Below are 288,358 nucleotides of genomic sequence, written 5' to 3'. Positions count from 1 at the left end.
CACTAGCTCGCTACTTCTCTCTGACGTGCTCCCTTATCATTACTCTTGTTTCCCTGAAGACTATAATATATATATATATATATATATATATATATATATATATATATATATATATATATATATATATATATATATATATATATATATATATATTCAATCCACAAGTTTTCATTACATCTGTTAAGCCACAGGCTCGACCCTCAACACCAATCATTAAGCGGTCAACACTTGCTAGATTTTCTCAGCTGTACGACCAGCCAGCCACTCAGCCAGCCTTGCCTTCCCTCATCCTGGTCGTTTGTCCTGCCTGCATAAACCCGACTTGAGAAATCTTTCCATTTCTGACCATTTCTGACCATTCAGCCATATTTCAACATTACAGAACTTTTCCCACATCTCAGAGACTTTTCTCTAACTTCGCCTTAGGGACTACTGACTCAGCTTTGTATTTTACAACTCTTTATATACATTTTCTTCCTTCTTCGCCCTCATGTATATGTAGATTACCAAGTGGAATGGAATGATGTTAGATTCTGATGCATGGAATGGTGCAGAAAGCGGGGAAAAGTCGACCCAACACCTTCATGATTCCGTTTGTTATTACAATGACTTTATTTGTGTTTATTCCTAGTTATGTAGAAAACTTGTGACACATGTGAGTAACAATGCAAATGTCAGTCTGGTTCTTATTTGATAACACTTTAAGTCCACAGACTGTATGTCTAACAGTTACACTAACTCTCTGTTTCCTAAATTGCTGTTTATAATCAAATATTACAGATATTCAGTGTTTCAGTGCAATTGTTCATTTCTATATTTATCAACTGCTTTGCACAAAAGTCAGACTGCCTTCAGAAGGCAGAGAGTGAGAGTTAATATCGCAGAATATGCTGAAAAACCAAACCTGAGTGACATAAAGTTTATAGAAAACACAAACACTGTTCTGGCTAGACGCCAAGATAACATCACCGCAGCCATTATCTTCAAGAACTTCAAGCTAGAACACAAACTGGTGTTTTCTGAAAGTAGAACATATTTCACTCAGCGCCATCCTTATTTCTGAAATGGTTCTTATATAGTTTTCATTCGTGATCATTTCTTCGTTCTTCATTTCATGATGAAAGTGGTCTTCACATTTACTGTCTACAAAGCGATTGTCTGACGAATACTGAGGTAACACCTTTAACACAGTCTGGCGCTCTATTTCCAGTCGTACTCCCTCCTACACCACGAAATGGAACGAAATGATGTGCTATTTTCAGGTAATTTGCAGGTAAGATTGTATGTAGATACATAAATGAATAGATGGGTATGTTAATGAATAAATAACTGTGCCTATGTATATTTATATAGATGGTTCATTAAACCTATATATATATATATATATATATATATATATATATATATATATATATATATATATATATATATATATATATATATATATGAGGCTTTATTCATCTCATACATATAGTATTGCTAGACGTATTCCCTTCGTCAGGTTAATCTCGACAGAATCTTAAGCGCTAGGACGCTTGCAGCCTCTAAGTCAGTGAGCCACTATGAGTAGCTGAAAATTTCCCTCAGTGGTTGACGATTTGTTTGCTTTCCATCTTCCCAGTACTACAAGTATGTGTCATCAACGCTCACTATGTTTACTATGTCACTAACTTACATGACACACTACATATTTATTTAGTGTACCATTACGATACACGATACATGGGATGCTTACTGTCCAGCGAAAAATTGCCAAGTTCTGTGTTGAAAAACGGAAAAACCCGGAGAATGGATGAGGCTAGAAAGCCCTGATGTATCACCTGTTGTAGCTCCTGTGTTACACAGGACGCTGAGACTTGGCTTGTACACTGCAGTGTATTGAGTGTCTCATCTTGCGGAACATTCGCTTTACCTAAACCTTCGCTCTGCATGCACTCCGCCTCACCTCGCAATCACTGCAGCTCCCCTTGCTGCTAATCTGCATATCTCCTCACACTAATTCCCAGAACGCTCTCTTCCTCTTGTTCCTCCTCCTCCTCCTTCTACTCCTTATCGTCCTCCTGCTTCTCCTCCTATTTCTACTCCTTATCCTCTTTTTCCTCTATTTCCTTCTCCTCCTCCCCTCCACTTTCCTTGTGACTACACATACGACTCATCAGCTTTCCTTTAATCTCCTTGATATCTTGATGGCTTGGCCTTTAAACTGGCCCCTAAGCATTAGCATAATACCTGAGGGTCATATCGTCGTGCTCAAGGATCGTACCTTCGTGCTCAATGACGTTATCGCTATGCTCAATCTAACGATGTGTCACAAGTTGCCAATCATTTTCTAGTTTCTAAGAGTATAATCCTTTTATTCAATCGTTACTCCATCTTGATCATTTCTCTCATTTCATTTTCCTTCCCTCCAGAAAAGTCCTCCAGTATGTGTACTTCGATCAGAAAATAATGTTTTCTAATTTTTGCAATGATTTCGTGTTTCTGCTCATACGGCAAGTCGTATTGCATGAGTTTCATTAACAATAGCATTCCTTACATTTCATTGGTCATTCGGTGTCTGCACTGAATTATTACAGCCAATTATCGCATCTATTGCTTCACAGCAGTTAAACCTGACTGAAGTACTGACTACTAGCACAAAATTATACTTTTGGATCTACAGTCAGACAGACAGAGACAGACTTTTACCTACCCACTTTCCCAAATTTTGCAGCCTCTACATCAGTAATAAAAACATTCATTCATTCATGAAAGTTTATGCGTCCATATTCATAGATCATGAGTATTTTTATTCATTAGCCAACATTAATGTACTACCCATTAATATTTTCTTTCTTGTGAGTTGCACACTTTGCATAACCCTTGTATCTCTGGTCGGAGCATAACTCGGAGAACAGATGACCTTTCGTCATGCTTCACAGAACATAATCAAAGACCGGGTGTGTCATAATCCTCGAAAAACTAGTTATCTAACTTCTTTGTGATGAGCCTGAGTTAAAACCTAGCGAGGATCTCATCACGTTCTAGATACTATGAATAACAACGAAAATCGTAGACTCCCACACGACGCCTGTGAGGTAATTATACAACCGAAGATAACATGTCATTACTGCAATAATTAGAATATTAATCATATATACCAGTTCGGCGTCATTCCCGACCTACTTCCGGCTGAGGAGGCGGTGCGAGGTAGGAGGAATCTCCCGGTGCTGTGAAATGCCTAGAATAAGCCTACAGCTAAATACCTTTCCACTTGAACCTCCAACATTCCTTCGTCTGGCTACAGGGTCGCCGGTGATCGCGGCGTATGAGGTAAATTAGTTTACGCAGTTGTGATAAGGTAACACGATTTATAGCCCGAAATTCACGATGTGTGTGAACATCTCCCAATACCTGCTGCAGCTTGCGATGCAAATGCAAATCAGTTATGCCTGGAATGCCATCACAGTCGTCTTGGGTCTGCCCAACATTGTGTGTGTGTGTGTGTGTGTATGTGTGTGTGTGTGTGTGTGTGTGTGTGTGTGTGTGTGTGTGTGTGTGTGTGTGTGTACATATATCGATTCGTACTCACGCGCTAAATGAGCATCTGAAATATGCAAGGTACTTCATCCCAGATCTGCAATCGTAATTAATCAAAGTTGCAGCGAAAGATACGAAAATGTCAGGCGTTTGCATTCATCATGATGACGCTGGTGACGGCTGCTCAGGATGTCATTAAAAGAAAAATGAAGATAAGGAGGAGCACGAGGAAGAGGAGCACAAGGAGGAGGAGCGCGAGGAGGAGGAAGCACGAGGAGGAGGAGCGCGAGGAGGAGGAAGCAGGAGGAGGAGACGCACAAGGAGGAAGGGAGCAATCTGTGGGGCTACGATGACAAAAACTGAATTACAAAAACTTTATGTCAGGTTTGGCAATAATCTTGGAAAGACTTTCACTGACTCTCTAAGCCAAAACTATATATCTTTTTCCTTTTCTCCAAGAATCGTTACTCAAAGTGCCAGAAAAATCTAACGAAAAAGAAATCAGAATTTTCTTTTGGTAGATGTGACACTGAACCTACCCCTTTAAAGATCCATCGGCAACATCTGTGGCCTCCTGTGATATTACTTGGTAGAGAAGCGGAGTGAGGAAGTTTTATCTTCTTCGAAGGTCTTTGGACTCTTGGGTGTCTTTTGACGTTGTGGTCTAATCTGCTATTCCACGTTGGCTGGAGGGTTTTTGATTGTCAGCAGTTGTAATCACATCAGGGAAGAGGTAAAGAAGTTCTTAAGATCTACTGATGGTCTTCACGAATCGTGTAGTGTACACTTCTCTTATTCACTCTTGATAATTTTCATCTCGGTTTTTTCTCTTTCTCCTTTTACACCTCCTACTCCTCCTCCACATTTGTCTTATCTCTCATCATTTATCTTCGTTTTCCCTTCCTTCTTCTCCTCCTCTTTCTCCTATCTTCTGCTCTCCCTCCATCTTGTTCGTTCTTATCCTTTCTTTTCTATCTTGTCTCTTCTCATGTTCACATTACACTGATATACCACTTTGAATTTATAACTACACATGAGAGTGTTTATATCTACCACGCTGATTACCAGACTCTTGCAAATATAGTTACAAATGTTGTACACATTTAGGTATGGTCTGTGCATCAACAGATACTTTTATCTCATGATGAAAAATTACATCATTATAGATGCATAAAGAGGAGCAGGACAGATAAGCTGAACGCCTCTTTGAGTATAAGATTTACTGTAAAGGATGATTAGAAGTTTATGAACATCATTAAGCTAAATTTAAGACGGTTTATCTCATCTCACTCAGAGAACTAACTCCAGTGTAAAAAATTGTTTGCTCGTATGGTAAAGGTTAACAGTTAATAGCATACCGTTTTTTTCTTTTTTTAACCCAAAAACGCAATCATTTTGTTTATTCTAAAAGTTTAAGGTTCAGGGTTTGAAAACTTGCTAAGCGTAATGTATTCATTCGTAACAGTTCAATGATTCATTTCCCTCCTGAGGAAAGATTCTTTTTACTATGCTTTGTCCGTACTGTTTAGGATATTATCCCGAAAGACAGACAGACAGACATACAGACAGGCAGAAACAGAGGAAGAGAGATTATTATATGCAAATACAGATTATGCCGACGAGATATACTTACATATTGAAAAAAAAAAGTGTGTAGATGTCTATTTTTCCCGTGTTCCATCCCCCTGTGCTGGGAGGGCGAGAGTCCACTGGCTTGAGCTTCTGGTGTCAGGGAATGCGGTTGGGACTGTCATGTAGGTGTATTGTTGGATTGGGATTCAATTTGTGTCAGCTTTCACCACGAAAATCATTTTTCTCTCCCTTCGACGCACCCTGAGACCCAGTCTGCATTTTTCTTTCATCTTGGTTGAGTGATCTTTTGTTGTGTTGTCGTCTTTCTATGTTGTGGATTTGCTCTGGCTTTTTTTTTTTCTCTCTCTCTCATTCTCTCCCCAGAACATTTTCTTAGTGGAAGTATGTTTATATAAAGTGATAGATGCAGTTAGAAACATGCAGGAAACTCGTTGCTCGTTGCAATGGTTTTGTCCATCTTTTCGCTCCTCGGGGTTTATTCCTTCCAAATGTTCGAACAAAATGAAGCAGGAAACACAAGTGAACGAGGCGTTTCCAACACATTCTCTGGACACGAAACAAATACATGAATCTTGTGAAACCTGAATCACAACGGCTTCTTCCTCCCACAGCCGTGATCATACGGAGCCCCTGCGAGGTAGAGGCGCAATCCTCGGGCCATATTGAGGTCTGGTAAGGGCAGTCCTCATCCCACGAGCCGGACAGACGCCTTGTTACCCATGGGTGGGGCAGGAGAGTCCCACTGAGTTGTTGGTATTGATATGTGCATAAATATGGCTCTATCTGAAGCTGACGAAGTGTATGTACGATTACGTGTGTTACGGTAAGAGAGTTTTACATTCGGGTTGCCTCGTCTCTTTACCTGTTTACATGCACGTACCTCTCTCTCTCTCTCTCTCTCTCTCTCTCTCTCTCTCTCTCTCTCTCTCTCTCTCTCTCTCTCTCTCTCTCTCTCTCTCTCTCTCTCCCAAGCTGTATATGGAAATGCTCCCAATATACTCTTCTTTGAGGTAGAGATGAGACGTGTCTTTGTGATAGCAGATCTCTGTTGTCTGCACCTGAGTGATACAGAACCCGTTCGTTCCTCAGGCTTCAGGAGGCAAAGGCTCAGTCAGCTATCGTCTCCCGTCTCCAGCTGGTCACTGTGGGTCGCTATGTTAATGATAATAACTGATACGACGAGCAATAAGTGTGTTTGATGTTTCTTTAAATGTAACTGGGTTAGTACCTGAAGGTCAACTGTGAACCAGTGAACAATCAGACTCATTCGTGTCAGTTACTATAATAGCCTTAGGGAGACTAAAGGTCATTTCATGTCACCTCCAGGAATTGCGTTTATTGACTCTGTTGTCTGGCGACTTTTTTTCTCTGGATTTTTCGCTATTTGCAGCGTGGCAGGAACGTACGTCTTTGCCAGCAACTGTTTTCTGAGGAGTCAATTTTTTCTTTTTCGCCAGAGGAAGATGAGTGTCTGTGTGTCAAGTGTAGCAGATGTGTCGACATCGGCCGTTGAGAAAGGAGTTGCAAGATTTGTTGGTGTGGGCAACTGTTTCTAGAAAATTGCAGTTTCATTGTTCTTAGCTGATGCAACATCTGAATTCTTAAATGTATAAAGTGAAGAATAGATCTGAGGATTGTTGCGTTGATTGCATTGGATCATTGTATCATGAACTGCGTCAAGAGACCTCTTTAAGAATTGATGTATGTGGCTCCTTGATTCTGTAGAGATCAGGCAAACTGTAACTCATTCATTCATTCATTCGTTCACGTGCTCTGAGAACATCCTGAGGTTGAATATAGAAGATGAACTTCCGCACAACGCCAGATAACTCCGGAGGATAAGTTGAGATCAAACCCAAGCTCACTTATCCCAGTCAGAGGTGCAGATTTTATCTTAAGGATCTCACCCCAGGAGGTGACCCCGGAGCGAGTAGGTAAGCAGGTGAGGGGGCAGGTCATGGGGGGTTGGGAGGGAGAGGGCAGGTGCAGTCACTCTGGCTGGCGGAGGACAACGGCGCTCCACACATACTGGCTAATTTATGGACCATATATTATGCTCGAGGGCGCTTTCCATGCAGGTGCTGATGCCTCATACCTCACAGCCTCTCCTTCCTAGTTCCTGTCTTTTCTTTCCCCCCCCCCCTCTCTCTCTCTCTCTCTCTCTCTCTCTCTCTCTCTCTCTCTCTCTCTCTCTCTCTCTCTCTCTCTCTCTCTTGACTCATCAAACTTCTCATGGAAAACTCGAGTAATTCTCCATAGTTTTGGCAAAGTTCTCACTGACTTCCTACCACACCAAACTGATTTAAGAAACCTTCTGAGTCTAACATGTCAAACAGTAAGTGGACAAGAAAATCTTTGTCTCTGCGAAGTTCACTCTTATCGTAAAATGATCCCGGTAATATTGATATAAAAGGAAAGTCTCCCAATAACCTGGAAACATAATATATACATCAAATTCCCTTTGTGTACATCCGTGGTTTCATAAGCCATATCTAATCAAATTCTCAAAACTTCAAAACATTGTATCTATCTAACACACATACGTCATTTAACTTAATAGAGTTTAGCATGTATTCAAGAGTATCACATCAAACATGTAAACTTTATATTCCTTTGATATCTGCAGACCTTAATTAACTCAACCCCACACAACACTAACCTTCACAAAGCATTAATGTTTTGTTTTTTCTCACGTGTTTAAAGTGCATAAGAAACACTGCAATTGAATTAACGACGCGTTGAGCTAATCCTTTGCGCGAAGCTGCTGAACTTGCAAATACTGCTTATGATGGCAAGTCTGAAGTTCGAACTTAAAGAGGCGAAACATTTCTGAATACGATACTGTTGTGCATGTGAAGCAGGTGTGGGTGAGGCAAGTACAGCACGAGGTGGTCTAGGGTGTGAGGCATCGGAGGAAAGCATCAGTGCTTCTAACATACTGGAGTGTGGAGTATTTGAGGTGTAAGACATCTGGGCTGTGACGTTCACAGTACAAGTCATCCGTTGTATTAAGACATTCTACTTTGCGACACACACAGTAGTGTGACGCTTTACGCAGGTGAGTTGGTCCTGAGCGAAACATGCGTAAGGGAAGTACTATTCGATGAGAAGCATTTCTCTGAGGTATTTCTAAGTGTGAGGCATCCCGGTTGTGCGTGATGCCTGAGTAAGAGACACTTGAATATGTCTGACATTCCGTTGTGAGACAATATAAAAGTGAAACACTCCAATGAGATATTTCAAAGACTGAACAAGACGGTTTGAACTGTGAGACTTTCAGGGAAAGAGATTCTTGTGGGATTATACTAAGAGATGTTCCAGAGAGACACCCACTGTGAAACATTCCTGGGAGAGGATTTGTTATGAGACCCGTGCAAGAAACATTCCTATGATACATATCTATGAAGTAGAAATTCCTTAGTGAGACAATTATGTGAAATATTTGGAAGACGACGTACCAGGATCGGAGGTGCTCAGAAGTGTGAGAAAAGTTTCTCACAAAACCTACAGTGAGGAATACTTTCAAAACGAAGCACTGATCGTTAAGATATTCATATGGTGAACCACAAGATCAAGAAGAAAAGAGAGAGAGAGAGAGAGAGAGAGAGAGAGAGAGAGAGAGAGAGAGAGAGAGAGAGAGAGAGAGAGAGAGAGAGAGAGAGAGAGAGAGATTGTAACATTATGAGACCTTCTCGAGGAGAGGCAACTCCTGTGGACTTCTGGAAAACACATCAGTCCGTGAGCCACTTTTGGAAGACACTCCAGTCTCTAAGTCACTCCTTGAAGGTACTCCAGTCCCAGAGCCGCTCCTGGAAGCTATTGCAGTCAGTGTACCACTCCTGGAAGACAGGCTAGTCTGTGGGGCTCTCTAGGAAGACACATCAGTCTGCGGGCCATTGCAGGAAGGAGGGACGCGTGTGTCGGACATGATGGTCATCACCCGGGCTCTGCCGCTAACTATAATGACGGAAGGGAACAGAGCCCCTGGGTCGACATCGGCACAGGCACCAGCGCTGAAGGCCTCGTCAGAGGGTAGTTAGTGAACCCAACGTGCCGAGGACAAACGAGGAGGGGAGGAGGAGGGGAGGTGGTCGATTGGACTGGAGAAGAGGAAAATGATAGAAGGCGAGAAGGGAAGAGGAAGAGGAGGAGGAAGTGGTGGTAGTGGTGAGATGATGGAGTCAGGAGGAGCAAGTGAGAAAAGTATTCATTAAGAGTAGCAGGCAATAGACGATGGAGGAGGAAAGACAATAGATACGCAAGAGGGTAAGGAGAGGAAGAGAAAAAGAAAATGATAAAAGATAAGGAGGCGTAGCAGTGAAGGAAACAGGATGCCAAGAAGGAGAAAACTGATTAGAAGGGGACTGCAAGAAAATTGTAAGGAGAACCAAAAGAGACGTAGAAAGAAAAAGAAAATGAAAAACAGATGAAGAATCAAGAGACGAACAATATGAAGAGTAGGAGGCAAAGACACTTCAGAAGAAAGTCAGTAACTCTTTAACGGTAAATCTAAGCAATTTTCTTTTAGATAGAATCACTGATTCACACTTTGGACGATCCCTTCATTACTGTAACGTCCCACACATGGTAACTCCGTTGTTGATACGTCATTCTTTTGCTTCGTTTGGTACGGTATCCGTCTGTAATTCGTCAGTAATATTAAAACATTGCAACATCTTCAAATGGAGTGCCGAGGACCAGCGCCACAGATGATCTGAATAACAAAATCGCCAGTTTCGCATCATCTAAACTGCCCATAAATCTACTTACAGTAAAGTTGTTTTGATAATATGTGAAGACAAGTGATGTACTTGTATTCTCAGAAATTTAAAGTACTTTAGCATTTGAAATAGTGCCTTCTGTAAACACGTAAATAAAAGTTTCTGATTTGCCAGGTGTATGTTGGATGGTGTTAGATTCCCATCATGACTGAGCCATGATGGCTATTTGTCCAATAAGGAAAAAATCCATAAGAAAAACGAGCTCTACCGTATCACAAGAAAAAGACTCGCCAGGAATTAAGACAGAAAGCAAAAATTGGCCATCAAGAGGAGGAAGAAAATACGGGTCACATACTAAAATGATTAAGTTAAAAGTAACATACCACACTAAAATGAATTCATCTTGGTGGAAATAACATATAACAATTTCTGAAGTAACAAAACTTTGGACAAAGTGAGAAAACTGAATTATCTCCGCATCTATTTCCAGATCCACCGGCAACTTTGTAAACATTTTGCCTTTGACTGTGTTACTTTCATGTGAAACAAACTTTCAAAATCCTGTGTAGTATATTGTGTGTTGTACAACATACAGAGTCCAGGAGAGTGTATGGAGTGTGCATGTATGAATCGAGAGGCCTGTTAGTGCTCACTGTATGATGTATAGATATCATGTTTCTGTGTGTCGCTCTGAACATTATGCTTCATGTATTATGTGGAGTGGAACGACATCCATGTTTCTCGTCTCTCCTGGATGATATCCAAGTCCAGACTAGCTCTCCATATATCCAGGGTTTCTCGCAACTTGAAATTAACATTTATTGGTAAATCCAGATTTCCAGGTCTCTGGCTGGTCATGAGGCAGTATGAGCGGGTGTTCGGGTGTTCTGATGATATTCGTGTATGTCTCAAGTCACAAAGCTTGTCCTTGGTGTGTTCATTGCTGGAGAAGTTGCTGTTATATCTTAAGCAATTCTATACATTCGTTCAGTTTTATTGACGTTCTGCATCTATTGTTTGGTTCTTACTGTTGGCTTTGAGGTAGATAAGTGTTAGGTGTCTCATATCTATATTATCTTCACTTCCGCAATGGTTATATCCATGTATATACTTTAGCAGGCTACCTCAGTAGCCATACATACTCCTACATCATTATGATCATTTACATCCATCACATCCAACAGTATCACTGAGTATGGTTTACTGTCTTTGTCTCACGCTCGTTGTCTGAATTAGCTTATCTTCACCCTCAAGTTTCTACCTCATTTTTCCTCTTTAAGGGTTCAGAGCGACTCTCTCTCTCTCTCTCTCTCTCTCTCTCTCTCTCTCTCTCTCTCTCTCTCTCTCTCTCTCTCTCTCTCTCTCTCTCTCTCTCTCTCTCTCTCTCATGTGTGCGGTTGTACGTCCGCTTGTATACATATACACAATACTAAATCACCAACTACTTTTTTCGTCTGCTTAGCTTCTTCCCATCCAAGGCTCTCTGTCTTCAACAACACTTCATTTAAAGTATTTCCATAGTCCTTCGACATGCATCGTAAAGTGTCAGCTATTTTTGAAGGTATTTTCCACAGACAGAGCAAGCAACAAAGACTGGAATCCCTCAGTCCATGTATATGGAGACTCAAATCAGTTTGTTTTTCAATGAAATGGATGGTGAAGAAGTTTGTAAGAAAAGACCAGTATGGAAACATGAGGGAGGTGATGAAAGGATGAGAGGCACGAGAGAGTGGGAGAGTTAAAGAGAAGGGAAAGAGAAATGGGGGAGAGAGGAAGGAGGCAAGATCCTTGACCAAGGAGGAAATTGTAAGCTAAGCAAGACCTCCTGCAGGAGATTGTGCGTCAAGAATGATGGATACGAGGAAGCGAGACCCGCTCTCTCCCTCCTCCTCCTCCTCCGTGCAATATGGGAAGATGCTGCAAAGATACGAGGTTCAGGCTGCAAAAAAGATGGAGATGCTTCAAGGGTGAATGGCAGCTATTGCAAGACGCGAAAGAGTATCCTGCAAAGATGTGGAAGATGATGACGCAATGAAGCAGCAAAGATGCTGCACATCAGTGAGAAGAACGTCGTACAGGAGTGGGGAAAATGGGTTGTGAATATGAGAAGGAATACTGTACGGATATGAGATAGTGTACATAAATAAGTACGGTGAGATGAATCGTAATTGTTGTAGGAATAGACCATACATGTAGGGTCATGATCCCACAGATATGTGTCTTGTAAGACGTAACAATGACACACAACTTTGGTGGAGAGGTGATGCGGAGGCAAGATCCTGCCGGCTCAGATGTGGTAAGAGATGAGGGAGGAGGTCATGGGGAGGTACTGAGGCACGGGAGGAAATTGCTCGGGCTGGGAACAGGTGGTTTTTAGCTGAGGAGGAGTGGGTAATATGAAGGGTGATGGTGGTCGTTTAAGACAAAGTGGAGGGGGCAGGGGGAAGGAGGGAGGGGGGAAGGTTAGGGTAATGACATTAGAGTGAGTCAAGGATGCTGGCCAGGTAGTTGTGTGTGGCTCAGGCAAGATGAATCGTTCTGGGTTTACCTTATGTTCTTATTCGACGAATTCTTGTAGAAAGAAAGAATAGGATTATAGTTACCGGAGGGTGAGTAAGACGATGCATGACGCGTTACAGGTGGATGAGTAAGGTAACACATGACGTCACAGGTGGATGAGTAAGGTAACACATGACGTTACAGGTGGATGAGGAAGTGATACATGACTTGTCGCAGATGGATAAGGTGAGAAATGACAAGAAAAGAATAAGAATTACACGAGAGTGCTGACAATGGTGCTCTTATACAATAGTACGATGGGTCTGTCTGCTTTGAGTCATCACGAAAAAGAAATTATTCCAGAAGTTTGAAACTCCTGACCGGAAAATATGCTACAAGATCTGACCAGTTACGTCAGTGAGGACATTACTCTGTGTCACCTACCCTTTTAACCCTATCTTTCCTCTTAGTGGTTTATCTTGAGCACGCAAGGTCCTTCAGCTGATGATATCTGGCAGTTTGTTGCTTCTTCTGAGCATGCTAATTAATTCTTAAGGCCTGAATATGATTTTCATCAAGTGTCGTCTTTTCATTAATGTCACTTTAGAAACAGAAGAGGAGTGATGAGGTCTATTTGCGCTATATTTTCAAGCAGAGTGAGAGAGATGTTTGATACAAACAACTTCAGGAAAACAAGTCGAGAACAAAGTGTTTCCTCGGCAATAGCCAGAGTAAGAATGCCTTTGCTAAAGTGACAAATTAATAATGAGCTCCTGAGGGAGGGAGACCCGCTTGGTCCGAGAAACGTGCACTGGTGTAAGGAGTTCAGTGGACAGGTGTGAAAGTGTTCCACCAAGCGTAAAGCCCCTCCGAGGCCACTCCAGGAGTGGAGACGTTTGTACCCGAGACAAGTTAGCAGGTGTGGTTGCTGGGCCTTCCATGTGACCCGGTGTGCTGGGCTGACGAAGGAAGAAACACGAAGGTGGTTGGATGAATGGACTCACGCAGTATGAGAAGACAAGGGGAAAAGTGAAAGAAGAGAATAGATGAACAGGATTGTAGAAGGGTATAAAAAGAACGTAAGACAAGAGAAAGAATGGCTAATAAAAACATAAGGCTTAAGGAAATAGTAAGAGAAAAACAGAAAAACGAATTATAATAAAGAATGGGGCTTAATGGATATAGAAAGAAAAGAGCAGAAAACGAAAACTATGAATAGAATAATACGAGAAAAAACTGCAGGAGAGAAAGAAGACAGATGTACATGTCGGGCAACATAATTCAGAATGTATTGTGGGAAACGACAAAATGGAAATGTGTGAGAAAAGTGAGAGAAACTATCGGAAAGAGAGAGAGAGAGAGAGAGAGAGAGAGAGAGAGAGAGAGAGAGAGAGAGAGAGAGAGAGAGAGAGAGAGAGAGAGAGGAAAGAAGATAGTGAGAGAGTGATGATGAGCAATTAAAGGAGACCACCACACCTCCTTCCTCGTGGTCCGTGCTGGTCTTCCAGGCAAGCCTCACCACCTCATTACTTGAGTCCTGGACGCACCTCTCTCTCTCTCTCTCTCTCTCTCTCTCTCTCAAGAACATTGAACTGGAATATATATATACATACATATATATATATATATATATATATATATATATATATATATATATATATATATATATATGGGAGCGGGGGGCTGGAAATCCTCCCCTCTCGTTTTTTTTTAATTTTCCAAAAGAAGGAACAGAGAATTGGGCCAGGTGAGGGTATTCCCTCAAAGGCCCAGTCCTCTGTTCTTAATGCTACCTCGCTAACGCGGGAAATGGCGAATAGTTTAAAAGAAAGAAAGAAAAATATATATATATATATGTGTGTGTGTGTGTGTGTGTGTGTGTGTGTGTGTGTGTGTGTGTGTGTGTGTGTGTGTGTGTGATTCTCTGAGACCACTTTCTGATATAAATCTCTAATGTTGCTCAGGAACTCTTTCCAAAGGATCCCTCTGCCCAAGGCTGCGCTACTTCAAATAGATGGGAAATGTGGGCTCCTTTCGAGTGAGAGGTTCTTTGACAATACTTTATTCCCAAAGATGCAGCCTCACCATAGGTGACTTTTCACTCACTGTGTAACCTTATATGTGTAGAGAGAAAGGGATAGAGAACGAAAGACAGGGTGTAACAGTATAGAAAATAAGATAAAAAAAAAAAGTGAGGGTAAGCGACTGCGAAAACGAAAAACAAGTAAGAAAAAAATATACCCTCAAACCCTCTGTATAACTTTACACGCAGAAAAAAAAAAAAAAAAACGCTAAAACTCAGATGATTCGAATATCCTGTGCTATTGGCTTGGCAGTGTGCGTGTGTGCCACTTTTCACCGCTGGCTTCAACACTTTTGCTACAGTTACCTGGGGAGAGTTGTTGCCGTTGTTAGCCTTCGCATGGCAGCCACAAGCGTTCGTTGGTTTGCTCGATTTGACGTACGAGTCACTGGTGGGTGTTCGCTGAGATCGATGTGACCTTCGCTATGTGGAAGCTTTGAGCGAGTCTCTGAGGAACGCGTGGTGTCGTTCAAAGAGGTGTTGGAATGTCTATGGCTGTTAGAGGATCAAAGCTTCTATAGTCGTTGCAGGTATGAAGCAGTTGTGAGACTGCTGGAAATGTTTTATTTTTGTAACGCTTTGCAGGATCTGTTAATGAAGGGTAGAACATTTTGTGATTCCTGGGCTATGATCTCTCACGGCCGTTTAAAAATATAGCTTGCTGAGTGTACGAGCAGTTGTGGCTGTTGAAGTGGTTGTTGAGGACATGGTTTGTTGTGGCTGCAGAGATGATGGTCCTGCTGGAGGGCTTAGCAGTACTACTACTGTCGCTGTTGAGTGTCACTGTTCAAAGTGTTGAAGGTTTTCCTTTTGTTATTCACTTGGCCGATCAAGATATTCATTATCAATGTTGTTATCAATGTTGAAGAGTTTTTGGATGAACTAGAGGTGGAGTTGCTGCCGCTGGGGCTACTGATAATGGTAATATTGTGGCTTCTTAAATGCTTTTGTTACTACTGCAGCAAATAAGACGTCGACCAGGACACAACTGTAAATACAAGACAGCATTAGTCCTCGACCTGGCTGTGGAGGTAGACTTACGACACCATGGTAAGGTATGATGTTAGAGACGTCCCACAATGAAGGTCCATGACCTTTAAAGGCAGTGTTGTTGTTCCTTCTTCTGCGGACAATCTGATGCGATTCTCTCAGAGAAGTTGCTGTTCTGATTTGATAAGAGCTAGTGACCTGGCCTCAGGGGATTACCTGAGGGGTATGTTGTAAGATAAAGTTTCCACATTTTAACACTCAGATTCTGTGGTTTTCCCCCGAGCTAGTTCAACAGTGAAAGTTTGCTGTGTTTTATTTTCATGTTGATAAGTCAGTGGCATATATATATATATATATATATATATATATATATATATATATATATATATATATATATATATATATATATATATATATATATATATATTGGAAAAGATCACAGTTGAGAGCGTGATCAAGTAATTTCCTTCTAATCCACGGGAAAATGAAACGCGACAAGTTCCCAAGTGCACTTTCGTGCAATGATCATATCATTAGGAGAAATACAAGAAAAGAATATATCAGTTCAGGTAATATACAAGGAAGAGACGTAGCTTGGACGCCATTTGGTAAACAAGTGACTACCCGAATGTATATATATCTGTGAGTGTGTGTGTGTGTGTGTGTGTGTGTGTGTGTGTGTGTGTATCGAGTTATGTTTTAAAAAAGAAATATTTTTCTGGAATAACTTCATCTCTTATCTAGTGGGAGGGAATTTTCCATCACTCGTATTTTATATATTTTTTTTTCCTGTCCAACTTTCTCACTCTCCCCAACAGGAGGGTCGAGACTGTATCGTATTCAGTTTCATGTAGGTGTGTATCGTACGTCAGTTAAACAATCGTTTCATGTTTCATTTACACCCTCTCTCAGGCCCCTGGCTAGTAGAGTAATGGATCCTTGTGAAAGACTGGATTTATTGCTGTAATTTCCAATCACGGCTGAAACTGGCAGGTCACTACAGTCTGAAATTTTTGCTTCAATCTTTTATGCCAAGTTCTTCTCTGATGGTCTTTTATAAGCCACTGTTGCTTGTTTAGAGGTTTCTGAACCTTTATATGAAATGAACTTTTGAGAGGTTTGAAGCCTGATGCGGGATGCGCCTGACAGATGTTTCGAGCCCTGTCTGAGGTTTCGAACCCAAATAAGAGATGAAACTGCCAAAGCTGAAGCAGAAGTATTCTGTAAATCTGTCTTACGAGTCTTTTACTCTTAAATTTTTATGACTGTTTGAAACATTAGATTTCTTTCTCTCTCTCTTTACTTCTCCACCTTTTCTTTTTTTTTCTCTCCTTTTTTTCCTTTTTCTTTCACACACGCACAAACACCACCAGTATCAAGATCCTTGATTCGAATCCCGGGTAGGGCAGACGGATCAGAATCAACGTAGCTGCTGTTTATCCTCCCCTGTGGGAGTGGTCTATGAATGTGTACCTGGCATATCTATCTATCTGTTTATATATATATATATATATATATATATATATATATATATATATATATATATATATATATATATATATATATATATATATATATATATATGTGTGTGTGTGTGTGTGTGTGTGTGTGTATGTGAGTGTGTGTGTGTGTGTGTGTGTGTGTGTGTGTGTGTGTGTGTGTATGTGAGTGTGTGTGTGTGTGTGTGTGTGTGTGTGTGTGTGTGAGTGTGTGTGGGTGTGTGTGTGTGTGTGTGTATGCGTGTGTGTGTGTGTGTGTGTGTATGTGTGTGTGTGTGTGTGTGTGTGTGTGTGTGTGTGTGTGTGTGTGTGTGTGTGTGTGTGTGTGTGTGTGTGTGTGTATAAAGGCTAATGCATGGAATATATAACATAAGAGGTCTAGAGACGGAGCAACGCGAATGTAAGCCTCTTTCTCCCCGCAGCACACAAATACGTGCCAAGAACATGTTGTAATGACACTGACATAGACACACACATATAAGCTCAAACAGTTGCTGGTGACGGCATGAGACTGCAGGTTTATGTGCAGGCCCAGCGGCGTGTTGGGTGGGGACGACCATGCTCCCAGCCTGAGCTGTAATCCCTCTTAAACCCTCATACATCATGTTTTATTTGACGTTTTTATGAGGAGAAGCAGAGCTTGCCTGATAGACACCCTGGCAGCATCTCAGCTGTATTCAGTCATTTTTCTTTTTTTTGAGTTAGAATCTATGTTTTTTGGAGTTAGAATCTATGTTGTTTTAAAAGAAAATCATTCTGGAGAGGTTTGGTGAGTGCGGTTAGCGGATAGTATGAGAGGATATTGCCTATCTTCACAAAACTCCCTTTGATCTGGATGGTAGTGAGAAAACGTGATCCACTGCCCTAGGGTGATCGTGGTGCAAGTCAGGGTTGTGAGGTGGTAGGGTGTAATATGGGTGTTGTAGGGGTGTTTACAAGTGTGACTGTGTTCAGGAATAGCGGTGTAGGAAGCGGTGTAGTGAGGGGAGTGTTGTGGACGTAATTATTCATAATTGTTATATACGTTTGTACCTTCGATTCTGATACGATTCAATAAATTCCTTGAAAACGAGAGTCCTGGAGATAAAGCACAGGAAGCGAGCGAGCGAGCGGTGGAAGTGGAGACAGCTGGAAAAAGGCGATGAAGGGAGGTACTGTAAGGCGATGAAGGGAAGGGATGTAGGGGTTGGTCGGATATTGTGCTGGAGGGAGGTGATGCAGGGTGATGTAGGGAGATGGTGTTGGATAGTGAGTGGAGGTGGTAGCTCAGGTGGTGAGGCGCCAGTAGCGGCTCCTGCCTGGGGCGGAGTGCTCGGCTGTGCGAAGGTTCTCTTTGGTCGCTGGCTTTACATGTGTGTGTGGGCGTGGTGAGGTAAGGGACGGCATTTTTAGTGGAACATGGAAAGCTACTTCTGCCACTGTAACTGATGTTATCACCACTGCTTCTGCAATAGCTCTTCTTATTTTTGCAACTCCTTTGCTATTTCTCAGTGTTTCTGTTGCATTTGGCACAACGGATGATGTTGCTTTTGCTGCTGCTGATCCTGTTGATGATGCCAGTGCTGTTGTTTTCACAGGGCTGTTTTCACTGCACCTGAATACGCCTTTTGCGTCAGTTTCATTGTGAATTGTCGTCACTGCAGTTGACATCACTGCCACAGGTAATGCTAGTGGCGCTGCTTTCACTAGTGTCATAACTTCTTACTAATCATCTACTTTTCCAAGTTGTTATACTTCACCTACTTACACTGTTATTGTATCCACTCAATATTACTGCAACTACCTACAACGTTACTACTGTAGTTGCTCTTATTACCAGTATGGTTGGGTACACAGTAAAATAGCCGCTCTTGTAGTGAAAATCTATATTGCCTCGCCTCCTGCCAGCACTGCAAGTGTTGCAGATGTGTTTGTTAACTGAATTTCCTAATCCAGCGAAGTCTCTTAATAAAAGTATTACCAACGTTTCTCAATGTCAGTCCTGTCTCATCCTGACTTATGAAAGACGTGACCTTACCTCTGCGTAGACTCATGGAATGGAAGATGAAGGACCTATCTGAGGCCCAGCCATTTACTTACTTGCCGAGAGATTTAGCTGGCAAAGTACCTTCTTAAATCATCGTCACAGGTTAGCTGAATAGCTGCTTCTTCCAAGCCATTAGCCATCCATTGACTGGGAAACCTTTATGTACTGTATACAAGGATGGGGGCTAGAGAGTGTTAATCATGAAGGTTTAGATCTGCATAACTCATGCACTATGTTATAAAAGCCCTGACAGCGATGGCCCAGTTTAACCATAAACAGGTAGCGTACTGTTGAGAATTCAGGATCTTTAATGTACTGCATTTCATCCCCTTTGCTTATTCATTCCTGAAATTCTCCCGTTTCTGTCAGAACGGTGGGACATGAAAATGTAGATTATATGAGAACAAATCTTAACTACTGGAAGCTAGTCGAAGCTCTTCACTGCCAGAGAACGAGGGATCCTTGTTGTCCATTGGAGTAAACATGGAATAATCAATTAGAACACCCAAGAACACAGTGGCCCGTGGAGTTCTGAAGCACCTGAGCTGAAATCCATTGTTCACAAGTGTTGAAACTCTGTTGCATGCAGCTGTGAGGCTCGTTCAGAATTCATAAGTGTAGCAGTTGTGGGATGGAGAGCGCGCCCTCGGGCACCTGACTTCATAATCCCCGAGCACGACAATGTAACCCTTGACCACGACGGTTTAAGTTACGTCAAATGCCATTCCGTCATAATCAAGGATCGTACCGTCGTGGTCAAGGATCGTACCGTCGTGGTCAAGGGTCGAATCAAGAGGTCATGTCATCCCAGAGATATTCTTTTTCGACCTGGAACAAAAGGTTCTTATTGGAAAGTCATTTCAAGATTTCAGTCGTTTTTCGTATAAATATCCCACAAAGAAAAAAAAGAGATACAATAATAGCATGAGACCATTCCTGAAATCGGAACCGTTTCTCATAACTCTCTCAAAATGAAAACACATTTTCGAAATCACGTCTTCCAGTTGGCACACACAAGTCTCCTACACTTCTCTACAGTCTGGTATTGAATCCAGGGCCCCGAGCCACATGCAAAATTTAGGGGATAAACCGAAATCGCATTTGGCTCTCGCGAGGTACCTAGACCATGGTCATGACAAGAATGGTGGGAGTGTTCTTGTGTTGCTGGAGAGGGGAGAGGTGGAAGCCCTGGTGGAGTTGGTGGTGTTGGTAATGCCATGTGTTGTAGTTTTATCGTTGATGTTGGCGGGATGGTGGTGGTGATGTTGATGTATACGGGACATGGTCACTGCAGTGACACCTTCTCTATTAGTAGTGATGACAGTGCTGTTTCTGTTGATGCTGATGGTTTTGGTGTTGGCTCTATTGGTAATGACAACATTGGTGGTACTGGCAGTGATGTTCCTGTTTTAGTTGCAGCTTTCCAGCAAATTAGCCTCTTAGAACTAAGTCTTTTGGATATGCAGCATCCAGTTGTTGCCATTACCGGATGATGGAACATTTATTTTGAATCAGAATGACCCATGATTAGTTTTCAATCTTGATCGTTGTCAGCCAAGACTCTGAGATCTTCAGTCTCTCCCATCACCATCATATTCACTTATTCTCATATTCTCAGAGAGGAAAATCACGCCAGCGACTAAAATCTGCGACAAAGGAAGTGTGGATTATGTTTGCTTTGTGACCCATGACAATTTTCTATGGTCCCGCCTCAGATTACTGAATACTTCGAAACAAAAAGTGTTGATGAAAATATAGAAGAATTATTTTCTATATTGTGTTCCCTTCAGTCTTGCCCTGTGTGTATGCGGCATGATTTAACGTCGTTTATACAGAAGTTAGTTTAGATCTCCATTATATGAATGAATAGATGTACAACAAAGAAGAGGAAACGATACGTCTGTGCTGCATGTAGCAGACAAAACAGTCAAGTGATATGTGAATAAAAGGACATGAATATACTTTGAAGTCAGAGCTTTATTCATTCCGTGAACAACATCTTGAATTGCAGGTAATTATAGAGTTAATGACATGCATTGAGACGAAGTATTTGGGAACGAAGTTGTGCGAGGATGAGATTCTCTTATGCATAGTGTTAGGAGGCGAGGCAGGACCAGATAGTGTGGTGTGGGTCTTCAGTTCGCTGACGTGCATGCCTCAGTTTCTGTACCAGAGATACATAGCCAAAGAAAGCTAAAGACGTTGTTGCATACGACGGTATATACAAAACGACGTAGATATTATCATATGTATAACCTGGTTATAAGATTGAATAAGATAGTAATGATAAGGATAAGAGAAGAGGAGAGAACTGAGGACTCATATCTCCATGTTCTATTTGAGTAACAAATTTGAAATATAAAATAACTTCTCGGGAAAATAAATAGATTAATGAAAAGATTAATATTCTCTTTTCGTCTATAAAGTTAGCAAGTAGTAAATACTTAACGAATGAACCCACTTCATCCATCCGCTGAATATATAAAGAAAAACATGGAAGCCTTAAACGTTCGTTAGTTTGTCTTCATTAAAATGATTCAAAATACGAATCAAGTCAACACTTTTGAGCCACTGTAAACATGGAAGAAGTCTTGGTCTTGGATCCACGTAAACAAGATCTAATGATCTCCCTGGCAGGGTAAACCAGTGATGGAGCTTCTCATTTAATATTGTGAAAAATATTAGCATCTATAAACACTGAAAAGTGTATGTTTGATCTGTAAAAAGATTGTGCTTTACTAGAAGATACCTTATAGTGTGTGTACTCATGTTCCGCCAATGACGTGTGTCTGTGTGTGTGCTTGTGTGTGAAGCGTAGACAGGTACGAACAGGATGAAAGTGCTAAATGAGAGGGAGAAAAGTAGAAGAGTAGAGAGAGGAGGAACACTGAACGGGTAAACATTTAGGTTCCTCGATTCCAGTCAAGAGGTGTGTGTGTGTGTGTGTGTGTGTAATCGTTCCTCGTCTCTCCACTGAGGTGGTTATCTAACGAAGAATACACTGACCGTCTCCGTCAGCTGAGGAAACACTGACACTCGAGTTTGTATGTTTGTAGGTCCTTTTGACGGCTAGTGGAGGTGGGTGGTGAGGGGAGGCTTTGTTGGGGCTGCTCAGAAACTTGAGGGGAGAGGAAAGCAGTTCATGTGTGAGAAGATATTAGTTTCTCACAGAGCCTTCATTGATACGTGTACATATATTCCTTACTCTAATTGATAATTTATATATATCTAAATGTGATTTAACGGTGAAAGCTGGACAGTTATCTTCAAACGCAAGTCCCTGGATCTCCAATGTGTTGCTGTGGTCTTGTTGGTATGTGTTACAATGTGTTCTGTATGTTGTGTGCGCCTTCATCATGTTTGTGCTTTACTGAGAGAGGAAGGAGACGAGCAAAATGTTTGCGTACATATGTCAGCGAATGAGGGTAATGTGTGTGTATGTACATAGGTGAGTATATGCCTCTCTCTATCTTGCTTTTTCTGTTCCTTCATAACTTGGCCTCTATCCTCTTGCCTACACTGGTTCCCATGTCCGATCAGAGGGAGAAAAGGAGGAGGAGGAGGAGGTGGAGAAGAGGGAACAGAAGGAAGAATGATAGTCGATGTGTTCTCTTCGGGAGTTCTTTAATGATATAATGGAGATGTAGATCCCTAGTGGTATTGAAAGATGTACGCTTTACGTGGCGTTGTGAAATAGTTCTACGAATAAATATGTCCTACGTATGTGTAAGAGATCTGGAGATGATACGTATATTTTTACTATTTTTTCGAGTTATAAGACTATGAGAGCAGTAGAGTGTTCGCCGTAGATGTAGACGGTTCGGGAAGTTTTGTCCAATATGTGGGAGTTCGTAGAACTGAGGATCATGTGGAGCTTCTGTAGGAGTTCAAGAGATACTGGAAATTTCTCAAGATTTATGGTTTTTATCTCGTAGCTACGATCTGTGCAATGAAAACGTAAGAGCTGTATAGAATTCTTAGATATCATATCAATCTTAAACTTTTAGAAATTCTTTTATATATATATATATATATATATATATATATATATATATATATATATATATATATATATATATATATATATATATATATATATATATAGCGTTGGCTATGGATAGAGTTGTGCGCAGGAGGGTGGATGTGCTGGAAATGAGATGTTTGAGGACAATATGTGGTGTGAGGTGGTTTGATCGAGTAAGTAATAATAGGGTAAGAGAGATGTGTGGTAAAAAAAAGAGTGTGGTTGAGAGAGCAGAAGAGGGTGTTTTGAAGTGGTTTGGTCACATGGAGAGAATGCGTGAGGAAAGATTGACCAAGAGGATATATGTGTCAGAGATGGAGGGAACGAGGAGAAGGGGGAGACCAAATTGGAGGTGGAAGGATGGAGTGAAAAAGATTTTGAGTGATCGGGGCCTGAACATGCAGGAAGGTGAAAGGCGTGCAAGGAATAGAGTGAATTGGAACGATGTGGTATACCGGGGTCGACGTGCTGTCAGTGGATTGAACCAGGGCATGTGAAGCGTCTGAGGTAAACCATGGAAAGTTCTGTGGGGCCTGGGTGTGGAAATGGAGCTGTGGTTTCGGTGCATTTATATATATATATATATATATATATATATATATATATATATATATATATATATATATATATATATATATATATATATATATATATATATATATATATATATATATATATAAAACTGAAATAAGAGAGTCATGCTAAATATTTCCCCAATATTCAATATCTATAAAACCATTCCATATAGATTCATTGATACCAATTCATTCTGAACAGATTATTTATACAGTAAAACATTAAAACTATCAGACATGATGAAAACCAAACTACGGCTGTGTTGGTGGAAAAAGGTATGGCACAAAATGTTTATTTCCTTTTATATATACACTGGATGGTAAACGCACAATTCCACCACATATGAATAATTAAAGTGATGACACCGCCCAAAATTTTGCGAAAATATGGAAAACAATTTCACAGAAATAGAATATATTCGAAAAGTTGATGAGTTGTAAAGATTACATGCAAAGACATATATATATATATATATATATATATATATATATATATATATATATATATATATATATATATATATATATATATATGTCTTCATTATTATCATCATCATTATCTAGACTCTAGGACGACATATCCAGTAACTCGCGCAATTCTAAGTGTGCGTTACATTCAGTAACTGGGACAATATGGACTCCTTTGAATCGAGAAGTTTTTGACAAGGCTGTACTGTGGTCAACTGACGATGAAACATTCTCGCCAAAAGTGACTTTTCACTCACGGTGTAGCGCCCAGCAGGCAAACCTTTCACAATCAAAACATTATCTACAAAGGAAATCATAAGAACTGTGAACCCTGATGAAGACTGAAGTATTGCTGCGCTGGAGGAAGAAGGATTGTGTAAATGTTTTATTTCAATTTTCATTCACCGGTTGCCGAACGTACCGCTCCACCGCATATGAATAATTGAATGAAAGTCTTGATACCACTAAAATATGGAAAATAACTTTTAAAGGAAAAGAAGATTTTCGAAAAGGTAGGTTTATATATATATATATATATATATATATATATATATATATATATATATATATATATATATATATATATATATATATATACATAATGAAGCCAGAGGGAAAGTGACTAATATTTTCCCAATATTCAATATCTATAAAACCAATTCAAATTGATTCATTGATTCCAATTTATTTTGAAGAGATTATTTATAGAGTAAAACACTAGAACTATCAGACATGATGAAAACCACATGACAACTGTGTTGATGGAACAGAGGCTATGGCATTCGATGGCCATTTCCTTTTTTTTTTGTATACCAGACGCCAGCTCACCGTTCCACCACTACATACCAGACGCCAGCTCACCGTTCCACCACTACATACCAGACGCCAGCTCACCGTTCCACCACTACATACCAGACGCCAGCTCACCGTTCCACTACTACATATGAATAATTAAAACGTTGCCACAACTGCGTCTCTGACTAATTCATGGTGAATGGCATTCACAGAAAGAGAGAACACCGGGGAGTTTGACCTCACACAGACCTACACACAGGCACACTGTACACTTTTTGTGATGATGACATACGTGGCATTGGCCAGACATGAGCCAGCCAAGGCGCCTTGGTGAAAAAAGAAAATATAAGAAAAAGAAAGAAAAAATGACTCAGGTCTCTGCAGGCGTTTGTAATCCTGACTCTTACTTAAATGAGGAAAGGTTATATGAAGAGGAAAGACAGGAGAAGGGAGGAAATTCCACACCTTAGCTGTCTGAGGGGAGGAGGCATCATGACTGCCAATTCTCGAGCAGCCAGTCTTCAAGCACATAATGTGGGAAGGCAGCAGCCAAACGCGTGCCTCGGGTCCAAACCTTGAGGCCAGGGACACATGCAGACACTTCATGAGAACAATGGCCAAAATAATATGTGTAGAACAGAGAGAAAACAACATCGTGGCGTACAGAAAGGGAAGGTTGAAGACTATTGATTCATAGAGAATTAATGAGACGGAAGGTTTTAGATTCCATTCTAATAGAGAGGTGGAGGACGTTTGTGTGTATTAGATGAAATGTTAATATCCATATACTTCTGAGCAAAATGAGACGCAAACAAGCAAACGATAGAGTTAAAAATGAGGAAAAGCCAGAACAACAAACAAATAGTAAGAAAGTGAGAGAGAGAAAAGAAGAAATAGTAGATAACCCAGTAGGTCAAATGAGAGTTGCAACACATGGACGATTAGTAAAGCTAAAAAATGAATCAACGAATATAAAAATAATTCAAGATATCTGAGGACGATCGTTGGAATGTTAAATCAACATCATATGAAGTGATGAAGAGATTGTGGCTGCTCCAATTACTTCATCGGAGGCAGGCAGGATGGAAAAAGCCAATCCTGGAGCACGGAGACTGGAACAGCCAATCCTGGAGCACGGAGACTGGAACAGCCAATCCTGGAGCACGGAGACTGGAACAGCCAATCCTGGAGCACGGAGACTGGAACAGCCAATCCTGGAGCACGGAGACTGGAACAGCCAATCCTGGAGCACGGAGACTGGAACAGCCAATCCTGGAGCACGGAGACTGGAACAGCCAATGCAGGAGCACGGAGACTGGAACAGCCAATCCTGGAGCACGGAGACTGGAACAGCCAATCCTGGAGCACGGAGACTGGAACAGCCAATCCTGGAGCACGGAGACTGGAACAGCCAATCCTGGAGCACGGAGACTGGAACAGCCAATCCTGGAGCACGGAGACTGGAACAGCCAATCCTGGAGCACGGAGACTGGAACAGCCAATGCAGGAGCACGGAGACTGGAACAGCCAATGCAGGAGCACGGAGACTGGAACAGCCAATCCTGGAGCACGGAGACTGGAACAGCCAATGCAGGAGCACGGAGACTGGAACAGCCAATGCAGGAGCACGGAGACTGGAACAGCCAATGCAGGAGCACGGAGACTGGAACAGCCAATGCAGGAGCACGGAGACTGGAACAGCCAATGCAGGAGCACGAAGACTGGAACAGCCAATGCAGGAGCGCGGAGACTGGAACAGCCAATCCTGGAGCACGGAGACTGGAACAGCCAATCCTGGAGCACGGAGACTGGAACAGCCAATGCAGGAGCACGGAGACTGGAACAGCCAATGCAGGAGCGCGGAGACTGGAACAGCCAATCCTGGAGCACGGAGACTGGAACAGCCAATGCAGGAGCACGAAGACTGGAACAGCCAATCCTGGAGCACGGAGACTGGAACAGCCAATCCTGGAGCACGGAGACTGGAACAGCCAATCCTGGAGCACGGAGACTGGAACAGCCAATCCTGGAGCACGGAGACTGGAACAGCCAATCCTGGAGCACGGAGACTGGAACAGCCAATCCTGGAGCACGGAGACTGGAACAGCCAATGCAGGAGCACGGAGACTGGAACAGCCAATCCTGGAGCACGGAGACTGGAACAGCCAATGCAGGAGCGCGGAGACTGGAACAGCCAATCCTGGAGCACGGAGACTGGAACAGCCAATCCTGGAGCACGGAGACTGGAACAGCCAATCCTGGAGCACGGAGACTGGAACAGCCAATCCTGGAGCACGGAGACTGGAACAGCCAATCCTGGAGCACGGAGACTGGAACAGCCAATCCTGGAGCACGGAGACTGGAACAGCCAATGCAGGAGCACGGAGACTGGAACAGCCAATGCAGGAGCACGGAGACTGGAACAGCCAATCCTGGAGCACGGAGACTGGAACAGCCAATCCTGGAGCACGGAGACTGGAACAGCCAATGCAGGAGCACGAAGACTGGAACAGCCAATGCAGGAGCACGAAGACTGGAACAGCCAATCCTGGAGCACGGAGACTGGAACAGCCAATGCAGGAGCACGAAGACTGGAACAGCCAATCCTGGAGCACGGAGACTGGAACAGCCAATGCAGGAGCACGGAGACTGGAACAGCCAATGCAGGAGCACGAAGACTGGAACAGCCAATCCTGGAGCACGGAGACTGGAACAGCCAATCCTGGAGCACGGAGACTGGAACAGCCAATGCAGGAGCACGGAGACTGGAACAGCCAATGCAGGAGCGCGGAGACTGGAACAGCCAATCCTGGAGCACGGAGACTGGAACAGCCAATGCAGGAGCACGGAGACTGGAACAGCCCATGCAGGAGCGCGGAGACTGGAACAGCCAATGCAGGAGCGCGGAGACTGGAACAGCCAATGCAGGAGCACGGAGACTGGAACAGCCAATGCAGGAGCGCGGAGACTGGAACAGCCAATGCAGGAGCGCGGAGACTGGAACAGCCAATCCTGGAGCACGGAGACTGGAACAGCCAATGCAGGAGCACGAAGACTGGAACAGCCAATGCAGGAGCACGAAGACTGGAACAGCCAATGCAGGAGCACGGAGACTGGAACAGCCAATGCAGGAGCGCGGAGACTGGAACAGCCAATGCAGGAGCACGGAGACTGGAACAGCCAATGCAGGAGCGCGGAGACTGGAACAGCCAATGCAGGAGCACGAAGACTGGAACAGCCAATCCTGGAGCACGGAGACTGGAACAGCCAATCCTGGAGCACGGAGACTGGAACAGCCAATCCTGGAGCACGGAGACTGGAACAGCCAATGCAGGAGCGCGGAGACTGGAACAGCCAATGCAGGAGCGCGGAGACTGGAACAGCCAATGCAGGAGCACGGAGACTGGAACAGCCAATGCAGGAGCACGGAGACTGGAACAGCCAATGCAGGAGCGCGGAGACTGGAACAGCCAATCCTGGAGCACGGAGACTGGAACAGCCAATGCAGGAGCACGAAGACTGGAACAGCCAATGCAGGAGCACGGAGACTGGAACAGCCAATCCTGGAGCACGGAGACTGGAACAGCCAATGCAGGAGCGCGGAGACTGGAACAGCCAATGCAGGAGCGCGGAGACTGGAACAGCCAATGCAGGAGCGCGGAGACTGGAACAGCCAATCCTGGAGCACGGAGACTGGAACAGCCAATCCTGGAGCACGGAGACTGGAACAGCCAATCCTGGAGCACGGAGACTGGAACAGCCAATGCAGGAGCGCGGAGACTGGAACAGCCAATGCAGGAGCACGGAGACTGGAACAGCCAATCCTGGAGCACGGAGACTGGAACAGCCAATCCTGGAGCACGGAGACTGGAACAGCCAATCCTGGAGCACGGAGACTGGAACAGCCAATCCTGGAGCACGGAGACTGGAACAGCCAATCCTGGAGCACGGAGACTGGAACAGCCAATCCTGGAGCACGGAGACTGGAACAGCCAATGCAGGAGCACGGAGACTGGAACAGCCAATCCTGGAGCACGGAGACTGGAACAGCCAATGCAGGAGCACGGAGACTGGAACAGCCAATCCTGGAGCACGGAGACTGGAACAGCCAATGCAGGAGCACGGAGACTGGAACAGCCAATGCAGGAGCACGGAGACTGGAACAGCCAATCCTGGAGCACGGAGACTGGAACAGCCAATGCAGGAGCACGGAGACTGGAACAGCCAATCCTGGAGCACGGAGACTGGAACAGCCAATCCTGGAGCACGGAGACTGGAACAGCCAATGCAGGAGCACGAAGACTGGAACAGCCAATCCTGGAGCACGGAGACTGGAACAGCCAATGCAGGAGCACGGAGACTGGAACAGCCAATGCAGGAGCACGGAGACTGGAACAGCCAATCCTGGAGCACGGAGACTGGAACAGCCAATCCTGGAGCACGGAGACTGGAACAGCCAATCCTGGAGCACGGAGACTGGAACAGCCAATCCTGGAGCACGGAGACTGGAACAGCCAATGCAGGAGCGCGGAGACTGGAACAGCCAGTCTTGGAGCTCGGAGACTGGAACAGCCAATCCTGGAGCGCAGAGACTGGAACAGCCAATGCAGGAGCACGGAGACTGGAACAGCCAATGCAGGAGCGCAGAGACTGGAACAGCCAATGCAGGAGCACGGAGACTGGAACAGCCAATGCAGGAGCACGGAGACTGGAACAGCCAATGCAGGAGCACGGAGACTGGAACAGCCAATGCAGGAGCACGAAGACTGGAACAGCCAATGCAGGAGCACGGAGACTAGAGAAGCTACCTAACCCTGGAACATATTTATTGCTCCTCATAATTAGCGTAGAGATTTTGGCTGAAGGAAACAGCCAATTACCGCCTTAATTGTTGCTTGTGCTAATAAGCGTTAAAATATAGCATAGAATTCTTAAATCTGTTGAGCATATAACGGGTGAAAACAGGACTGGATAGTCTGTACGAGGTAACAGAGCGTCTACATGGATTTCTCAGTATGGGGGTTCGACTCCCTGCAATTGGAGTGGGACAAGTGTATAAGAACAGGGAAGGTTTGACCGAGGGTAATGCACTGTATTCGTTATATATTATATATTTATATTTTATTATACTTGATCGCCGTTTCCCGCGTTAGCAAGGTAGCTGCTTGTATGTATATATATGTTTGTGTATTGTTTCCATGGAAAACAGGCAGGTAGTTGTTCAACCTTCAGGAAAACAGAAATCGGTTTTATCCATGCAATAATTCCCTCCAGCATAAACTCCAGTTCTGGAGAACATCGTTGCTCAGCTTAAATCCTGGTGGTGTAACAGAGAAATGTCTCGAGCCATCATGATCAGTGTCTTGGAATAGTTAGCTATATAACCCTGAGGTAGAGTTCCTCTGGAGAGAGAACCATTCACGAGCACGTAATGTCTGTGTTTCCTGCCATTTCGTCGCAATTAATCCAGTAAACTGTTGATTATTATTATTACTATTATCATTATTATCATTACTATTTATATCATTATTATCATCATCATCATCATCATTATTATTATTATTACTATCACTGTCATTACTATTATTATCATTATTATCATTACTATCCTTATCATCATCATCATCATTATTCCTACTATCATTACTATCATCGCAGTCTGGGGTAACACTCCTATTGTACATGCTCACAGGAACGTTGGTGTAGCCAACATTAACAGCTATGACGACGGTCCAAATATATCCCCTTAAAGTATGCCTGACAGTCTCTTCATCATCCACTCATACCTCCTTTAATGAAGGCCTCCATCCCTTTAGTAGACCCTGGGTGGGAAAGGCAGCTTCAGATATGTAGCCACTGTTGTACTATCATTAGTAACATGTTCATACTAAGCACTCAAAGTTGCATCCATACTTAAAACTCATCATTTACAGATGCATTTAGAATTCAGATTAGAAACTAAATTGTCATTGCCACTAACCACTCCCAGACAAGCATGAAGATGGTGCAGACACTTATGACTGCATATAATGTACTTGTGAAGCCATTTGCTTCCAAGAGGCACTACACGTTGATACACTCAGGCTGTCCTCTCCACTTCAACCTCCCGCCCCCTCTCTGTTCCCACCTCCTCCCTAACACATCCTAGATTTTGGTGAGACGATCTTAAGAACCCAGGTTCTTTCTACAGTGTCTAAACCGTGAGATAACTACGGATTAACATGATTACACACACACACACATACACCTAGTACCTGGCATAGGTTAGGGTGTGTGTGTGTGTGTGTGTGTGTGTGTGTGTGTGTTTGTGCATACATACAAAGGAGTAAAGACATGGTACATATATACAAAGTTAAGAGACGGAGTAGCACATATCTCCCCGCCGTAACCCACAAATAGTAGTCACACAAACAGAAGGAAATAAAAGAGAAAATGTTTGCGAAGTTATGAAAGAAAACAATACATAGACACACAAAACAAAACAAAAAAATGCAATAAAAAACATAAAAAATGGCCGACCAATCTGCCTACGATCCTGTGTTTCTCTTGATGTTTAGAGAAAAAAATAAAGCTGAGAAGCCAGGAAGCGTAGGTGGCTATATCTCATAAAGTAATGGGTGGAACTCTGACATTTTTTGGTGCGTTTGCTTAATGGGAAGCAATTCACGGATTTTCTGGATAATTTTGTCGCGCTATGACCCGGATTGGTATGGCCTGCATATTTCCAGAGGTGAGTGATAGATACGTGTGAGGGAGAGGGAGGCTCAGGCAGGGGAGTGGGGAGTGGTGAGTGGCCACACGGCGGGGTGGGAGGAGAGAGGGAAGCACGAGGGGAGGAGGACAGGCTTGGGTGGGTAGGAATAATGGGTGGAGTGGGAAGATGTGGGGAGGAGACCCGGGTGTGTGGTGTTGAGGGGGTGATCTAGGAAATGGGTTCATTGGTGGTGTGAGGGATGGAGGAGGAATAGAAGTAGGAGGAGGATTTGGGGATAGAGGAGGTGAGTTATACAGGGAGAAGAAAAGGGTGAGGAAAAATACACGTGGAAAACCTGGAAAGAGAGAGAGACGGGGAGGACAAATATAGAGTAATAGAGAGAGAGAGAGAGAGAGAGAGAGAGAGAGAGAGAGAGAGAGAGAGAGAGAGAGAGAGAGAGGGGGGGGGGGGCAGAACGAGAGAGTGACCTACAGAAATTACTTTTTATCCTTCATTATGGCCTCACAACAGTTGTTGGATCCTCCACCACCACAACCGTATTTTCCATCTGTTATGCTTCACTCACTGTCACTCCTCCCTTGAGTCATCCCACCCGACTCCCTAACTCCCTTATTTACCCCTTATCAATGACTCCCCTGCGACGTGTGATCCCCTTACTCTGTCATTTTTCCACACATCACTTCACCTCGTCGCCATTTTCCTGCTCACCATTAATCACCCATAAAAATCACAAAATCCAGATCCATATGACTTTAATCACGACTCTGGATTCTATTCCCTCCCCCTCACCCCCATCCTCGCCACCCATGGTCTGCAGACGGGGCCTCCATTCCCCATTAACCCTCTCGGCCCCTAATCACCCTTAACGACCACCCTGAAGGAACCCCGGAAACTCTGACCACACGTTCTTCAGCCTTCTAGCTCGAACTCGTGACAAATTATTATTATATATATATATATATATATATATATATATATATATATATATATATATATATATATATATATATATATATATATATATATATATATATATTGAAAAAGGATGAAAGGACTGAAGAAATACATCTGGATGACATGGAACAGGGAGAGAGGAATAAACAGAAGGAATGGCGTGGATGAGATAAAGACTGGAGGAGATGGAGGAGACGAGGTAAGGTTGGCGTAACACAGGAGGGAAACCGCAAGTGGCCTGAGGGAAGGTAGACAGGATAGGACCGGGGGGGGGGGGGTGTCAGGGGTTGGGTGGGAGGTGTGGGGGTCACTGGTAGGGGAGTGGAAGAGGTACAGGGGGAGGGTGAGGTATGAGGTGGGGGAGGAACGAAGTAATACTACGAGGCCTTCATAGCCAGTGGCAACGCCACAGGCATTTCTGTCTGCGTCCGCCCACACACACACACACACACACACACACACACACACACACACACACACACACACACCAAACAATACAATCCTTTCCTTGTATAAGATGAACAGTCATGAGTGGGTTCAGGATCAACAGTCATGAGTGGGTTCAGGATCAACAGTCATGAGTGGGTTCAGGATCAACAGTCATGAGTGGGTTCAGGATCATCAGTCATGATAAAAATTAGTTCATGAAATGTGATGACCAGAAACTGACGCAAGACGCATGGCTTGCATGCCTCGCTGACACCTAGAATGTAGTCTACTTGTTTCAAAGACAACCATTTTCTATGTATTTGATTGTAACGATTTACCTGCGAGGCTTCGAAACACTTGTGTGTGAGCCTCAGTAACTCTCTTGTGAAGTCCCGAGTCATTACCAAACTTCTGTTGGTAAATGACAACCTGAGTAATCATCAGTGGGTGGAGTTCCCGGGTCCTTGTTAGCTGAACTGACTCCTGGTTGGCCGGAAGTGTAGCGAAGAAAGTAATGAGTAAGAACTTTAAACTTTGTCAGTTACATGGGTTAATTCCAATTCATGACACTAACCTTCCCGATATGCACAATGCCAAAGAAGAAAAAGAAAAATCATGAATCCTTAAACCATCATGTAATGATGTTTTGACAAAGAGTAAGAAGCCTTTGCTGAAGAATCTCTCGTGACAGACCCTTGAGTCAGTGTAGAGAGGAAGCTCGTGTTTTAAGGGTTTCCCTGTGGTCCAGACACTTGAAACTTGATAGTAAGGAACCGACGCTCAGTTCCAGCATGTTGTTGTGGAACTTTCAACCTCGTTAGTCAGACAGTTTACAAAGGAGAACCAAATGACGAAATACTTGATGTTATCTGACGAGATTATCTGCTTGATAACAGTAAGAGTTTCCTAAAATTCTAAACTAGATGTAGCAAGACAGATAGATGGGAGTGAGGAAGTCATAGCAGTACTTGCAGAGTGATAGAACACCTGAAGGTCTGGGACGAGATCATCCGCTGGAGGAGTGATCGTGTCCAACATTCCAGGATAAGAACAAAGCGTCGTGAACTATCTGACTGGTTCGTAGAGGGATGGAGGAACGGACGGATGAGTGGATAGATGGACGAATATAATGACGGATAGATGGACGGTCAAAGGGACTGATGGATGGACGGGGACGATATCAGTGAGATATGGATTATTCCTATTCATCTTCGTTCTTTTTTATTATTTTTCATACGATTTTCATTATTTTCTCTTCCTCTCCTCTTCTTTCTAAGGTTCAGTCATTACATCTTTTTCTATTACACTTACTCTTTCTTTCGCTCCTTTTAATCTTCTATTTTTCCTATACTTTTCATTTTTTAGATTCATATTACCATAAGTTTTCTTCTTAATTTCATTCATCATAAATTGTATTTTTCCTTCTTTTTCTTCTTCATGAGCTTCTCCCCTTTCCTTACATTCTCTTGCTGTTCCTTCCCTCGCTCCCTTCTGTTCCTTCTTATATCTTTCTTTTCCTTATCAAGTGAGACGTCTGTCATGAACAGTTCACTGAATTCCCCTCCAGTCACTCTGGCTCCGACACCCGCGTTCACGACCAAGATATTCCTCTCTTTGTTTCAAGTTACTTAGAACCTTAGAATACTAGGTTATCATCTCCCTGTGTTGTTCATCATTTGTAAACAAAATAAACAATTATCTTATCTGATTCTTTAACTTCTTCCTTATCATCAAGATTAGTATATAACATCTTTGCTCATTTATATGTAATATGAAGTTACATGACAAATTGAAACGCTCCATAATGATTAAAAAAAAAACAATAGATTATTTCCAGATATTTTAACTGAGTTTAAACAGCTTTGATGTCATACTTCACCAGATTCCCAGTAACACGTCTGTCCAAATCGAATTCCACCCTGAGTGGCGAGGATTCCAGTTCCTAATTCACGACCCACTTGAAAAAATTTGGGTTCGTATCCCGGTACGAGTTTAACACTGTCCTGAGAAGGTGCATTGTCGTGTGTACTCATGTGTGTGTGTGTGTGTGTGTGTGTGTGTGTGTGCGATTAGTATCTGTGTTACACTCGTGTCGCCTAGTCTATAAACCTTGTACGTATCTACCGTGTCTTTACTCGTATGTGTACACACACACACACACACACACACACACACACACACACACACACACACACACACATCAGCCCAAGCCATTTCACGACCATCCAATGTACAGGACAAACACCTGGGTTGGGTGTGGTCCGATTGCTATCCAAGGATTCCAACCCATGCGGGCCCAACCTCGAGCAGGCTCGTTCTGTAACCACTACACCACGGAGGCCTCTGTGTACCAATCTCTTAGTTTTCAAACTGATCGCCCAGCTTCTTAAAGCTAATCTTATGTTGTTATCTCCACTTACAGTTTATCAGTTTCTTCCCCTTCTTCAGTGGATCATAAACTGCCTGTTTTGTTAACCAAATCTAATGTGACCTAAAGGTTTTTCTATTCATATCACTTGGAGTCTTTGTCCATTATTGATCTTAACCATCGCCTTTAATTCAACATCCTCGGGGTCGGTCAACGAAACCCAAACACATACATTCTTGACAGTCTGCATACCAACTAAAGCTGATAGATCATATGATGACGTAAGATTTTCCTAACATTCTCTTTCATTAGTCAAACTAGACCTCATCCTTCAGGGTTTGTTGCTCCGCTCCTTACGACTATATAACTTTAGAGAAAAGAAAATAATAAGCTACCTCTGGGTTCTCTTCGACCGTCAAGCAATAGTCCCTGTCATTCTAATTAAATCTGAGTTCAGCCTTTCTTATCCAGTGGCTGAACTTGTACCATGAACACATCCATACACAAACTTTAATTTCAAGGATCTGGAACTGATGCCTTTATTACTCTCATCAGTCCCCAGCTACATAGGAGAATTGCTTCCTGTCTTCTGACCCCATTTTCTAAATTTTGTCTTTTTCAGCATATATTTTTCCCAAAAAATTAACTGTACTTCATCTTTAGGCCTAACCCAACACAGAGACGTTTTAATTAAAAAGTTATCTCGCTGCTGACGAAATCTGGTGCTTTAATCACGGTATCTTTACTGAGACCTTCACGTGAGAATGGAATTCAAATATTTACCTCCTAAGCCTCCTTAAGGATGACTTTTAAGACTTGTCCTTTAAAGCTTCTTTATTTCCAGCTGAAATCTTGGGAGCCTCAGTTGGTGGTCTCTGTTCATATTTTCTTATTTTTTCAATTCTTTGTATAATGATCGATTATCATCTCTTCGTCCCGTGGTTCAATAACTTTCATTTGTTCTGTGTGTGTGTGTGTGTGTGTGTGAGTGTGTGTGTGTGTGTGTGTGTGTGCGTTCCACACACACACACACACACACACACACACACGTCCGAGTGGACACGCAGGTTTTAACGTGGGATCAACAATAAAAAGATCAAAATTAATACCGTTTCAATTATCTCACACTCTAACCTTTGGCGAGAATTAATCAAACTTTTGGAAATAATCTGAAGCTTAACTGAAAACAGTTGATTACAGGAAAGCTTAAGTGTGACCAGTAAAACAGTTCTACTCCAACGTACACTGCCATTAACTAATACAATCTTATTTTCTTCTTAAACTGTTGACATGAACTTTATCTTACTGGTATTGGTTTATCAGTATCTCTGGTCTGTCTGCGTGTCTGTGTTTGTCTGTCTGTCTGTGTTTGTCTGTGTGTCTGTGTTTGTCTGTCTGTCTGTGTTTGTCTGTCTGTCTGTGTTTGTCTGTATGTCTGTGTTTCTATGTAAAGTACGAGAAGGCGAGAGTCACATATTCGCCAGACTTGACCATCCTCTGCCCACACCCCACACACACAATGGCACATCAAGTGTTACCAACACTCGTGAAAGACTAATATACACGTCATTCATTCTGGTCCTCATGCAACGCTCTTTGTACCTCCTGTTTGGAATATATCAAGGCAGGAAGCAACCCACCATCGGTTTCCATGGAACAATTCTAGTTTTTCATTTACCTGGAGGCCCCTGCAGGCGAACCATTCTGTTCCAGTGATGCTATCTGTCTGTCGCGGGAAAGACAAGGAAAGGAATTATTATAAGGTTTTGTGATCTGTTCTTCTTTTGTTGCTATTATATGATCTCGTAATGATTTTTTTTATTATATTTTTTGCTTAAATATTTATCATGTCTAGTTTTATTGTGCATTATCTTCGGTATTTTGCTGATATTTGTTGTTTGTATTGTAAACCTTTGTTCCATATATATATATATATATATATATATATATATATATATATATATATATATATATATATACATATATATATATATATATATATATATATATATATATATATATATATATATATATATATATATATATATATATATATATATATATATATTCATGAAAGGGAGTGTGTGTGTGTGTGTGTGTGTGTGTGTGTGTGTGTGTGTGTGTGTGTGTGAGGAGTCAGTTCTGTACTCGTTAACTCATCAGTTGGCTCGTGCCGGTAGATCGGGAGGCCATGGACCCAACCCTTTACATCGTCACGCTTGGCCAGCTCAGCTCCGACTCCGGGAAATCCAGAGTGGATTTCGAGGAGGTGTCTCCTGGGTGCCTGGGTCAGACGAGGTCCCTGATTATCAGGGAATCGTGCAGTATAGACCAAATTAGCTAAATGGCTATATACATATAATTTCGGTCCGCATCTCTGGTGGCTCTTAATGGCATCAGGAGCTAAGTGGCCCATGGCAATTCGTCGCATTATTCCAAAATCGCAGCCAATCATTTCTTGATTGATTCTCTTGGCATCCTGTAATTGGCTGTGCCTCCATCATCCTGCTGGCCTCTGCCGGAGTAATTGGAACGGTCTTTGTCACTTCATAAACTGAGTGCTTTACCTTTATCTATTATATCCTGATTTATCACATAACTAGATAATTATACTTTATGTTGGGTTATAACTTAATTATGAGGGATTTATCTTCTGCCAATTACATATCTCAAAAAAAAAAAAAGCTGGTCTTTTCTATGTTTTCTATCATCTCTTCTCAAACTCTTTCTTATTCTTTTAATATTTGTACATTGAAATATTTCCCTCTAGTGTTACTTTGATCCAATATCTAACCTTCTTTTCAAATGAGCGTATAGCACCTGGCTTTTTTCACATCCTAATCCTTCAGTTTTCTGCTACAATATTTTAACTCAAGTTTCTCTCTCTCTCTCTCTCTCTCTCTCTCTCTCTCTCTCTCTCTCTCTCTCTCTCTCTCTCTCTCTCTCTCTCTCTTAGTGTTATGCTTCTGTTCATTGTTTGGATGTTCTTCATTTCCTCAGATCCCTCACTTTACTTCAACTGCCTTTAACAACCTGAACTTCTCTCGAGTTCGTTGGAGGTGAGGAGATAAAGTAGCTTAATGTTAGGAAGAAAATGAGTCTGATCAAGATATATTTTTAAGCATTAGACTAATTAGATGTTTCCATTATGTCTCCCCAATCAATTGATCATCCATAATGTTGACCTAATAAGCTGATTATCTGACCCTCCTCTCCTAACGCCCCCTGAACCAGATGACTGGCTAATCATCCTCGATTAATGTAGTCAGTATGTAAAAAGATTTTACCGACAGATGGTCGTTTAAAGTGAGACCTTAGGAATAGCATTAAGTCTGACATACCGTGCCAGTATCATGGTTGAACGAGTCAATTTCTTTTGCAATCTTCTCGTTTATAATTTCGAGTCGTCCTCATTTGCCAAACTGACTCGACAAATTTCGTTTCATTTCCCAGAACGATAAAAATCGGCTTTAGAAAACGGCCGTATTACGTCATTATGTTTGTTAGTACACAGACCAACCTCAAGACTTAACAATGTTAGCGAGACGTCTGAAGATAGAAAGAAACTTTTAGCTTATTACTTGATTATACTGAAGTTCATCTGTGAGTACACCTGGTGATCTGGACTGTGAGTCGTTATAGCACGTCTCTATGTCTCTTTGCTGGTGATTGGAGAAAGGGAGAGATCGGATGTGGCTAGGGAAGTGGTGAGGAGGAGAAGAAGAAGGAGGAAGAGGAGGAGGAAAGGGTGAGGATAATGAGAGAGAGGCAGTCTGGGTGAGGATGGGCAAGTGGGTTATCTTCTTAATGTGTTGGTAGATACCAGTGTTCCCGTCCATTGATAATATGACCAGAATCCGGTCCCTGATGTGATTAGCTGTTCGTACCCCGCTGCTGCTGATTGTGTTTAGTCTGCGGGTAATCAGGAGTGAGTCGGGGTGGAGAAGGGGTCATTAGACATTGTAATCTCTCGTGAGTCTTTCAAGTAACAGATGATTTCTTGGCGTATTGAAGACATGTACAGGTTGACCTCCCCACGCGAACGATCATAGTCTCTAATGAGGAGAGAGTGATGATCAGTCCTGTAATGAACTACTGCATGTGACTGGGTCATCACACGGTGAGTATCGATTATATACAGGCCGTTACCGCTCGCTTAACTAGGAGTGAATGAAGGTGATTCGCCAGTTAATTGCTACATGAGATGACGATGTGATTAGACTCGACCTCGGCTTTGTTAACATATTTACTAACTACCGAATAAAAAATGGATTAATCAAAAGTAATTCACCACTTAAACTACTGCGTGAGGTATGCTAATCACACCCAACTCTTCATTCCATTCACGCTCATCAGCAACGTTGAATTGGGAGTATAAATCAGATTGAATTACTTAATAACGATCAGGTAATCACATCCACCTTCTGATATCTCCTGTGTCAGACGTTGAATATAAAACATATCAGCTGTGACTCGGTGGCCACATCTTTATGTGTGATCAGCTGGCCAGACCCGCCAGGTGCACCTCCTCGTGAAGACAGAGAGAAAGAAGAAGTTGGTTGTGATGCAGAGATAACGTTCACACACTCACCAGCGGAACCTGTGACCTCTCCACCTAATAACATGACCTCGAACTCAATAAGCTGACCTGCCCCGCGAGCGTCACTCTCCCGTACCTTGACCCAGAAGTTTATGATCATCATTATCTGTAATAACTACTGTAGTACAGCAGGTACAAATGTAATATCTTACAATGATCCAACTTATATCAAGATCCATCATTATCATCATTATTACTCTAATTGGTATTATTACTATTATTACTATCATTATTTTTATTATTGTTGTTATTATTATCATTAGTAGTAGTAGTAGTAGTAGTAATAGCAGTAGTAGTAGTAGTATCATTATTGCTGTTGTTGTTGTTGTTATTGTTGTTATCACGTCCTCATTTCTTCATTTTATGGTTTTTTATTTCCTTTGTGGTCTGGCCTTCATGAAGTTTGTTGTCCTTATCAAGGGTTTTCCTTCATGAATGTGAGTCTTGCTGTCGGTCAGTGTGTGTTTATGTATGCATGTATGTGTGTCTGTCTCTCTGACTCTCTGTATTTATATATATATATATATATATATATATATATATATATATATATATATATATATATATATATATATATATATATATATATATATATATGGCATATTTCGATTTCCTTGTTTTCTTGTGTGTTTAGACCTAGATGCGACGAGTACAAAAATGAACAATTATTTGCAAAAAGCGACAGAGGAAAGACGGTGAAGCTTTAATAGTTTATATAAACCATGAACTTCATGACAGATTTGCATTAAGCACGTGCATAATCCTGTTATATATCATATGGCTGCTTTCTAACATTTGTGCATATATTTATTGCATTAATGTGCTATTGTATTTAGAATACATTATACATCTGTTCTCTCATTACCATAATTATTTGAAGGTTTACCTGGCTAACCAGATAGACGAGGATGGTCTTAGATATTTCATATGGAAATTCAGAATATTACCGTTACACTTTATCTGAGCTGAATTATCAGTGACAATTATTTTTTTCCCCTATAATACTGAATCCTGTAAAGCTGTAATCATGGATGAATGTATTTTTATGAAAATTAGATAAACGGTTTGGGTCATTTTTTATTCTAATAATGAAATCCATGATAAAAAGATTTTTTATGTGTACTTAACTGATAAAATTATTCTCATCTATTTTTATTTTTATATGACCAAAATGTTGTAAATTGTTCATTTGGGTAAGTTATGTATCATAGGAATTATCGGCACAAGCCAATTGCAGAGAGAGAGAGAGAGAGAGAGAGAGAGAGAGAGAGAGAGAGAGAGAGAGAGAGAGAGAGAGAGAGAGAGAGAGAGAGAGAGAGAGAGAGAGAGAGACTCTCATGTTTGTTCTATTCACTTGACAACTTCCGTGGAAAGAAAAAATATAACACACTGTGATCTCTTCCCTCACACGTCCGTGGCTCCTGCCTCCCATGTACAGCTCCGCCTATACATCCTTCATGTACATTCTCCCATGTACAGCCTCTCATATTCCCACACTGCTAGGACAGACCCGGCCGCTCTGGAGGACAATGAGCCCAGTGTGTATATTCAAATATTTTTTTCATAGAGAAGTGAAATTCATTCAGTTGTCATATGATGTTGTGATTGTTTAATGCCACGATCAAACAGAAGTGCAGCTTTTATCATCAGTGCCATTTAAAGTCACGGTTATAATCAATGGCTTTTTTCATCATATTTATTAGATTTGTAAATTAACGTTCTTTTGTGTCTGTGTGTGTGTTTGTGTGTATGGGTCTGTGTGTATTTGGAGAGGGGTTTCCGTGTTTGTGCGTGTGTGTTTTGAAGTGTGACTGTGTTTGTAAACGTATTTGATATACGTACTTAGATACGAGATCAAGTATATAGATATGCATATGTCTGCACACACACACACACACACACACACACACACACAAACACACACACACACACACACACACACAACACACACACACACACACACACACACACACACACACACACCAATCAGGTCTCTCTGTTGGCTGTCCTCCCACGTAAACCAGGACTCCCAGGTCATCAGAACAAATACTCCCTGCTCCCAGAGGGAGCAAGCACCCATCTAACCCATGTGATACCCTTCCTGGCCTGACCTTACCTGGAGACGCTGCAGGTGTTTGCCTTCACCATCATTAGTAAAAGGTCAAGCGACCGCACAGGCGCAACATAAGCCATAGTAATGGCCACTGATGACATATTAGCACACGAGGTGTAACTCAAGTGTTGGTAACCATACACAGGGGTCGGGGAGTTCAGAGTCCAGGTACAGTACAGGTGGTGTCATTCTGTATGTACCTGACTCCAAGCGACGTGTATCTAACTGCCTCACAGTCTGTGAGTCACAGAGGTTGTCATACAGTCGATAAATCGACGAATTTTTCGAATTATTACGCTTTAGTACAGATAACCGTAACACAGTAGTTCTTTACCATTCCCATCATCTATCTTTATACATACATGACCCTTTTACAGAGGTTCTGCAGCTTCACGTCTTCGTTCATTGGCGATGATAGAACCTCGTCGAAGGTGACTGTACCCGGGGATAAGCTCCTGTGGTCCAGTAACAGCGAGAAATAGAATAAGAGATCCAGCGATATAAGGACGACCTGAGGTTTGTTATCATTATGTAAACTTACTAACATTCTCTCACAACTCGGTCCCGTTCCTTCATTATCATTCCAGTGTTCATCAGTTCTACGTGAAATCTCGATGCATTTCTAAAGATATCTATGATTCATTTCCTCTTAAAATCAATTTCTTATACACATACAGAATGAACATATGTCTACATATTTGATTCTATCGTACCAACAAATGGTGAGCAAGAAGACTTTATAACTGCCTTCACATAGCCTAAAGCTTTAAGAAATAATACCTTTCCTTTATGAAAGCAATGAACATTGTAGTCCTGTGGTTATAAAGCGAGATAGAATGGAGAGCTGAAAAATTCCTCTGACGCAAGGCAGATGTGCTTCATATATCAAGGGTCTACATGCCGGCTGAAGGAGGTGCCTCACGAGAACTTACTTAAGTGCATATATAAGGCGTGTCTGTGTCTGTGTGTGTGTGTGTGTGTGTGTGTGTGTGTGTGTGTGTGTGTGTGTGTGTGTGTGTGTGTGTGTGTTAGCACTCCAGTGTATGCGGTGCTTGTGTGGGTGTGTGTCAGTGCAAGTGCATGATGTGAGTGTGTAAGTGGAAGTGCATTCACTCAAGCACATACAGTGCTTGTGGAAGTACGATGTTGTCTAAGATCTTTTCGCCTCAAGGTATATATGCTATGAAGAGGGAGTACACCAAAACACAATTTAGTTCTAAGTTATTTCAGTAATAACTTTGAAGCCAATTGAATGACATTTGGTCAAGTCGTTCCGGAGGCATTCCTGGGAAAAAAAAATACCACCCAAACACGCACCATCATAGATACAGACAGACAGAGAAACACGGAAAGGCAAACTGAAATGTTAAAAGCAAAAATAAATGAAGATTAAGAAAACACTCAAAAAAGTCGTGGTAAAGCCGACAGAAAACGGAAATCTTCATTTGCGTGCCAAAGAAGACGTAAAACTTCTTGGTAAATAAACTAGGAATTTAAGAACCAACGGAGCGAGTGAGAACAAGTGCTTCAGACCCTGGGGTCGAAGCCTCCCGACCAGAATGAGACAGACTGGACTGCAAGACTTACATGGCTGGACCATCGACATTCCAGGAAGGTTCCATGCGATACTTCTCAACTTGCGTCATTTCCTTTGACGTAAAGACACTTCCAGGATTCTCTTTAATCTGCAGAGTAAATTGCTTGGCTGAGTTACCAAAGTTCCTCACTCTAGCAGCTCACGCTCGCCGGGGCACACTAGATGCAAAATATGATTTACGTAAATGAATAAAACAGGAAGAGAAAATGAATGGATTCATAACGGTAAAAAGTAATGAAATATGAATGGTAGTGGTAATGTTGTTAATGAAGACAACAATAATGATGATATGCATGCAACATGTCCATCAAAGTTTTATGAGTCCTGTAGAATAAGGAACGTGTGACTTTCTCATTACAGGAAATAAATCAAGAAGAATCAGGGAAAATATTGTATTCTATACGAATCCAGAACCCCTGTGTGGCGCACTCCACGCAGGAGCAAGGAAGTGATGGAAATCTATCCTCATCCCTCCCAGTGAAAAAGAAAATTGAACAATACAACAGAATCAACCAAACACTGTTTAGAAAAATGAAAATACAAATATTGCTTTCCTCGCTCCCGTAGATATGCAGATTCGCACAGTGCGTGCCCTGGGACCGACGTTGAAAAATATATAGTCTTTTTTGGTGGCAGGGATGTGCAAAAATACCTCCCGCATTTCGATTAAAATTTGTCCAGCGTGCTTCACCCCGGTAACTTGGTTTGTCCCCTGGTAGACTGCTGGCTGTATGGGAGGACACGGAGGAACCACAGGGGAAGGAGAAGGAAGGAAGAGAGCTATTGTGTGTGTGTGTGTGTGTGTGTGTGTGTGTGTGTGTGTGTGTGTGTGTGTGTGTGTGTGTGAGAGAGAGAGAGTTAAAAACGTGAATGGTTGTCTTGTCTCGGTACAATGGCATTCAGGTCCCGGGCAGATTATACATACAGGTGTGAATTTCACGTTCTTAAAGACCATTTGTGAAAATAAGCTTCAATCAGTAAAATGCACCAGACAAGAATTGTAAATCATTTATTTCGAAGTTCAAATATTTATACTAAGAAGAAAATCAATTCCTTGGGTGACAGTGGAGATACTTATCTTTTATATAATATATATATATATATATATATATATATATATATATATATATATATGTATATATATATATATATATATATATATATATATATATATATATATATATATATATATATATATATATATTTTCTTTTTTTTTTTTTTGCTGTCTCCCGCGTTTGCGAGGTAGCGCAAGGAAACAGACGAAAGAAATGGCCCAACGCACCCCCATACACAATGTATATACATACACGTCCACACACGCAAATATACATACCTATACATCTCAATGTACACATATATATACACACACAGACACATACATATATACCCATGCACACAATTCATACTGTCTGCCTTTATTCATTCCCATCGCCACCTCGCCACACACACACATATATATATATATATATATATATATATATATATATATATATATATATATATATATATATATATATATATATATATATATATATATATATATATGAGAGAGAGAAAGAGAAAGATAGACACGTATAGATAGATAAATAGATAGCTAGATAGATAGATATTAGAATCATCTTTTTTATGACACTTTGATAGAAACACGTGAATATAGGAGTTACGTCGTGAAAAACATTTGAAGGAAATCTCCAAGAATACCTTTCAAACCTTTGCGAGGAAGACTGAATTATCATAAATTACCTTTGCTATTTACTTGAGAAGACAATTTTCTTTTAGATGACATTATTTCTCGGTATAATGAGATTTCCTGTGATATATAACAGAGAATGTGGGAATGTCCCTCTTGAGTTTCTTTCCTGTTTTTCATTTATCAAATAAATATTAATTGAAAACGTCACCAGAGTCTTCATCATCCACACCACCAGAAGACTGCAGTTGTGGGAGGGTGGCATTGGAAGTCAAGACTCATCAGATTTGTAAATGTATAAGTTGGTTTATGGGGTTGATGCTCACGACTACCACGAAACACTGAATGAACACTTAAGGAAGACAAGATCATTTCAAATTACTTTATATAAGATCTCAACACTGCTGTATATCATGAGAAATTAATGGATGGAGTCAGTGAAATGTTTTTACCTGTAGTGTTAAAGGACGAGTGTGTGAATGTGTGAGTGATGTGTGAGGATATGTAAGTAGTTGTGTGAGATTAGGCATGAGTTTGGTAGCGAGAGAAGTTACCTCAGATAATGTGTGAAGTACAATGTGTAGGGTTGGCATCTTTCATCCTATGGAGTGTGGACAGTAGGAGTCTTGGGTGTGTAGTCTGACTACTACCTTAGGTTCCCTTGATCACATCACTTCTTTTCATTATCTTTATCAACAGCAAGTGTACACCCAGGGGAAGAGAGAAGGTTGGTTAGAGAAAGTAAAGCGGAGAATTAAAACATAGATGTAAAGGTGTAAGCTTTATGAAGTATGTGAATATTTCAGGTATCTTGGCAGAGTCGGTCAACATCACTAAGATCACTCGGGTACTGTACTTCAGAATTGTAATTAGTCATTCAGTTGATGAATCAGTAGAGCTCATTATGTTAGGCTCGCCGATTAATAAGCGTTCATATCTGCTTGAAATTTCTTCATACGTGTATTATCTGAGGACGTTTGTGCCTTGTGTTACCGTGTATGTGTTTCTGAATGCGCCCTTTTGTTTGTGTTGATATGTGTATAGGTATGTGGGTTGGTAGAGATAGATAGAGACATACAGACAGGATGGAAAGAAACGGAGAGAGAAAATATATGACTGCGGAAAAAGAAAGAGAGAAAAATGGAAGAGCAAAAGAAATATACAGACAGGCAGACAGGCAGACAGATAGACAGGTAGGCAGACAGACAGAGACAGAGAGAAAGATGGGGGTAGGGGGGAAATGAGAGAGACACATCGGCCTTAACAAACAGACAAACGCTGGCAATGATATGCAGAAACACTGGACATCAATGTTTACATAACAGATACGAAATGTAATTTTTTTTCTCTGTTTCGAAGCGACGCTGAACCAGATGAGAATTCTGGTCAGGGAAATCAGAATGTGTGTACTCTTTACAGTGTCACTAGATTTACAGATGATTTTGCCAGAGTTTAAACAGCGTCAAATATATCATATAGAACGTATGGATGTACAAAGGTTTTACGCCTGTATTATCCGGCTTTGGAATTTCTATGAAAAATTTGTTACTATAGCTAAGATGAGGATTTGCTTTATCAATTCACAGTTCACTGATACTTAAGTCTTGGTGAATGAGATAAGTGTATATCATTCAGATTTGTATCAATCTTTTTTCCATGTTGGCAGAATAATTTCGTTTTCATTGCTTGATGCAAATTGAAATGGTACGAGGGAGACTGAAATGCACTGATGTAGCATTATTTACGTCCGGGTTATGTTGACAGACCAGTTTTCTTTGCAGTGTTCAAGGTTCATTCGTAGAGCTCAAGGATCGTTCATATAGCTCAAGGATCGTTCATAAAGCTGGGATAAGTTCTGTTCAAAGTGTTCAAGGTTCGAACATCGTGCTCAAAAACGCGAGAGTCAATAGTTACATCTCCACTAAGAATGGATTACCTTTCGGTCGATATCGATTTCAAAGAAAGAATAATTTGTAGATTTTCGTGATCACAGAATTCTGATCATGGGAGACGTGAGAAGAAAGCTTAATGATTAATACCTTCCAGCAAAATAAACTTTTAGGCAAATTTCTGGAACATGAATGCATAATCAGCTGTCGAATATCACCTGTACGAGAGTGAAAAAAGATTTAGTATTTGAATCTCTCTTTTAAAGAAATTCTTGAAAAAACGAATGTTTGAAGTATCATAAGTTTCCAGAAAAGAATTCCACGTCAGTTATTGACTTGAAAAGAAATACATCGTTGCACTACTTCTGTACGTTATGAAAACAACTGGTCTATTTCCAACCACAAACTTTAAAAAGAAATTTCAAAACGAACAAAATATGGCCGAGCGCTGACACTGGGTTTTCTTTCTTATTTCTTTTTTTCAAAATCTAATTTGTGTGTTTATCCTTTCATCATGATGATCATTGTCACCACAAAGATCTCATATTAACTTCGTTCATCTATCCTTACATTAATTTTCTGATGTTTCTGTATAAATTCTTTATATCTTCCCTTCTTTCTTCTTCTTCATCGACAAGACACTGATTATCCGTCTTTACCTTAGAGCTAATCTATCGTGAAACTTTCTTAATCTATTTCTTAACGATTAAAGTTGCCTTAAACACCTGGATTGAAAGTACAAGCTCAGTGCACGATTATTTACACATGAGAGAGAGAGTGAGTGAGGGAGTGAGGGAGGAGCGATGGTGGTGGCGGTAATCAAGAGTTTAAAGTTGTGTGTTGACTTAGAGTTGGGTGGACTGTCCTCCCTCCCTCCCTCCCCCATTCTCTCTCTCTCTCTCTCTCTCTCTCTCTCTCTCTCTCTCTCTCTCTCTCTCTCTCTCTCTCTCTCTCTCTCTTGATGTACATACAAAAACACAGAGAACAACACATTTGCAGACCCACTACCATCAGTGTACACACACACACACACACACACACACACACACACACACACACACACTATGTTTCCAACACAGGACGAAGAGGGAAGATGAACCTTGCAGTGTTTTGTATCTCATAACCTGATCTACTGATCTTCCAGTGACAAACCTTTGTTGTCAGTTTACATGCAAACATGTCATTAAGAATGAACGATTATCTAATGAAAAGGGTAACTTGATTCAGAGGAATTTACAGTTTACTAAGAAATTGTTTCAACCAATAATTTCTCTTTTACGTAAACTATATATATATATATATATATATATATATATATATATATATATATATATATATATATATATATATATATATATATATATATTTATTGGGAAAACGGATATGCATATATACATGTGTAACATAAAAGAAATATCATCATGAAATAAAAGTATTAGTTGCACGTCAGCCTCACACACCATTCTCATTTTTCATTGTACGTATTGTTCGATCGCTGTTTTTCACAAAAAGAAAAAAGTGGTTTGTCATATTTCGGTAACAGTTACGTGTGTGTGTGTGTGTATGTGTGTGTGTATGTGTGTGTGTGTGTATGTGTGTGTGTATGTGAGTGTGTGTGTGTGTGTGTGTGTGTGTGTGTGTGTGTGTGTGTGTGTGTGTGTGTGTGTGTGTGTGTGTGTGTGTGTGTGTGTGTTTATTTGTTTTTCTTACTTTATTCGAGCAAATCTATATATTCTGTTACTCAAGCTGTGCTTTTTGTTATATGTATACCTCAGAGGACGTTTAGTTTCCATGCTCTTTTCTTCTCTTATTTTCCTGACTTTCAGGTTCATGAAGTGTTCAATATATGGATGTCAGGTAGCGGTGTAAGAAGGTTATCAAGTATCTACCACAAGTAGTCACAGAATAAGTTCAGACAACTGAATAGACAAAGACCAACACTTCACCGAAGTTCAGGTCAGTATTCTGTTATCCTACCATACCTGACTGTTGTTCAGACGTGTGCTTTACTTCTGAGCAAGTCAGAATAAACTGGGACCACATATTTGCGTCTTGCCAACACTTAACAGAATAAGTTCAGAAAAATAACCAGCTGCTGACGTAGCCTTGCTGAGGGACCGCGCCACTAACTCGCCTCTGACCAAGACTTCCTCTGTAGCAGACTTGGCCTCGGGTCATTTTTTCAGTTAATGGAGTCATTCCACTTTTTCTGTATGGCTCTCACATAATACGTAAATGTAATCATGAAATATATAGAGTTATCCAAAACCATTTGGCAGCAGAGGTAAGGTAATTAACCCGAGAGTTTATTGTTGAAACACACAACAACTGTTCCCCATTTTTCATGGTGACTAAAGACCATTGTAATTCTTACCTTCGTTTTATTATCTTTATTTATGAGGAGAGTCGGTGTGTTGGTATAAACTTTTATAAGTGTTATGCTGAGACTTATATCTTAAATGATGATTTATAACTAAAACTAAATTGTGTCAAGTAAATCATCCTTTTTTTCCGACATCTTTAGATGTTATACAAAACTTCAACTTTTTCTGACGTCTACTTTATGCAAAAGTTCCATACTCGTTATTCAGTGAAGGAAACTGGTGAGATCTGAGAAATATAACATAGAACAAGGAGCAACGACAAGTGCTACAGAGACTGATAAACAAGGAATGTACAGAGGGAAGTGCAAGTTGAACCTGCGTCCTGGAGAAATGATCCAGCGAGTCTTAGGTAGCTAATGACTGTCCAGGTAGACAGATGAGTCCTGGGTGGAAGAAGGCGAAGACCTTTGTGATGATACTCGTCTGCTTTTACTGCTGCTGCTTCTGCTGCCGTTGCTGCTATTGCTATTGTTACAGCTATTGTTATTGTTGCATTTGCCGTTAGTGCTGTTAGTATCGTAATTTGTAAAAGGCGAGGGCCTGAGAGATGGAGAGGAGAGAGACGGGATGAGGAGTGTAAGAAGACCTACCTGAAGGGAAGGATGATATAGGTCAGGAAGGTTCAGAAGTAGATGGAAAAGTATATCGTGTACGGGGAGTACATAGGAAGAACCTCTGATGGTCTGGAACGAGGTTATCTGCTGGAGGACAGTAATAGTAAACTAAGTTCCCAGTCTTTACTAATGGAGATCATGTCCAAAAGCAGAATGCTCCTGTATACTCACGACTTCCTCCTGCACGGTAGCAGGAGCATTAATAACCATGAAGGAACGCCATATAGACTGCAGAGAACATACTCCCATGGAAATTTTGCAGGAGAGGAGGACGAATGGAAAAGAAATTCGGATCTGTTTTCAACCACCGAGTAATGTAGGGATGTTGTATTTCAGCCTCTAATGTGAAAAGAAAGAGATGAAAAACGTGGATACTTTCTTGTCATCTTAAATAGGCTTGTTCGTACACACAGACACACACAAACACACACACACACACACACACACACACACACACACACACACACGTCTAAAGAGGTTTGTTTGATCTCTTGCGCACGAGAAATTTTTGGTTAGAGAATCTGTGTAAAGCGCCATTGACTTATGTGATCAAAGAGAATGGGAGAATGTTTGATTTTCTGCTGCTTGGTGGCGCTACTGAGTTGAGTATCTTTACACTATGGGATAATCTTGCTAGGAAGGGGGAAGAAGTCTCTCGGGCTTAAGTAATGGTCATCCTATACATTACCACGATGTTTGGTGTTTCCTGTTATCATTCGTATGAGGAAATAGGTGAGAATGATCAGTAAGACGAGCTCTGTGAATTCAGGCACATGGAGCCATTCATGAAACATCTGAGAGAAATATTTAAGTTTTAAGTATCTCTGGTCTGTTTCACTCATTCACTGGTTCTTTCTTTGAATTTGCGATGTAGTTACACTCCACATCATAGACACAGTTCACACATTCAGTCTGTGCTGTGAAATTACGCCCTTCTTAAAGGAATAAAAGTTCAATTGTTTTGATATACAAAGCTACATCCTGCGTTTATAATATTCTAATCTCAGTCTGATTATGTCTATGGCCTTCATTCAAGTTCATCCCGGTGATTGTAACAAAAATAGAAATTTTTGTTTCAAGATTTGCCTCGTAACAATTTACGATGATGATTTCAATATCAGTATGAACTTAATTTGTCACTGGTGTACATTAGGGAAAACACATCCTGTTTTCATTCACAAAATAAACTTTGATGGAATGTGAATGTACGTAGAAAGGATATAGGAGGAAGGGAGGTGGGAGGAGGGATGATGCTGAGAGGAAAGAGTGTTAGGGGAGAGAGAGAGAGAGAGAGAGAGAGAGAGAGAGAGAGAGAGAGAGAGAGAGAGAGAGAGAGAGAGAGAGAGAGAGAGAGAGAGAGAGAGAGAGAGAGAGATGAAAGGTAGGACAAAAGGAAGCAGAGAGGAATGGAAGAAGAAAGAAAGGAAACTGAGGAAAGGAGACTTTGAGAGGAAAGTTGGGGATGAAAAAACTGGTGAGACAAAAGTGTGGATAAAGGAAAAGTGAGATAGGGAATTTGAGAAAGGCGTAAGGGTGGCTGACGTGAAGTTGTAGAGGGATGCTGGGGGATAGGGAGGCTGGGAGAGAGGGAAGGTGGGAGAGAGGGAAGGTGGAAGAAAGAGGCAAGGTGAAAGAAAGTGAAGGTAAGAGAGAGAGAGGAAAGCAGGGAGAGAGAAACTGAAAGAGAGAAGAGTTGAAAGCGAGAAAAGCTGAGAGAGAAGAAAGATGGGAGATGTGAAGCCTTGGGAGTGAGGGAAGCTGAGAAAGATAAGAAGGAAGACTTGATGGTGATCGTCTTTGCAAGGATTTAAAATGCACAATCTGCCGACCAGTTGACCCGCCGAGCAGTCGTCAACAGAATGATCAAGACCATTAGCTAGACAAGGATTTCCACTTCGTGATTGCACAGCAACGCTGCAGTTGATCCCTAGACACACTCAACACACACTTTTGTTACTCGATGAGTGCAACCTTTGATGGTGCAGGATTTAGTGAGGTTATCTGTGCCGTGCGAGGTGGTCTGGTGACTGATGGTCAAGACTGAGTGGTAGATTGAGAGCTTAAGTGTGTGTGTGTGTGTGTGTGTGTGTGTGTGTGTGTGTGTGTGGACGATTGTTTACGATATTAGTGGATGTCAATACAATTCAAGAGCAATATTTCCCCCCCGGGGCCGTAGGAAAGATTTCTTGATAATTAGATCTTGCTCCGTACCGCTCGCCTTCAGACGTAAATAGAATTTATTCTCGCCTATATCAAGGCTCCGTCCCCGGGAGGGTCTCAGGTTCACATTCATTTAGGTTCAGTTACCGAGCTCATTTCTTAGGTTTCACACTGCATTGGAATCTCGGCTGTTTTTGTGGTTGTTTATGTGTAGTGATATATCGATGCGGTAGTTCATGTAGGTGAGAGAGAGGTGTTCATCATTAACACTATTTCTCATTTCAGTTTTAAGTCTTCCATTGCTCTGCTCTTACATAGGATAGCTCAAGTTATCTATTGTCCCATTAAGTACTATCATTAGTAACGAGATAAATGGTCATTCATATGGGAGGTACACTATGATGAACCGTCAGATAAAACCAGCATCTTCATCAGCCTTATATACTGTCTAACGTGAATTTCTTTCCCTTGAACACGACCAGTAAACTCCATCTGAAACAACCTCAGCTTCCATCTTTTCATCCATTGAATCTTTCCTTCTCTTTTTCCAATCAGCCCAAGTGGTCATCTTCCTGAAAGAAGACAACTCGGATAACAATCTTGCCCTTGTCGAAGACTCGATGTTTTTCAGGAAGAAATATGCATGTGTTGAGACTAATCCTAAGGAAGCCTATTCAGTCTTTTCATTCAAGTTTTCTCGGAAAGTATTCTGTAAATTTTTCAGATCAGCTTCTAATCTTTCATCTTCTTTTCCTTCTTGTTCACAGTCTTGTTACTATGATTAGGTAAAAAGGTAATTTAGATATTACTATCCATTGATGTGATAACAGTATATGATCCCCTCAAAATCCCTAAGGCATGTAAACTATCCGTCACATTTGTATCTCTTTTTTCACTAGAACATGTTCGTCATTCCCTTTGGTGGGCTGTATCATCATGCCATACATATGTATATATGTTCCTGAGTTTGTCATTTGTGAAAGAACAGATCGTGTATACACATCATGACCTCCTTCATCCCTGTCATTTTATCCTGATACCCCATACCTGCTGGTCTCTCAGTTCATTTTCCCAATATCTGTATCTTCCGTCAGTCTCCTCCACTAACTTTCTCATCTTAGCAATTCGCGCCTCAGGTAATGAATAATAGTTCCCATTACGTAAATCCTCCACAGTTATATGGACCAGCAACTCCAGGAGATGATGAACCCTTCCAGATTCAGTGGCAGGCGTGTGTGTGTCTTTCGTTCCTGAGAACGAATAACACCAGATCTGAATGAGCGTATCCTCTCTTGTCTTCTAAAATTGAAAACGACTCCAGTTAGCTAAAAACATAGACAACAAGAACTCTCTTACAACACATCATTGATGTGGCAACAGAAGTAACATCTACAGTGCACACTTGCTCGACTTTCCTATCAAGTTCTTCAGGGTGACCTTGATGGCATCGAATCCAAGCGTAAAATGAAAGGGATCCTCTGAGTGGATGTCTCTTTAGACTCAGACAGGAGACCGAGGACGTGGCACATTATCTTATCCGGCTCGCCCAAATTGCTCGTTTTGCCTTCTTGGGTGTCTTCAATGGTCCCTCCGACGAATTGCCAAGATGAGAAGGACAATTATTGCTTGAAACTATTGTCGGGGGACAAGAATTTGTGAACTGGCTAATGGCGATGGAATCTCCAGTGAATGGCTCACAAATAGGCATCGGGTGATCGTTAGGATGCAACAACTCGTTAAGATTGCATACAATATCACAGAGTAGTAAGCTCTTGGACTGGATTGTTTGTGTGTGACAGCTTCCTGGGGAGTCCATCTGTCTGGGCTGCTGAGGATTACCGTAGAGGGCTGCGGGAGACTGAGATGCAGACTGCTACTGACTGGGGCGGTGGTGCACTGATTAGTGGCGATTGTAGAGTGTGAATGGGGTGGCTGCTGCGTCAAACCCACTGGAAATTTTGGCTCAGGGGTTCTTGAGTTGGTCTTCTCTGGACAGCGAACTGGAAAGGATCTGTTGAGTTGGGCGACCTGGTGGAAGTGGGATCCTGTGGGTCACGCTGATGTAGTCGGGCGGGGTGAGTGACCGTTGTATATGGGAGTCTTCACGATCTTTGTAGGGCTGGAGATTGTTGTGGGGAGGAAGCAATGAAAGCTATGGCAGGATTGAGGAAAGAAGAGGAGTAAGACAGTGATAGTAAGAAAGGAAATGACAGTCGCATACTCTCACTCTCGAAAATTTTAATAATTACTGAAATGGTTAGTTTCAGATCTTTATTCCTGTGTTCGGTTATACATATGCATAAACACGTATATACATGCATGTTTGTATATCTTTCATACATGACACCAACCGCCTCACGCTGAGGTCCAAACACACTAGCCTGAGCTATATAGTAAGCAGCAGGGAGGTGGCCGGGCCAGGAGGTCTACAGCCCTCGCTCAGAGGAACTAGAATCATTTAGTTCCATGTTCCTCGCTTGTCAGAAAACTTCAAAGGAGTTCACGCTCAGATTAACCCCCTTGGGGCGTGACGGTCCGATTTTTCGAGCACGACACGACGGCATGACCACTGAAAACGACGGTACGACCTGTGAACAGGGTAGTTACAACCCTGGAGAACGACGATGCGGCCCTTGAGAACGATGATACGAATACAACCTTTGAACGCAACATTTGGAGTCTTGACTCACGTCATCATGTCCAGAAGTCGTCGAACTCTTGTGTTGATGGTACGACTCTTCGTGGTCAAGGGTCGTTCCGATGTGCTGAACTGTCGTGCATACGTGCTCAAAGGTGGCACGTATGGTTGTGCTTCCTCCTTGTGGTGACAGCTTACATCTAAAGCATGGGCGACAGGTGTAATTTTCCTGCGGATACAACCAGACGTCCGAAGCCTCTCAAATGACTCCAAACGTTTGACGTCGTGGTGATGCTCGCCGCACGTGTGATCTGCTTTTCATTCATTTTGAGTTCATGATTCATGGTGTATACACTTTACATCTTACTCATGTTTATGGGAACTTTAAGTCAGTGAATCCACTGGTTTTCTGTTATCATTTCTTACCGTATAATTTCATGTTCTAATTTCCACCTAGTAAATTGTCTCACTCACGTTAGCACAAACTTTTACGTATTTTTTTTCAAATTCTGAAGTGTTCATTTTATGGAGGTTTGGTATAGTTAGTCATATTACGTTCTTTCATACATATCAGTGGTATTTTTCCTGATGTATATACACACACACACACACACACAACACACACACACACACACACACACACATATATATATATATATATATATATATATATATATATATATATATATATATATATATATATATATATATATATATAAAGATCTAAGTCCACAGTGAGCGTCATACTCTTTAATCCGTATGACTAAGGAGCAGCTGAAGATAAATCTGGTTAATGGGTTTATAAAGGTCATCATTGGCCACATCCTCCCGCGGTCATGGGACGTAATGGTATGGTGGGTTACGGCAGGAATACCTTGTAACCTTCCCTAATATTCACATTCTTTAAGCGACATATTCTACCTTAACTTATTCTAACATGAAAACTGTAAAAGATTAACTGTATGAGCTACACAGTTGAATCATTACTACGGCTCATCTTGCACCAGGAACACTCCTGTATTGAATGAAAATCAACATTTGCATAGTTTCTTATATTCTTAATTTCCTGGTTAATTGCAATTATAAGGCATGTCTTCCTGGCCAGAACCATTACTTGCCATAGTATTTACCCATTAGCATGATAATGATGTTTGCCTCAGTGAGAAGTGAGAAACACTTCTTCATTTTTCTTGAGGTAACGTTTATTATGCTTTGTCTTCGAACATTTTACATGATTGCTCATCTTCATTACCAACCATTTCCACTAATTAAGGTTGCCATTGGCACCTGCAATAAGTTCTGGCAACGAGGCTCTTGCCAGCGAATGTCAATATTACACTCAAGACATTTTTAGGATATGAAGGAGAAAACGGCGATGGAATTTCATGAATTCCATGAAAGTTACAGGGACGTCTTGAGGAAGTTATGAGGAGAGCCAGGCTCATGATCGCTGCTAACTCTCATGAGAAACAAAGCAAACAGAAAACAAGAGTTTCGCTCAAACATGTACGTCATTACCACCTGGAGTACGACCGTTGAGTACGACCTTTACGACTCCCTCAGCAAGACGGTACGACCCTCGAACATGATGGCCCAGCCTTGACACCCAAGCTGAAGGAGGTCAATATGTACCTTTCATTAACTATGTATTTCATTATCATTTATTCTCTGGAATCACATAATTATCGTTGTTGCTTTATGTTCCTTCTCCAAGGAGCAGCTGAAACCAGTCGGACGCTGATGTAAACCTTGAGCAACATTCCAAGAGAAGTGGGAGAAGGAAGCGTAGTTCCAACACTATGTTCCTCCTGGCCCTACTAGAGTCTCCTAGATTATATGAAAATATACTAGATTTCTAGCAACTTTAAGATAAAGCCATTTTACATGCGATTCTCAGAAACACGTTAGACACAGGAGCACCCAGAAAAATGCCCATGAAGATCATGCGTAAAGAAATTGAAAATTTAGTTAAACTTGAGACGCCAGCAATCTTAGCACCACTAAAGATGTGTTTGTATTCTGTAATCCAAAGACTCCGAAAATAAATCTAACCCACGCTAAGATGAAACAATTAATTGCAAACTTTACACAGAAGCACCATACCACAGACCACCACAGCACCTGTGACTGAGTACCAAAGGCAGTGCTGTGGTGCCACGGCCGAAGTCGACAGCACGTCAAACGCGTCTCCAAACACAGCGCTCGGCCGGCCGCTGATGGTGTCCTCAACATCAGTAAACCAAACGCCGGAAATACGAGTGTTTGGCCTGACTCCACCACCTGTGTTATTCTTTCACATCGTGTCCTCACGCGTCCTGATCTTATGTACTCAGGTTATCACTCAGTGTGCCTCGCTGACTGACCAAGAGCACTGACGTTAATGATAAAGATTCATTTCGTTTTTGGCTGAAATATTCAATGGATACCGTTTAGAATTCCCTTCCATATGTCTGTATCGCTGTCTCATAACTTCTGTTGGAGTGGTATTTCTTATGAGACTTATGGCCAGAAGCAATGAATAGTTTTCTGAAACATGGAAACAACAAGGACAGACAAAACATAATCATCTGTACAGCTCTCGAGGTCTTGATGGAGATTCCCCTGGTTAGTTCCTGATTTCAAACGTCGCTTCTTCATGCAACGGGTGACAAAGGATTGCCTCAATCCTTCTTTCATATCTTCTTCAGTTTTCCCGCAGCAATTATACAACCAGGGTTGCTTTATGGAAATCAGAACTGTATGAACTTAGTGTTTGATTAATGGTATTATCTCCACAAAAGCCACATCAATCGTAGAATGAGAGAGGTTAAAAGTCTTGAGGTCTTGGAAAAAAAGCATTATTCATGGAGTTATTGGAGGACTTATTACTCCGCACCAGACAACTCTCTTTGATCCACTTCCCCGCTAGCCACACCGCAGCGGATACCACATGTTAACGTCATGTATTTGTCCGCCTGTATAAGGACTCACACAAGCCCAAGCTAAATCCCAGACTATGATGTACATAAAAGTCCTCCGGAAGATTATAATACTCGGAAAAGCGTACTATAAGAGTGACAGACACGCCAGAATATGTCCTAAGGCTGAGATGCTGGACGGCAGGTAATGGTGTCTTAGGCTTTGTCGACCAGGTCTCTCCGGGTAGTGCGAGATCAGTTCACTTTCGTAAACAAGGTGACTCGTATCCTCTTATTCATTTATTTTTGATGACGTTGCAGATCTGGTTTGTGCATCACAAGATCTCGATGTATGAAATTTGCTCTGTTTCCTCTTGAACTGTCTTGTACGGAAACACGAGATGACGATGTCGTCTTTTCCTCCAAGAGAAGGAAATACATCCAAAATATTCCGAAAACGTGTTATCGTTGGTGTTTACGTTCGTGTATACCTGAAAAAAGAACATTTTTATAAAGCTTTGTGAAGGTAGAAAAGCCGCTTTGCCGAGATCAAAGTCGTAATAGCTGATTAGAGGATTATGAACAAATAACGTCGGTTCTACACCCTCAGTATGAGATCTAAAACCACATTTTCTGAGGCAGACACTAATATGTCACACGCTTGAGATTAGACTGAGTCTAATGGTGACTTAGGTCTGATTTCTGTCTGGTCTTGCATTTGGAAGGTAATCGCTAGTGATGTCGTAGAACAAGGAGAACATAGTGCCAACAAAAGCAAAACTTGTAGGTCATGGAACGCATGATGTTTACAGTAAGTTAGAGCAAATACTGACCAAAAGTAAGACTTCTCTTTGTCTAATGGTTCAGTTGAGTGCAGAAATGATTTTCACAGTTTACAAACTATGACAAACATAGATGTTTGATGTTTGATGTTTGATGAAGAATGTGGCTTGATTATTTGAATGAAATGAGAGAGAGAGAGAGAGAGAGAGAGAGAGAGAGAGAGAGAGAGAGAGAGAGAGAGAGAGAGAGAGAGAGAGAGAGAGAGAGAGAGAGAGAGAGTAAGCAAGATAGGAAGGGACCAGCAGGGTATAAACTTGTTGAGACCGTCGGCCTGTGTAGGCAGCGCCAGCGTGGCAGGTGGATCACGGTTCTGACTTTCCCATTTACATCCTACTCGAAGACTGTCAACAAAAATCATGGCCGCCCGCCCAGCACTGTGGAGACCAACCAGCCTCTGACCCTCAACACCTTCATTTGTAACTCTGTGTCGCGACTTGACATCAAATGTATATATCTATACACACTATATGTACTATATATCTATACATACTGTATATACTATGTATATGTATATACACTATATATACTACGTATCTGAGCAAAACTTAGAATCTAGAACGCTCTTATTATCGTTAATAACGTTTTAGACAGTTGCGTGTTTTACGTTTCATGTGTCCTTGAAATTTGTGAAAGTTGTAAATGACATGATGTGTCACGAAACTTCGATGTTCAGGGTAAGATAATCATCTGCGTCTTTGTTAATATAATTCTTATGTAAAAATGTTAGACTGAAGTTCTAGGAAGTTACAGGAAATTCTAAAACATTGGGTAAGAGAATTAATGATGATAGTATTGAAATAGAACCTTCAATAAAACACACACACACACACACACACACACACACACACACACACACACACAGCAAGCACATAAATATAAGATTATCCATGCAAACGTCTATCTAAACGATTCAACTAGCGTTTCTTTCCTCACGCTTCCCTAATTCCTGAAACTGTGAGAACCCATCTTATTCCAGGGTGAATTATACCTGGACTGTGTTAGAAATGAGAAAGAAAATTCCTTTTGCACACAGGCTAAGCAGGAAGCACAGTGTTATGGTTAATGTTAACAGAACGAAAATAACTTGAAAACTTACGTAGCTTTAACATCCTCTGGTTTGTCCTCCTGTTAGGATGAGTTTGAATTATGTTTCGTATAATCCAGCTTACTTAGAAATATGGAGATTATACCTTACTATGATAAAGACACTTGTGTTATCTTGCATATTGCAGGTTTCTGGTATAGTTTTCGAGTAATAATCCTTATTAATGGGAAGTCAAACTTTAAACTAATTTGTTTCGGTCATCCAAATCCTCTGCTTAATTCACTACAAATTAAATATCTGATCCTGGCAATATTTTGTGATGTTTAAATCCACAGTGAGTATTATATGAGTATTCGATTGAGAAAAACTTCAAGCATACTACAATTTCAAATGATTATCATCAACTGAATCGAACTGAACAATGGGTTAATATATCCTAAACAAGTTATAGTCGACCACAGGTAAAACCGTGATTCCATTCCCACAGTATTTGTAGAGGCAACAGGATAATAACAGATATCTGCAGTAAAAAGTGAATAGAAATTTCTCTTTTTACACAACCACACAGGAATCTATTTTCTATTACTATTTTAAAGTGAGAAACAGAAAATAACATTTATTTGTCCTTAGATTAGTTAGAGTTAGGAGACTATGTTCTTGTTGAGAGGTAAACATTGCACTATACATATCAATGTTTTTGACCAGAATCTTTTTATATTAATTTATCTTCGTGGGAGAAACCACACTAAAATTTGCTCGGTATCTTCAATGAAACTTCTCTTTTCAAGCCAGTGCGCCAGAGATAACTGGTCCTAATGATATTTTTGCTGTAGTTTACGTCAACATCATATCAGGAGAATTTCAGTCTGAAAACTTTGATAAATTAAATCAGGATACTGAAATGAACTGAAGGTTTATAGAATAGTGCAAGAGGGGTCCAGTGTCAGCAGATACCACGCCACGTGAACTACTTTAGATATATTTTGTAATTTCTTAAGATCATCTTTACACCTGCGAGTTTACTCCCATAACAACATCTACCATGACAGCAAAAGTAGGGTTTACTTTGTAAAGTAATGAAACATTTAATCAAATACAAAACTAATGATATTCTACTTTTCAAAGTATCAGTTTGCACTTAGATTTAGATTTATTCCAATGTGTTTGAATTGACTGAATACGATCTACTTATTGGTTAGATATATTTTTGACTGAGAGAAGAGGTAATCAAGACGAGAGGTAATAACATTATCACCAGAGAAGCTTCGTCTGTCCACACTCTCGTGTGGTGTTTGTTACGGTGAACACTTGATGATAGAAAGGCTATATGTAAATGGAGAAGAAATGACCCATGCTTACGCCGAAATACGCACACTCATACACATGTACGTATGCATAGTCGTATACACACACACACACACACACACACACACACACACACACACACCCTGCAGTAGACAAACTTCACACTACAACTCGTATTTTGTCACCTTCCTGAGCCCACCCGGAACTCTGACCGCCACCTGCTACAGAGATATTCACATCACGACCAGTTCCGTACCACCGATTTCACTGATTGTCACACGTCCTACTGTCCGTCATGTAATATCATTACAACCCCTCCTATCCCGTAAAGGTGATGTTGGCTTCCCCACTACTGTGGAGTTCGACAGTAGCGGATATTTGAGTTGGCTCTGTCTATCCTCAGCTGCCCATCATCACATCCCCGGCAGGAAGAGCTGAGTTCCTGATGCTGTTGTTATGTTGGATGTTGATGACGTAGATGATGATGACGTAGATGATGACTTGCTCTGGCCAGGTCACCTGCTACTGCACATGATTCCTCTCTCTCTCTCTCTCTCTCTCTCTCTCTCTCTATATATATATATATATATATATATATATATATATATATATATATATATATATATATATATATATATATATATATATATATATATATATATATATATATATATATGTATATTGTTGTTAAATAACACTGATAAAGAGCTTGGTATGCAGAGATGCAGATGGGAGGGAAGGATGCATGTGCATGAGACGATAAAACAAGGATGGAATTAGATTCGTCCTGGAAAAGAAAGAGGAAACTGAAGGACAGTGGGGGCGTGAGCACTAAATTCTCCATCTCTTGGTATTCCTGGGTAACTGAATTGGTTAATCTAGTTTGCCAGGCATCCGGCAGTAGTTCGTCTTTGTTCCGTGTGCCAGTTGTATATGTAGCAGAGCATGTGTGTGTGTGCGTGTGTGTGTGTGTGTGTGTGTGTGTGTGGTTCGTATGTGCAATAAGGAATTCCTGGAAGGAAAAGTCTGTGTCTATAAGGGCAGAGATGTGTATGTCTGAAGGTATAGTTGTCCTGACAGTATTGTAAGGATGCGATTCTTGGGTCGTGAATGTAAAGGGAAGGAAGAAGTAAGGTGTTCTGGTAATGAAATGCCTGAGGACCATCTGTAACATGAGGCGGCTTGATCGTGTGAGATGTGACACTGTCAGAGAGAAGTGTGGTAGGGAGGGAAGCCTAACTGACAGAGCCGACCTACGTGTACTAATATGGCTCTGGCATTTGGAGAGGATCTTCGTACCAAAAGCATGGGAAGCAAGGGAAAAGGTGATGCCTGAGGAGACGATGAATGGATAGATTAAAGGAGGCTTTGAGGTGCTGAAGCCTGAACATTCCAGCTCTTTAGGGGCGTGCCTTGGATAAAAAGAATTGGAGCGACATTATATACTGGGGGCAACGTACTGTACCAGAGATGAACCAGGGCGGATGAAGCGGTCAACTGATAAGTCACGTATTAGTCTGTGGGGCTTGCCTGTATATGGTAGATATCACGTCGCTATCGAATGCATGACAGGTAGATACTACATGACAGGTAGGTACTGCATGACAGGTAGGTACTGCATGACAGGTAGGTACTGCATGACAGGTAGGTACTGCATGACAGGTAGGTACTGCATGACAGGTAGATACTACATGACAGGTAGGTACTGCATGACAGGTAAGGTACTGCATGCGTGGCAAGCGAGGCCATAGTTCTACCGTTCTTGACAGTGCTTCACGAACGCAGAAAAGGCAATTATGAATAATTTAAAAAGAATGATATACATATATATATATATGTAAACAGTCAGTAGTCAAACCAGTGACCAAGCCAGAGCCAGAAGCTAGCAGTCCTGTCGACGGATTGGGACGCGTTACTGTGATGGGGAACTGAGTGCACAAAAACCGGCTGGAACTTCCTGTACCACACTGTAAAGCGATCACTCTTTTTTTATTGATCCCGTTTATTGGCCCAGTTCACAGGGAAGGGAGAGAGAGAGAGAGAGAGAGAGAGAGATTCACACAGGATCACCCACTATATCAATGGCTTGGCAGGTGGGAAGCGTTTACTGCACCTATTCAGTGGGCTGTGAAGATCCAACTAGTGAAAACGATGACAGGTTGGGTCACGGTACCGCACACCGACTGAGCGGTGAAGGTAGGCATCAAGTAAACATAAGGGGGAAGGAACTGTCTGGTTTTTACTGCGAGATAAAGTTTTGTATCGATGGTCTGTTGTGCGAGGCAAGGTAGGGAAATGTGTATACGATGGAGGGTGTCTTTGATGGGTTGGGTGGAGTAGATAAAGGTGAGAATCACGTTTGCATCGCCAGGGAATCCATGCAGTTAGGAACCAGTTATGCATGAAGCACCTTCTTAGCAGTAATGGTTAGGAACAGATGTGTATTATGGGCTTACGTGGGATATTGGTAGGAGGCAGGTGTGTGTGTGGGTGTGTGTGTGGAAGGGGGTAGTTTTAGAGGTAGTAATATGAAACAGGTGTGCAACTGAAGCCTGACAGATGACCAAGAGTAAGAATCAGGTGTGGATTATGGGTATATCTGGGAATAATGATGACAGGGAACGTGTGTGGGGGGTGAGGAGGGAAGCTGTTTAAGAGGTAGTGACATGACACAGGTGTCCAGGAACAGTCTGACTGATGAACATGACTAGACAACACGAGCTCATGAGAGGTGTAGCGCGAAACAGTGGTGAGAAACAAGTATAATGTGAAGGAAGTAGTAAGGACGTAGGTCGGAAACAGATGTGCTTAAAAGTTTCGTTAGGGTAATAACAACCGGAAACAGCTGTGAAGTATCATGAACTGTTGTTAGTATGGGAACAAAATTGGACGTCTGTGGTATGACTGTTGATTCCAGCTTATCAAACCGTTGCGTCACATCTTGTTCGTTAAGATATGTGAAAAAATGCGACGCTGAGATGATGAGGAGATCTGGGTAACACCTTTGCTAACAGTCGTATATAGAAGACATTAACATTACGTTCCTGTCAGCCATAAGATACATACAGTCCTGTCTTCTCTGAAAGCTAAACACAAGAGTTCATGCACCTTATATTCATGTCATTCAGAGAACAGTTGCACGCTGCCTAGTTAAGCAGTACAGAGTTCAAAATACTTTTGTACAATGTCTAGTTAGTAAACAGAGTATAAGCTATTTTGCTGGTAGAATTATATGAGAAATGAGTGTGAATCGCATCGCAAATTGTCATGTTCAAAACACGTATCCCCCTGACCTTACAAACAACAAGGGCACCAGAGATATGTATGTACAGCCTGGCTACAGGAAGGGAGGTATTGCTATACCTCGCCAGGACGCACGTGAGGAACAGGTGAATGAGTTAGGTTCTCTGTCGTCGACCAGTGTAGACAGTAAAACAGTACAGTAATACCTCTGAAGTTTCACTGTTCTTCGTTGAATTTAGTCGAAGCAGAATTTTACTTGTATGTGTGTGTGTGTATGTGTGTGTGTGTGTGTGTGTGTGTGTGTGTGTGTGTGTGTGTGTGTGATAACCTATTCGTAATTACTTATTCAGATTAGAATCTTGGAAGAGAGTTCTACACTCTTAGTGCTCCGAGTCCTGAACTTTCAACGCTCTGAAGTAGTCTCTTAAACCTTTGCAAACTGCAGGCATTCACAGTCTCGTTGGTCAGACAGTTCCAACCCCCTCCCCCCAAACTGAACCAGTGCTTCTTAACAACCTTTCGATCTTTTTGCCAAGCTTCTTGTCATGGCCTCTGGTTCCTCCAGTGCTGCGTCTTTTGAAGACCTGTTCACAGTCAGTAGCGTCCGGCTCATTTATAGACTTGAAGGTTGTTATCACGTCCTCCATACCTCTCCTTGCCTCCATGGTCGGCAGCTTTGGAATTCTCTGTCCCTCATGGTAGCCCAGTCCTCTAAAATCAGGCATCATCTTAGTTGCTCTTCTCTGTAACCTCCCAATCAGATTTTTGTGCTTCTTTAGGTGCGGTGATCAGACTTGCGAAGTATCATAGTCCAGTTTTGGTCAAATGTTTTTGAAAAAATTGACATCCGAGTTCACATACACATGTACACCTAGAAACATTCTCGCTCATATAGACATGTACATTGGCACTGTCACATAAACACGATGTTCTCAGTGAAAGTCTGCACAAACGCTCACTACAAGTGTACAACTCGCTCCCTGGACTGTACAAATGATTACAGTAGACAATAAATGGAAGACACACGTAGAGATTCAACGCACACAACAAAACCATAAACATGAGGTCAGGTTGATATCACATATCTCCATATAAAAGCTCACCAGCGAAAGAAAAAAGAAATTCTTGCGAATCGTATCTAAGATTCTGTAATCTTACTCACATGCTAAACAGAAGCAGCCTGGTGAAAAAATGAGAAACGTTGTGAGGGTCGAGTCAGCAGATGTATGCGACAGCACCAGGTGGCCTGAGACCCCAGCACCAACCCATGTAGATTCGACAGCACAGGTGAAACTTCGTCAAATCCTCTTAGAAGAGGATGGAGCACTCAAGGCTAAAATGGGATAACCAATATATCTTCGACACTGTCATTTTAGGTTATCCAAATGTCCTAGAATGTGAGCCAGAGGCTTCTCTTTTCTCTTACAGAAGATTGTAATGTTTATGAATGGGACTGAATTGATTTCTTACTAATGATGGTCATAAGATCATATAATTCAAGAACATTTCCATAACTATTTGTGTAATCCTGCTTTCGTATTCTGCTTATTGTATACCATTTCATACTTCTCTTAAATGGATAGCATATCAGTTTTTCAATCGTGTCTCAAAATATACGAAAGGAAAACGTGATATTTTGGGTAAAGAAAAGATAACTTCACACTCGTAAGAGAAGAACTGTTGTCATCCTCGGTGGAACTATTTATGTATGAGTCATTTCCTTCAACATCAGGCCAGTCTGTAGTTGTAGCTGTAAGATTAAAAGATACATTATCGGATTATCTTCCCACATAACGGCCATATTACACCATCACATCTCTGTATGTAACACTGCAACATGCAAAAAAAAAAAAAAATACATGATTACCTGGGCATACATTAAGGTGAAGGTTGTGGGGCGAAATCCTTTCACTTCTTCTCTACTATGGTTAACCTGGGCTCTCAGACCTTATCATAATTTGATAAAGTAGCAGTTATTGTGATAACTCGAATAGAGGTAATCAAATGGATGTTCCACTGAAAAGATGGTGAGCCTCTCATCCCGACCCTAGCGTCAGCTTTCTACAAGTTTTTCCTTTATTTAGCGTGCCATAACAAAAGCTTTAAAGGACACGACATCTCAGCGAAATTAATCTAAAAAAGGATGGGGGAGGATGGGTCTGACAAAAGGCCTTTTATACAGTGTCCTGGCGGGAGCAAAGGAGATTTGGAGAAGCATTCATAACCTCTTCTGTTTGGGTGGCGTGCAGTCATCCAGGCCGGATATCTCCACCCCTTGAGCAGGACGGGTCGACCCTTGAACACGACAATACGACCCTTGGGAACGACAACTACGAGCCTTGAGCACGACAGTGCGACCCTTGAGCACGACGGCATGACCTTGGATAAGTGTTGCACCATCGTGCTCAAGGATCACACACACACCTACACGTGTATGTGTACACACAAAAGTGTCACGTCCACAAGTCACAAGCGGCGTAAGTTACGACGACTTCTGGAGACACAGCGAAGGGTGAGTGGTGCGGCGGTGCATTGTCTAGCAGGGAGGAAGTAGCTAGTGGGAGGGAAGGGGGTAGACTGGGCGGGAGTGATGAGCGAAGGGTGAGTGGAAGAAGGGGGGGAGGGCAATGAAGGAGGGGGAGAAAGCCTGGGAGTTACCTGGGGAGGGTGTGGAGGGGAGGAGTAAGTGCGATCAGGAGGGAGGGTGTGGGAAGGGGTGACGCCGCTGTACCTTATGGTTCTCTTGGCCCTCTTGACCTCATGCAAGATTGCTCGTTCCCAGTGTCGGGTCGCGAGGAGCAGGATCCCTTTGACGTCCCACGTTCCTCGCCGGTTCTTCGAGTCCCTCATTATCGTCCTACGACCGGGTCATCGCAGTCTTGTATGGCGACCGGAGAGGCAGAAGTAGGCGACAGGTCTTACGTAGCGGAGGGAACGTCTCCGAGACTTAGGTAAGAAGAAAAAAAAAATGTTGTCGGTTTCCGCCGGAGGATCCCGGGAGGTCAGAGATCGCGGCTTCCCGGCTCCGCACGGAGACGCCCGGAGGCCAGAGGTGGCGGGGCGAGGACGGCGCACGTGGGGGACGGCGGGAGGACAAGCGTGGTGCAGCGGGAGGCCAAGTGTAAGGCAGCGGGAAGACTATATAGTCTATGGCTGTGGTGGACCACAGACAGAAGAGCAAGAGCAAGGTTGTGTATGTGTGACACCTGAGGGCAAATGTGGCACAGCCAGCAGGCAAACTGCAGCACAGAGGGAAGACAAGTATGCCACAGAGGGAGGACAACTATAGCGCACTTGGAGGACAATCCCCTCAGACAAGCCGATGCAGTTGACCATGCTGAACATGAACAAGTGACCCAAATGAACACTGACAATTCACTGTAACATGAGGCAGAAGAACGGACGATCGTCCAGAGCAGTACAGAACTCGACGGAAGCAGCGAAGACAGAGAACTCACACACACACACACACACACACACACACACACAAAGAACATAGAAGAGAAAACAAAGAGAGAACAGAGAACAACCAAACACGTGCATCGAAGACCTACTAACAAGAGACAGGATAACGGAAAAAGCCGTCCGAGGTGAGCAAACTGGAGGGAGAGATGGAAGAGGAGGAGGAGGAGGAGGAGGAAGATTCGGACAAGTTATCGTGTAGGAAATGAAACATATGTTAAGTGAAGAGACGCTCACCAGGGGGCAGGAAATGGCTCATGACGTCACAAATGTTGATGTTAATGGGGATGTTGTGACGTCATGAGGATGATGTTGATGTTGATGGTGACGTCGTCAGGTCATAAGGGTGAGGGCGTTGTTACGTCCCTGGGATCATGGTGATGATGGTCGTGTTGTTACAGGTGCGGGATTATCATAGTGGCTTGACGCTCAGACGGATGTCTAAACAGAGATGATTAAATGCGGTCAAAATATATAAGAAAGTTATATATATATATATATATATATATATATATATATATATATATATATATATATATATATATATATGACGAAGAGAGATCTTGCTTGAGCTCACGTATGTTCTGAAGAACTGTAATGTATAACTACTTCATTTTACATTCCTATGAACAAAGAACATGAAAGATTCTTTCAAATGTTATATCTAAATTCTTTGTACTTACAAAAGAAATGAACAAATAGAATCGTTGGTTCCGGTATAAAAAAACATAAGAACAACTCCGGTAGTTTACTGAGGCCAGGTGGAGGTGAGGGATGGTACGATAGATGCAGGAGGAGCTCACGGAGAGAAAGTTGTATTGTGACGTGATTGTGTGTTGTGAATCCTGTGTTCAAATGCCGGAGCTAGAAATGGGAAGGAGGGTGAGAAAGATGGAGATAATTCTGACGTGCATGTGAGTTGCTCATACACCTGGGTGGGTAATCCTCCAAATCTGGAGTGAAACATGAACAAGTATGAGAAGGTTCGCTCCACCATTCACAGCTTTAGTAAACATGGAGAATATCATGAAGGTAACAAGGGAGGAACGGCAGTCCCTACAGAAGAGAGATGGTCTTTATCATGGTACGGAATGAGCCACACAGAAAGGAATGGAAGGAAGGGATCCGACAGAGGGAGCATCATTCCTACTCATGTGACCAGGACTATGGTAACGAATGTGGAATGAATAATGGAGGGATGTGAATATTAGCTCCTGTGCTCGTATGCAAGAGCGTAACTGGAGTGTGGAATGAATGTCAAGCGAACAATGGGTGGCGAGAGGAGCTTCCTAGGGTCCGTGTGGCCAGAGTGACAGGCAATGACAGACAGAGTGAGAACGGCTCCAGCCATTTGGAGTGAGATGGTCGGAACTTCACTGTACAGAACTAAACTTTATGCTCCGTTGTGTACTCTGCCAAGTGCTCTACTGTGGGTCTTCTCAGAATATCTCATTTTTCTTCATGAAAGTAGATCTGCTGAGTTATATATATATATATATATATATATATATATATATATATATATATATATATATATATATATATATATATATATATATATGCACGTACACAAATGTAAATGTATGTTTGTGTGTGTGTAGTTGCATGCAAATGTATTTTCATGTATATATGCATGTGTATATATATGTAGATGTAGAGGACTCATGGGAGGGAAAGAGAAACATGTGTGTATGTTTTTGCGTCAACGGGGATTGGACATTTAAATGTCCCGTTGGTGTTAGGGACAATTCAGTGAAACGGCAAACAGATACACAGTTACAACTTTTTAAAGTCCGTACTTATCTAATTACAAGTATTTACGTCGAGATTTTGCCATAAGAAATGGCTGACGCGTAGCGCTCACCGCAAGAAAACCTTGGCTAACGAAGACCAAGTTGCGTGAAATACTTGCTGTCAAATTTTGTGTAAGATGAAGAGACTGTATGACTGTGGGTGGACTCCCGGCCAGCAGCCTACGTGTGGGTGAGGCAGGTAGAAAAAACAGTAATACTGGTCGAGAGAATGCCACTTAAAAGCCAGAGAGAGAGAGAGAGAGAGAGAGAGAGAGAGAGAGAGAGAGAGAGAGAGAGAGAAGTGCCTCACTTAGTTTTTGTCTGCTCGATCTTCGCCACCTGTTTTTCACTTAGCGTCTGTCGCTACGTGTTGTGGACACCTCAGCTCATACTTCCTCCTCCTCGTTACCTCAATGTGTGGCTCTCGTCTCGCCTTTTTTTTATATATGGGTATCATTATGTCTGTTTACCGTCTGGCGGCGATGTGTCTCGCGTGTGTTTATGTCTGGTGATAATTCCTTCTCAGTTCTTCGTCTCTTCTTTAACTTTTCCCTTTGATGATGGATCGTTCAGGATGGTTTACGAGGAAGGACACTGAGAGAGAGGGATTACTTTATAAAAATCCATTGTAGATGTAATAGATGGATACTTAAAGAAAATATATCATCTATTTAGACCTTTTGACGCCTCGCCACCTGTCTCGTACAGCCACAAACTTACATGTGCTTTTATCTTTATCAAGAGCTCACTGAGATTTCTGCGAGTGTGTGGTGTTGTTCCTGTGTGTCAGATGACCACACGCGGGTGTTGAACCACCTCACTCGTACCACATCGTCCTTAATCCCATGAGCACAATGGTAGGACCGCTGAAAACGCCGCCATAACCCTTAAACATGACGTTACGGCCCTAGGCTATGATGGTTCGACATTTGATCTAACGTTTAAGGTCAGGTCAAAACCCAAGTCATCATAACCAAGAGCGGTAACGTTCTGCTCAAGGGTCACACGTCATACTCAGGAGTTCATATCAACCTTCACATATAATATTCCCTTACAGAAAGTGGGATGTGGCTACATCAAATCTCTACAAAGAAAATTCAGATCTGTTTAGACATCTTCCAGAGAATGGGTCTTTCCCGTTACATGCATGACCCGTGGTAGAAGTGATTCTCCAAAGTCAAAAACACTTTAAAGACTTTTTTACATTGCAATGATCTCTTTCCTGGTGACTTTCCTCCAGATCGTGGGGGTCTGGCCTCACCCTTGTCTTTTATAGCTTCACGTTCTAACCAAACTGCTCTTGGCAAACTTCTCCCATCAGCATTGTTATTGAAATCCACCGATCTTTGCCTCACCTACCAAAACCTGCCCGAGGCAAGCACGTACCCCTCATGCCTCTCCCGTCCTTGAGGAGTTCGTCTTAGGTTTTTAGAAGCGTCTGGGAACATCCCATGTGCGTCTAGAATGGAGAGACTTTTTCTGTTCAACATGTTCTCGATGGAACGTGTCTGGAAACTAAGTCTTTCTCCTGATTCCGTCGGCTTCACAAACTTGAAGTTTCCCTTATGGGAACAATTCAGATTCTCTAAAATTTGTCATTTGTGTTGAGGTTACCTTGTTTCTTTGAACCCAACCAACTGATGTGGACGTGTTGGCTTCTGTAAACGTTCCTAGCTTGTTCATCTCATTCCATTTTTGTCCTTTCTAGTCTCCTGTTTTGGCCCTAAAAAGTTGCCCTGTCATCATAGAAGCTGACCACGAAGTCTTTCCATAGTTTCACTACCTACTGTTCTGAACTCGGTACCAAGACCACAATTTCACACACACACACACACACACAGAACCATTCCAATAGCCTATAAATCTCTCGTGTACGATGTACACATATATTCAAACCCAGCCGCCATCCCACTCACTTGACGGATCACTCCTGCACATACTCGCTTTACTACCATTTTTTTTATTCCAAAACAACACCGAGCGAGCAAGTTTCTTTCCATTAAATTTTCTCTGTAAATTCCCGGGAACTCCATTCCCTCCTGGCTGACTCAGCGTTCGCCGGTCCCGAGCATTTGTAAGTTGATTTACAAAAGTTTACATTTTCTTTTTCCAGGCGAACCACGTCGCAGCCCACCACACCAGCCACGTCGCAGCCCACCACACCAGCCACGTTTCAGGCACGCCTGGTAAACCCAGCAGTTCTGCTGTTTTGATTTGTGTGCTTCTTATGGCTGCTGCTGCTGCTCCTACTGCTGGTGGTGAGGGTGGTAGTGGTAGTACGGTTAGAATGGTAGTGGTGGTGGTAGTGGTGTGGTCAGGTGAGGGTGGTAGCGGTGGTGGTGGTGTGGTCAGGTGAGGGTGGTAGTGGTGGTGGTGGTGTGGTCAGGTGAGGGTGGTAGTGGTGGTTGGTGACACCAGTAGTGGTGGTATCAAATGATTGTTTATGATGGTGATGGTTGGGGTAGTGACGAAAGGAACGAAGCGAATTGGTATTATATTTTCTCCACCTAAGTCAGCTCTCTGTCTCCTGTCTTAAATCCATGCCTGCCCTATTTTCTCCTTCATACCCGCCATCATCAATCCTTCCTCACTCCCACCAACATCGCTGCCGTGGACGACAGACAAACCAGGTTCACGTGAGTGTCTAAGCCCCAGGGGATTTCCCACATTTCTATCGGTGGCTCGTTTGACCTGTGAAGATTTCCTGCGTCTGGACGTACTGCAGGGATGAAGACTTGGTCCACCGGAGCCAAATCAAATACCAAGTTAGCTGTGTGGGTGAGAATCCAAAAAGACCGCGAAATGCTTATTTCCTGTAGGCTGGCATATTCCAGGAGTGCGAACTGTTCATTATATTTTTGCTTTCTTGCGAAAAAAAGGAAATTTAGGTTTATAGAAAAAATCATTGAGAATAGGAAGGAGGATTCCTTTCTTAAGTCCTGTGGACAGAATTTGCTAAGATTTTTTTTCCTTTGTCGAAAACATCCTGAGATTCCCATTGTCCCTCATGAGTCACATACATACCAAGAGAGTGAGCAATCTTAGAATTATATTAAGCACCCAGAATATGTCTTAATGCCCCTGGCAGTTGATCTGCCTAAATAACCAAACAACTGAATAACCACCTCATCACCCGGCCTGAACTGGAACATCGCTGCCAGACAGCTCAGACGACAGCTTTTGCCGTGATTGTTGAAGTTCTTTTTAGAAGTTCGTCTTTGCAGGAAAATCAACATTAAGGGGTCAAGGGTCATCAGGATATGTGGTGAGGAAGAGGGCAACCGAACGACGGAGCTGGAGGAAAGGAGGCGGGTGGAGGGGTTGATTACTGGTGGAGGTGGTGGGAGGGGGGGAAGGGAGGGAACGGCGTGTGGAGGGGGGGAAAGGTGAGGGTCATAGGTCAGCGTGGCTGTTCCATAGTGCACACCACCACTCACAATTTTCATTTCCTGTCTGAGGAGTGTGAGGTTACCTCCTCGTTCCTACCTCCAGCCGACACCTGCCAACCTGGAGCTTCCACACTCGGTGAAAGTAGGAAGTGTGTGTGTGTGTGTGTGTGTGGATCACTCGTTCGTTCAAATGAGAAGCCTTTCAGATTCCAGAAAACCTTATCCCATGACGTCCAGCAGCGTTTGAGGACCGAATTGAGGGAGACGGGTGGGGGGTTAATCTTGGTCCGACTGTGAGGAGGGTGTTGCTGGTGGTTGAGGTGGAGGACCTCGTAGATTGTGGGAATTCGGAAAGAGGCGAGAGGTCAAGGGTTGTTCGCTCCATAACGCACGGTGTCATGAGAATATCCCGGGCAGCAAAGGGTGCTCAGGTTCGCCCTTCTCACCCCAACATCCGCCTTCCTCTAACTTTTCCAGGATAATTCTTACCTAATTAGCCACTCACGAATGCTCTACACGTCCAAGTATAGTTATACGAAGCGATTCTGTCGGTGTGTGTTGAGGGCTTACAACGGGGGTGGGGGGTGGGGTGGGGGGGTGGCAAGCATATAGCATGCCCCGAGTACAGTACATCAGCATATGAGGGTAACATGTGGGCCTCGATGGTGTGGGTGAAGGCCACACAGAAGCCAAGATGTGTACAATACATCGTCGCAGGAGGGTGACAGGTGGCCCAGACTTTCTTATCTTACTGTTGTTATTCATAATGAGCTTTTTTACGTATGTTTCTCCAGCCTCTCATTATCCTAAAGGAATCTATTCCCTCGGAAACTATAAATGTAGATTTGTTTGTGATTTTGTTGGCTAATCCGATTCGTCCTTACAAATCTTCTCTTATGGCTCACATTTGGGCAACTTCCTCTGCAATGAGAAATGCTTTTTTACGTTGCAGGATAGTTTATGTCATGGGCAGATGTACATTCATAAACCAGTGATATAATTAACATCTGGGGCACTTGTGTGTGTGTGTGTGTGTGTGTGTGTGAGATTGTCATTTTTATGTTACGGAATGAGAGTTTTACACTTGTTCTGACCATCTTATGAACATGTTTTACATGTACCATATCTTTACACACACACACACACACACACACACAAACCAGCCACAGCCAGATACTCATCTATCGACAAATCCTGAGGGGAGGATGAACACCTAGGTTGGATTTAGGACGAATGACGCACCCAAGATCTGAGTCACTTTCAGACCAGTTGGATCAACAATTCTTAATATTCATTTTCATGAGATTTTGTTCAGTATCTCATTATTCAAATCGATGGTTTCCTTCAATACCTGGAAGCCTCATTTACATCACTGAAGACTCATGAGGTTTACAGTAGTCTTAAGAACTCATAACAAAAATATATACAAAATCGTGTGAGAAATCGACCAGTGAAAAGAGTCTTTAAGTTCTGCTTAAAAGCCAATCTAAAATGTATCGTTTCATATGTTACCATTTGTTCTAACGCATCATTATTGTGGCCTTTATATCCCTCTCGAACCTCATGACCTTAGCCCAGGGCCCTCACAACCCAGTAGTGTCCGTCCAGACGGAGGAGCGCCCCCGTGCGGTGCCCCCCCCCCCCCTCTAGCTGTGTGACAGACGGGGAACAGGTGGTAGAAAAACACACAACTCAGCGACTCCCGTGAAGAATGGCGTTTTGTCTTGGCAATACGTGGTTTACCTGTGACCCGAACCTCTGATGTTTGTTGAACGTGATCAAATCATGGTGTACGTCTTGCTGTGGTGGTTGTCGTAGTGGTGGTGACTGGTTGTGATGGTACTGAGGTGTGTTGGGGAGGTGGCGATTTCGGGGTGGTTTGAGCAGTATCATTTCTGGTGTTGGTGGTGTTGGCGATGGTAGTGTTGGTGGAAATGGCGTTTTGGTGATGTTGGAGACTTGTTTCTGTTGATCATTTATCAAAGAAAATTGTTGGTGATAGTGGTGGTGTTTGTCGTGCTGGGTGGAGAGGTGGTGGTATTGGTGACGATGGTATTGTGGTGTTAGGTGAGCCACATGTACGCTGTTATTAGTAACCAGGTACCAGCGGTAGCGGTGATTACATTGTACTCGTGCTGTTTATGTATTTATACATAACAAGGGTAATGGCAGTGCGTGCCATGGTTATGCTGTCCCTCATTACAGGAAGTTCTCGTATGGTAGTTTATGATATTGTTGCTGCAGTGTGAGTAATGGTTAAAGTAAACTTGCTCTCCCTATTCCTGCTGGTGTGGTTGTTCCACAGTGGCTGTGCGGCAAGGAACTGTGGCTCCCACAGTTGGTGTAGTGGTTCTGCAGTGGTTACAGGGGCAGGGACTGAGACAAGTCAAGAAACCCAGAGAGGGTGAGGGGGTGAGGGGGGGGGAGGTCTCGTGAGACGCGCAGACGAGGCGGCCTGACCTGTGTCTGACCCCCGAGCCCGTCTTCCGCCCCCGGCAGCCACGGTGGGGGGTGAGGTCAGCCATGGTGGGGGGTGAGGTCAGCCACGGTAGGTGGGTGAGGTCAGCCATGGTGGGAGGGAAGGTGTGCTGTGGTGGAAGGTAAGGTCATGACTTCTTGACTACCCCCTTCCCTCCGCTCAAACCTCCCAAATGTTTCCTCTCCCAAATGTTTCCCACAAACCCACCACTGTCGCCTCATTATTATAACCCAAACTCCCAACATAATAATTTCTATCCCTCGCTCTTCCCTATACCTCATGCTTCTGAACCCACAAACACGGTACCTGCTTTTACCGCCTCGCACTTTGGTGGACTCTACCTCCCTAACTTCCCCTTTCCCCCAACATCCCACCATCCCCAACATCTTCTTCCCAAGCTTTCTCCTACCCAGTCTCCTCCTCCTCCTCCTCCACCTCCACCATCCCCAACATCTTCCTCCCAAGCTTTCTCCTACCCAGTCTCCTCCTCCTCCTCCACCTCCCCCAGCCAGTCCCTACACTCCAACTACACCCGACACTAATTCTCGTCACCTGCAGGTGTAAGGGGGAGTCTCGAGACTTACCTGTAATTACAGCATTGTGGTTTATGACGTAAGCCAGGTAAGGCCCCAGGAATAATGACTTCATAACCGAGTAATCTCTTTGGCTTATACCGTCACGCAACTCAAGTAAGCCTCTTCGGGTATGAGAGCACGCGAGCAGTGTTAGACCACTGTGACACGCAAGCCAGGTGAGGGCCATGAGTCATGACATCACGTCAGATAGGTACGTCCTGTGGGTTATGACATCAGGCAAGCCAAGCAAACCTTGATGCTCATGATGTCACGCAGAGTCCAGTGTTATGATGTCACAGTGGATGATAAAGCCTCTGGGAGACTGACAATTCAAGTAGATCTTGTATGTTATGTAATTACATAATCCACATTACCAGTGAGAATTATGGTATCAAGCAAGCCTGTAGCTGTTGCAAGTTAGAGTAATGGATGCCAAGTGAACCTTGTGCACTAAACCGTCAGGAAAGCCATGTAAACTTCACGGTTTATGGTATTCCGTCAGCCATCAAAACCTGATACTTTATCAAGATGTTACACAAGCCATTTATGCTTCTTGGCTTTGGATATTAGCGAGAGGACGCAAGCCCGTGTGCTAAAGTTGCCTTCTATATTCCAGATAAGTGCGTCCAGCATATGAGCTTCCAAGTCAACTGGTTTTTCCTGGATGTGTTGAAGAAACATAATGAGGTTTTTCCGTCGGAGAGTGCCATCACTCAAGGGTCACTTAGAACCGGTATTTGAAGACCAAGGGAAACCAATATATGAGGACCATGTAGAACCAGTGCTTGAGTACAACGTAGAACCAGTGCTTGAGTACCACGTAGAACCAATGCTTGAGGACCACGTGTTATGTATGTATTTCTTCCCCTCGCGGTCTATTCCTTGTCTCTAGTACTTATGTTACGTCTCCATTTTCCTTATTGAAGATTAGTATTGCTGCTTAACACTTCTCCCTCGTGTCGCATTTTACCCAAGCCTGTTCTTATTCTATCCCTTCATTGTTTCCGGTCTTCCATCTCTGAAATTCATGGCTTCCCTCTCTATTGTTCATCAGCTCGGGCATTCTGTCTCTCTCTATTCTTCTTCACTTCCTCTTTTACAAAATGCCTCTTTATGCTCTTTTCTACGCACTTATCCATTTCTCCTATGTCTTTTCTTTCATATCGAGTCTATTCAACATTTGTGCCCTGCCTCGGCTTTAGATAAACACGTTCAGTAAAGAGTTATATCCTGTCATCCTTTTTTCGTCTAATTGCTATCTTTGCTTCCCTTAACTCCCAGTCATGAGATTTTTCTTTTCTTAACACCGTATGTCAAGCTTGTCGCTTTCTCATCTTGAAATTAATTTTCGTATTTTTGTGGCAGCTGAAGCTTCCTGCTGCCTTATTGAGGCATGACTCTTTCTTTGATATCACGAGAGCCACTGGGAAAGCTTTACCTGATCCCTCAGCAGGAGTGTGTCTGGGTGCGTATGGAAGATGAGGGACATGGAGGACGAAGGACAAACGAGAAGGAAGAAACAGACAGATTTAAGATGTAATAAGGGATAGGTGAAAGACAGAAGCTTAAGCTTATGTGAAAAATGGGGAGAGAATTTAAAAAGAAGATAATGGCAGAGGTAAGAAAAGTAAGGTTGTTTTTCTTCCAGTTATCCTCATCGCGACTCCAAAAACTCATCTTCAAAATCCCTGTCATGGCATCAACCAAACTCTTCTAAAGTCCCTCTTAGGAACACCCCCAACAGCCTCAGGACCTCCTTCAGAGGAACCTGATTACTCTCATGACCCCCTCAATGTCACCTCAGTCATAACATAATACATTAGACAGCTTTGCCTCCGACGATACCCACTCACAAAACTCCGTGTTTTTTTATTTGTCACATTGAACAATAAAATGATGCACCATTTACAAAAATACTTGTCTGCTCACCCATTAATAAAACCGCCCACACAATAGGAACATAAACAGAACTTTTGAAAACTATCGTGAAGTTGGTTGGTGTACATAATTTCCAAGGAAATATGCAATAAAAATGTATGACTAGTGGGAGTCGTGGCAACTATTGTGTTTTAATAAGAGCAGAAATCACTACTTTTCGCATTTTCAGGAAGTTTCGCTACTACTGATCTAATCTACTGCAAAGGCGTCTAGCGCTTGCACAAAGCAGCTGTGACATTTGTGCCGATAAAGTACCATGGTTCAGTATATTACCCACAATCAAGATGCAAGATTTATATTGTCTTCAAGTTGCAACAAATGCCGTTGTGGCCAGATGTAAACACTTGTTGGGAGGGAGGGAGGAGAGCAGAGAAGGACTGGCGAAGAAGGGAATAGCTGGTGAGGGAGGGAAGGGTTAGGGAAGGAGGAAAAGATTTGGGTGGAAGGAAAGCTTTAGGATGGAAGGGAAGGATCAGGGTGGAAGGGAAAAAAGGTTAGTGTGGAAAGGAGATCTAGTGTAGGAGGAAAAGTTCTAAGAATCTCACACTCGCCTCAGCAATGGCCACCACACAGTAAATACGTCAATTTTTTGCAGGAAACATCAGTCTCCACTCCAGGCCATCATCTGTCTCTTCACCTTACCCTCCCGGCCCAGCCTCTCGTTTTCTTCTTGCTGATATTCTCTCTCTCTCTCTCTCTCTCTCTCTCTCTCTCTCTCTCTCTCTCTCTCTCTCTCTCTCTCTCTCTCTCTCTAGCACTTCAGAGAACAATGAACTAGACATTCTCGAGGGATTTTCCACATCGCTCCTCTAAACACTCAAAGTATCATGTGATAAACTGACCAAGACAGTGGTATAAGGTTGTACTGAAACTGAAAGTGAGAGCCAGGAATACATTCTTTCCAACGAGTTTCACGAATGTCTTCTTCAGCAGAATAACTCTCCTTCTGAAGAAGACATTGTCGAAAACAAATGAGAAGAATAAATTTCTGGCTCTTGCCTTCAGTTTTCATTGCTGCCTCTTGCTCATTCGTCATCATGAATGACACTCCAAAGCAGAATACGATAAAATGCGAATTCAAGAACTGCTTTTAACACATAAACGTGGCCAATGTTACATGCAGTGCAATCAAAGGTTCCAAGCTGTTTAAATCCAAATGAAACACTAATATAGTTAATGTGCCTTTGATTTTCCACTACAATATATTACGCAAAAGTTATGCAAATCGCATCATTGAATTCATATTAAACGCTCCACCGTTTGAAATAAAAGTGAGGTGACCCACTAACATTGTCGGAATGTTATAAAACTTCTGTTTTATATTTCGTTTGGAAATTACGGGAATAATTGATTATAATGTGTGGTTTATGGAACTGTAATGTGGATTTAAAGGAGTGATATTCCTACGGAAATACGAGATAGAAAAGATTCTGAAAATGATGAAAATACTAAGGAAGAAATGAGGATTTTAACATTACTATTGGCTGGTAATACAGTTTTCGAAACAAACATAGTAAAGATGATAAGAATAACGAGATTTATTGTTTAACAAAGGTTCAGCATACCAAGTATTAATGACACTGTCCATATACTGTTCATACTTAAGGTAAAGGAATTTTAGTTTTGGTAAGAAAGAACAAAATGAAAGTTAAACCACTAAGAAGGGATCATTATTCTTAATTACCTGCATCATACAGCTAAAAACATTTTGAATATTTATGAACAAACTTTTAGAGAATTAACCAGAATATATTCAGGTGTTCTTAGAACCGTCAGGGACGTGTTGAATGAGATACATAAGAGAACTTCCATCTCATGGAACTTTGCTCAAATGCAATTAACATAAATTTTTTTAGGGGGTAATTTAGTTCATGAACGCCTCTCCTCTGAGAACCTTAATTATATTAAGATCATTTTCACCAGTATAGCTTTACCATTACAGCATCTCTACAGCGATCACTGTCCAGGTTAGGAACAGGATTGAGCTCCACTGGGAATGTGTCATGCCTGGTCTCGCTAGTGTGGAGACATGAGCAATTATTTCATGACGTATCTGATTGGCATTGACAGAAGGGTAAGCGACAGACTGCGAATTTTATCTGTTTTTCTGTGTTTGTGGGTATGTAGACAGGAATATGTTTTTCTTATGCTTATTCGCCGTTTCACGCATAGCGAGGCAGCGCCAGGAGCAGATGAAGAACGGTCTCATTTGCCCCCAGCCTAAGCTTTCGTAGAGGATGAACACTTCCTGCTCAGTTACGTCTGTTCCAAGTTTTAGAGAACTGAAAACAGAAAAGGAGAGGGTTTCCAACCCCACGCCCCCGTCACGTAGGAAGTCCGGGGGTTGGTATGAGATCTCCTTCATGTGTTACGGATGATTCTGAAATCACATATACTGCCACTATACGTCTAGCTATTAGTCACAAACATAGACAAGTATGTCATGTGGCAGAGGTATTCCTTATGTTACAATAACATTGAAACTGGGTCTTCGTAATTTGCATTACTAATTACCCTTACTATTGAAAAGGTAATTTTCCAAGCCATGTAGAGAAACCTTACCTACCAGAAAACAGAATCATAGAGCCACACAATACACATCCGGACCATAAGTTTCCAACAGACTCCTGGTCAATTACAATTCTAATTCAACAAAGAAAATGGAATAAATAGACAGCAAACATTCACATAAACATGTTTTTTGGGGGGATAGGAAAAAGGGGGAGGAATTGCAACACTTTACCCGGAATGGAGAACTGTGAAATTAATTTTACAATGAAACAATTTAGTTACACAGCTTCTCTGGGGCGGGAACGGTGCGGGAGTCTAGGCAGCTGATAAATTGGCGTCTGCCTCCGGCGTGGGCGCAGCTAAATACTGGAGGATATTTCATTATAATAAATAAAGAGGGCGAGCTCCTGTGAGCTCTACGGACATGTATGCGCACGTATGTATGGGCAAAATACATTATACACACACACACAAACAGCAAGTTGTAAACTCTGTCTTCTTAAGGCATTCTTCCAGCCTCAGGATCCCCTTCTGTGAGATTCCTGCAGCGCTTAGGAAGCCGGCCACGTACTCTGGGCGGGACTACAGTACATTGCTGTTGTGTGTCGGTCTTTGCAGGGTGAGTGCAGGACAATGGAGGAATAAATGTCCGTCGTCTTCAGTTCGGATATTACGTCTTGGGCATGAGGGATCTTGTGATGTGCTGAATCGTTGCTTCTATTGTTGGAGAGGTGGGTCGTGTGCAGAATGCAGACGAGAAGGTATAACTCGTAACGCCTGGTTGGTGTAGTTTCAGATGGGTTTATATCTGGTAAATGGAGGTTAACACCAGATCAGGAGTCACTACGATGTGAATTTGTTTTGTCAATCGTGTTTATTGAGGGTGAGGGAATCTGTGTTCAGTGGCCTTCAGTACGTGGGGTATATACTATTGATGACGAATCCTAGTTCTCTACCTTATAACCCTCTGCAGCTTGAGGATATGTTGTTTGGATGCAGATGGGAACTGAGGAGTAGCGTGTTCGCATATGCTGGTAGAGATTCAGTCTCGTGTGATCCAGTTATTCTGCTCAATTCCATTGTGAACAATTGTTGTTTGTTTCCACTGACATGCATCTGTTGACATGCATCTGGTGACTGGCCCTGACGTACAATGGTGTAGGGGAGGTACTTGTCAACGCGTCACACCTCTGACAAAGCTGCTGCCAAGCTGTCCTCTTCCATGTGCCATTTAAAAAATGAAAGTGTGTCGGATGTTTTGAAAGCATTGAACGTAGTCAACATCTGGACGTTTGTGACACAGCTGAAATATAATGACAGGTCGCAAGTTTCTGAAGGTTTTCTATTGCATCCAAATGCCATCAAGATGAATTTCATAAGCAACAAACAGATGAAAGTTACTGCATATACCAGAGAGAAACAGATAGAGAAGCAACGAGATGAAACGTGTTTACACATTCTGAAACATTTGATGAGTCCTTCCACAGATAGTCACCAAGATTAATCGTTTCAAAAAAGAAAAAAATAATTCTAGAATAAGACTGCCCCTCATCCGCAGAACTACACACCACACACTGATGCAAGGCTTCTAACTAGACATACAATTGACACCAAAACACGTAGTGTGTTAGGGCAGTTGTATATGACTTGATTTATTAGCATCTTTATAATATATATATATATATATATATATATATATATATATATATATATATATATATATATATATATATATATATATATATATGTGTGTGTGTGTGTGTGTGTGTGTGTGCCTCACTAAGATCAAGTCCTTATCTATTTCTATTTGTATCATTATTGATATCATTATCTATCTATGACCTTCTTTCATATTGGTGACAAATCTTTTGATATTACGTGTATCTGATAAGTGTACGGTGTATGAAGCCGGCGCACATATACAACAGGTATGAATAAAACATGAAAAGTACACAGGAATTTACATGACAACAAAAAATATACACAAATGTTTATGGGTATGTTATCGTTGGGCGTCAGAGCTGTATATGGATAACAAACTCGTTCGGTATTTGGGAAAAAGTTGTTGAATTGTTGATGATTTGTGGTGAGCATTGCTCAAAACAAAACAAAAAATTTCAATCAACAAGGAAGTTGTAAAATTTTTTACATTCCTCTTATCAGTGACATTTACATTGAAATGTACGTAATCAAAAATGCTTGACCTTCACAGATTAAAAGATAAAACAGGAAATGCTGAACTTTTTAGTGATTTTTTTTATACAGTGGACGACACGTCAAGAGAAAAAGCATACCCAATTTATGGCTTCTCGGATAAAAGGTGAATCAAATGTATGATAGAATAAATGTTAACTTGAAATCCGCAGGTGTTTGTACACCAGACTAGTAAAGGTGGGAAGGTTAAAGGAAAGATAAAGATCTGCATCGTTATACGAGGAAGAGTTTCATAAAGGTCAACCCTCATGTAGCTGCACTCCACACAGAAACTATGGGAAGCAGCTGCTAGTCGCGTGCATTAGTCTCCACCTTGTAGGCGATGGCGCAGAAGAGGATGAGGAATGCATAATAAAGGTCTAGAGACTGGGTCTCTATGAGTGTGTGTGACAGTACAGTTCTCTGCTATGTGCGGCACCATTGCCCATCGTCTTGACCAACCTACCACCTGCTGTACCTTTTTCCTGGTCATGTCATGTTAACACACTATCATCCACTTGACTCTCTAATGATCTCTTCATACCACACAACCATCTCGCATCTTCAGCCTTTATTCCAGTCATGCTGCGTATTGTCTACTGCTTTAATTTCTATAGTTTACCTGACTTATACAAACTTGGGTTTCACATTTACATGTAAAAGTTTAGAGAACTCCACACAGCCCGCTCACCAGAGCCTTCAATGTATACCTCAATATTTTCTGTGTTGTACAACTGTGCGTTCGTATTCAGCCTTCCTCCTGCCATCATTCCTGAACTTCACATACAAACATCCAAATTCATCTACAACTACAGTTTTTCTACTCTTGAAACAGTTCTCTCTGCTGTCCTTCTCTCTTCCAAAAACTTGCGTCTTACCTTCATTCGCATTTACATTCAGCCTCCTCTTCCTACGTATATCAGCAGCCCACACCTCCGTCCAGCCCTTCCGCTACCCTTACCAGACATGACAGCATCATCAGCGTACATCAACTGCGACAACATCCATCCTGCCTCTCCAGTCACCCCACCCGACCCTCATCCCGCATCATGTTTCATCTATAAAAACATTATACAACCGAAGTGACATCACGTAACAACCAAGGTAGCGTCAAGAAACAACCGAGGTGACATCACGTAACAACCGAGGTGACGCAACGTCACAACCGAGGTGACATCATGTAACCTTGACTCACTCCCATAGTCATCGCCAACTCGCACTCACTCACATTACTGCTTCTCTCATCACCACTTCCACTCTCATTGTTTTTACAACAATTATTGTTCATAGTAATTTCCCAGCTACAACTCCTGATCCTCCTGCTACCTACTATTAATATCACGTAAACAACAGCTATGACCACGGCTTGTTGTAACTGTTACGAGACACCTGCAGCTTCAGCAGTAACAAACCTGCTGCTTCAGCTGTTACGATACCTGCAGGTACAACTGCTGCTGATGTTGACGCTAGAATAAACTATTACTCCAGCTGCTGCACTAACCTCACGACTGCATCCAATATCATCTTTATGATTGTTTTTAGTACTGTTATAGCGACTTATGTTTGTATCACCACATCAACTGCTGTCTGTATTAATACTAATATTCCTTGTGCATTCAACACTCGCCATTATATATATATATATATATATATATATATATATATATATCATACAAACCTCCAACAGCCAGGATCGAACCCGGGACCCCTGTGCAAGAGGCAGGTATGCTAACCGCTAGGCTATGGGACTGTATAATAAGAAACAACTATTCGAATACTAAGTACTCGAATACCCTTCGTCTCACAATGGTGAGCAACGGGGTCTATACCGGTTATTTCCGAACAGACGCATGTTCTATGAAGGTGCGCGTTCATTTGCACTTTATTCGTATTCATATACCTCCGCGTTGTACAGTTAGGTTCGGTAAAACGCTATCAGCTGGCTATGTGCGTCTGTTCGGATATAACCGGTATAGACAATGAAAAACATTTCTTTCACGAAAATGGGAAAAATACATTTCCTTTTGAATGACTGTCTACTTCTCACTTCACTCTCACAAACGGAAAGTAAAAAGACGGGTGGACCTGTTGATGGCAACACATAGGGTTTCTACTGCCGCAGAAAACAGTTCTCTAGTTAATTGGATGACAGTAATTAGTTTTCCCTGCACAATGAATATATCTGTTTGTGTCCTGGACGGAGTAGAAGGTTCAGTGGAGGCTACAGATGGCACAGGAGAGACGCAGGAATATTTCTTGTTTTCTGTTTAAACGGAAAGCTTTAAGAATAGCTGAAAACATGTAATTATAGTGCTTACTTGAAGAATAAGTCTTAAGGATATATATATATATATATATATATATATATATATATATATATATATATATATATATATATATATATATATATATATATATATATATATATCAGAATATAGATACGGAGACCGAGGACTGATCATCAGGTGTTAGTGGCTGACGGCCTGGCTTTATGGTAAGAGGAATGCGGGTGTGTACATGGGTTCTAATGCTGAGGGTTTCGTAAGTCATGTGGTGTTAGGGTGAGTTTTGTGGAATTTATAGGTTCCACACGTCATCGCTTTTCTCCCTCTCTTTCCCCGGTTTCGGTCTACGTCTGAACCTCCCTCTCTCTCTCTCTCTCTCTTAAATTATATGTTCTCTCTCCAATTTCTCCATATTGAGAGAGAGAGAGAGAGAGAGAGAGAGAGAGAGAGAGAGAGAGAGAGAGAGGGGGGGGGGGAGTCATCATTGAGACGGATACACAATTGGTTCCGGCTCAAAACAATTATTAATCATCTCCCCTAATAACATGGTACAACCGTGTGTGTGGGTGTGTGTGTGTGTGTGTGTGTGTGTGTGTGTGTTCGCCGCAACCATCTATGACACAAGACAGGATACCCTTTATCCTACCCTTATCAGCGAGACACGTAGGATACGGTCGGTACCGGGAGACTTATCTCTTATGAGGAGCTACGAGATGTTTGTTAGGCCTCTGGAGCATGAGAAGGACAAACAACACCGATATAAAGATCAAATTTAGGTAGATTAGTGAGTGGTTGTAGCCTAAAGAGGATGCTCGGAGCATAACATACACGAGAGAGATGAGAAATGAGGAGCGCGTTAGTTAATTTGAAAGACAACACCTGCATTTCTGGCCATGAGGAATCAAATGAGCATGAAGGATTATATTACTAATGTGGGAAAAAAAGTGGCTAGTATACATGGAGCATGAGTATGATGCCTGGATCATATAACATATGGGGCATTAGTGGTCACTTAATAGATAATGGTCGCTGTATAGAAAAAAAAAAAAAGGTACAAACATTCCTCGATTTATTCGCAGTTCAGTACAGTAAGTCACACAACACAGACAACACCTGTATAAAAAGGAAAGGGAATATTCCTTGACCTCCCTAAGATCCTGAGCTGTCGACTAGAGGAGCGAGGAAGTATGGTTAGTAGCGAAGACGTGAGATAATGTCCCCAGTATACAAGGCTCCCTAGGTACAGCAGTAACAGTGAGGGCGGGGGGCAGCGAGGAGAGCGCCAGCAGGAGGCAGCAACAGACGCAGGAGAGTCTGCTGGTCCCGCTACCACCCACCACACTCTGCAGCACCGCCGCCTGGAAGAGGAGGAGGAGGAGCGGTGTGTGGTAGGGCGGCGGGCTAGTGGTGGCGGTGGTTGGAGATCCCCTGCTGGGCTGAGGGTCATGATGCAGCTCGGCTGGCGCCTCCTCTGTCAGGAGGGAAACTACGCTTTAGTAAAGACGATAGTCTGGGGGAGTGGTAGATCTCCGCTTCCTGAAGGAGGAAGGCAGGCAACGCACTATACACCCCCCTGTGTCCGAGGGATATACAGAGGTATACAAGTCGTGTCTTCGAAGCGATGATGGGCTGGTGAGGCAGGTCCCATCCCTGTGGTGAAGGACACTGAATTATAAGGTCATGAGAGCCTGATGGGGCGCCAGGGACCCTCCGCCATGACGAAGGGAAACTGCAGTGAATGGTCGTCTTAATGATAAGCTTAATGCGTACATAACAACACTCCGGGAGGAAGTACAACCGAACGAAATATAGAGACATACACAAAAATATAGACACACACACAAAAAGGACAAAATATGTAAATCAAACAATGCTTGATGGGGTAACCAAGCAACTTACAAGAAACGAAATGTTGCAATAACAGACTCGTTTTCCCGAAAAAAAAAAAAAATGTTTGATGGGTAAATGCCCCCCACCACCCACCCCTTCACACACACACTCACACAACATGTATTCTCTAAGTACATACAGATCTAATTGACCATATACGACAGTACACCAACGATAGGAGAAATGACGTAACAATGAAACATCAACTGACGAGACTGAAAACAGTACGATAACAAGCGTACAGCTCGTTACATGATTAACTCCCTCAGGTCCAACGCCGGCTGATTCTCACCCGCTCAAATTACCGGGGCCTTGTTACACTTTACGCAAGCGCCGACCATGTTTACATCTTATGTCATAAACTACGTTGTAACTGAGAGATAAATCCCATTATATCTTGTAACAAAAACGATCCTGAAGAGTTCAACGCGTGTTTATCTTCAAACATTTACGAAAAAAATATTTGCATATGAAATCACGTGATAATAAAAGCTCCTAACATTCGTATATAATAAATAATACATACCTTCTACATATTCTACAGAAAACAATACGACTCAGATATTATCAATAAATATCGAGTTCAAACTAATAATGATAAAACATAATCACTCAGCTCCACTTACTTGCGTCCCGGGCTACTGTGTTCTCTCCTTCACTGATTTTCCGCAAAAGTCGGGAAAAAAATATCTATAATATCAACGTAATTTTCACTTACCTTGTCAAGGTCATGTAAAGATCTCGGCCCGACGTCTTGGTCCAGACGGATAGCACTGTAATACTCCGGCCTTCCGCAAACTACCTATTACAACACACTCACTTGTTACCGTCGCAATGTAAACAACTGAATGTTCGCGGCTTGTAACTGTTCTGATCACCATATCAAAGCACTTTAGGCCCTATTAGCCATTGTTACGACGTTCACTTATGTCTTTACCGTATTCACAACGCAACACTGACGCAAAACACCGTCGGGAAACACATGCTGACGTAAAACACCGTCGGGAAACACGTGCATACACACAGACACACCAGCTACATCCTCTCTCTGCTGGTGTTCTGGGTCTACTGCCTCTTATCATTATTACCTTCTCCACCAGATGTGGACACGATGTATTCAACAAGCCTAACTATCGTACATTATGTGTACTATAGTGCAGTTGTCAAGCAGTTACCACTCTCGTTATCTTCCTAGTATCGTTACGTTTGATGTGATCATTACTCTCCTCTTCGGAGAATCTGTCGGAAATCGTCGGAACTCTCAAATAGCCGAAGGGCAATTTTGAGGTTTTTTTGTTCGCCCGCGTGGACCTGTGTCACACGCACTACCAATCACTTTCCTTACCCACACACTAATTCAAAGAAAACGTTATCAGAGCAGACGACAACTTGCTGGGTATATATATATATATATATATATATATATATATATATATATATATATATATATATATATATCAGGGAGCGGGGGGCTGGAAATCCTCCCCTTTCTTTTTTTTTTTTTTTTCCAAAAGAAGGAACAGAGAAGGGGGCCAGGTGAGGCCATGGTGAATAGTATGAAAAAAAAAAAAAAATATATATATATATATATATATTTATATATATATATATATATATATATATATATATATATATATATATATATATATATATATATATATGAAAATTTAATTCTTTTTTGTCTAATCAAGTTAGAATGTATGAACACAAGGACGCAGGTGTGTTTAAGGTCAGGGGTAGAGAGGTATGAATTGTTATATAAGGTCATGTTACTGGTGTGTGTGTGTGTGTGTGTGTGAGAATAAAAGACGCTTTCAAAACACGTCATTCGTGTCATCGGGTGGTTAGACCTCTGATCATAAGTCTTAACAGGTCATTATCTGAGGATATCATACTCTCCCAGACTTGTATGATAACCCGTCTAGCATGAACATGATATCTGGTAACTACTCTAAACACTACCTCAACGACCGTACGGTGACAACTGGCACACCCAGCAAGTTGTCGTCTGCTCTGATAACGTTTTCTTTGAATTAGTGTGTGGGTAAGGAAAGTGATTGGTAGTGCGTGTGACACAGGTCCACGCGGGCGAACAAAAAAACCTCAAAATTACCCTTCGGCTATTTGAGAGTTCCGACGATTTCCGACAGATTCTCCGAAGAGGAGAGTAATGATCACATCAAACGTAACGATACTAGGAAGATAACGAGAGTGGTAACTGCTTGACAACTGCACAATAGTACACATAATGTACGATAGTTAGGCTTGTTGAATACATCGTGTCCACATCTGGTGGAGAAGGTAATAATGATAAGAGGCAGTAGACCCAGAACACCAGCAGAGAGAGGATGTAGCTGGTGTGTCTGTGTGTATGCACGTGTTTCCCGACGGTGTTTTACGTCAGCATGTGTTTCCCGACGGTGTTTTGCGTCAGTGTTGCGTTGTGAATACGGTAAAGACATAAGTGAACGTCGTAACAATGGCTAATAGGGCCTAAAGTGCTTTGATATGGTGATCAGAACAGTTACAAGCCGCGAACATTCAGTTGTTTACATTGCGACGGTAACAAGTGAGTGTGTTGTAATAGGTAGTTTGCGGAAGGCCGGAGTATTACAGTGCTATCCGTCTGGACCAAGACGTCGGGCCGAGATCTTTACATGACCTTGACAAGGTAAGCAAACATTACGTTGATATTATAGATATTTTTTTCCCGACTTTTGCGGAAAATCAGTGAAGGAGAGAACACAGTAGCCCGGGACGCAAGTAAGTGGAGCTGAGTAATTATGTTTTATCATTATTAGTTTGAACTCGATATTTATTGATAATATCTGAGTCGTATTGTTTTCTGTAGAATATGTAGAAGGTATGTATTATTTATTATATACGAATGTTAGGAGCTTTTATTATCACGTGATTTCATATGCAAATATTTTTTTCGTAAATGTTTGAAGATAAACACGCGTTGAACTCTTCAGGATCGTTTTTGTTACAAGATATAATGGGATTTGTCTCTCAGTTACAACGTAGTTTATGACATAAGATGTAAACATGGTCGGCGCTTGCGTAAAGTGTAACAAGGCCCCGGTAATTTGAGCGGGTGGGAATCAGCCGGCGTTGGACCTGAGGGAGTTAATCATGTAACGAGCTGTACGCTTGTTATCGTACTGTTTTCAGTCTCGTCAGTTGATGTTTCATTGTTACGTCATTTCTCCTATCGTTGGTGTACTGTCGTATATGGTCAATTAGATCTGTATGTACTTAGAGAATACATGTTGTGTGAGTGTGTGTGTGAAGGGGTGGGTGGTGGGGGGCATTTACCCATCAAACATTTTTTTTTTTCGGGAAAACGAGTCTGTTATTGCAACATTTCGTTTCTTGTAAGTTGCTTGGTTACCCCATCAAGCATTGTTTGATTTACATATTTTGTCCTTTTTGTGTGTGTCTATATTTTTGTGTATGTCTCTATATTTCGTTCGGTTGTACTTCCTCCCGGAGTGTTGTTATGTACGCATTAAGCTTATCATTAAGACGACCATTCACTGCAGTTTCCCTTCGTCATGGCGGAGGGTCCCTGGCGCCCCATCAGGCTCTCATGACCTTATAATTCAGTGTCCTTCACCACAGGGATGGGACCTGCCTCACCAGCCCATCACCGCTTCGAAGACACGACTTGTATACCTCTGTATATCCCTCGGACACAGGGGGGTGGATAGTGCGTTGCCTGCCTTCCTTCTTCAGGAAGCGGAGATCTACCACTCCCCCAGACTATCGTCTTTACTAAAGCGTAGTTTCCCTCCTGACAGAGGAGGCGCCAGCCGAGCTGCATCATGACCCTCAGCCCAGCAGGGGATCTCCCAACCACCGCCACCACTAGCCCGCCGCCCTACCACACACCGCTCCTCCTCCTCCTCCTCCTCCAGGCGGCGGTGCTGCAGAGTGTGGTGGGTGGTAGCGGGACCAGCAGACTCTCCTGCGTCTGTTGCTGCCTCCTGCTGGCGCTCTCCTCGCTGCCCCCCGCCCTCACTGTTACTGCTGTACCTAGGGAGCCTTGTATACTGGGGACATTATCTCACGTCTTCGCTACTAACCATACTTCCTCGCTCCTCTAGTCGACAGCTCAGGATCTTAGGGAGGTCAAGGAATATTCCCTTTCCTTTTTATACAGGTGTTGTCTGTGTTGTGTGACTTACTGTACTGAACTGCGAATAAATCGAGGAATGTTTGTACCTTTTTTTTTTTTTCTATACAGCGACCATTATCTATTAAGTGACCACTAATGCCCCATATGTTATATGATCCAGGCATCATACTCATGCTCCATGTATACTAGCCACTTTTTTTCCCACATTAGTAATATAATCCTTCATGCTCATTTGATTCCTCATGGCCAGAAATGCAGGTGTTGTCTTTCAAACTAACGCGCTCCTCATTTCTCATCTCTCTCGTGTATGTTATGCTCCGAGCATCCTCTTTAGGCTACAACCACTCACTAATCTACCTAAATTTGATCTTTATATCGGTGTTGTTTGTCCTTCTCATGCTCCAGAGGCATAACAAACATCTCGTAGCTCCTCATAAGAGATAAGTCTCCCGGTGCCGACCGTATCCTACGTGTCTCGCTGATAAGGGTAGGATAAAGGGTATCCTGTCTTGTGTCATAGATGGTTGCGGCGAACACACACACACACACACACACACACACCCACACACACGGTTGTACCATGTTATTAGGGGAGATGATTAATAATTGTTTTGAGCCGGAACCAATTGTGTATCCGTCTCAATGATGACTCCCCCCCCCCCCCTCTCTCTCTCTCTCTCTCTCTCTCTCTCTCTCTCTCTCTCTCTCTCTCTCTCTCTCTCTCTCTCTCTCTCTCTCAACCTATTACCACATGACTTACGAAACCCTCAGCATTAGAACCCACGTACATACTGGGATCCCCCCGACACCCGCATTCCTCTTACCACAAGGCCAGGCCGTCAGCCACTAACACCTGATGATCAGTCCTCTGTCTCCGTATCTATATTCTGATATATATATATATATATATATATATATATATATATATATATATATATATATATATTTATTATATTTTTTTTATTATACTTTGTCGCTGTCTCCCGCGTTTGCGAGGTAGCGCAAGGAAACAGACGAAAGAAATGGTCCAACCCCCCCCATACACATGTATATACATACGTCCACACACGCAAATATACATACCTACACAGCTTTCCATATATATATATATATATATATATATATATATATATATATATATATATATATATATATATATATATATATATATATATATATATATGTATATATATATATATATATATATATATATATATATATATATATATATATATATATATATATATATATATATATATATATACTTAAGATTTATTCTTCAATTAAGCACTATAATTACATGTTTTCTGCTGTTCTTAAAGCTTTCCGTTTAAACAGAAAACAAGAAATATTCCTGTGCCATCTGTAGCCTCCACTGACCCTTCTGCTCCGTCCAGGACACAAACAGATATATTCATTGTGCAGGGAAAACTAATTACTGTCATCCAATTAACTAGAGAACTGTTTTCTGCGGCAGTAGAAACCCTATGTGTTGCCATCAACAGGTCCCCCCGTTTTTTTACTTTCCGTTTGTGAGAGTGAAGTGAGAAGTAAACAAAGTCATTCAAAAGGAAATGTATTTTTTCCATTTTCGTGAAAGAAATGTTTTTCTTAGGCATTCCATTATCAAGGAGACTTTCCATTCTGTTAAAATAGGGAAGGAATGAAAAGCATAGTGACACCTTCCCTCTAAAAAGTAAGAAATTCTTTTCCCAGTTCTATTAAATAAACAGTCTGAGCCTTTTATTTACACAGAGCCCTCTACCGTTGCCCAGAAGAGCGAGCCTTTAAATGACCCGGACGGAACAGATCAAATCCAACCCGGATATTGGAATATAAGGCCTGTGTTATTTCCCTGTGTGGCTCGCTGCCGCCAAGCCCACGACCCTCTGAGCCCACAGTGAGTCGGGATATAGGACGAGGCTGCGACCAGGGGCACGACGGATGGAAGTCGACATTAAACATTATTTGAAATTTTCTCGGGAATTTCACACGTTGTAGCGGCCTGGCAGATGGATGGATGTACTTGGTGATGGACCGCGAACGAAACTGTGAGAGAGAGGAATTACATTTCCCAAAAACCTTCGTCACTTATCCACTCTCGCCGGCATTTCCAAGCTCACTGTGTTTTGTTCAGGCAGGTGGTTGGAGAGGTCTAAATTGTATTCTCATGTGTGGGTTTCGTATATCAGGAAGACAAAAATACTCTACCCTTAGCCCTAAAAAATTTGGAACGTTTAAAAAACAAAAAGGTGGATGCAGAGCAGGAGGGATGATAAAGGGTTTGGAGGCGAACTTGGAGGAATAGAGAAGGGTTAGAGGAGGTGGCCAGCCAGAGTGGAGTGATTTTTGAAAGTCAAACACCAAGATGTACAAAGTGCAGGAGGAGAGAGAGAGAGAGAGAGAGAGAGAGAGAGAGAGAGAGAGAGAGAGAGAGAGAGAGAGAGAGAGAGAGAGAGAGAGAGACGGGAATCTAGCCACGCCCTTGACGTGGTCCACACCTGTGGGCGGGCGGTCATTAGGGGAGAACCAGCCTGCCGGAAGCACCCGAGCTGGATGTACAGGGGAGGTGGGCAGCGAGCTCACCCCGGGGGATACGAGGGTGATGCCCCTGTGGCTTGTGTGATGGTCATGCACTCATGCTAGTATGTGCATGTTACTAGTCTCACACACACACACACACACACACACACACGAGCCTGCTCTCGCACAGTGGGTATCGTTGTGACCCACCAAGCCAACCAGGCCTGGTTCAGATCATAGACAAGGTAGCCGACTCACAGCCAACCCACCTGTTCGTCCTCCCTTTTAGAGCTGGTCGATGATTGGGTACCTGGTTTATGTAGGGTGTGAATGTGTGCAGATATCTATGGTCAAAACATGACTTGCAGGAGACGGCGAGAAGATAGCAAGATGAAATATATATATATACAGCTATAACACAGTGATGTAGGGTATATCAGAATTTGCTGATAACCACAAGAAAGTACCGTCTCAAGGTTATATATATATATATATATATATATATATATATATATATATATATATATATATATATATATATATATATATATATATATATATATATATATATATTCTTCTCTTTCTTTCTTTTAAACTATTCGCCATTTCCCGCGTTAGCGAGGTAGCGTTAAGAACAGAGGACTGGGCCTTTTTTGGAATATCCACACCTGGCCTCCTCTTTTCCTTCTTTTGGAAAATTAAAAAAAAAAAAAAACGAGAAGGGAGGATTTCCAGCCCCCCGCTCCCTCCCCTTTTAGTCGCCTTCTACGACACGCAGGGAATACGTGGGAAGTATTCTTAATCCCCTATCCCTATATATATATATATATATATATATATATATATATATATATATATATATATATATATATATATATATATATATATGCGTTGGCTTATTGTTTCACGATAGCAAAGACCATTGTACTGTGATGCGAAATTTTTGCAATAGCATTTCACAACAGATGTAGTATAAAACAAATTTCTTTTTTACTTTGTTCAGTGAAAATAGAAATTTAATTAATTTTGACTCAAAGTATCAAAGAGTTGCATTTATTGCCGCTATTTAGTCCATATTTTCCATTTTTCAGGTCAGCAGGACGAAGAAAAAATGAAATGGATTTAAAGCCTAAAACTTTAATTACTTTTTCATTGCAGAGTTTTAGACTTAGATATTTAGTTACTGGTTTAAGCTGGGTATATCCACTTCACAGTATAGTAGTGATTATATTCACTGTTATACTCGCCCTTGTTACAATTCTTTACTCTCATGGGGTTAAAGGGGCACCTTTGGCGAAGCTGTGTCACCGAAAACAGTATCGTCGAGGAACTTTTCACTATTTACCTGCTACTGAAAGTAGCGCAACCATGGAACTACAGGAGCTCCTGAGAAGAGGGCTTGGATAACATCCGGACTGTTTCTTAGGAAGGTATCCTGCGGCAAGCATAGGCGAACAAAATAATGTGAAATTAACACTTGCTAAATCCCTTTCACATTTCTGCTACAGATCGTGACTCATTCCTGACGATTTCTTACGATTTCTCAAAATTTTCCCACCTGTGAGATTAAGAGTACAAACGCTATGTAGATAGGGGTCCCCTCTAACAACCAGTTAAGGAGTGATCATTGATGGGTGGTTGCTTATTTGGGCTTTAGGCCTATAGATTGCCAGGGTCATTTTGAACGTCGATGTCAAGTTATAATCTGAACACCTTCAAATGTTCAAGATATTTCTTGAACCATCCACACACTTAGACCAAACATGATATCAAGGTTGAATGACGACCACAAGACAGGTGGCCTCTGATGGAATGATGAATGCGATCGTGACACCGTCATACAGGCGAGTGTTCCGATGTTCAAGCCAAAGTGTTTCTTTCATTGAAAGTATTATCTATGAAAACTAAACATAAACAAGTTCTTAGCCAGATCGGTCCCTTGATGTTTGAAAACAGGTTTAGGGAAGGACCAGATTATGCATTTCACACCAGCTTCGTGAATCTCAAACTCATACAAATGCTACCTAGATTTATTCTTTAACCCAAGAGAACAAAGCAGACAGTGGGACCATCCAGGTCCGATCCCTAAGAATTCCAACACGGGAGTCATGGCGTTTGTTCTCTGTCATGCAGAAGGCGTTATCATGGCGAACTCTCTGCATCGAAGCACAAACAGAAATGGTGATTATCATGCAAACCATCTACATCATCTGAGGAAAAGCAATCAAGTAAAAGCGTCTTGGGAAGTTGGTGAGAGAAGTCTAGTTTCTTCAAGACTGTTCTTCCATATTCTCACAAGTTGCAGGACCAACCACCAGGGAACGTGTTGTTCTAGTTCATCAATATCTTCCCTGCCTTCTGCTAAGATGTGACCCCGCGACGCTTTTACATCTACCCTCAGCTGATCATTGCCCAACGTCCGAGGTAGACATATTAGATGATGCGCTGGCGGCTGCCTGGCTGGGAGGGGTTCCTGATGGTCAAGGATGAACATTTGTCCCAAGATAGGATCGAGTTAGTGTACGCTACCGTCGTAAGAACTACGCAGAGTCTCTCTCTCTCTCTCTCTCTCTCTCTCTCTCTCTCTCTCTCTCTCTCTCTCTCTCTCTCTCTCTCTCTCTCTCTCTCAGTCCTGCAGAATCTACAATTGTTAACGTAAATTGCAATATTTACAATCAATTTTTTTCTCAGTGATTTGTGAATGAGTGGATTTTGTACTTTTTCCTCCTACAAGTAACACTCGAATCTCACTAAAAGCCTGAATTTCCGCGTCGAGTTGATCATCCATCGTTAAGACTGAACACAAAGCCCTTCTGTCTGGCTGGAGGAACAGGTCTCGTTCTCCTGCATGACCCGTAATGGAGTGTTGATTGCTTCCCATAAGAGTACATGTCTCATTCTCTGAGCCCATCAAGCAGGGCGAGGGTGATGGAAGCTTTTATCTCACTTCTCAGTGAGTCTTTCCTTCTTGTATCGTAAGTGTCAGCGTTACTCGTGTGTTATCTGTGTCTCAGCCATTTTTTCATTTAGTTATACAGTCCCTGGATGATGTTTACGGTGCTCTACAATTCCAAGGCTGCAGTACAATCAGTAGCCGGGAAATGCCGGACTCTACTGCAGAGAGAGGTTCCTGGACGAGACTGTACGTGTTTTGGTTCAGTAATGATGATACAGCACTCACCTTGTGGTCCCAAGCAGGAGTAATCCTGTAACACCAGTACTTCTGTGTAAATCTATGTTCACCAAACTGTTATACTTTCACAGCTTAAAAACAAAAGTAAGAAGTTGAAGTGGGAGTCGAACATGTGTGAATAAAACAATGGAAGACGAGATAAATATATCACAACAGTCCTTAACTATAAGCAGCCTAGCATGACAGGCAGCTGTTTGGAGAATACTGATATCAGCATTGTGACCACTTCAGGATATCAGCATTGTGACCACTTCAGGATATCAGCATTGTGACCACTTCAGTATATCAGCATTGTGACCACTTCAGTATATCAGCATTGTGACCACTTCAGTATATCAGCATTGTGACCACTTCAGGATATCAGCATTGTGACCACTTCAGGATATCAGCATTGTGACGACTTCAGGAAAGAAACCTGATGAGACAACTGGTATGAAAGGGGTTCACGGTGCAACGCAGTTGGACGGTCTGACTTACAACATCCCGTTTACTGGCTGTGAAAAATCTTACATTACTGAGACTTTCCGAAGCTTAAACAAAATAATTGATGACGACAAGGTAGATGTCATAATGAACACAAGGTAGATGTCATAATGAACACAAGGTAGATGTCATAATGAACACAAGGTAGATGTCATAATGAACACAAGGTAGATGTCATAATGAACACAAGGTAGATGTCATAATGCGTAGGACGCAAACGCTGTGGTAATCCTTACTATCCAAAGACCTCACCCCGGCGTGGGAAGAGGTGCAACACGGATAGGCATAGACAAGGTCACCAGGAAATCCATGGAGTCAAGACACATAATTCTAAAAGATTCCATAAACATGAGAGAGTTTTGTGACGTGGGAGGCACACGTGGCGCTCCTCCATGACTTATCATCAAGAGTGGAGGCGGGCCTTGGCACGCGGCTTCACCAAGCAGATGATCGGCTGAGATGCAACTACATGTTGATACCCTTGTTGGAAGTTGAATATGTGTGTGTACGTGTGTGTGTGTGTGTGTGTGTGTGTGTGTGTGTGTGTGTGTGTGCGTGTAAATCTATAAGATATATGTGTCTGTGTTCCCTTCTTCTCCTACATCTATCTCTCTCTCTATCTATCTTGCCCTCCTATCCCCCCACCTCCTCTCGCACCGTCACATGGACAAACTCAATAAAAAGAACGGTGCCATCGCCTCCATTTGGCCGGAAGCGCTCGCTCTAGTGACCCTCAGGGCAATAACCCTGGTCGTCCAGAGTGAGGTATTGAATACAGCCCAAGACTGCTCAGCAATCTCTCTCATAACTGCCCATTACAGGAGAGGCTGAGGACGACGGCACTTCATAAACTTGTATTGGCCACGACGAACCTCAGAAACGTTCTAACACATTTTCCTTTTGATCAATACAACTCTGGAAACTGTGAAGACTGCAACATGTTTATGATTAATAACTTTTTGGCTGGTCAGGTACTCCTCCCCCTAAATAAAAACTTTTTAAAAGTTTTCCTGAAGGAGATTAATAGCCATAACTGGTACTTAATGAGAGTCTTTCAGAAACGTAATACGCCATGATTATTTCAATACATTTCTAGTAATCATTACCATAACACTAAATGAAATTTGCATATTTGCTTGACTGTAACATTGAACCTTAGTACATCTCTGTGTTGTTGTCATACACAAATACTGGTCATCTATCTTTCCCTTCATGGAGCCGCTCTGGGTTTGGCTAGCCTCCGTGTCATCCGTGGAACAATGTGTTATAGCCAGTAATTCTGGGCCCTTAACCAACACATACACCGCTAGCGCGAGCCACTTCAACAGCAGCCTTGTAGACCATCTTTTTCAAACTCTACAGGACGTCCACTTGCTTCAGCTGAGACCTGGGTAGAGAGAGCCATTACTCTGAGCTCCTCTACTTATCGGGTAATGATTCTCAATATTCTCCATGATTCAAAAGACACCGCAACACGGGTTCACCACAGTAAACAACCACCATTGCCGGCCACCGCTACTGAACAGCACCCGCCAGTGTGGGTCCCGCCAGTGTGGACCCCACCAATGTGGACCCCGCTAGTGTGGGCCCCTAGCAATGAGGGCCCCTATGCCTCCGGCTACAGCAACATATTGACTAATAAATGTTGTTTGGCTGTGCATCAGCTGCTTGTAATATTGCATATGTATCAGTCCGCTTTGCATTAAAATGAATACTGGATTGAAATTTATCGCCGTGTTTGACCCGTGTGGAGCGCTAACACGGCTGCAAATATCAGGAGAGCCAGAATTATTCACGTATAAACAGACTGATATAAATAAATCCCTGTTATAGGACCATGAGGGTTATATTAGTCTGTCTGTCAACGTTTTGATCCTGTCTGAATTATCAATGGATCTGGTGCAGTAATTCAGTTGTCAACATGTGTGGTTTAATGTTTATCATCAGGCGATGTTTTGGCTTGTTGACACCCAAGGGTCAGATTAGAACTAGACTTGTGGTGGTGTTGATGTGGTGGCTCACGACAACCGTGCCACACACTTAGGGAGATCTCGGTTGACACTGATCTGTGTGTGTGTGTGTGTGTGTGTGTGTGTGTGTGTACGCGTATTTCCAGCGACTGAATTTCAAGATCCCAGTTCCCCTGTACCCCTATGGATCTCCTACCCTTGGCTGGTTCCTCTCATAACTAAAAGTTAAATTTGTATAGACATTTTCTAGCTCAGCAAAGCTGCCAGAGAAAAATTGACGTTCTTTTTAAATCTATATCTATAACTATATCTATAACTATCTATATCTATAGAGTACTGGAAGTGGTTCCCAGCGTTATGGGGCGAGATGATGGCCAACCAAAAGCCAGTATTTTCTAGGATACAGGCAGCCCCCTTGAATTACAGCCATAAGGTTGACTTGTGCGTATCATTGATGGTGAAACTCATTATTCAAAGTTGTGAGGGTTAGCATCATCATAGCCAGAAGTAGTTAACACACGAAAGTGGTAGGACTCAAGGCTTGATATTTACAGCATCGTACGAGGCCATCTGACATGCGGAAGTAATTCATCAGCTACGTGCAATACTTGATCTTCTAAGCTCAAAGCACCATCCTTGAGCATGACAGTATGAAGACCAAGCCTCTGACCTGCTCCATATATTCAGACCAAAGGACGCGCCATCGTACATATGACGGTCGTGTAGTCGTACTGAAGGGTAGAACCGTCATGCTCAAGGGTCGAACTGTCATGCCAAAGAATCGTACCCTCGTCTTCAAGAGTCGTGTTGCCGGGCGCAAGGGTTGTATTGTCTTTCTGCAAAGGTTAAAATATCTCAGTTGAAAGTATCCATGTACGTATAACTTACAACAAAGAACTGTAGTGCCTATATGATGTTATCATCTCGAACTGTGAATCGCAAAACTCAGTCAGCAGTATCGAATCTTTGCCTCTGCTTCACAACCCGATTCCTCTTCCACGTTTGATGTTTTAAGGCCCGTTCACAAGGGTTCATCTGAAGGGTTCTGGTGCTATTGGTGATAGGGAGCGGGCGCTCAGCACCTGCCAATAGCAAGACTATACCAAGAGTGAGTCTGTAATAAACCGAACAGCTTTCTTGGAACCTTTCTACTCGATGGCTTACGTTTTGAGATGCCTTCTTTTAGTAATATATATATATATATATATATATATATATATATATATATATATATATATATATATATATATATATATATATATATATATATATATATATATATATATATATATCTGTGTGCGTATTGATATATCCCTAGCATCAGAATGAGTTGATAACCAAATGAAACTCTACCTCTTGTGTTCCATCTCTCATCCATTGGTCAACCATATCAGAAACGTGAGACGTTATCAATACACCGCATCAGACATGGGTAAGATACATCTTGCATAATGGTCAAATGTGGGTGAGATTTTTTTATCAAAAGTTAATGGCAATCTTTATTCAAACTATTCTAACATGAATGTACTGTGATTTAGCATTTGGACTATTGTTATCAGACATTGTTAAGATTATAGATGTCTTTCGTGTATGGTAAGTGTAATTTGTGGAATTATAAAGGATCTTCAGCGATAGATGAAGTTTCCATTAGTAAACATGAAAGCAAAATTAATTAACATTGATTCAGTGATTTCCTCTGGCACACGAGAGGGTTCCGGGTCGTCTGTTGTTGTTGGCCTGGATGAAGAAGACTCTGAGAAGGTCTTCAGGTAGTCCAGACGCAACGGGACATCCGTCTGTCTTTACGCTAACTGACTCTGAATCAGGTCCTCCACCCAAGTCAACTGATGAATGACCTGCTTCATATCATCTATTGTCGCGTCCTGGTGGGAACTGTAGCTTCTACGGTGGCATGAAAGAGCTACATATAATATTACTTTATTTTAAGGTCATTATTCAGTTACCCCAAATGTGACAAGTGATATCGACTTGAGGGACAATCAGACTTCGAACCTCGAGACTGGTGGCCACGTATGACCTACAAAGCAGGTGTGAGAGCGAAGAGCAGTGGTTCAGAAGGTCTACACCAATTCAAGGTGGTAGCAGGATCCATGATGATACTGTCTCCATGAACGTCTATGATAATTCAGGTGTGGATTATGGATCAGGAGATGATACGGTGACGAATGCCAGGTGTGTGTTTGCTCTGTGTGTGTGTGTGTGTGTGTGTGTGTGTGTGTGTGTGTGTGTGGGAGGCTATAGGACTGCAGACGTATCTACTTCAGCTTCCTACATTGGTGGTGTTAGACAGCCGCTCCAGCACGTCCTCGATGGAGGGAGATGAACCAGTTTTGGTCAAAGTGACAGACTGAGATAATCCGGTCATGATAGTCGACTCTGTTGCCGCCATCCTGTACAGTAGGTGGAGTAGAATGAGTTGTTGAGGACCAGAAGGAACAACATAAGATTTTAAGGTGTGTATGTGTGTGTGTGTATGTGTGTGTGTGTGTGTGTGTGTGTGTGTGTGTGTGTGTGTGTGTGTCGTAAGCTATGTCCTCACGAGGAGGAATGGAATCACGTTAGACTGGGAGCTTTTTAGGTAATCTGTCCCCCGTTCCCATAGCACTCTCCAGCCTACAGCATCTTGCCCTTGGTGGCAGTTGCCGGCTATAATGCGGACTTCACTGTCATTCTCCGAGTCTAAATCATGTCGTGAGATACACGAAATATCAATTCGTTAATCATTAGGGTGTCCTCACCCTCTGGTGTTGAACCCACACATTAGTCAGTGGCTAAACAATTATTGTATCAATACATTTGCTTTGACGAGAGCTCGTATCGTAAGAGCTGGTTCTAAAGTTTACGATTGTAAGAATCTTATCGCTACTGACCAAAGTTACATGTTGATAAGTCAAGCGAGGGAGGAGGTAAGGGTGTCTGGGGCGAAGGTAGTAAAGACAAGAGGAGAGAGCGAAGAAGGAGTTGAAGGCGAGGGGAATATCTCAGGAGGGTATCCAGGTAAGGAACCACCAATCAGATTACTCAGGGATACACAGCACGTAAGCAGTTGTCACTATAAATATCAGGCCAGCGTTCTCATGAGGGACACACGTGGGTAGATATGATACCCGAGGTGTACTGAAATTCAGGCCGGTGTGTAGTATGGCAGACAGCTGTGAGGATGAAGACATTTTGTTATTCTATGGAGTGCCAGCCGAAGCTACCCACGTCTCTCTGGGCGATGCGACGGCCACAGACTGCGGACGAACCGATGGGGAAAGGTGTCCCAGAACTGGGATATATATATGTATGTAGGGGGTATCGAAGATGACTGAGAGGGACGGGAGCAGGAGGAAGAGAATCCTCCCTTCCTATACTTCTTTTCCAAGAAGGGAAGAGAAAGGAGCCAAGTGAGGACATTTCCTCTAAGACCCAGTTGTCTGAAATGTAGAGTCAAAAAAGGAGGGAGATGGGAATTAATCTGAGCCACTCATATGTATCATAATCGTTGTTTCAGGATTTTTTGAGGAATTGGCTTAGTGTGCAGGTTGCCGGGACAACGGGGTTGCCACTGAAATAGATGCTGAGCAAATTGCCTTTAAGAAAGTCTGAGGAAATATGTTGGAGGTAATGTGTTTTATTCACGAGAAACACATTCCCACTTTTTCCCAAGAAATTATGTTGTCATCAAGACTCGACAAGTCAGGAAGCAGAGCTGTTTCTTGTTATGTCTCCGTCCTCGTGGGAGGCCAGACTTATTGCTTCCAGCTCTTTTTCTCATGCATTCGTTCATTCCTTTTATTTTTTTTTCTCCGTCTCTAATTCCACCAGATACAACCGGATGTTTGTTATCCCCATTCCTATGTGACTTAGGCAGATTAACCTTACGTGGAACGGCTGAACCTCAACTGGAATGACTGATCAAATTAGCTGGTATTGTATTTCCGATGCTGAGAGAGACATTCACCACGTCGCCATTACTTCATTATCTTTTGCCTTCTCTATAACGTACCATAAGCACTTAATTTCTTGTCTGCTAAGAGCAAAATTCTCTTTTGTAATTGAACGCATATTCCAGCCATCAAGACTGTTCTCAGTTTTCCTTAATTAAAATTCCTCGAAGTATGTTGGAGTGAAAGGGACTTCCTGGCTTTTTCTAAGTGTAATTAATGTGCCCAAAGACATTACTTGTACATTCCAGGTAATAATATTCATTGTTGGTGAGATGCTATTTGATTTGGCAGCGCCACCGTCATTAGCGTAGTTAGGTAGTGAACGTTGGCAGGAGGCTACGATCCCCCTTCATTTGTGGCATGAAAACTGACACTGATATCAGATGAGCACCTTTGGAAACCTCCAGTTACTGTACGTAATTTGCATTATAGTGAAGGTAGGATTCAGAGTATAATGAAGTTAATGGCCCAACTGAAAAGAAAAATCTCTAAGAATGATGCTATTTTGTCTTGAAATCCTTATACATCTCGACTCTGATTAGGTTCTCACGAGAAGAATCTCTCTGGCTGACTCTGATTAAGTAGGTATTTGTCTCTCGACATGCTCGACATGTCAGCTTTAATGAAGACTTTAATATATCTGGCTTGGTAAGAGATCAGATATAGTTCGACAGGGGTTTCAAGGGTTGTTGTAGATTAATGTTGTAGTACATAGGAGGACGTGGGACTGTAAGGTAAGGGAAGGCTGGTTGTCAATAGCCAGGTTATCTGCTGCAGGAGAGTAATAAGATCCGTATTTCCTGGTATATTATATTGATGGAGACAAGATAGCAAGGCAGACGCTCCTACCACTCACACCTGCTTCTACGGTCATCTGCTGAAACCACCGTAATTCAGAGATGGCAATTAGAGGTCATGGGAAATAACTTTAGATTTAAGGCTGGAAAGAAGAGCTCTTGGAAAGTTGCGGTAATGATAAGTGATAACAAGCCTTACTTGTGTCCCTTCTTGCTCAATGTTCAGCTCTGAAGCCAGTACCCGTAACCATCAGTGTTATCGAACTCCCTTCGCTTATAATGGCACAACCCTTAAGTATAACGGTACGACCCTTAGGTATGATGATACGGCCTTTGACTTGAACGTAAAGGGATGGATTAAAGGCCACCTCATCATACCAAAGTGTTGTACTACTGTGCTCAAGCGTCATACGTTGGTATTCCAGTGTGGAAGAATAAAAGAACTGGTAAAGTTGACTGGACCAAAAAGGTGTTTCCTCAGGGAGAGGCATCTGTACTCTGCAGCTCGTCCAATTAATGCTGTGGGTATTTAACTGAGTCTCTCCATTAGATATTTCCAGTCCTCAGCTCTCAAGGTTACATTGTGCACCTAATGGGTCGCATTCACAGTCTAGAGCTTGAAAGCTAAATAAAAAGCCATATTGTCCCATTGTTACCATTGCAGTCTTTAATGCCAACTTCTAGGGATGTTTTTTAAGAGGAACTTATGAGTCTTTACAGCGTGATTCATATTTCCGTGAAGTGCGGTACACTGTATTCCGTGGCTGCAGCCAGAATGATCCACTTCAACCACGGGCGAGGTAAGAAATACATTCCCTTAATTGTATTTTCTTGTGTTTAAAATTAAAACATTCTTGTTTGCTATACTAAGACTTGCACGCGCGTCTATGATAGTGGGTGAAGGACATATAATAAGTGTGGGTTGTCTGTGCTTGCCGACACCTACCCTCCCTGTATACGTCTCATGCTGTCACAGAAACAGTGTGTGTAGACTGCGCAAAACCTTAGAGCGTACACGGAAAATAAAGAGAACATTCTTATTATGATCAATGATGATAAGGGCGTGTTAGTAAAACCGTAAAATGTATTTTTTTACTCTAAATATAACAACGCGTGGTATGCATTCTGATATGATTATCTTGATCCGTTGAACGGCCAGTGGATCCAACAACACACACATACAGTAAAGCTGTTATGCACTATCTAACAAGATTTTTTCACACACTTGCCCTCAGCTGACCTTCAAACGAGCGTAGAAATTATATCAACACAGATCTAATCTAGATTTTTTCATTAATTTCACATCACTGGTGGAAAATTAAGGGCAATACAGTGCTATTACTTTAAGTTACCATACTGGTGATTCTACTATTAATCCTTTTGTGCAATATATCTCATCTGTAATTCCTGTAATACCTATTACATGAAGATTATTCTATGATAAAATGGCACATGACAATCACATATAACTCGATCTCTGTACTTTTCATACATTCATCATAATAATCCTCTTAGGTTGCAGGTGCTGCTGGAAAAATAAAGTTCTATAAACGACAGAGTATGATTTTGCTGTGACTCTGTGACTACTAAATGTAAATAGTAAATTGAATGGCCAGAACAATATCAGGGAGGACGCCATCTATGTTTGTAAGACTGCACTCATGACATCAGGGCTCCATACCAGGTGGAGACCACAAGATCTGAGGATCAGGGGGTCAATGTAGGCACCGTGACTGTGCTGCCTGCTGGAGAGGCTTCATGGATGGTCCTGCTCTGTGGGACAGAGACGAACCATTTGCCTGGCAGACAGACGACACCTCGAGGCACGGATGGTTCCGTGTTCCTAGTTAGGTCAATCATTATTATCATCATATCATCATTGTCATTATCATTATTATCATCATATCATCATTGTCATTATCATTATTGCTGTTCTGTTCGTGTCATCATTTTGGAAGGACATATTTACGAAAGCTTTGAAAAAATATTTTACGGCATCGCAATTTACTTCGATGAAACTGTACACCTTTTCATAAGGTCCATTAGGTAGAGTTCACACACTTGGCAGCTGCTTCCCATAGTTTCTATATGGAGAGCAGCCACTCGAGAATTGACCGTTATAATACCTTTTTATTCCCCTAATAGCTAAGCTGTGGAATTGTCCTCCTATTTCCTTATTTCCATCTTCCTATAACCTTCTAATTTTAATCTTTTTTCTATCTCCCAGTATTTCCCTCGCCCGAGTTCTACCTTCATGTGGACATGTATTGCCCGTTGCCATGTTGGTCAGTTTATGAAGAAATCGTGTCATGATGATCTGGCTGGACTCGTATAACGTTTCCATGAAAGGTTTTAACTGCATATCGTTTCGGTTTGGGGTTTATATTGGGGTGATGTAGAGGACACCTAGGGTATTTCTGGTGTTTTATATGGGGTGATGTAGCGTGCAAATGGGTACATTCCTGGAGCTCATATGTGGTGATGTAGCGCATATCCTCAAGTCTTTATAAGGCAAGTATGGAGAGATGTAGTTCAGCTGAGCATCTCTGGAGTTTAAATGGGGCGATGTAGTATACAACTGAACACTTGAGGGGTTCAAGCGATCATGATGCGGTGAGCCAGGCAGTGGTTCTAGAGTTCACTAGTGCTGCGTTCAACCGTTCCTGGCGTCCAGCTGGACGGGGTGAGGCGTGTAAGTAATAATCATGTGTAGGTAATTGGTATGGGTGTAGTGCCATCCACAGCTGAGTGCTTCTGATCTCGTGTGTGTGTGTGTGTGTGTGTGTGTGTGTGGGTGACGTGCTGAACCAACACACACACACACACACACACACACACACACACATGTTGCTACAATTTCTAACGCAGGTCGTCGCTCTCCTTACGTCCATTTAAGTTCAAAACTGAAATACTTTTTTTAGTCGTGAAAAAATTGTTAGAAGAAAAAGCTCTTTTAAGCGGCATCTTGAAGCATATTATCTTTTCTCTTTTGTTATCATTTTTTTGTTTGTTTTTGTCTTTGTTTGTGAGTTTGTGTTCTGAGGAAAGATCAATTCAGAACAAAGCATGTCTCAGCGATATTTGGAGTAATCTTATTTTTGAAGATTATCGAACGGAACAAGAATATTTCTTGAGCAACATTTTACTATACGACGAGGAAAATGTCAGGCCAGCAACACGTAAGTGCAGCTTACCAGGAGCCTCCAGCTGCTGCTCATGACTGAGCTGCCCCTCATGGTAGCCACAGTCTGCATGGTGCGCATCAACGTGAATTTTACCACCAATACTCTGACGCGTGAGGAAGTCCTGTGTTCCAGTTCAAGTGAGGGTGTCATTATGATGTCTGAATCTCTCGTGTGTAGTCCACATCTAGGTGGAGAAGAGTAGCCAGAGATATACTATAGGTTACTCGTGTTGATGAGCGAGCATCATGAAGGAAACAGATAGATTTGTTTATCATTAATGATAACATAGTGACCAAGAAAGACTCCTCTGTCGTTCTGGCTACACTTCTTTACTTTGACCGCCTGAGGAACGAGCAAGAAATACAGAATATGTGAAACTTTTAATTGTCGTTAGGTTCTCAGAATTCACAACAAAGGAATTACAGAAATGAAGGAAATAGTGTTACAAAATGATGAAGGCAATATTTAGTGCTATATTACTGTACGTGAGTATGTTTATACAAAATATATCTACATACAGTCACTCTCTCCTCCCGTCCTAATCGTTTGCCTCGTCCAACACACTACGTAACTCTACCATGGCCGACTCCAGACCTCGCCAAGTTAAACAGAAGGAAGTGTGTGCTCCAGACAAACACCTACACGCTACAGACCAGACATGATAACTCGTTATTTATACATGCAAACAACTACTGTAGCCCACCTTGGTGGCCTCATAGTTATGACTAATTCCAAAAGCAAACAGTTAGCTAATTACAACGAGCTGGTAATTAGGCTCGGCGGATGAGGAGCATTAGGAGCTAATACGATGGCAATGATATTTAATTTCTTTTAATTATCTAATGATTCGTGCGAGGGTAGGAATTACCTGCTGAAATCCTGATGATTACAGACAGGACAATTTGGGGAAAAATTTATGCATATATATATATATATATATATATGTGTGTGTGTGTGTGTGTGTGTGTGTGTGTGTGTGTGCTAACAAGCTAAAATCTAACCAGGGACAAGGAGAATTCATGACAAACTTCACATAATGTTACGATTCAACAGAAAGTATTTTTGAGTCACAGATGAACTGGAGCAAGTCATCAGCACAACATACAACCTCTGCAACACAAAGTATCATGCAAACAACCTCACAAAGACGCAAATTTCATATATCATGAAGAACACGTTATTATCTGGCGTACATGAACACATGAACGTTCTGTTTGTTAGATAGTCTGGTCATACTAGAACATGTTCTCTCCCTGTTTTACGTGAACAAAGAAGATATAACACCAACGTAGAACAAAATTAAGTAAAAAATAGAAACTTTCCTGTACAAATAAACGTTACTCACACACACACACACACACACACACACACACACACACGCGAGCCACAGTATGGGCAGTGGTGGCGTGGGATGAGCACAACGCCCTAACTTCCTCAGACAAAAGAAAGCTGTTGGCTTGTGTTTGACCGCAAGCCAAGCGTCCAATTTCCAAGGTTTGCACAGGTGCGCCGTCGCGCGAGGCACACTCCTCCTCCAGCAGGGGGAGGGTTTCATCATGAGTGAGGGTCATCACACCAGGGATCGCAGGGAAATCTGAGAGGCTAATTGCTGGATAGAAGAAACAAGATAATCCCACCAGCCTGATGCTTCATCATACCCAGCACTAGTGCACCTTAAAGAAAATAAGACTGCTGGAGAGAAAGAAAACGGGGTGTTAGAGTGTGTGTGTGTGTGTGTGTGTGTGTGTGTTTAAACTGAAGAAATGAGGTTTACTGAAATCTTAAGTTCACCTCGAGAGAACTACATGTTTGAAGTGTTAACAGTGAGTCACACATTCACTAGTCTTTGTTTCTCATGCTTTTTGTTATACCACGAAGTGCAATTCGGTCACTGACATATATATATATATATATATATATTCAGGTCTATCAAGCAGGGAAGATGTCGTCGTGTGCAGGTGAAGCATGGCTCGCCTCAGTGGTGGTCGTGTGGTGTGGTGTGGTCGTGCTTCAGTAGGTGTGGTGTGGTCGTGCTTCAGTAGGTGTGGTGTGGTCGTGCTTCAGTAGGTGTGGTGTGGTCGTGCTTCAGTAGGTGTGGTGTGGTCGTGCTTCAGTAGGTGTGGTGTGGTCGTGCTTCAGTAGGTGTGGTGTGGTCGTGCTTCAGTAGGTGTGGTGTTTGTGGTGTAATCTAGGTGTGTGGTAAGCGATGACGTCAGCCGTGGTCCTTCTCTTTAGCATCTGGAATTATTATCTTAATTACTACGAAGTAGTTGATTCCTTAAATGATTTATCTGATTGCTTGTTTCCACAGTTTCCTCCTTCATTGATCTGTATTGTTGTCATCTTGATTTACATTACTTCCCGTAAGCAAGAAAGCAGTTATCATCTTCATCCAGTAAATACATTATTTTCCCGCATTTGAGGATAATTATCAGCACCCGAGGGGGAGGGTAATAACATGTGACCTTAGTCTGTTGTCATATAGTTAAAGGGAAATAACCGTGAGTATTATTAGTAAAAAATATCTTCACGTTATAGATGACAAAAAGAAGATTAGACCCAACAAGAGACGGTAGATAGTAGAATGGAAATGAAAAAGAGAATTGGAAGAAAAACGAAGGAAAAATCGATGTCATTCAAAAAATGAAATAGATTAACCTGCAAATAAGTACAGGAGAGTAAAAAATCATTTCGCAGGAGACTATGTGAACCTTAAAAGAACATCAAGAAATACGACAAACTGTCAGGTGAGGGAGGGACTTGCGACAGATCAAAATATTGTAGCGGAGACAGACAGGACAATCTGTAGAGCAAATATGAGCGTCTCTCATATCACCTAAATGAACAGCAGTGCTGTGTGTGGACGGACGGTTGCAACGTCTCCTCCTAACGAGATATTAGTACAGAACGAGACGATCCTTGTTTAAAGATTAGGTACAACTTAGGCTGTGAAAGTCTCCTTGCCAATGAGGACGTGTGCTGATCAAATGCAAAATTTGGAAAGCGTCAAACCATTCAGAAATGTTAACCTACCAAGCTGGTCGTAATAACTGCGAGGACATCGACCTGTGCATGATGACCCCGAGGACATCGACCTGTGCATGATGACCCCGAGGACATCGACCTATCTATGACGGCCGGAACTCGGTGCCTGACATGACCCAGCTCTCATCTCGTGTGGCAAATCACTATTTCAGATTTCATCAGCGTCGTATTTTGATATCAAAAGAAAGTATGGAATAAAATATTCCTCTTTCCTGCTTAGTCATGAAAAATCTTGATTAGTAATTTAAGGTCATAAATAGTAATGAACGTATGTTCAATTTTCGAGGGGAAAAAATAGGACAGTAATATTTGATATTTTCTAATGTTTCTTTTCAGTTCCTGTTGAAAAGAGCATTTTGCTAATCATCTTTTCAACTCTGATGAAAAATTTTCACATCATTTTCTGATTTCTGCTCAGAAAACACCGTCCGGAATAGATAGAATCTATCCTTCCTATCTGGATGTAAGTGACTAAATAATGACGTCATGATTATACTGGATATACCTTCATCACAACTCAACCAAAGTGTGCCGGCATAACGGACGACCAGAGTGTGCCTAGGTGTTGGTTGACCAAGATATGCCAGCATAACGCACGACCACGGTGAAGCCAGACCAATACGTACCCAGGTAATCGTCTGTGTCAATTCATATATGAATGTTATGATAACTACAGACACACAGAAGAGCGAATGCACTTTCCATACATGTAAAAGGAAAAATGAAATATGTCTGAGAACGTAATGAGAGAAATGACAAAGGTAGGGAAGATATAAGAGAAGACTTGTTTCATTGGTAATTAAAGTCGGGAAGAGATTGCCAGGAAGTTATGAAGGAAAGAGAGAGAAATGTAGATGGAGGACGATTAGGGGAGGAAGGGATAGGAAGGAAGATAGTGGTACACAGGATACTTACCTACCTGCCTGCTCGCCTACCTACCTACATACGACGAGACTTAGCCCAGACACTGGACTAGCACGTTGCGCTCAGAACAAGAAAATGCTGAGTTAAGAAGAAAGAATTGCGCATGTTACTTGTTTAGTAATGTGTGTGAAATATAGATTGTGTGTACTTGTGGACCGAATACAAGCATCCCATTTGTACCTGATATAGAAAACAAAGATAAAAACGTGGGTTAGGGAAGAGAACTTGACAGCTACTGTAGGTCTTTTACTTTTCTCTCACTGTGTCTGAAAGAGTGAGAGAGGGATAGGGAAAAAAAAAAGTGAAAATGGCGAGGAAAACGACGAGCAGTGTGAGAGAGGACGATATCCAGAATGGGAGAACCGAGAACATATGATCAAACAATCGTCCACCTCCCACCTGTACTCGAGGTTCCACAGTAATTAGTAACTCGGGTCTAACAAGTTCCTGGAAACTTGCTCTACAGCCTCCAACTACTGTCTTGCCTGCCTTTATTGGTCGAGTGGTGAAGTCACCCTTCCCACGTGCGAGGAACCTCAAGGTGTCAAAGAAATGATGTATTGCACACGTGTTATGTGCATGTGTGGCCTACCACAGGTACTTATTATGAAACTTGTCTTTGTTATTACCATCTCTCTCTCTCTCTCTCTCTCTCTCTCTCTCTCTCTCTCTCTCTCTCTCTCTCTCTCTCTCTCTCTCTCTCTCTCTCTTTCTATATTTATATATATATATATATATATATATATATATATATATATATATATACAAACACTTGGAAGTTTGAGTAGTGAGTTGGAGGGAAGTATTTTCTGTATCTTCTAAAGTAATTCAAAAGTAATTGTCATCTGGAGAGAGGATCAGTCAGAGTAACAAGATTAATTACAGCCACGAAAAAGATTAAAGAACTTTTAATTGATTGAAGCCAACCGTGAGTAATTAAGGATTTTCTGTATACACTAATGAATAGTTGTACGAGAGCAGGGACAGCAGTATGTGTTTGAATGAATGAATATACATCTCTGTACATACATGTACCCACATATATCGAGCTGCATAAACAGAACAATACACGCACATACACACATAAAGCATTCACACACGCACAAATGCTTATATACACTACGCCTGAAGCATAAATATCAATTGGGTTGGTTTTTCAGAGAGTGTGTTGTTATACAAAAGAGAATATATCATTAACGAGACCATTCCTTAGAGTTCCTCAGATCATAGCCATGATACAAGCACAGACAACTGTACCCACACTCCTACATCACCCTGATTTATCTTAAGACATATACCGTCCATGTATGTCGACTCTCTCTCTCTTTAATAATAACTGAAAACTCATATAAAAGCTTATGATAAATAATTCTGCGTGATTACGTCTATACACCCGACTAAACATGCATCATTTTCACATATCAGGAGAAGAGACAGACACGGATACAAAGAGAAGAAAGAAGGAAATATATAAAGTAAGAGGGGAAGAAACATATATAAACATCTAATATGCACCATTTCATTCCTAAGATAAATCATTAAAACACATCCTATATACTTTTGTTTATTTGTTTATCTCTTCCATCAGTTATTGTCTTATTTCTCTTTACTACAACAGAACATGGTCAGAAACGCGCCAGGTTTTCCTGCCACGGTGTACACTCGCGACCAATCCTGGTGTGGCACCAAATATTTGACCAGTTCTGATAGGATACCAATCTTATGACCACTCCTGGTAGGATACCAATCTTATAACCAATCCCAGTGCAATCTGGGGCCAGAGCCACAGTCCCACCCTCATCAAGAGTGATGGAATATTGAAACAGGTGAATTCAGCAAACTCTGTTGCGGGGAAAAAAAGGGAAAACGTCAAATTGAATAAACACCAATTTCCTCCCCGGAATGACATGTTTGAGGTTTTCTAGTGCCATGGATATCGTGTGGCCATACATGGTGCGTTGCCATGATATTGTGGTGCTCTGGGTATTGTGGTGTCATGGATATTGTGCTACTCTGGTGCCAGTGATGGTCTGGTGTCATAGGCATTATTGTGTCATGAGTTCTATATTGCTATGAAAGTTGTCATGGACATTTCGGTTCCAAGGACACAGCAGTGTCATGATGGTAAACCTTCAAACACACCGTCGAAGGACCTGGTACACTCCTGGCCTTAGACGTTGGTAAGCTTACAAGACAGACAGTGGTCGTAGCACTTCGAGATGTTGAATGTTCGTTCATGCCCCCGGGTGAGGTGTTGCACCTCTGTACGAACGATGGTTCTGCCTCCTGGTTTATCACGACAGTGAAGCTGCTCCAACTGTATTGGGGGGAGGGAAGGACTGTAGCTTAACGACAACAAAGTGGCTAGAAGGAAAAACTCTAACTAGAGGGAAGAGATATAACCAAATGGAAGGACTGTATCTAGAGGGAAAAATTAGCTAGAGGACAGGAGCTAGAGGGAGAAGCTGTGTCTACAAGGAAGGGCTGTAGCTAGTAGTTAGAACTGTAGCTAAAGGGAGAAACTGCAGCCAGCTAGAGGGAAGTGATGTAGCTTGAGAGGAGGACCGTCACTAGCGACAAGACTGTGATCACATGAAGGAAAAAATGGTTGGAGTTTCTAGAGACAGTGGGGAGGAGGAGGACAGCTGGAAGCTGATGACATCCCTGTGAACCAGGAGCTAGACACACACACACACACACCCACCCACACACACACACACACACACACACACCCACCCACCCACCCACCCACACACACACACACACACACACACACACACACACACACACACACACACACACACACACACACACATCACCAACACTCCACCATTCATCGTCCACGTTCCACCCACCGCCCCACCCTCAGAACTCTCTCCTTCTGTGCCTTCCTCGGGAGATGAACGTGACAATGGTCTCCTGGTGGGCCCTCAATGGATGCTTTGTTACGTGGAAGTCATTACAGCCACACCACACGACCTCCCTGACTTATTGTTCCTTCATGGACGGTCTACTCTCCCCTCCACTCTCCACCCTCTCCTTCACTCCCTACCCTCACTTCTACTCTCCTCCCTCGCGCCTCATGAGTGAGGGTAGAGGACGAGCATAGAGTGGAGGGACGAGAGGTGAGGCACCTGGAGGCGTGCTCACAGGAGCAGCTACAGAGAGGTGGCTGTGGCGCAGTTGTGAAAAATTGATATGTTAATCAAGTAATCAATAGATAAATGAATAAATTACCTATGAATAAGTATATGAATAAATGAATCTCTAAATCTGGAACGTTGGTTTCGTTGGGCGTAAAAGAGAGAGAAATAAAATGAAAAAAAGAAGCAGTCCTGAATATCCCGATCTTTAACAATCTCCTGATGCAATTCTAATCCTTTACAGTCGTCATAATCGCCTCAGTTCCTTGCATATATAAGCTTATTAACAATTACTTCCTCTCTTATCACACTGTAATGACCAGCTAGTCTTCCACCACCCTCCCACCACCTTCCCTTCCCCAACACACCCTTCCCTTTACCCCTTCTCGCCTACCACCACCCCTTATGCACCCTTTAGGCCTCCCTTGGCCCCCTTCCCTTTTACCCCCCACGATTCCTGCAGCTGTTCAGCTAAACGTCCCTATTACAGCCAGCTTAATGTGGGTGGAGGCGGGAGGAGCGCTGGTTGTAATGGCGTTATGTCTGAGTATCTTTACCACGTGATGATGGCTGCCAGACTGAGACATTAAAGCGGACGGGGTTTAAGTAGGCTGTAAGTAGGCTTCAGCAGGGTGTAAGTAGGCTTCAGTAGATCTCAAGGGGCTTCATGAGGCCGTAGAGGTTGCTATAGGTTGTAAGAGGTTTCAGTAAGCAGTAGGGGTTCCAGTAGGCTATGAATGGTTTGAGTAAGTCTTAGGAGGCTTCAGTATAAACTCGTGTATCGGCTGGATATGTTGACATGTTTCCTTCGGAGCCGTTTATTTGGCTGACAAACTCGTCTGTGCCCATATGTATACATCACTGCGCTTCTGTATAAACAGTTATACGTGCAAAACACACACACACACACACACACACACACACACACACACACACACACACACACACACACACACACACACACACACACATCTTAACACACAAATAGTAATAACACATATAAGTGTAAAACTTCCTCTCGAACAGTATAAGGACGTAGTGATACGAACACACTTGCGAAACAATACTACGTCTACTTGTCTGTAGTGGTTCTCGTACTGGTATGTTGCGTTGTGGCTTCATTAGTTAAGTACAGCAACATAAATGGTGCGTCTCATCAGCATAGTCGAGCATTACAATTAAAATGAGCAGTCAAGTATATCCTTGATGCTTTCCACATAAAAAATCTTCAGCCAATCGTCCTCTTTAGCAGCACCGCTAGATGATGCAGTTAGCAGCACCGCTAGACGATGCAGTTAGCAGCACCGCTAGACGATGCAGTTAGCTGTTATATTCAGAAGTTACTCATAAAAGCTACAGTTAGTTATCACCATTTACAGGTTCACTTACATTGTTATTGTTATCTTGATAGTGACAGTTAGCAGCTGTAGTTAAAAGTTAGATTACAGTCACAGTTATAAGAGAACTAAATGAATACATTAAAGTATAAGAATCAACAAAAGAAAATGGAAGGTTTGAATATCAAGGGTTTAATAAGAACGTCATAAGGAACAGAGGAAATGACTTCACTTTGTTATGAGGCCTTGAGTGGGTGGTAGTTGGGTGGGGAGGGGGACATACGGCCGCAAATAACAGTAACAATAGTGACGTAAGTAACGGAAGAAACGGAACAAAGAGGTTTACCACAGTCACATAGATTGAGAGCAACAAAGGTCATATCATGCGTACTCCAAGGAGGGGACTTTCATCTTTAAACATCTTCAATTCAACCATCTGAGATATATGGACGGTTGTCTAGTGGGAGATGAGTGACCAATCACAGGCCCGCCATCTAACGTCTTCTGGGAGAAAGATCTTTAAAGTCTTATGATATATGATAAGGGTTCCTTACTGGGGGCAACAGTGCTACCAGATCAGCCGCTTGGAAGAATACATCTATCTATCATCAAGTGAGTTAAACGTGCTTATGTTAACGTGCAAACTGCATTGAGTGTCTGATGTAGATGTGGATTAATGTTCAACATAAGATGGGCAAGAAAGAAAGAGAGAGAAAGAGATGAAGAAAAAGAGTGAATTCGAACAGGCAAGAGAGGTAAAGAGATACAGAACCCAAAACAAAACTTCACTGAAAAAAAAGAAAAAAGAAAAGCTAAACTCTAACATTACTCATTATTTCCTCTGATAACTAAACTGAACATACTAATATACATACAAACATATGCTTCCCAATATTTTACCATTTTATCATTAACAGAATCAGCGTAACTTTACAGTATATGTGAAAAAAGTTCCATTGGCATTTTACAAATCCTCTCAATAAAAATCTAGTACTGAAAAACATGTCGCGATTAACTCTAAAAGTTGCCAGAGACACGGAAGTGGGAGGAATGTTGTGATGAAGAGACAAGAGAGGAATCATGAGCGTAATGATAAGGTTTGGTTGACATGATAATCAGGTGAATGTTTGATACTTCAGAGGCTGCTAGTTAATATAATTATTCTTTGAACCTGACACACACACACACACACACACACACACACACACAGACACACACACACACACACACACACACACACACACACACACACACACACACACACACACACACACACAAGCATAGACAAGTATACATAGAGCCACGCACCCACGTAGAGTGACTTGATACCTTAAGATTTCAAACCTGTTTGATGATGTCAACAGAAAGCAGTTCCTTAAAAAAGTGTTAGGATAGAACAACCAGAAACCATAACATAAAATTGAGCAAGAAATATGCTGGAAAAGATATCAAAAAGTTCTTTTTTAAAAGTATAGGAGTAACGAACGAATGAAATAATCTATATGATGAAACAATGAATGTGGACAACACACAGAAGTTAAAAAAGTTGTGATATTGTAGAAAAAGTTCAAGATATGGAGCTCCAGTATGGCAGACCTCCCTCCACCTTTGGTAAAAATAATTATCTACAAATGAAAATATCGAAACAAAATTTCATAAAGCACAGAACTTGATCAAATGTCATTTTACTTTACCGTTACGAAGGCACTTTTTTGTGCCAGTAACAAAGGTTCTTTCAAATAACGGCGCTGTTATCATGATCATAACCAACGATAAAGTGGAATTACTTTAAGGAAATCTTCAAAGTTTTGTATCTTAAAGGACGGCGAGGGAAAATAAGAGGCAAGCTACCAAACAGGGATATAGCCGGACAGGCAGAACAAAGATACGGAAAATGACAGACAATATAATTAAATGAATAGATATATACAAGTAACAGGTACGTAGGGAGACAGAAAGATTGACAGGGAAACAGGCAATCAAACACAAGAAAATGACAAATAGACAGACGCATAAGCAGAGAGCAACAAGAAAATAATGAGGTATATAAACTCAGACAGACAGGTTGATGAACATGTGCATCACCAGACAACACATAAACCATCCAGGCAGATAAGACTGCAAACAAAACAGCTTTACTCTTAAAACTTTTACCAGCCAAACTCCTGTTAAAATATCACATTTTATTCTCACGTATATCATTTGCCTATATATGAAATTTCTAAATGTCTGATAATGCAATTTGCATTTTTCATTTTAATTCGCTAACACACTGGGAATAAAATAACGCTTGCTGAAAGCCTGGAATTTGATAACTAATTCCATTAAAACTTGACACCTGGCTAGAGGCACGCAGATGAATCATGGAACTGAAGGTATTTCTGCTGATTCTTCGAATCATTTCTCTCCTGAATCAAAACTGTGGCAAGTAGATTATTTTCTTCTGAGTTACAGTTTAGATCTGAAGAGATCCTTATATCCCTCTCGCCATGAGAATCGTGACAGGAAGCAGCTACTTCATCTGTGATAGAGTCTGGAAGGTTACAAAGTGGAAGTAGGTCTCACTTGAAGTAGTGAATAAAAGTGATGAAGATGAATGGAAGAAAGAAAAAAGAAAAAATGTGAGAAAGTCTGGAGAAAAAGGAAGAAAGACACTAGAGACAAATGGAGTAATACACAGGAAATAGAACTTATACAGACACAGAGGAACACAAACAGAAGGAAGAGGCAACCCTGTGACCTACGAGATGGCACCACTTAAATGATGAACATACAGACATGTTCTGCTCATGTTCTCTCTCTCTCTCTCTCTCTCTCTCTCTCTCTCTCTCTCTCTCTCTCTCTCTCTCTCTCTCTCTCTCTCTCTCTCTCTCTCTCTCTCTCTCTCTCTCTCTCTCTCTCTCTCTCTCTCTCTCTCTCTCTCATCTAGTATGCTCAGTGTAAAATATTCCATGACACTTACTGTAATGGTCCTCCATCTGAAACTTGTAAAAACTTGGAATCCTCTGAAAGTTAAAGTATTTCGGGATTTCAGAAAATCAGTTGGACAAAACAGAATTATTTCAGGCATTCACAAATTTCTATATCCATGATCAGTCATCATATTAAGACTATAAGAATGTGATTGTCTCCACTAATGCACATAATCACCTTTTCGTCTTTATTTCCACTTCATATGATGCTTTAGGAAATAGATAATTGCAATAATTGATGATTAGAGAATGTTGTACTTGATCTAAACTTTTCGCGTACAAGAATCATTTGTGGTGGGACGGATCATATCCAGCTCACTGCACCACACACATACACATTGGGTCGCAGAGTGAACTTTAGAAATCGCTTGGCATTGTGGTCACCCAAGTGTATGAAAAACGATGCTTCTCGTATACTTGCTAGAGGGCTGGGAAGATGACGCACGGGGTCCTGGGAGATGACGTACGGGGTCCTGGGTGATGACGCACGGGGTCCTGGGAGATGACGTACGGGGTCCTGGGTGATGACGCACGGCGGAGGAAAGTGATGGAAGGAAAACATGGCACTTTACGAGCGAGGAGTGAGGGGAAAGGTTAAGCCTTTCCTCCTCCACCTCCCCCTCCTTGCTCCCCTTCCTTCTTTCTTACTGCATGTTTTCCTCTTCATCTTCCACTTCTACTCCCTGGCACCTCCATCCCCAATTTAGCAGTGTCTTCGCCCTAGGACCAGTATGGAAGTGTGAGGGAGTCCCCAGACACAAGTTCAGAGCACAACTTGTAGAAGGGAGGAAAAGCTTCAGGAAACTGCCATTAAACTTTTTTTCTCCTTGTGGGAGGAGGTTGAAGGAGGTAGAAGCCTGGCGTATCCCGCAGGACCTGTCCAAATGGGCAAATTCGATGGTCGTGAATGAGTTTTCGTTTTCAGAGAAAGTTTGCAATGGTTCTTCTGAGACACGACTTCCCTCACCTTTCTTCTTCTCCAGGTACTACTATCTCTCCTCCGTTCCTTTGGCCTCCCAGCAATGCTACCCTTCATTCCACTGTCCATTCATCTATCGCTGCATCAGTAGAAAAGCTTTCTTTGAAAGCAGCGGCTCGTTCAACTCGCACACCACATACCCTCGTGGGAACGCTGCTGGCTATGCAAGTGTGAGTTCATTCGCGTTTGCAAACATAACATTCCCCTACAACGATGCATGAAGATCAGCCATGATGACTCATTAATGAACCATATCATGAACATTAGAACGACTCCATATCTAGTCTCAGGAATGTATAAAGCATAGAATTCAAGCATGTTTACTATGACTAATCAACTGTGTTATCCAGCTAAGCAACCAGCCATGTATACTGGCATACATGATCCAGGTAAACACACAAAGATATAGACATGACACTGATTACTTGTTACTTTTTCCCTACGAATATGTCAGTAAAACAAGATGCAGTTGATACAGCAGAACAGCAGAACAAACCTACGCAAGGCGAATCATATCAGCCATCAACATGATAAAAATCTTTCGTCCTTGTAGATGATGATATCTTTATCCTTGAATTTATCCTTACGTTAATTCATTCTATATATCTAAACTATCCTTGTCTTCCTGAGAACATATCTACATTGGTGTGATGCATAATTCATATGATTATGATGAATAGCTGCTCAAATACGATGACCAGAACGATAAGCTTTCCTCAGCTTACCGCTTGAGAATGATGATCTGACTCACTGATTAAGCTTAACAATATTTTGGGAATGGTGATATGACCCCACAATCACTATGAGAAAGAAAGCTATTTGAATACCATGATTTAATCTCGTAACGTTGAATAAATCCATAAAGACGATGACAATCTTTTTACAAAATTCAGTATTCCCCTCGAGTATGAAGCATACTCATTCCCAACGTTGATTAATCCCCTGAGTATAATGACTAGACATCTGAGCGCTGAAAGGCTCCTCAGGTATGATGACTTGAATTCATAAGGACACTGATTGTTCCCTTCAATATGATGATTAAACTTCACAAGAACGTTCACTGATTCCTGGAAGCATAATGATATGACCTCCATTATTACATTTTTAAGCCTCTTGTAGAAGACAGTTGATCTCATTGGTTACATACCTCTACTTAACTCCTTGAGCAAGATCAACTAGACCATAATTCTTTGAAACACAACTGGATCTCATAAGTACGTTGACTGAGCTTAATGAATACCATCACTCAGTGTCGTAAGTGCCTGGACAGAGCCACATAAGTCCTGGGACATGACCCCTGAATCAAAATGACAACATGAATAGTATCAACCTCTTCAGCAGAACTATGTTATCTCTCAGAGCTGACCACAGTCATGATGCTCCACCACGATGGTTCAGAGCTGACCACAGTCATGATGCGCCACCACGATGGTTCAGAGGGCACTTGACACCCTCAGAAGGACCCTAACGGTCTCCTTCCCTCCCATGTCTCTCGCGTACCCAGGACCGCCAGAGAGATATTTTGCCATTCCAATCCCGTCAAGGAATGTCCTTTTTCTAATGCACGAGCTGCATCCTCTGTGTCACTTCACTCACGGGATGAGCGAGTATAAGCAGGTCCGCTGCGGCCGGGTATTAGTGAGGACGGAGACGTTGGCGCTCTTCCGTATGATGGAGAGTGGACTCGGGAGAGGAGGCTGGAAATGTGCAAGAGTTATGAGGGACCTGGCGAGGCACGTTAGATATTCAATATTTTAATGTGGGAGGTGTATCTTGTGGTCTGGGAAGAGGAGTCATTCCTTTTTTGATATTCTTCCTCGGAAAGATGACTTGAACATATTTGGTGGAAGCTTCGGGGAAATAGTCTACGCTATTTAAGAACAGTTTAAAATTACAAACATTAACAGAAGATTATGTAAACAAATTCGGGCAAGTTTGAAAATCCCTCTACAGTCGATCATCATCATCATCTTCATAATCATCATCATCATCATCATCATCGCCATCATCATCATCATTATTCAATATCTTGGACATCCAGTTGCTGACTCAGTAGCAATCTCAAGTTTGCGAGTCCTGATGATACGGTACATGAGACCACTGTGAAAGCTGTTATGAATCATAAAGGATCAGTCCCTTCGGTGTTTGTTTGCGTGCAGGTGATAGATGTGTACAGAGTGAAGGAATTATGCCACAAAATAGCTTCCTACTATTCATAGATCAACAATAATATCCCATCGTTCATCTAACACCCAGCAAGATCTCGCAACACGAAAGTTCAGCACAGTTTTCGTCCGGCAAGAATGAGTCTTCCACTTGTTTTCTCGCGTCACTGTTGCTCGTCAAGTTCGTGGATGCGAACTGGACGACTTCCTACAGTACTAAAGCCAGACATGTCGTACATCTAGTGTGGATGGTGGCACGTGGCGTTGCTGGAGTTCTTGGTCAGACTTGTTACAAGCATTTCAAGCTGTTTTTCCACCGTCCATTGAAGAGCTCTCAATGTCTGCTGTAGCGACCGATGACCTGGTGGTTAGTTGTTTAGATGTTGTTAACCTTTAGATCAAGTACTGAAAAAGTCTTCATCATTCCAGTGTTGGGGTTTGGAATGCCTTTACACTCGATACCATAACATTTACCAATGCAAATTATCTACTGGGTAATCAGACAATGGAAAGTAGGGGTATTAATTAAAAGTTATCATCTTCCCCTCGCCAATGGGGAATTTTCAAAACTAATCCCCCAAAATATAAACAACTAACCTGATGAATATTAGGGGAAAGATCATGGCAACATGTGCATCCGAAATGGTAAAAATATACCTCAAGGTGTTGAGGTGTCATGGCTGTACCTACACTGTGATCAAGACCAGGAGAGGCCGGGGACTGAGACGTCTTTTGTTGATGTTGTTAACAGAAAGAAGCAGCAGTATGACGGGAGTAGATCGAGTACGGAAATTTTACGATAGATTTAGTTATTACTGTAGATATTAGGAATATCTGTGGCTGACGAAGCCAAAGGATGAAAATCATTATGTATTACCCGTTCCTGCTGAACCTTTGTCAAGTCTCACCGTGTTGACAGCGTCAAGCAGACACACAATCAACCTTCACCGCGTCGATGCAGCAGGAAAAGGCCAGATTATGATAAAACCTGTGGACAAAGACGCAGAGGTAATGAAAAATGTAGCGTGCCATTACTTACACATTGATGAACTGTGAATTGCTTTTGGGACTGGGAACCATTATCAATACCCTGGCGCTCACCAATATGCAATACTTTTGGTGTAAGTAAATCAGAAACACTACCTTTGTTCCAGGCAGTTAATGGGATCTACAGTGTCGTCTCTAACAGGTCGAGATGATGATGTGCCTTAGGATGAGGTTCCTTGTTACTCTGTATGACAGAACCAGTGGATACAATAAGTAAGTCCCTCATGGCGAAAGATATGGCGTCAGTTACATGTGAATACTGAATTACATCAGTTCGATGAGTCTGAAAGTTCCCTCACTCCAATGTATATAGTAGCTGTGTGAAGACAAATGACATAGCTGAAGCAACAGTAAATGAAAATTCTGTGTTCCTTTGTGAGATAAGAATCATTAAAGACATCTTTCCTTTCGTTCAAATTAATGATGCAAGCAAACTTACGTACCTCAAGAAGCAGTCCCATCTGTCTAAAAGGTGTAGATGTGGCATATTCACAAGTGGGACAGAGTAGAGAGGTCCTTAGCCTATTCAATTAATTTTTCATCTTTCCTGGAAGGTGATTCAAAACCCGGGAGTAGTGAAAGGTCAACCTAGTATACACAGTCACTACAGCCTACACTGGGGGATCAGAGAAACAGAATCGCTAGAGACAGCTCTCAACCTCAAGTATGGATGACTATCGACGTTCTTCCAATGAGTAAGGAAGAAAACCTTGAGGACGACTCATAACTCCTAACGTCTATCCTTGTAGTTCCAAAGTAGCTAGGGATAAAACCCTCGTAGACGACCCTTCCCTCTCACTACAGACGATCATATCTGAAGTCATCAAACACTAGCTTGACGCAGGAGCTGAGTTCGATACGTCTGCAAGAAAGGACAAGCTGGTCGTTGCAAATGCTATAACTCCACTGCACTAAACATTATCCTGGCGATGTGGAAGCGTCACATCAACGACCCATTCATCCATATATGAGTGACATGAATATATGTGTTGCATTTTGTGATGGTAATACCCACTGTCGATCATATCTGTCATTTCTGGAATTGCCCACTGGGACACATCCCTCTGATGAAAAAGATGACCAATATTTTCCCAACAATGATGTACTCTACACATAATATTGTTATAGTCTTCTGGATTATGGTTGATTTATGTGTTTTTGGATTTAGCGGCTATCAACAGCTAAAGGCCATTACACCACAATACACACTGCACGTGATACAGCAAAGTGTAAAAATGGATACTTCTGTCGTATAGTCAAGTTTTGTGTCAACATTTGTGTCAGTGACATAAATTTTTCTTGACATTTGCCAAAAAACATCTGGTCACATGTGCCGTAGGTCGCTAAATCTCGATTTTGATAATGTTCGTTTTACGAATAAATTCTCTGGTTGTACACAGAGAAATGGCACTGTCATGAAGTTTGTTTTTACCTGTATCAGGTGTTACTGCATAGTAGATGGGATTAGTCCACTACCATGTACATTGTTCAGCACACACACACACACACACACACACACACACACACACACACACTAGGGTAGAACACCCTCCCCGTCCAGTACAGATAAGTATTACAAATAGATAATAGTTAATTCCACACAATCACATAAAATACAAACCCAGCCAAATGTGTTCAAGCTTTGCCATGACACATTTGATATCGTTCTGGGAGTTGATAAAGGTCCTTATACATGGAGGTCGAGCAATGCTACCTGTATAAATAGGACAGCCGAAGGAGTTCTCGGGTATCTTTGCGTATCCTACTTCAAAGGGCTAAACATGTGATCAGGGAGACGACTGACGTATGTAAAAGATGTAGTGAACCGAGTAGATGGTGAGAAAGACAGGAAAGACTGGGAAAGATAAACCTAACGACAGGCAATGAAAGAGTGATGCAGATAAGCCAGCAGGTATATAGATATACAAAGATGAAGAATTATATAAACTAGGTTTCAGAATATGATGTAAACATTCAAAGTGAGTCAACAAAATCGCATGGAAAAATAAAAGAATAGTTTGTATTTTGTTCCCACAAACAGCCATTTTCCCTGTAGCCTTATGTGTAGCTTATCTAAATGTTTCATAACTCACTTCACATTTTTCAATGCCATTCTTTGAACGTTTCAGCTTTAAATAAACTTTTGCGAAAAATCCTGAACTTACTGATTCAATTAAAACTTGAGACCCGCTAGAATCCAGCAAATGAATTATATGGCTAAATGAATTACTGGTGATTTGAGTATTTTTCTCTCCATGTGTACTAAATCCAACCGAAGAGAACATTCTAAGTTTGGGATCTTTTTACTTAATAATAAACATGGTTACCATTAGGTCAAAAAAGTATCTCCGCACAGTATATACTAAACCTGCATACTTCTACTTTAAGTAATACACTTCCACATAGTAAAATGTATAACCACACGGTTTAATACACTTTCACACAGCATAATGCACCTCCATACTGGATAATGTACATCCATAAAATATAATACAACTCCATGATTTTCTATACATCTTCACACAGCACGATCCACATCCACACAAAAAATAGTACTTAGACACAGCATCCTACACCTACACAAAGCATCCTACACCTACACACAGCATCCTACACCTACACACAACATCCTACGCCACCTCACTGCATCCTGCACCTCCTCACATCATAAGGCTACAGTTATTCCTCCTGTATGAAGGATGCAACAATCCTACCATAGCGATGTGAATGGTGACTCAAGTGACAGAGTGGTTAAGTAAGACACGTTATCTTGATAGTAAGATATGAGATAGAGAGAGTACGTGAACATGAGAGCAAATAGATAGATAGATGGAATCTCAATGAATATTCGAAGAAGTTCCTCTTATTTTGCGGAATAAATATTTCTAATTTCATCATCCTTGAGGAAAAATAATTTATCGCATGACCAATCTCAGCAAGCTTAGTGTATCATGTAATATGGATGGGAAAATTGCTTTGAAATTACTTTAAAATGACTTAGAATTTCATTACCTGAAACTGACAACAAGTATAGGAGAGATGCTTTCCCTCAGTAGTGACAAGCTCGCCTGGGGTCTTGTGTGCCACGGGCGAGCAGCGCAGGGCAGGGCAGGGTAGGGTAAGGCAGGGCAGGGCAGGGTAGGGCAGGGCAAGGTAGGGCAGGGCAGGGCAGGGCAGGGCAGGAGAACGGGATGAAGAAGATGGCGGTGGTGGAGTAGGTGGACTTCTCGCCATGGACAAAAGGGTCGAAGTTTTTCCCCTCACCCTACAGGCTCTCCCTTCCTTCCTTCCTTCCTTCCTTCCTTCCCTCCTGCTCACCCCCTTAGTTCCTTCCCTTTTCCTCGCTTTTTTCCTGCCCTCCCTGTCTTCCGTCTCTCACCTCAAGCATTACATTACAAAAATGAGTTTCAGAAGGTTGACTCCGAGGTGGGGAGGTCCGCCGTGGGAGGTTATGGTTAAACAACCCCACGACCCCCTTTATGGGGTCTCTTCATTCATATATATATATATATATATATATATATATATATATATATATATATATATATATATATATATATATATATATATATATATATATATATATACTAACGCCGCAGCGGAAAGGGGCTCTCTTGTTATCCTCATCATACACAGAATGGTATGACCAACTGCATTTTGCCTCAGTGTCAGTGTGGTGGTGTGGGCAGCACCAAAGCCGCTCACGACACCAGGAATCTGCTTATAGAGGTAATGTTTTCCTGCCCGCCCGCCTCTGTGCAGATGGTAGCGTTCCTCAAGATCAGGAATATTAAATCCCATGGAAGACCACCTCAACTCTGACCCTTTCATGCAATGTGTCATTTTGATTCGTCTCTGACATTTGATGTTATCATCGCAACAGAGAAATGAAAAGAGACGCAAACCATCAGCATCGTTAAGTAGTGGGAGGTGTGAAGCTCAGGATTGGACGCTGGTTACAACTGGCGAGTTCCAACAGAGAGAGAGAGAGAGAGAGAGAGAGAGAGAGAGAGAGAGAGAGAGAGAGAGAGAGAGAGAGAGAGAGAGAGAGAGAGAGAGAGAGAGAGAGAGAGAGCGGGAGGCCCCAGGGTGGGAGTCTGTCAAGCTGGGAGAGTACATGATCTGCTGAAGGACGGGATGGACAGGTAGAACACTGGCCATCTGTGTGTGATGAACGGCGCCTCCAAGATGGAATATTTGCGGATTTTTTTTTCTTTTGTCTTTTATTGTAGTGGAGGGATACGTGTAGACACACGCACGGGGGATGACATGGTACATATATGAATGTGTGACAAACGGAGCAACACAAGTGTAAAACCCTCTACCCGTAACACACAAATTTTATCACACACACACACACACACACACACACACACACACACACACACACACACACAAGAAACAAGTAAGTTTCTTCAAAAAAAAAAAATCCTCCAACTGACTCACTTTTCTTCCTCTGTTGGAAACATCTTCTCTGGAAGTTTTTATTTCCACAAAAGAGTAACTTCTGATGTCTGGCAAACACGGCGTGCCATTAACGATCCTCCCAACTCTTCATGTCTGCTGTAGAAACATACTCCACATTTCTCCACCTTTCATATGAATTAGTAAATGTACAGACTTTACTTAACCTAGAAAGGGATAATGCCAGCTCTTCATACTTGAAATATATATCAGGAGTTCTACAAGCGTTATATAACCTAGGAAGAGGAAATCCGCCTTCCATTCCATCTATTCATCTCTTGTCTTCAATGTATATTCAGCTTCTACTTATCCAGTTTCCATTCATATGGATTACGAAGTTAGGAAACCATCACTGTCGACACTCCAGCAGGAGGTGTCGTTAAAGACCTTCGAATCACATAATATTTGTCCTTCCCGCGTGTTCCCATGTACTCTCATGCTCTCCCATGTGTGCCCATGTACTCTCATGCTCTCCCATGTGTTCCCTTGTACTCCCATGTATATTTGTACGCCTTCCACTTTACTCATATACTCCCAAAAAAAAAGGCTTATTCACCTCAGAGAGACACATACGAATGCTATAATGTCCTCAAGAATAACTGCTGAAATAGATCTAGTAATGTTCCTGAATTACAGGTATGAATAATTCAAGTTTATCCCTAAGACATTTTTCATTTTAATCACTTGAACAGATGGGAAACTTTCAACAAGTTCCCACATCCTTTTCCTGGGCTAATGGAGGCAGCCGAAGTGAAGCTTATTTTCACATTCAACAAAGTTGATCAATAATATGTTTCATTTTTGAAAGAAACAGACTGATGGCATGTACGAGTCTCTCTCTCTCTCTCTCTCTCTCTCTCTCTCTCTCTCTCTCTCTCTCTCTCTCTCTCTCTCTCTCTCTCTCTCTCTCTCTCTCTCTCTCTCTCTCTCTCTCTGAGAAATCGATAAGTCGCACCATAGTTGCTGTGTTGTAATTCTATCGACAAAATATAAGTACATTCTACCCACACATTAATCAGCAAGTATCATCCCGTAGTATCAACAAGGAAAGCCAGATACATACTCGTTGCACATTTAAGGAACATCTTAAACATCAGCAAGAAAAATGAAAAATTCTCAGTGCTCATATACTCGGGGGATACATATTTGGTGATTAATTTCTCCCTTTTTTCTAAGAAATGAAACGAAAGTTTCTGCAAGAAAATTCATAACTTTTGATTGAGATTCCCAGCGACGACCTCTCCTTACCGCTGAAGGACAGGCGAAGGACGTCTTTACGAGAAGGTTACTGAAGGAAGCCGTGAGTGTGTGTGTGTGTGTGTGTGTGTGTGTGTGTGTGTGTGTGTGTGTGTGTGTGGAGGGAGAGGAGGAGGAGGAGGAGGAGGAGGAGGAGAGAGAATTTTCCGATGGTGACCACACCAACACGATTTCCGTTGGAGATGTTTGAGGGACGGATTTCCTTCATTTGATACGTAGAAGAAGAGAGAGGGGGAGGGATGGAAGATAGTGGAGGAGGAACATAACTAATGGAGGGAAAATAAGAAGATGACAGAAGTGAAATGATGGAAAAGTGAAGGAACTAGATGGAGGATGGTAAGTGTCTCTCCCCCACACATTTCCTCTTACTACTTCCGGTTTATACCTTCCCTTCTTCTAGCTTCCTCACTCTCCTTCCTTCCTTCCTCTTCCTGCATCACTCTTCCTCACCATCCACTGTGTCCTCCCAGCCTTTATTATCCCTCCCGTCTTTTCTTCCTTCTATAACTTTTACATCTTGGGCTTCTATCTACGGTCACCCAGACATGGAAGGGAGTTACTTGCTGATGCAACGTCGCTGTGTGACTGGAGTATGTAAGGAAATCTGTAAGTTGAATCTCTTTAAGTTCTTTGTTAGATGTCGAGAGATAGAAATTTAAACAGGTGTTACAACTGACAGGTGTTCAAGCAAATTATGTTTTCATTTGATCATTTCAATATACTACAAGACGTTCGAGGAAAATATTTCTGTCCTGTCATTTCATCATTTTTCTTTATATCCCTTTGTTTACCCGTTGTATCAACCTTATAACGTTACAATGTGTTTTTGCTCTATAACTTGTGCTTATCCAGAAAGTCGTTTAGTTTTATATTTTCTTTACACAGTTAAGTTCATTCTTCCCGCCTTCCTGTCCATCAGCCTTCCCACTGACTTCTGCCGCAAAAGCATCTTTGGCTGAGCTTCATCCATTTTCTAAGAAACTATTTCAATAATGGCAAGTCGTTCCCAGAAGAGGTTCTTTCAAAGGTTTTTAATATTTACATCACCCCTGAAAACACAAAGTTTGTCTTGTGTCAAAACTGTCCTTTGTCTTCCCTGAAGAGTGATTGTTCATTGTTCCTAAAACCCAAGAAACATCATTTTTATCTGAAAAAATCCTGGAATCATATGGCATCAAGATCATCCTCCCCTTCTCTCTAACCCTTCAACCACACCCTCTTATCTCGAACCTCTTGTTCTCAATGGTTTCCCTTCACCTCCAGCAATATAACACACCACTCAATCATTCCTCAATTTCTACCATAGCAAGTGACTCGTCCTCAACATCATGATCATCACCACCTTCATCATACACCCAGTAGTCCTGTGTCCTGCCGGTACACAAAGCTTTACATCAACTATACAGCTGTCTCGGAAGATTTCGTTGTGAAGCAGTATGGAAATTTTCTTGAAGTTTTTCCGATTTGGTCGGATACCTTCCTCACATATACTAGGCAGATGATTGCCTTATTCCACTCCACGAGAATACCTCTTGATACAGAGTGATGTTAAAAAGTCTCGATATCCATTCTGTTAACAGTTTCCCCTCCATACTTATACTGTTCATCCAGTGGTTCACAGCCGAGAAATTTGCTGCTTCGAATTCTACCAACCCATGTTTCTACCCCTCATTTCCGGAGAACACTCCGTGCTTCCAGTCTGGTAACGTTCATAGAACAGGCAATGTGATAATGGTGAAGCAGCAGCAAGCATTCCAAGCCTCCTGGTGCAGCTACCTTTTGTTGTGAGTAATCTACGTTGAGAACTTTTGAACATATTTCAAATAAAATTTTTCATGACATCCATGTAAATCCTTTCTGGTTATGTCGAAGGCAGAGTGACGCAACGAGAGACAGATGCCGACGTAAGCTGTCACTTTTGCTGTCATAATCCCTCGTCTCCCGGAGTAATGCTTAAGACCATGTAATGTCAGCAGTTGTGGAAGGCAGTAAAGTCTTGAAACTCTTGTTGAGGATTCCTCTGAAAGTGGTTCAAAGGATCTTCAGGACACTCTGAGCTATACAGCAAGCACCCAGTGAGTGTGTGTGTGTGTGTGTGTGTGTGTGTGTGTGTGTGTGTGTGTGTGTGTGTGTGTGTTTGGTGAGGGGAGGGGGGGTTGTATGCTGGATCGCTCTTGAGGAGAGGTCATGGGAGATCAGAAGACGCTGAAGAGGCAGGTAGCCGAAGGGCGCCGTCCTCTGAGCTTAACGTTACGTTTCCCGAAGACAACGCCAGCGTGAAATGGATCACAGAGAAGCTGTAACAATGCAGGTGCAACGGCTTTAGCCGACGGTTCCTCCAGACTCTGCTGCGTAAGATGAGATCCTCCTGATGGAGGCGAGACGTGGCTGAGACCACGGCGCCCTTTACAGGGAGACGAGGCGTGGTTGGCATGTGTCAAGACCTGCTAATGTACAGAGAAGGGCGAACCGGGAGCTTCCCTTGACATGTGACAGAATATATATATATATATATATATATATATATATATATATATATATATATATATATATATATATATATATATATATATATATATATATATATATATATAACTTCTGAATCAGTCTGTCTCAGGTGGCGAGGAACACCTCCTACTCCCTCATCACTCACTCTCCACATCCCTCCCTGAGGCAATACAGCTTCCTAATTCCATGACATCAGCGCCTCGTTTCGCCTCCCATGCACCTGACCACCCGCTCCCATGTACCACACGGTACTCAAGAGGGAAAGTTTTAACTGTGGCTCGAGGGGAAATCTCCTCCCCCCCGATGCAGCCAAATTCACTCCCACAGATGTGTTAGGTAGCGTAGCGCAAGTGTGTTCGTCAGCACAAACGAGTTCGGTCAGCAAAGACGTATTCGTCAGCAAAGATGGGGTTGGTCAGCAGAGACCTCAAAGACATTTAGACTAGGTTCGGCTAGGCTAGGTTAGGCTATGTTAAGTAGCTTACATTTGGTTACGCTGCTAGGCTAGGTTAGGTTAGGTTAGGTTAGATTTGGTTACGTTGCTAGGTTAGGTTAGGTTAGGTTAGATTTGCTTTCTTTGCTAGGCTAGGTTAGGTTAGGTTAGATTTGGTTACGCACCTAGGCTAGGTTAGGTTAGGTTAGCCTTAAGTAGATGTACGTAATCCATCACAATTTTCTACTCAGAGTCAATCAAAAGTTACATTACCGTAATCTCGCGAGCCTGTTGGAATAAGTCAATTCAGGCCTCAAAAGGAGACCAGCTAACTCGTAGAATAGATGTATTATACGCTCCGCCTCCTCCTCGTAAACATAGTTTTCCCTTTAGTGGGAAATAGATGTCCATCAGGAAGTGACTTGACCGCTTTGCGCTCGAAGTACGACCCTCCGTGTTTTTAAGCGTCGTTCAGTCGTCCTTGATCAAAGGATTAGAAGCACCTCCACCCTAAGGTCGTCATTTATCCATATAAAGACGTACCATTATCCAAAAATTCTAAGTTTTGTTTTCATATTTTTTTTTAGGGTGGTAAGAGATGGACTCTGGTGTGCGGTGTGTCATTCTCGCTGGGAGGTAATCTAACTAGCGAACTGGGAAAGACTATGATGTTATCAAAAGGTCTTAGAGGTGACTGAATATCATCACCAACAGCCTCATCATCATACGAGAGCCGGGTCTTTAAAAAGGTCGCTTATGTAAGGCAGATTTTTTTTTTTCCACGGTCGATTAGCATGATTCGCAGCGAAAGTAGACAACTTCACAAAGAGAGAGAGAGAGAGAGAGATCGAAGGACGACGGACAGAGAAACAGACAGACGCCTTTTACCGTGAAGAGATTTAAGTTGGTCTCATTTTTTTTTTTTTTTTCTAAAAGAGGGAACAGAGAAGGGGGCCAGGTGGGGATGTTCCCTCAGGGGCCCGGTCCTCTGTTCTTAACGCTACCTTGCTAATGTGGGAAATGGCGAATAGTATGAAAGAATATATACATATATATATATATATATATATATATATATATATATATATATATATATATATATATATATATATATATATATATATATACCGGGGTTGACGTGCTGTCAGTGGAATGAATCAGGGCATGTGAAGCGTCTGGGGTAAACCATGGAAAGTTGTGTGGGGCCTGGGTGTGGAAAGGGAGCTGTGGTTTCGGGCATTATTGCATGACAGCTAGAGACTGAGTGTGAACGAATGGGGCCTTTGTTGTCTTTTCCTAGCGCTACCTCGCACACATGAGGGGGGAGGGGGATGGTATTCCATGTGTGGCGAGGTGGCGATGGGAATGAATAAAGGCAGACAGTGTGAATTGTGTGCATGGGTATATATGTATGTGTCTGTGTGTGTATATATATGTGTACATTGAGATGTATAGGTATGTATATTTGCGTGTGTGGACGTGTATGTATATACATGCGTATGGGGGTGGGTTGGGCCATTTCTTTCGTCTGTTTCCTTGCGCTACCTCGCAAACGGGGGAGACGGCGACAAAGCAAAATAGAATAGAATATATATATATATATATATATATATATATATATATATATATATATATATATATATATATATATATATAGTGAGAATTAAAGTATATCAAACATTATCTGTTGTGTACATTTTCACTGGAACACTTCCTGGAATTGAAGCCAAACTTTCAATTTATTGAGAGTTGCTTTGTCCCAACGTTGGTTGCATAGTTGATACAAGTTTGTTTCTGCTTGAGAGATGCAAATACTAAATTTGTGAATGTTCTCTCCTGCGTATTATGGTTTCCGGTGGGAACTTAATGTTTGGACAAGCTAAACAGAAGCCATCTAACGCGGATGAGTCACGTAATTCTCTCGTCCGTGTCATGCGCAGCGCCATGCGTACCTCAGTAGTATAAGCACAGGAAAATATCATCAAGCGAAGAACATAGAAATTCGGTTAATTTTGCTCACGATCACCAACGATCGCGTTTCAGTATATCAAGTAACTCGGGTACGTTTGGATAATCTGATTACTGGATCCTTCAGTAGCATCAGTAAACCAGGGAGCTCTAGAGTTGATACCAACCACTGTATTGTGTTGTGTTACTTATATATTTTGAAACATGGTGGTATATGAAGATATACATATTTTCCTACTTGAAATGAACAAAGTAGAATAAAAGTTATTAAGTTTACTTTAGAAGTACATTCCCGATTTAAACTAAACTTACATATTCAAGTTGTATTGTTCTCTGCAATTAATCTGTTGTTTACATGACGCATCCTGGAGATCCCCCACACGTCCACGAGGATCTGTGTTGTTCCAGGGTTGCCTGTACCCCTGCCTGACTCACTTGGATTACACTCTAGGTTTTCGTTTCCATTGTTGCTTTGATACAAAGGAACTGAAATAGTAACAGACCAATGGGTCCTTTCGAGGCTGTTTGCTATCGTGCAAGGTATCAGAAACTCACAGGTTTTGTGAGAAAAAAGTAGAAAGGGGTAAAGATGTTTCAAAATATGTAATTTTTCGTGTAACTTAAGAGTCGTGGACTTTAACCTAAACATTTATTAAGTTTCTTCTTAAAAGTGTATATGGTACTGCGATCAACAGCTTTGGTTTATCATTACGTATGTGCAAAATCTTTTTCAATGAAAAGTACTTGGTCTTTTTTGTGTGATCATCCTTGAGTTTCAGAAATCCTTATACTACTCTTCCATGTCATTGTTGAATTAGAGGAAGGCGTAGCTTGTCGTGATAAACTGGTGATCCTTCTCATGAAAGGTGTTTGTCTCAGTTTCCAGTATTGATCATGTATTTCTCATGTTAGTACCAACTTTGGCCTGAAGGGAGAAAAGGCCAACAGTCAGCTGTTCAGGGTTCATTTGCGTCCAACAATAAGGGTCTCGCCTTCTCTCACAGGTACAAAGCCCGTGGTAGTTACTGGCCAGGTAGGTCTGACCCAGCTATACTCCTGAAGGTTTGTTAAGGCAGCTTGTTAGGGAATGCAAAGCCGAGCCGTTCATTTAAGAGTTGTTTTGTAACAAGAACACCTGTTGTACTAACAAGCTCATTAGAAACCTGACAAAATTCAGTATAAACACTTACAGTATAGATGCTTAAAGTATAGACACATTATGTATAGACACTTTCAGTATAGACACCTTCATCCACTTGTTAAGGACATTATCTGTAGAGGAAGTGAAGCTTGTGTAACTCCCTGTATGACTGATATACTAGGTAATATTTTCCATGAAATTAGATATGGACTCCTTCCTGTTCCCACTGTTTCTTGAGGTTCGTTCGTTTATACAAGCAGGAATATAGAACTTTACTGGAGGGAAGAGTCTCCGGGGAAAATATCCGCTTAATGTACACAAGAGAGAATTTTAAAGATTATCCCAAGATTTGATACTCATTAGAATATTTTCTATCTTCAGCTGCTTATTATAAGACTTATAAGAGCAATAGCATATCTCTCTCTATCTCTCTGTCCCTCTCTCTTCTTTTTCTTCTTATACATATATATATATATATATATATATATATATATATATATATATATATATATATATATATATATATATATATATATATATATATATATATATATATATATATATATATATATATATATATATATATATATATATATATATATATATATATATATATAAGATGTAATCAGCTGATCTGATAAGAAAAATTAAGTATATCAAGACACTTGAAAGAAGTTGAGGCGAGGTGAGTAAAGTGCTATACTGCATCACACAAGAAGGCCTGAGGTAAGGGATCCCTCGCTGCCCTGGACTGGATGAATGTAGTGATCTAAATCTTTATTTCCAGGTAAACGTGTTAGTTGTTGAATGTAAGGAGTACAGAGGGTTAGGTTATTAAGGATAGGAGGATCGGTATACAGTGCAGTAATAGCCCTGTGCATTAAGTGGATTACATATGGTAAGGGGAAGGTTAAGCAAGGTGAAAATATAGAGGGACGAAATTGTGTATATCAGATATTCATCAAAAGAAGAAATTGTGGAGTACAAAAGAGTTCATATGCATGGATGCGGGAGAAGCATATGGTAAGGAGTGGTGGTAGAACGGGGAGAAAAGGCTTGAAGGCAGTGAGGGATATTTAGAAAAGAGGTAAACGTTGGACATATGACAGGTCGAACATGAAGATGAACGAGTGGTCTGGGGCTAACGTGTGGGTGATATTGAGGTGTGTTATGGTCAGAAAATGTAGTTAGAGAAGTAAGGCAGGCAAGATGGAAGATATAATAACGCGGTATTGTATGCAGATACAAGTGAGGAACTGCAAATTATTTTCAGGGACGTTGAAGGCGTTCAAGAAGAGGAGGTTATAATTGAATGCAAATATGAGCAAAGCAGACGTGAAAGACAAAGGTTATTCAGTGTAAGACCTCGACTGCATGAGGATGAGTGAAACTGGTCAGATTTTTTTTCTTTTTTTTTGGGGGGGGGGGGGGTTCCGAGAGAGAGAGAGCAATCCCTGTGGAGATGGAGGTAAAGGGTTAAGGTGTTTTAAATTTGAATAAAAGGTAAGTCATCAGGGGACATCTGAGATGCATTATGAAAGCTTGACATAAATGTCTGTATCAACATTTTCTATTTCTCATAGTTCATAGGATTTTCCTTCGTTACTCTTCACCATTTGTTGGATAAGAGACATTCACCATTGTCTGAAGATATGGTTGGGTCGCTGCTGAAAGGTAAAAATAGATGATGATGATAATGGTCGTGCCTGAGCTGCTTGCCATCAAGCAATATGATGCTGTCACAGTTTCTTTACTGCAGCGTGGAAGGATATCCAAGCTTGTGTCAGACAGTAACTATATTCTGACTGAACGAGTCATGATCGTAGTTGGTTTTTCATAGTTTTTTGGCCTAAACGCAAAACAGCTTTCTAACCCGCACGAACTTCAGAGCTGTGATCTTATATACTAAACACAGGAAATTTTTCTGTTCCCAAAGCATAGATACGTTTGCTGCCATAAAGATAGAAACGCTTTGCGACTTAAACTTATAAACTTTCTTTACTTTAAACACAAAATTGTTTTATGAACGTTTATATATCGATAAGTTACATAATCTTAATAAAGAAGAGCAATGCTTTCGACTTTTCCATATGTAGAGACATTTTCTGTCCTAAACCTGGAAACATTATCAATCAAGACATCAAAATGTTTTTCGAGTCACTTCTAAAATTACCCCAACGTTCTCTACATCAGTCTTCGCCACCTGTACCAAATAAACTTCGATAAGTTTCAGAGACGCGTGTATTTTTACAGCAACCAGTCCCCCTGGAGAGGACCAGCCAGTTTACACATGGCTGCCAAGAGGTCGACTCTCCCCAGTAATGGAGGACGACCCTCAGGTTCAAGAGAGGAGCAGTACCTCAAGAATATAATATTCCAAGGACTTCCTTCAGTCTTTTGATATGTAAATTATCCATGAAGGAAATAAGTGTCACTGTCCTCTTTGATGGACTTTCTTTGACCTTCCTTTTTTTCTGTCTCCTGCAGGTTCTTTCTCAGCTTTTTTACAGAAAGACTAGTATCACGAACAAACTGCCATTGTTCTCTCTCTCTCTCTCTCTCTCTCTCTCTCTCTCTCTCTCTCTCTCTCTCTCTCTCTCTCTCTCTCTCTCTCTCTCTCTCTCTCTCTCTCTCTCTCTCTCTCTCTCTCTCTCTCTCTCACACACACACACACACATACACACCTTACGCTAGGACTCTTGACACTCGACACTTGACACTTGACACTCGACTTAGAGAAGATAGTCCATGAATTTTGGACCAGATTATCATCACACTCGTCCCTCTCCTTTTCCCTTCATAGTGTAAGCTTCTAAGTAATCAATAGTTGCACAAGGGTGTGTTAAAGAGTCTAAAGAAATCTCTAATCACGAAACCATAAGGATTAAGTAAACAAAGAAATCTTTGAAAAAAAAGATATCCAATAAGAATCGGAAGAAATTTGGCCGATGTAAAAATGGAGAATGAAAAGAGAGACGAATGACCAGATGAATATATGATAATTTGTAGAAAAAATCATCTTTTCCCAGGACGTTTCGTTTGTTCTAAATAGACGGATCAGATTCAACTATTATAAGAAGTCACAAGTATGAGTGACACAATACAAATGCAACTAGAGTTACGTGAACTTACGTTTGAAGGTTTAATGGTATATATGATTCAAAATGACCCGTACATTCCTTCAAAATCTCAGGTTTACTCTACAGGTATTAGCCTTATAGTCTTATATATACTAGGTGTAAGTCTGAAGATTCTATCTAATCGCTGAATTATGCTTCATTGCTAGAAACAATCACCATACTTACTGACTATAACAACATACCAAGAATTATCACAATAGATTTTTCAGAGAAGTAGCAATAATAATTTCAACAATCCTGCAATGATAGAACTTTCTTCATGATATCAATGGAAAAAACCAATTTGATTACCAGATTACGTTTTCTTTATCGACTTTGAGTGATTACCATTGGTTGAGAAGAGAACGAATCATAGGTACGTACGTAGAGCAGATGTGACACTGAAGGCTAGACTTGGATGAATTGGTTTATGCAAATGCGAGTCATGTGCTGACCAGGGTCTGTGAAGGAAGTTCGGTACGTGCCATACAAGAACCGAGTTAGACTTATACCATATAAATCCACGAACCAACTTCCATATTTCTCTTTTCTTTTAGGTTTTGCTCGAGTCTTCTTTGCTGTTGTATCTTTATCATATTCATTCACTAGTTATTTCTGTTCTTAACATATCCCTTCATGCTGTTATATTCACTAGTTGTTCCTACCTCAGTTTGATTTCTACGATGCATCTTCTTTCATATTTTCATCCTTGAAGGTGCATTATTTTGTGTCTGTTTAATGGTTCCATCCTTAGGATTCTCATTCTCGATACATTTCCATTTTGAAAATTTTTTCATTGACGTTTTCGTCATCAGAAATTCTTTTCTTGATTCTATTTTATACATTTCTTCTCTAATCTTCTATTTACCTCTCTTCTGTGTACCCTGGGTAGTTGTTTCTTTAGGCTCTTCATCCACTGTATATATTCATCCTAGATATTTTTCCCAGTAATTCTTCCCTCATTTTTTCTTTCTACGTCGCTTTTACTTTCATTTTCTTCTTTTTCTTCATTACACATGCAGTCTCGTCTTTGACCTCCTCGTCGCCACCAAGAAAACTGCAGTGCCAAGTTTTGGTCAAGATTCTGATTACTTTCTTCTCCAAGTGTGGACAAATTACCATTTCCTCCTTTGAACTTGGTCTCTCTCTGGGCGAGAAGAGGCTGGAAATTGGATGTGTTCCCTCAGGGAGATAATCTCAGGTCTGCTCATTTTACGCAAGCCTAAATGGCTTTCCTCAGGTTCCTGCTACGTGTGCGTCAAACGCGTAAAGTGATCATACATCTCAAATATTCGTCGAAATAAACCTTGTTAAAACCGGAATTTAGCAACTTTCATACTTATGCACCATCATAACTGTATGTGATATTCGTTGAGTATATAAACTACAGTGGACGTTCAAAGTTAAAATGCAATACAACATGGGTTCTGAACTTATTTGTCAAGTTATATATCTCTGTCGTACAGCATTATATAACTGAATCTACAAACTCGAGATGATTATCAAAAAAGTGAGTTAGAAAACATATATGAAAGCTACACCGGGTCATCAGATCAGCTATGCTTGTTGCTCCAAAGATGGACTGTAATATTTAATGAATATTTTTACACGTCCTTAAGAAAGGCTAGACTCGATGATGAAGGCTTTCTCTTCTTAACTGTTTCAGGTTCCCCGTGGTCCATACAAGACATAATATCCTTTCTGACAAGTGTTACATCTTCCTCCCTTGGTTTATCACTCACCTCAAGTTACCCTTATGTTAGCAAGTCTTTATGAACCTTGGTTTAATGCGCCACTGAGCGTCGTCCGCCCCTGTCCTCCTTAGTGAAGAGGTGAACCTCAGCAGTTGCCAGGACGTCTCTACATCATGTCCCTTCTATGGTGGTGCATCACACACCTTCCGTCCATCTTCAGAGTTCTGGCTTTCCTACCTCCTCACTGGAATCCTATCCTTCCTTGCCTTAAGAGTCCTTTCCCCTCTCACTTTAATGTTTTTCGTACGTAGATGTTATCAGATAAGAACCCAAGATAAAGCAGCCATAAGCTGACTCAGCGGTTAAGAGTTTCTTGATAAGTGGATTATTTGGCCTCATGTACATATATTATTTGGGCTGAACATATATATAGATCCATCTTAACCATCGATGGCTCGCGTTCTTGCTCCTTGCTCCAGCCTTACTGAGGTTATCTCGCTAGCTGGAACTTCGTGGATACGTCATATATTTTGAGTATATTGCTTATATGTGATTTTCATTGTTAAGAAACATGTGAACTTTCGTCATCTATCCTTCACGGTAGCAGAACAATGTAATGTTATCGGCTGCATCTCTCTGCTCATAGCTGTAAAAAAAGATGGTTTATCTGTACATCATCAGGCGAGAAGTTGGACTACATACAGGCAGAGTAGCGGCATCGGGAGACCTCCGTCGCTGTATATGCTCAGACGACGGTAAGATAAGTGCAAGGTTCTGCCATTGTTACCATTGTCTCATTTACATCGTTACAGATTCTAGTGATGAAAGTCTCAGCTTCACCTGTCAAGATGCTGGCGTTACACAAGAGAAGTGAGAACCATCATCCATTTTCTTTTTTATGCTTTTCTTTCGGTTGTGTGTGTAGGAGGGGAGGCAGTTTATTCCCTGTGTTACACATGTGTGTAGTGCTGCACTAGTTAGCGGTGATGTATGCCAGTTTCTTGCACTTACGGATACATACAATGTACAAGAAAAACATATTTTTATACTTATATATACACATAGATATATAAGTAAACACACAAACATACACACAAATACAGAGACTTAAGTGGAAATAAACAAACATGCATACATACATGCGCACATACAAATACACAAAAGCAAATAAAGTAACATACAGTTATATTCACACTACCCCTTTAAACACACACACACACACACACACACACACACACACACACACCTGCATTCATAACACTATCTACACACGTGTATAAAACCCCTTTCATTCTTAACATCACTTGTGGATACTTCTACCATTGTCCATCAATCGCCGAGTCCACAGTTTTCAAGCGAGTTCACAAGATATAACGAGTCAATTCCTTGGCTGTTGGCCCTGCAGGGAAGGCCCTCAACCCTCCTCCAGCAGACTTCGAGAGTCCAGAAGCCGCGTCCTATCTCTCTCTGCCATCAGGAGGAGCGTGTCCCCCAGACCTCTCCTGTTTGTGGCCGCTCGACACGGGCAGGAGGGAAGCCACCCAGATAGTTTCAGCTGCAGGCCAACACCAGTGTATTGGATGACTCCAAAACATGGATTTTATCACCAGCTTGTGTAATATCTTGTGTCAGAGGAGTGTGCTAATGTACTAGATATATGATAACTTCTCTTGTTGAAGTTTGTAATTCAGGGACGTTTGAGAATTCAGACTGTGTTCCGGAAGAACAGATGTTGACTGTAGGTTAATTAGCTGTTTAGGCTTTACGCCTGTGTACTGCCAGGGTCATTAAGCCCCTTCAACACAGCTCCTGGTATTGTGTGTTTATAGTGATATTCTGATATCTCTGAGGAAGATGTCTGATCAATGTTTCTTATTTTCTTCACCTTCCTGCACTAGTTACCATATGTTTCTATCCTTTTCTTAAGTCTCAGGGGAGGAATTTTGGTTCATATTTCATACGTTATCTTTATTCTTCTCCTTCGCACTGGAGATCAGATGTTCATTACTTTGTGCGGAACCAGTTTCTAATTGCATTTTTTTAAGTTCAATGTGAGAATAAGGAAGGTATGTGTTGTCCAAGCCTGGTACACACCATGTGTTGCTGCATAATGTGAGCGAGTTCCTGAGGGAGGCTAAAGATCTGTTTTCCCAACCTACCGAGACAACTTATGGTATTATAGGTTTTATGACAATATCTGCATTGTTCCGTACATCAGAGGTCAGCTTCCATTGCCATGTCACTAAACGATTACTATCCAAAACCTGTGAAGCATTTCATGTGGGTCTTCCCAGGATCTCATCTCCTTACATCTTCCCGGTGAACGTAAAACAATCTTCTTGAGAGCAGGTTCTAATATCACATATTCATAAACATCTTTTCAAAATAAACAAAATCCCAAAGATGAAAGTACTTTACATCTTCACGTCCTCAGACGATGACACATCAAGAATGAGAAGAATTTGTGAGAGTGGATAACGTATGTGTTGCCACACTCACATTAGAGGCAGGGCCTTGCCTCCCAGCTGGTCCTGACGTACAGATATTGGAAGGTAATTCAGGCCACCAGCACACCACGGCCAGCACACCCTCCCTCCCAGCTGTTCACGTGCTTGGTAAAGTCTCCCTGGTGTTTACGCTTTCTGATCATATAAACGCGGGACCAATTTCTGGTAAGGGGCTCCCGAAGCTTCAAGTCTGCGCTACTTCTATTAATAGGGAAATGGCGGACGCCTTTGGAGTGAGAAGTTCCTCTCTGAGACTGTGCTTCATTTCGTCAATAGACGATGATACAGCCTTGCCGAAGTATATAAACCTTCTCGTTCTATATAGATCCTTTATGCTTTGATTGTACTGATATTCAGTGTATATATATATATATATATATATATATATATATATATATATATATATATATATATATATATATATATATATATATATATATATATATATATATATAAGCGATTACCTCTGCTTATGTATGATGCATAAATAATCTCTTTTTAATGTCCTATTCTTCCCCAGAACTTTGAGAGATACTAAGCTGCTCTCCGGCAAAATCCCTTCCTGGCTTTGGCCTGTAAAACGCAAATGAAGAAAAAAAAATGTTACCCAGTGACAACACAACCACGGTTACTCGGGGAAACAACCGGATATATTTTCTCTGTTTACTGGTTTGTGTGTGTGTGTGTGTGTGTGTGTGTCTTTATCCAGTGTATGGTCCCTAAAACCTCAGCAGGAAAATAGAATTGTCCGTAACGAGGACCACAATCATTCAAAGGAGCCTCCCCTTGTGTTCCCCTCTTCCTTTGTTATAATGTTGTCGTTCTCTTCTCCCTACACTTTCCCAGATTTCTGTTATATTGTCATGCAATTAGGATAATGTTGTGCATAATTAACCACAGTTCTGTACAATGATGGCGTGTATGTTTCCTGTGCATGTGAATAGCAGACTTGGAATTTTGCTTGATAATATTTACCATTCATTTTTTACAATCCAGACATCAGACTGTACACGGATATACAATTACACTCCAACGTTTATCATCAATCATTAACATGTGCAAGTATTGATCCACCAACATCCTCCCACACACACACACACACACACACACACACACACACACACACACACACACACACACACACACACACACACACACACACACACACACACACATACACACACACACACACACACACACACACATACACACACACACACACACACCACACACACACACACACTCTCTGCCCTCATTCGTCAAACCTTGATTATGTCTAGATACTCGTGTGAGGGAGGTTACTCTTGCTGTGACCCTGGGAAGTAAACCTGAGGCAGTGGGTCTGTCCAACAGTTCGGCGGCTTCAGCTTGCCATGCATCCTTTTTCTCCACTCCCACACACCACCACTCCAGCATGACTGTTGAGAACTTGAATTTCATTCCTGAGTTCATGCATAAAGTAACCCCAGAATTAGGACACGTCAGAAGGGTTCAGTCATCATAAAGCTCTAATTCATAAGGACACGTCAGAAGGGTTCAGTCATCAAGCTCTCGCTAATTCTGTGCCTCTCAAGGTTTATCCCTGAAGGTCTAAGGGACGAGTTATTCTTTTCCATCATCTCTGTCTCTTTTCTTCCTCTGTATCCACAGCTTTTTGTGAGTCTGATGGAATTTCACTGCAAACCTTAAGTAGCATTTGTTGTTGCTGGTCTCATATGAGCAGTGAGCTAGAAGTCAAAGCTAGAGGAATGGTTGGTTTAGTTATTAGAGATCTCATTTCATTATCAATTGTTCAAAAGCATTACAGGGAGGGAAACAACACATGATTGCATTTTACAAAAAAAAGACCACTTATATTGCCCTAAAGAGATTCACATATTACTGCTCCTTACTAAAATCAATAACCAGAGATCCATATCATCCACATGTCTTGCGTTCATCATGATTAATGTCTGGCTGTGTCCTCCATCATGAAAGTTGAAAAGTTCCCATAAGAAATGGTGGTATGATCCCAACTACCCTGAGGAAGTCCAGACAACAGCAAAGTTCTTGCAGGTCACGAACACCAGCAGACACCTTTCAAGGCCTGAGAAATAGCTGTAAGTCGGTTGAAATATCAAGTTTCACAGTAAAGTGAATGACCAGCATCATGAACAACGGGATCATGATATGGACGTTGCTGTGAAAAATAATATTGATAATGATAATGATAATAGTAATAATAATGATAATGATGATAACAATAACGATCGTCCAGTGGGAAAGGACCTGCCACGATCGTCCAGTGGGAGAGGACCTGCCACGATCGTCCAGTGGGAGAGCCGCCAGTCAGGTCCTCTCGTCCCACTGGGTGTCTGGCGCCGACAAAGAGACAGTTGGGGACCCTCACAAATGAACCTGATGATTTCTTGCGGCCGAGGTGGTTGAAAAGAGGGGAGGTGTGCCCCCCCTCCACCAGTCCTGCCAAGGTTAGCAACAAAGAGAGTTCCCACACTCTCTCTCTCTCTCTCTCTCTCTCTCTCTCTCTCTCTCTCTCTCTCTCTCTCTCTCTCTCTCTCTCTCTCTCTCTCTCTCTCGTGGTGTTCCGTCGGCATCAAAATATTCCGTGCCGAGGGTAGAAATTCGTTGTTCTCGGTAGCCCTAAATCCTGGTGTTTGATATAAAGGTGGAGGGGTGTATACATACACCCGCAGTATGACAGAAAACAAGAATTTGGATTCCCTCGCGAACATGGGGTGTGTGGTAGACCACTGTGCTGCTGGTACTACTAAGGCAGCGAGGAAAATGGGAGAAGTCCCACCCGCTTGTATCTCACAGACATAACTTTCTCCCTCACAAAAATGGAATATAAACAGTGGGAGAGGCCCAGGGAGAGTGAACTGCCCTTTCCCCTCTCCCAGCAGGGAGTTGTCAACAGAAATGGGGTTGTCATATCATCTCTGCTGTACGTTAAGTCTGATGAATACGAGTATCTTTATTTTCCCACAGTGGTAAGAAATGGATGACTCTCCTTCTTTCGCACTTTGACGTTTGTAGTTATATGGGATTGAAAAGGATTATATGTTTTTGAATAAGATATGCGATTCTCTTCATCTTGATGCGAGTGTAAGTTCAGCGGATGGAATTAGTATGGAATGCTGGGGGAAGTATCTTAAACATCAGCTTCGACACGAACAGCTGTCCAGCGGCAACAGCAAGGAATAAAAGCAGGACCGCTAGCTGCATCAGGCATGAACTGGTGCTCCTGGTATGGTTGCTAGAACTCTTGTGTGATGCACAACACTCACTGTCTGTACTTACTCATCTTATGTTTCCATGAAGTTTATCGTGAAGAGTGTGGAGTTGTTCCTGAAGCAGTGGTCATACGTTTCACTGAATTTATTCGCGTGTGGTGCCTAGCATTCAGAGCTTCCAGCGGTGCGGTGCATTCACGACTTCCTGGTCACTTGTGGCTGCCCATAGATCAGGTCATTCGTGGGTCACCGTGACCCAAGTTGTTCCTAACTTCAACAATCTCTCGTCTCTCACATGACCTAAACGGTCTTTTCATCCTATAGGGTTTTCATCCAAGCAAGTTTTCTCTTGACTTGCTCACCTCCACATACTAATTCGCTCTGTTCCTCACTAAATCTCTGCTCGTCATTTCTACCAGGCTCTGCAAGTTATCCATCTCGTCAAGCTGCCAGTCCCAGGCTCTCTTTATGAGGATCTTCTTCCATCCATAAAAGTGGAGCTGGACTCTTTCTGACGCAGTAAAAATCAAAAACTTTAAAAGCTTGCTTTTATCTTGGTTAGTTAATGCAACATGGCCTCAGTTATATAAAAGGCCATTCAACTGTGTTCAGAGATAATGTGGAAAAAGTAGGCATTCATATCAACTCACATTAGGGTAATGAAGCCATTGTTTAAAGTCGTTCCAATCTTTTTTTTTTCTTCTAAGTGAAAAGTAGTGTTGGTAGCCTTTGCAAGTAAGGCTGAGGCTAACAGTTCTCATCACTGACATGGATGGCATTAGAGTGACTACATTGCCGAGTTTTTGAAAAATTCCACATCACACCGTTGGTGGGGCTCATGCCTGCTGCTGTGGCTGACCAATATGACCTCATCTTGGAAACAAATAAAGTCGGTGGACGATGTTGGGAGAACCAGTTTCACTGACAGGTCAGGTCACTGCACACAAAAGAGGCTGTTCGGCAGTAGATTGTTGACAGTGTGATAGTCATTTCTTTTCTCTACCTTCCCCGGATATTCTGCAGTGCCTTCGAAAGTGAGTCGGATGTTACGGACAGGATCAAACAAGGATCAGTCTCTTTTGAAAATGCCTTTTGAAGGTAAATCCAACGGTATATAACATTTCAGGTAACAACCGCTTTACGTTCGAGATAGACGTGAAAGTTATGACTTTAAGAACAACGTCTCCACAAAGAAAAAATGGGTGTCGCTCCCTGGTAACACTCCACAGAAATCACACTCACGGAAGCAACTGAAACTTAGTAAACATAAATGTTGAGAGGAAATGAATTCTGCGAGGGATACACGCCTTGCTGTATTTTGAGAAACGGAGTGCTTGATCTAGATGGACTCACTGGCACAAAAAAGCCATCAGAAAACTCGTCAGTGTTGACTTCCAAAGAATAAACATCAAAATTAACGCTCATTATTTTTTGCATAACGTATTTATACTAATTAACTTGTTATGGTTCTGGTGTAGACAGTTTTCAGAGGATCAGCTGTTGATGATGACATTTTATGACAGGTACAATAAGGCGAATTTTACAAAGTATCTAATGATAATGTCAAGCAAAAAAACAGAATTAACTACGAGATCAAACTCCATGTATAGCACCGGAGGACCTAAGTTTTGACTCCCTTCTTCCCTTGTAAAGGCTGGTAGCGTTACGTACTGAATCACTGTGAGAGAGATTCAGGTTACCTCCCATGACATAACTATGAAGCATCTAAAGTCAAATTCCTGTAACTCATACAAACATTCGATAACAACTGCGGGAAGTGAGGATGGAGAACCACATCGGTACACACGTGCGACAAACCACAAGTGGGAGGTGAGAGTAAGCAGTGTGTTAGTGCTGACGGCAAACTGTAAAGCACTGTCACAAGTTAGTAACTGTACATAACTGAGATTATGGCTGGAACACTCATTTGATATAGATATATATAAACCGTTCATGTTCCCAACTTCTAGCATTTGAAAGATGAATTCCTTGAAAAACTTGAAATACTAATTTCCTGCAGATCTCTGCCAGACAATGAAAAAATGTAAAGGTATTTTCTTCTGCTCTGGGATGAAAGCTTTTCTCAGGAATGCTTTTCGTCCACAAATAATGGCCACCTGAACCACATATTTTCGAGAGAATAAAAAACTAGAAAATATAACCCAAAAAACATTAACAGATGTTCCAGTGAACAACGAAACAACAGCTACTTCACAAGTTCGCCAGTTACTGCCGCCAACCACGTACCCCTCCCCAGCCGGCCACAACCTGGATATATATATATATATATATATATATATATATATATATATATATATATATATATATATATATATATATATATTTATATGTGTGTGTGTGTGTGTGTGTGTGTTACTACTATTTATGCATGTGTGTTTAGATTATAATTCCTCTTTTCTCCTCTATATATCTTATAAGTATACAACCAACATTGGCCTGTATCTATGTAAACCACATTGGATCAATATAATCTATATCGTCTAAACTGAACAGTAAAACTTTATAGCCATCTTCATTTCTTTCCTATTTTACCATGGCGTTGAAAATGATACAATGGGCCCATCCATCACATGGTAATCCTACGTCAATGGCTTCACAAAGATAGCCATGAAACAGATCATTAGCTATTGACTGATGAATACATCAAATAATGGACCAGGGAGATATGCAGCAGCGTTCACTGATGAGACAGACAGTCTTCGATAAGACCGATAGCTTAATGATGACTTTTCCAATGATGTAGGATTATTTCAGGATCATGGAAGCGAATCCAAAAAAAAAATACACTTACGTATGTAAGTGTATACAAGTAGCAATGAAAGAGGGTGTATAAAGTAAAACTGGAGCGACAAACCTGGTGTAAAAGATAACACTTACTACATACCTGATGCTAAAGTAGAATTGAAAAAACAACTTTGGTGCTAAAGCAGAACTTGAAATACAAATATGATGTTGAAGTAGAACTTAAGCTGGAACACTGATGCTAATTATGTAGATGAGAGAGTCTTGTGAGCCAGCCAGCTGCCCCGCACACTGGGATCGCTGCTCCTGCAGCCTCGTGTCTGGTAGAGATGTTACACTGAACTAACTTCACCATTTACTGAAGCAGAAGACTCCTCCAGACGCGTGTACAGACAGACACTCGCCGACGAAAGTCTCAGTGGAAAGAGTAATTGTCACGGCAATGCTGTGGGTAGACAACTGCGTTATATGTGGGTAGACAACTGCGTTATATGTGGGTGGACAACTGCGTTATATATGGGTGGACAACTGCGATATATGTGGGTAGACAACTGCCTTGTATGTGGGTAGATAAGTGCGCTATATTAGAATATCAACCTGGATTATATCACCGGCTAACTTGTTATGGATCTAAACTATGAAATAAACTCATTTATAAACGCAAATGCCTCCGTTGTAATATAGTTCATTTATGATTAAGAGTAACGAAATTATGAAACTTCACCAAATAAATGTTTAAGTAATGTTCATTATAATTAATCAAGACTCTCTACTGCCGTCCATTTTTCTCTTCATTATGTAACATAAAAAGTGTAATTAACATGCAAATGTATTCGTGTCTAAATATATAATTTGATTCTGAGCCTAATTAAGACTTCAAGGTCATGACAGACTAACCTCGTGACCATGTTTCTTCCAAGACCAAAAATATATTTTGAAATTTGGAATCAAATTATCTTCCAGACTTGCAAGCTAGAGAATTGGGAAGGGGTGGTTATGATGTTACATTCAAGTCCTTTTTCTTCCTAGACTAAATTTACAGTGAAAGCAAATCTTTTCTCTATGTCAGAGTCTTATAGTGTTCAAATGAATGATTGATATCTTCAAAATTATCATTTTTCTCCCTGTCTTCCTCACTCAAAGTTATCCTTGTCGTAGTTTATCTTGGTTAATAGGGTAGTTTTAGTCTTGTGTTATGCCATTTCCTCCAATGAATAGCCAAGTTTCACAATTTGTCATCTCGTCAGGTTGTTATATCAAGAACAACTTTACCCAGGGTGAAGCTGTACTGAGAATCAATATGTAAGTTTCAAAACATCATTTTCGGAAGAAGCGAATATCACGAAAGATTCGTGTGACCAAATCTCGGATTCGGTTATGGGGAAAATCTCGAAAATGCAATCAAGATGGACAAGAGAAACATTGATCATCTGGACTACAGATGAGCTGGTCTGGTCTTCAAATATTCCCACAGTAAAGTAACGTTTTGTTATTCTGAGATCATGATAATCATGTTACAAGATTAATTTTCTTCAGATGAATACCAATGTGTTGTTTTACCATTCATTTGTACGCGAACTGTGAGGTGTGTTTGTGACTTATTTACCTGTCTTGTAAAATTTTGTTGAAACATGTTAACAATCTCAGTTTGAAATAACGACTAAGAAAATGAATCAGTATTGAAACAGACGCCATAGAGAGTGGATACGCTTCGAAACCTATATTTCTTGCGGCTGCCTTGTTCTCTTTGGATATTCATTGAAATTCGTAAGTGTATCTAATCATCTTGAAATCTTGATTCATTCAGATTAGTTGTAGAAAACTTTTCATCAGCTTTTATGTATCATTTCATATGTCAGTTGTCTCATATAAAGATTGTTTAGATGGGTAACGAGACGTTCGAAACATAAGAGTTGAATACAATGAATTGTGTGTATATTGTGTGTGTGTATGTGTGTGTGTGTGTGTGTGTGTGTGTGTGCACTCAAGGAAGATCCACTGCAGTCATCACTTCTGCAGAGTAATTTGTTGTTAAGGAAAAAACACATAAAACTGGGATTCAGCAGCGTGAGACACGACACAAAAACTCCAGACTAACTTACTGTGGCCGGAACAAGGAAACAGGCTGGCTAGCAGTACGTAGTTGCTTACACGACACTATGCGAGCCTCCTCCCCGGAACACCTTCGCTGACCACGCCTGGTGACACACTTCACGAGAGCCATACCAGTAGGGACCAACAGTTTACCACCCTAGACCATTATCAATAATATTTCACTCAAGAATTATCTGCGAGACAGAAGACAAACATCGTTAGCGGTAGGATCAAAGTATCTTCATGTATATTAAGATTATTATCTTGGCATTAATACACTCAAGCTTTTGACGTGGAAATTTAGCTAATATCGTCTTTATATCTGTAATGTGATTTCGAAGGTTGTTAAGCACAAAAATGCAAATGTGTATGTACGTGTGTGTGTGTGTGTGTGTGTGTGTGTGGCCAGCGCCCCAGTGTTACAGCCACGAGTTGTCAGTTTGTGATGCTTGTATAAGTTATGGTCTTCAGCTCCAAATTGATTCAAATGTCGAGCCAGAAATTTAGAATTAGCATCAGATTGACCAGACTGGTTCATAGGCCATGGACGGAGGTTTTATCTGAAGCTACATCCAATGAAGTTCTCTCAGTCGGTAATGCTATGAACATAAACCCCAAATAGTGATGTTCAAAAATAAAATTCTTGAGGTACTCTATGAAATAATCTTACTCTTACATGAATGAATATAACTCAGGGAAAATTTTACTTTCGTTAAAGAAACATTTATCTGATCACTTCACTGGTGTCCTGGGTTAGATAAGTCTTTGTGGACGAATGATAATGAAAGTGATAACTCCTTTTGAAGGGACCAGAGCTGCACTTACACCTTCATCTCGATTTTCTGTGACAGTTTAGATGAGATTAGTGAATCCTTAAGGTGAAGCGTTAGTGGCTCAGTTTTATCCTTATAGAATTGCACTAGTTTTCGACACGTAGTAAACATATATTTAAGGATGAGGGAATAATATCGTTTCGTCAAAAGATTTAGTTAGTATGAGACGTAACAAAGGTTTAGTCACCAGTAAAGGTCGCGTATTTTCCACTACAAGTGACCCACAGGCAATCTTCGTCTGCTCAGAAAATTTATTTTTCTATGTAGTTGCAACGTTGCTGGATCACAGTAGATGTCATAATGCAGGAGGGAATCTGGGGTAGACAAGATGATCCCTTGTCACGGTGGAGGAGTTTCATTTAAGGATTTTCTCATGTATGAGAATAATTCTTTTACGATATGTCAATAATGAGACTAACTCACTTTCATCACCAGCGTCATCTAGGCCATCAATTCCCTCACTGTCATCATGTCCCTATCATCATAACCCTCACAAACATCTTCACTATCATCAACATCTTCACTATCATCAACATCTTCACTATCATCAACATCTTCACTATCTTCGTCCTTATTCTCACCATTTTCATTAACGTCACCTTACATATTGCCATCATCATCCTCCTCACCACCATCATTCCTCTCGATCATCACCTCACTATCACCACAATCACGAACATCACTCTCACCATGATTCTCACCATCACTCTCGCCATCATCACTATCATCACTAACACCATCACTGTCGCTAGTGCCCTCGTCCCGGCACTGGTTATGGTGCAGTGCCTCAGGTGCCAATAACCCTCTGTTAACCCGACGTTACTGTACTGTTAATGAGATTTATGTCTAATTAAACTTTCTGGCATGCTTACAATTAATAAACCTAACAATTTAACTTTTGATCTCCCCGATTTCCCTTCCTGGATTTACGGACGACCAGTTCTGATGGATAACTCTGAATCATGACAAAAGTGGTCAAGGATTTACATAATGTGGGGTTCCATTCAGGTGAGGTGCGTTAGTACTCGTCTCGCTGATAATGTTTGAGGAAGACACAGAACCGCAATTGTGTGGCTGATACCACTGATGGGCTACACGGTTTCTGATTGGCTTTCGGTATCTGAGGTGTCAAGTGAAATAGATGATGAAGTCGTTCTTTAATCTCCAGACATTATTCTGTGTGTGTGTGTGTGTGTGTGTGTGTGTGTGTGTGTGTGTGTGTTCTCTACTCGTGAGACCCCATCTCTAGCATTATGTACACACACACACACAAAACTATTCCTTGAATTTCAGAATCAAATAAGAATTTCCTCCCCCCCTGGCTGCAACATTTAGGCCACGTCCAGTATCGTAATCTGTGAACTGCGTTGCAATCTTTAACAATGGGCTCCGCGCGCCTAGTAATGCATCAGACACCGAGTGAAACGGTATTATGCTTCTCTTTGAAAACAGTCGATCATACATTACCAGACTCAGCCCACGGTGAAGAATATTGGAATGCGTTCGGTGCAGGAGCATTTAGGATGTTTTTTCCCTTCACGTTTAAAAGCTGATTAGCACATTGAGACTCTGGAATAGGACGAGCAAGCAGAGCATATATAGCACATCACGGCACACGTGGAGCAGGTAGAACAAATGAAGAGATAACATGGATAAAACTGGCAAGAGAATGACTATCATCCTGTAAGGAGGTTATCTGCCATGAAGATAAGTCTTCATTTCTATCAAGTTCTCTGGTGGTGAAGTTTACAGACCCTCACCATTCTTCTTGTAATGTTCTATTAAAGATCAATATCTCACATGCCCAATGGCCTCGTTGCTTCATTGTGTCTTCATACACTTCTCGGGTTTCATAAAGATCGTCTTGATATCTTTTTTAACTTGTCTTTCACCGGCTTCCTTATCTTCAATAATATTTACTTGGTTCTTTCTCGTATCTCTCTTGCTTGTGGTAATGATTTGTCTTAGTCTTTCTTTACTGGAGCATGAATTTTCATTTTTTTCCAATTTAGATTGTTACTCTCGTGTTTTAAATGATTGAAAATAGATTTATTTTCTTCGATATTTAGCTTTGTTCATCTTTTTTAGCGTTCTATGATAGACCTGATTATGTGATGTCATCTGTAATTCATACATGCATATTTGTTTTAAGTGATAAAACGATACATCTGAACACCTTCGCAGATTATGTTCAGAATATTAGATATGAGACATCAAACAATTTAACATAACTGAAACCACTGTCTCCACCTAGTTTACAAGAGCATGACGGAAATTGAGACACGTGTTTATTGAAATGACTGCAGAGCAAAGCATTAAACTAACCCAGGCTGTGCCCCTCAGTGTTCTGTCCTGCCTCCAACACTCTTCCTCCTTTTTATCATTCATTTCCTTTATTCAGTAAATGACCACCTTCACTCACACGTTGATAAGTACATTCCTCCACTTTTTTCAAATCTTCTCTATCTCTTCTTGTTCGATCTACCTCTTGCCTCGTCACCGCTGCTTCTATCAACTCAGATATGAACGGGATATTCAAGTGAGGCAGACACAACCTAATTATGTTTAATATCTCTAAAACCCAGTCTCTGTCCAGACATGTAAAACTCGCAAATTTCCCATCTCCTCTGATGCTCTATAATTTCACCACTCAACTCGTTAAACATACATGGTATCATCGTAACATCTACGTAATTTATCTTGGAAACCCCACATTACACGGAGAGCTAAGTCTGCCACTATGAAACTAGGAGTCCTATTCAGATGACGTCGATTACTTACTCACCAGTTGGTTAGATTACAAACACAACTGATTCGTCCTGGTGTTGAGTACTGCTCTCACATCTGAGGAGGTACTTGCTGCAGCCTCGTGCTTGCGTACTTGACAGATGAGTCTAAACGATCCAACTTATTAACTCTCCCAGTCTGATCTCAAACCTGGACCTACTTGCTTGTTCGGCACGACAAAATTGGTTCTCTTTCCTTCTTCTATTGTTATCGATGGTACTTGCTAAAAGAAAGAAAAGAATGGAGAGCGAAGGCGCTCAAGTGAATGCCATGCATTACACAGGTCGTGTCATACCACCAGAGATGACTCCTGTCTACGTGAAGGACAGATTAAGTCAATAATGAGAGTCAGTAGGCGGTAGGAGCAACATTTTCCTTCCCAGCGTTCAATCAGTTTTCCCAGCAGTACTCTTACAGCCTTGCCAAACCATGACCTCCACTGATGACACGCATTGTATGGCTAAGATTTGTTTTGATATATGAACCAGTGTTATAGTTCAAGGATGTCTGATGGAAGCTCTCTCTCTCCCTCTCTCTCTCTCTCTCTCTCTCTCTCTCTCTCTCTCTCTCTCTCTCTCTCTCTCTCTCTCTCTCTCTCTCTCTGGGATGTACCACAAACACAGCGACTATTTATTCAACGACCCTCGTGTTTACGATCCCTGGAATCTAAACTTATGTGTGTTTATCTGTTTAACCAGTCTGCTCCTCAGCACTGAAAGAGCGGCCTTATCATTCTTGATAGAGAGTTTATAGAACGTGTGTGTGTGTGTGTGTGTGTGTGTGTGTGTGTGTGTGTGTGTGTGTTGTTTTCTCTTAGATCCTTGATCATGACAGTACGACCCTCGGGTATGATGGCCTGACCTTCGATCTGACCGGCAAGGTTCAGGTCAGAGGTCATCCACGTCATCATAACCAAGAGACCACCGTGCTCACGAGGTTAGTTAGATATGCCAGACTAAATCTACTGATGTGACCTGGGAATCAAAGACGCTCTTCCCGCTATGAAATTGCCAACATGAAAAATAACATTTTGGTTGATTGTGTTTAGTGAATGGAAGTTAGACTGTCAACTTACAGAGGAACTACTACGGTTCAGATATACAAGACAGATATACAAGTTTGATCTGGTTCTGAACTTCATCATCTTGTTTATGCTTTTTTCGGAATTCCTTTGCCACACACACACACACACACACACACACACACATACACACACATAAAGAATAATGAGAATCTGAGACAGAGGAAAAGCTGTTTTTGTTTTTCGTGTTTCTTCATCTCATTTTCTTACCCCTCGTCTCATAGTTGTCTAGTTTGGCACAATACGTAAACGTTCATAGTAATCTTCTTTGCAAAACATTTTGCGGACACCCGAACATTTGCTCTCCTGGCATGTTAGGTGAGTTATGTTACCACTCGAGGGATCCTACCACACTTTACCTTCTCCTGTTCTTGTTGTTCTACGTAGTTTTCTTGTATTCTTACGCGGAACTGTTGACATACGAGACTCGCTCCTCTGCCGCGACTTGCGTCACCTTGATAACAGAATGACCGACTGGAGGAAATATTTCCTGTTCAACCATATTTTCTGACCATCCAACCCGTCGTGGCTTCATAGCCTGGCCTCCCCTTTGACTTTCCCCACCCACTAGTCCGATTCCTTTGTCGCCCCCCGATTCCTTTTCTTTTCCCATCCTCTCTCCTAACCTCCTCCCTTTCCCTCTGAAACGACTGATCCAGCCCTCTCGTTCCTTGAGGCTTCCCCCCCACCCCCACCCCCCACCCCAGCCTTGATCTCTGTCCCTTCTTTCTGTCCTGATCGACAACCCATCCTTCTCCCGAGGCGTCTCCTACACCAACCCTAATCCTTTCCTCCCTCTCTCTCTTCCGCTCTCTCCCTTTAAAACTTATCACTCTTTCTCTTTCCTCTCTTTCCTTCCTCCTCCCACTAATCCTCCTCCTCCGCCTCCTCCTCCTCTTCCTCGTCCTCAGTGACGCAGGAGGAAGGGAGAGCATCAGGGAGGAGGGACGAGCGCTCATCGCCATAATGGAGAAGAATACCGCGCCCACCTTCTTGCCACGACCGTCCGACGAGCCAGCCATTATCGTGATTGAATACCCATTTCACGCATTTTGATCCACCAAAGGCAACATAATCACTCAAATTGACAACATGAAGGGACACATTTTTGACGAGATTACTCCAAGGAAAATTATAAGGTGGCTTACAATGGCGACGAAGGAGCTGGGCATTGTATTGTGTGTGGATTTTAAGGTCTGTGAGGCAGATGGATGTGCTGGCTAGGTTAGCATTTTACTGTAAATCTTTCTGGCTTCTTGTACGAGAAGGTTACTAGGGAAAAATGTACGCACATCGCGCAGACGTTTAGCTAGTGTTTCACTGTACAGTGCTGCATTTCCATAGATTTCGCATCTTCCTGTGACAACATCGTCTTCAATAATATCAAAATCCTTCATCTTAATCCCTCAATACTATCACAGATTATCATCGACACCATAATCTTCATCTTAATCCCTCAGTACTATCAAAGGTTATCATCGACACCATAATCTTTTTTCCAGCTCTCACAACCAGTTAACTAGTTAACTCCTCTTCCTCCTAATGCTTCTTCTCCTCCTCGTCTTCTTCGTAAGGCGGCACAACGACCACGTACACGCTTCATGAACTGGGAATGAAGATAAAACAATCAGATCTGAAATTCAGTCCACGAGCGCTGAAGCCGACCTCTGACCCCTAACCAGGGTTGTTGGAATCCCACCGTGATTGTCTCTGATTGAACTTGAGGTGATGTTTATCCTGTTCCTTCAGTTGCAACTCGAATTTCTCTCAGCTCTACTTCATACAGTCTTTCATCTCTCTCTCTCTCTCTCTCTCTCTCTCTCTCTCTCTCTCTCTCTCTCTCTCTCTCTCTCTCTCTCTCTCTCTCTCTCTCTCTCTCCACGCTAATCACCCTGGCGACACACGCAGTAACAAGATGATGATGACAGTAGCGCTGCTCTCATCACATCAACAAGTCACCTTAACACTTTTTTTCTCGGCCTCAGCGCTACCTGTTGCTGCTGGAGAGGTAGTGAGGATACCTCGAGGGAGAGACACAATGAGGCAGAGACGATGAACGAATCAAGAAAAAGAAGATATCAAAAGAAGAAAATGAATAAATAAGAATATAAGGAGGAGGAAGAGACGATAGCTATTGAGTAAAACAGACACAAAGAAAAAAGGGAACAGAAGGAGGAAAAGTTAGGGTAGGTGCAAGAGGTTATCTACAGGAAAAAGAAACGAAAAGAAGAAACCACGAGGAGGAAGGGGAATCCAGATATATATAGGAGAAAGAGAAGACTGGAATTAAAGAAGAAAGAGAGAGGGAGAGAGAGAGAGAGAGAGAGAGAGAGAGAGAGAGAGAGAGAGAGAGAGAGAGAGAGAGAGAGAGAGTGTTAAAGAAGGGTCATGTAGACGATCAGAAAGTTATGAAGGAAATATGAAACAATGATCAAAAATGAAATTAGATCATGAAGTTATAAGGTGAAAAATAAGACACGACAAAGAAAAGGCGTACAAAGTGAGGGAGGTGGGTAAGCCCCTGGTAATACGATCAGGAGGGTCGGAATCGAGTTATAGATATTCAAATCACGTTCGCATCTCCTGCGGCGATTTTCTTTTTCTTTTTTTATTTCCCTCCCACATCCTCCTGCTGCTGCTCGCGGGGCTGGACGCCAGGTGAGAGGCGTAGCCAGGCAGGTGGTAACCTAACCCGGAGAAGCTAAAAAAGAACACAAGCTAAACAATGACAGAAACTGTAGAATTATAAGTGAGATTAAAGAAAAAGGAAAGACGTTATGAAAGTACACATAATGCAAACTAGTGTGATACAAGCTAAGATGGAACAAACTATGGAAGGACAAATTACAGAAGGACAAGCTATAGAGGGACAAGCTATAGAGGGACAAGCTATAGAGGGACAAGCTATAGAGGGACAAGCTATAGAAGGATAAGCTATAGAATGACAAGCTATGGAAGGATAAGGAGAACGGAACAAAGGGTACAGCGAGCCTGACAGTAGGAATCCTCAGGCAGAACGTGCCAGCAGACAACTTTATTTTCATAACTATACACACATGTTTTGCCAAGAGGGATGATTTGTACAGACGTATCAGATCACATCATGATCTATAATGTATCTTTGAAGGAGGTAAACAATGTTTTCTCATATTGCTAACAAATTCTGCTGGAACTAACCCGTCGACCACATCACCAGCAGGCGGGACGGGCCGTCTTGATACAGATGAGGCTCGTAGCAGTAGATCAGCGCTGCTTGCGGTCAATAATCCACTTGTTCACACTCTGTACCTTCCTTTCTTAATCTCGTCGTCCTCCTCCGGCCTTTCCTTTGTTCCTTCCGCTTTCCTCTCCTCCCTCCCCCACTCCATTCCCTGACTGACCCTTGCTAATGTGCTGTCCTACTACTCTCGACAGACGAAGGCACCGCCACCTACCGTTAGGGAAATTCTCCTCGCTCTCACCGGAGTCGGTGACTGTGGTGGCTTCCAGTAGGTAACAGTCGCAGTTTTTCTTGCTCACGTCGAAACTATTTTTGTTCTCTTGTCTCGTTGAGCCAGACTTTGTTCCCGTGTTCACTACTGATAGGATTTCGGTAAGAAGATTGAGAGAATTGCTTCAAGGCTCAAAGGAGCGACCGTTACATATCCTACAATTTTTTTTCTTATTTTGGTGAACGTCAGAATACCGCATTATACGCGTCCTATCAGACTGGACACAAGGAACAATTTTGTATTGACTAACTTTTCCACAGTTATTATTATATTTTTTCGTACCGTTCTTTGAGAGCATCATAGTAATTACGAGTTTGTTTTCGTATATCACGTGAAATGAACTCCGTATTCAATTTTGGGCAAACATAAGAATCATAATGTATGATTATCTAATACGATATTATGAAGGTATACGTTTAGAGAAGCAACGTGAGAGTGTTAGATGATCAATAGACAGCTATACTAATCAACATGCAGGTATATAGATCCATAAATATGAAGACAATTACATGAGTAATGATATAGATGATATGCACGACTTCATATAAAAAAGCATCGTAGATCTATAGATACACCAATATACATACACAGCAGACTGGTATATATGCTACAGAACGAACAGTAGTTTCCCCAAAGCTGTATTAGTAAAAACTGGATCTGTACGGCAAAAGTTCTATGATATTACCTGGTAACATCTCCTGAGTTTTGATAACGATCTTACAAAAACAAGCGAGACATACCTAGCGTGTTAACATAGAACGTCTTTTGTCTACTGATGATAAAACGTCTTATTCTCTAATCTGATGATTACTAAGATTTTCAAACACCAAAAACGTGTAAAGTTCGAGAAGAGTTTGTAAAAGAGAGAGACATATTTATGATAAGTTTATCCATGTATATTTGTACACAGACTCATATACAAAGCAGTGATATCATTTTTCTATTAAATATTTACGCCATTTGTGATTAAACGAGCAAATGCCTCCATTATCTCTGTGATTCACAGGGGGAGTGAACGCGTGTCTGAGCAACCAGGCGAGGGGATCTCCTGGGATCATGGCTGTTGGTGTGGGGGCGTCACCACACGTGTAGGACAATGCTGGGGAGGCTGAGGTGGGGGAAGAGGTGACTACTTGATGAGGAAGGAAGGAAGCTAGATGGAGGAAGGGGTAAGGAAAGGAGGGAGAGTACAGGATGGAGTCCTACCAAAGGTCGGTGGGGAAGGAGTGAGGGAGGGTAAGGTGTCACACAACAAGTGTCCGAATCTGCATGTTTGTCGGCAGTGTATGTGTACGTCGCTGTGGTTGGTTTTGCTGGATACTGTGAGTCAGATTATCTACTCACTTTATAATGTGTCATGTTCTGAGGTGAATCTCCGTCTAACCATTAAGAATAGGGTCAAAAACCATCATACCCAGGGACCTCAACGTGATGCTCCATCGTCCTCATGGGCAGCACCGTCACGCTCTAGGGTCAGGGTTGAAGCTCCTCCTGCAGCTCGTAAACTCACGTGGACGTTGACTCCATAATTCAGGAACCAACGCAGCCATCAAGGAAGAAGGCACAACAAAGTGTTTCAGTAAGAGGCCAATCCCGTCCCACCGTCAACCACTTAAGCACCAAAGCAACGGCACTGAAGGGTCTCTCCTACAGCTTGTCCACGAGCCTTTTGTAAATCCCACATTCACAGGCTAATGGATGGTGGGGACAGAGCTACTGCGCTAATCTAAATACATTATATAAAGGGAAGGACAGTGAGCACCCTCGCTCAGTTCTCATGAAGCGCCTGAAGCTTTCTGTTCTACAACTACCTTGCTGCAGATTTGTCTCAGTGGATGTCCTTTTTACAAGAGTACTTGTCTTGAATGTCCTTGTAACGGTTGTTCTTGTTATGGGCGACCTCATAACGGGTGTACTTGCTACGAACGTAATCATTAATGAAACAGTTGTATGAGTTTGATCATTACGGATGAAACTGTTACAAGTGTAATCATTAAGGGCGCCCTTGTCACACGCTTTAGGTTACGAGTTCTCTTTTCACTAGTTATGTTGTTACTGTATCAGTGTTAAGGTTCCCCAATTCTTGGTCCTCTAGTTGGAAGATCTTGTCTCAGTATTATGAAGTTCTCTTGTTATGGGTTTCGTTTCCAGAAGTTCCTCTGTTTTCAGTGTTCTTGTTAGAGGTTTCTCTGGCATCAGTTTCTTAGTCAGAGGTTCCCCTCCTTTAGTTTTCTTCTTTTGTTTTGCCATTTTGTTTCTTTAATGCAGAAGTTATCAAGAGATGTTTATGGATTTCAGTCGTAGGAAAAGTTCTGAAGTTTTTCCGAGATCTTATTGTTTCCAGACATTGTGAAACCTGGTAAGACGCCGCTTGTAGTAAGTAATGGAAAATAGACGTTAAATGATATATATCATGAAATATTCTCAAACATTGTAAAAATATACAGATAGGGATGGTATGCGAATTAATTTCTCTTCACAACATTAGATATCTTCCCTGGGGACAGAAAAAAAAATTTACCATTACAAATTTAGATCGTTCAGGCTCGGTATAATGTAAAAAGAAATATTCGACTGCACTGAATTGTCAATTATCATCTGTCCAACCAGTGTGCGCTGCAGTCACTCTTTCTCTAGCTATAGCTGTGTCTGCGCACCGTAAATTGCGAGAGAAATATTTTACGATCTCCCGACTCTCCGACTAAGTCTATTTATGTTCGTGGATGTGTTTCTAAGAACTTGTGTATGTGAGTGTGTGTGCTTATGTGTGAATGCGTATATTTATGTGTTATGTATATGTGTCAATGTTTTCATACACTCGTGTGTATATTCCAGCGTGTGTTTGTCCGTATGTGTATTCTTTTATTTGTACGTGAGAGAGTTATTCAATTATTCCTCTGACACATATCTAAAATCGTATCATGTATAGATAAAGTTTCTTAATCATATGCCGTTACTGGTAAGATGATTATCTTCATGTACCATCTAATACCAGTTCAATAGATTATATAGTATTTAATGCAAGAACCATGTTATGGCACGTCTCATCAATAACATCCAAATGACAGACTTTTTAAGTGTGGATGAGGAATACACAATTCTCTCACTCATGTACTTATATCATGGCATGAGTCTTAAGCTTTCTCATGTGAATTAGTAGGTGTTAGATTACACCGAGTCCTTGATTACAGGCTTCAGGATATTAACAAGGCTCAGACCCTTGTTATCTGGCGCGGTGATTATGTTATGACGACCAAATCAAAGATTAGTGTTAGTTAACGATTGGAGTGAAGGAGGTGCTTCACTTCACTGGCAATATTATCGTGTGTCGTAGTACATATTTTTTTTTTCGTTCTTGTTATTAACGAAATTCAAAATGTTTCATTTATAGTTTATAGTTCTGAGTATTACATTTCTTCCTGCCTTTGATGACATCGTCTGCCTTTTGACATCTTACTCTACACTTTGTTTTTTTCAATGTATAACTGGTCCTTGACTCAGAACCTTCCCACATTTCAAAAAACTCTACTATTTTTCTTTTTGTTTCGTTGGAAATTGTTTGGCGTCACTTGACCCATGGCCTTTTATTCTACGAGAAGTTATTTCAAGTTGTCTGCCTCACCCTGTGTGCTCTCCACCACCAGTCTTCCCCTGCTCTCTCTCTCTCTCTCACGAGGGACCTCTTCCTCAGTCCATGGGTTGGAGTAGGTATGTACTGCCTCTCACATCACTCATGAACATCCTCATAGTGATCGATCATGACACTGTTGTATAGTGTGACACAGAACTATATGATGTAACACTGTTATCATGGTGGACACAGAGTAGCGAGACACAGACCGTAGTTATGGTGTAACACAGTACTTTAATCATGGAGTGACAGGGAACTGTATTTATGGCTTGACGCAGCTCTGTTTACAGTGTAACACAGAACCGTAATTATAATGACACAACTTTTTGTAATCATCATCATTTCATGGTAAAGTCTGTAACAGTGATAACTACAATTACGTCAAAGCTGACCAGAATAAGCTTTCCAATCTAAATGATGCCACTTGGCAGTTAGTCTGTTCTCAGTACGATCATATAACTACATTGTTCACGGTCATGTTCACATCTGAACATCACTTTTCATTTTGCCACCAATGTGATCCTGCATCACTACAACTGTAGTCGCGACATGTCAGAATCATGTGCTACAATATCAAAATTCACTTCTTTTTCCTTTTTTTGTAGATATTATTGCTCCTCGAAGGAGGGAATAGAAGGATTTGTTATCTTTGTTGACATAAAAGAGAGACAAAGGATGTGTCCTCTCATAATTTTATGTAGTATCAAAACAAGAGAGATTTTAACAAAGGAAAAGATCAGTTTGGCTTTTTTCTCTCGGTAGAGAACAGTTCAATTTCATACTTGTTCATTTATATATATATAACTGAGAACACGGGTTGCCAATCGCTATTCAATTCTATCACCCTCAAAACTCCATCGATACAAGTTGTAAGCTTGTAATGCTGGTTATTGCAAACACGTACACACACACACACACACACACACACACACACACACACACACACACACACACACACACATTGTAAAACTGCTCCACGGTATTTCACTCACGTACATACACATTACCATTGGTTATCACTCATTATGGGAAGATACTTAACTCAAAAATTTTAGAGTTTTTAGGATTCATCATAAAAAACTTATATTTTGCTTTGTCGCTGTCTCCCGCGTTAGAACATTAAAACTATTATCATCGTTAGATTTCATCCTCATCACGTGACATAACTCTGATATCTACAACATACGAGAGGAAGGTTTGATGTTATGTTTACAACCCCGTGGAGTTACCCTTGGACTAGTTCAATGTGTTGCTTTTCCAGCAAGATTTTCACCGTCACGACATACAATGCTTCGTGTACTTTCCTGAAGCATGAACACACGACCCTTCACATGATAGTGCCATCTTGGCATCATACTCGAGGGTCGTTGTGCTGAAGGATCGTACCGTCGTGCTCAGGGGTCGTGTAGTGATGCCCGGGGATCCTTTTGTCGTGCTGAGGTGTCGTATCGTCGTGCTGAGGTGTGGTACCGTCGTGCTGAGGTGTCGTACCGTCGTACTCAAAGGGTTAGCAGAAGATTACCCTGATGATAATTTTTGGCGAGTTCTGCCAGTGATGCTGGAGAAGAAAAAAATCTGCTTTTTATCGCATAATTCTCCAGTTAATATCACAGATACAAACTCTTTGCCAGAATGATCGTGTTGAACGCGAATCTATATTTCTCTTCGTTATTTCGAATGAAACTACTGTCAGACAACAAATATTTTAGAGTTTCCAAAGTTGACAGCGCCTTCAGGGATAAACTTCCTAAATTCAACCGTGATTAAAGCGTGGATAATTATTGTGATAATTACACCTAATATGTACCTCAAGTTTCCTCAAGCTATCATAAAAAAGAGCTTAAAGAAATAGACCATCTTTCCAAAGAGTAATTCGTTCGTTGAGCGAGTAATTTGCTCTGGGATATTTCGTCTTGTGTTCTCTTGGCCTCTCACTACGAAAGATTAATGTTGAAAAATGTCTCATAAAAGAGTAATTTGTAAAGGCCTTTGTGCATTTGTATTCATCAGTGAAATGGACCAGACAGACGGCGCCAAGAAAGAAAGAAAAATTTTTAATAACATTTCTTCTTAGTTTATATTTACAGTGTGTCGCACAACTTTAATCATGGTGTGACACGGAACTATACAAATGGTGCGCAAAGCTGTATTCATAATGTGACACAGTTGTATACATATGGTGTTAAACAGAACTCGTCATGTGTCATGGCATGACACATGACTACATCCATGGTGAGAGACAGGCTTCTGTTTACAGTATGACACGGAATAATACATATTTTGTAACTGGAAACTATGTCTATAATGTGAAAAGAAGTTATACTTTCAATACTTTCGTTTTTCCAGACCGTATACGTATATGACTGATAGCAGAAAACTATCATTTCCCCCTTCAGTCTTTAAGATTGAAGTGGTTTGGAAACAATACGACTCAAATGCTACATAGAATTTCTGTACCGTAAATACAGTAGACACATTCGTGATGTGTCATAGATACAGTTGTATGACATCATAGCTACAGTTCTGTGTCCAATCATGGATACACTCACGTATTGCATCATGAATACAGTTTTGTGTCGCACCATAAATAGGTCAGTGAATACTTCAGCTGTAGCTCAGCATTTATGTTTGGTTAACTAGCTATGTGCTTGACAATGACTGCTAGTTTTCCTCACATAATGTCTCTATGTTGCGAAGCCGCACTACACATGTTATAATTCGACCCAACATTTTCCTCGAGATGACCTCTTCTTCATGCCAGCAGCGCCATCAGTGGGACGCTATTGGGATGGTGACCCATTACCAGCTACAAGACTAATGATGGTATTACGAGTCATAGTTTACGAGGAATTATCAGTGGCACTGAAGGTTAACAGCGGATACGGAGGTCATCGGTAATTTACTAAGTGTTTAACGTCGTCGCTAGTGAGCTGTCTTATGTTTCCCTCATTTGTTCTCTCTCTCTCTCTCTCTCTCTCTCTCTCTCTCTCTCTCTCTCTCTCTCTCTCTCTCTCTCTCTCTCTCTCTCTCTCTCTCTCTCTCTCTCTCTCTCTCTCTCCTAATACCGGCAGTTTTAATGCACATTAGTTTCCTCCGGCACCAACATATCACGGTCATAAGTGTCGCTGATGTTCACGTTATATAGCATATTATAGCCAGGTATACACAAGCTCTCTCGGCCTCTTTCATGCTTCAGGTCACCGTAAAAATGGAGAGAAAACAAGCATCAGAGAGACCCGCTCTTACGTCATACAAGTTTAAGCCCGCGACCCAAAAAATGCGTAGGTAGCAAATGCTCTTTGTCGCAGCATTGAGCACTTTTGCTAGCCTTTGGGCTGTGTAAATGACTCCCTGAATGAGTGCAGAAATATTCCAACTCACTTTAGGCTCTGATTCTTTGCAGCTAGAAAACTGAAGAGGATATTGAACTTTTCGTAATACACCTCACACGAAAACTTCCTAAACAAGAAAAAATGTTCTCTGTTATCCTCGGCATGATCACTACAATATCCAGTGGTCTGATAAGCTATCACCATCAGGTTGACTCTCCACATCTGCAGCTGTTGGTGTGTCAAACTCACGACTGTGGCCAGACGACCTCAGGCATACAGTGTCACTTTTTGTTTATCTATTGACGTCGCTTCACAGGGCCATCAAGGCTGCAGCAACAGTAAAACCTCTTCATATAAACTCTATGACCACTAAAACTTTCCTGCCACCTGGACACAGCTTCGTCGTGTTCAAATGTTAATTTAACTTACTCCCATCATTCCTTAGTAAGACATAAATTCATTTCTAGCAACAGACTTTGGATAGGAACTGTGTATAAAGGTTTATTTTAAAGTTTTGTAGGAAACACATCGCTGTATCGAAGCTCTCCACCAGGAGGAAGCCAAGGACAAAGGCTATTCAAATTCAGAACACTATCGTGAACATCTAAAATTCCCAGTTTATCTTTCTGTTTTCCTTGAGAACAGACACAAGCTTACTTGCTACGTGTGCTCACTGGGTCATGGTTACTGGCTACACTAAGTGCGCGTAAATCGCGTTGCTCCAGTAGTTACGGCAGCCATCAGTTCAAAAACTAGGGCGATACGAGTACTCTGTGTCTGATGCATCACCTCAGATCCTACAGTTTCGTGTCACATCTCAACACGATCTCTTATCATGTTTTACAGACGTCTCAGGATAAAAGAAGCATTTTAAAAGGACGTCTTATCGTTGATACAATACACTTTCTGTATTCGTTTCTTTTATCCGTAAAATGCCGTTAATACTCTCTATACACCATCTCTACCGAACGAGAAAACGTCTTCTTAAGTTTATTTGCTAGATACTGTCCGGATCATGTGAGTGAAGCAGCTGTGTGTCTACCCCTTGAGTAGCTGCTTCGTAGCCTCGCCTCCCTCATCCCAGCGCTCGCCTTCTATTCTCTCATTCCTTTACGTTTACCATTCCCCTTTTCCTCCATCCCTTTCAAATTTTCCCGACTTTCATCTCGACTAAACTTCTCCTCTTCTATTTTTTTTCCATTGCCAACTTATCTTCATCTCTCTATCAACTATGTCATTTTCTATGCCTTTTCTTCCCTCATCTCCTTTCCAACTTCGTTCTTATTCTCCCTTTCCTTCATTTCCTCCCATCTGCCTACCTCCAACTTCCATCGTCACCTTCGCTCTTTTGCCTTCCTTCTCCTTCCATTTCCAACCCCTCTTCTTTTTTTTGCGTCCCCCCCCCCCTCCAACACTATCCCTCACCTTTACCCTCTACACTCTACCATCCTCCCTCCTATACCTACCTCCCACTACCTTATCGTTCCTGCCTTTACCATCACAGACTCGATCCTCCTCCGGCGTGACGACCCGTCTACCATCATGAAGTCATCAGCTCAACACTGTCAACCAGACTGCGAGCCGTGACCCGCTTCCCAACCCCGGATACGACACCTGCGCCACAAGAAGTGTGTGTGGTGCATCCTGATGATCGCTGCAGCCTCACAGACTTACCTCCCTCGTTAGCAGAAATTATGAAGTTCTCTTTATCGACCTATACAGAAAATATCTTTTATTGGTACATATGTATGTATCCCTAGGGATAAGGAAGATGACTGTTACCCACCACGTATCTCCTGCATGTCTTGGAAGGCGACTAAGAGAGGCGGGAGCTGGAGGGCCGCAGAGTCACTTCCAAAAGTAGGAACCTGAGGCGGTAAACGAAGGAGTTTTTCTGTGATTCAGTCTTCTGTTCCTGACACAACCTTGATAAGGCAGGAAAGGAGACGATGTACAAATAATTTGTGCTGTGGATGACTCTACATGAAGGACTGCAACATTTGACTTCTCTAAATCCTAAAAAACTCTGAAAGTTTTTGATCCGCGAACACCTAGATTAATCTCACATTTGTCTGACCTCGACCAATCTGGCAACCCAGATATAGAAACATATATTCGTCGCCCACTTAATTAATTCGATATGAATCTCATTGTGTGCATTATTTTTTTCTGGAGCCACTTTATGAACGAGATTACAACCTGCTGCATCATTCTAATGAGAGGTACTCACTCACGCCAACGAGGATGTGAAACATACGTATATATTGGAAGTTACTTCTGTCATAACATACTGTATCGTTTTCCATTCGGGAATTTACTTTTTCAATCTCTTGAACACGACAGCACGACACTTGAACACAATGGTAGGTACGGCCCTTGAAAACGACGGGCGACGGTGTGACCTTAAGATATGTTGATCTGACCCTTGACTTTACCCTTAACTGCCGGGTCAAAAGTCAAGATATCATATCCGAGGACTGTACCGTCATCATCAAGGGCTGTACCGTCATGCTCAAGGGTCGCAACGGTCGTGTTCAACGGCTGTACCATCATTAACAAGTGTTGCACCGTCGTGCCATCGTGCCCGGGACTCGTACCATCGTACTTAAAGATGTTCACTAGACGTACAGCAGGTAACTACGTCAGCAGACCTACGAAACGCAGAGCAGTACATCAGCATTAGACCAGAGTATATCAAGACATACTTCTTGTATACCAGAGTATATCAAGACATACTTCTTGTATACCAGAGTATATCAAGACATACTTCTTGTATACCAGAGTATATCAAGACATACTTCTTGTACACTAATGTAAACAAAAAACTACTCCCCCGGACCGCGCGTGTCGGCGCCAGAACTATGCACAAGTTTACATGTAAACTCTCCTTCCTATAGCTTCTGGTAGATCATATTGATAGGGATTCATCTGACGTAAACGTGATCTCCATGTTGGATGATATTTGTTAAATTGGATAAATGTTACCATTTATAAAGCGATGTGGAGAATTATCTCAATTTTCATTTATTTAATACTATGTATACTTATAATGGGTGCTGTATGGTAGAGCAGTCGATATATATATATATATATATATATATATATATATATATATATATATATATATATATATATATATATATATATATATATATATATATATCGTTAAGAAAGTTCTCATATAACATAAATAGTAGACTAAGCAACGAATGCATATCAGCATTTTAGTGGGTCTGACTACCATTATGTTTTTTCACGCTTTTTCCAGTGCTCATAATCCTTGCAGTGTAGGAGTGTAATAGATTAACTCTGGTTTGTATCACTTCACTGGTACCGCTAGATATCGAACGAAAGATAATGTGGGGCATGAATAACTTTGGTAACCCATTTTGGATAGTGGAGGATTCACAGTTTACCTGATATAAACAAAATTACCACTATCTAGAAACATGACTTCATGCAGATCACATTGCTATACCCCTGGTTATCCCTGGTTCCTATTAAACTTCTTGTTTACATATGCATAGCTTATTTCATAACCTAAGCTACTGGAGTTTACCGAACGTGTTCCGCTCAAGGTGAAGCATCGCCTGCATTACAGATCTGAATAACCCCTAAGGAATTTCCGGTTCATTTCACCTGGACAAGTCTGAGAGAATATATTTCTGTTATTTTCTTTCTAACGTCTATACATTTTGGCTACATGCCTGTTCTCTTCTCCGCCAATAAATCTTTTAAGCTTGGATTTGGTATCGATGAAAGATGGAGGACAGTATGATGGCCAGATAATCATAAGGTCAATAGATTGTGTTTTCAGAGCCAGAAGTTCCAGTTGTATATCTTTAGAATATAAAGTTTTCAGTATGGATTCAGAGTTCACAATACGTTTTCTAACTATATCTTTTCCAAGGTTACAAATTCTAAGAATTACAGCATGATAGTTCCAGATCCAAAGTTTCCATATGAAAAGGATTCAAACAAAATATGATACAATATTACATTTCTATAGTGCCCAGCCATAAATGTGTTTACGGATACTTCGGTCACATATACAAAAAAAAAAAATTTTTGAAACATACCTCTTTTGCGCTGTAACATCTTAGAACTTCGACATTACAATTACAATACAATAAAAAGTCTCGTTATGAAGCGAACTTCCAGAAACACTTGAGAAAAACACGAGCATGTTGATGACTGTGTGTGTGTGTGTGTGTGTGTGTGTGTGTAGTAGTAGTAGTAGTAGTGGTGAGCAAGGTTTGCTGGCTGGTTCTGTGTGAGGTCATGACCAGAAGGCTCTCGCTGGGATAGAGTGGAAGATTCATGGGAGAGAAGGAAAGGAAGGGTGTGTGTGAGAGGTAGGGGAAGGAGGGAGAGGCTCCTTTGGGAGAAAGTTATCTGATAGGAAATAATAAGAGAGCAGAGGTGAGAGAAAACAGTGGAGGAGACGAATAACGGGAGAGAGAGAGAAAGATGGTCCGAAGGGAGTGAAGGGATACAAAAGAGATGGACAGAGAGAGTTTGTACAGATGAAATGAAGAGAAAGAGAGATTACGAAGATCAAAGAGAAGAATGATGAGAAGAGAAAGAGAAAATGTGAGAGAGAACTGATAGAAGAGTAGATGGATAAAGGTGAGAAAGGCTGTTGGGTGTGGGGAAGAAGAAGAGGAGTAGGAAAAAAAGTAGGAGGAGGAGGAGTAAAGGGAATCACTCGTGCTGTGTGTGGGAGGTGGAGTCAGGGAGGAAGCGTCTGGTGTGCGATGCATGCATTCTGGTGCAGTAATTAAGTTCTGAGGGAGTCGTACCACTGTTGTTAATTTTTTTTTCCTCCCCGTGTAGGTGAACTGCTTGGCTTCATGTGTCGGCCGGGTGAAGAAATGCATACATCCTTCCTGAGTATATTTCCTCGTTACACATGAACAATGTATCGTCACATCAGTAGTAGTTCTGTATCTGTCTAGCAACATGACGACAAACTTGATATCCCAGAAGATTTCGTAATACGGCATGGGAGAAGAAAACCAGAGCCGGGGAGAGGGGAGAAGAGCAGCAAGAAAAGATAAGAGGGGAACACGGGGAGAGGAAGAAAGAACATGAAAAAGATGGTTAGGAATCTTAGAGCTGGTGTTATTCGTGTGGGTGTCTCGTAACATCTTCATAACCAACCTGGTTGAGAGCAGACTCGTGGCTGGGCGTGTATACGATGGTGGTATCTCATGTATATACAATAGCCACAAACCTTGAGGAATTAATACGACGGTAGAGATCCCCTACGCCTGATGGCTGGCTCACAGGTTCCTCCAGCGTAATCTCTGTCTTTCATTATAAGCCTTTTATGATGTCCCAATTATGGCATGGTTAAGGTGAGCTCCCACGCAGAATCGGAGAATTACATAGTCAAATTTATATGCGTAACTGGGTAGGTATAATGACTGTGTTGGAGTACAGGGATGATAGAGGATGATTGATAGCTACAGAGAAGAAAGGAGCGATATTATGTTCCAGGGAAGAGGATTTAGTAACGTCAAAACTGATAGAGTAATGAAGAGCAGACCTTGGGGAGGGGAGCCCACCAGGCAGCGTCCCGGATGTCTGGGTGGGTGATCTGCCCACATCGCCCCCACCACATGCAGGGAGTCTGCCCACACCATCTTTATTACATGCAGGAAGCCTGCCCACACTACCCCCACCGCAAGCAGAGGAAGAAAGCTACTCACATTAACCCTACCAGAGACAAGAATTGTATCCATACTAACAGGGAAGGACTTGTCCACGCCAACCCCACCACAAGCATCACCCAAGTTTGCCCGTTGCCGCCCACTTCCCCTCACATTTCCTGTTACCTTTAGCACCACACACCTTCCTCTCCTGGTCTTCCCATACACATTCCTCCTGCCTGTTGCCCACGTATCCCGTCCTCCTGCAGCCTATGTACCTTAACTCTTCCTCTCCCTCCCTCATACCACCCCACACACGTGCTGTTACCTCTCCTTCACCCCCCCACCTCCTGCTGCAATCCACCCCCACACACCTCCTGCTCATGCTCCCAGCCTTGTCTTCCTACCTTCATCACATGCCGTACTCCTGCTGGCGGCCATCTCCCTCCTCCTCTTGAACCGTCTTCATATTTCCTGATACGTAACGCGACACTGGTCTTCAGTTGCCGCTGCTGCTGGCTGGTTTACTAGTAGCTGCCCAGTTCACGGTCCTTAGTTCTGTGTTATTGTAGGTCGTCCTGTTGCTGTTTCTCATCCTTGCATCATCTTACACATCACAGATTTCTCATGGTACTCATCTGTCTGTGTCTCATGCCTCCTTCTTACAGTCTCATGGTATACGTCGATTATATCTTTCGTCCCTTCCTCCACGCCCTGTGACGTCAGTGACATGCCTCGGGGTAGAAGAAAAATAAATAAACAAACGTGTTAAAGCCTTGCACTTCTACCTTCCTGCTGAAGGACTGGAGTAATTGATTATTGTGTCTTACTAGACACGACTCCAGAATGGTGAGTAAGTGAGGCTGATATTCAAGAACACTGAATCATTATCATGTACACCTGTAATTGTCTAGTCAAGGGGCAGAAGACGAGATTTAAAGGGAAGGTAACAAGAGTTTCGTAAACTGGTAGGAAAGACAGTAAGATATAATGGAAAGGGTGGGAGGAAATACATTTATAGTAGAAGGAAACAAAATGAGAATACATGAAGAGCGCAAAGATGAAGAAGACGATTCTAATGAAAGTACACGAATTGTTACATGAAATAGAAGACAATATGTCTAAGAGAGTAAATATTTCCAAAAAGAAAAAAAAAACATGAAAAAGCCCTGTGCGTCAGCAGGAGTGACCGCTGTCTGCTGTCACGTCACAATGATTTGCATCAGAAAGAAAATCATTAACAAAACCGTCCTTGCTGTAGGCACGGGATTTTTTTCAATAGAACTGAACCAAGCCTTGCTGGAGAGAAAATCTAAGTGAAACCGGAGTTGAAGAAAACAAAGCATCAGATATGAGACCTGCTAGATAAAAGGAAACTACCAAACGAAGAAATACAAAAATCTGTCCACAGTCAACCCAACTGTTCATCCTCCCCAAAGGTTTGGTCGATAAAATGAGACGGCCTCGATTAGGGTCTCGTTTGTCCGCACCCTCACAGATAACTTGTAAAAATCGAGTTACGGAGAGAGAGAGAGAGAGAGAGAGAGAGAGAGAGAGAGAGAGAGAGAGAGAGAGAGAGAGAGAGAGAGAGAGAGAGAGAGAGAGAGAGAGAGAGAGAGTCTGAGACTATGTAGATTAGAGCTAAACTGAGAGAGAAGTCAAAGGAGCACCAGGCCACACTTCACATGCAGACGGATCCAGCCAGAGTGTAAACAGCCAGCTTGCCCAAGTTACGTGCTTTTAACGCGAAGTGAGACAATACAGATGTATATCTTGAGAGATTCAACAGCTCTGCTGCCATATTTGAGCGGCAGATGTGTAGCCCATGAGTTTGGTCTCATTACTTCGGGGAAGACCATCAGAAATGTATCATGAGTTGCCAGACACAGCATGAGGCACGATGTTATGAGGGGATAAAGGCGGCTCTTCTAAAAGGATATGATCGTGCTGCTGAGGGATTCAGTGTTGGGTTTCGAAACTGACGGGATAATAAAAGTGAAACTGCTAAATGGTTTGTGGTTGAAGAAGTTGCACAAGTTACTCCTTGATGGACGTGTCAGTCGCTGCAGCGTCTTCAAATATCTGATATTTTGATGTTCATGGAACTACTCTTGCACGAAGATAAGATATCACGTAAAGTACTGCCTGTTATCATAAGGAAAGTATATATTCGCGAATATATACATTGCCAAAGCTGTGTAAGTATAATTTACTTTTTTTGTAGAAATCTCAATCTCAGGAAATATATCATGAGCCGGAAGTATCTTTATAAAATTCAATACTGTGGGAAAAATCCTAATACAAAAATTTATATTATACCCAGACCCCTGCTAGAAACTTTGTACTGTACCCAAAGTACTGTCACAAAGTTTGTAATGTACTGTCATAAAAGTTTACTTTATATCCTAAAATTTTTGTTACGAAACTTTTTGTCGTTAAATTACTCAAGTTTTTAGTGTCGCCAGAGAACTTTCCATCATCATGGTAGTCATGAGGCTCTCCAACTTAATGTTACTGGGAGCAGAATGGTGTGGCTTAATGTTAAGAACAACATCATTACCTGTGATGTGTAGTGTTGTCACTGAAAAAGAATTAAGATTTCTCTGATCAAAGCAACGTTCATCCACGGACCTTTGTAAACTAAGTGTTGCCTGACACCTCTTTATCATAGGAAGACACTAACTCAAAGTCTAACATCTATGACAGGAACATAGGGAACCTGCAGCGTCCTCACCCAGGGTGCACACTGAACCAAGTGGCGTCCTCAACCAAAGAGCATCCTAAACCAGGGAGACGTCGACACTAAGAAGGGTCTTTGAAAAAGTTCTTCAACGAGGAATTTCTTAAACAGAAGACCAAGCTTAAAGAAAGCCAGTGAGCAACGACAGCCAAGGAAACGCCATAGTCTAGCGGTATAGGAAATAATCCACAGCTGATGAATGTCCTCAGCCAGAGAGGGTGTGCTCTCAGCCAGAAAACGTCCTTACGTGGGGAACGTCTTTGAACCTGGCAACATCCCCAGATGGGGAACATCCTCAGCTGGAGAACGTACTCAGGTAGAGAACGTCCTTAGGCAAGGAAGGCCCTCAGACAGTGAACGTACTGGGGTGCAGCTGGCGAGGCACCAGCTGTTGTGAGGGTCATGGAGTCGCCTGTGATCACTACCCCAGAAGCGCGTCGCCTGAAAACTTGTATTTCACAGAGATTGCCATGGGAGCCCTGGGAATGCAAGTGCAATTCCCCGTAAGAGAAACTCAGTCGAGTCCATGTGGCAAGACAAAGAAGGTGCACTGTAGGTTGCTGGATGGGCTTAGGAGAGGGGTCAAGGGAGGGTGTTGCCTGGGATCAGGCAGGAGGGAGGGAAGGTGAGGAGGGCGTCATTGTTGAGAGGGAGGGAGGGGAGAAGGCCAGTGTGTAGATGGAGTAGGCGATTAACTGAAGTATCAGACAATGATGAGGAAAAGCGGGAAATGGTGGCAGATATGAGGGTATAAGACATGAATAGCAGGAGCTATGACTGTCCAAGGATAGGCAGAGGATGAGAACAAGGTGAATGGATGGGACGACGGATAGACTGCGAGTCGGGTTGACTTCAAGTAACTAAAGGATTACGTAACAATAAGTCAGAGAAAAGTCGCGGCAAAGTCTTTCTGTGATGACTAGTGATCATTCCTGCCGAGTGAGTGTGTTCAAAAGTAAACTGAGCTTCAGATAAACAAAACACGTACATAAGAAATTATGTGACGAATTCAATAAATGAATCAAAAGTCCGTCATGTATGTGCCCACTTCGATGAAATAGAATCATTTACTACATAGAACAAATTGCCTTAAGAACGCCTCAAATACATCCATCACATACGGTGTCCACAGTGATCTCCAAACATCACACATCGCAACGTAAACAACAGAAGAAAAAAAAAGTGGATCTTAGAACTGGCAGAAACGTCCCTTCACAATCCCTCGTTCGTCCGGCATCAAGGTCCGCCAGACCGACCCGTGGTGGCATTTTGGAAGGTGTGCAAATTTTATGGCAAGCCCACTAGTGAGGGCGGCGGGTGCTGGCCGGGGCGGCTGGTGTGCAAGGCGGGAATGAGTTCTTGTCCTATTCATCCACACTCCTGCCTCCCCTAATAAGACCTTGAGGCTGAGGTAAATGATGAAAGTGAGGCTCAGGACCCTTTATGCCAGAGTGCTAATGATGTAATAAGAATTCTCTCACTGATGGTAGAATGGGAGGTAAAACTGGGCAGTGACTGCAGAGAAAGAGAGAAAAGAAAGATGGAGGGAAAAAACGAAAGAAAAACGTTGGACACACTTAAACATCCAACTCCTGGTTTACAATGTTGTAAAAGTACATACCGTGAGATACACTTCGAAGTAACTGAACAAAACAAGACACATTAATTGTACTCTTCTCCAGAAACATAGTTATTTCTGTATGATCTACGGAGACACGTTAAACCTGGAGGAAACTATGTAGCATTGTTCTCCGTGTGCCACAGTGTTGTTGCCTCACGTGATGTGTATGATTATCATCAAAGATGTGTCTGGGTAATGACGTTACCGTTACATATCACTAACTAAACAATGATAATTATACATACATATATATATATATATATATATATATATATATATATATATATATATATATATATATATATATATATATATATGATTACTACCTTGTGCTGTTTTATTAGTGGCTGATACTGGAATTGGTTCAGTTGTTGATAAGCGAGTATGATGCGTGGGTTGGAGTTCATATTTCATTATTTCCTAACAATGTTGTCTCCTCCTCAGCAAACAGACAAGTAAGGTATTGTCAATATTAGTATTTGTTTATCGTTGTAGTTGCAAAAAAAAAGTGAAAAACTGGCTGCTGTTTAGTCTCTATTTCTCATGATGAAATCTAGAGTGAATTATGGAAGCTCACTGAGATATACCTTGTAAGATTCTGACTTCAAACTTTGATTACATCTGACCAATGTTATATCGACCGAAATAATTTCGTGGAAAAGAAGCGACGCCTGATTCACGTCATATGACGAAGTATCATTATTGTCTTACATTATATCAGCCTTATCATTATGCTGTGTAATATACCCAGCCATGGTATTCAATATTCTAAAAGCGAGAGTCGAAACGATATATGGTCATATAAACCTTTTAGACAATTACTAAAGACTGGGCAGCTCTCCAATATCTTCCTACTCTAATGACAAAGTTTTCATAGCTTTTCCTACACACACACACACACACACACACACACACACACACACACACACACACAGGGATAGTCTGTACGTTGTAGTTATCATGACAAGAACTTGTCTAACTTTCATCGTGCGGTAAACCATGAATATCGCTGGTAATTCCGAAGAGAAAATTAAGATAAAAATATCTTACCAAAAGATCTTCTAGGAACCTGTTTACCGTACCTCATTCCCCGAAAATGAGGATAAAATTATGATGAAATCCTTCGTGTAGTTTGTAGCTTCCTCCTCTCCATTCTTCACCTTGGGTGTTTAATCTGCGTCATTCACAAAAATGACGGACCTGATAATTAACCTGTTATCACGATATCGTAGAACGGCTTAAGCCTTTTACTTACCCCCGAAACTTCATTCTTCTTTCCCCGTTTTAACAAGTATCGTGTAGATTTGTGTCGCATATTATCTTCAGCATTAATGAATGTCGGATGGAAGGAAGCATTTCATAGTATCGTCACTCTGACATGTTGCTGTGGTGAAGTGTATCTTCCATTATATGGTCATGCAGGTGTGATGTTATTGTGTCCATTTCATTATATGATGAACCAGGTTTAATGTAAGCATAAATCCTTCGTTATATTATGGATCAAGGGTGACGTTGGTGTGTATCCTTCAATATACTATGAACTTAGCATAGTGCAGAACTTGCATAGTGCAGGAGTGCGTCATTCACTGTATTACGAGGTCGGCCTAACGAAGGTGTGTATCCTTCCCTACGCCATGCTTTACATATGTATCTCTCATTATGTAGTGGTCCAGGAATAATGCCTGTGTATTACCATCACATCATGATTCGGTCGTGTATGTTAGTGCTGTATGTATCACATTATCATGTCTCATTGTCCTCATCCAACCCTCACTACATTTACCTAGATCGGTAGCTTCGACGGCATGTATTCCTCATTATATAGATGATTGCCGGAGTTCTGCTGGTATGTACTGATTTCATTATAATCCAGATGCAGTGGGGTCATGAATCCCCTTACGTTATCAAGGCTGGTTGCTATGTAGGCTTCTATCCTTCATTGTACAGTGATCCTTAGCATTGTACTGTGGCACATAACAAGAGATCATCAGGTCTCTTGTCCGGCTTCCCCTAACCTCCAGTATACGTCAATGTATATATCTCTTTTCTATTTAGAAGAGCAATATTGAGGAGAGAATAGATGTAAAAGTAATAAGAGTGAGGAAGTAATGAGAAACTGTGAAGAGAAATAAAAACGGAAATGTTTATAAAAGTCAGGTGGCAAAATCTGTGAATGGACAGTCACGTATTTGGAAATATGAACGCGCGTAGCAACACGAGGACCAAAAGGTCAGATATGTGAAGGTCTCATCTAATAAGGATAGAGAAGAGGCGACCTCGACATCAGAGAGAGTTCTGTGCGATAGACAAGTTTCCGTTGCGGTGAGGGAAGTGATTATGGTGAGGAAAATAAGTGGTATCTCACAGGCATGGTAGGAGGACCAGCGAAAGAGAGAGAGCAGGCGTGGTTCTGGCTGTTTTCATGTTCACAAGTGAAATGACTGGGAGGACGAGCAGGTGAATGTGTTTCATTTTTTAGGTGGACTCTGGAGTCTAGAGAGATCAGGTAATGAAAGCGTTTGGAGGAGATTTACAGAAAAGCACGAAAATGGAAGGAAACTGCGCCAGGCCTGGAGGCACCTCCTATTCAAACCCACATACTTTCACTCCAACGTCCTTGAAGCGCACAAACTAATGTTCAAGGTAATTCATTCCACTCATCAACAACTCTACCTCCAAGCTAGCTTTACTATATGATTTCATATCTAAATTAATCAAGTTTAAAACCATTATTGAAAGTTCTCTCTTAAGTGGATACAATTTTCAATAATGTTTCCGTGATCAATTTAGCGCAAGAAAAGTTGGTGATAAAGAACTAACGGACTGACACAGCAGAGACCTGTGATGGAGGTGGATTTAGCAAGAGTTACAAAGATAATGTGTATGAGATATGAGGAGAAGAAATGAGGCAGAGGGAGACTTATGGAGTAGTGAGAGGACAGGAGTACGAGTATAGAAATTTGAGAGTGGAGGCATCTAATGCAGAGAGGTCATTACAGAAGTGAAAGCTTTACGATGTATGGTAGAGACCATATGAGCTCCCCTAGTCGATAACAGGAAACATGCTATCTAATCTAGATGTAATGATGGTTTCACAATTTCCAATATAGCTTATTATACCATTAGAATTCGAGGGTTGATTTAGACACAATTTCATAACGGCCTGCCATTACTCCTCATGGTGTTTGTACATGCATGAGAGTGTTGTGTTAGACGTACTCCTCAACCTTCATCATACCTTACCTCTCATACTTCATTATACGGCAATAAACACCAAAGGCTATGTGGTTGCGCAGTCCTCATTATCTTCCTCGAATAATGAGGCCTCAGTGTCGTGCTTCTCTGGCCTCATCACATGGGGCAACACACAGACCCTGACAGTGTGCGTGGAGTGTGTGGCTGATTACTTCAGCGGTAGGAAGCGTCAACACCTACCCAAGACTCCTCGAGAGTCGCCGCCAAGATCTGAGTGAGTTGATTGGGCGGGAGTGTGGAGGTGGCAAATTGATGCGCAAAGGAACACACGAAGGAGAAGCTGGTAGAGAGAGAGAGAGAGAGAGAGAAAGAGAGAGAGAGAGAGAGAGAGAGAGAGAGTGTATGTGTATGTGTGTGTGTGTGTGTGTGTGTGTGTGAGTGTGTGTGTGTGTGTGTAATTAACCATTAGTAATGTAAGGGGTGTGAGTTCTGCATTCGTTGGGTCCCACCTGTTGAACCCTTTCTACCGCCATACAACATATTATACTCCTGTATGCTGCCCACACACACAGTCTCATAACTCGGTTCTTTCCTACCATCCACCACTCAGCTCCCGTGTGGATAGTAACCTTTGGTTCCTTTTCACAAGTAACTTAACAGTGACAGAATCCACAGTGCATTTCTGTGTTTCTTGGTGACTTGCTGCATCCTGATGATTAAGATATATTCAATTATCTCCTTTTATAAAAGAAATTGTATTCAGACTTTTTATATAATCAGTCTTTTTCGACAGACAACAGTGATGATGACCAATGCGTCCAACGTAAGTGAAAAACCATCTTGAAATATTTACATATACCCGAAATCAATGGTCCTACAAATGAAAAGAACTTTACAAACTTCATCCTTTTTTTTCACTTTGCTTATAACACATTCTTTTAATTTTCGAAACGTTTTGATATGAGATTATACGAATATTTTTTCGGCGTCTGTCAGATCTAACGAATTTATGGCGCTAGAAAACAAACAAACTCCTGCATTTTCAACAATAACTTATTCATCTTTGTTTACACTTCTAGGACAATGTTTATCTATGCTTGCACCTCGCTTGGCAACACGTTACCTTGATCCAGACGCCAACTCTAACTGCCCAATAGACAATTACTTTACAACTGATGATAATTTCAAAGGACATGTACTGTAATGAATATGCAAATTTGTACCAAAGATTATATTCACACCAACTGCTTGTTCACGTTTACATCAAATCATTTATACAACTGACTTTAGTTGTAATGACTTATTTTCTATATTCACAACAAGTAGATCATTGTTCATATTTTCTGATGTTGTACAGTGGGTTATTCACTACTTCTTTATGTGCTTGCTGGGATGTGAATCCCTTGAAGGTGCATTCTGTGTGACATGCAATGGCCATCTTGCAGAGTGAAAGTTTGCATTTGCAAGCTTTTCAGACTTACAATAAAGGATGCTAAGACCCCTGCGAGAGCTAATGTGAATAGAAGTTTTCTATCCATTTCTTCCCATCTTTTTCCATGCGCCTCTCTCTCTCTCTCTCTCTCTCTCTCTCTCTCTCTCTCTCTCTCTCTCTCTCTCTCTCTCTCTCTCTCTCTCTCTCTCTCTCTCTCTCTCTCTCTCTCTCGTTTCATACGCTCATAACTCTGCCTCCCCATTCAAAACCTCTTGCAATTTGTATCCCTTCTTCCCTAATTTCTTTCTTCGCCTCTTGTCTGTTGAACAGCTTAACTCTCCAAGAATTCCATGAATCATTTGACATTGATTTCGGCCAACCTCTGGCAGGCTGCTCGCGTTTCTTATCAAAGTTGGAATTCTACTTACACTGTGGCAATATCAACTTCTCTAAGATGTCCAGTATATATATATATATATATATATATATATATATATATATATATATATATATATATATATATATATATGTCTAGTTCATTTGGTCTAGTGTTGGATATCCATGTACGCCTTGTTGGAGATAACATGTGATGCGTGTAGAGAGGATGGCGGGGATGACTGCACATACTTTATGATGTTAAGAAGTTTACAACCTCAAGATGTTATAAGGTAAAAAGACATTTTCCAGCTGGGATTTATTGGCTTCAATGTATTATGACTGAGACATAGATGATGGCTATGTGTAAATGAAACCATCAGTCATCTGTTCTTTACTCCACAAAGAAGGTAGAGGCAATCATCATTATCATCATAGTTATTATTTTGATTATTGTAATTAGTTCTTTCATTGCTACTATCATCATCATTATCATCATAGTTATTATTTTGATTATTGTAATTAGTTCTTTCATTGCTACTATCATCATCATTATCATCATAGTTATTATTTTGATTATTGTAATTAGTTCTTTCATTGCTACTATCATCATCATTATCATCATAGTTATTATTTTGATCATTGTTATTAGTTCTTTCATTACTACTACATTATCATTATCAACATTATCATCATTTGTATCGTTACTAATAATATTGTCGTAATTATCATTATAATTACTTTATGTGTTCTTATTTTTCTGTCTACGTATTTGACTTTATCTATTGTCTGTGTCTTTGTTACCTTGACAAAGCTTTTCAGCGGGGAGTGTGGGGGCAGCGCTGGCCCAGGGTACGATCTGTCAGGCGTGTGATATATCGGTCTCTCCTTCGAAATCGTTCCTGTCGTCATTGTCGGTAACTCACCAGAGAAGAAGAGAAAAAGGAAAACATACAGGAGTTTTTCAGGCAGGTCCGCACGTTGGAGGATGGAGCATGTGCCTGTGCGTGTGTCTGTGTACCTCACAAAAGACTGTCTTTAATATCTAAAGAGCCTGAAGTTTGATGGCGATGTTCCTTGAGGCGTAGCACTGGTCTAGTGCTTGCACGGTCGAGTGTCTTGTGAGCATCGTCATGGTCATCTTCAGGTGCCCAGCTGCCCTGGCTGATAGGATTACCCAGCCTGATGAGTCTATGAAGTGGTAGTGAAGCAGAAGCACTCGCTTGGCTCCACGTCCCTTCTGTCAGTGTAACACTGAACAGAAACAGATATTCTTTGTCAGGCTTGAGTCTGTTCTTGCTCGGAGTTGTTCCTAGATTATCTTTGTCTACCAAGATGATGACAAGACAACTGTCTCTCTGGAAGCCTAGCCCACCACAAACCAAGGTTCAGGGTAGTTCCAGGATGTAATTCTTTAAAGACTCGTGGCTGAAATCTAACATTAATAAGAGGTGTTCAGTTCTACTGAAGGTCTTGGTGAATCATGATTACAAACGACTTAGGGTTGCCTTATGGGTCAATTGTAAGAGAGGAGGAGTAGCTTCTGTGTTGGTCAAGACCGTTAGCACATACTGGTGAGACCCTGGTAACCAAGTTGGCTGATAGTGTGGGACCGGAGAGTGAGCTGCTTCAACGAGTATGAGCCAATTAGGGCTGCTGACAAGGAGAGGTATGTGAGGGAACTGCTTGAGAAGCGGAAGGCTGCTTTGCTGTTAATGACGTTCGTCCTATCAATCAACTCCTCTCTGGGTTACCAGGTCAGCTGGTTCTGTCCATCCGGCTCCTCCCGTCACGCAAGTTCTGATGGAGTTCTACTGTGGGTAACAATGTCAGGTTGCCTAGGTCCAACCAAAGTGTCCCCCCGTGGTAGCCCTCCTCTGGGTTAATCGGGTCAAGTTGATTCGTCCAACGAACTGATGGACGTCCCGTGTCGGAGACTGATGGGTGTAGAGCCCTCTTGAACTGTGGCTGATGCTTCGACATGATTGAGTATCCTTTGCTCGTATGTTGGTTATGTCTGCTTCTGACCTACTCTTCACTCGCATTGTTCCGTCCCTCTCAGCGAGGAGCGAGACCCGTGGCCATGCTTTGGTGTAGAGAGGTGTCCAGAGTCTGTGGTACTAAAGGGGAGCTGTTGAAAGGTCGTGACGATTTCATGATCCTCGTGCTGCATGCGGCTTTCTGCCACCTGGCGCCCGGCCACCGTTTTTCCTGACTGGAAATGAATCCTGATCACTTCTGTTTGGAAAAGCAAAGTGAACAGACAAGGCTGCGAGAGCTATCCTGCTCAGTATGCCTGGAAAAGTTCTTGCTCATCCGTTTCTCGAATGGATATCGAGTCCATTTCCTACATGCTTTGAGTTCTGAGCATTGTGGGTTTGTACCCCAAAATCTAACGATTGAAAAGATCCTTGCGCGTCGTGCTACCGCTGAGTGTTGCTGCTGTAATTTGTAACGGTGTCTGTCTGTGAGGTAGGTATGTTGATCTCGGGTCCTGAACAGTGTGTGTCGAGGAAAACTCTTGGATATAGTTCGACATCAATTAATCTACACCTCACTGACGCTGAGAGAGCTGTCAAGAGCCATGGAGGATTTGATACTTCACCAACTTATATGTAAGTGAAGGAAGACTGTATCGTGGTTGATTTACTTTTCTGCACTGAAATAGATCGATTCCACTCTTGGACATAGGGTCGCACTCGATGTGTACTGTCAGTTAGTACTTTTGTGGTCATCAACCTGGATTTTGAGGAACACAGGGATTTTTGTGGTCTTTTGAGATTATGATTACAGCTCTTGATATATCAATCAATAACCTCGAACTTACAGTTCTTTTTGACCAGTTGATGACCAAGCATCTAGTGGATATCCTGGAGAGAAAAACGTCCAAACAGTTTCAGCAGACTCACCTTCCTCGACTGTACGATCCAGAACGACGGCAGATTCGATCTGGAGTGAAAGACAAGAGTTTGGTAGACTCAAACAAATGAAAGATTTGGCTCCGCTGGTATCTGGGAGGGAAACAAAGGTTCTATTCTTCCACAGGATCATTAGTTTAACCCTAATCTGTTGATGTTTAGCTTTGGACACAGAATATAGATATAAAAATGAAGAGTAACTGATTATTCTGATACTAGATGTCTTTACTGGATAATGGAGAGTCAGGCAGACTTATTGTCATATTAAAGGAGATGTGACCCATTAGTTCCAGTGAGGACTTCCCCCCAGTAGAACTAGGAAGCTGTAGTAGGTTATCGTTGTCATATTGCGTTATTTCAAAGATTCGGCTTTCGCGTTATTCCTCCGGAGTAGTAAACATATCAAGGCAGGACCAGCCACTTCTCCACAGAGTAATACACATGTAGAGAGACGCCAGTATGAGCACTTTCTATGTTTTCTGTTTCAGTATCCAAACACTTCTCGATCACAAAAACTATATATCTGTTTAGATTTACATTTCCTCCTAGTTCACATTTTTCGTTTCATGCACAGCCTCTGATGATCTCAGTAATGCAACAAACAATAGCTCGCGGCCAACATGCCAAGTTTACTGAGAACACAATAATCATCTCTTATATGTATAACAATTACAGCCAATTGTGTCTCATTTATCATGTATCTACGCTTCAAGTTGTTTATATCCTGTGTTCATGGTCGAGGCTGCGAGTCACGACATTTTGTATAATGTTTACTGGACGTTGTTGTAGGGTTAGTAGGTCAGCTATACATCTATACATAACTCCATAAATGTTATTCAGTTGCATATTCTCTGACACATCATGTATACGTATGTATGTTTCTGATGGATACGAACGTTTCCTCATGCACTTCTGACAGAGGGTAGCACACATATATGTTGTATGTTACTTGGGGAGTCGCTCTGTTTCTTAACAACATAAACATTGCAATGTACATAATTTGTGTCTCTGTATGTATGTGTGTTTATGTATGTGTCTATGTGTATGTGTGTGTTCGTGTTAACACGTGTTGGGGAGGTGAGTGGGCATTTGAAAAGCACGGGTCATATCTTGTCATATTAACCTCGTTTTCCCTAAACTTTCATATAAATGCAACTTGCACACTTGTGCTATTTCTATTTCACGTAAAATCCCCCGAACATGAATATGAATTACCGGCGCACATTCCCCCAAAATTTCTCGAATATATAGCAAAGAGAGAGAGAGAGAGAGAGAGAGAGAGAGAGTGTGTGTGTGTGTGTGTGTGTGTGTGAGTGTGTGTGTTGGCGATACAGGAGCGATCGTAGTGTTGTGAATTAATGTGACTAGTTTATTGTTCGGTCGAACGATTTGAATAATGGGTCCGCTGGGTATGATACAGCCTCGCTCTTGGCTTATGTCTACTGTACACTCAGACACACACCGTCGCTGGAGGCAGACATCACGTGTGGATTCATCAGGAAAGACAAAGATAAAACAATTTTTCATTCTTGGCTATATTTTACTTTGATGATGAAATTAACTTAAAAAGTGGATTAAAAACGTTTTAAACGACAACGTCAGAAATGCATCTGGGATTATCATCAGCAAAGGTCATTGTGTTGGTGTGAACTATCGTCCATGACTTTCAAGGTTATGTGTACCACTGAACGCGACCAGCGAGTTGGTTCCCCACACAGTATGTGGCTGAGGAAAACTATGAAGCGTCTGCCTCACTACAAGTGGCGACTGAAGTTGTCCTCTACAATAGATGTGTGAGGGGGATATCCTCTCCCTTCATCAGTGGTGGTAATATTAGCTTTTCTTGTAGTAGATGGTTGGCGCTAGTGTCTTCCCCTACATGTGGATGATGATAATGTATTCTTATATATCATGTGGCTGGCAATGGTATCTTCTGCAACATAGCTGGCATTATTGTCATCCCCTGCATCAAATGGATGCGATATCTAGCACCAGGTGAAGGAGAGTGGTGTCTTCTCCCTACAGCAAGTGTTTCTTTAACGCCTCAACTTCTACAAACAGAGGCAGAGAGAAGTGACTCCTCTCTTCACCAAGTGATTCATTAAGAATTTACCTCCTGAAGAAGGTGGATGACAGGAGTGTGTTCCCACTAAAGCAGCTGGGTAAGTTAGCATCCTTTCCCATACTCAAGTAAAGAAGATATTGCATCGTCTTTTTGTACAGCTAGTCGAGAGTAATATCAACCTTATACAGTAAACTCTTCAGCAGTAACTGAAGCTAAATGCCTGTGGGATTAATGATCCAACTTCGTCATACTACGGGTAAAGCATATAAATTCTAAGTAGATAGATAACGTTATTAAACATGATTAAAACACGGTTGAATACCTAATCCATATACGAGAAGAGATCAAAATTCCCAGCTGGAAGAAAAATGAAAGCCAAATTGTCATCCAATTTCTCTTTTTCCCAGCAAAAATTGCCAGAAACATTGTATACAGTAAACAATAGAGCAATTCACAGACCCCTAACAAAGAGAATCAAATTTGCGCGCTCAAAGACCCTTTAAAAAGATCACACGTGTTTTGGAAGTTATTAACAGCCCGGTTAAAGGAGTCTAATTAATCGTGAAAATTTAGCGAGTAATATCTTGAGGTTTTTATGGAATATATTTGTCCAGTCTTCACCACTATGGTGAGCTGTCAACACGAAACGTGATGCTGCATCCAGAGATGAACAACGTAAGACTTTCAGCACATAAAGTGAGTGGAACCTAACCCCTGAGAATATATATATATATATATATATATATATATATATATATATATATATAGTGACACATATGTAATTATCATCATGTATTCATCAATTCATTTATAAGACTCTGGATTACAGGAAAAATACAAACTTTACCAAAAGTAAAATTTAGGATCGTCAGTAAATCCTTAAAAGAGAAAAGATAAACATTTCAAGCAGCAGGCGAGTGTGAGAGACTAACTAATGTGACACCACATTACCAGTCGACATCCAAAGGAAAAATCAAATTACATGTTTCCCATCTTTAATTAACACTAGGGAATTGGACCCAGTTTCCCAATTACACATGCTAGTATCATGTTTAATGAGGAAATTGGATTCAAATCCCCAGTGTTCACTGAAGCAAGGTCAGCTATAATGATCTTCCTTTTCCACTTCTTTTTCGCAGTTCAGCGAATGAATGATCATCTTGTCATATATATATATATATATATATATATATATATATATATATATATATATATATATATATATGTGTGTGTGTGTGTGTGTGTGTGTGTGTGTGTATCAGGTGTTACCGGACTCCACTAGCTTGAGGTCAGAGTGCAAGTGACAAGTCCTTCCTGCCAGGCTGTGTGATCGTCAGTTGAAGTAAGAGTACAGTCTCGTCAAAGAACTTTTTGCTTTAAAGTAATCCCTCCTGGCCCTGCTACTGATTGTAACGCAGCCTTAGAGCTGCAGGATTCCACGGAGAAGGTAGTCATGGGTAACAATGATAACAATGATAATGATGATAATGACAATGATAATGATAATGATGATGATTGCCGCCTCATGGTGGTGTGGCGCACACATAACATTTATCCCTGGTGAGTGTGTGGTTCGGGCGGGCAGAGGTCGCCATGGCAACGCTGCAGGAGCACTGGACCAGCTACAACCCCCCCCCCCCTCCCCCTGACTCCGTTACCCATGGTATTGTAATTAGCGTCTACGTCATCTTCCACTTACCAAATGTTTTCCTTCTTGTATACATATGTCAGATTTTGTTAATGTATTGGTTCTTATCTTTGATTTACTATTTGTGTATACTAACTCTATGAAGGGTGAGAGATCCAGGCTGGAAATCCTCCCCTACTGTATCATCGCTTTCTAAAACTAGGAACAGAAGAATAAGCGAAGCGAAGACTTCTCCTGGAAGGTTCAGTCCTGATCCTGCCTCGCTAAAGTGAGACAAAGTAAATAGATATTGAAACAATAATGTCAGGCCTTCCTTAATGTTCTAACTATGTTATCATCATTATCTACGTGTTGTATATGGCCCTCGTGATATACTGAGTCTTTGATCCTAATTTTGTATTTCATGATTTGAAGGTTTCGGTCAGTTTTGCTAACTATTGTTGGTGTTTGATTTTCTTTACATATGTGGTACTTTTAGCGTCCATATACTTTTAAAGTTCGTATTTGGTTTATATTTACCGTAATCATACATTTCGTATTATGTCAGTTTTGTTCGTTTTATGAATATGTTATATTTAGTTTATTCAGAATACATAACTTCCTTATCTATGAATTCATGTATTATCAACATTCACCTTAATGATTATTGATAGATTCAAATTACGTTTATCGTCTGCCAGCTGTTACTGGTCCCTCCTCGTGTTTATTGTAAAAGCCATAATGTTCCACTCTAAAAATGCTGGTTTTTGTTCTTCCTTAAAACCTCACTTATTATCATCATTGTTCTCTCCCACCTTATCTCCGTACACTTGTACACACGACACCAGCCTTCGACAAGACAAAAAAAATAGTTGAATAATCATTCTTGAGTGCTGTCATTTGTGATCGAATTCTGAAAAGAAAATATATCTATAAATATATAATGAATGCTCAAGAAATCAGCTTTACCATAAGATGTCCTCAGCAAAAAGAAATAACCAAATTTCACAAAATAGTTCGAAAAAAAAAGAATGAATGTGCAGGGAAAAAAAATGTTTTGATTCCATGCGATGCGCTAGAAGCGTTAACTATGCCTGCGTGTTTGGTACCAGTTATGTGCGGCAGGTTTATGTGTGCGAGCTGACATGTTCTCCAGGATGGGTTTGCTCGCTGTCTTGAAATGTTCGCTTAGAGTTTTTCGCTGGTTCATCATCATCCTTAATTATGTGTGAGTTCCAACATCTTGTGTGGGCAGCGTATCCGTAGGTCGGTATGTAAATCTACGAGCAGGAAAACTGTATTCAGTGCTATTTCACATAGCACCTTGAATTTAGTGCTGCAGAAAGAATATATATATATATATAAATATATATATATATATATATATATATATATATATATATATATATATATATATATATATATATATATATATATATATATATATATATAATCCCTGGGGATAGGGGATTAAGAATACTTCCCACGTATTCCCTGCGTGTCGTAGAAGGCGACTAAAAGGGGAGGGAGCGGGGGGCTGGAAATCCTCCCCTCTCGTTTTTTTTTTTTTTTTTATTTTCCAAAAGAAGGAACAGAGGGGGCCAGGTGAGGATATTCCAAAAAAGGCCCAGTCCTCTGTTCTTAACGCTACCTCGCTAACGCGGGAAATGGCGAATAGTTTAAAAAAGAAAAAAAAAAAATATATATATATATATATATATATATATATATATATATATATATATCCTACGATTCTCATTTATCTTTATAATAGGAATATCCGGTGGAGAGAAATATTCAAACACAATTATTTATGTTAACACATTTCATGTATCGAGAATCCTTACCTGTTGTTCAACCATCACAATACCACAACCAACTGTTGTAATGCACCAGGTAACGTTGTGTGCTAGTAATTCACAGCTCGTCGAAAACTATAACTTCTGTGCAACTATAATTCAACTGTAAAATCATATGTGATTGATGATAATGATGATAATGATGATAATGATGATGATGATGATGAATTAGTCATATGTGAATCATTTAACGACTGTAGGTCATCCGCAGGTGTCCAGGTCACAACCTCTTATAGAAAGTGGAAGTTCGCCTCTTGTTACATCATTTATGCCGGACGTAGACACAATCCTTATTATGTATTTCGATACAACGGCACTGTATACGTAACGTTTTCTGTTCTAATATATCCTCTCTCGTCAAGAAAATACTGGTTGTACTACAGTAACATACATCAAACACTGTATTTTGCATTCGGAAGTCACTGAAACTATTTGACAAACACGAGAACTTCTGATTGTCCCACAGAATATTGATCAGTTTCAAATCAGTTCGTGAGTGTGACGCTTGTAGCGTGTGGTGTACTGGATGGTCGTGGTGCACTGTAAGATGCAGACGGTAGCATACAGAACACTGGTACCAGGCAGAACGTGAGGCGGCGGTGGTGGTGGTGGTGATGGTTAGTGGAGGGCGAGCGAGGGGAGGAGAAGGTGGTCTAGCAGTAGTTCACAAGACGGGTTAAGTTACACTTGGATTCTTGAATCCAACTCCTAACCAGGGATTAGTGACGCCAGGACTCAGCCACCTCCCCCAACAGCCCTTCCCCTTCCCACTAGGTCGAGGAATACTACCTCCCCTTCCCCCATACCTTCTCCCCTGAGCTTGGGGAACATCCTGGATCGTTCCAGGAAATATCCCAACGAGAATGACGCACCACAGCCACTACATCAACCTGTAGAGGCCAGAACAATGTGTATTGACCCATATGTGAGGATCTACGTGTACTGTGCAGGGAGGCAGATCTACGCTCGTGGAGCCCCATCTTGTAAACTTTCTCTAGTATCACACAATTTTCTAAATTTCTGTAAAACGTCCACATCCACAGTTTCATTGCCCAATTCATTCTCTGAATTCTTTGTGTGTGTTAGTGTGTGTGTGTGTGTGTGTGTGTGTGTGTGTCCACGTTGGGTAAAGTCAGTGAATTTTTGTTTCCAGTAAAACCATAATATGATTACTCGAGGTAAGTGATATTAGCTGTTCCTTACATCTTACAACACAACACACTTCAACCATCTTACAAGACAACACAACCATGTGAAAACTGGTCTCGAGAGCATCACTTTAAGCTTATTATATTAAATAATGAGATGTACGACAAAAAAGAGTAAATACATGTATATATATATATATATATATATAGAGAGAGAGGGGGGGGGGGGAGTGGAGCGCCAAGCAGTTACTTCGTGGTATAACAACTTAACTACATTATCCAATCGTTGGCATGAGTGCGCTTTGACACAAGGTTGAAACGGGATCCGGGTAGCACACACACACACACAGAAGGAACGAGTGTCTGGCGTGAGTCTCCTTACTGCCACTTGCGACAGTTCTTGGCGTAAGAGTTCGGTTTTATTATTCTTTCTTCTCGTTGTTCTGTTCTTATCGTCGTTGACAATGAACATGATTTTGCTGTGGTTTGATAATCTGTCACTATAGCTCGTTTATATATATATATATATATATATATATATATATATATATATATATATATATATATATATGTATGTATACGAACAAAGTGCATATGAACGCGCACCATCATAGAACATTCAAACTTCTAACAGCCAGGATCGAACCCGGGACCCCTGTGCAACAGGCGGGAGCGCTACCGCTTGGCTATGATCTCCCCTAATAGGGAAGTGACTATTCGAATACTATGTACTCGAATACCCTTCGTCTCACATTGGTGAGCAACGGGGTCTACACCGGTCATTTCCCATCAGGTTTACACAGCCAGCAGATAGCATTTTACCTAACCTAACTGTACAACGCGGAGGTCTATGAATACGAACAAAGTGCATATGAACGCGCACATTCATAGAACATACAATATATATATATATATATATATATATATATATATATATATATATATATATATATATATATATATATATATAATGTGAGTGTGTATATATACAAAACTAGAACTAGCAGGGTTGAGGGCGGAGGAACAGGAGGAGGGAGGTACACAGATTTAGTCTTGACTGTAAAGGCAGACGTGATGGATCGGGTCAGTGTCTCTATATGTGTGGTCGCCTCCAGCAAGTTGCCTCATAATCCTGACCCCTCCTGACTCTCTCTCTCTCTCTCTCTCTCTCTCTCTCTCTCTCTCTCTCTCTCTCTCTCTCTCTCTCTCTCTCTCTCTCTCTTGCTTCATCTGAAAAGCACTAATCATAACACTAATTCATTCACAATATGTATATATATATATATATATATATATATATATATATATATATATATATATATATATATATATATATGGAAGTTTATTGAGTGCAATGGGTCAAGAATGCATGAATGATAAATGTAAATTATTCAGTATTACTAAGCACACGTACAATACGTTGTCTTACAACACCTGAACTGGTTAACTGAAAAATTAAACTCTCTAAACTCTTGATGCAGAATCTTCATTTTGAATTAAAGTGAAAAAATCCCAAGCTGTTCTGCAAGCAATTCACTCGTTCCACACTAAACCAAGTTTCACCCACCAGGTCTCCCACGCTCTCGTAAGTAAATATAACAAACGACGCAAACAGAACTCTCAGAACAATCAGTGGCTGCCTGGCAACTACAAATACTCAGTAGCTACAACATGAAATAAAATTCCTCCCACTGCACCGTCAGCTTAACGCGCTCAACATTCAATCCTCCGCAAGAGCACCAGACTCCTCCCATCCAAGCCCCTCTATTACGATCCACTAACCTCAGAGGAGAAATGAGAAGTTCACCCCAGGTCTCACACCCCACCAACCTCTGCTCACACCTACCTCCAAATATCACACCAACATAACACATACACGCTGAAATAACCCGAAATGCATTAAACTAACGACCTCCAAGCTCAGTATTATATTTAGTCCCACGAAAAGATACACACACGAGTCACACTAACCTGTCTACACTGTGAACATCATCCATCCATACATGTTACACGACAAATCCCGATTCTACATATCCCATATATATATATATATGACACAAAAGTAAGAAACGATTTAGCGTTCTCTCGTATGAAAAACTTTACAACTGTTGAAGTTATCATTTTGTTATTAACCTTCTGTTTGCACAATCGTCGTTGCCTTAAGCTATGCCTTTAGCTTAGCATTCACATCCCTGAAGGTTTCAAAGATTTATATGAATGTTGATGGTTAGTGCTTGTTGTGTCTGGTCTCTCACAGTGAATTGTAAACAATCTTTCACTGATTCGTGTATACAATGTATAGACCAGTGTTACACTGGGGTAATTATCTTGACGATGGTTCTCTTTCTGTCTAGACTTGAGTTTCATTGGACTAATTGTCTTTGATTCTTTGTGTAGAACTTCATGGTTGAGGGAAGGATGGATAAAGAGAGGTAGGGTGGGAGGAGGGGAGCCTGAGGGAGATAGAGAGAATAGAAAGAGAAAAAAGAAGATAAGATAGAAGAGAAAGAAAGAAAGTTAGAAAGGCAGAATGTTACCAAGGAATGAGAGACGACCAGGAGGGAGGGAGTGGTGGTGGGGTGAGGGTTAGCGGTCATGAGAGGTCAGATCAGCGGCGCCGTGGGCGACAAAGAAGCAAGAGAAGTAGATTACTGACCTGCTGGAGGGAGTGGTGGGGGTCAGAGGGTTGTGGGGTATGGGTGGGTGTGCAGAAAGGCAAGGAAGATTGTAGGGGTGTGGTGGGCAGTGGGGTGGGTGTGGGTGGGTGTGGAGAGTGGGTGGGAGACGAGAAGGATAGGGTGTGCAGGAGGACCAGCGGGATGATGGGAGATCATGAGGTAGATGTGAGGAGAGAGAGAGAGAGAGAGAGAGAGAGAGAGAGAGAGAGAGAGAGAGAGAGAGAGAGAGAGAGAGAGAGAGAGAGAGAGAGAGAAGGAGAGAGGGAGGGAGAGGCGGGCGTGCTTGGTGAGGGCCGTGTCGACGCCAGGCAGTTATGATGACAATACCATAAGAGCCGAGCGCGATGGTGGCCACGGCAACATGGGTGTCCGGGTGTGTGTGTGTGTGTGTGTGTGTGTGTGTGTGTGTGTACCCACTCCGGCAGCCACGACACTACTCGGGTTGGGTTTTTTCTTCAAGCTGCTGGGTTCTTGTGTGTCATTATCAGGTTTCTAAGTTCCTAGGCGGATCTGGAGGAGGCGGGGTTGTCACATGTTTATGCTACGTCTGCAGGGGAGGTGAATGAGAAATAGAGATCGTAAGCTGGGCTCAGCGAGGGTAGGAGGTGAGTCATCGGCGCTACGGGGGTCATCTTGTAACTGATGACTTGTTCGCCACGACTTTGAATACTGAAAGACAGACAAACAGACAGACAAAGTAGCTGACGGACTAAGGAGAAGTAAGTATTGTAGGAAAAAACAACAGAGCTAACCAGTGTTATTGACACGAACTTGTACCAACGGGAAAAAGAAAAGCCTGGTGGTTGGAGTCACACTGGGTCATTGTCTAGACCTCGAGTCTTTCCACAGCAGGGGTGTGTGTGTGTGTGTGTGTGTGTGTGTGTGTGTGTGTGTGTGTGTGTGTGTGTGTGTGTCGGGCATTCTCTCCCAGTGGACAATACTTCAGCTGTCTGGTCATCCATCCTTTACTGGAATCTACCCATTTGCCAGCCTACTAACCTACCTATCTACGTACTTACGAGTGTGCATGAAGAGATATTGTGATGAGGTAGAAATAGAGAGAGAGAGAGAGAGAGAGAGAGAGAGAGAGAGAGAGAGAGAGAGAGAGAGAGAGAGAGTACAAATATAAAAGCCTCAATGATAACGCCAAGACCAACAACACCATATCTATCAAGGGGAAGGGTCAGTACAACACGTGACGAATACCAATCACATTCTAATCAAGACGTGAGTTAAGAGAAGTGCCCAAGCTGCACCCCGGTCTTTTGCCAGCGTGAGAACCGGTCAGAGACACAGCCAGCCGCCTCGTCCTGGGTTTAAATCACTCACCTGAAGAGCGGATGTGTTATCATGTATTCCCTGGACGATGTCTGGTGTCCCGGGAGTTCTTGCATGGTAATGCTTCACGACACTTAAGTGCACATTACAATGCAAGTTGCTGGTTGGATCATCTTTTTGCCCCCGGTGGATGTTGTGCTGCTAAATTGTTGGCTTTTTTTTTTTATTTTTGCTTTTCACCCGAGACATTTGTGTATATGTATGTAAATGTCGTACCACTTGAGTTCTGATAGTGGGTTTGGGCTATGGTGCCACAGCTCCTGAACACACACACACACACACACACTCTCTCTCTCTCTCTCTCTCTCTCTCTCTCTCTCTCTCTCTCTCTCTCTCTCTCTCTCTCTCTCTCTCTCTCTCTGACGTGCTGCAGCAATTCCATTGCATATCTGAAGTATAAACTGTTCATCCATGATACAACAGTATCTCAACCACCAAACCTAAAACATTTACGAGTATTTTAACTTTCATTCTCAGCCACGAAATTCCCTCAACCTCCTAAACCTTCAGCAGTTCTGAAAGTTTCAAACTTGGTTGCCAGACTCGGCCGGTCTCCAGGAGGTAATCAGAACGAGACCGATCAATCCATCAATGTTTAGCCTGCATCCCTTCCTCTCTACCCCACCCCGTCTTCTCTGACCTCCTCAGCCTGTTAGAACTTCAGAAAAGATCATGCCAACATTTTCATATTCGCAGAGCTTTACTCTGAACACCATCTCTCTCTCTCTCTCTCTCTCTCTCTCTCTCTCTCTCTCTCTCTCTCTCTCTCTCTCTCTCTCTCTCTCTCTCTCTCTCTCTCTCATCAGACGCCACATGCACAAGCATCCCTCCTTCCTATGGACTTCATTATGCTATCACCCTGTGTGTTCCCATTATCTTCTCATCCTGACAATTTCCCATTCTCCTCTGAACATGTAGGACTCCCTTTTTCTTGTCCACATAGACCCTATTTCCCACTCTCACTCGACTGCTCTTCTCTCATATTACTCTCGTATACCGTGTCTGTTTTTCAGTCGACGCCAATTTTCCTCTGCCTCTGTCGACCCCTTGACTCCTCATTTTTCCCATTATTGTCGATCGCTTTTCTCCTCCACCTCCACCGGACATCCTTCCGAACTCTTCTTTTCAACTCCATTCTTGTCTCCTCGCTTATCCTATCACTGTGTACCCCTCCATCCTCCTCACTGTGACCCCTCCCTTCACCATTTCCTTTTCCGTATTTCATAAAGATCTGTCTTCTACTTGTTCCACCTGTTGCCACCTTCTCCAACTGCCACTCATTATCTCTTAATCAGTCCCCTCCCCTCCCCCCTCACAATCCTACTCATCAGTCGCCAACTCCAACTTCCCCTCAGCTTCAGCCTCCTGTGTCCTCTTAAACGCCATCTTCGTCCATGGGGCCGCCATCCGCTCTCTCCCATTCTCTCCTAGTTACCTTAAGTGACGGTAGTTAACGCGAGTCTCCACACCTGTTGAACAATTAACGAAGTTAACGAAAGTTGCCTCGTTATCGATTCCTTTGAAGCCCTAACTGTAATCAAAACTCGTGGGGCCTTGATTTAGTTATGTTTTCTCTGTCTCCGGGTACAGTAATGCCCAGCATGAATGCTCTCACAAGCCTGGTTCTACTCTAAGTGGAGCCTATGTACTAGAATTACACAGGGAAGGAAATCCCAAGGTGCAACTGTCTCAAAAGGAAGGCCAACAAAGGTAGGGTCTCCCGCGAGAGACCCACGTCGTTTCCTTACTCACCTACGCCTTCGTGTTTGTTTAGCTTGGGCAGGAGACTCGACAAGGAGGCGAAGGATTTCTGGAAGGAAGGGAGGAGGAAGGAGATGAAGTAAGAGTCAAGAGGAAGAATCAATTTCTACTTTCAGTTCAGTTATGTTTACCAGCTTATCTTTCACAATTCTTTTTTCTTGATCCGATATTTCGTAGGTGTTAGTTGCATTTAATCAGCAGCAAGGAGGCATTCTTAAAGCTGTGTATCAAGGTGGATGAAGAGGACATAGAAGGAGGCTGAAGAATCTTCTGGGAATAATTGTTGTGAGGGAATCGTTTCCCTCAGAGTATATTTGTCTTGTACAGTGGTGGTGAGTAATGAGATTACCCCTTTTGTCTGGGCCGAGTATTGAGTGCCTCTAGCTTCCTGAAAGAGGCTGAGTTGAGGTGTGTGAAGGGCGGGAGGCTGAGGAGAAGGTGCTATATAATTTCTCAAGAAAGAAAAGGAAATTAAGTTAGAGACTCGTCTCAGCAGCAGAGATCGATGTTGAGTGTGAGTCTTCCGTCAGGTGGTAGTGTAGTGGGGATCCTCTTACTACCAGGAGATGAGACACTGGTGTAGGTCCTCCACACTGGAGGGAAGACCAGAGCGAGCACAAGTGAGCATTCCTCCCCCAGGAGGACAGGGAGGTAGTAAGCTGCAGTTATGAGCGTGACAGCATAACGGAGGTGTAGGTGGGGGGAGGGAGGAGGAGAGTCGTGTGGCTGTCGTCACCGACGGCCTTGTGATGGATCCTGGCGTGGTCACGTGACCTGCCTTCACAACGCCTCGCGTCGTGAAAGGCCTTACGGAAGTTGAACATAATTCATTGTATGTACTGTTTCTTTCTTGTCTTTCTACGTGAAGAAGTGTTAATGTTATGAGTACAAAGATTACTATGTCCTACGTGGGTAAAAAAAAAAAAAAAAAGGAAAGCAATAAGTTCTTTAAAAAACAAAAACAAGAAGGATTGACTTCAGCTACTCAGTAGAGAGAGAGAGAGAGAGAGAGAGAGAGAGAGAGAGAGAGAGAGAGAGAGAGAGAGAGAGCTCCTGTTTTAGGAGGAGTGGTATGTTCCGCAGGGCGTGGCGCTGGGCCTATCGTTAGTCCGGCTCTCCCAGGCTTGTCACATCATCTTAGTCCCTGACTCCCACCCTCGCCTCATTACCGTCCTAAGGAATTTATACCCTCACCCACCTCCTACCCTCCCGCCACCTCTGATGTTTCAGCTGCGATATGTTTTAAGTCGGCTTATGTCGGTGATACGTGGCTGGAGCTGTGTCCCTGCCTGCTTTATGTGGTTGTGATACGTCCTAATGGGTCTTACAGTAGTGATATAGTAGCGCAGACGAGGCCTTCCTGTTGGGTTTATTTTGCTAAGTTCTGAGATGGATTATTGTCGTGGGTTAGTTGGTTGTGGGTTGGGTTATTATGGTATGGGTTGTTGTGAGGTGGACTGCTGTGGGATACGTTGTTATGGAATGGGTTTGCATAACTGAGTTAATCTTCTCAGAATTTCAGGTTTGATGTTATTTGTTTGACCCATACACAGTAGTAGTGGAAAATTCAGTAAGATATATATATATGGTGTTTCATACTCAGTCAGCTATAGGTAAGTCATGGTACTCAAACAACAGTCGATAGTGAACCAAACACTTTTTCTTCTCTCTCTCTCTCTCTCTCTCTCTCTCTCTCTCTCTCTCTCTCTCTCTCTCTCTCTCTCTCTCTCTCTCTCTCTCTCTCTCTCTCTCTCTCTCTCTCTCTCTCTCTCTCTCACTACAATGGCTGTCAAGTTCCCCTCCATTCCCTTGGGTGATGTCTTTTCTCTCTGCCTCACGTACATGTGGGTTGCTGTCATTCAGTTTACCGACACATTCTCCATCTCAGCTGTAACCCTCCATACCAAGTAACTCACAACAATCATTTTTCTTAACTCTAGATTTTCCTGAGGCAAAAGCTACAACCCAGCCCTGCTTGATGGCAAACTCTCGTAAGTACTCGTAGGCGGATAGGGAAGTAGGTAGGTAGGTGGGTAGGTTTGTAGGTAGGTAGGTAGGTAGGTAGGTTCTTATTCTTCTCTTCCCGTTCTCATTTTCTTCACGGCCCACCTCTTATTGTCATTAGACCAATCCTCCTAACATCTGTTGTCATCATTATTTCCGTATCTCTTGCAATTACGCTATGCTGGTTTCATGCCTCGTTGGGTATAATTACCCCAGTTTCTTTATTCCTCTACAACACCTCTTATAACCAGGGGAGGTTCCTGGTCATTGTACGTAAAGGCGAAGTTAGAGTTCTGAGTCTGCGATGATTTGCCTCTGAAGACGAGTAAAACACTGTAGTTATGCCTTACGTTATCAAGAGGGTCTCGTGTATTGAGGATTTCCTTTATCATTCCAGACGAGGGAAAACATGTGATAGGCTGGACTTCAGTGGAGACACATTGACTGTTGTGAAGATGTAAAGATTTATTTTCAGATTATTCTCATTACATTGTGTTCGTCTGCACCTTCTCTCCCCACCACCGCCGCATTTCCTCCTTCTTTTGCTCCAGAACCACCACATGATCCCTCCTTCCCCCCGCCCCAGCAACACTAGGTACAAGCAGGTGGCAGGTACGAGCCCACTTGTCTTTGTCCTTAATATCATACCATTAGATAATAACATCTCCTAATATGGATCACCTAATGATATAAGTAGAATATTGGCTTCAGCTGTTCTTTTTATAAGATGTATTTTGGTTTCACTACGTGTTCTTCCTAACTTTATTTCATTGTGCAAAACCTCTCAGTGGCAACACAAGTTTATGTGGTTGATTGTATCTATATCTTCTTGGGATGACTGTCATTTTCTAGGGAGAAGGACTTTGAGGGTAAATCCGGGAGCTCATCCTTGTCTCGATATAAGACTACTTAATAGTCTATATACATACTGACTGACAATACCCATCCCTCTAAGGCATATTTTGAGTCCTCTACTGATCTTCCTCTTATGTGTATGTTTTCTTTTTATTTGCAACTATGTCTCGTTTAATTATTTAGAGCTATATTTCATGGAGAAGTTATCTTACTGTTCTGAATTTAAGCTCTAAGTGTTGCGTATGCAGTGGGTTTCTGGACTCAGGTGTATTTATGTTTTCACTGAGTGTAACTGATCTGTAAACAAGAACAGTGACCTTGTTTGTGTGTAAATCGTTCTGCATGATGAGAGTGTCCACAATTGAGTTTGTTTAGGGTACCTGAATTACATTCAAAAGTCATTAGATTGTTTGGTTATATCTTGGTATATACGACCTTTGAGGTTTTCTTTCCCATTTCAGACATTATTCACATTAATCTGAAGAATGTATAAGTACTTTACTTTAGCGTCCCTTCATTTTCTGTGGTGTATATGAATCAAATGAAGGCGCGTACTGATTGTTAGGATGCAGAAGTGTTTCTATTTCTTCGTTCGGAAGCTGCTTGGTTCTAAATGGTCTAATCAAGCTATTCAAAGTGTAAAATGAACACACATTCTAGTCTTCCAACGGCGCTCTGGTTTTACTGTTATACTTGCTTGTCTTGTTACAGGATACGTTCATTGATGCCATTACGGGGATATTACACTGCGTTCAAGTGATCCTCTCTCTCTCTCTCTCTCTCTCTCTCTCTCTCTCTCTCTCTCTCTCTCTCTCTCTCTCTCTCTCTTCGTGCCAGCTCTGCTTCAGCAAATTCTTGTTGCAATAACTCGTAGGTAGGAAGTTCTCTTCCTCTTCTTATAAGTACGTCATTTCGCCTATTTCTCAGTTTATCTCGTTTTCTCTTATTCTCTTTCTTTTTTCCCATTTCATAACTCATGAACTGAATCCCTTCTCATTCGGATCTTAACACACACACACACACACACACACACACCAAACGAACAAAGGTGTTTTTCCCAACTAGTTTACCGTTAATGATTCAAATGAAGCAAACTGCTTGGACTGCCTCACTGGAGAGAGGAACGGCAAAGCCCTTTATGGTATCTTGCCTTATGGTCACTCATTCATAAAGACTTTTCTGGAATACCAACACGGATTTTATTGTCATTATTACCTTGCGAGACATTGTAACTACTCGCTTAGATATGCATTAGTTTTGGCAGCGTTCGAAGTAATGAGCAGCGTTCAAACCATCGAGCAGCGTTTGAGGCAATCAGTAACGTTCGAAACAATAAGCAGCGTTCGAAGTAATAAGCAGCTTTCGAAGCAATGAGTAGCGTTCGAAGTATTGAAAAGGTTCGAAGCAAAGAGCAAGGCACGAAGCAATGAGAAACGTTGAAAGCAATGAGTTGCGTTCGAAGCAATGAGCAGCGTTCAAAGCAATGTGCCTTTGAAGTGAGTCAAAGGACTTCTACCGCTGCCGTAAGAGAACTAGACTCTTATCGTGTGATTACAAAGAGGTCAAAACTGCTTGGTGTATTTTCTGATTTAATTACTTATAACCATTACCAAACACAGTCCGTAGCCAAGACATTATTCACCGTTATCGGTCTTTAACAAGCGGCGCATCCTAAACACTTGATCAGACCTTAAGGAAAAGACGATCTATATGCATGTGACAACTGAGCGGGCATATGAGAGGGTAAAGTCTCTCTCTCTCTCTCTCTCTCTCTCTCTCTCTCTCTCTCTCTCTCTCTCTCTCTCTCTCTCTCTCTAACATTATCACAACTGGCCGGCAAGGAGACTTACACACACACACACACACACAGCACAAGAAGCGTGAAGGCGGCCTCACCGCCCCTCCGCGGGTACCGGGTTTTAACATTACTTTATCGTCTTCTGTCCAGGATACATACACGGATCCTTCACTCAAAACCTTTTTTATTCCTCACTGTGCTGGTGTCCTTGTATTACCCCTTTTTCTTTTTCCATTTTTCCTTGTGCTTGTTCGCCGCCTCCCGCGCAGAGAGGTAGCTCCAGGAACAGGTAAATGGCCTTGTTTGCCACCTCCGCTGTCTACCTGTCATGTATAACGTACCAATCCCTCTCTCTCTCTCTCTCTCTCTCTCTCTCTGTGTGTGTGTGTGTGTGTGTGTGTGTGTGTGTGTGTGTGTGTGTGAAAGCAGTCCATCGGATATGCATCTTCCTCAGGAGACAATAAGCTCATGATGAGAATTACAAACTATTGTTCCAAAGTCACCACACCTCACGGACCTTCACAGTGATCATCACACTCATACATGCTCAACATTTCCTGCAAAAGTTTGCCTTTAACCCAACAGATCACATATGAACACATTACAAGACCCCATAAAGAAGACACAACACGTACAGTCCAGTTGCCCTTCACTCCACACACAAACACACAACATCACCCTACTTCTTGACCTGTTTGATCCTAGGTTTTATAAGGACCTGGAACTCCGAAGTAATTAGAGTAAAAACGTTGAAATGATCTATGGGTATTTTTGGACATAATGAATTGGTCACGTGCCCCACATTTGACGTGTCAGATCAGGTGAGGTCGGGTCACCTAGGGTCCTTTAAATCACCTCACCAAGGTCTCTGTTTGTTTTTCCTATACAGCCATCATGAACAAAAGATCTCGTAAAATTCTTTCTTTATTCCTTCATTTGCGTTGATGTCATATGAGGAACTGTGTTTATCGTGCCATTATCCTGAGTGATGTGGGAGCCTCACACACACAAGGGTCGTCAAGCAGGAGGGCAAGGTGAGGCATCTAGATTGATAGGGAGATTGACAGGTAGATGGGCAGATATAGATATAGATATAAAGTACTTATCATTACTATTCATCCCTACTCTCCTGCACTGGTGGGAACACTGGACAGGGTCTTGAAGTCCTCTGACACCTACCAATATTATTGTCAACTTTCCCCAAAGTACAAACTCTGGGCGGAGGGAGGAGGAGGACGAGGACCAGAGAGGAATAAGAGGACGAAGACCAGAGAGGAGGAGGACGAAAACCAGAAAGGAGGAGGAGGAGGAGGGGGAAGAGGGAGGATGGAGGCGGGGAGGGAGGCACAGTTTTGCATTATGCAAATCCTTCATATAAAGCCAAACACGGCAGCCACCAGCACCAGACCAGCCTCATCTGATATTTTTCTGTGATAATAGGAATATTATATACCATCATATTAGCAGTCCATAGCAACATGCATGTGAGTGTGTGTGTGTGTTTGTGTGTGTGTGTGTCTGTCTGTCTGTCTGGTTTTTTCTCTCTGTCTATTTATGTTACACTTACTGTCAGGTGTACTGGAAGTATATGTTTCACATTTTAGAATGTGTAGTGATGCGAACTGCATCAAGGTAGAGAGTATATCGTGAACACTCTCAGCTGTTATCGTTTCCTCGATGGAGACAGAGTTCATAATCTTGCTTGATTATTTTCAGATTTCTTACGTAGAATCTTGATCTTTCTAAATACAAGGAAATACAAGTATATAATGTGGAATGTCAGAATTTAAGTAAAGGTTTCGTAAGGGATCTGTTAATGGATGGTTCTTTTATGTTGCACTTGGAATGCACTTAATGACGGATGTAAGTCGTCTTTGATACATTTCCAAGCGTGGATTGTGTAGGTAAATCTTTTAGCTATTTTCTTGTTTGTCACTTAATCTTAACCCTGGGAACACGACGGTTCCACCCTTGACCACCCCAGGTCAACCCTTAGTTATGATGACCCAGCCTCTGACTTGCAGGTCAAAGATGAAGCTGTTGTACCAATAACTGTCGTGTTCAAGAGTCGTAACGTTGTATTCTGGGGTCGTAACCGTCGTGCTAAGTGTCGTACCGTCATGCTCAAGGGTCGTATAATCGTGCTCAAGAGGTTAGACATACTGCACTAAGCGTCGTCATCTGCACTGTGGTCAACAATGATGTTATGATACATACCAACACTTGTCCTCACTACTGAGGACCGAGTTTGTCACACATCCATACGGACATGCAACCAGATACAACGATCATCTTTACTCGTTTAAGATCTTTCTAGTTTTCCTCGGAGACCAAATCACATCAACTTGTGTTCAAGAAATTCCTAACCCCTACAACCTGACCTTTGTCTTAGTTGTGGATTATCCTGAGAGTCAGGGACGTTGAGGGCAGCAGCAGACACAGTACACACACACACACACACACACACACACACACACACACACACACAACCGTGTCATTCAACAAGCAACACACGTGGTACGCGTTTGCCCAGCCATCATGGTCGAATCTCGTCGCAGGTACTCGTAGGTAAGTGGGTACACTCTCTCTCTCTCTCTCTCTCTCTCTCTCTCTCTCTCTCTCTCTCTCTCTCTCTCTCTCTCTCTCTCTCTCTCTCTCTCTCTCTCTCTCTGTATTATCACCAACGTCAATAACATTGTTCCAGCCTTTTTTTTTACAACAGGACGAGGACCCTCTGGAACTCTTGGCCGGTCACCCGGCTGTATCGATGTGTTACACCCACAGTACGCGCGACACTGGCCTCCACCTGCCTTCCACCTACGTGCTCTTACACCACATCATCACATAAATGCTTTGCCTCTGTGTATGTAAATATATAAAACCTTTTATATGAATTAGCTGAATTTTCAGGTAATTTTTTGTTACAAATACGATCGAAGGAAAAGTACATGAATCAAAATACAGATACGCGTAATGATAAGAAGAACCGGAATCATATACAAGTAAAGAATGTGAAATGAAATCAGATACAAGACTTATAGAGAAAAGAATTGTGATATGAAAAGAGACAAAAATTGGGCAATGTGGACGTAATCACTCTTTTGTTAGTAAAGAAGGAAGAGGGAAATATGCAAGAAGTGAGAAGACGAAGAAGAGAAGGAGGAGGAGGAAGAGTGGAGGGATGAAGAAGAGGGGAGGCAAAGAAGATGAATGGAAGAGCATTGCCAATGACTCCTTCCTCACCACAAGTAGGGCTATAGATTTTCCTGGCCTGATGGTGGAGAGGGAGATGTTAAAGCTGGACCCGACCATCACCAGTAGGAGGGACGGCACGTCGTTCCCTGGGTTAGAGACGAGGGTCGTAGGTAGAAATGAGACAGACAGAGACACAGACAGAAAGATCACCTAATCGCTTTTCTTTCTTCTTGGCTATCAAGACCCTTGATAAGACGCGAGCTTCCTTCATCAGAAAATAGATAAGCAGCGAAAGTTCAATTAGACATATCAATAGCGCAGAAAAATATAATTTTCTGTTTCAAGATGAATGCCTGAACACTTTCACCCTTCCCAGAACTCCCAAACTTCATCACTTTATTGGTAAACAAAAATACGTTTTTCAGGGTTTGCTACTCACGAGCGGCGTCCGTCGCTGGATGGAGATATTACCGTGTTATTGTGGCCAACAGACGGCTTTTTATCGCTGCTATTTTTCAGCGTTGGACTTCTACCGGTGTGGCCGCTTGTTTTTAGAGAGACTGTTGTTACTCCTGTGTGGTCAGCGCTGGAGGAGGAGAGGGTTCACGGAAGGAGGAGACTCGGGATATTTCCCTATTATCCTCAAAAAACTGATAACATCAAAGTACGAAGAGTGCAAGAGGCGAGACAAACAGGACAAAAGACAGACAGACAGACAGACCGGCAGACAAACAGACGGAGAGAAAGGTAGACAGACGAATAGATACAGTAAGCAAGGAAATATAGGAAAAAAGAAAATAAGAAAGAAGAGAAGAGGAAGAAGACGCAAGACAATTTTCAATTTCCTGGAGGCTATTTTGGCTAAGAAGCATTTTGCAGTGTGGGGGAAGGGAGGATGAATATGGGGTAGGAGAGGGAGGGTTGAGTACGGAGTGGGTGAGGGAGGGTTGAATAATGCGTGGGGAAGGGACGGGTGAATATGGAGTGGGAGAGGGAGGGTTGAATACGGACTGGAGGAGAGAGTTGAATATCCGAGTGAGGTAGGGATGGTTGAACACGGAGGTGGGGAGGGCAGGATAGGGATTGGGGTGGGTGGGGGGGTGTGTTAGGCTGCTGACGGTGGTGGCAGTTCCCTGGGAAGGGGTGAAGCAAGTTTTGTGGACAGCCGTTTGCCTTAAGTGCTCTTGCTCCTGGAGAGAAATGGCCAGAGTTCCCAGTCTTCCAAGAAGGTTTTTAGGAAGGAAGGAAAACGGGAAATTCTACTTCCTGCTTACTGCCTCTTTTTCCCCTGCTTCCCATCTTTTTTCGTCAATTCACTCTCTAAGTTCCTTCGTCGTCACGAATCTCATTTCACTCCCTCACGTTTCACACCTCTTTCCTGTTTCTCTTTCTTATCCTTTCCCCACAATTCTTTAGATTTCTTCGTCTCTCCTCTTTCATCATCTTATCCATTTAATCACTTGATTTATCGTTCCTTCCTTCATCTAATCTTGTTCATCACTTGTGAATGAAGCCATCATTTACTGATATCTCTTTCTTTCTTGAATATCCTTTCCTCTTTCCTCTCTCTCTTCCTCACCCTCCGGCCTTTCTTCCTCACCTCCTCCTCCTCCACACTCTACTCCCTACCCCTCTGGCTACGGCAGGGGGATGGCTAATCCGGTTAAGGGCCTGAAAAAAAAAAAGAGGGATGACTTCCCCCCTCCCCCGTATCGCCTTATGATCACCATCAACCATAGTCATCCGGCAGCAGCAGCTCGAGCGATGCAAAGCTCCTTAACAAGACAACCTGACTCGGCTCATCACGACGACCATTAATGACCAGAAGACGCCATACATCACTGCACACGTACAGCTCCCTGATCGATCTGCCTCTGCCATACACAACTGGCGGGGTTTTTTCTACAGATTCCTGATGAAATATTCTGGTTCTGTCGGTGTCTCTCTTGAAGGCAATTTTCTTTACCCAAGAGTTTGTTACAAAGGTGAGAATGTGACGGTAGGAGAGGGGCTTCTTGTATCGCGTCATTTGTTCCTCTCACTGGCCAGTCGATCCGCAGAAATTTAAGTATGTGAAACAGATTCTCACAGACGGTGAGATGATAGAGAATTAGGGAAACCAGAAATATTACAAGGTATGATGAGGGTCAGACACTTGAGAGCGATCATTTAAAGTGCTTTGTATGTAAGAAAGACGTTGACAGACATAATCCAGCACTTATGACTCACTCATGACGACATGAAGCAGAATATATTACACTTCTTCACCCTCAACCTTCTCTTTATTCACCCCACATCTACCCCCCCCCCCACCACACCTGAGACCCCCACACCTGGCTACACTACTGTATGATCCTGCAGATCCACTAGAGATTCTCCTCAGTCTGAGAATTTTCTTTTCTTTTTTCTTTCTGAGAAAAAATCTCGGGTCGGTAGATTACGTATGTCTGCTATTTTCACCATGTGGGTAAAATCTAATTCATTAGATTACAAATATGTTTTGTGTTGAGTGTAATGTTCAGAATGCAGTCCCACTAAATGTACTCTCTCTCTCTCTCTCTCTCTCTCTCTCTCTCTCTCTCTCTCTCTCTCTCTCTCTCTCTCTCTCTCTCTCTCTCTCTCTCTCTCTCTCTCTCTCTCTCTCTCTCTCTCTCTCTCTCTCTCTCTCTCTCTCTCTCTCTCTTAAAAAAGATGAAACAGTGGTACAATAAAGCCACGGTCTATGCAACATACCCAGGTTAGGGAAGCCACATCTGCTACGAGGAACTCTAAGAATGACATTAAAAAAATCTTTTGTCGTCTCATTAGGAACGAGGAACCTCACCTGCCTCAGGGACCAGAGCATCACGTCAACAAATAGCTGGTCTACCAGACACACACCCACCATCACTCGGTACCACACTCTCTCCATGACGATGGGTACAAGAAGAAAAAGAAACGGAAATGTAACAAGATACCTTTCCTGTGGGACACGGTGAGCGGAGGTGAGGTATTACCGACATGTAACATGAGCAGCGTCTTGTAAACACATTTTGTGTCGACCTGTACATCCACCATCTCCAGACTCTCTCAATAATGTAACCGCCACAGAGGACGGGACTGTAGCACTAAGAAACACAGGAAAAGTGTGGGAGAGTTGACATGACACGGTCGTTTAGCGACCTCTTGGCTATATTCAAACTCATTCCACAAAAGTTACTTGATAATGGTAAAATGATGCAGCTGGGAAGTGGAAGACTCCAAAATTTCTCTTCCAGGAGAACGAAAAATGAAAAACTAAGAAGCTTTTATATAGTTGAGGAGGTTCATATCTCACGTTACACACTGGAAATGGGTTGAGGAGGTGAGTGAGTGTCCTCAGGTGTGTGTACATGACCTTCCTCGTGGACCTGGGAATGATAGATGGATATTGAGAGCCGATCAGATCAACTACATCTGCAGCTGTTCTGGTGACAGAGGCAATCTCACAGTAAGATATGGATGCTTTTTTATTGGATGATTAATTTTCCCAAATGGAACAAATGGCTTCTTTAATGACGGTAATTCTAACCACCGACACACCCACCCAAAGAAGCTCCAACATCCGTTAAAAAGCGAACAGTAAGATGCGATCCAACGGTGACTTCTCAGATTTTGATATTTTCTTACCAACACAAACTTACGGACTTAATTAGAATAACCAAGAAGTGGTATTGTCCAGAAGGATGTATAGATGCTATGAACAAGACAGTTACAACCTGGATATTACAACAAGTATACCGGAGGCACTGGAGTATGTATGAGGAAAACATGAACAGCTGCCTTATGTGTACAACAAATATTTCTAAGTAATAGGATGAATTTAAAGTGAGTTTCTACAAGGGATCAAAGACTTCAGAACGACGGTACGGCCCTGGGGCACGATGGTACAACCGTTGAACACGACGGTATGGCCCTGGGGCACGATGGTACAACTGTTGAACACGACGGTACGACCTCTGGGGCACGACGAGACGACCCTTGAGCACGACTTAATAACGTTTCGATATGATGGTCATCCGTCTCCTCTCTTACCTTACCCCTTCCCCTACCCATTACCCGTCCTTACCACTGTCATGAACGACTCATGACCACCATTGGCCACAACAGACCCTACTAAAACAGCCAATGGCGACACTAAACACAGCACGAGTCACTTGGAAGCCAATATCGAGCTGTGTTTTGCATCGATTGCTTGTCTCAGCGATGCTCCACACTAGGTCCGACAGAAAGGCTATTCAGCACTGCGTGGAACAGAGTCCTAAGCTCTTGGAATGAATACAGCCTTTGGAAAGCGATCGCAGAATCGCCTCCGAATGGTTGATGAAGTACAGGTAGGGATAGCTGGCGGCCAGAGTGAACGACACAAAGACTGTAATACGAGAGCTTTTATCTGCTACTGGTTCTGTTGCTGCTGCTGCTGCTGCATGAGGCTCAGGCACGCTCTGATGGCTAGTGAGGGAGGGAGAGAGAGAGAGAGAGAGAGAGAGAGAGAGAGAGAGAGAGAGAGAGAGAGAGAGAGAGAGAGAGAGAGCGTGCAGTGAGTCTGAATTCCAAACTAAAAGGGGAAAAAAATAACTTAGACGCACAACAACTTCAGAAAGTAATAAATGGAAAAAATAAGTCCCGTAGCGAGCTGGATACCTTACAGAAAAAAGAAAAATAAAAGAATACAGCGATAACGAGATGTTACGACCTGGGCTGTTCGGCTCACTGAACTTTCTCTTAACCCTGAACCATAATTTCCCCGGAAAAAGTTATCGTTTCATCAAGTCTAACTTATCACTTGAGGAAAGAATGAATGTAAATATATCGTCTAAAAAGATGACGAGAAAAGGAGATTAAATACTTCTACAATGACAGAAAGACATTAAATAGTTTTAGAACAAGGGTTTAAAAGATAGGGATGAAAGTCCCGTACATCAGAGGTATTTAAAGGAATCATAACCGATAAAGAGAGAAAATATATATTGGAGAATTGTACGTAAGGACCACAAATAGTATGAACTGTAACTGTACCTGAATCCTTGTAACTTTATCAAAAACTTTCTCCTCCGTAACTAAGCTTTGGTTTAAGTTTTTGGAACTAACGTGATGGACGTTACTTCTTCAGCTAGAAATACTGAGTTGCTGACGCGTTTGATATTCAAAATGAACATAATGGAATGAAAAACTTGGGATTCTTTATTTCAATCGAGAGCAATGTTGTTTAATTCTGCTGAGGAAAGGGATGTGAGTGTTAACCATCTGTATCACTGCTTCATTCTGAAACATGACACATTCTGTGTCTACAACATTTCTTACGAAAAGAACTAATCTGAAGCATTGAGGTACGATCCTTGGGCACGACGGTGCGACAGAGGTAACGTGCGTTCATGCGTGTGTGTGTGTGTGTGTGTGTGTGTGTGTGTGTGTGTGTGTGTGTGTGTGTGTGTATACCATAACCACTTAACAGTCTCTAGCGACATGAGTAACCTGGTTCTGCCTGGACATTTCTCTTCATCGTAAAATCATTTCTAACCACAAGACTCTTGTCCTTCCGTCAGGTCAACATACACCACCAGCTGTTCATTCCCTTAAACCAGCAGCTGCTGGATTATTCAGGAGTACCCGAGCAGTACGCCATGTTCGACAGGTGGCTTCATCTCCCAGGAGTAGCCTACCTACAGAGTACCAGGTCTGGTTCTTGTAGTCGCGGGAGAGCGAGGAAAGGGTTTCAGGGCTTTAGATTGAAAGCCGTTCATGAATAACTGAAATGTTTTGATGGTCGTGGTTATTGATGCTTTGCGGAAGTTAAAGAGTTGTAAGAAATATGATGATTGATAAGGAACAGAATCCTTTGGTTTGTACATTGCATTTGATTATATTGATCTGAGAGGTAACTGATGTACAGACAGGTCTTTCGAAGATTATTTCAGTTCAAGTACTTATAGAGTTTTATGCGCAAAATTACACTTCCAGTAATGTTTCATATGTTATACCTGTGGTAGTCATGGGTAAGGATCCCAAGGTCTAGCTTTTATAGCATTTAAAAGTAAAACTACCAGGAACGCCACCTGCCGACATGGTCATATATGAGTTAGCAGAGCTTCGATCTAGTCATTATAAGTCATGTAAGTTCCCTCGCATTGTATACACGGCACACTGGGATTTGGTATCTGAAATGCTTTTCATTAGGTAGATTCTATATCGTGTGTTTACTTCTTCTGATTATCTGATGTAAATCGTCAAGCCAAGTATCATTCAGGCGGTCCACCTTGAGCAGAGCGGGCACAAGACCTCTGGCCCTCAGCAGTTTTTACCTTCAATCTTTGCCTCACTAACTTCACCTTCCTTATTTGACTTATGTGTCACTCCGCACATGTGAAGGCAGACAGCACTCTGTACACTCACCTGTATAACACCTAGCACAACGTACATACCATTACACACCAGAAGAACCCATTACGGTGGCTGAAGCACTCCCACTGGTAGAATTTCCCAAGAAGAAAACTTTTGCTTTTGTTGTGTGGTCTTTTGCTGGTTCCAGACATCATGCTAATTCCTGCAACGAATTTTGTGATGTTGGGAGTTTAGTTTTCCAAGTTATTAAAAGTATGAACAACTTTTATTCCCGAGTCCACGATGCTCACCTTAACCCTCTGGCAAATTTTGGATGGTTGGTCCAGTCTCGTGTACATATATATATATGTACATATATATATATATATATATATATATATATATATATATATATATATATATATATATATATATATATATATATATATATATATATGTGTGTGTGTGTGTGTGTGTGTGTGTGTGTGTGTGTGTGTGTGTGTGTGTGTGTGTGTGTTTAATTAACTGTAACTGCTGATTCAGCATTTATCAGTTTCTTGCTGATGTTCTCAACTTGTCCAAGGATTCTCATACACTGCTCAGGTAGATTACCAACGACGTTCATGGATAGGGTAGACCCCAACTCAGGTAGAAACTTGTAGTGTTATTCTTCATAGGTACAGAGTATCACAACACAATTACTGAAGCTAAGAAAGAAATACAGAAATATATACACATTTAAGCAATACAAAGATGAAAATTCAACCCACAACTGACTACTTGACTTCAGCCATTAGCACTGAAGAAAACAATAATCTAATGTGAAAACTAAAATGAAATTCAAACTTGGTAATAATTCATGATCTGTGAACCCCTAAGAGAGTCATGAAAACCTGCGAGGTAAATGCTAAGAGGTTCCTCACTCACATGAAGATCTTACGTCGTCTGAGGGCGGTGCAGTGGGGCACCACAGTACCTGCCTGACGAGGGAGGGCGGCCAGGTCTGCGTCATGGACTCACCGTCCAGACCAAGTGCCTCTAAACCGTTTAACCCAGCCATAAACTGGAGTAATAACATATTCCCAAGGGCCACTGGGGACGACTGAGGTAATGCGGCCGTGGTAGTGGCGGCAGTGGCGGTGGTGGTGATGGTTAGTGGCGGTGGTGATGCTGGTTAGTGGCGGTGGTGATGGTGGCTAGTGGCAGTGGTGATGGTGGTTAGTGCCGATGGTGATGGTGGTTAGTGGCGGTAGGACGAAAAGGGTTGTTAGTCACGAATCATTTCGGCATTCAAATTCTTGTTTATCATCCACTCTCCCACATCCTCTGTCTAACACAGCTCATCATACTTGCTACTCTCTCTCTCTCTCTCTCTCTCTCTCTCTCTCTCTCTCTCTCTCTCTCTCTCTCTCTCTCTCTCTCTCTCTCTCTCTCTCTCTCTCTCTCTCTCTCTCTCTCTCTCTCTCCTATTCCACTCCTGGGACAGGAGCGTAGGAGGTGTTGTCATGCAGACTGGCACCAGCTGACGACTCTCCCATGACAAGTTTTGATAACTTTTCTCCTCCCAGATAATTTTGGCAGCCACCGGGACCCCACTGTAATGAATATGTTAGAAATGTGCATTACTGGTATAATATCCTACACACACACACACACACACACACACACACACACACACACACACACACACACACACACACACACACACACACACACACACACGTTGTATGTATATATATATATATATATATATATATATATATATATATATATATATATATATATATATATATATATAAACATGTATGTGTGTATGGGTGGGAGGGTAAACCGAGAAAGAGAAGAAAAGAAGTAAGGAAAGAACAAAACAAAGAAAGAAAAGAAAAGGAAAACATATTGGAGACGGAAGTAAAGATGAGTAGTAGTGAGAGAAAGAGATGATATACAGGAACCAAGATATACAGAGATACACCGAGAGCGCCACAGATCTCACCTTCTGCGCCAACAACCAATAAGAAAACTTTACGATTTAGGAACTAAGTATAACACGCCGCAGAGTTAGAGGAAAACATCATATTCCAGTTCCTGGAACTTTAGAAATAGATCTCATATATCACACCTCGAGGCATTTGAAAAACAAAATAACAACAAAATACGTCATTCGTGATCGCCTCAACAACCCGAGGTGACGATCATCGTCAAGGAGGCTTCTAAAAAGGATTTCATCCACCCGTGTTAAGGAAGGACGGATAGACAGTATCTACTCCATACAGAAGTGATCATCTCATATCATCTATCATACCAAGGATCATATCAAGTGATATCTTAGCTTCTTTATAACGTCTTTGACGAGACAGAATGATGGCGTTGGTGTTTGTTGTTGTTGAAGGGAAGCTATTGGAGGGTTGGAGAATGTTGCAGAATGTTGGAGAGAATGGAAGGGAGTATGTAGTTGTAGGGGACAGTTGGAGTGGCAGGTGGTGTAACATAGTGAGAGGGTCGCAGGCAGTCTCAAATGAAGGGCCTTTGCGTGAATGAAGGTCAGCAACACTAACCACTGCACCACAGATATGTGTGTGTGTGTGTGTGTGTGTGTGTGTGTGTGTGTGTGTGTGTGTGTGTGTGTGTAATTACTTACGTGTATTGTACAGGAAGAGAGTTCAACACTCTTAGAGTTTCCATCTCCTGACTTTTTCTACTATTATGCAACATTCCTGACTTTTATATAGAGGTTCATCATAGACATATAGATATCCATATAATTCACAACGTGACTAGTATGATCCAGGATTCATCAAGAGTGAGGCTTGGCCGGAGAACGTTTCATCACTGTACCCCATACTGGACGCCTCTATGACCACAGCATCTTGTTTATATCTTAGAAAATGTTTTATTCCTAGAGTTTTATCCATGGTAATTTCCTCCTCAACAAAACATAAACTAAAGACCTTAATGTGATATACGTTTGTTTTAGATAACTACAGTTATTTAGATTCATTAGAGTTAGATTTGTTGAGATATCTCACATTCCAACATTGGTCTAATTTATTCACATGTTGGCAAGGAACTTTTGTTTATTCAGCATCTAATTAAATATGCAGCAGTTCTCCTAGGGCAACGGCCGCTTGACAGAGAAGCGACAGAACACACCACCACACAGACAGAAGCTCACAAACACCCTCAAATACAGAAGAAAAACAAAGAAATCGTTTGTATTTTCGTTGTGTGTTTGTCAAGCTACATGTTGAGAGCCAAGCCTTAATCTATCTTTCTCACTTATCTATCCTCCTCATCCTCATCCTCCTCCTCCTCCTTCTTCTCTTCCTCCTCTTTCTCCTCCTCTTCCCCTCTCAATTTCTCTTCTTTAATTCCTTCCTATTCTTTCTGTCTTCTTCTGTTCCTTCTTTTTTTGCTTTCTCTTTTTTTCCATCCACACCTCCTTTAACTCCATCATTTTATGCTGTCTCTTTTCCCTTCTACTTCTCCCCTACTTCATCCCGCTGTTTCTGTTTTTTGAATACCTTGCTCTCAACGAATCTCCCATCCCACAGTCTCTTGTCTTCACCATCCCTTCCCTCCTTCTATTTTCTCCTAAGCATCTGTTCCTTCCCATTGCTCATGTTGGCTGGACACCTCGGAGCACTTCACCTCCGTGTGTGACTACAGTCCTGCCGGCCATCATCATGCTCACCTCGCTGCCGGACGCCTGGCATGTCGGTAACGTGATACTTTATCATCTATTTCTATCCAGTGTTTTGTGTGTGTGTGTGTGTGTGTGTGTGTGTGTGTGTGTGTGTGTGTGTGTGCTGAATTAGCGTCTCTAATGCTCAAAGATCAGGATTTATTTTAACTGGTTTGTCCCCAATGAACATATACTTCCTCTAAACATGTTTGTTACTTTTGTTATAAAAATAACTCTTGCTTCCGCGTGTTTTATGAACGCGAACTGTCACTGTGGCTGTCAACAATAATCTACGAAGCTCTTTATGGCAAGAAAGAAAATTCAAAATACCATTTCCATTTGAGCATATTATGGTGTAAGCTGGCCACCACTATAATGACTGAGCAGATTAACTAAATTACTAAAATTAGTTTGACACTCACAAGTGTGAGCTAATTCGCCTTTACTCTTATATAAGATAATAATTGCTACAAAAAAAAGATAATCAACCGTTTGATTACGCAGTTATCTGTCTATACCTGTTATCACTGTAGCCGAGAACAGCCTTTCACGTAGTCAGGATGAAAGAGCAGAATTTCAGTACATGTCCAGACTCACACTTTGCAACATTCATCACTGGGATTTACGGAGGGACTTTAGGGATATTGTGTCGTGTGGCAGCAGCCAGGGAAGAAGGCTGGGTCACGTACCTCGTGGAGGTGAAGGAAAACCTCCTGAGGAGCCTCAATGATGACGGCCTTTACCTATAGTGGAAGCAGATACTGGCAGACCCTCACAGGTTATGTGCCTCTACATGGCCCTTGTGGTAATGACAGCGTGGGTCGATGTTCTTAGAATTTTTCTCTCTCTTTTCCCCTGTGTTAATAAAGGGGAGAAGTCTTACAACGTCGCATCTGTTTTCTGGGGTTAATGAAAATAAGACAGAAATATCTTGAAATGAGTTGTTGGCCTGCCCTGAGGAAGTAATGAGGGAGATATTAAAGATTTTAGGAGACTCAGATGACATTCCATGGATAGAAAACTAGTCTCAGAATGAGTTGCTGTTCCCTGGTATCCTTGAGAACTGGCAGCTCATGTGTCGCTGTGAGAGTGTGTTTTGAGTCCATATTCCTGACTAGTCAAAATATATTTCAGAATGTTTTGGTTATCCTTTCTCACGAAAGTAAAATCACAAGTTCTTATAAAAAGAATATTGTTCTTTGGAAGCACCTCATAGCCTCTTGAATTTGTCAAAAATCCAAAGGTTATTAAAGTCTTTGCCTGGCTTTCTTGTTGGTAAGGATGCGATCAAACTTATTATGTCTTCGTCCCCGAAGTATGATGTTTACCTCCACAAGATGTTTTCATGGTGTTGATCTCCTCCACTGGTGATGAAAGTGAGGGTACAGGTTGAGAGAATGTACCGCCGCGTCCCAGTTGTGCTAACACTCAAGAGAGACATTTGTGGAATGTCATACTTGTTCCTGGTGTCTGTGGAGGTGAGCAAGGTATTCCTGGAATGTCTGAGAGCCGAGCGGCGATCTTGTCACGCTGATGCCCGGCTCCTAACATATCTGAGACCTTGCCATCGTCCAGATCAAAGACCCACATTGTCCAAGTATCTCCCGTGTCGTTTGCTCCCTCCGGTTGAAGCCATTATGGCATGCAGAGAAAAGAATATTGCTGCTATTGCTATATTTTTTATGGCACCGCTCGCTATGTGCTGGGTATGAAAGAAAATGTTGTACTATGAGATACCACAATCTGAGGATTCTGTGACTAAAATAGGTGTTGGATTTTGGTTTCTTTTATCTCTCTGCTGTTGGAGATGAAGCAGTGGGTTAGCTACAGACGCAGCGGCTATGTGGTTCAGCAGGACTAACCTCGACTGGTAATGCCTTTCTACTATGAGTAAATGAAAACCTGACTCAAGTGCTTATGAAACTTAGCTGTATCTTCTTCTTCTTCTTCTTCTTCTTCTTCTTCTTCTTCTTCTTCTTCTTCTTCTTCTTCTTCTTCTTCTTCTTCTTCCTCTCATCTTTCATTATTTGTAGTATCAACTTTACTGCTTCATTCTTTCCATAGAGACTAACATCGACCATATAATAACAATAAAGTCTTCACATGTTTCATTGTATTTCTTTGGTCGCGAGACCCTAAGTTTATTTCATTGTCTTCCCGTGTTGAGTTTCCTGCAGCTCCGCGTACATATACGACGCTACGTCAGGAGAAATTACTTACCTGGCCTTTATTGGCGACGAGAGGCGAAGTGGATGTCGTTGTGTGGAGGAGGGGATCACGGAGCTGGCAGGCCAAGTTATAAGTAGAGAACTGTTTGTTGGTAGTACGTCCTGTGGAGGACAGAACTAAATGTTGAAGGAGGGTTATGATCTTGTGTTATCTCTCTCTCTCTCTCTCTCTCTCTCTCTCTCTCTCTCTCTCTCTCTCTCTCTCTCTCTCTCTCTCTCTCTCTCTCTCTCTCTCTCTCTGCTTTTCTTGGATGCTGGGAGCTTCAGGAAAGGGTTGACCTGTGGTGGTTGGGAGGAAAAAGTCTCAGAAAGGATTTTTAAAAAGGGATGAAGGAAGGGACGATTTAGAGTGAATTTTCAAAAGCGTGTTGAGATGCCGAGGATTTAGGTGGCTGGCTTAACAAAGGGTTAAGGAAGGAGATGGTTTACGCGAGATTTTCAAAAGAGGCGATTAAGAAAAAATTATCTGAGGGTTATTGACTGCTCTGCACTGCCATGGAGATTTTAAGGGACTTTTAGAAATGAGGAATTGTTGTTGTCATGGCAGTGGCAGGAGTGGTGGTGGTTGTTAATGGTATTGGTTGTGACGCTAGTTGAAGAGGTTGTGATAGTTTTAATGGTAGTTGAAGAGATGATGGTCAGGCCATTATAGCCAGGGATCGTTTCGTCGTGCTCACAAGTCGTACCGTCGTCCACAATGGTCGCTCTGTCGTGCGAAGTTCTCGCACTCTCTTGCTCAGAGGGTTATAATGTGAACAACTGTCTTGATCCTGAGTCTAAAATTTAAATAGACAAAAAGTCTGCATGCATATAACTTTGCTTCACTCAGTCGTGTTCAGCTGGTACAGTATGATGAAAACCCTAACCAGGTTCAGCAAGGAACAACTTTCTCCCTATATCAGTGAGGCATCCAGCTGGATGTGAACGAAAAATGCGTTACAAAAAAGATGTGTGCACAGTTTGCTCTATTTTCACCCTTGTTTACCAGAGTTTTGTCAGCATACATCCAACACACAATCTGCAAGCCTCGCAGATTATAGCCTTAATATCATTTCTAGTTTCACGCTTTCATATTTTGTTTTGACGAAAACACATGAGTAATTCAATACCCACTCCTTTTTTCTCTCTATTTCTCTCCTTCATTTTCGCATGTTACAGTTTCATTCTTTGACTATCGGAGAGATTATCTTCTAATCTCGTACTAATTCCTTTTTTCATGTTTCTGATGTCACAGAAATGTCTGCCTTCACACCAAGTTCGCATTCTTCAGACGATTCAGATGTACACACACACACACACACACACACACACAAACAAGGAAAATGTACATGTACTCGCCACACGTAATCAGATATTTCTGAATACATATAAATGTACACGAGATGAGGCACTCACGAATGTAAAACTCCCTCCCTGTACACAACAACAGGTTGTTACACATACCTTCATATATTTAGAAAAATAAAGAAACTATAGATTTAAGCAAGTTACCTAGTGTTATCTAATGTTATCTAGTATTATCTAGTGTAGTACAATGATAAACAACTGATATTCTTTCTACCTTTAATCACATGTCTCATTTTACTTAATGTCATATTTTGTAAACATTTACGCGATATATATCTGTCAAGAGTAAAGTGTCGACAGTTACCTCAACTTTACCATCGTTATCAGTCATACAAACCAATATAAGGAAAGAAATGGCTACGAGTTCCCAGGTTTCACCATCTGAAGGGAGATTTGGTATTGCTTTTTATTGTTGATCAGTAGACGGGTCATAAATCATGAATGTCTGGTGTGAAAGTTAGACAACGTATCTCTTGTGGAAGAAGGTAGATTGATCCCTTGGTGTCTGGTATTTTCAAATGCAAATTATTGAAGACAAGATGATGCAAAATATTGATAGATTGATTCCAGTTTGTGATCCTTGAAGGCTTTAGACTGCAATAACATGACGTGAAGGAGAACACAATGATCATGAATGTATTATATTAACCCCTGAGAGCATCATGGCTTAATATTCTGTTAACAAATCTAGATACAGTCATCATTTAGCTCACTTATCTTTCTTTCTTCTTTCTCTTTTTTTGCTTAACTGGAACTGAGCTGACCTGCTATAAGCCTAAGAATTACAGCACTAACTTTGTTCTTGGTATTAACTGGACGGAATTAAATACCAGTAATTAGAAGTAGAATTTAATTAATCCGAACAACGGTAGAGGTAAACTTCCCTAAGGTTGTGAGAGACTGTGTTGACATTTACATTGACTTAGCACTAACTTGGTGCTGTGTTTGTTGGCCATGTCTAATATCGTTAAGCTCTGACTTGATTGTCTGAGCAACTAGGTCGTCGCCTCTGTTGTTCCTGAACGTTTCTTTTTTTTTTAAGGTATGTAGGGGCTAGGGATAGGTAACCCCCTCCTCTCTCTCTCTCTCTCTCTCTCTCTCTCTCTCTCTCTATATATATATATATATATATATATATATATATATATATATATATATATATATATATATATATATATATATATATATATATATATATATATATATATATATATATATATATATATATATATATATATATATATATATATATATATATATTAAGGGGAGACCCAGTTATCTCAGTCGAGAGATTTAACGGAAGTTTAAGATCCATTTCAAACTTTCTTATTCTCTTTTTATTCTTCTATCAACTACTATCATTCTCACCAGATCTCCATATTTTTTTCATCTTATCGCCTCTCCTTAGTCCTTTTTATCCATTTGGTTATACATGTGTTCACGTCATTCAGACTTTCACATTTCTTCATTCTTTTCTTTCTTGTATTCCTTGACATCTCATTTCTTTTCTCTGTTTAGTGTTTCATTAACCCAGTCTTGATTATCTTTTTACTTTCCTCTTTCTTCTTCAGTCTCTCTTGCCCTGCACCACCGTCACCAACACCACCACACTTATGGGTAGTTTCCTTGCCTCTGACCAGGTTTATGGGGGAAATACCAGTCACTTTATATGGTCATTAACCGAATGGGGTCATGCATTTCCTATTTAGTAATACACATCGAAAAAAGTTCATTAATTTGTAATTTCGAGATATTTTTCCGTTAGGCTATAAAAGAGGGACTTTTTCATATATCATTCTGTTGTCAAGAAATCTAATTATTAGACTGATGCAGAGGAATGGGATTTAACATTTAATGAAGAAAAAAAATCAAGTTCTCGACTCACTGAACACTGGAGAGAAATTCACTGTTTGTGTGTGTGTGTGTGTGTGTGTGTGTGTCCTTACACACATGTATACATAACAGGATGATGAATGAAATTTCTGCTTACAGTTCCGTACTTAATACCGTGCCAGGGTGTATCATGCCGATCTAAAGAGCCAGTACCTCGGAGACGTCATCACCAGCCTGAGGCCTGCACGTGTGAGAAGCTCTTCTCTCTACCAAGATATACCGTGTCAGACAACACCAGTTCTGGCGCTGCAAATGATCACTAGTCTGCTCCTGAGAGATAGCCATAAGATATCAAATCCCCCGGGAGAGATAACGCCTGATATAAGCCTTCTATAAATCTAGGAGCATTACTATGACAATAATAAATCAGGTTATGATGTACGCCTTGCAGCCAGACATGATATATTTACATATAGAGAGTCTGGGGCAGCTCGGGCGCTACCGATGCATTGGTGGATGATTTTTACCTTTATGGCCGTGAGGGAGAGAATGAGCTCATGATTTCAGAGCCATTGTGAGCCTTGAGGGTTGATTGATGTCATACATTGACTCATTTTTCTTGCTCTCTCATTGTATCAGTACACCTCTGGTCTGCCAGAACCCTGGCAATGACTACGACCTTACCATCAGTGACTGTCTGCCTCCTCTATTGCTCTGTCGCCAGTATCTGTGTCCCCTCCCTTGCTTAGCCACCAATTCCTCTGTCACCTTTTTTGTTGTGCCCCAACCATGGTGTTGTGCCCTCAGCCAAGGTGTTGTGTCCCCAGCCATGGTGTTGTGTCCCCAGCCATGGTGTTGTGTCCCCAACCATGGTGTTGTGCCAACACCCACACCATACTTCCGCCCCTTCTGTGCCACTTCATCACAAAGCCTTGGTATGCCATCTCCGTTGTGCCCCCATCTCTGCTATGCCATCTGCCTCTGCTGTGCCACTAACCTTACTGCCTCACACTCCCCACCACGTCATCGCCCCTGCCGTGATCTGCTCCCACCACTATGTCGTTCCCCTACCGTGCCACTCCCACGTCTGTGCTGCCCCTGCTGAGCTAACCCCCATCCCCCATATACCATCCCTCTATTGTCACTGCTTCCTCCATGCTGTGCCACCTCCGTCCGTATGACCCCCTTCTTTACCGCCCCTGTGCTACGCCATTCCCCCTCTCAGCAGTGGCACCCCAGCACTGTGACCGCACCAGTGACAGCTGCTCATTAGCGAAGGTAACAGACAAACGAGACATCCGCCCACCGCCACACACACACACACACACACACACACACACACACACACACACACACACACACACACAAGACTAAAAACAACTTCGTTCTGCTTACCTCCCCCTCCTCCTCCTGCCCCTCTCTCCTCTCTCTCCCATCTATTCTTTATCCCTCTTACTTCTCTCCCAGCACTGAAGAATCTCTCTCTCTCTCTCTCTCTCTCTCTCTCTCTCTCTCTCTCTCTCTCTCTCTCTCTCTCTCTCTCTCTCTCTCTCTCTCTCTCTCTCTCTCTCTCTCTCTCTCTCTCTCTCTCTCACCAGTTTTTTCCCTCATATTTTCCTCCATTAGCATCATACCTCACCTACTGTTAAAGCTCTTTTCCTGTCTATTCTTTCCCATCTCTGCTTCTAATGTAACTTAATTCATGCCTGCCTCATAACCAGCCATGTATTTCTCATTTTTCTCTGAACACCTCACGTTCGCCCAACATGTTTCTCGATTCTCATTCATTCCCTCACTATAGCTGGTTATTCCTCATCTTTCTTTAAGTCATTTCTTATTTTCCTTTACCCATTCTTAGCTTACTTATATTTTTCAATTTCCTTTCTCCTAATTCGTCATTTTCCTCTTCATCATCATTCCCTCTCTTACTCATTCCTTGCTCCTCTTAACGGCTCTCATTATTCTCTGCACACTCCCCCCCCCCCCTCCCTCCGTCATTTCGTCTAACAAAAAGGAAAAATATGAGGTGAAAATCGTGTCACTGATCACAGTACTTGCGGCCTCCCCTCACTCGACCTTCTAAACCCACTGATCAAAAACATCCCTTAACAAGAGTCCTTATTAAGGATCTGAAGCTAACCCCTTTACTCGGTCCCTCCTGCCACCACTCCTCAACTCTGTGTTCATAACACCCCCTCCCCCCCCCCCTCCCATGGCTCTCACTCCCTTTACCCTCTCTCCTCCTCCGTCTATCCCATCACCTTCCTCCTCTCCCATCCTTCTCCCATACTTTATGTCTTTTCGGCTCTTCTCCTCTTTCGTTTTTATACCCAACCTTTCCCATACATCATATTCCGTTCCATTTACCATCGCTCCCTCCTACCCTATTTCACTTATTCAACCGTCCCATTTACGTTATCCACGTACTTAGATTTCCATACATTATCACCCATCCCATTCATGCTTAACTACCCTCACCTACACACCAGTCATCCCATTCCCACCCATATACTATTCCATCCTCCCTACCTCACCCCGTACCATCTTAACCCCCTCCTCCACTTCCCTGTTCTTCTCACATAAACCTCAGCTCACGACTGCTAACACAGCCCCTGCTATGTTGACTCTGTCTACGTTGCTGGGATTACTTCCAAAAAATTGTTTGACGGAGAACTTGATATGTTCGACAAACCAGACGCCTCTGGCAACCTCGCCAAGATATTGTGTTTGTGTGACAACGTTTCCCTTTTATCTTCATCATTATTATTATTATCATTATTATTATCAATCATCATTATTATTATCATTATCATGATTACTACTACTCATTACTACTATTCCTGCTACTATTGCTACTACTGCTACAGCTAATGTCAGAAACACATTCTTCGTAGTAGCACATCAGTTCAAAACATTTCCTAGTGCTTACTGCAGGACACATCCCGCCTCGAGACGACTGCTAACACAAGACCTGCGCTTGATGATAGACGGTGCTATTTTCTATGATCTAGTGACCTCTACAGTTAGGAGTCTTAAAGGTTACTAATATTCTCTGTTCCATGTATTGCTTGCTACCTCAGGAGTTCCTTCCATTCTCCATGGGTTTCAGATGGATGTATAACTACCTTGTGGGTGGTGTTTAAGAATGAGTTGGACGAGAGGTTGCCGTTTGGCGGATAATTTCGGGTTGTGTATGTTTTGTTTGTGTTGTGTTTGTTGAGGGTAGAGATGTGTGGGTAGAGGATGTGTGAGTAGAGGATGTGTGGTTAGAGGATGTGTGAGTAGAGGATGTGTAGGTAGAGGATGTGTAGGTAGAGGATTTGTGGGTAGTGGATGTGTGGGTAGAGGATGTGTGGGTAGAGGATGTGTGGGTAGTGGATGTGTGGGTAGTGGATGTGTGGGTAATGGATGTGTAGGAAAAGGATGCTCAAGTGTGAGCCGGGGATAAGCTCTGGTCTGTACTAGGAGGATAGGTACTTATGACTGGCATGTGGAGAATTGAGTGTTAAGAATACTGTGGCGGTACCTAGAACATCTTTGTTTCATTGTTCATTATGTAAGTCTTCAGAGTATATATATATATATATATATATATATATATATATATATATATATATATATATATATATATATATATATATATATATATATTTTTTTTTTTTTTGTCGCTGTCTCCCGCGTTTGCGAGGTAGCGCAAGGAAACAGACGAAAGAAATGGCCCAACTCACCCCCATACACATGTATATACATACGTCCACACACGCAAATATACATACCTACACAGCTTTCCATTGTTTACCCCAGACGCTTCACATGTCTTGATTCAATCCACTGACAGCACGTCAACCCCGGTATACCACATCGCTCCAAATCACTCTATTCCTTGCCCTCCTTTCACCCTCCTGCATGTTCAGGCCCCGATCACACAAAATCTTTTTCACTCCATCTTTCCACCTCCAATTTGGTCTCCCTCTTCTCCTCATTCCCTCCACCTCCGACACATATATTCTCTTGGTCAATCTTTCCTCACTCATTCTCTCCATGTGCCCGAACCATTTCAAAACACCCTCTTCTGCTCTCTCAACCACGCTCTTTTTATTTCCACACATCTTTCTTACCCTTACGTTACTTACTCGATCAAACCACCTCACACCACATATTGTCCTCAAACATCTCATTTCCAGCACATCCATCCTCCTGCGCACAACTCTATCCATAGCCCACGCCTCGCAACCATACAACATTGTTGGAACCACTATTCCTTCAAACATACCCATTTTTGCTTTCCGAGATAATGTTCTCGACTTCCACACATTCTTCAAGGCTCCCATGTGAGTGTGTGTGTGTGTGTGTGTGTGTGTGTGTGTGTGTGTTTACAAAGCGGCAGAGCTCCCTCGTTCAGTGTACGATATATTGTGATGCTCGGTAAATGTTCCTACTACGTAATTACATCATAGCATAAAAAAAGTCTCTCGGGGTAATTAACCCTGTCAGGAACACATGCGGAAGAGAACATAATAATTAAAATACTTTATAGGGAATTAGAAAGATAAAGAATAAATAAAAGGTATTCTCCTTCAGAGATTAAGACCATGCGTATTTATATCGTGTGAGAGGTAACCAAGTCTTCACACAACACACCAAGTCTTCAGAAAGTCTATTACTGGATGTATTTAAGATATCATTCCTGGTGATACACACGACGCAGTAACAGCTTTTCCCTGACCATCGGAGCCGGAATTTTTAGGAATGACCAACGAGAATGAAACCAGTCTCGAATCTAAACAGGGGCAAGATGGTAAGACCTTCAACCTCGAAGGTATGACCCTCATGTATGACGCCACGGCCCCTTCACCTGAGCATTAAGAGTAAGGTCACAAGTTACATCATCGTGCACAATGATCGTCATGCTCAGGGGTCATGACCTTGTGCTCAAAAATAGTAATAAATCATTAGGAGTGTGACTGCGGAAACCCGTATATATCAAACAAGGAAAACTATTATGATGATAAATGCAGGCGTCTCCTGGGTCGTTTGTGCACATAAACCTGAATTCAAAACTTCTCCAACGTTTAGTACAGTAAGGTTAAGACTTCCTACATCATGTATGGTAGGTTTACACTACTTCTGATCTTATCAATGGATTTGTCTTTCGTCTTTTTTTTTTTCTATCTTTCATCCTTTTATATGCATCCCTTTTCTAACTACACACACACACACACACATGTACAGGTGCTAGTGGGCAACACATCATACAGCAACGCCCCCACACCCTGAACATTCATGACAACATCTCCACCTTTGTCTCCCGACAATGCAAGGTGACCCGACCACCCCCACCTATCCTCTAACCTCACCTTCAGGTTCCGGTTTCAGCTCCTGGTCGCCGTAATTTCCGGTTTCAGCCGCCAGTTCTAAGAGTTTGCTTCCCCCACTTCTGCTTCTGGTTTGGTCATGAAGCCTTTGTATTAAGATTCTCTCTTCATCTTCCCATCTCGGCCTTCGCTTTAGAAATCCACTTTCAGCCTCTTTCCTCAGGCTCTGATTTCATGAAATGGCTGTAGCTGATAGCTTCAGCGCCTCGTTTCAGCTTATTCATGGAACTACAATTCCAGGTTTCGACTCCACGTAACAAAGCCCCGTTCCGTTTTCTTGGCGGTAAGCTCGGAGCTTCATCTTCTTTTCCTGGATCTACCTCCTTCAACCTTAAAGTAGCTGGAACAGAATCTCTCATCAAAGGACTTTATCAGAACTCCATAAATGGCTTGACGATCAAAAGCGCTTTATGACGGAGGCAAACACGGCCTTAACTCATTAGGAACGCCAAACAAACTGATGCAATAAACACTAATGAGCTAATTAGTGAAGTCTTGACTTTCTATACATCGGTGGCGATTGTTGTGTTTGTTCAATATGTTGCAACGGTGTTTTATTCTTATGAACCGAAGCCACTTAGTAGATAATTCTCCAGCAAGAATCAAATTTCCAACCTTTAAGATATCAATCACATTTCACGCATATGTGAACACATAACTGAGTCTTGCATTACACATCAGGAACCCCTGAGGGTATCTCCAATTAACCATGGTACATAGAAAACCTTTCTATTATTATCAGTGATACAAGGCAAAGGACGACTAATGAGACAAAAAATATTCTCGTATCTCAATCTATTCAGCTTGCCTTAGAGTTTGTGTTGGGGAATATCAGTGTATCTACCTGCTACTCCAGAATCTTCTCATTAATCTTTAATGATCTGAAACCATTTTTGTAAGACTGCAACACCGTAGTGAGGCCTGAGCTTCGTGAGTGATCTTTATGGAATAACCTGTGTGTTTGTTCTCTTATTTCTGTAGTTCCTAGGACGTCGTGGGAAGCGTACAAGCTCTAAAAAAATAATAAAAATAATGAAAAAAAGACATTCCGAAAACGTCGTACGCTTGGCATTGCAGCTGCTCTTCGCCCACTGGCACCTCCCTGCTGCCAGCTGCTTGCATGAAACTGTCGTGCAAATTGGAACCGACTCCTCTCTCTCTCTCTCTCTCTCTCTCTCTCTCTCTCTCTCTCTCTCTCTCTCTCTCACGTAGGTACAGAGTTTACATCAATCTCTCCAATTATCTGTTTCCCCTGAGTAGAACATGTTCAGTCTGGTTGTAATGAGTCAAATCTCTTAATCAAATTACACCGCGTTAGCCTAAACTAATTGATTTACATACTAATAGTATAATGTATTAAACACACACACTTAGTCTATTGGAATTTCTAAATGTTTACTTGATAATTATTTGCGGGAGGTGTGTGTGAGAGAAGCCTTTGTTTGTGATGATTTTCTCTGCAACGTTGAAATTATGTGATATGTTGTGTAGATTGTTCTGATTATTCTAGATTGAGTGCACTAGTGGTTATCATTCGTCGTGTTAAGTGAGTTAAAGACGAGATTTCTTCATTATCCTACAGTGCCACGATCATGCTGAACATGAAGAACAACATACACGGAAATTTTTCGTATATTTCACATTACAGTTAAATTCCCATGTATAATTCTACAGTATTTACAAGTTGCTCTACCTCACCCTAGTATATCCCTGACGTACTTACAGTGTCATCACTAACCTTCCTCAAGCCAAACGCCAGCAATAACCAGACGATTGTACCAAATAACTGATTCTTGACAAGGTTGTTATCTATTTGTTGTTATTGTTGTAAAGAGATTCGGTCACTCATTCTTTCTCACGAGCCATTTCAACACGTCAGTACAACCTCGAGCCATGACTGTGTGACCCTTGCGTATAACATTGTGACCCTTACCCTTAAGAAGGAGTAACGAGGCTAGCAAGTACCATACTGTCGTGCGCAAGGGTCATATCGTCGTGCTCAAGGGTGGTACGTCGTGCGCAAGGGTCGTACCGTTGTGCTCAAGGGTCGTACCGTCGTGCACAAGGGTCACACCGTCGTCCTCAAGGATCATACCGCCGTACTTAACTAAAAGGCTTGTATCCTCGTGCCCAAGGGGTTCAATTCCTGTAAGGCGACGCGTGCCTCACCAGGAGAACTGATAATGCTGACTGTCGATCGCTGTCACTGTGTCCTCCCCGGGTGTATAATTCTTGACTCTATCAGGCCAGAGATTGAGGTCCCGGGTCTGAAAACGGAAAAGGAAGAAGCAGGTCGGATCGGCTATCGAGAATCAAGAACTAATTAGTCGCAAGTGGAGACTGGACTAAGGTATTGGCATCCAAGAAACGTCGGAGCTCAGTGAAATAATCCTTTTTCCTTGACCTGTAAGACGAGAGCAGTCTCAGACTCACCCAAAAATCGCTAAAGGTTGGATCTTTCAAGAATAGTCTCACATTAATCACTAGCAATAAGAATAAAGAATTGTCACTAGTTAGCATATAATTACTACCCAAAATTATCATTATTCAATCATTATTATTAGTGACGTTATCATTGCTACTACTAGCCGTATTGCTATTATCATTATCATTAATTTCATTACAACGAAATCAGTGCAGATGTATGTAGCAAACAAGAAGAATATCACTGTATAGATCTATCCAGCCTGGCATTGGTCGGTCTTGTATTAGAAAAGTGAGGCAGAGGAGAGCCCGTCCGTGTGCTGAGGCACCTAATGACAGTGGTGTCACTATAAGGTGAGAGTAATGGACGAGGAACCTCTCCCGCTTCATATCATGTCTTCTATTCCTCAACTATATCCTCCCCGACCCTAGTCTCCCATCCCACTACCCTGATGGGATAGACCTTTAGGCACCTGAGTCGAAGATAGGTCGAAGGTCAAGATTATGAATGACTTATGGGTTTATACTGTGGAGAATGACTTATGGGTTTATACTGTGGAGAATGACTTATGGGTTTATACTGTGGAGAATGACTTATGGGTTTATACTGTGGAGAATGACTTATGGGTTTATACTGTGGAGAATGACTTATGGGTTTATACTGTGGAGAATGACTTATGGGTTTATACTGTGGAGAATGACTTATGGGTTTATACTGTGGAGAATGACTTATGGGTTTATACTGTGGAGAATGACTTATGGGTTTATACTGTGGAGAATGACTTATGGGTTTATACTGTGGAGAATGACTTATGGGTTTATACTGTGGAGAATGACTTATGGGTTTATACTGTGGAGAATGAAGGCGATGAAGTATGAAGAAAAGTTCCGGTGATGATTGATGTTGATAGCGACAACGTGATGGTAATGATGGTAATGGCTCAAGTTAAGGAGTGACATTCTTCTGCATCACAGAGCAATCTTATGTGGGCAGTGAATGAGGTGAATGAGGATCAGCTTTTAAAAACCACAGTAAAGAGGAGAGCTTGAATAGAGCTTCAGAGTGGGACACTAAATGATAGAAAGAGATCATCAGCTTTAAACGAAGGTGATAAAGATAATGGATGAGAGTCACAGGAAAGGCGAGAAGTAGAGAGAAAACAACGTCAAAAAGAAAAATTAGAGGGGAAAACAAAAATCGAAGAGGATGATGAGAAAGAAAGGTAAAAATCAAGAGATGAAAGGTGTGTATCAAGAGAGAAGTCCATTTGTAAGATTAGATGTTGTATTAACTCAATGAGAAGTAAAGTTTACTGATGGATATAAAGAAGAGACTTAGGCCTTGAGGGATTTAAGAACCACGAGGCGCCCAGAGAGGACTTCTTGCGTGTGTAGCTTTAGTTCAAAATAAATATTTACCCTGAGAGAAAACATCATCAACTGAGTATACGAACCGGGAAAAGACGTGGCCAGTCTTGTAAACAAGACATTTCGATATTACTAAGAATCATTACTGCATATAACCCTCTGAAGATTGGGACCTTAACCATATTTGATTCTCATCCGACTTTCAGGGTTAATTTGATGTATATCAAAGCTATGTACACTCTTCACTGGAGATTATTTCTTGGCTCTAATAGATAATATCATATATGTTGAGATGCGAGAGTCATCTTGTACACAGATTATGATCAATGGGATACTGTCGTTGTCCTCCAGCAGCCATGCTCCTTTCGGACCATCACGTCTTCTGGCATCTGGCGCTCTTGTGTGTGTGGGTATCCCATATCCCAACAGATCATCTTAATATAGTTTAAACTTATAATATTTACGTTTAAATTGTAGAATTGGGCCAAAATAAATTTGTTTTGATCTTTTCATGTTGGGCGTCGCTATGCGCTTTCTTGTCGTACATTCTTATATATTTACCTTAGTATATGTCCACAGACCCCTGTAATGGAGGGAACACCATGGGATCGGGTTCGAGAGGTTAATTGACCTCATCACTATACTGAGAAGGATTAATTGAGGCGCAAGCATGCGGGTCGGAACTTAATCCCTCCTTCCTTCTCTTCCTCCTCCTCCTTCAAGCCTCCAAGTTTATTGAAGTCCCTTCTCCTCCTCCAACTCCCAACCTCCGAACGTACTGTAGTTCCTCCTTCCATCCTCCAACTATGATAAAAGCTGCCTTTCAGAACCACATTTTATGTTCACTTTCTGCTGTCTTTGTCGCTATCTATATCACTTACGTCTTCTGGCACTTCATCACTTCTTCGAGTTAATTAAGAATTTTTATTCAGGTCTTTTCTCCGTCCTCTCTGCAACTTATTCACTTTCTTTACTTTTCGTCTTTCTATGCATGTTCGCCCGGGCTACGGTGCAGAGTTTTCCCAAATCTTTATTTTTTCGCTTTCATCTTGTTTGTTTGTTTGCCACAGTACTTTACCAAGTAGACCAGCACGAAGAATTTTTTTCCTATCTTCAAAGCAAAAATTTTTATTAAGAGAGTATTCCTAGTGATTCTTTTCTCATAATTTAGAAAAAAAGAAATACATCAGAGGCAAAGTTCTCTTCTGTAGTGAAGGTAACTTGTAAAACACTATTACTAAAACTTTTGTAACTAATTAGTACACACGACCGACCACTTAGAAAACTGTAAACTAGATCTTGATTACTCTCGTGTATAACATGAAAGATTAGACGATAAAATCTGGCTTAGAAGTTTACACAGTAAAATTCTGTTGGAAATTCAGCTGCTGATGCTTGTCTCCCTGAGTCTGACCACTTGGGGCTGATCTCTCCTTACAGTGCGTCAGGTGTACCTTCAGCCAACATGATCGGATCAGGAGGTCGACCTCAAGGACGACTCCAGATTTACTGACAACACGTAAGACGCTGCTTCAGTAGTCTTGAGGCAACTCAAATACTCATTTGGAAGTTGGTGTGGAACTTACTCTTATCCATTTAGTTAATTTGTCCTTCTTGGGTTGAGGGAGGAAGGTGAGGAAGGAGTGCTTGTGGTGGGAGAAAGACGTAGCAGAAAGAGGAGTCGTGGGAGAATATAAGCGGAGGGAGAGGGAGCAGCAGTGAGAAGGGTAGATTATAGATTCATATAGTATTCTCTGGCGTCCTAAATGGTTAATGGGACTCTATCCTAAATGGAAAGGTATGGAGAATATAACTTTTGAGTTATTCCCTATTATGCTCGGTCATAGCCTAGCAGTAGCGCTCCCGCCTGTTGCACAAGGGTCCCGTGTTCGATCCTAGCTGTTGGAGGTGCATGTTCATATGCACTTTGTTCACATATATATATATATATATATATATATATATATATATATATATATATATATATATATATATATATATATATATAAGCAAGATGTTCCACTGAGTCTTAACATTGCCTTGGGAACCTGTAACAACAGATGCAATGACAAGAGCAGGAAAGCATTGATCTTATTAGAGTTCCATATTGCTGTTGTACGAGTAGCAGCAGCAGGAATAATGTTGCTTGTAACAGCTAGTGCTGCCAGTGATCTCATCAGCTGTAGATACGAGAGACAATAGCAATTTTAGTCCTAGTCTCAATGACAGTAGGAATGATAAAAGTAATAGCGGTTAATAGCGTCACTAGCGGTAGTGATGGTGATAATAGCAGCAATTAACAGAGCTCTCGATACCGATAGGAATCGTTTTTAGTGAGAGCAGCGAGGGAGAAAAAAGATAGAGGTTATAATGACATTCAACACTTCTGAAAATGTATCAGGCATAAATTAAGATAAAACATGAGATGATATTTACAAGAACTTGCCTCCCACTCCACACAGCACAGCTGTACCTAGCACATAGGCACTATTGTACCACCTCCTGCTACCCGCCTCCCAGTCCCTCCTGCAGCTCATCTACGTCTACCCCCTTAAACCTTCTGCGACTCACCACTTTACTTGCCTTACAAACAATCCATCTTGGGGCGTCTTGAACTTGGCTCCCACCGTCTGGAGAGCCTCTATATCAGCAGGATCGTCTGGCCGGAGTAATCCTCCTTCTGTCTGGCAGAATATCCCCTGAAACGCAGCTCCTCTGCCTCGCCATCGTCAGGAGCTACGCAGGTAAGTATTTAAGGAGCTTTGCCTCATCTGTTTACCCGGTGTGGCGCCACAGGATGATGGAGGAGATCCCGCGATGTGATCTGCTGCAGGCGCCTGCTCGGCCTCCTCCCTCTTATCTTAGCGAGAGAGAAGTGGTGGTGGTGGTGATGGTGGTAGTGGCGGAGGTGGTGCTGTTGGTGGGAGTGTTGGTGAAGGTGGTGGTCTTGGTAGTAACAATTTTTTTCAATTGGTGGTGGTGTTGTTGGTGGCAAAGATGGATGTAGTTGTTATAGTGCTGGTGATAGTGTTGACGGTGGTGGAGGCTGTGATGGTGGTGATGATGGTGTAGGTGATGGCGGCTTCAGAGTGGTACTTGTATAGTGACTATGATAAGGTCAACTTCGATAATGATAATGGACTCAAGATTGACGGAGTTAGCAGTTGAGTGGTGGTCCCATTAAGGACGATGGTAGTTACAGGAGAGGGAAGGTAATCATGGTGGTGATGGTTGAGGCTGAGGTGGTGGTGATGATAGTCAGGGCCATGAGAGATGACTGCTAATACTGGTAGTAACAGTAGTGTGGCTATGAAGTGCCATTACCGTAGCCAAGGGCACACCATACGTGTTAATGATAATGTTTTCGTCTTTGTTTATACCACCTGGTGTTGGTGGTTGTGGTGAGTGATGATACTGATCCCAGACCGTTGATCAAGATGACTCTGCCTTCATGTTTGACCTGGTGATTGTAGCAGGAGACGATGATGGCACTTGATGAGTGGTTGTGCTCTCGAGCAACAAGTAAACAGCCACGGCTCGTCCCGTATGTTGTAAGGTTATGGATGGTCTCGTGAAGTGTGACGAGATCTTCATACTTTTGTGTTGTTGGCAATGGTACAGTAGAGCTCACACAAGATAGGAGGGACTCCTGGGGTAGGACGGGAAGATATATATATATATATATATATATATATATATATATATATATATATATATATATATATATATATATATATATACAGAGAGAGAGAGAGAGAGAGAGAGAGAGAGAGAGAGAGAGAGAGAGAGAGAGAGAGAGAGAGAGAGAGAGAGAAATAAAGATTATGAAGATTAAGTAGAGGCACGAGACGACCACTGTTGGAGACCGCGCTCACTACACTGGAAAAGGAAGATAAAAATCAGCATTTCACCTAAAATCCGCGAGTGCCTTGTCCGTGTGTGTGTGTCTGTGTGGTCCAACCAGGTGGAACACGGGCCTGCAGGACCCTCATTGGTTCATCAGTTTGTTCTAAAAGCTTATTATCTAAACATCAGTTCTTGTCCCCCTCGGGAAAGAGGGAGAAAAAGTAAACAAGAGAATAACAGAAAGTTATGAGACGAGGAAACCTCCACCCACAACGTGCCGGCAGGTGATCACATTGTCAGCCAGATAGAAGTTACGTATATGTTTGTGTGCCATAGTGGTGTGTCTAGGTTACGTATGTGTTTGTGTGCCATAGTGGTGTGTCTAAGTTCACGTCCCTCATTGAGGAGTAATGATTAGTCTTGCTGGGTTTTAACCCGGAAGATAAAGTAACTAATTACTGCCTGAGGCAAGACTGGCGCGTAGCGATCACCCCGCATCCTGCGTGTTTGACGTAACTGTACAGGCAATTAAGTCATCATTACGCACACGTATTGTGTGGAAAGCTAGCACCAGCTGTGGTCTGGAGGACAGCTGATCTCTAGTCTTTTGTTTATGCCGTGATGGTCAAAGGATGTTTTCTTCACCACACAACTAGCAGTTATTAATGACACATCTCACAGATACTCACCACACCTCTCCAAGGTACTCAGCACAGAGCTTACAGGTGCCCATCACACAGTTCACAGATACTCACCATGAAGCTCACGAGTATTCACCAACACAGCTCACAGGATGCCTTCATCTAGAGCTCTGCTGGGGAAGTAAAAGTGGTGCGCCACCCATGACTTTTCTCTGACATTATCTGTCGTTTCAATAATCATGCGATGACGACCATGGCTGGAGGCTGGGTTCACCTTTAACTTTCAGCCTTGACATAACAGAGCAGCAGTAGAGGAAGTCACGCTGCAGAACATAGCGGCAATCAATCAAGCACCAAAGGTCACATCGTCATAACATCCGAAATGGGATGATGTGTTGCAAGGTCACATCATCGCGAGATTATAAAGTAAGTGTTGTGTTGCGATGTCTCCCGAAGTATACATACCTTTGCACCATTTCCTCACTCACAATATAACAAGTCTTTCGAAAAGTTCGAGTTATATGTTCTTTAAATCTTTCTTTATCGTCGGAAAAAAAGATTTTTTTAAAAATGGTTAAAGCTGATAATCCTCTTACCAAAAGCATAAAAAAATGTGATTACCTGATAAAAAAAAGATAGCAAAAGAAGCCAAATTTGACCGAAAAACAAGCAGGTGCGAGCACAAAGTATGATTAAAATAATCTATCATAGTCTGAGCTCAAGCAAATGTTTCAAAAGAATTGTAAATCCGTCCATAACATTTGAAATGAGGAGACATAAGTGTTAAGACTCACACTAAAAGTCATTAAGGATTATACTCCTGTGCATCTGTCGGACAGAAACTTAAAACACAGATGAGTCTCCAGCAAAAAACAATCATAAATAAGGTGATGTTTCCAGGTAAACAGACCACATTCACACAAACAATCAAGTAAATTGTTATTTTGTGGACATATAACTTGAGTAAAGATGCGTCATACATTTTCTGTTTGTCTCTCTTTGATAATCAGAATGAAAAGAAAAATCTTAAGAACAGAAACTTCCTCTTGATATTGTTACTAAATATCTCCATATAAGGCCAAAGGTTCGGAAGTGTTATTTATTAAAATCCAAAGTTGATATCGTTGTAGCAGCTGTCTTGTGTTGATATTCAGAGGACTCTCTTTCCTGTGCTTTTGGCGTCATGTTGTATATCATCGAATGATGTTAACGATAGTAGGTTTTTGGTAAACTTTAAGCAACAACTGTCTCCATTACCACAAAGATAATCTACGAAATATATATTCTGTAATTAGCCAGAGTCATAAACGTACCACAAGTATGTTATCTTGAAGTGAGTTCAACTCGAGGCTTTGGATTTTTTGCAGACACTCAAGTGCTCTCCATGTCGATATGAATGTGTTATATACGTACACGTAACTGAAGAAAAAACACAAGAAGAACGAAAGGTGCGCAATCAAAGGTCTAACGAAGCTTCAACAACAGTTCAGAACTTTCCATGAATCTTCAGTCACAGTTCGGAACCATCGACAAAGCTTCAGCCACAGTTTAGAACCTTCTACCATGGCTTCAACCATGGTTCGAAACTTTCAGCAAAATTCCAAACACTTCAGAATTTTCCGTCAGTCTTCACCCACAAGTTTAATACTTGTATAATACATAATATTTAAACTTTGTTCATTTGTTACAGTGATAACATCTGTCAAAACTCTTGCTTCAGACTAACGATATTGATGACAATGGTATCATATTCGTCTGGAGACCAAAATATAGTCTGACTTCCAGCTGACGATGCAAGAATAATTTTACGAATTTCACTCTCATCTTAAACTGCTCACCGCTAAAATCATACAATAAACCCTGGGAGAACAGATGACATACAGCGCCCTGTATTTTGTGGCCTGATTATTGATTACCCTCACAACTTGGAGTCTTGTGTAATCCCTCTCAAGCCGCGGCTTTCTCGTAGCTATTAAGACATACATTACCGTGAAAATATCTTTCTAATTAACATCATTCAGGCCGGAAGAGGCTTGCAAACAATGGCTGCAGGTGCCAGAGTCGCAATTAAAGACTCAAAATATGATTACAAGCTAATTAGGAACACATTATGGGGGTAATTTCTGCAGGTGACCTGATTTAAAGTCCTAATGGAACTCTCTCAATGGCCCACGTGACTTTTTCAATGGGTGTGGGAAGACGTGAACTACAGTATTAGTAGTTTATGCTCGCCTCAGAATGGTCAGGTAGACTCTGGCTCATGCAAAGGAGGCCCTTGGGAAACTGCAGTAAACTGTAAACAAAGATTTGAATTAAACTATAAAAAAAAACATATGGAATGACGCAGTCATCTACTACTGATCTTACTTTGATTTACAGTGTCACCTAAAAGTTAGATTTTTTGTTCATGATGGTCTTAGTCTTTTATCTAAACAAGTTTCTGTAGGTTTCGGGTTCACCTGAGGAATAGGGGTGAATGAATACCTCCCATCTCTACATTTGAATATCCAAGTCAACAGGAATGTTGTTTGTGCCATGAGCCAGAGAGAGAAAAAGATATTTGTCCTTTTTGCTACAGAAATTTCAATTTAGATTTTGTATAGGTTTTTTGACTGGCTGCACAGTTCATGAAATCATTGACAGGGCTTCCCCGTGACGACAACCTGAGCCAAGCGTAAGCTGGGCGTGAGGGCGTCTGGCCATGCTAAGATGGGTGCGTTGATAGTGTAGTGGAGGCCAGGTTGGCAGGCAGTGACGGAGGCCTATGATCCATACCTTGTGTCGTCCCAAAGATCTTACCCACCCGGAAACTCCTGTCAGTCTGACACGATGCCCCACTTTCTCTGGACGAGAGAGGAGAGGTGGATAGAGACGGGAGAGGAGAGGGAGGTGGAGGGACAGGAAGAGTGTAAGTGTTGACGACACCTCCGTCACTGCCCCGCCCTCCCTCCCACTCAAAGCCCATTATCCAGGCCAACAACACGAGTGTCCAGCATCGTTCTCCCGCCACTGTGGCACTACAGGTAAAGTGTATCACCGACCTGGTCTAAGCAAGGGTACCGCCCACGTCAGGAGTGTAAATGTGATGCTTAGGGTCACGTCATACGCCTGGCTATCATACCCAAAGGTCGTACTGTCGTATTCAAAGGCTCCACTGCACTTAATGGTCGTACCGTCGTGCTGAAGGAGTTAAGGAACAAGTGCAGTGACATGAGTCATCCGAAATATGTTCTCTTATTGGTATTACTGATATGTCCTTCTGTGTGTGTGTGTGTGTGTGTGTGTGTATGTGTGTGTGTGTGTGATTGCTTCACCAGCATCGGTATGAAAAAAAATTAGTGTCATTATGCGACCCTCACATATCTTACCACTGGTCTACCTTGAAAGAGAAAATGAGGCGTGGAGTTTAATGCTATATAAGCTTTGTGAGGACAACAGAGTTGGAGTATAACCCAGCCTTCATGTATCAGACGTTGCCAAACAGCATGTAATTTGTGGTACAGCTGTTTCTAAATGGAATATTCATCCACTGTTGCACACTAGATGCAGAGGGCAAGGCCAGAGAAGCAATCCTTGGTACAAGATGTTTCTAATGACTGTCTGTTGACAATGTATTGTAAAAGTTGACCTTGAGTATTCATACTGTTTTCTCCCTCTATAGTGTTCTTCCCTTTAGTACGAGAGGTTGGATGATAAAGACTGAGCAACTGTGACAGTATACTACTATTATCCTTAAATATCTTTTGTTTAACAGTTGATCCTGACGTCCCTCCAACCCATCACAACAAAAACTCGTCAGTTCCGGAGGGTCACACACACAAAGGCTGCTGGTATCGAACGCGTGGTTTACCTTGCCTTAGGTACTGTATGATAGACTGGATTTTTTACCTGACACTTCAGGTCAAAGGCTAGGCCATCAAGACCATGAAACATACCATCGTGCTCAAGTCAGACTCACAAGTCGTCTTGTCGTGCTTAACGAAATAGATAAAACGTCATCTGTGGCGTGACCTTCAGTGTGACCCTGAGGTCAACCTCAACATAGGATGTGATTACTACTGTACCTTCCCTCATGATGGCTTTATGAACTTCCTTCATCTCCTGTTGTAACACCTTCGCTAATGAGGTCTTTATAACACCTTCGTTAATAAGGTTTTTATAACACAATATCTTGGATATGATGTTCCTAAGAAACGCACACACACACACACACACACACACACACACAAAATGCCATTCGATCTTTATGTCACAATTTAGACTGAGCAGAGAAACCAACTACTGTGAGGAATTTCATGAAATGATATGGAGATCTCATCCAATATTGGTTCTTGGGGGAAGTTGTGTAAGGAAGACGAGGCCGGTAGCCGCACTGGGAATGTCTGGAATGTTCCCTCGTATCAGCTGCGCCAAAAATCCCTTTGTAATATTTCCCATTATGGGAGTAACTTCTTTGTTACCGAGGGGAAAACGCTGAGAGAAATTTAATAAAGTTAGTTTTCTTTCTCGTGTGAGTCATAATAAGAGTAGGTCTTCATTCTATTTCTTTTGCACTCTACAGAGAGACTCTAGAGAGGTTCCAGAACGTTGGTATATCACATGTAAATAAACGTTTCCAGCACAGGTGTATACTGTTTCCAGCACAGGTATATATTACTGTATATATCAAAGGACACCTTATACTCACACTGTTAAGACCCTTCCAGGATCATAGCCTCTGGAAGTAGTTCTGTGTCGGAGTTTTCAGACCCAACAACGTGTTATGGATCACCAGGTCTTTAGATTTCAATAAAGTCGGGTTATAACAACAAGCCGATGTGTTCACAACACTAGGCTAGGTTTATGTCATCTTACCCTCCTGTCCCCTGGAATCCCTTCTATAGCGCCCTTCCTCGGAGCTCAGGAAGCCGCCCACATCCATTGTGTTAGATCACAGCTCTCTCTCTCTCTCTCTCTCTCTCTCTCTCTCTCTCTCTCTCTCTCTCTCTCTCTCTCTCTCTCTCTCTCTCTCTCTCTGTGTTGGCGCTCGGGATCCCCTAAAAACAAACTCAGTCATTTTGGCATCAGGCAGTGTTAGCGTTGGTACTTACCGTCTATATAATGACTGTAAGGGAAATTCGAGTAAGGTGAAACAAATTGGTCCATGCAGCTGCTTAAATCACGGCCTTTACTAAACCACAAAATATCAAGAAGGTTTAAGGAAAAATACCCCGTATTAGATCATATTTGAATGTATGTTTGTTAGTGTGTGTGTGTGTGTGTGTGTGTGTGTGTGTGTGTGTGTGTGTGTGTGTGTGTGTGTGTGTGTGTGTTATCAAGTCTTAAGACTATACATTAAATCAAATGAAACAAATATATGAGACAGTAATGTACGGCACATATACTTATGGCAAAACTTCTTCAGTCCGATGGTTCATGCCAGCACCAGCTATAGTGCCGAGTCTTGCCACCAGAGCACTTACAAGTGTCTGTAGCTCCAATTAATTTGATTATAGAGGATGATAACCTTGTTATAACACAGGGCACGGGCGCACCAAATACCGATGGACTCTAACAAGGTAGTTACTGGGTTGTTCGCTCTCCCTGAACCTCAATGTTTCTACTCAACAAGTTTCTGAATTTTCCAATGTAATCAAATATTGGTTAAGATTTCCTTTGGTTTCTTCCACCTGACCACAACTCTTAAAATTCGAAGCACAACGGTACAACCCTTGAGCACGACGGTACAACCCTTGAGCACGACTGTACGACCCATGGGTATGATGGCTCGGCCTCAGAACTGACCCTTAAAGGTCAAGTCAGAAGTCAGTGTTATCATATCTAAGGATTGTACCGTCGTGTTCTGGAGTTGTACCGTCAGACTCATAGGTCATACCGTCGTGCTCAACGGTCACAAGATCCTGCTCAAGGGTCGTAGTATCATGCTCGAAGGTCATCCTATCGTGCTCAAAAGATTGATACTAAGTATATTCTCTCGTCCAGTCCAGACCATTCATTGTATCAGCGTCTTGTCCTCTCCTCTGGTGTGTCAGTCCTCGAAGAATTTCCAGCTGGTAACTAAGTGCAGATGTTTGACTCTGTCTCGCTATGGATCAGTCTGTCTGTCTTCTGGTGTCCGTGGATGATGAAAACGTACGTACGTGGTCGAGTGTGTGCCCACGTATCACTCTCGCCGTGTGGTTTAAACCACCTTAGCATCACTGAGGGCGTCACGCGCAGTCCTTCCTTACCTTAGAGAAATATGCTTCCAGCCGCCTTAGGGTTAAACAGACCCATCAGGTATTTTACAGAGAATATTATAGGCATACGTCACGGCCACTTCGTAATCTCTGACATATGGGTATGAGAATGACCTAAGAGACACCCTTTGTAATATTCTACTATAACCCTTGTGCTAAGTTGTCCCTACGGTGAAATTCTTGACTTGGACGCGACCGTTTATTAGGTCTTCATAGTTCTGTGTGTCTTTCATTACAGGAATATAAGGGTCAAGTTTCCCTGAACCCTCGTTCTTGATGGATAAAATTGGAGGTGCTGATGTAAGGAAAACTAGACTCTACGTACTGGGTTCACAAGTTTCTTTCTTCCTATTTCCTCCAGGACCCACTGTGTATCATTGCTCACAAGGTATCATTTCCAGGATTTCGTATGACAACCACGTAATTTTATCTGAGCTGGAACGAGAAGCCTTATTGCGTGAAGCACTATTACCATCCATGTGTCGGACGCGTTATACAAGTATCTTACCAGAGCATTTTGTTTTACTTGGCACAGCTGTAAGTGGAGGTCATCCATCCCTACTCACACCCCTCACCCCCTTGACCTAGAGTCCCAGCTCACCCACCCTGTGTTACCTTACCACAGAATGTTACAATCGTCGGTATGCAGTAATGATTGTCATATAATTCATTCGTTAACGAAGTCAAAAACAAGAATAAAAAATTCATATAGAAAAATATCTTGAACGATATCTTCTTTCATTTCTTCCATCCTATATTTCGAAGATTAAGAACAATGGAAAGTTACGAGCACTTAACACTGGGGCAGAAACCCCCGGAGATAAGGAATATCCGCTCGCAAGGAAAATATCAGCGACACCTATACAATGTCCCCAGCTTATGGGAACCAGACTTTGTAAGGCTCATTTTGGGGGTTTTAACAATAGAGTGGAGGAGCTAGACATGGCCAGTATACATATGGTAGGCGCTGCAGGGACGGGTTGTGGTGCCGTGAAATTCACCGTCGGAATCCAGTGAAATGTGGAAAGAGTTAAAGGTAAAAATTGGGTTTTTACACTGTTCGTTCTAACCAAGTTACTGTTTCCCCTCCTGCAAATCTGCACATCTCTATCTATCTACCACATATCTTTCTATCTGTTTATCTGTCTATATGCGTGTCTTTCTATCTATGTTCTTACCGATGAAGATATTGATTAACCTATCAATCTATTTGTACAGTGGATATCACATCAAAACCTGCTGGAATACCTTGACTATATTTACACATACGTAAAGGTGGCATATGGAGAGACCATTGGAGGTTGAGTTTTCTAAGGCGATTATTCCCTTACGGTTAAGAGGCAAGACGGATGGCTGAGGAAACTGACATAACCGCGGATGACAAATTAAGAAACAAGAGAGAGAGGGCGTGAATATGTAGAATGAAGATTTTACCAAGAACTGTGCGATAGAGAAAATCAGAGGAACAAGAGAAATGCACATGAAGCATTTTACTCTTTTTAGCTCGTAAAAGCAGTTTAGCAAGGTGTGCAGAAACCATTTTTGCTGTTATATCACTAATATCGTTTCATCCGTGCATTCTTCTTTTTAAAACTCATTGGTGTCGCTCTGAAAGCGAATCGAATTTGACGCAGGAAGCGAGATTTTCGTGACATACTGGAACTGTGTATCAACGCCTTCGTGTCAGTTTCCAGTTTCCAGAACAACATGGAGCCTCAATGACAAGTGTCCTTTTTTCCCATTTGCATAGAATACAGCCAACTGAAAACTTTAAACGCCTCTACGTTTGGAGTGTGTCCATTTTTTTTTTTTTAGCACAGGCTCTGAGTGTGTCAGTGTTTACTCTTAGATTTCAAGGACTTCACTTCAGAGTGATCCAACATTTAATAGGATAATAGTTCGAGCTTCTACTGACAGCAGCTTGATGCTTCACGAGACAGAGATATAAGGGCTCTCGAGATTGTAGTTCGAGACTTCACAGAACAACTGTTCGGCGGCACAAGAGACAACGTGTCCTCACCGTGAGGCTGCACCCGCCACAGCAGCTCCGTGTCTCTGTCCACAGCCAGAGGACATGCAAATAGGCCCAGGACCCAGCGAGGGAGGGTGGACCGGAGGCCTCACAAGCTCGCGGGTTTCCCGAAGGGGAGCTAAGTGGTTCACTTTGGACCACTTAGTGTATCTAGAATACTGCAAATGGAGCAGGAGGAAAGGGGGGAGAAGGCTTCTACGAGCATTTAAGGCTTTGTACACAGGAAACGGAGCATGTGTAGGAATCTGTCGTGCTCCCTTGGAAGTTTGATATCTTTACAAACGGAACAATAAGGGAGGTCGTGGCTGGTGATGTAGCTAGAGTAGTAGAACTGGATGGAATCGAAGGGAGAGGATGTTGTTGAACACAGACCATACTATGTCCAGAGGAAGCCAACCGCAGACCTGACATGATATTGTAAAGGAAACTGGAATTATACAGAAGAGGTTGTTGACAGTGAACGCTGACACGAGCAAAGGTTGTGGTATATAGGATGGAAAGGGTGTTGGACTCTGAAATATGGTGAAAGTTGGAGAGAGATCAGAATTACAGAAGATCTAAGAGCATCTTTTGTGAAGAGCCTAGAGTGGATGCCGAGTTACTAGAGGTGTTAAAAAACAGTCAGGTTTCTGGTACTCTGAGAGGTGAGGTTATGAAGATGAAGAGTTTAAACTTACTGCAGACGTGGAGTGTGTTGAAAAATGTTGTTCAGGATAGTTTGGTCTATGGGCGTGACAGTTTAGAGTACGATAACAGAACAATTGAAACAAGACAACCAGAGGGAACGAACTCTTTAAACCCTTTAGAATGACTGTGTGACCCTTGAGCAGTTCTTCATGTTTCACTGAATCATAAAAAGAGATCTCACGAGACGCAGACATGGTGTCATCAGTATATTCATTGAACCCTTGTGGGGCTTCCAGAAAACCTGATACAATAATGCCCAGGTGCTCTCTCTCTCTCTCTCTCTCTCTCTCTCTCTCTCTCTCTCTCTCTCTCTCTCTCTCTCTCTCTCTCTCTGAACCTTCAAACTGTCTCCCATGTTTCCCTCACATGACGCACCTGCTACAGGACTCCGTCAGGATAACAGTTATAGGACTTCTGAGGACTTGTGTTACGATAAGCTTATTCCATGAACACTGGGAGCAGTACACCGTAAGCCAGGCTATAGTCACCACCTCCCACCTACCAACTGTAGCATCCCATATTTTTTGGATGATATTATAACTTCTTTATTTTCAGTTATTATCAAAGGTCACATCTCCCCCATCAAGAGCCTGATACTGTCATATAACACACGTTAAGTGAAATAATTCGATGATAATCACCTGGACTGTGTTGTACTGGTAATCACCTGGACTGTGTTGTACTGGTAATCACCTGGACTATGTTGTAATGGTAATTAACTGTTTAAGACAATTCCAGTGATTACTGCAGACCTTCCCTTGATGTCAGAGAACACGAGCTGTGTTGGCATCAAGATACCAAGGTTAGGTTAGGTTAGGATAGTACGTTGTAGGGACATGATAGTAATCATGATCATATTTCTTTTTTCCACCTAAACATAGCGGTGCCTCATCCAGCCACTGGAATGACCTGACCAGGTAACCTAGTGACCCGGCCAGCGAGTGCAGTGACCTGACCAACCTTCACAATAACGTGACCAGATGACCCGGTTATCTCCGAAGTAGTCTGTACTGGGTCTTGATCACGTCATCTGACACATGACCGCGGACTGACAAAACTCTCTCTCTCTCTCTCTCTCTCTCTCTCTCTCTCTCTCTCTCTCTCTCTCTCTCTCTCTCTCTCTCTCTCTCTCTCTCTCTCTCTCTCTCAGAACACATATATCCACACTTTCATTCAGGACTTCACATCCTGATCTGAAAAACAAAATGAAGAAAGAAGAAATCAGGAGCGAGGCGGGCGATCTCCACGTCTGGTCACGAATCAAGTTTAACGGTACAGATGACCTGACCTGACCTGACCCGGTACGGTGCTGGGGAGAACAGGTCGTGCCGGGAGTGTCCCCCTCATCATCCTGCTGGTGTCGTGGGTTCATCTTCTGGAAATACCTTTTCCTTTTCTTCCATGCTTTCACACGTAACCCACTTCTCGAGCGTTAGTCATAATATTCCCTTTGTTATACCGGTGTGATGGTATAACGTTATACACAACAAGTCATTTACTGTAAACAAAAATAATGGTGAAGATTCACACATTTTTGGATGTGAACAAAGAATGCAGAAAATGTGGTGTGTACGTTGGTAGGTACAACTTCAGTCTGGGTAGATGTTGGGCCGGTCGGTGTGGGGTGGCTGCACGGGCGGGAAGGAACTGTGTCGAGGAACTCACGCAGAGCCACGACTTGCTGGGGGGGAGGGAGAGGGAGGTGCGAGGGGAGCGAGAGAGGCAAAGGGAAGAGAAGGGAATAAGAGAGGAGGAGAGCGAGAGAGTTAATGGGTCGGGGAGTTGATGGGAGGCCGGAGATGAACACGCGGAAGAATGGAACAACATGAGCAGAACCAAAACGTGAGAGACAGAGAAAGACTGTAAGAAGAAGAAAGAGACGGGAAGACGGATATGCAGACTGATAGAAAGATGAATTGAAAAAACAAAGGAAAGGAAGAAAGACAGACAGACAGAAAAATAATACAAATAAAAGAAGCACAGACATACAGTAGGAAATACAGAGAAAATTAGGAGTGAGAAACAAAGGAATGCAGCCAGGTATATACAGGCGTCCTGATAAACAACCGCAGACAGAGAGGTCCTAATATGCACCAACTTCTGCCGAGGTGAGAGGCGGCACGCGAGCCAGACGGAGCAAGACGCGCCACCTGAAATCATCAACCTCGGCAAGTGGCTGGAAACACTTGGTCCAGGACGGTCACACTCAAGTCCTACACGGTGAAGCAGTATGTGCTTCACTCAACAGCCTCAAGTAGACATTTATCAAGCCTCCGACTTTCGTGAGAGAACGTAGGTGACTAAATCTTTGAATGGGATGATCCAGCTGGATCCACTCGCTCGTAACCCTTCCCGAAGAAGGAAACAACAATAAAAAAGGAGGAAGGGAACGGAACTTCTGAACTTGGCCCGGCAGCAGCAGCTGCTGCCTCCTAGCCAGCGTCACTCACCTGAGGAAATTCCGACCCACGCACCCTTACTCATAAGGAACTCATGGTCCCGTTTACTGGGGATGTATGAAGATGTTGGAGCCTCACCCTTCCTTTTGCTACCACCCCCCCCCCGCCCCACACACACACACACACACACATATATATATATATATATATATATATATATATATATGTATATATATATATATATATATATATATATATATATATATATATATATATATATATATATATATATATATATATATATATATATATACATAGTATGTATGGATATTCAGCAGTGATTCTAGGTCACAATCCGATTTTTTCATGAATAAGAAGAAACAAGACGTTGAAAACTGTAAATTGTATAGTAATTACACACGTACGGTTATGATTACACAATACATTCTTGTTTTGCTTTCCCACATACCACTGTCTTGAGGCAGTAGCTGGGCCAGCCATTAAGACACAACCGTGGGAGAAGTAAAGACATCACTGAAAGGAAGATGTTGCCTTTGACTCACTCCCTCTCCCGTCATCTTCCCCTTCTGGTGGTTCTTCTTCAGTGACCACACTCACCAGAGCAGCCTCCTTGCTCACTAGACCACTAAGCACATTCACACAATCCTCACAGCCCTGCACGAACCTAATTCTTTTTCCTTTCTGCTGGCTTCTTTCACTTCTCCATTTTCCTCTTCAGACACTTATATAAATGCAAACCAAAAGGCAGAGTAGGACGAAGAGTACAGTAATGTCTCACTCTAAAGGACTACACTAACTTTAGTGCAGCCATGGAGTTGCAGGGGCCCCATGATCAATGTATTCTTATCATGTATTCAGCTTTTCTGGTGTGTACCATGATGTGTACAGAAAGGTAAATTGTCCCAGTACACTGACGTAGACATGGAGGCTACTGGTTGATATGTGCTCTGAGGAACATGTCAGGATCCTGGTCACTTTATATCTTCGATTTCCCCAGTTAACCTTCCCTGATCAACCCACCTTGTAAACATAGAGATTACGTGTTCATAATGTAGTTATGTAAGATTAGGTAACATTATGTCAGACTGTAGCAGTATGTGGTCACAAGCAAGTAACGCGAAATGCCAGGATAGTAACGCGAGGTCCCAGGCTAGTAATGAGATATCACAGGCTAATAACGGTAGTTGCTAGTCACGCGTCACACGCACACGGTGTTGGGCCCTGGCTACCATCCACAGGAGGAGCAGTGCTTGGAGTACAGGAGGATCCTGGGGCTGCACAGTCATCGTGGAGATGAGCTTAATGATGCTACTTCGTGCAACCCAACCAGTGCCCCAGACCCACAGCCAGCCAGCCATGAAACTAGTCAGCTATACAGCTAACCATCTATACAGCTAACCAGCTATGCAGCCAGTCTGTCGTGCAACCAGCCAGCCAACCTTACAACCCACTAACTAATTAACCAGCAATAAATCCAGTCAGCAATAAATCCAACCAGCCAATTAACCCACGGTCATGCAACTAGACAATTATCCAGCCAGTCAGCCTACCAGACAACCATCCAACCAGTCAACTAACCAGACAACTATCCAGCCAGCCAACCAGCCAGCCAGTCAGATAGGCAGCCAGCCAAGAAGGGGAATGACCCGGGGAAGGTGCGCCTCGAACGGATGTTCCGGGAGATGACGCAAGACCTGGATCAGCTGAGCTCTTGTACCTGGAAGGGTAGGGTGCCCAGGTGATGCTGGAGGAGGGAGTGGGGTGGATCCCCTGGAGGGGGTGAAGGCGAAGGAGGGGCGGGAGAAGCTGGAGGAGGCGCAGCCGTCCTCGTCTCTTTGTTTTTCTCGTGTGGAGGCGATCGAGGTGATGTTTAGGTCGTTGTTGCTTCCCGCAGGGGCATCATATACCAGCATTTGTTCTAATCATCATCTTCTTTGTTTTGTGGTTAACTCAGAGAGAGAGAGAGAGAGAGAGAGAGAGGACAGGATCTCACTGTGGTACAAGGCTAGTGCGTATGTATCACCGCGTAGAAGGATAGATGAAGAGACCCCCAGCAACACCATGTAACTTACCTTCCATGACAATGTGGGAGAATTCCTCTCAACCCAAGCGTGTTACTTGACCAACATCCACCCCCCGTGGCTGAAGGGCACTGTTCTGTCTCCCTCCCCATACCAGGTACCAGCATTCGATACCCTATCAGGACAGGGTCAAACCAAGGTGTTCGTTTCAGGTCTTAGTCTACTCATGGCCACCGCTGGCCCCGGGCGGGTCGGGTCTCCGTGTTCGGACAGGCCGCTGCTGGCGGCGTAACACACACTACCTTTAGCCAGAATTGCATTTGCACTTTAGTTGGTAATAACTGCTAATGCTAATCGAGCTTAATGGTTAACAGTTACTGTGGCGGAGTAATTAGTGGGAACGTTAATTTGCATTACCTTCCAGCGACTCTGTCATGATGTGCATGGCTGCTGCCATTGTTGATCAGGTGCCGCAAGGGGCAGGGTCATTACTCTCTCCTCAGGCCATTCTGGGTCAACACTTCTCCCTAAATATACAAGGGATGGACGATGATGTTTTGGTGATGATATTTCGAGGGTTTTTTTGTTGAGAAATGTATGTGTGTGTGTGTGTGTGTGTGTGTGTGTGTGTGTGTGTGTAGTCATATAAACAAACAAATACCTAAAGTGACGTATGTAATCATGGAGAGAAAAATGCACTTATTTCTCCCACTCTGCAGCCGCCCGCATCATTACAGTTGATCTAAACAACATACAAAAAACATGTACTATGGAGGGGTCACATGGAGTCATGACCTCTCCTTTCCCCATGTCTGGTCTGAGAGAAGTGACCTAATGGCAGGGTTGTCGCGTTTCAGACATGTTGAAGATACCGGAGGCTGGCGAATTTATGGGTCATAACCAGTTTAGTAAACCTGATTATTACTGGCTTAAAGCTGAGGTCACGGGGGTCACGCTGAGGTCAGGGCGATTTACAAGAGACCCAGGGGGGTGGGTATGTATACTGGAAGGGATGAAGGAACCGGTGGGAGGGAGAGAGAGAGAGAGAGAGAGAGAGAGAGAGAGAGAGAGAGAGAGAGAGAGAGGCTATGGAGTATTTGCAGCATTTGGCGACGGGGAAGCTGGTCAGCCGCGCCAGCTGATGAGGGTAATAAGGGGTGTGAATAATGGTTGTTTGTGGTTGATGAAGATGGATGGTTAAAGATAAAGGTTGAGGAGAGGAAGGAACCGTAACACACACTGGTGGATGGTTGTTACATCTCGAGAGACGGTGGTAACTAGGGATACAACATGGTCAGAACTGGTGGATGGTGGTAGGTGGTCACAGATGGTGGCGGATAGTAGTAGGTGATCACAAATGGTAGTGGATAGTGGTGGTAGGTTGTTGCAGATGGTATCAAGTGGTGATGAATGCATTTAATACATTCCCACAGTCCCTAGAAAATATAATGCCCGGATGTCCTAACATATAATGTCTTAACATTATATCAAAATCATGAATATTCCTCACGTCATCACCAATTCACTTTTCATTCTAGGTTAACAAGTCAATTGAACGAAATTACACTTTGCATGATATGCATTAATTTCCTTTTTGTAGGTTTGTGCTTATTTTCAATAACAGAATTACTTTAATCTATACATGAAATAATTCATATGACATTTAAGCTTGCAACATCATAAAGATTATCTCATGCATTTCATTTTCAGATGTTTCGGAGAAAAAACTTAACACTGTCTTGCTTGCTCGCTCTGATGATATATTGACTCTCTCTCTCTCTCTCTCTCTCTCTCTCTCTCTCTCTCTCTCTCTCTCTCTCTCTCTCTCTCTCTCTCTCTCTCTGGTTTCTCATTATAAAAGATTCATGCAATATTCCTGTGTATCGGGTTTAGTAATTATATATCACCCACTACACACATCTCTGGGGTATGCATCATCCTACAGGAAGAACAGCTCTTAATGTGAGTGTTCACCTTCAGTAACCCAGAGTTGTCGTCATGCATGCTCGTCTCTTATTATAAACATGTCTTGACCATAAGTATCTCTGGGTAAACAGGGATTCTAGTGTGTTTGTCTCTATATAAACAGATATTTTACTCAAAAGTGCAGAGCCTCTGTGAAATGAATCTTGGGTGAACGAACACTTAAATGATCACAATTCTCAGTGTTACGACTGTAAAGTGAGAAGTATATTGATGGCTGAATTCAGGAACCACTACGATATGGAAGAACAATTCATGCATCTCTTAGAAAAAGACCCACAAGCAAGCACGAAATATGATTGTGGTTTTGCGCCAGATGAATGATTGTAATATACTAATGATTCACCCCAATTGGAGTCTCCCTCACTGCAAAACAATGCCCCATAACTCGAGTCAAAGTTTATACTGATGACGGGATGGCCGTAAATCAACTTTATCACTACTCCAGGAAGACCTTCCTCGACCACTCTGCTCTACGAGGGCATAAACACACGAGTGTGGGTGCCTCTGATTGGCTTGTCCAGCTGGAGTTTTGAACCATCTGAACCAATGAGGGATCAGAAGGTGTCCTGTAGCGACACCTGCCATTTAAAGAGTTTCTTTACAAATTAGGATCAGAAGGAATTAATTAATCTATTTAGCCCTCAACATTTAAAGCACGACGGTACGACCCTTGAGCACGACGGCACGACCCTTGAGCACGACGACACGAACACTGAGCACGAAGGTGCGACCCTTCAGTATGGTAGCATGACCTTTGCCCTGACCTTTACGGGTCAGGTGGGTTACACCGTCTTAGTCAAGGGTCGTATCACCATGCTCTGTGGGTTGAGACGACGCGTCGCCCCCACAAGACGCATGTCGCTGTGAATGTTAGTTCCTATTACGTCACAATAGCCTCTCCTTATGACAGGGGAGGGACGGAGGGGAGGGAGGCTCTAAACCCGTCACACCCGACGCGTCACTACTGCAGGGGTAAATGGGCGCGTGCGTCCTCCTTCCATCGCGTGACGCACCCTCCGGGCGCCGTATGACGGCCGACACGTGTCAGGAATAAAGTGTGACGATCGTTACGCGCGATGTGTGTTACGGACACAGTGTGATACATGTTACGCACGGTATACGTTACTGACAAAGTACAGCGGCGCATGATACACGTTACGCATGCAACGCACAACTCGCTCAGGACGACGCTATGATGCGCACTTCAGTCAGTCTGATTCATGCCACGTTAGAACTTAACATATCTCAAGTTAGAACTTAACATATCTCAAGTTAGAACTTAACATATCTCAAGTTAGAACTTTAAGTCACGTTACGTTAAACATCTTAACTTTGAAGTTAAATCAAGTCTCACCAATCAGAGCTGAAATGGTCGTCAGTGAAAGACTGGCTCATTATCCGGCGATCAGCGGTGGAAAATCAGAGTTTAATTCCCGCTTCTCCTGCCGCAGCTGAAACCAATTTGCAGCTGTCCAGTCTGAGTCGATGTACATATGTTCGTGTCAACCAGGAGCAGATGAAGCCAGTTACCGACACCTAAGATATGAATGTACATATTCTCATACAAATTTCAACTGAAGAAAAGACCTCCTCAGGAATGAGTTTTCTTTCCTCGCGAAGTGATATGCCTATATTACCACACACACACACACACACACACACACACACACACACACACACACACATATATATATATATATATATATATATATATATATATATATATATATATATATATATATATATATATATATATATATATATATATATATATATATGTAATCACTGTAGTATATAGATTTCTTATTGGTCTCCACTGAACGCCATCAGGAACCCCTGGGTCGGTCGTCAGATGTATTGTAAAGGAATTAAAAGATATCACAGATTTATTGTTCCTGGGAGACGGAAGACACCCCCAGATCTGCGTGTCGTAAATCAAGTGGAGATATTGCACATTTATCACTGCTACAGGAAGAACTAATCCTCCAGATCTATCGGTCGTGAGGAGGGCGACACTCACTCCACGACACAAGCTTGTTTGTAGTCGTGGAGTCGTGTGCATTAGAGTGTTCAGTTCCTGCCTCAGATGTGTACGTAGGGTGTGTGTGTGTGTGTGTGTGTGTGTGTGTGTGTGTGTATGTTCATGCTTGAAAGCATTCCAACAGGTCAAATAGCATCAACAAACCCTATGCATGCACCTCCTGCCGTAGTGTTCCCTGCTAGTGAGGTTACACGAGACAGATCACACATCTCAGCCATGATATCCTGATCCATCGCAGACATCATGGAAGTCCAGAACTCATGGGAGAGAAATATGACATATAAGTCCGCAGGTCACCATGCACAAAGTGTCCGCAGGTCACCAAGCACAAAGTGTCCGCAGGTCACCATGAACAAAGTGTCTGCAGGTCACCATGAACAAAGTAATCTCCACTCTCGCGCGACTGATCCACCTGACAAATCATTCTCATCATAAAAAAAAAGGCTGTCTTAGCGAAGCAACTTTTCATGTAAAGTGATTTTGAAACTTCGTCCATCACAAGACAAACTGATGTTTTGCTGGGGTGAGCATCACAAAGGCTCCAGTCATGGGCACTGGCCCTTACCGAGGGCCTGCGCCCTTATCACGAACAGTGCATTAATAAATTGCTCTTGCAATCACTTACGACGCATCTGATAAGTCATTTCCGTCCTTAAGGTAAAATACGTTGAATAAATCACCGTGTCCCTCGCTGGCGATGTGTGCAATAACTCACACAAACCCAGCCACCTCGCGGCCGATATGTGTTTTGAATTCGACCGTCCGTCACGAAGGATATATCTACTCTATTAGGCCCACCGTCACGAAGGATATATCTACTCTGTTAGCCCCGTCGTCAAGACCGATATACCTGATGAATCAGACCCTCACTCAATTATGATGTGCGTAATGAAATAGATTTTTCCTCACAGAAGAAATCTGATAGTTTATACCTTATATGATAGATGATCGTCTGATGGGCCAAGTCCTGTGTAGTAAACGATGTATTACAATAAGCAATGGATTAGTATCTCCCTTGAGGAAGATAAGTCTTACAGATCTGTCCCTTTAAAGAGAGCAATGCATTTCATTGAGCAGACCTTCCCTAACAGACCATTTATATGACAAATAAGTCCATCATGTTTGTTAAGACAGTCGAAAAATTCTCTCTCCTATAAACAATACAGTTTTGAATTAGTCCCTCTTTTACAAACAATATATCCAATAGATTAGCCTCTTTGTTTGTGGAGATAAAACCTTTATATCATTTCCCTCCTTCACAAAGAATCACCTCACATGTGTCATTCCCTCCCGACAGACGATACGCTGAAAGAAATTAGTCTCTTCTGGAGAAATTACGCGTCAGGAGGTTCCCCTCGTCTCCCACAGGACGGATATGTCAGCTGGGAGGCATCCTGCACACACAGGGACAATGTTTGGGTCCTAGCAGCTCCTGTTGAGGATTTATGTCGGCTGGAGGTGTCCAGGAGGCCTGTGCCCGTCTGACAAACTGTCCGGCTCTCGCCCTAATGCTCGCTAAATCTCCCCACACCACGGACCTCCTGGGGATGTTCAGGGTGGTGGCAGCTGTGGATAGTGGTGATAGGGGCTGAGGATAGAAGTGGTGGTAGTGGCTGAGGATAGTGGTTGTGGTGGCAATGGAGAGTGTTCTTAGAGAGAAAGGATAGTGGTGACGGTGGCTGAGGATAGTAATGGTGGTGGCTGAGGATATCTAGCCAGCTAAGGAGGTGGGGCAACTTGACTACAGATCCACGGAGTTCGAGTCACTAATAATAGTCATTCACTGTAATGACCATGCAGAGCGAAGGGAACCAGACTGGGGGGAATGCAAGGCAGGACTGGAGGTCAGGGAGAGGTTTCAAGCACTGTGGCGCCCCTGTTTACTGGTCTGCCTTCTGGTCAAAGCCAAAACTCGCTCCTCCAACTCATACAAATGAGGGGAACAGATCCTCTCACATGTTATTTTCTGTTCCTCTTACACATCGTTATCAGCTTCTCTGACATGTCTCTATCTGTTCCTCTCACATGTCATTCTCTGTTCCTCTTACATGTCGTTCCTGTTCCTCTCACACTTTGTCCTGTGTCCCTTCTTTCATGTCAAGAGCGTCGTCGTAACGAAGCTTCGTTCATTGTGTTGGTGGTAATCTGATGAAAGGGGCGATAAATGAAGATGGAGAGAGGAGGAGAAGGAAGAGAGAGAATGCGAAAGGATTGGGGTAAGAGAGAAGAAAAAAAAGATAAAAGAGAAAGAAAGAGAAGGTTAAGTGAGGAGGAACAAAAAATCTTTTCCCTGGCAAGAGGAGAGCACAGGCTTCACCACATCCAGATGTAATGTAATGGCAGGTTGGCCACGTAAATAAATGGAGGCCAGAAGAAGTCAGATCAGACACCACGTTACCTCCAGATGTTCAGTGACGTCTTTACTGACTTCTTTATCCTTTCTTTTATCTTCTTCTACTTCTTCTTCCTGTCCTTATCAGCTTATCGTCTACAGGCCTATTTATCGTGAGTGAGTGAGGCCTGATTGTTCAGGACGCGGGCCTCGCTGGGCTATCAATAATGTGTCAGTGGCGGAGTTCCAGAGTGTTGTGTTCACTCCCCACCACACCATCAGACCATCACACCACCACACCAATCACCATCGCCTCACCCTCTCCCTGTTCTTTTCTTTTTCTATTCGTTCCTCTCCCCCTCAATGTTCTCTTTATCATCCCATTATTTCTCTCTTCTTCTTTCATCGTAAATTATACCTCTTCTATCCTTCTTAACTCACTTCTCTCTCTCTCTCTCTCTCTCTCTCTCTCTCTCTCTCTCTCTCTCTCTCTCTCTCTCTCTCTCTCTCTCTCTCTCTCTCTCTCTCTCTCTCTCTCTCTCTCATCAAAGCCTCACCCAGATCCCCCCAGCGTCGCCGGGAGCCACAGCACGATCATTACCCCAGGCCAGAACACCTCCCCCAGGTAGCCAACACTGCCACAGGCTGCAGCTAAGTTTTATCTGCCTCACGTGTTACAGTTTTTTTTTTTAGGAGGTTTTACACTGATCTGATGTGAGTGTGTGTGTGTGTGTGTGTGTGTGTGTGTGTGTGTGTGTGTGTGTGTGTGTCCGCATGAGGGTATGTCGATGAGAGGGAGAGATGAGAGAGTGAGAGGTTAGGGGAGTGTTTGGGGCATGAGGAAGGAGTCAGAGAGTGTGAAAGTGTGGGAGTCTTTTGATCATGTGTATAGCAACGCATGTGTACGAGTGTATGTATGTTTGTGTGTCGTACTCCTAAGCGTGGAACGTTTGTACGTCCGTGTGCAGTATGTGAGATGACGCTATCAAGAAGAGGTTCAGCTGACGATGTCAGCAACGCTTCGTATTTCCTCTGGCAGACTCCAGGTTTGTGACCAAAACAAATTAGGTCAGGGAACTAAAATGCTGAGCAGGGGTCGAATCAGTTTCACTTTCTGCCGAGACATACAGAAAAGTCTCCTCTCCCATCTCCATTTTCTAGTCTTGTTTTTTCGTCTATATTTCTTTCCTTCTAAGAGTTCACTGGGCCTTTGAATGCACAAGGTACTTAAGCCTTCCTTATCCACAAGGAGCTCATACCTTCAAATAAAATGTACACTATTTTTTTTTTTTTTCGATCACATGAAGCAGAGACGATTCAAAAGCTCGCATATCCTTCAAGCGAGCAAAGGGGCAGGAAATTGATGCCATGAATACGTTTGATGAAGATCCATAGTGATGTATAAGACTATCCGCTGCTCAGCCTTGTTGCCATCCCTACCTTAGTGCCATCACTCATAAAACTGTCTCATTTATGGGGAACAATATCGGTCCGTTCCCCCTGGACCTCCTTTGTGCCGAATCGAAGGCAAACATTATTTTTTTTATAAGGGAGACGACGGTTCTTGGCTGGGGATGAAGAACGAGATGGAAAAGGAAGCAGATATTTGTTGGATTTATGGTGTTTTGTCAGGAAGGGTTTGTGTGGATGACTGCGGATGTATGGGTGAGTGTGGATGTATGGGTAGAGACTTATGGGTGTGAGAGTGAGCGTATGGGTGCGTTTGGCTGTGTGTGTGTGTGTGTGTGTGTGTGTGTGTGTGTGTGTGTGTGTGTGTGTGTGTGTGTATCAACAAAAGTCAAAAAGTTAAGAAATCAACTCATCAGTATCACGAAACTTCAAAGACTTCAAGACGACGAGGCCGCACCATCACCAGGAGCGTCTATGTAGCACACAAAGCACAGCTCCAAAACGTATATACGCGTGTTCCAGCGACGTATATACGTGTGTTCCAGCGACGTATATACGTGTGTCCCAGCGACGCACATCCGTGTGTTCCAGCGACGTATATACGTGTGTTCCAGCGACGTATATACGTGTGTCCCAGCGACGCATATCCGTGTGTTCCAGCGAGGGTATATACGTGTGTTCCAGCGACGTATATACGTGTGTTTCAGCGACGTATATACGTGTGTTCCAGCGACGTATATACGTGTGTTCCAGCGACGTATATACGTGTGTTCCAGCGACGTATATACGTGTGTTTCAGCGACGTATATACGTGTGTTCCAGCGTGGAGTTACCCGAAGCTCCATTACCGGGAGGCTCCGTGGTGTAGCTCGCCTCGGTAATGTTGGTGTTGTGCGCTCGAGAAATCTGGGATGCATCCTGCTGCTCAGCTGGCACGATGGCTCACGTGGAGATATTTCCTTGTTTTGTGATTCTAATGTGTAATTATCTTGCAGTTAATTGTAATATATATATATATATATATATATATATATATATATATATATATATATATATATATATATATATATATATATATATATATATATATATATATATATGTGTGTGTGTGTGTGTGTGTGTGTGTGTGTGTGTGTGTGATGAAAAAGAATCTTATATAACAAAATATCTTCTTCTTATACTCAGCTGAGACTTTAACTGTCTGCAGAGATATACGTATCATGGACGGGTCACATCTTCATAACAATGTTATCCTTGTCTAATAACATTGATGAATAGGGGAAGCGGGACCTGTGCCTCTGTAGGAAAAGTCCTTCCCCTTGAGCGACCTCTTTTGTTAGTGGATGAAACATGGCGAGGTTGCTGGTGATATCATGGAAATGGGAAGCCCTGCTCTGTTAAGTGGCTAAAGATAGCATGTCTCAGTATGATATCAATGATATCATATTGCTTAGTTCTGCTTTGTTCCCCCTCACCACCAACTGTCGACAAGCCAGATGGTCATATTAAAGGGAGGATGCTAGACAAGGTTTGAACCGATGGTGTTAAAGGGATTGTGTGAGGGTGTGTAGCGATTAGACAATGGAGTGGATTGGCATAGGGGGATTGAGAGGAGGAATTCCAGATAATGGTATAAAGTGGGTAACTGATGGTATTACGGTAAGACTTGGTGATTGGGTGGTATGGAGACTGGTTGACGGAGTGATTGAATTAGGAGATAGTTTGAGATGATTAGGTGATTGTCTTAAGAATTAGGAGGAAGAAGAAGAATAGGAGGAGGAGGAGGAAGAAAGGGAGGAGGAGGAAGAAGAGGAGGAGGAATCAAGGTAATGGCTTGGAGACTGGATGTTGCCTTGGGTAAAGTGATAATTGTATGGGAAATTGGATAATGATATCGGAAATTGGATGATGGTATGGGAGACTGGATGATGGTGAGGGGACTACGTAGCCATGTGAGAGACTGCATGATTAAACAACATTCTGCGTCCGTTCAGAGAGTCGCTCCGTTACCAACGTGATCTTAATGATCAGTCTCTCTCTCTCTCTCTCTCTCTCTCTCTCTCTCTCTCTCTCTCTCTCTCTCTCTCTCTCTCTCTCTCTCTCTCTCTCTCCCATCCCATGGCAGTGTTTATCGGCCGCTACACACTCACATCCGGGGCAAGCAATACGCCTAAAACGTAAGCAACCTTAGCTAAACATCCCTTCGGCGAAGTCGCCGGCTGAGCCCGTCAAAAGTCAGCTCTTTTTTTCAGACTTTTTTCGTTTGGCTGAGGACACACACACACACACACACACACACACACACACACACACACACACACACACACACACACACACATGGTCTGCAGGCGACAGGGAGAGTGTGTTTACTCAGCATTGAACCTTTGCCTTGAAGGTAACCTGTGGACGAGGTCATGAGAGATGAGGTTCCTTCAGAATGTGAGGTAGAGAAGAAAAGTTCGCTGGATGTTGGGGAAAAATGACACGGAAGGAAATTTTAATAACGTCACCTGAATGAAAATCGCGAAATTCATTCATCTTCTTCTCTCAAAAGACGGAACGGAAGAAGCAAGAAAGATATTACGAAAAGAGTAACTTGTACATAACAAGGGGAAAGTAAATGCAGAGAGCGATGCTCTGGATGGATCACGATAAATGAGGAGGATTCCTACAGAAGACATAGCAAACACAGTCAGATAGACAGAGAGAATGAGACACAAACAGACAGATACATACACACGGTCATGCAAGTATACCAACACATCTACACAGACAAACTGATATCTTATAGATAGTTGTGATAATGATATCATAGGTTGAAAGCAACATGTTATGCTAGCCAGAGGTTATTATCCTCTACAGTTACAAAGAAAAAATAATGCCTTTACTAGGGTGCAATTTCATCCTGTAATTACCAAAACTTTCGGGCCAAATTTTTCCTTCCCCCTCACAGCCTAAAACCAATTACCTTATTACATGTTGAGGGGTAAAAATGTAGGACATTTTCCTCATTTATGAGGGGAAACTTTGCCTCTGTGTGTTTTTATGACGTCGAAAAGCGTTGACAGCCACGGTTTTGAACGCACCTACACACACCGTATCGTTTAATCTGATGTGCAAATACCTTCATATCTACATAGATGCGAAGGCTAAAGAATGTCTTCCCTCGCGTGTGTACATCATTCTTCCTTATATGATCTACAACCTGGGCAACACTTGTGGCTGTTACCAGAAATCATGGAGAACAAACTCGAGTTCTTTAGTGACCCTTTCTTTGACCTCTTTTATGGCCTCAATAAAAGTATTGTGGTCTTCCATAGGTTTTATGACTTGGTGTATTATGGTGTTGTTTGGCCTCATTCGCTAATGCATTTCATGTTTGTTTTATTGTTTATTAAATTCAATAAAGAGTCCGCCAGGATGATCAGTATATCCTACTCTCTCTCTCTCTCTCTCTCTCTCTCTCTCTCTCTCTCTCTCTCTCTCTCTCTCTCTCTCTCTCTCTCTCTCTCTCTCTCTCTCTCTCTCTCTCTCTCTCTCTCTCTCTCTCTCTCTCTCTCTCTCTCTCTCTCTCTCTCTCTCTCTCTCTCTCACTTCCTAAAGAACCCAAGTGGAGAGAGTCCAGAAGGAGACGTTTAATATCACCCTAAAGAAAAAATGATATAAAAGGTTACACCAGAGGAGGATGTTGACATTTAATCCCAGGCAGTGGTGCCCAGCTGGAGTCAGAGCACATACTCTACTTTATACAAGATATAAAAAGTGTCAAAGAAAAAAATCAGGATTAAAATTCTGCAAAGGTTTTAGAGTCAACCAGAAGAGAAGATAAAACTGCTGTCTCAAGTAATAGTGGCCAGCCAGCGGTTTATATAAAATGGTCATCACTTTCTTTACCTAGGTCAGTAAACGTACTGAAATTGCTTACCGTAGTTTGAAATAGTTTTATATGTGTGACGTCTTTGTACGTTATGACTCTACCATACGTACATCAGAATAAAACTGGAGAAATATTTGATCCGTGTTCATACGCGTCTGTCCATTACCAAAATGTTACAAACCAACTATTTGACCTAACGACTTCTATCTATCTTGGCGTTTAATATCAGATATATAAGAATCTCTATAAATCGATATAGATATACCTATAGATGGATCGATATAGATAGACACATAAATGTATGGATACTTGACTTCACAATCATGTTTTCCATACAGCTTTATTCTATACAGCTTCAGTAGTGCCTTATTCAATATTTCATGTGTACCAACACACATGTGCGAGTGGAAATCGTCCTTAATTCAAAGAAAGAATGTAGGGATGATGTCGTCCGGTGAAAGCACATGTGACACTGAATTTCCACAACTCTAAAGAATCCTTTCGTGGGAAGATATCGACGTGGCGAAGTGTGAAGCAGGCCAGAGGCGAGATAACAGTATAAGTCCAGTCGATGTTGAGACAGTCAGTCACTATCAGGTCAACATGGTCCTTGCTGGACACCTGAGGGAACAAGCGGCCACGAAGAAGGTCTTCCCTCGCCCTGGTCTTAGTGAATCATAGATTATCACCATCATCATCACTACTTCATGAATATCAAGACGTGTAGTAATATTCGCACTTGTTGTTGTTTGTTGTCAAATATCAACATAATTCTGTGCCTCACTGACTCCATAATGTCAACGTTACATCTCTAATAGTCTGCTGCACCTTGAGGGTTCTGGTCTCAACACCGCACGTATAAGATTTCCTCAATTTTTTGTGGTTGTCATTTCACAGGATACACCGTTAGTACATTAGCAGTAGAGATGTTCAGTTTGTAGTGTGGTGGTGTAAGGAGCTCAGGTGGTAACGCCACAGTGGTGACAAGTATATCCCCACATCAGTTACAGTGGCGGTTTAGATTTTATCAGAAGTGACTCATGTCTTTACCCACAGATATCTTACGTTCCTTGATTCTGAAGTTTGTTAAATGTTCCTGTTGCATCATCTGCTTCCTTGGGTGTTTCCTTCCTGTTACTGGTCGTGTGTGGTCTTATTCTATACCATGGACTCAACTGCTTGTTATTGTCATTTGGTCTTGTTCTCTGTTTCACTTGCTCGTTTGCTGCTGCGTAGTGTTGTCCCGTTGATCTTAGGAGCTGTTCATATTGTGTTGTCTTCCACTGACACCTTCCTATTCCGTGGATCTTCGTGCATCTTTTGAACTCACGGTCTTATTCCTTGGACCTTACCTTTCTCTTCTTTTATCTTCTCAAGGTCCTGGAGTGCCAGCATCCCGAGTCTATTATGCTTGTTTCTTCGATCTGAAATGTTCCCTGGGCGATGTTCTCGCTATCTCTCGTCGCCTCTCCGGCTGCACCGACGGTGTCTCGTATCTTATCCCTCTCCACCAAGGGGTTCCCCGAGGACGGCACGTTACCTCCACTGAATGTTGCAGGAGGAAGGTCTCGCCCAGATCTCTCCAGTTGCTTGGGGAACACGTTGGGAGAGGCGGTGGCCGCCACCTCCATCCATCCCTCACACCCCTCGGGAATATTGATCCTGCAGCATCCTGAGGCTCAGGCGGGTGCAGGATTGGCAAGAGTCTTCAGGGATGAAAAATGTTGGAGGAAAAATTCATGGGATAGAGCTTTCCTGCCTGCCTGCCTGCCTCCTTGCTAGCAAAGCAGGCAAATTCATGCTTACTGGTCTGAAGCGCTGGTATATGATGTACTCTTGTGATCCACAATCCCTCTGAAGTGTTAACATATAAAGAGTTTAATCATAATTGTTGTAATGTGTGCTTAGATTGAAGAGATCAGTCCTACACGATATGTATTGTATCGCGCGTGATCAACAACATAGTAATAGGTACAAGTGTCAAGCAAAACTAAACTTACACATTTTTTTAACCACAGGCTGAGTCCTGGTCGGTGCGTTCCTGTTGATTCTCCAGGTCTGCACCACAGGGAACCCCACCTGCTCTAATGTCCTTCTCCACGGGTCTGTGGGAGGTAGATAACTGTTAGCTTATCAGTTTCTAAGAAACAGATCTATGAAATACCACTGTCCAAAATAACTGCATTATCAGTCCTTAACAACATTATTGCCAAGATCGTCTGCTATCAACATTGATGATAGAAGTTTCCTCAGCAACAATACCATTATACTCATCAATAGGGGCAACTATGTTTACGCTCACCACCATCACCACCATCACTACCAACAACAATGACAAACCCATCACCAGCATCATCATGAGCATCTCCATCATCAACACAAAACCTGTTTCACGCAGCGTCCCCATTTTTCCCTCCGTCAATGCTAGGATGGACCAGACTGCATGATCAACTCGCCGCTTTTGTGCAGAAAGTGAAAAACAGAATTCATTCCATCATCATTACCATTCCCACCACAACTACCAGTACCTCTAGGGGCCACTACCATAACTACAACCACCAGCATAGTCAGAAGCCACCAGCATCGGCATAACCACCACAACCACTACAACAAGGACATGGAAGCTTCCCCGTAAACCTGTCAACCACTTCAAGAAAGCTCGAATAAAAGAGGATCAGGAGGATGAAGTGTTCACGTATGCTATCCTGCTATCCACATTTGCTCTGCATCTATACATCTATCATCTCACAGAGGTAACCTGTCCTCGTAACTATAAAATATAGTCTATAACAAGATCATAAATTTAAGGACTCTTTCAAGCCAACCATGAAATATATCTTGTGTCACTTTCAACCTCCCATACGGCCCTGTTTATTTATGATGACGTAAACATCAACACACACTTGGAGTCATATCATGTTCTCCAGAATAAAAACTTTTTATTTTCTTATCAAGACATTTACTTTGCTATTTCAGAAAATGGAAAGTGGGAAGTATAGATGGCAAGGGGGAATTATAGATGGCAAGGGGAGAAGTATAGCAATTATTTCTTTGGTAAAATAATCATGGAAATCATATTCTGATCTCATGAGACAGCGTGAAATCCAGAAGAATGAAGCGAAGTTGGAGTTTAATGGAAAAAGCTGTATATGGAGGCGGTGAAGATGTGAGGATATCGATAGGGCGTCGCGCGGGAAGAACGGAGATGATGGGAGAGGGAAGGGAGAAGAGGAGGGGAAGGAGTACCAGGGTAAAGAAAGCGGGAGAGGAGAAAAGTAAGAGAAAGAAGGTAGAGTAAGATGGAAGAAGAGGAAGAGCTGAGGGGAAAATGGGAAACGATGAGAGAAAGAGGAAAAGGGAAAGGGGGGGAAGAGAGAGTGAGGGACGGAAGTTGTTGCATGTTTATGAAGCAATTTGTCGCCTTACTCAAACGTAATCAACTTACTTTATCAGGCTGATTAAACAAGGGGTGTAACAGGGAGAGACCGTAATTGCATCCTGGAGGTAAATCTTCTTGGATAAACATGTAAGATTGTGGTTAAGACTTGGGATGTGCTGCCTTAAGGCAAAGACTGATAAGCATATAAGACTGAGGTGAAGACCTGGGATGTACTCGCGTAATCAGATTTTGATATGCATTTAAGACTAAGGTTAAGATGTAGGATGTGCTCCCTTAAGACGAAGGTTATTATAGACATGTGAAATTACAAATGATTATTATTCTAAACTTACATATTTCAATTCATATGACTATCATAATATTGATGCATGATATACAATATATGATGAAATTAAACAATCATAAGTATTATAACTGTAACCATGGTTGATTTAGGTTGTGTTGCTGTAAGCCCTAAAGAGGTATGCTTCTCTTCCTTTCCTTGATGAGGCATTACTCATAACCCTTTTCCTTCTCTCTCTTCCTTCATCCGTCACATGTAATATTCAAAGATGTCAGATCTCTTGGCTGACTCGTCTTCTGAAGCTTCATCATCGGTTCTTTGTTCGTTGGTTTGTTGTGTGGTTCTTGACCCCATCATCTTCCAGGGTCATTAACACGGTTAACGGCACTTGATGACCACGACCAACAAAAATCCTTAACACCTTGTATGGCACTGGAGGTGTTTAGAACCCGTGTTGTAGAGCGCTGTCGGAAGGTTAATGTACTTGAGTTACTATGTTTGATATATTTGATCTATTGTACTACTGTACCCACCCTGTGTGAGCAGCAACAGAAAGTGTAGAGAATGTATAAAAGGTCCAAGAGCTTTGGCACGATGATTGGGTTACGTAACAAGTTACATGTTGAGTGAATTATTTACAGCAGTCAAAGTTGGGATCCTTCTTAAATATCTGAGACAAAGTTACGTTACTTCTCAGATATCTGGAGCAAAGTTAACGTACTTCTTAAAGTGTTAGCAAGAAGTTAGGATTCTCTCCAAGTACATGAGGCAAAATGTTTACACACATCATACAACGTACTGAAGGAATCATCTCAGGATTCCCTTATAACTCATGTGGAGTAAATAGTGTTGGAGGAAACGAGAGCGGTTCTCCTGGCAGTGTTCACATCGTATCTAACGTAATGGCTCGAGCGATAATGATGTTTGATGACGTGGTAAAGAGTTGTGGCAGATCTGCTGATGGATATATATGAGAGTCATGATGATGACTGGTGATGTATGGTTGTGGATGCCATGGTTGATGCACGATTTATGGTACTGTTTGCAGTGATGAGTATAATGGATTATCTATAAGTGATGCTTAGATTCAGATCAGATGAATTGAACATATTACCAGTTAGATAACTACAGTCTGTAATACAGGTCTTCAGATGTATTAGGTATTTCAATCATTCCTTTTTTTTTTAGTAGATTAAATCATGCTGTTTAGTCCAGCTGACTGGAGGAAAGAAGCTATACAGCCACCTCGTCTCCATACCAGGTTAATGTTTAACTGGGGAAAAAGAAAAGTTATTTATGTCTCCAGCTGACCTGACTGGAAAGAATGAATAGAACAGAATGCTTCAAACATGCAGCTTCAAACACGTATCTAAACAGACGAGCTCAAAGAAACGGGTTCAGAGCCGTGAAGTCCAATAGACGGATTCAGACCTACGGGTTCATAGAGGTGAACTCAAACACGGGTTCAAACAAACGAGCTCGAACAGAAGTATTGAAACAAACAGGTTCGAACAGCCGGATCATAACAGAGGAACACTACCGTCCTCTAACTACACTTCTCCAGTCATGAGACCGAAGTTTTCACAGTGATACTTATAACTTGATGAAAATTTGATATATATATATATATATATATATATATATATATATATATATATATATATATATATATATATATATATATATATATATATTAGATATTTCGACACATAATAGAGTCAGAATGCTTACAAGACGTTGTTGTTAGCAGGGAAAGTAAGAAAATATTGCTGTTCAGTGATATATCACAGCTACATTTCACCATTGTAACTGACACCATAGAACAGTGACGAAGCTCTGGCAACACACTGAAGTATGGTGAGTGTGTCCCATGGGCGTGCTTAGGAGACAGCATTCGGTGATATATAGAACATATACTATTATATATTAGCTTTATAGACAGCTTCATTGTGATATAGAGGGGGATATATGTTGACCTCAAGATATAGAACATGGATGGAGAGATATACGCTGTTACTTATGACCAAACCTACACGGAGTTTCTGGCTTTATGGATATATTGTATGAATTACAGACACTAACCAATTAAGGGCAACATGCGTACGGCCCTGGGCTGTGGACGAGGCATGGGTAAGCGCCACTAACAGACGCACACCACACAATGATGTATGGTCCACATGAGGGAAGTACTTCAAAGATATATATATATATATATATATATATATATATATATATATATATATATATATATATATATATATATATATATATATATATATCAGTAGATAAGAACATACATACGGTCCTAAGATCTCTTCGTTGACCCATTGTAAAGATGTACCAGTGATCACGCCTGACATAGTTAAGTACCTGAGCATCAGTTATGGAGGACCACAAGACAAACATCAGCACGATTCACCTCACATGACCTCACATTCATAGTCTCAGACAAGATAATTGTTATAATCAGTTGACAAAGAAATACTGACGACATGCATCAAAATGTTTCTAACAATCATTTTCACGAATTGCCTATGAACCTTATGATCTCTCTCTCTCTCTCTCTCTCTCTCTCTCTCTCTCTCTCTCTCTCTCTCTCTCTCTCTCTCTCTCTCTCTCTCTCTCTCTCTCTCTCTCTCTCTCTCTTCCCGTTCAATAAAAACATTTCGTAGTTATGTCGGCACCATATTTGTTTTTAGATATATTTGGACGACCATGAATCATTACCTCCATACATCAAAACTCTGAAAGCATCATATTAAGTGTAATCCCATTATGATTACAATTACATATAATCTCAAAAATAACACGGAAGATAAAGACTGGTTTTTGAAAATCTGCCAAATTTTTCCCAAGGTAGGGGGGCTTTAATCCCATTGACACATGAAAGGAAGCCAATTAAGAGAAAAGGGTTGCAATTAAGACTCCAACAGATGAAGATAACAGAGCTTTGAGGTGGAGGCCACACACGGGAATGGCCGATGAGCCGCTGAAAAATGGGAGGTAGTGATTGGGTCCGCTGATGGTGTTTGCTGGATCCCCCTCCCCTCCCCTCCCCTCCCAGCCAGACACACACACACACACACACACACACACACACACACAGTCACAGGGGAGGTAGTCTGTGGTGCCCACCTATGATTGTTCGCTGTAGAAATTCAGAAGGTAATTTGAGAAAATGTGGGTCATGGGCTGAGAGAGAGAGAGAGAGAGAGAGAGAGAGAGAGAGAGAGAGAGAGAGAGAGAGAGAGAGAGAGAGAGAGAAAGAGAGAGAGAGAGAGAGAGAGTCTGAGAGGAACTTTTTTAAAACGCTCGTTGTTTGCGTGGGAGTTTCTTGAAAGATCATGACACACTTGAGCGTGGTAGCGTAGCCTCTTTGAACATGAGCGAAACCATAGCATTATGCTCTGAGTTGACTTGATTAAACTTTTAAGTATGATGTGTTTTCCCCTTGTGTTTGATGATCGATATTTTCACCATGATGCTACCGCCCCTTGAGCACGATAGATCAAATCACTGAGTATGAACAACTTCATGAGTATGAGAGCCAATGAGAGCAAGAAAAAATCATCGTTTTTCAATGATGATGCCACCTCGATCACCGCAGTAAGTTAACTCCTTCATATATGATGCCTTCATCACTTCACTATGGTAAATCAATACTTACTGTGGTACTATGATCTCCTGGACCATGATTCACCTCTGAACTGTTTCATCGTAGCAACGTTCCTCCTTGACCACTATAAACCTGTCCCTTCATTATGACATCGTCAACCACATGAGCACAAGGAAATATGATAAAGTATCAAATGTGTAAAACATTTATGATCTCAAGAATAAGTGGCAGGACCAAATACATATCAAGCGCAACTTGCAACTTCACTACTGCCTGTCTTATAAGACGTTTCTTGGCATATCCCTCGCCAAAATCTGTATTCGCGAGTGTCGGGCCAGATGGAGTCTGGCGAAAATTAAATTCCTGCGAAAATATGAAGATGGCGGTGAAAATTCTTCGACGCTAGCGAAGAATTTCTATTAGTCATCCCCGGCGGAAGTCCATCCCTGGGACTGACGATGTGGGACTGGGATGGTATGGCAATATTGATGGGAGGGAGTGAGACAGAAGGACAAGTAGACAGACAGACAGAGAGAAAGACAACAAAGCAATAATATAAGGAAAAGTTGCCTACACCCAAACAGTGCTCAGTTATGCCCGTGAAACACTTCCCAAAATTCAGCCACAACATACCCACCTCTCCCCCCTCAGCAGGACAACCAGGAAAACCCTTCACGATATTCACAGTGAAACAAACGCTGATCTATCCCTCACTCACAGCGACACTCCCTCTACACCACACGATGACCAGACGGGAGAAACCCACAAGAACCTTGACAACTCAAACTTCCATATAAAACACTTTGACCCAGCTGCAGCCCAAGCACTACAGACAGACTCTCTCTCTCTCTCTCTCTCTCTCTCTCTCTCTCTCTCTCTCTCTCTCTCTCTCTCTCTCTCTCTCTCTCTCTCTCTCTCTCTCTCTCTCGTGGGTGTCAGGTTGCACCAGGAAGCGCACTCTGTAGTGTGTACCAGATAAAAGTGCTATAAATATTCTGGCTTTGTAATGTAACGCTACTTAGTCTCGTGTGTGGTGTGGTGTGGTGTGGTGTCGGAGGCCACAGCCAAGGCTTGCTCCATGGCTACTTAGTCTCGTGTGTGGTGTGGTTTGGTGTGGTGTGGTGTGGTGTGGTGTCGGAGGCCACAGCCAAGGCTTGCTCCATGGCTAGGCCTGGCGGAGGTCGATCAGTTGCCTCATGGCTTTGAAGGTTTTATCATTTCTTCCTCATTTTATGGCTTATGCAATTATGCAATCATACACACATGCATATTCAAAAACAAGCACATATGAATACGCGTGCGCACACACACACACACACACACACACACACACACACACACACACACACACACAAACACATGGGAAAATGTTTTAATTTCAGAAGTTAAACAAGAGTTGGTATTTTACCCACTGAACTATATAAATTTAGCCCAAGTAAAGAAAAAAAAAGCAAAGAAAAACATGTTCAATTAGTTTCATTAGTATGGCTGAAAATATTCCATCTCATTAACTATTCCCTCTGTCCAAATTCCCTCCATTTACTCAGCAAATATACTTCCCCAGCATGCGTATGAATTCCTGTTGACTCTTGTGATATCTCCCCATGAAGTTTTGACTTTCAGGCCGAGCGAAGAGGGTGGTGTGGGTAGCAACAGATAAACAGAACTCCCCTTCGTGTGTCCTGCTCTCACGAAGAGGCAAAGAAAAAATTATTTGGAAAGATTCAGAGGACGATATACTGGATCACAGAGACTGGAATATCAGGTGACGGAAAATAGAAAGAATATGAATATTTTGCGTATGATTATTTCCTCTGACATTGGAATTTGTTATGTCTAAAAGTAAATAAAGGAAGATATGTGTGACTGGCGCTACATTCCTAGAGCCATTAGGTGTTTTGACTTCCAGGCAAACATTTCAAAAATTTTGCCACGAGCAGCGTAATACTGCCGTGCACACGCACACCACCACCACCACCACCACTGAAACCAATCCTCACCACTGCCATGGTCGCCAGCACGAACGCTACAACCAACAACTCAAATAAAGAGTGTGTGGCGACGACCCGGGATCCCTGGTCTGTCTCGGGAGTAGGTGGGCGGACGCGATCAAGGCATAAGTAGGGAAAGTCTCCTGAAGAATAATATCCACACAAGTCCACTTAGGAGACCATTTCCAGAAGCACTTCTCCGAACTGTTCCCAACACTAGCATCAAGGAGGCTCTTTCCAATGCCCACTCTTAATGCCATTACCCACGACCTCTCCAAACATTATTTTCACGACCTCTTCAAACAGTGCCCCCAGGGTCACTCAGCCTGGGGGCTGAGAACTTCTCGTGGGTTCATATAGCCTGCCTTGAGTCCCATCCTGCCAGACGCTACCAGTCAGGTGGTGTGGGGGTTATGTGCTCCACAGGAGCTGTGATCGAGGTTTATCACTTCGTGAGAAAGGAGATTAACGGCTGCGAGGTGGCTCTACCCAGGGACCACGCTGCTAACAAGACTTGTAAACAGCTTGGTCAATGATAGTGCGGGTGGGGAAGGTTGTGGCACTCGTGCCACACGTGTGGATGAAGATGTCACTGATGTTGGTGCAAGTGGTGGTGATGACGACGGTGTAAATGGTGATAGTGTAGATGGTGGTGGTGGCGGTGGTGGTTCAAATGATGATACAAAGCTCCGGCATATAAGAGAGATACAAGAGAAATATGGTTTTTTCCTTCAGTGGGTTATACCTGGATGGCTGAAGACTTCTCTGAGGCAAAATTCTAGTGACTGCAACACGATTTTGATCGACTCTCTGAGAGTCCTCACGACAGTTGGATTAGGAATGTGTATACACGTATGCTGCAACTACTGACCAAAGTTTCGCATTATGATTATGAGTCGTTAGGGAAAACAATTTCACCAGAGATCAAAAAACCGACCTTCCTTCTTCTGTTCCTCGCGATACCCCGCTACCGAGGGAAACGACGAACAAATATCAAAAAAAAAAAAAAAAGAAAAGAAAAAACTCCGTGCCCGTATAAAGGAAAAAAGAAGGAAATGTCTCATAATGTATATTTTTCTTACAAGACATCATTTTAGAAATTGTCACAAGTACGAAAGTGGCGTATGACATGCGCCATAGTGATCCAGTTCATGAAACTCTCCACTTTACCCCTTCTATGAGGCGAAGATAACCTCGGCTTAAAGGTTCTTGCTTTGCAACTGATCAATAATATGGCAAGGCGAAAGTTCATAACACTGAAATGAAGTAGTATTCTTGAAAGACTCCAACAACGCTGGTGTTGCTGGAGTTTTGTTTTATATCTAGAGTCTGCAATGACATGTGAGTGCGTCACTTCTTGAAAATTGTCCAGGATGCTAGACAGGAGGATGCCAGCCACCTGTGTACCTCTGGAAGATATGGTGGCGCAACCTCTGTACCCCTGGTCTGCCCTGAGGGGTAATCAGCTCAGCTGGGTGATACTACTTCCTCATAACTATTCAGATGGATTTGTGGAATCCGCTTGGTTAAGATACGTAATCAGTCCAAAATAAATTGTTGGAGATGGTTTCACACTTAACTACGTGTCTGGACAGAATCTGTGTAGACTCTCGATAGGACAATCCTGCCAGTCAGTCCCCCCCTCACCCCTCACCCTTCCTCCTCATCCACCTGCGCTTCTACAGGTGTGTTCCGGAGCCGCTAATCAACAGGTGGCACAGCGGTCCAGGGTGGAAATGATAATGCAACTGAGACAGAGTGCATCGGGGAACTCCAGGGACGCTGCTGAGCTAGACTCTTGTTTCACTTATTTTCTTTTCTCTTCTTTTCTTTTTGACCGTCCTCCACTTGCATAAAAGTGAGAAGATGAAAGAAGAGATGTTGATATTATCAATAAGCCATTAAAAAACTTCCATAAGAGAAATATGTTATCTAGTTAGAATGTTTCATGGGAATGATAAGCTCAACTTTTAAAGACCACAGATAGTGTCTGGTGAGCCAGGTTATCTGAGGAGGTTGTTGTGTGGACAGCTCAGGGTTTAATGTGATGACGTGTTTGGTCTGTTCCCTCGCCTCCCCGTCGTTCACTGTTGATCACTGTAGTGACAGTCAAGTCTTCCTGGTCTTCCTCCTAGGATAACATTCCGTCGTAGTTGTTGGGGATGGAAGGAAACAAGAGATAGATAACGCAATCAAGAGATAGGGATGTTTACATCACTCGTAAACTCCTTTTTTTCACAGCAAATCCTGCCTGTTTGTTAACTTGGGTTAATAGTGAAAATAACACCCTAAATATGAAAGACATTCGTTCCCTGAGCATCACAGATATACAATGACTGACAGTCAGACGTACAAACCACTCCAGACTAGATTTCACCATCCAGTCACAACAAAATCCTAGGAACCATTCAGCTCTACAGCCCCACAAGCAATCAGACTTACGTATATCTCATGTGAAGAATCAACCTTGCGTAACATAACCTCACCATTGAAATAAGATCATTCCTCGGGGCTACATCTTAACATTAACATATCAACAAAGACTGCCTACCGCTAGGAAGAAAAAGAATCGCCTCTAAGGGCTGCTTGTTCTTTAGAACAGTCACCTTAAGCTAAAGGGCTGCCTGTCTCTTGCAGCAACCCCCCCCCCCTCACCCCCCTTTCAAGGGCCGCCTACAGAGGAACCTGACAGACAGACAGACAGACAGACGGTGTTTACATCTGATGCTGTAATATCGGCAGTGTTTGTGTTGGATATTATCGCTGTTATTGTTAGTGTTACTGTTACTGGTTGGGATTATGTAGGAAACACTGGGAGCGGGTATTGCGGTAGATGACCAGCCTCCAGATGTGTAGCCTCGGTGTTTGGACTGACTTAAGGGAATGAGGCGCGTGTGTGCGCTGGTCAGCTTGGTCAGGACGTTGCTGGAGTAGACCAGGAGAGAGTGAGACAGAGAAACCTACAAGGAGCTACGAAGTTTGTCCATAAGGAAGGCTAGTGCGTGTTGCTCATTGTATGAGACAGACAGAAAGAAAGGGGCAAACAAAGTGACAACCTACAGGTACATAAGACGAGACTTTACCACGAGGTAAGATTAGCGCGTAGTGCTCCCCGTAAAAGAGAAAGATAAATGTTTCTTAACAAAAGTTAAGCTTCAATCTCGTCTCACCGTTCGTTTTCAGTCGAGAACACTCGACATTCTGGAACATGAAATTACAGTTTCTTGTCTATACTGCCTTAAAACATAAACAAAACCTATGTACGAAAAACCTGACACAATGATACAATAGCTTCAAGCATAACCCGAGCCACATGAACACTGAGGCCTCATGAGGAGGACGTACTTCTGGGTCAGTAACGAAACTCAAAAGCCACCGAGAGAAGGCGTTACGTACACACGCCACACAAACGAACAAGAACAAATTTCTTTTTCTTTTCATTCTGCCGTTGCCAGTGATGTCTGCTTCCTCTACATTCCTTGGTACTACTGCCTGTCCCGTTCCCTTCCCCCTTGGGTCTCTGGTGCCCACCCTTCCCCCATCCAGCACCCCAGACCCCTGGGGCTGTAGCAGATGCTGGGATTAACGAGTGTAGCGTCGGCAGCAAGTAAACATGCGTGAAATATGGAGCTCTAAAGCGGGTTACGGCGGCGGCAGCGATGCACGGGACTCGTCCCATCTGCCGACACCCATAAACATCCCATTGTGTATTCACCCACAGTTTACGAACTCTTGACGTCCTTCCGTCAAGATATTGCCAGAGCAGTGGTCTTTGGCCTCGCTGGGACAGCTCTCTGCCTAGTACATACATGGCGACGGAGGGAGGACGTCTTCCCGACGACCAAGAAAGTAGTCGCTCGTTGGAGGAAGATCATATTCAGGTTCGCTGTTCGTACGTCGAGCAAGTACGTGTGAAGAACCTCCTCTTGTGTTGGACAGTCTTTGGGTGGAGTCATTTCCTGGTGTGTCGAATTAGTTGTCCGTTGCCATGTGTCGAGCTATGGTTCAATGATACGTCGACTGATCGCTGTGTCGTATCATAATCTGGTATATGTCAGATGATACTTGTGCCGAATAATATGTTCCTGGTGTGTGTCGAACGACCTGTGTATCGACCTACTAGCTCGTCATGTCTCGAACAATCACCCTACGGAGGTACGTGATGGCGGTCGTCTCGGGCCGTTGTGAGGCTTAACCAACGGCCATAAATATGAAGATAATACAAGACGTCTGTGGCCGCCCTGAAGGTTGATATGAACGAGGAACATTTCCTCGTACGCATGCGCCAATATTGCTGCATATTCTACGTTTATTAGCTGAATAATCCAACATGAGTTAAGGGGACTTGATTATGAAAAGCTGGAGAGATTGAGTTTAGTCCAAAGAACACTTATCATGCCATGTCTAAGTTTCGACTAATAATGACTTTAACAGCGTAAGGTAATTTGGGTCCCATCATCAGTGTGTGTGTGTGTGTGTGTGTGTGTGTGTGTGTGTGTGTGTGTGTGTGTGTCTGTGTGTGTGTGTGTGTATGTCTACTGCTTTGTTATTCTTCATCTATCAAGATTAGAGGATACGAGGATAGTGTTACTGTCCCCCAGCAGGCAACCTCATCATAGACTAAATGGTCTGTTAATTGTCTTTCCTATGTTGCTCAGTCTTCCCCTGCCCACAGTGTAACCCTTCCCTTCATCCCTCCATCTCTCCTCTATTTATATAGTTAAAGAAATCGGATGTTATCACTCTCTTACAGTAGGTAACCTCGTTCTAGACCACCAGATCTTCCATAACCCGTCTTCTCCCACGTACACCACTGGCCACTCCGCCACCACCGCCACACACTCGAACTCCATCCCCAGCATCGTCCCTGCCGGACGCAGGTCCCGCCACAGCCTCGTGTCCCTGACCCTACCATGCAGACCTCAAGACGTGGCAAAAACCTTGTTCAAAAATTTATTTCCAGGACGCACGACTGCACCGCCAGCAAAGCAACAAATGCATACATTATTAATCCTAAGAAACATTACCACAACATTACCACATTACCACAACATTACCACAACATCATTACACAAAGCAAGACACAATGTTTCTAGGCAATACGAGGACGACATCAAAGGCTGAAATTCAAATTGCATTTACAGGATGGACGGTTACAGCTTTTGAAACTGAATAATACAATAGTCATCCCACCACAAGAACAGTACTAGGAAAAAAAGAAAAAAAGTTGGCCATTAGATTTTATTCCCAGAAAGCACGTCTATAGCATTAAAAGCTCACATCCTGCAACTTCATTCCCAGGAAGCGAGAGTGAGATATCTCGTTATGAATTATGTCCGCTACCTGATTAACATGTTGTAAACACGTCACGGACAAGTGGCATTTATTATCCAATCCTTTTTATGAGTCGTGAGGCAAGAGAGAGGAAGTGGGAGAGAGTGAGACCAGAGAGTGGCGCTTGATGGGTAAAGGGAAAGAGTTGTGAGGGGATCAGGGGGTAAATCATTAGTGATGGGGTGAAGAGGAAAGTGATAGTAAGGGAGGGAGAGATAGTACTGAAGTAAAGGAGAGATTTTTAAGGTTTACAATGTTTATTTGTTGCATAAACGAAACATTTCAATGATTGCCTGGGTGAAGGGTAAATGGCTCTGAGTTAGCGGAGGCAAATGTAGAAAATACAGTGGGTACAGTTACACAACACAGTGGGTACAGTTACACAATACATAGACATAGGAGGGCGACATGTGGGCCCAGAGGATCGTCGTTCCGTTAGGAAAGGAGGAACAGCATCGTATGAAGCAAACATAGGATGCACATATACAGAGCATCAGGGTTCACCTACTTTAAGATATTAACATTGATAATAGAACAAACGTGATAATGGAGAGAAAACATGTTGGGTGAACAATGTACAGGATCGAGGTGCACCTAAGGTGATGGAAAGGAGAGCCTTACTGTCCTACGGGGTGGAACTAAGGTGATGGTGAGAAGAATATTAATCTGGTGCATTGTGGAATCCATGCGATGGGAATAAGTGTGTTGCAAGCGACGGGAGGATATGGATGGTGATGAGATGACGGAGAAATGGGTGGCACCAAGACCATGGAGACGGCCAGTGTAGAACTTGAGGAAGAAGGTGGTAGTGACGCGGGGAGGGAACGTAGTGCAGAGGAGAGATGATCCGAAGGTGAGAGAAGAATTATGGTGATGCAGCGAGTGAGGGAGAGGAGGCAGGAGGATGACAGGGAGAAGGTAAATACTGCGGTGAGAGGAAGAAACGTAGCTTCGGGGTGAAAGCTAAGACGGCGTTTAGCTGTGGGAGGAAGCAGGGAAGATATACAAAAATCAAAACATAGGGAGGGGATGAAGACATGTATATGGGGAAGATCGGCGTGATGGCTGCCAGGAAGGAGGGAGTGTCAACATGGACGGGAGATGTTGTTTCCAACAACGACGAAGGAATGGCACCTTGTGACTCGGGGAGCAGCTGTAAACAGCTGTCAGAGGGCCTCGTTGCGACGGGTTGTAAGTCTGCCAGTAATGAGAAAGGCTGTAGAGGTGACACCATGGAGCAGTGAAGTGACGATATTCCTGAGCAGAAGCAATTTGGCAGTGTCGAGGGCGTAGCCACAAGTTATACAAGAGAGAGACTCCTCCCTCATTTTGATTGCCATTGTTATCATTTGTCTAATCCCGAGTAATCCTTAATTGTGAATGACTGCCGATGTTATTGTGGCTTCCCCAGTCTAGGTGGCGCTGCAAAGCATAAAGTTTATCAACAAGAACTTAATTCTCTCCGAACGGGTCGTCCGCCTCTCGTGAACCTGAACGTGGCACCATCCAACCTGAAGCTGCCAGTTCTGAAGTCCTTGTTGTATCCCTGAACGCAAGGTAGTTATACTAACCTGGATGTTACGTGCGTCCTCTCTGGAGGAGGATGCGTTCAGTAGAAACATGTGACTCTTTGTAGTGCTTGTTGGAGATGAGACGATGGGATGAGCAGAGAATCAGGCAGCAAGATGATGAGGAGACTCTGCTAGGGTCAGGTACCAGGATGACCTGCTGGGGTCAGGCAGGATGAGCTACTTGTGTCAGGAACGAGGATGACTTGCTGGGGTCAGGCACAAGGATAACCTACTGGAAATATATACCAGTCAGTCACCAGCAGATACTCAGGACAGCTTCGCCTCCCTAGATAAAGAACCAAGCCCTCATAAATTGCCTCACATGAGAGAAGAACAAATAGCTATTCGAGACTCAGCCGTTTCGCTTACGAGAAGGGGGTAAAAAGCCATCAAAATATTGGAACGATGGGGCCATTCAATTTGGGGGAGTGTACCAAAGATTTCCCGTCCTTTGTCCTGGGCATATAGTAGACTAAAGCCTTCTAAAAATGTTGGAGAAGAAAAGATGACTGGGTTTGTTCAGAAAGTTTAGTTTTCATATTCAAAACAATATTTGTTATTGATGTGCTATTAGGAAAAATCAAATGTCTAACAATTAACAGATAAGAACATTTCTTGACCTGGTAAACAATACATTAGATAAAGTAATAATATCAAAACATATTTTGATCTTATAAGCAATACTTCTAAGTATTCGTAGTAAATTATTCAGAGAAAGAAAGTAGTTACTTGAGAACAAATTGGTCGTCTGAATCATCGACTCATGTTTACCCAAAACATATTCCTGGAGACTGTAAAAATGCTTTCATATCATATTTTCTGGGTATTGCACCTCCACAGTTATATCACTTATACAAACGCAACAGTCGTTAAGCTATTCATGACGTATCTTGAAATGAATAGCATCAAGTTGTGTTGACACTGAGGCTGTGATGACAAAGTGAGGAAATTGCATTACGTCTCACACAACAATTGTTTCATGCCATTTCAGAGCCTTTCATCTCTGCAATGATTATACGTCTCACAGGACGTTGAACACACACACACACACACACACACACACACACACACACACACACACACACACACACACACACACACACACACACACACACACACTTATTCCTATAATCTTAAACCCCAATCTCGGATTTAAAGTGAGGGTATTCACACTGAACAGGCGTTCCATCTTCAAGGGGAAATTACACCTCTATGAATCTTGGAAACTCTGTTTTGGGTTTATCTCGTCAGCCCCGAACCCTGACGTATGAAAGAGATGAGAAACTGGTGTAATTGTGAGCCCTAAACCCTGACGGTTGAAAGAGTCAAGAACCCCCCTAACCCTTCACCTTTACGTAGTCCTAAGAAAACAAACATTTGTGTTGAAAAATCACAATCATATATGTATATATATATATATATATATATATATATATATATATATATATATATATATATATATATATATATATATATATATATATATATATATATATATATATATATATATATATATATAGTCACTGGCCTGGCCTTCCACTTTTTTCTTAGGAGATGTAAAGATTCTGCTCAGACTTTCGGAGTTGGGTGAAGTTGGCAACGTTTAACAGAGACGCGCGGCCAAGAGCAGGAGGGTGGCAGTCTTGGTGGAGACAGACAGACAGACATAAAGACAGACAGATAGATAGCAAGGGCACTCAACCCCATCCTCTCTTATCCAGTACCAGAAGGACTTGTAGGAAGTCAATTATACTTTATCGTCCAGAGAGTCAGGGAATTAGACCGAAGCACAACGGTGGATATAAAGATAAGACAGACACGAAATAATGACGAAAAAGAGACAGACAGACGGACAGGCAGACAGAGAATTACAGAGAGAGAGAAACAGAGAGACGAACAGTCATCGACAGCTTTTTACGGTGTATTCCTAGATATTCTTGTTGTTCTTGTTATTGTGATGTCATGGTCATTGATATGATGACGATAGTGAAGTGTCGGTGCTCGCGCGCGCGTGTGTGTGTGTGTGTGTGTGTGTGTGTGTGTGTTGCTCCGTTATCAGGTCGCTGCCGGCCATGTGTACACAGGTTATCAAGAACTGTGTAATGGTGTATATAGACCAGGTAGCGCAGGGTAAGGTTATAGATATATTTCTCGGCGTTTGAGTGAAGGGTCTGGGTGCGGGAGGTGAAGACTTAAGGAAGAGTTTGTAGGAGTGAAGTGAGCAAGAGAAACTTAGGAAAAGATAGAAAAATAGGAATGTAATAGATTTTTGAGCTCAGCTGAGTTTTCAAAAAGCTTGGATGAATTGCCGAGGTAGATGGTAATGTAGATGACAAAGATAAATCATTAACAAGTCCACTGCGCTACGTATGCAATCAAACCCTTAATGATGTTAAGGCCACATGTCTTTTGTTACATATAATTCATAACAAACATTTAACATGACATCATAGCGCCGACATCCAGCATTTGACACTGAGACAATTCTGAATACTTTAGACGTAAGAGAAAGTCAAATATCCAAGAAGGTCTTAACCCATCACCTTCAGGACATGTCCAAAGATGATCCGCTTTCACCCTTCATGCTTCCTGCAAGCATAGTCTTTCCTTCCAGGTTAAGAGTTGATCGTTAAGACATAATCTTTATAGCAAGGATGACAATATAAGAGGAAGCTATAATCTTCTGCTCCAGTTGCGTTACATTATGTTCAGTAAGTTTCTTCGTGATGTTTGTTCCTCTAAGCAAGATATATTTTAGCCAAACTATGACTAACAATATTAATCAAAATTAACCAAATCTAATCAGATCAGAATTAGGTCATGCGAGTTTAGAAGTTGAACATATACTACATTATGAATCAGATCAAATTATAGTTACTAGTTTGAACTGATAATTTCCACAGGATCAGGAAAGGTATCAGATCACATCTTGAACCATCGTGGGACACCAGCAGCAGTTGTGCTAAGCACCCAGACGTGTGCGTGTGTCTGTGTGAGAATCCCTCAAGTTTAATAGATTTCTTCGCTGACAAAATCCTTGAGGAACGTCTGTGCCACCAGGATTATAATGGCGAGAGAATGTGATAAGCCAAGGTCTCGTAATTTATTTTCCTTGGAAGGCAGAGTGTTGGGGTGCGGTGAGCCGCTGCTGCTGTTGTTGTTGCTACCGCTGCTGCTCTTACCGTCTTTTGATACTGCTGCTTCCCGCTGCTATTGTTTCTCCTGCAACTGCTTCTTTGGCAGTGCTGCTGCTGCTGCTGCTGCTGCTGCTGTTCAATCTTCTCTGATATCCCTCATGCATCCAAGACTCTCTAAGCCCGACCATTGTGAGGAGTAAGTTTGGCTGGGATGAGGAATACGTGATGGGGTGATGGTCAGGGAAGGAAGGGATGAGTCAGAAATTAGGGAAGTGAAGGGTTAGTAATCAGTTAAAAATGATGGATGAGTAATTAGGGAGGTGATGGGTCAGACATTAGGAAAATTATGGGTCAGTGATTAGGAAAGTGATGGGTCAGTATTAAGGAGATGATGGATTAATCATGATTAGATGTGTGATGGTTGGTCATTAGATGTGTGATGGTTGGTCATTTAATAAATGATAGATTAGTAATCAGGGAAATGATGGGTAAACCATTAGGGGAAATTATGTGTTAGTAATTAAGTAAGCGATGGAGTCAGTAATCAAGGAAGCGATGGGCTAGTAATTTTGTAAGTGATGGATCCATAATTAGTTATGCGATGGAGGAATAATTAGGGGAGTAATTAAGCAATTAGTGGGTAACGAGGAAAGTACCGGGTTGTTAGTTTCTTGTCTGGAAAGTCCTGCGTCACGGACGTATGACCTGTAATGGTCTGATACATCCCCGTGAAATACTGATCAAATATTTACATGGCAATTCACCATGTGGGAAAGTAACACAGCATTCTCTCCCGTGGATTATCAGGTCACTATTTTCCGATACCATTCCATTCCCTTCACATCCTCAGATAAAGATAAGAAAAAAAATCAAAATCTTCGATCACGATTTAAGAACCAGTGAACGACCGTCCCTGAATGCAGAAAAAAAAAATGATAATGAATAATGTTCTCATTAATCATCTTTATGTTCTTTCCTATAATAGCCAGGTATATCGTGGGCTAACGTATGACCCAGCCATCAGAGATAACATGGCATATCGATGATAATGCACTGCCAGTGGGTAAGTGATGATAATGCACTGCCAGTGGGTAAGTGATGCCAGATAGCCATGGTCATGCTGGGTCATGACCTTTACTGAGGTTACAGTCAGGCGGGTTATCGCCTCTTCTTCCCTGTCTTCTTGTACTTCCTCATCTTTATTTCTTCTTTTTCTTTTTCTCTTCTTTTCTTCTTCTTTCCGTTTCATTGTTTCCCTTCCTTCCCTATTCATTTTCTTTTAACATGTGTTCGATATTTTTTTTTTTTTTGTTATCGTTAACGGTATTATGACATATATACCATTATTATCATCACAAGTTTCTCTTATTATCAAAATTATGATCATCAGTGTTGTGTTATGTCATTATCATTATTTACTAACATTATTGGTATCATTATCATGATTATCATCATTGTTCTTATTGTTGTTACCGTTCTGGTTTGGTGGTCAGTGAATCAGCGAACCCAGGGTCGAGTTCCTAGCGCGAACTATTGGCTTACGGTCAACCCACTTATCCTCAACTTGTGGGTCTGGTCGATGAATGGGTTCGTGGCACAGTCTCTCTCTCTCTCTCTCTCTCTCTCTCTCTCTCTCTCTCTCTCTCTCTCTCTCTCTCTCTCTCTCTCTCTCTCTCTCTCTCTTATTTCCCGATGATCATCTTTTTGGGAGGATGAATTGCATCCCATCCCGAGTAAGTAAGGACGTAATGGGGGATAGATTGCATCCCAGTCAGCGTCAGTGAAGACGTAATGGATACATTGTCTCAGCTGGAGTACAGTGGAGACGCTCTGCTCAGATTGCACCTCAGTCAGTGTCAGTAAGGACGTTATCCAGGGTTCGTATCCCAGCTGGAGAAGTATGAGTATTCTGTGATATATCAGTTAAAAGGTCGTTTAGTTCTCACAGTCCAATACTAATCACCACCTGCACTAACATATCCTCCTCCGACTGATATTAAGAATATACACACACACATATGGTAGTTACCGCCTACAATGGCAGACATTTCTCCAACACCTTCTTCCCTGTATTGCTATCTCTACATCATCAATTATCACCAGCAACAACAGAAATATCTCCTCACCACTACCCTCCCTGACCACTACCCACGCTCCTACCATATGAATCACCATCACTAACAAGAAGAGCAACTCCAACAACCACTGCTCACCCTGGCCACCTCCCACACCACCAACACCGCCACCATGGCCTCCCGGCATCTCACATGCCCCACACGCACAAAAAGATCACAGTTTAGCCGTAAATTTCCTTGCTTAAAAGCATCCCCAACCCAGACTCAGGCAGAACAGCAGCGGGCTTTGTCCCGGCGCATTTTAGTATAAATCTTAGGTATAGATATTGGATACAGAGACCAAATCCGACCACAAACTGGGCGGCTTATTGCTCCATTGCCCCGTAAACTTTTGCAAACACCCATTAGAGGGTTATGCCTTCGGATATTTCAAATGTTACGTTGAGTATATTGAATACCAGAGCGCTTTAACGCCGGGGCGAGGAGTTGGCAGGGGCTTAGGCTGGCGGAATGAAATTGTCATGCTTCCCTTTGATCTTTTTAACTTTACTTTTTGACTTATTATTTTGACCGCGTGTTGCAATTATTTTTCTTATACTTTCTCTTTACAGCATTTTATACAAGTGTTAAGTGCAAGGTTTGGACTGTGGCTTCGTCAAAGTTTGTGGTTCTTTTGTTGCAGGAAATTGTGACACTTTCAAGAATATTTTCGTTTCTTAAACCAGACACGTCCTATCCTCTTACACATGAAAGATACTATAATATATATATATATATATATATATATATATATATATATATATATATATATATATATATATATATATATATATATATATATATATATATATATATATATATATATATATATATATATATATATATATATATATATATATATATATATATATATATATATATATATATATCATATGAGCTAGCAATGACTAGGGTATTCATTTACCATACTGTTTCAACTGTCGTAATGATTGAAACAATACAAGTGATGTTCTCATGATGCCTTCACCTAAGCTGTGGTTCTTTTGGGTCGTATTCATCTATGAAGGAATCCATACCAACATTATCTTTGATGAAGAAATGTGGAAAATGTGAAAGATATGAATGTTTATTTTGACGTCTTTTGGAGGACATTTTTCGTCAGTTCAAGAGCCTTGCAGCGACTTAAGCTTGGCGTAGCTGATAATCGAAGGCGTTTTCATTTAAACCAAAAAACTGACATTATATACGGAATTCGAAAGTGGATATCCATGACATTCAAATCTGATATATCCTCAACCTTTCTTATTGAATTTCCGTAATACCTATTTTTTTTTAATAAGTCCTGGGCCGCACCACTTACCTCTGGTCTCCATTACAATCTCACGACCCCGACCTCGAGGGCAGAAGGTCGCTAAAGGTGCCAACAGCCCATGTGGGCGACCAGGTAAGTCCTGATGGCTCCTAGACGAGTTAGCTGGCGTTTTCGGAGGTGTTCGAGGGAGGTGAAGCAGCGGGGTGATTGGCAGGAGGGAGGCCATTGTTGGAAGAGCTGAAGCCCGGGTCTAAAAGGGTTTGGACAGTCGAGCAGAATTAATGGAGAGTAAGATGCTAGAAGAGTAAAACCCGAGAGGCGAGAAGATAATGGAAGGAGGGGAGGTGAAGAAGAAGTGAGAGTTGGGGTAAGAAGTGGAAAGTGTGAGAAAAAATATGAGAGGAAAGTGAGAAAATAGAAGAGATAATTAAGATCGACGTCATGTAAAGAACTCAGCTAGACACACGACTGGCACTGTCTGGCAGGCAATACACACACGTGATACACTCAAGCAACAGCCATAAGACGAAGACTTCAAATGTTACATAGTACCAGGTGACTCCGGCGTCATTTTAGGATATACATATGTAACAGGCTATATATATATATATATATATATATATATATATATATATATATATACTTTTTTTTTTATACTTTGTCGCTGTCTCCCGCGTCTGCGAGGTAGCGCAAGGAAACAGACGAAAGAAATGGCCCAACCCCCCCCCCCCCATACACACGCATATACACACGTACACACACGCAAATATACATACCTACACAGCTTTCCATGGTTTACCCCAGACGCTTCACATGACTTGATTCAATCCACTGACAGCACGTCAACCCCGGTATACCACATCGCTCCAATTCACTCTATTCCTAGCCCTCCTTTCACCCTCCTGCATGTTCAGGCCCCGATCACACAAAATCTTTTTCACTCCATCTTTCCACCTCCAATTTGGTCTCCCTCTTCTCCTCGTTCCCTCCACCTCCGACACATATATCCTCTTGGTCAATCTTTCCTCACTCATTCTCTCCATGTGCCCAAACCACTTCAAAACACCCTCTTCTGCTCTCTCAACCACGCTCTTTTTATTTCCACACATCTCTCTTACCCTTACGTTACTCACTCGATCAAACCACCTCACACCACACATTGTCCTCAAACATCTCATTTCCAGCACATCCATCCTCTTGCGCACAACTCTATCCATAGCCCACGCCTCGCAACCATACAACATTGTTGGAACCACTATTCCTTCAAACATATATTTCATACTATTCGCCATTTCCCGCGATAGCGAGGTAGCGTTAAGAACAGAGGACTGGGCCTTTGAGGGAATATCCTCACCTGGCCCTCTTCTCTGTTCCTTCTTTTGGAAAATTACAAAAAAAAAAAAACGAGAGGGGAGGATTTCCAGCCCCCCGCTCCCTTCCCTTTTAGTCGCCTTCTACGACACGCAGGGAATACGTGGGAAGTATTTTTTCTCCCCTATCCCCAGGGATATATATATATATATATATATATATATATATATATATATATATATATATATATATATATATATATATATATATATATAAACACACACAAGTTTTTGAATGTACATAAACACATAAATATATGCCTAAAACACCCAATCCGCCTCAGTCATGCAATACATATAGCTTCATAAAAACCCAAACAGACATCTATATTCTGTAAAGGACGCCAACAAACCGCTGAACGATTTTTTCCTCTTGAGGGGAAAATTTTTTTGTCCATCTCCTCTTCTTCCTTTGTCTTTCTCCTCCCTAGTGACTCAAAGCAAACTTAAAGCTTTTTGTTTTTAACAGAGAATGACTGGAAGAGAAGAAGTTATCAAGCCAAACTATTTTATACGTTATCTAACTTTTTCCATTATGCGGAAACATTGCGTGGTAGATTTTATATAATGTTTGGAGTTGACTTGAACAGCCTTTTACCCCGCAAACTGCTGGATGTTCTTGGCTTTTAGTACTTCTTTTAATTTGATTCCCACGAAACGATAAAATATACATAGCCGAACATTTTACTTGATATTTTTTTGTCTCGTACAGAACAACAATCCGTTCGCTGTGAAACACATAAAAAGCATGTGAGCCCGTGGATATACGTGCGTTGTGTTGTAGACGTTAAGACAAATATTCTGGATTTGAATATACAACGAATCCGGATTTTTAGATACATGTTACATGACAAATTTTACAAAACCTTATGTCACAAGATGACTTAGGTACGAGCCAATGGTTACAAGGAAACAACTATTGTACAAACTCAGAGAATAATACAGCTAACAAGACATCCAAGAAGGAGTAATTGGATATGTTTATCCATAATCCCGGCTGACATGACTTCAAGAAACACTATTAGTGTGAGAGGATAAGGCGCTCGTTTTCACGATCCAGGATCAGGACACATCCCGGGTCAGCTTGGTGATAATGGTGATAAACACGACCCTCAGAGTCTGACCTGTAGGGTGAAAGTCTTAAGATAATGAAAGCCAATAGTCAGCTTTGAAACCCTTATGCTGAAACATTGTATAATGCTTGAGATCTTACCCAAATGAAGTCATATTAACAGTGAAGCCACAAAACTGGTTGGTTTAAATTTAAGCTCAGGTAATCTGAACAGCCACAGTGATGGAGAAACCCCTGATGATGTTGAAGCCTTTCGTAACACCAGAGTCTCTAGAAATACAGAAGCCTTCCAGATGATAAAACCCACGTGTGCAATGAAGCCCTCGATATCAGTGAGGCCCTGGTTAAGTATCAGGTTTCCATGACTGGTAGAGTCCTCTATACTTGCGAAGACAACAGGAGCAGTATGGCAGACCCTTCAGCCATAATGGAGCCTCCGGTAAAAGCAAAACCTTACCCTACTTCAAGGCAGCTTCGAACTGGCGTGGGTAACGCCCTTTCGTGAGTGGATTATGAACCAGCCCGCCCACCATCCGCCCAGCCAGCAAGCCTATGACCCACGCCCACAACCAGGCTACCGAAGGCGTTGTGACCGCTTCGGGTCCCCGATGGCTGATTATTTAACTACGGTAAACAATAACGAGCACCTTGGGACCACTCCTTCAGCGCCGCCTGCGGTAGATAGGCCGCCCAGCACCTCGTTCTTCATCCTCCCTTCCATCCACGACACCCACCGCCCATTTATCACGCTAACTTTCTATATACCACCTACGGCAGCTTGGTCTACTTCCTTAAGCACAGCATCAAGGTGTTTCCTTTGCTATCCTGGTTACTGTGAAAACAACCACTTAGATATGTCGAATAGTTCAGACTGAAGCTATTGCATAACCTCACTACCGTCACCTCCTGCCACCTGAGATCCCTCATCCCAAAGTCGCAGGCAGGCCCGATGAAAGAGGTGGCAGGAATGGACACTTGTCCCTCCATACTGATATATATACCCTGCCGTCCTCCTCCCTACCCATATCTTCCCCACTCACCTCATCCCATTCTCTGCTATCAGTCTCTACTGCCCATCATTTCTACCTAATCTCTATCATCATCTTACCCTCTTCCCAGCTATCACCTCTCTCAAACTAACTTTATCCCCAAACTGCTCTTTCTTCAGGTCCCTTCCTAGGATTCTGTGCCTCCTCGTTATCACCCATTTCACTGCCTCCTCCCCTTTCTCACCACTCTCTCCCTTCATCCAAACATCCAACATCTTGTTGCTCCCTTTACCAATTCCCACACCTCAAACCTTTTCCCCATCTCTTCACCCTATTCTAAGCCTCTCCCTTCAAACTCCCTTCCTCCCTCTCCCTCGCTGTCAACTACGACAGAAGAACGTGTTAGAGATATAATTAACAATCTGTATGTTTCGGCTCGTGACAGCTCACTTCTTAATGCGGCGTGAAGTACGTCTGTCAGAAGCCGTAATGATGTGGCTTGGAGACTCTGGGGACGTGGTACTGCTGGGATAGGGGCAGCAAGGGAAGTCCTGACAGGCAGCGGTGCCAAGAGAAGCCCCAGACCAACGACAAGGCAAGGGAAACAAAGAAGATCGCCGGCGTCTCCTGGGAATTCCTATTTCTAGTTTGCGGGGAAAAGTATGAGCCATATCTTTCTTACAGAATATGTTTTATTTCTCAGAAAAGTTGATAAGTTGACAAAAACAAGGAAGTAAAGTACTAGAGAAAGGAAAAAAAAGAGTAAGTCGGGAGGGAGATCAGAGAGAAAGATAAGGAAAAAGAAACTAGATTACAAATCGAGTGATGAGTAAAAAGAGAGGGGAAAGAGAGAGTTGGAGAGGCAAAGAGTGGAAGATACAGACGGAAAGAGAAACGTGAGTATGGAAATCGAGGAAAAGAATGAAGATAGGCGAGAAGAAGACGAAAAAGATCGAATCCTTAACAAAAACGAAGAATGACGAGAAAAAGATACAGAAAAAGACGCACCAAACAAGCAGCAAATCCAAGAAAAACATAACAATGTGAAAGGATCAGTTGGCACTTAGGGAGAGAACTGTGAGGAACGTCAGAGATGGAGAGAGGGGGGTTAAAGGGAGACAAGAGAAAGGGGCAATGGGGAGGATGAAGGAATGGGAGAGGCACATAGAGATAAGAGCTGCTCGAGGGTCAAAGAGAGACTGATGGTATGGGGTCATAAGGGGAGAGCCGATGTGTTGCCCTGAAGGAGAGTGGCTTTCCTTATGACGCCAAACCAGAATTTACTCTTCCAGTATTCACGAAGGAAAGTAAACAGCATATACATATACCTAGTACTCTGTGTTCATGTTTCTCTGTTTTCCTGTTATATATACATAAAATTCAATAATTTCTTCATTCATACGTGTTCGCCATTAAGCTCATCAGCGAGGCAGCGTAAAGAACGGATGGCGGCAGTAGAGGAAAAAAAACCTTGTTTAGCTCCTTCTTCTCTTCTTGACCCTGTTAGTCACCAACTACAATTGCGACACGCAAGATATACGCGGGCAATATTCTTTCTCTCGTATCCACAAGGATACTTATCAATATACATACATGTACATACGACATGTATAAACAATGGATGCCAGCGAGTACGACAGTCAAAGAATCTATACACGACCCTGCGATTACTAGGGTTACAAGGGAGGGAGGAGCCTGCGAGGGGAGGAAGAAGCCGAGCGACTAAGGAGGAGCTTGGCAGGGGAGGGAGGGAGGGAGAAACTTGGCAAGGGAGGGAGTATCATGGCAGGGGAGGAAGGTAGCAGCAGCAGCGGCTGTTAACACACAGCCTGCCAAACAAATCAGTCACGGAGGGGAGACGACAGTATTCCTGCTGCCCAAACAATGTGTGGAAATGGTGTGGAGTTTTATGGAGAGGTTGCAATAGAAGACAGGGTGTATGGGGTAGTGTATGTTACCTCGACTCCGGAGTTACAGGGTGTGTATGGTTATGGGATAGTGTCAAAGATGACCTTTCTCTCCTGGGCTCAACATACCCTCCACTGAAATAACTCAGAGATACCCTCCCTTTATGGAACTCGGGTACTTACCCCTACCTCAGGGAAGACATACACTCCATCATACTCTCCTCCCTCCCGTCACCTCCCTGTCTCTGTGATGTAGAGACCTCTAATTAACTCCCCCATGAGCAACACGTGTACAGTCATATGTAGCGTTCTGGTACCCACTTAGCGCTTTCTACCATCTGTCATACTGCCTCACGACGTGCAGAGGTGATCGCCCAGCGTCGACAGTGAACACCCAGCACCAGCAGCGACCGCCCACCGCAAGCAGTGATCGCCCAGCACCGGCAGTGATCGCCCAGCACCGGCAGTGATCGCCCAGCACCGGCAGTGATCGCCCAGCACCGGCAGTGATCGCCCAGCGCCGGCAGTGATCGCCCAGCACCGGCAGTAATCGCCCAGCGCCGGAAGTGATCGCCCAGCGCCGGCAGTGATCGCCCAGCGCCGGAAGTGATCGCCCAGCGCCGGCAGTGATCGCCCAGCGCCGGAAGTGATCGCCCAGCACCGGCAGTGATCGCTCAGTGCCGCTCTTCACGCCCCGTTGATCGCTACAGTGCTTGCCAGAGCACGACATATATGAGTGTGATCAACGCTATCCACAATATAAAAGCCTCTGGTCCATTTGCTTAATGGGTGCGAATATTTTACACATTACAGCCAAAAAATCTCCATGTCCAGATCTGAATGTTTTATGTTTTTTGTTTTCAACTAGTTTGTAGAAATTAACAGATACCATCACCGATATAGCAGTTGGCAACTCATCATTGTGACCCCTCGAACACGACCAGAACACGACACTTGAGCACGGGATGGTGGTCTGCCCTTTGATCCGACCTTTAAGGATCATTTCAAAGGCCAGGCCATCATACTGAAGGGTCAAATAGTCAGGGTCAAGGGTCATAACGTAAGTGTTCAGTGAGTGTTATACTGCATAGCTTTCATCCTAATAGATTCCTGTAAACACAGTCAGGTTTTAGTTCTGTGGGTCTGTCGTGTTATACGGTAGGGTAAATTTTCAGAGGCACCAGCTTCACTGGGAATAAACACTCTGAGATGAAATGGTCCCTCGCTCCTACTCTCTTACCCGTCCCCACGTTCCTCTCCCTCTCTGATCTACAGTGTCATCCAGGGGATGGTATGAGAGCAGTAAGACACTGTATGTAACCAGACTTGTACTTACCGTGATTGATTTAGCAGTCGACGTTTCCCAGCACTCAGGAGTCGAACTTAGGCCAGTGAGAGATGACAGCAACATGGAGAGCACGATTCCATCCACCACCAAGGTAGGATATTGTTATCAATGAAGAAATATCATTGGCAACAAACAACACGTATACGACGAATTAGCTTTGATTCTCATTAAGCAAATGAACGTAAGCCTTATTGCCACATCGTCTAACAACACCAGTAGTTTGATGAAGATGAAATACGTCTCTCGATAAAGAAATATATTGGGATGAAAATATTTACAATTGCTTATTGTAGAACTAAGGATGTATTCATGTGACACACACAAGTCTTCTGCCTTCTGCTTCATTTGGCTCTCCAACCCTTCCCTGGGTCGTGCCTTCCCAATCCAGCTCCCAGTTTACAGCCCTTACCCTAAAACCCCTCCAGTTAAATGGTCTTTCCACAAAAAAGAATCCATGTAAACACTCCCTCCACCGAAATTCCTCCTTCTGTCTTTACCTGATGGAGATTAAGGAAATTTAAACACACACACACACACACACACACACACACACACACACACACACACACACACCAATACTAAGGAAAATGGTCTCAAAGAAAGAGATGTGTTTAAAAGAATAAGAGAGAGAGAGAGAGAGAGAGAGAGAGAGAGAGAGAGAGAGAGAGAGAGAGAGAGAGAGAGAGAGAGAGAGAGAGAGAGATTGTGGAGGAGACAATGACGGCACTGCACTTAACCAGGGTTTGAAAGATGTAAGAAAGCAAGGAAGGAGTATAGCAGGATAAAGAGAAGAGAAAGAACAAAAACATTGTGAAGAGTAATGTGGAAAAAACTGAAGATAATGGAAACTTTTCCATAGATTCTTCGAGAGAATTTTCAGTTTCAAAAGCAGCTAATCAACCAAAGAATTCAGAGGAAAGGGTTGTGGAGGAGGTTCAGAAGATATGGACTGAGCTGAATGACAAGTTCAAGGATGTTTTCACAATGGCAGATACTACAGCCTCAACACCAGTGAGACGGAGTAGGGGAAGGAGGCCTTGGAAAACATTGGAACTTCTAGAAAAGACGTAAACTGACAACCGGAAGCCACCGACACCGGTTGAGGAAAATGGTCCTAATCAGATCTTTTCAGATGTACTGAAGAAAGGTTCAGATACACTTGAGAGGCAGCTTCACATGTTCAATATGTAGCTGGAAGTAAGATGCCAAGAGAGTGGATGCGGGCGAACGTTGTACCTGTCTTTAAGACAGGAAACCAGGATGTTGCAGTCAGCCACAAACCAGGCTGACGAACTGGAGATGACCAGAAAGTAAATAGATAACTACTTACAAAGAAAAATTACCTAAGTGATGAGATAACAAGGATCCAGGAAAGGAGATCATGCGTAGCACATCTATTGGAGTTCTATTGAAGAGCCAACTTCGTTGTGGACAAAGAAGGCTGGGAAAATTGTGTGCACCGGGATTGTCAGTGAACATCTGACATTGTACTACATACAAGACCGGTAAAGATGCTGCGTCATCAGGTTAGGTATATGGAGGAGATTGACCCAGTGGATATGAAACTGCCTCAGTGA

This window comes from Panulirus ornatus, chromosome 28 (assembly GCF_036320965.1).
Source record: "Panulirus ornatus isolate Po-2019 chromosome 28, ASM3632096v1, whole genome shotgun sequence".
Taxonomy (NCBI): Eukaryota; Metazoa; Arthropoda; class Malacostraca; order Decapoda; family Palinuridae; genus Panulirus; species Panulirus ornatus.
The sequence above is the reverse complement of the archived record's forward strand: the minus strand, read 5'-3'. Positions refer to the sequence as shown.